The 257,714-nt window shown below is 50.5% G+C and overlaps 2 protein-coding genes across 3 annotated transcripts; one reads left to right on the top strand and one right to left on the bottom strand.

Moving 5' to 3' along the window:
• The first annotated feature begins 10,501 nt into the window (after positions 1-10,501).
• Positions 10,502-12,204, top strand: GADD45B (growth arrest and DNA damage inducible beta). Its single transcript, XM_038772734.1, has 4 exons — positions 10,502-10,792; positions 10,926-11,027; positions 11,203-11,419; positions 11,882-12,204. The coding sequence occupies exons 1-4, from the start codon at positions 10,749-10,751 to the stop codon at positions 11,993-11,995; spliced, it is 477 nt and encodes a 158-aa protein (XP_038628662.1). The 5' UTR covers positions 10,502-10,748; the 3' UTR covers positions 11,996-12,204.
• A 32,032-nt stretch (positions 12,205-44,236) lies between these two features.
• Positions 44,237-254,429, bottom strand: GNG7 (G protein subunit gamma 7). Of its 2 annotated transcripts, XM_038773058.1 has the most exons (5): positions 254,355-254,429; positions 209,538-209,609; positions 111,919-111,945; positions 50,758-50,876; positions 44,237-44,658 (listed from the first exon to the last, which is right to left on the bottom strand). In XM_038773058.1, exons 4-5 carry the CDS (start codon positions 50,836-50,838, stop codon positions 44,533-44,535), a joined length of 207 nt encoding a protein of 68 aa, XP_038628986.1. In that variant the 5' UTR covers positions 50,839-50,876; positions 111,919-111,945; positions 209,538-209,609; positions 254,355-254,429; the 3' UTR covers positions 44,237-44,532. The 2 variants fall into 2 exon arrangements, with proteins under 2 accessions (XP_038628986.1, XP_038628985.1); XM_038773057.1 differs by lacking the exon at positions 111,919-111,945.
• Between the last annotated feature and the right edge of the window lie 3,285 nt (positions 254,430-257,714).

The following is a 257,714-nucleotide window of genomic DNA, read 5'->3' as shown; positions in this document are numbered from 1 at the left end:
TGTGGGAGCATAGTCAACAACGTTGAAAACCCAAGCAGCACCGTGGTAACAATCTTAAAGTGAGGGAGAAGGGGGCGGGGAGGGACATTGTAACTATGAGATGCTGATTATAGGAAGAACCAAGAGTGCCCCACAAGAGGTGTAGATTTGATGAGAACAGCACTAGAGTTCCCCAACCACTTTAAAGGCTTTGCAGCAAAAGGCAGGAATGAGAAGCAGTGTGGCCTAACAGATAGAGCCTGGGCCTGGGAATCAGAAGGACCTGGGTTCTAATCTGGCTCCACCACTTGTCTGCTGTGGGATCTTGGGCAAGTCACTTCTCTGAACCTCAGTTAACTTATCTCAGCCTCAATCTCACCTCCATATCAAACAAAAACTCCTCACCATTGGCTTTAAAGCTCTTCCTCACCTTGTCCCCTACTACCTCAGCTTGCTTCTCTCCTTCTACAACCCAACACAAATACTTCCCTCCTCTAGTGCTAACCTTCTCACTGTGCCCCGTTCATTCCCCTTCTCCTCCATGGGCCCCTCCTCTGCCTCCCACCCCCTAACTGTGGGGGTTCCTCAAGGTTCAGTTCTGGTCCCCTTCTATTCTCCATCTACACTCACTCCCTTGGAGAACTCATTCGCTCCCATGGCTTCAACTACCACATCTATGCAGATGCTTCCCAAATCTACATCTCCTCCCCTGACCTCTCTCCCTCTCTCCAGGCTCGCATCTCCTCCTGCCTTCAAGACAGCTCTACTTGGATGTCCTCCCGTCACCTCAAACTTAACATGTCCAAAACAGAATCCCTTATCTTCCCACCTAAACCCTGTCCTCTCCCAGACTTTTCTGTCATTATAGAGTGCACCACCATCCTTCTCGTTTCACGAGCCTGTAACCTTGGCATTATCCTTGATTCCTCTCTATCATTCAACCCCCACATTCGATCCGTCACCAAATCCTGTCGGTCCCACCTTCACATCACTAAAATCTGCCCTTTCCTTTCCATCCACACTATCATCATAATACAATCATTCATCCTATCCCGCCTCCTTGCTGACCTCCAAACCTCCTGCCTCACCCCTCTCCAGTCCATACTTCATTCTGCTGCCCAGATCACCTTTCTACAGAAAAGTTCAGGACATGTCACCACCCCTCCTCAAGAATCTCCAGTGGTTGCCTATATCAAGAAAAAAAAAAACCCAAAAAACTCTTCACCATTTGCTTTAAAGCAGTCCATCACTTTGCCCCCCTCCTACCTCACCTGGCTTCTCTCCTACAGCCCAGCCCACACACTTTGCTCCTCTGGTGTTAGCCTTCTCACTGTGCCTTGATCTCGCCTGTCTCTCCGCCAATCCCTGGCCCACGTCCTACCTCTGGCCTGGAATGCCCTCCCTCCTCAAATACGACAGACAACTACTCTCCCCCCCTTCAAAGCCTTATTGAAGGCACATCTCCAAGAGTCCTTCCCAGACTAAGCCCCACTTTTCCTCACCTCCCACTCCCTTCTGCATCACCCTGACTTGCTCCCTTTGCTCTTCTCCCTCTTCCCCAGCCCCACGGCACTTATGTATGTATCTGTAATTTTATTAATTTATATGACTGTCTGTCTCCCCCCTCTCTAGACTGTGAGCTCACTGTGGGCAGGGATTGTCACTGTTTATTGTTGTACTGTACTTTCCCAAGCTCTTAGTACCATGCTCTGCACATAGTAAGCATTTAATAAATACGATTGAATAAATGAATAATAATAATAAAAATAATAGTAATGATGGTACATAAGCATTTACTATGTGCCAAGCACTGTTCTAAGTGCTGGGGGAGATACAAGGTTATCAGGTTGTCCCATGGGGGGCTCACAGTCTTCATCCCCATTTTGCAGATGAGGTAACTGAGGCACCGAGAAGTGAAGTGACTTGCCCAAAGTCTCACAGCTGACAAGTGGCGGAGCCGGAATTAGAACCCATGACATCTGACTCCCAAGCCCGTGCTCTTTCCACTAAACCACGCTGCTTCTCAGCACAGAGAACGAGGCACAGAAAAGTAAAGTGACATGTCCAAAGTCACACAGCAGACAAGTGGCGGAGCCGGGACTAGAACCCCGGTCCTTCTGAACCCAAGCCACATGGAAGACCTTCCCCAGCCCCGCCATCTGGGAGGACCCAGGGAGAAGAAAGGGACCGGATCGATTGTGGGACATTACAGTTACCATAGTTGGAAAGCAGCGTGACTCAGAGGAAAGAGCACGGGCTTTGGAGTCACAGGTCGTGGGTTCAAATCCCGACTCCGCCACTTGTCAGCTGAGGAGGAGCAGCGTGGCACAGTGGAAAGAGCCCGGGCTTTGGAGTCAGAGGTCATGGGTTCGAATCCCAACTCCACCACATGTCTGCTGTGACACCTTGGGCAAGTCACTTAACTTCTCTGAGCCTCAGTTACCTCATCTGTAAAATGGGGATTAAGATTGTGAGCCCCACGTGGGACAACTTGATCACCTTGTAACCTCCCCCAGCGCTTAGAACAGTGCTCTGCACATAGTAAGCGCTTAACTAATGCCATTATTATTATTATTTGGGCAGGTCATTTCACTTCTCTGGGCCTCAGTTCCCTCATCTGTAAAATGGGGATTAAGACTGTGAGCCCCCTGTGGGACAACCTGATCACCTTGTAACATCCCCGGCGTTTAGAACAGTGCTTTGCACATAGTAAGCGCTTAATAAATGCCATTATTATTATTATTAAAGCCTGGATCCTTCTTCTCCCGTAAATACGGTACGGGAGGGTGTGGGGGAGGAGGCCGAAAGGGTGCCTAGAGCTAAAGGGTCGGGGCAGGCACTGCATTTCCCAGAAGGCCTTGGGGAGGGTGACATATTGGAAGCTGGAGACGTCAGCGGGTGAGGGTGCGTGGAAACAAATACGCACGTGCGAGCGTACGTGCTTACGTACGTTCACGCCAACGGAATACTGGGTTGGAAAGGGGGTGCCGGAACGGAATCCTGCCATGGATCCTCCGGGGTCCCGCCGCCTCGCCTGACGGCGGAACTCCAAGAAAAGCCCTCTCCGGCGGGGCGAATCGCGCCCAGACCTTTCGGAAGCGGTTCTCGGTCTAGAGGCTTTGAAATCTTCATCTAAGGCTAGCCGGAGGGACCGGAAGTGACGACACGGCTCCTGGCGCGGGGGCGCGCCTCCCCTGCGCGGCCTGATCGGACGTTCCCTTCAGCCGCCACTCGGTGGCGCTGCAATCGTAGCCGAGAAGAAAGGGGAAGGTGTGGGCCGGGGCTGAAGGGGCCGCCGAGGGGAGAGAGCGGAGGCTGAGTTATGCCCAGTGAACGACTTCTACTGAATAAATAATATACATACCCACCATTGAGTATTGAGAGGTTCTTCGCTTCAAAGGAGGCACTGATGATGCTGAGATTGTATCCTCCTGGGTGTGCCATGCTAAGAATCTCGGGTACATCGGGTGCGTGAAAATATAGGCAGGCACTTTTTCTGGCCCCTTGCCACTGGGATGAGCATTGCCCAGACACTAGGAGTTCAGAGGGGGAAAGGATGGCCCTCTGCCAGTAGGGCTTTTATTTGAGTTGTTTTTGCATAGACTGTGGGCAGGAATGTGTCCGTTTGTAGTTATTTTGTGCTCCCCAAGCCGCGTTTTGCACCCAGTAAGCACTCAGTAAATACGATTGAATTAGTGTAGAGGTGATAGTTTGCCCCGAGCCAGATACTCTCTCTTGCCTGGTCGCCTGTGGCCGGCAGAACATTCTGCAACAGCCAATGCAATCTGCGTGTCACGGAGCTGAATATCTGAGACCACCCTCTCCCTGAACTTAGTACGGGGCTCCGCCCAGTAAGCACTTAAATCCTATTTCTACTCCCACCCAGGTACACCCGGAGACACTGACACAGACACTTCTGGTGTCCTCTGGCTCAACAGAGGTACATGTATAGGTGTGAGCGTCTGTACAGGTGTCTTTGCAAGTGCATGTGTGTGAAGTCGAGTGTGTATGAGTGGGTGTAGGTGCCCAAGAGCACAGGGTGGGCAATTTGTACATTGTAAATGTGTGAACTAGTGGGTGTGTGCACGTACGTATATGAATCCCTGTGGATGTGTGGGAGCATGGTGTGTGGGCAGTTGAGCACTGTTTGCGTGTGGACGAGTGGGTGTGTACACGTACGTGTGCATGAGTCTATGGGTGTCTAGGGGTGTGTGGGCGGTTGTATTTAGAGTGTGTGTGTATGTGTGTGTGCGTGCGTGCGTACACATGCACATACAGGCCCTCAGAAGCATCACAGAGTCAGGTCTCCTGGTTTTTACTTCAGAGGCATCAAACGTCAGGGGCTGGGAGGTAACACTCCTGAGTTCTCTCCTGGCTCTAGCAAGCCCAGTCCTTTAGCATTGCTTCTGCCTCTTTTGATCTGGTCCGGATGCCCTGGGGTGGAAGGTGATGCCACCGTGCTGGGCTCTGCACCGCCACCCCCCTCCCCCACCCAGGAGAAAGCTAAACGGGATTGATGGCTTAGAGTCTTAAATCCCAATTTCACTGAATTTGGGGGGTCCTCATCCTCCGTTCCTCTGCTGACCCTTTGCCCCCTCCTGAGGCCTTACAAGCTTGGGTCGTCTGAGGGTCATGTGAGGGTGGCCACATTACACAAGGTTGGAATTGCAGTTCCTGGATTTTTCTTGGCAAAAGGACAGGAGAGCCCTCTTCACTCCCCCTTTAAGGACCCCAGAGCTAGGAGGGGTGTGGCCAATGCAAGGTTAATTACCGCTGCTCCTACTCTTCCCAGTATGGGGGACTCATAGGGTTCCAGGGTGAGGTTACTGTCCACCCATCTGTCCAACGGACCATAGCAGGGAACTTAGATCCTGCCACTGTGGATGTGCACAGAGATTCACATGTACTCCAATGTCCAGCATGTGGGCACATATGCACACAGCCACACAAGCTAATGCATGCATGTACATGAAAGCTGGCTGACCCAGAGTCGGTTTCCTTCTGCTTGCCCACGCACACACATATACCTAATGCAAATACATGTGCACCCTCAGGACCATGCGTGGGAGCATGGATTTGCCCTCAGGAAGGCACCCAGCTCCATGTCCCAGCCAGCCTGTGTGCGTGTGAGAGAGAGACTCCGCCATGGGGCCAAGAGGCTGCTGCTACCTGTCTGGTGGAGTCTGACAAGGCATCTATTGTCTCATTGTCTCTCGTCACCCCCTATCTGGACCCTAGGACTCCCCCTCCCTTTCAGGGAATGGAATAGGGGTACTAGTTCCTACCATTGTCTCAACCCCCATCCCTGATGCCCCAACCCCCGTAGTCATCCACCCTCTCCCAAGATGTCTCCCCTAGTTTGGCTCTGTGGCCCAGTGAGTCACCGGAGTCAGGGGTTGTGAGGCCATGTGCTCCTGCCAGGTGACCAAGGACTCAGGATCGGCGAGCTGCCATGATCAGAGGGACACTGATGGGAGAGGGCAAGCTAAGAGCCGGGAGCTGAGATTCCTTACCTGCGCTCTGTGCCCCAGTCCCTGTTGTGATCCCACAGGCCTTGGACGCTTGTGATTTTTTGAGGGCAAGAAGCCCCAAATGAAGGGAAACAACGTCCTGGTCCTCAGCTGTGCTAGAAAGGCCATTGGCTCTGGTTTCTGGGGGGAGGGGATACTGGGATAGGGAGAAGTTTGCAGCCAACAGAGCAGGAGGATGTGGGCAGGGAAGGGGCATAAGAACTCTGAAGGGGGTCAGGGTGGAACAATAATAATAATAATTGTATTAAGTGCTTACTATGTGCCAAGCACCGTACTAAGCACTGGGCTGGATACAAGCAAATCGGACCGGACACAGTCCCTGTCCCACGTGGGGAGTCACAGTCTCGATCCCTATTTTACAGATGAGGGAACTGAAGCACAGAGAAGTTAACTGACTTGCCCAAGGTCACACAGCAGACTGCAGCGCGCCTCAATGGAAAGAGCACGGGCTTGGGAGTCAGAGGTCATGGGTTCTAATCCCGACTCCACCACTTGTCTGCTGTGTGACTTTGGGCAAGTCACTTAACTTCTCTGGGCATCAGTTACCTCATCTGTAAAATGGGGATTAAGACTGTCAGCCCCATGTGGTACAACCTCATTACCTTGTATCACCCCAGCGCTTAGAACAGTGCTTGGCACATAGTAAGCGCTTAACAAATGCCATCATTATTATATGTGGCAGAGGCAAGATTAGAACCCATGACCTTCTGAGCCGTGCTCTATCCATTATGCCACGCTGCTTCTGGGGAAGGGACCAAGCCGGCCCCTCCACAAATTCTTGTGTCCCCTTCACACAAGAAACCTTCCCAGACTGACTCCTCCCGCCAACCAGAGTCTGTTTACAGGGACATCAGAGAACTGGAGTCAGTATCTCAGAAAAAAACAACAACCTGTTCTTTTCCATTCTCTGTGGCCCTCTCTCAATAGCTGGAATGGAGTGAGATAGAGAAAGAGCGTGTACACACACTCTAGGGTTTATGTGACTGTGTTGTGTGATTGTGGGGGGTTTGTGCAGGTGCATACTGTAAGAATATGTGGGTGGGTGCACATGCTGTGTGTATGTTGGGTATGTATGTGTTGGGGGTAAAAGGTGTCTCTAGGCCCATCCATGGATGTTGCTGGAGTTGGGGGGTGTGAGAGAAACAGAGAGAGAGAGAGAGAGAGAGAGAGAGAGAGAGAGAGAGAGAGAGAGAGAGTGTGTGTGTGTGTGTGTGTGTGTGTGTGTGTTCAGAGCCCAGCAGAGAGCAACCCCAAATACACACCCCCACACTCACAGCGTAGGCCACTGGCCAGCGCTGGCTGCCAGAGCCAAACAACCCAGAGCGAGTCCTCCCTAGGACGCTCCAGCAGAGCAGGACCGGACAGGATGGACCACACACACCTCCCCGGGGGCCCAGGAGTGACGCAAGGGCCCTACAGATGCCCTCGGGCCGCAAGGTCATCCCAGGACCACTCTCCCTGCCCGATCCGCAGACAGGACACCGTGTCCGGCTCCTCTGAATGCGTCACCCTTGTCCCCATCAATCAATCAATCAATCAATCATATTTATTGAGCGATTACTGTGTGCAGAGCACTGTACTAAACGCTTGGGAAGTACAAGTTGGCAACATATAGAGATGGTCCCTACCCAACAGTGGGCTCACAGTCAATGGCAGCGTCACACGCTTGTTTTGCCTGAAGACTTTCAGGGTCCACTCCCCGCTATTAATCACCAACTGAAATTGGTGAAAGGAGGTGGCCAGCACCTGGGAGGCTAGAGCATCTTCTTAGAGGTGAATGGAGTATCAGGGAGAGAAGGTACTCAAGCCCAGTGCCACTAAAGGAACACCACCACCTCCAGGAAACCTGCCCTGATTGACTCCACTTGATTCTGGTCACTCTGATCCCTCCAATAACACTCATGATTGTTTCCGTAACTGTGCGTGCGTGCGTGTGTGTGTTTTTCTGTTGTTTGTGCTTGCTCATGTTCTCTGCCTCTGTCACCTGAGCTTTGTCTACTTCAATCAATAGTATTGGCTGAGTGCCTAGTGGGAACAGAACACTGTACCAAGGGCTTGGGAGAATACGACTAAGACAATGAGGGACCTGATCTCCTTCTCCCTCTATCTCTCCCCATGCCCCGACCCGGACCCCGGCGCCCCGCAGGAGGCCCTGTCCTAAATGTGGATGCAACGGGGAATGTGCTGCTGGGATGGGGTGGGGGTGGGGGTGGGAAGGGATTCTGAGTGGGAGTCTATGACCCTGAGATACCTGCTCTGCTACATCTCTCATTTCAACCTGTCGCAAGCCTTTCTCAAAACAGCTTACCTCCCCCTAGCTGCCCCATTTTCCCCAGCCAACACAGTCGCTGAGACCACCCAAAGTCATCCCAACCCTGAATGCAGTAAGGAATCATCTGGGAGACCCCCTGTTGCTCCCCCATGAATCAGCCCCTCACCTTGTCAGTTCAGTTAGCGAGGGCACCTGAACATAGGACCGGGAGCCCCCCGCCCCCGAAAAAACACACAATATCTGGAAGGGGGAAGGTACGAACTGTCTTGACTCCCCTGCCCTCCCATCCCCGTTCGCACGGACGAACGTAGGGGGCCTGGAGTCCAGGAGTCAGGAGCCCTGGTTTCTCGTCCCAGTTCTGCGGTGTGACCTGGGACAAGTCACTTGACCTCCCTGTATATATGTATATATGTTTGTACATATTTATTACTCTATTTATTTTACTTGTACATATCTATTCTATTTATTTTATTTTGTTAGTATGTTTGGTTTTGTTCTCTGTCTCCCCCTTTGAGACTGTGAGCCCAATGTTGGGTAGGGACTGTCTCTATATGTTGCCAATTTGTACTTCCCAAGCGCTTAGTACAGTACTCTGCACATAGTAAGCGCTCAATAAATACGATTGATGATGATGATGGGCTTCAGTTTCTTCGTCTGAGCATCGGAGATCACATTGCCCGCCTCTATCTCACGGGGATGTGCGAGCATAAAATCGATGTAACTCCCCCCCCAAAAAAGTTGTGCAAATTCAAGACCGAGGGTTTAGCAAATGCCTGCTCCTGTCTTTTGCACGGGTCCACCAGATCATCATCAATCGTATTTATTGCGCGCTTACTGTGTGCAGAGCACTGTACTAAGCGCTTGGGAAGTACAAATTGGCAACATACAGAGACACAGTCCCTACCCAACAGTGGGTCCACCAGATGGTGCCAGCTGACCACATTCCTCTCCCTGTATCCGTGCAAACTGAGGTCCCCCCCGATCCTCTGCGCCTCCCTTGCACCTCCACCTTAGCTCAGGGTCCAAAGCGGAGCAGGCCCCAGTAGTCCCCGGCTCCCCTGGGTGCTGGGGGGTGGGGGGTGGGCGATCATTCCGGCCTGGCAGAAGGCAGCCTTCCCCACCACGAGCTTTTCACCTGCAGCGCCGGCTGCGGGGCCTCGGGGCGGGCTCCCCCCGGGCCAGCTATGTACTGAATCTGCAATTACACACGACCGCAGTATGCAGGAGCGATTCCAGCAATGCCAGCGAAGGGAACAAAACACAACAGCTCAGGAGGCCAGCCCTCCCTACCCCCCGTTCCCTGAAGATTCTGGGAAGGGAAGGGCGGCGCACAAGTCCGGTCCCCCCCCCCCATCCAGCCCCCTCTTCTCCCCCTGCACCCCGACGAAAGCAATTGCTTTGCAATTTTTCTCTCGATTGCCTGAAGCGGGGAGGGGTTGTCCCACGATTGCTTCACCCCCCCCCAGAGGGTTTTGCTCTGCAATGAAGCAGCTGAAGTTCTCTCTTGCAAGCTCCTTCATCCGGGGAGGATAAGGTGCGGAGAGATTGGTGCAAAATGGGGGGGAGAGGGACCTGCTCCCCCCAGCTTTCTGGTGCCAGGAAAGCACCTGCGGCCGGTCATCTCCCTCCAGGGCCTGGGGATTCTCGTGCATTTTTCCATTGCTCCGTGCACGGGGCTTCGCGGGAGATTTTTTTCGCTCCCGGAGTTTCCAAGACCCCAAAAATCCCCCCACCCCACCCCCACCCCGGCCCCTCACACACACACACACAGACACCCCGCCACGGGTTTCAGCTCGAGAGACTGGATGCAACTTCTTCTTCCCTGCAAACACAATCGCCTCGTGGAAAGAGCTGGGGGACTGCGAGTTTGGAGTCCCAGGCTCTAAACCCAGCCCTGCCCGTGGCTGCATGACTTTCGGCAAATAATAATAATGATGATGGCATTTGTTAAGCGCTTACTATGTGCAAAGCACTGTTCTAAGCGCTGGGGAGGTTACAATGGGATCAGGTTGCCCCACGTGGGGCTCGCAGTCTTCATCCCCATTTTACAGATGAGGTAACTGAGGCCCAGAGAAGTTGTGATAATTGGCAGAGCCGGGATTTGAACCCATGACTTATGACTCCCAAGCCCGTGCTCTTTCCATTGAGCCACGCTGCAAATCACTTGACTTCTCTGCTCCTGCTCCCCCCGTTGTAGAATGAACCTAAGATCCCTGCTCTCCCTACCTCACAGATTGGGAGCCTCGCGTGATTATCTATTATCCATGGCCCAGTGCTTGGCCCATAGTAAGCGCTTCATAAACGCCCTGGTGATTATAAAAGCTGGGGCGTGGGGGGGGGGGGGGGTCGCCTCAATTTTCACGATCGGGCTCAGCGTGAAGGAAAACCCGCACACGCAGCGAGAAGGCGGGGCGCGGTCGCCACCGCTGCTAGGAAATTTCAGTCGAAACTTCTTTTTTTTCTACAAATTCTCTTTCTGCGGCCCCTCCTCCCCTGGGAGCCCCACGTGGGGCTCCCCGGCGCCCGGCCTCCCCCTCCCTCTACCGCCATCGTCCTCCAGCCCTCAAATTAGCCAATCACAGCTCGGGCGCCGGAGCCTTTGTGGGGGGGCCCGGAGCCAATGGGAGAGAGGGAGAGCCCGGCCGGGGCCCCGCCCCCTCCGCGCTCGAAAGCTATATAAGGAGCCGGCGCCCCGATCCCCGGCAGGTTTGGCGCCTGGCAGTTGAGGGGTGGTGTGGGGTCGCCGGAGGACTCGGCACTTCGCCCTTCCCTGCGACCGTTGCTGCGTGGATTATTGCACCGCGGGTATTTTCTGCCACGGATTTTGGACCTCTATTCCCTTTTTTCTAAAGTTGTTGCTCACTTTGGCCTCTCTTCTCGGCGTTTGGTTTTTGTTTCGCTCGCGGGAACGGATCGCCTGCTTTTGGGCCGCCCGTACCGTTTTCACTGTGGATTACAATTGCAATATGACTCTGGAAGAAATCGTGGCTTGCGACCGCGCAGCACAGAAGTAAGTGGCCCGGTCTCTGGTGTCCCGTGGAGGGTTGCGGGGGTGGGTGCGTGGAGGGGAAGGGGATCGGACCGCCACCTCCTTCCTTCCACCTGGTCCAGTTCTAATCTCCTCCTTCCTCCTCTTCTTGCAGGATGCAGACGATGAGCGATGCGGTGGAGGAGCTCCTGGTGGCGGCGCAGCGCCAGGACTGTTTGACCGTTGGGGTGTACGAATCGGCCAAACTGATGAATGTGTGAGTATTCCCGGAGACTCGGGGGGCTGCGTACGCAGCAGGGATGCAAGGATGTGCTCCCGGCCAGGTTCCACCGAACCCACTGTGTGCCGGTAGGGGGCGTCGTCTGTCGCAGCGCACCTCTCGCCGCTGTCGTGACTCACCGCGCACCCCCCCCCCCCCAACCCATTTGCAGCGACCCGGATAGCGTGGTTCTGTGCCTCCTGGCCGTCGACGAGGAGGAGGAAGGCGACATCGCGCTGCAGATCCACTTCACGCTGATTCAAGCGTTCTGTTGTGACAATGACATAAATATCGCGCGGGTGTCGGGCATGCAACGGCTCGCCGAGCTGCTCGGGGAGCCGGCGGACGAAGGCAACGAGCCCCGGGATCTGCACTGCCTCCTGGTCACGGTAAGCGCTCTCCCCGTCCTTGCCTTCCCCACGCCGATTCGGACGCGTTTGGCGGTTTCTTGGCAACGGGGAAAATATTGGCCCTCGGGACCGTGGAGGGGGGGCCCCGGGGCGAAAGGTTTGTCAACAGGGGCCCGGCTCGGGCTGTGTCATTGTCCTGCCTCCAGTCCCGCTCTCAAGCCACCTCAGCGCCTAGGTATCCTGCCCGTCCAGTTCCCCAGCCCTGTGCCATGATGCTATTTTGGGAGCCAACTCGTGGTGCCTTGTTTATCCTCACATGAGCGGGTGGGGGTGTGAAAGGCACTACCGGCGACCGTGATGCATACACAGTTTGCGTGCGTGCACATTTTTGTGCAAGCACATATTGTGTGCATGCACGTTTTGTGTACACACAGGTACGTACCTGCCCATTCTTCAGGCCGTTCTAATGCCCCGTGTGTCCTTCTTTCTCCCCCACTTCAGAACCCACATACAGATTCCTGGAAGAGCCAGGGGCTGATGGCAGTGGCCAACTTCTGTGAGGAGAGCAGGGGCAATAACCAGTGGGTGCCGTACATCGCCCTTCAGGATCGCTGAGCCTACTCGGCCGCTGCCTGAGCCGCACGAAGTGGCGCCACCAAAAATCCCTGTTTTTTCTGACCCCCCCCCAATAATGTTCACTGTTGATCCCTGTTTTCCCCCTTACCCCTTTCTCTGTCCCCCCCAAACCACTGATGCATTCTGTTGTGGGGGGAGAGGGTGTTGGAGAAGAAAGAGAAATAGAGTAAGAGAGAGAGTGAAAGAGAGAGAGAGAGAGGCAGCTCGAAGAAGGGGGGAAGAGGAGATGGAGTTATTGACCCACTTCCCGGCCAGGAGCACTGGGGCTCGGGCGAGATGAGGGCATCCTAGAGGGGGTGCCCATCTAGAGGCACCAAGGCAGTCTAGGAGGAGGGGAGAAGAAGTCCCTCCCTTCCTCCCCTCCCCAATTCCTCCACTCTGGACCGTGAAGGGACCCCCCCCCCCAACACCCCCCCCCCCCCCAAGCTAGCCCCAATCAGAGGGGCCATGGCCCAGGTGACAGAAACCAGCACACTGGGCTGTCTACTGCTGGCATTGTGCCAACTAACCCTAGAGGGGGGCCAGGGGTGTAGAGATTCGGATCTTGTGGCCAAGAGTCAGACTGACCCAAGGAATAGGGGTGGTAACCGGGGATGGATTGCTGCTGCTGTCTGCTGGGGGGTGGCACCATCGAACCCCCAGCTTGCAGGGACTTCTAGAGAGTGAGAGGTTTTATTTTTATTTCATAAGTTTTGGACTTATTGCACTAAGGAAGCCACTTGGAGAGCGCAGAGTCTGTATATACACACTTAAACTAGATCTATATATTTTTTTCTCTTTTCTTTTTTTGTATTTCCAAACAATGCTCTTGTAATAAAATTGCTCAAGTCACCAGCTGCTCTTGCGTTTCCCCGTCTGTCTCCCCCGCGCGCCCCCCTCCTCCCCCCCACACACGCGCACGCACATGCACACACTTCAGCCTGCTGCCCTGGTAACTGGGGCCGGCAGGGCGTCAGCACTAGACCAGGAAATCGAGCTCCTGTGGAAAGCCAGGCCGGGCACGTTTTTGCAGATGGGGTCGCGCCTGTGGACAGACGGCTCCCAGCTCCTCAGACCAACAAAGCCTGAATTTTTGTGTTGTGGTGTGTGTGTGTGTGTGTGTGTGTGTGTGTGTGTGTGTGTGTGTGTGTGTGTGTATGAGTGTGTCTGAGCCTAGCAATTAGGCAATCAGTTTATTACAAAAGCTGGCTAGTGGTTGGGAGGTACCTTGAGCTGGGCTGCTGCTGTCTCCTAGGAATACTGGTCCTGTTTCTTGGGGCTGTGTCTGGGGTGGGGGGGGCAGAAAGGTAGTCTTCCCACTCCCCCTTTTTTTAACCAATTTTGCACCACCACCACCGCACACTCCCGGGGAATGTCTATTGCAGCGTCCCTGGTTGGGAAGGGCTGGGGCTGGAACTGTTGCTTCATGGGCCTCGAAACCGAAACTCTGCTGTAATCCCCAGAAGTGGTGGTGGACCTCCTTCCCCTCTTCCTCTCACTGGTCCAGGAGAAAAGATGGGGTGCTATGGGGGGAGCTGTGGGCCTGAGTGCATGCACACGTGCATGGTTCCCTATGCAGGGGCATGTGATTCATTCATCGGCCAGGACCACACTGATGATCAGCCCTTCACCTAACCATGTGCAGAGCACTGTACTAAATGCTTGGGAGAAGACACTATAACAGAGTTGGTAGGCATGGAGGGGGGATGGGACGGGGGGGTCTAGATATGTTTAAAGTTCCCCCAATCCAGCCTCTCTTACAGTCAGGGCTGGTCAGTAACCTCCCCTGCCCATGGGGAAAGTCTTCCTTTCAATGCCCCCCCCCCCCCCCAAAATGGAGAGATAAAAAGGATCTGGGTGGGGTACTGTCAGGCAATATTGTTCCAGCCTGGTGAATATAGGGTTAACTGTGCCTCGGGAAGGGGCTGGGGTAAACCTTTGGACTTGTCCTCCCCACCACCTCCACAAATGGACATCAGCCATTTGGTCGGCGCCTTCCTTTATTTGTACTTAAGGCTTGTGTGAGTGTGCATGTGCGTTTGGATCTTTATGTGAAGGTGCCTGCGTATGCCCGTGTTTGCAGAATCGTAAGCATGTTTGTGCTCAGGGAGTGTGTTTTGCAAATGAGCTTTGGGTGTACTTGAAAAGTGCTGATTTCCTACTTTGCTCCTCTTATGCCAACCTATTCACAGGACCTCAACCTCATCCCTCTCGCCGCAGATCCCTCGCCCACATCCTACCTCTGGCCCGGAACACCCGCCCTCTTCATATCCAACAGACAATTAATCTCTCCACCTTCAAAGCCTAAAGGTCACACCTCCTCTAAGAGGCCTTCCCCAACAAAGCCCTCATTTCCCCTACTCCCGCTCTCTTCTGCGTCACCCTTGCACTTGGGTCTGTGATCTTTCGCACTTGATATTCACCCCACCCTCAGCACCCCCAGCACTTATGTTCATATCTGTAGTTTATATTCATGTCCATCTCCCCCTCTAGACCATAAGCTCCTTGTGGGCAGGGAACCGGGGCTACCAAGTCTGTTGTACTCTCCCAAGTGCTTAGAATAGTGCTCCATGCACAGTAAGCGCTCAATAAATACCATTGATTTGGGATAGTGTGCTTGGGGTGTGACATTCATTCAGAGCTGCTTATTACATATGCAGAAATCACTGTTTGAAGCACTGTAAGATAAATTAGACCTGGTCCTTGATCTAAGAATGAAGGGAAAGAAGGTGGGGGGAAAGGCAACAGATCCCAAGGAAAGATGGAAATGATAAAAATGGCTAAATCAGGTAAGAAAACAAGGACGGTTTGACTTTTTCAGTAGGAGAAACAGAACGAACGTAAGGTCCTTGGGGCCAGGGAATGTGCATCAACTCTGTTGTATTATACTCTCCCAAGTGTTTAGTTCGGTGCTCCGCACACAGTAAGAACTTAATAAATTTGATTGATTGACTGACCGTCAATTCTGGAAGAAGGAGCCATTTTCAGGCTTCTCATCACTGTGGCAGGCTAGGCCGGTCCAGAGTCCAACAGTCACTATGGGCATAACCTTCCCAGTTCTCCAAATGTTTGTTTGGGATGTGCTAAACTCCTCCTCACTCACTCAGCATGTGTTTGTGTGTGTGTGTGTGTGTGTGTGTGTGTGTGTGTGTGATGCTTGTGCAGTTATGTGAGCTTGTGTGAAATTGTGCCAGAGTGGGGGCACGTGCCCAAGAAGCACGCAGGTCCAGCGCTTAGAACAGTGCTTTGCACATAGTAAGCACTTAACAAATGCCATCATCATCATCACCAACTCTCACACACTTGCTGCACCTCCGTTCACCTCTCTCTCTATGGCCCTGATGATCCCTGCATTTTTGAGGTTCAGGGATGAGAGTCAGGATGCCTGGGTCAGGTTGCAGAACCAGTCCCAACCCCCACCCTCCCCAAGGGCAAGGGGTGAAGTGGAAGGAGGGGGATGCCCCAGGAAGGGAAAGGCTGGAGTGGGGGGGAGGGGGTAAGAAGGAGAGGAGAATGTTTCAGGCCCTTCCTGCACTTTCTCTAGTCCCTCCACCCCCACTTCACCCTCGCGCGCGCGCACACACACATCAAGGGAAGGAATCTGAGTGTGCGGCCCGCGTGGGCTGGGGAGGAGCAGCCGTGACCTTCGTAACCCCCACGGGGGCGAGGAAAGCCCCGTAGTCTGCATCCGCAGGGAGAGGGATGGGGAGCCCCCGTGGCCTGAGTCATCTTTCCTTGCAGCTGGTACGTCTGGGGTGTGCATGCGTGTGTGTGTGTGTGTGTGTGTGTGTGTGTGTGTGTTTCCGGGTGAGGGATATGTGTGTGTGTGTGTGTGTGTGTGTGCTCATGCAAATGTGTGCATGTGTTGTGTTTGAGTGCCTGGGTCTAAAGCCTCTCTGTGTCTCTCTGCCTCTGAATCTCTTCATGTCTGTGAGTCTCTCGATGTCTTTGTTGTTTCACCGAGTCTCTGTGTCTCCCTGAATCAATCAATAATTATGGTATTTGTTAAGCCCTTATTATGTGCCAAGCACTTTTCTAAGCACTAGATAATAATGATGGTATTTGTTAATACTATGCATACTATGTGCCAAGCACTGTTCTAAGCACTGGGGTAGATACAGGGTAATCAGGTTGTCCCACGTGGGGCTCACATTTATAATCCCCATTTTACAGATGAGGTAACTGAGGCACAGAGAAGTTAAGTGACTTGTCCAAAGTCACACAGCAAAGTGGCAGAGGCGGGATTAGAGCCCACGTCCTGTGACTCCTAAGCCCGTGCTCTTTCCACTAAGCACACTGCTCAATCAGTGGTATTTATTGAGGGCTTACTGTTTGCAGCGCACCGTAATAAGCACTTGGGAGAGGACAACACAACAAAGTTGGGAGAAAATGGTTTCTGCCCACAATGAGCTGACAGTCTAGAGGATCTTTTTAAGTGGTGAGACATATGTTTAAGATTCAGAGACATAATGTCAGAATGAATCTTTTGATATTTCTGGATGTCTCTCAATGGCTCCGTGTTTCTCTGAGTCTCTATGTCTTTTGACCCTCTGCATCTCTGTCTGTGATCCTCTGAGCCCCGTCCCTCTGAGACTGTTTCTATACTTCTCTACTTCTGAGTTTCTGTCTCCCTGTGTGCCTCTCTGGGTCTCTCTATGTCTCTGTTTCTGTGAGTCTCTGGCTTTAAATGAGTCTCTCTATGTCTCTATCTGTGTCTCCATCTGCTCTCTGTCCATCCCCCTCTCCCCTCCCCCCCAAAAGAGTCTCTCCCTGGGGGAGGCAGAAGTAGGACAGCTGATGTACGGGATGTGTGTGTGTGTGTGTGTGTGTGTGTGGATTGGGGCAGGGTCTGGGGCCAGGCTGCGGGGGAGGGAGGGGGGCTAAGAAGGCAGCTGCTTCTTACCAAGAGGCTCAGGGGATCCCGGCCACATTACGGGCACCTCATTAACTTTCTCCTTTGGACAATTGGGCCGGCTGGGCCGGCCACGATCACACTGGGCTGGGGCACGATCACACTGGGCTGGGGTCACGCTGGGCCAGCTAGCTCGACCCAGGCCAAGACCGAACGTGTTTGCCTTGGCCGGGTGTCTGGAGTGGGTCAGGAGCAACCCTGGAGCAAACAGCTGGACAGACACACACAACACAGGAACACAAAAACATATACACACACTCATGAGCCCCATCCCAGTGATTAGCACAGTGCTTGGCACTTAGTAAGCACTTCATAAATAGCATAATTATTATATTATATACATGCACGCACAGACATGTATTCATATACTCTCAGGCACACTCCTTACGTAGCGACACAGACACTCACAATTATGCACACACATACTCAGAAGCAGACTCACGTGTGTTGATACCCATGCACATATGCAGACTGTGTGCAGGGTGGTATGAAGGGCAGGGTGCTCTCAGGGGGATGGACCTTAAAGGGGTAAAAGGCCTGACTGGGGCTCTCTTCCCCTACCCACCAATCAATCAATCGTATTTATTGAGCACTTACTGTGTGCAGAGCACTGTACTAAGCGCTTGGGAAGTACAAGTTGGCAGCATATAGAGACAGTCCCTACGCAACAGTGGGCTCACAGTCGGCTCCCACTGGCTAGAGAGCAGGAGGCCTTACTGATTAATGATTAAACTTTGAATCCTGCTTGCTTCTCTGCTGCTCCTGAAGGCAGATGCCCTCCACCCCACCCCCACTCTGAATATTGGTGGCAACACAAACAACAATGTCCGATGTGGGGACAGCTTGTTTCAGTTGTGTGTAGGGCTCCCCCAGCTCCTTCCCTGTCTAGCCATCTGCCCATTCTTCTTGGGATTGGGTGTCCCCATCCTTCCCCCAGCTGGCATCCCAGAAGCCCAAAGTTGGGAAGCAAGCAGCATGACCTAGTGGCTAGAGCCCTGGCCTGGGAGTCAGAAGGACCTGGGTTCTAGTCCCAGGCTCCACCACTTGTCTGCTTTGTGACCTTGGGCGATTCACTTCACTTCTCTGTGCCTCAGTTCTCTCATCTGTAAAATGGGGATTAAGACTGTGAGCCCCATGTGGGACATGGACTGTGTCCAACCTGATTACCCTGTATCTATCCCAGCTCTTAGAACAGTGTCTGGCACATAGTAAGTGCTTAACAGATGCCACTAAAAGAAAAAAAGTTGGGAAGGAGAAGTCATCCGATCTAGCCCCCTGCCTTCAGGAGCAGGCAACTTATAAGTGCTTAGTACAGTGCTCTGCACACAGTTAACATTCAATAAGTGCCACTGATAGATACAGGACATCATTAAGATTACCAGTTGAACTGGGGTCTACTTTGGGTAAAAGACTGTGCTGGGCACCTATAGGGTGCAGAGCACTGTGCCAGGTGCCTACTGTGTGCAGAGCACTGGGTTGGGTGCCTCCTGCGTGCAGAGCTACTTACTGGGTCCCTACTGTCTGCAAGTCATTGTGCTGGGTACTTTGTGCAGAACACTATGCTGGCCACCCGCTGGGTGCTGAGCTCTGTACCGAGCACTTGGGAGAAAGAAGTAGATGTAAACCCTGTCCTCAAAGAGCTCACAGTATAATGGATGGAGACAGGAGAAAAACTGGACAAATGTCCCATAGGAATGAGAGACTATATATCAATAACAGACACGAGTGCATAAATGAATAAATAACAAATTAGTAAATAGTTCAATCTGTGAGTGATTGATTGGTGGCTGATGGGTTGGCATGACCAGGAAGGTGTGTGGGGGGGGATTCATAAGGGAAGGTCTCTAATAATAATAATAATGGTATTAAGTGCTTACTATGTGCAAAGCACTGTTCTAAGCACGGGGGAGGTTACAAGGTAATCAGGTTGTCCCATGGGGGCTCACAGTTTTAATCCCCATTTTACAGATAAGGGAACTGAGGCCGAGGGAAGTTAAGTGACTTGTCCAAAGTCACACAGCTGACAGCAGTTGGTGGAGCTGGGATTTGAACCCATGACCTCTGACTCCAAAGCCCGGGCTCTTTCCACTGGGCCACGGAAACTCCCTGTGAGCAGGGAACATGTCTACCAATTCTGTTGCACTGCCCTCTCTCTAGCACTCCTGCACTTGGTAAGCGCTCAGTAAATACCATTGACTGATTGCCTCCTGGAGGAAGTAGCTTTATGGATGGCTTTGGAGGAGGGAAGGGATGCTGTCCAGAGAAGCTGAGGGAGGCGGGCATTCAGGGCTGCTCTTCCGTTGCCTCCTCAGGTGTCTAATCCTCTTGACCCCTCAAGAAGTTCTTCCTGCAGGCTCCCTCCTGCTGCTCTTGGACCTTGGGGAAAAGGGGACAGGGGAACCCCGCATGTGTACCCACACCTAACTTGCACAAGGTAGATTAACCCATACCCACAGGCATACACCAGCACCCAGACCTCCCCCCGCCCCATCCCATGTATGTGTGCACGTGTGCACACGCACACCCTCAAGGCCACTCCCTACCAAGCACAAATACCAACTGCATAGACCCCAATCTTCCCCCCTCCAAACATTCCCACCTGTGCCTCTGTCCCCATTTAGGGTCCACAAACAATAGTACCCATAGACATACACAGGGACATCTGCATGGCTGGCTCCACAGCAGGGGGATGGTCGAGCGAGCCACGTGGCTGGCATGCAGCCGGGTTGGAGGGGGGGTGGGAGGGGAGGAGGAGGAAAGGGGCAGAATAACCCCCTCCCTCAACTGGTTCTTCCAGCCAGACTAGACCTACATCCTCAGTCCAGTGAGGCAAGCTGCAGGGAAGTGATCTTCCAGCCCGGAGCCCCCAGGAGAGGGGAGGAGACCCCGGACCCTCTCTCTCTAGGCCCAGCTGACCACCCTGCCGTCACTGGGGGTGGGGGGGGTGGGAGGTGTTCTAGGAACTCCCCGGAGCGGGGGGACTCCCCTGCGAGGGAGCTGTGACTCACTCCACACCCAGCCACTGCCGCCAGCCTCCCCCATGCTCCTTAAAAGGCCAACGGTGTCTGGGGCTGGGGAGAGGCAGGGATAGGACTGGACAGGGCTGGGAGGGAGAGGAGGAGGAAGAGTGCGATGGGCAGCAGACCTAGGCATCTGGACCAGGCTGTGCCCAGCACAAATCATGAGACCTGCAGGGACCAGGTTGGGCCTCCTGAAGGGGATGGTGTCTACTTGCAGCCTGGGCCCCAGTGGAGCCCCCCAGTTTGACTCTGGTCAGATGCTGCAGCTGTGCCCTGGGGTTCCCTTCTTCTTCTAGGCTGTGAGCCCGCTGTTGGGTAGGGACCGTCTCTATATGTTGCCAACTTGTACTTCCCAAGTGCTTAGTACAGTGCTCTGCACACAGTAAGCGCTCAATAAATACGATTGAATGAATGAATGAATGAATACCCCCTTCCTCCACCCCTGAGCCAACTGGCCCCAGACAGGAGCCATACCTGGGTATTTCAGATTGGTATTTGGGCAGCGCCCACACCATCTGCCATCTACTCACACCTGTTGCTAGCTGGCACAACAGGTGGGGTTGATCCTGGCCCTCGAGAAGAGGGAGAAGGGGTTGGGGAAAGGTGCTGAGAGACACATAAAGAGATGGACATGCACACACATGCAGATTAACAGAAAGAGTGAAGTTCAGGAGTGAGAGTCATGGCTGGACCATATCTGGGAATTAGGGTTGGTGGGTGACAGGAAAATTCTGAGAGAGGAGAGGGATATTCTTTTCAGCAGCACACCCCTCAGCTTCCTGGAGCCTGGGCCAGAACTTACGCGCGTGTGTGTGTGTGTGTGTGTGCGCGCGCAGGGGATGCACATATGTATGCGAGTGCATTGTATGTAGGCATGATTGAGCATTTGAGTGTGTGTGTGCATAAGTGCTGGTGTGGGGGTACACAGGATTGTTGTGTGTATTGGTGTGTTTTGGTGCCAAGTAGGTATCTTAATTTGTGTGAGTTTGCTATCCTGGGTGCTTGTCTAATCGATCAGTCAATGATGTTTATTGCACGCCTGTACTGTGCAGACTATTGCACTGAACTCCTACTGTATGCAGTGCACTGTACTAAGCATTTGTGAGAGAAGGGACCTGCAGCCTCCTGGAGGAGGTTGGGGTGGGTGAAATGGAGACGAGCCTAGGGGGAGGGTAGTCAGGGTGGGGTGGTGGGACAACAGGAGCCATTCCTCGGGCGCAGGTGCCCAAGAGGGAGGGAGGAAGGAAGGAAGGGAAGGAAGGGTGTGTGTTGCACATATGAGACTCAGAATCTGTTTTTGTGCAATCAATCAATCAATCGTATTGAGCGCTTACTGTGTGTAGAGCAGTGAACTAAGCGCTTGGGAAGTACAAGTTTGCAACATATAGAGACAGTCCCTACCCAACAGTGGGCTCACTGTTCAGGGATAGGAGTACTTGTGAGCAGTATGCATGTCAGAGTGTGTGTATGTACATGTGTTTCCTGAGGAGAAACATTCTATGTCCCCTCCCACCCCCCCACCTCCAGTTCCTCCCTCTCCCTCAGCACCTCTTGCTTCTCAGGGACCCAGAAGTCCTTGGCCTCAATCCCATCTAGGGCTGTCATCAGGCAGGGGGATCCCGACTCCTCTCTTCGCAAACTGAGTAATTGCAAATAGGGGTGGGGTGTGTGTGTGTGTGTGTGTGTGTGTGTGAGAGAGACTTTCCAATGTCTGGAAGATTGTCTAACTGGGAAACACTGCTCACTCCCCCTTTTCCTTTGCTCTTCTCCCCTGCGTCCCCTCCCACCCACCCCCCGGCAACCCTCGTCCCCTGGGAGGACCCAGGCCCGGGAGGTAGCCCTTAAACCCCGGCATCGTGAGAGGGGCGAGCCTCCAACGACTGATCCCCGGGACATACCCCTCCTCCTTATTCTCGGCTTCCCCGTGCGTACCCCTCCACCCCCCTTCCTGGAGCTGGCTGGCGGGAGGGGAGGGGGAGAGAGGGGCTTTCTCGAGGCTCCTCCCCGGCTGCCCAGGCTGTGGGTGGCCCGCCGGGGAGCCCTGCGTTGGCCTGGGCAGGGTGCCAGCCCCCCACGGTGCCCCTGGACTTCCCCGGCGGGGTGGGTCCCGGCCCGGCAGACGGAGGAGTCAGCACGGGGCTGGCCGCCCCCCGGCCCTCCCCAGGCTGGCTCCCGGAGCCGTCTGCTCCTCCCGCCTGCACAGATCCACCTTTTATAAGCAGCAGCGCCCTGCCAGCCGGCTGGACAGACAGACGGCCCACCGGGGCCCGCCGGGAGCCGGGCCAGCTCCCGAATAGCCGGGCGGGGCAATGGACCAGGACGGGGGGCGGCCTTGGCTACGTGCAGGCGTGTTGTCCACGGGCCCCGCTGGCCGCCGGGCGACCTCCCCGGGGTGGGGCGGATCGCTCTCCTGGCGCGTTGCAGCCTCACGAGTCGCAACGCCCCCCTCCCCGCCCCACCCCGTCTTCTCACTGCCGTGCTCCAGTCTGCAGTGCGACCCCTCGCCCCACCATGCACCCCTCTCCGTGCCTCCTACAAAACCTCCCGTTTTCCCTCTCCCCATTTCCCTGCACCACCCAGCGTCCCCTCCTGACCGAAGGCTAGTGGGGACTACCGAATGAGCGACTGGAGGGCAATAGAACCCAGGCGCCGGGGACAGAGGTGACCGGCGGGGGCGGGGGGGGGGGGCACCCAGGCGCCAAGGGCCCGGCGCCAGCAAGCGGCTTCCCTGAAACTGGCTGACAGTCTGACTCAGTCTTCCGGCCCCTCCCCGCCTCGGGCACTCTCGGGGAAGTTGGGGGGCGGGGGGTGAGAGGGGGAGTCGTGCCAGGGTAGAAAGGGCGGTTCCAGTGAGTGGCAGGGCCTAGTTCCTTCTTTTCTTCCCCCTTAGCCTCCTCTTCCCCTCTTCTTCATCCTCTCTTCCTCCTCCTCTCCCTCTATTCTTCATCATCATCATCAACAGCATTGATTGTCTCCACTGTAATGGGCACCTTCTGTATGTCCAAAGTGCATGCAGGAATTTACGTGCAAAATCCCATGTGCTGCACACCTCTTCCACCAAGCAGCATGGCCTGGTGGTAACAGCCCAGGCCTGGAGTCAGAGGACTTGGGTTCTAATTCGGCCTCCTCCATTTGTCTGCTGTTTCACCTTAGACAAGTCACAACTTCATTCATTCATTCATTCATTCAATCGTATTTATTGAGAGCTTACTGTGTGCAGAGCACTGTACTAAACGCTTGGGAAGTACAAGTTGGCAACATATAGAGACGGTCCCTACCCAACAGCGGGTTCACAGTCTAGAAGGGGGAGACAGACAACAAAACAAAACATATTAAGAAAATAAAATAAATAGAATAAATATGTACAAATAAAATAGAGTAATAAATACGTACAAACATATATACATATATCCAGGTGCTGTAGAGAGGGGAAGGAGGTAAGGCAGCGGGGAGGGGGAGGAGGGGGAGAGGAAAAAGGGGGGGGGTCAGTCTGGGAAGGCCTCCTGGAGGAGGGGAGCTCTCAGTAGGGCTTTGAAGGGAGGAAGAGAGCTAGCTTGGCGGATGTGCGGAGGGAGGGCATTCCAGTCCAGGGGGATGACATGGGCCGGGGGTCGATAGCGGGACAGGCGAGAATGAGGCACAGTGAGGAGATTAGCGGCAGAGGAGCGGAGGGTGCGGGCTGGGCTGGAGAAGGAGAGAAGGGAGGTGAGGTAGGAGGGGGCGAGGTGATGGAGAGCCTTGAAGCCGAGGGTGAGGAGTTTTTGCCTGATGCATAGTTGTACCTCAACTTTCTCAGCTGTTAAATGGGGATAACATACCTGTTCTCCCTCCCCCTTAGATGGGAGCCCCCTGTGGGACAGGGACTGTGCCCCACCTGATTATCTTGTATCTACCCCCGTGTTTAGTACAGTACTTGGCATGCAGTAAGCGCTTAAGCGCAATTATCACTGCCCACTGTGCCCTGGCGGGAACACAAGTGGCAGAGATGAGGAAATGTGAGTGGAGCTGTGCAAATCTGCTGTGCGACCTTGGACAAGTCACTTCGCCTCTCTGTGCCTCAGTTACCTCATCTGGAAAATGGGGATTAAGACTGTGAGCCCCACGTGGGACCACTTGATTACCTCGTATCTACCCCAGCGCTTAGAACAGGGCTCTGCACATAGTAAGCACTTAACAAATACCGCTAATTAACACTACCATCGATTTCTCTGGGCAGGTGCTCGGTCCTGAAGTTTTGGTGACTGGACCAAGGCTTCACCTGACAAGAAACCCCATCCTTCTCCTCATCACTGTACAGGGCGCCGACCAACTCTGTGCAGTGCCGAGCTGACTGGTGTCATGACAGGACTGGTAGGGTGGGGATTCAACAGGGAAGGCTTCTTGGAGGAGATGGTTTTTTAAGAGGCTTTGAAGTGGGGGAGGGACAGAGTTTGGCAACTTTAATGTGGGGAGGGAGCTCCAGGAAGGGAGAAAGGTGGGAGCAGTGAGTGAAGGACAGTGAAGAGGTTTGCTCAGGAGGAGCAAGAAGCACCGGGGTTTTGGAGTGGGGGAAGAGAGCAGATGGAGAGCTATGAAGCCAGTTCCAGTGAATAGGGCAGGCCATAAATCAGCAATGAGCCGGGTCAACGGCACAGGCACACTTGTTACAATGCGCCTGCAATCTAGCCCTTCCCCACTCCTCCCTGCCTCTCTGAGTGCCTTTTTTAAAAATATGGTATTTGTTCAGCCTTTACTATGTGCTTGCCATTGTACTAAGTGCTGGGGTAGATACAAGCTAATCGGGATGGACACAGTCCATGTCCCACATGGGGTTCACAGCCTTAATCCCCATTTTACAGATGAGGGAACTGAACCACAGAGAAGCGGACTCACCCAAGGTCACGCAGCAAAGTGTGCCGAGCCACTATTAGAACCCAGGTCCTTCTGACTCCCAAGCCCATGCTCCATCCACTAGGCCATGGTGCTCCTCAGCTGCCCTTTCCCTCACCATTACCCTCCTGCCTCATTCTCCCCTCTGTCCCCACCCCCACCCCCGAGTCCTGTCCTTGCTTCCCCTGAACTCACCTGGAGGTCAGGTCTCAGCAAATCTTCAAGCATATTCCAGGAGTCAAGCCTTCAGCCTCCTTAGGAGCCCTTGGGGAGCTGGGGACAGAGCTGGGGGGCTCATACCCCAGTATCCTGGCTGCCCAGTTGGAGAGCCTAAAGGCACAGTGGATGGTGACTATCAGCTACTGTCACCAAAATCTGCAGCTCCACCTGGCTCTACCATGCCTATCTACTCAAACTGGACAACTGGTTCTCATTGACCCCTCCCCTCTTCTTGTGAGACTGTAGACCGTTAGGATTGTAAGCTCCTCCACTAGACAGTGAGTCCCTGGAGGGCAGAGATCAGGTCTACCAACTCTATCGTATTGTCCTCTCCCGACCGCTAAGACCAGGGCTGTGCACACAGTAGGCACTCGAGAAATACCACCGATAGATTCTCATCCTCCAGCGCTCCAACGTTCGGCAGGTTATCTGGTCCAGCATTTGGCCTCTGAGTTGGTGACCATTTGACTCTCTCCTGCTGCCGTCTAAACCAATTCCCTCATCTCTGGGTCTCCAGGGACCTGGAGAATTGCTGAAGGTGAGGGGATGGGGAGTAACTTAACTGCTGTCATCACCACCAGCCCCTTTCCCCACCTGGGGAGAAGTGTCAGCATTTCTGTCCCTGTCCAACCCCTGTTCCCACCCTGGCTACTGAGCTAAGCCAAGCAGGAGGGTTCTGAGGAAGTGGTGAGAGTGAATTGCAAAGCACTTCCTTAGTTTCCTAAAGGACTTTTTACATTGGTGATCTCATTGTATCTGAACAACATCCCTGCAAGGCAGGTATTTTATCCCCATTTTACAGATGAGGTCACTGAGGCCTAGAGAGGTTAAGCAACTTGAACAAGGTCACACAGCAGGCCAGGGCAAAGCTAGGGCTAGAAATCATGCCTCCTGACTCTCAGATTTTAATTCTGTCCCATAGTCCATGCTGCCTCCTAATCCCAAATCAGAGGGTGCAAAGGGAAGGGCGTGGGGGGACCAGCGGAAAATTTTTGATCACTACTTTGAGATCCTAGGGGACAAAATGAAGATCATAGCGGTCCCCTAAAGAATCTGCATAGAAGTTTGGGGAGTCTGGGAGATGCTGGCACCCTTTCCCCATGACCTGCCTCCCCCAATCCCAAATCTCTCATCCCAACTCCCATGCCACCTCTGCGGCACAGAGAGCCTTCCCCCTCCCTCCCCCAGCCCCAAATCTCTCATCCCAACTCCCGGGGCCACCTCTGGGGCCCAGAGAGTCCTCCCCATCCCCCCACCCCCACCCTCCCACGCAAACTCCAGTGTAACCTTGGTTGGGGAGAGCTGGGAGAGGCTGTTTCAGCCTAACTCAGCCCAGGCAGCTCCTTTCCTGATTCCCTTGGGAACAAGGGACCCCCAGAACAGAGCCCATAAGTGGGGGCGGGGGGGGTCAGAGAAGGGAGAGGGAGTGGGTGGAGATGGAGGTTGAGGGAGGGCAGAAACTGTACCTTAGACTGATGGACCCACACACATTCACCCATACCCAGGCAGACACCCACCCACTGAGGCAGACGGACACACACACACATACAGACAGGGAGTTACCCACCCACGTAGACAAGATGGTCTCAGGCAGACAGTCTCTCTCTCTCATTTTTCCAAACCCCTTCCTCCTCTCTCTCCCCCATTTCCTCCCTCTTCTTCCTTTTCTGTCAGTCCTGTTCTCAATGGCAATTTACCTCCTGTCTTGCGCCACTCCAGAGGTGGCTGCAGTTCTGTGTGGGTGGTGGGGAGGAGGAATGATGACAAGCACTGGGACGGACAGAGCAAACCCTTCGCCCTGCTTCCCCCTCCTTCAGACAGCATGCTCAACGACACCCCCTGCCCCCAGCAGCTCCATGGAGGAGCTGGGGGGCAAGGTGGTGATTGAAGTTGGAGGTAGGAAGATTTGAGGGAGTAGGAGTGTTTGTGGTGGGGGTTGGATGAAGCGATAGGAGGTAGGGTCTAATTTGCTTGGAAATGGGAGAAGAAAGAGAGAAGGAGGAGGGGGAGGGAGTAGAGAGTTAAAGGGAAGGGAGAGAAAAGGAGAGCTTGCAGAGGGGAATGGAGAAGGGAGGGGGCATTGGGGTTGGGGTGGGTTCTTTTGCATGACAACAAGTGCAGCTGTGTGCGCACGTGCATGGCAGCGCCTGAATGTACAAAGGGTAAGGGAAAGTAAGTGGAAGGGCCTTCGGCTGGCGCGTGTGTGTGTGTGTGTGTGTGTGTGTGTGTGTGTGTGTGTGTGTGTGTGTGTATGAGAGAAACGGGAGTGCAAGAACAGGAGGGTATGGGCATGGTGGTGGTGATGGACGGGGCACGGGGAGATGGTGTGTGTGTTTGTGTGTGTATCCACTATTGCAAAAAATTGGGTGGGGAGAAGCAAGGACGGGTGTATGTAGTTGCATGTGTTGTTTTATTTATATATAGATAGATAGATAGATATCAGTCAGTGGTATTTGTCACATAAGTATCTATGTGCATGTGTGTGTTGTACATAAGAGTGCATGTTCAGTCAGTCAGTCAATCACATTTATTGAGCACTTACTGTGCGCAGAGCACTGTACTAAGTGCTTGGGAGTGTACAGTATAACATGCGAACATGTTCTTTCATTCATTCATTCAATTGTATTTATTGAGCTCTTACTGTGTGCAGAGCACTGTACTAAGCACTTGGGAAGTACAAGTTGGCAACATATAGAGACGGTCCCTACCCAACAGTGGGCTCACAGTCTAGAAGGGGGAGACAGAGAACAAAACAAAACATATTAACAAAATAAAATAATTAGAATAAATATGTACAAATAAAATAGAGTAATAAATACGTACAAACACATAGACATATATATAGGTGCTGTGGGGAGGGAAAGGAGGTAAGGCGGGGGAATGGGGAGGAGGGGGAGAGGAAGGAGGGAGCTCAGTCTGGGAAGGCCTCCTGGAAGAGGTGAGCTCTCAGTAGGGCCTTGAAGGGAGGAAGAGAGCTAGCTTGGCGGATGTGCAGAGGGAGGGCATTCCAGGCCAGGGGGATGATGTGGGCCGGTGGCCGATGGCGGGACAGGCGAGAATGAGGCACGGTGAGGAGATTAGCGGCAGAGGAGCGGAGGGTGCAGGCTGGGCTGTAGAAGGAGAGAAGGGAGGTGAGGTAGGAGGGGCCAAGGTGATGGAGAGCCTTGAAGCCGAGGGTGAGGAGTTTTTTGCCTGATGCATAGGTTGATTGGTAGCCACTGGAGATTTTTGAGGAGGGGAGTAACATGCCCAGAGCATTTCTGGACAAAGACAATCCGGGCAGCAGCGTGAAGTATGGATTGAAGTGGGGAGAGACAGGATGATGGGAGATCAGAGAGGAGGCTGATACAGTAATCCAGATGGGGTAGGATGAGAGCTTGAACGAGCAGGGTAGCGGTTTGGATGGAGAGGAAAGGGCAGATCTTGGCGATGTTGCGGAGGTGAGACCGGCAGGTTTTGGTGATGGCTTGGATGTGAGGGGTGAACGAGAGAGCAGAGTCGAGGATGACACCAAGGTTGCGGGCTTGTGAGACGGGAAGGATGGTAGTGCCGTCAACAGAGATGGGAAAGTCAGGGAGAGGGCAAGGTTTGGGAGGGAAGACAAGGAGTTCAGTCTTGGACATGTTGAGTTTTAGGTGGCGGGCAGGCATCCAGATGGAGATGTCCTGAAGGCAGGAGGAGATGCGAGCCTGGAGGGAGGGGGAGAGAGCAGGGGCGGAGATGTAGATCTGGGTGTCATCAGCGTAGAGATGATAGTTGAAGCCGTGGGAGCGAATGAGGTCACCAAGGGAGTGAGTGTAGATCGAGAACAGAAGGGGACCAAGCACTGAACCTTGGGGAACCCCCACAGTAAGGGGATGGGAGGGGGAGGATGGGAGCCTGCAAAAGAGACTGAGAATGAACGACCGGAGAGATAAGAGGAGAACCAGGAGAGGACGGAGTCTGTGAAGCCAAGGTTGGATAGCGTGTTGAGGAGAAGGGGGTGGTCCACAGTTCTTGCTGTCTGAATGGGTGTACATGTATATATGAGTGTGCTGGGGAGTCTGTGGTCGTGTGTGTGTGTGTGTCCTTGGATCCCCTCTGGGGTGGGGGGAGAAGGGCTCGAGGTTGGTGCAGCCTGGGCCTGGCTTGACTCCCAGGAGCTTCCCCTGCTTGCAGCTGCCTCTTCTGTCTCTCAGGTACCACCCACCCTCCAGGGAGTTGCTAGGGGAAGGAGGGGAGCCGGGGGTGACTGTGAAGGCAGTAAGACAACATGTGTAAATCTTATGCAAATATCAGGCAAATCAGGAAACTCCCAATTTTGAGGCAAGGGGTTGGGCATTCTTCAGGCCCTCCTTCTCCCCCCGTCCTGCTGATTCCTGGGAGCTGGAACAAATAGATAGCAGGTGCAGGAGAGAGGCAAGGCTGTGGCCTCCAGCCACAGACAGGAAGGTGTGTGTTTGTGTGTGTAGGGGGGTGAGAGAAAAGGCGGGGTGAAGTCAGGGAGTGGGAGGGGCTGTGAAGGGCGGCTGGTGACCCAGGTTTCCTAGCTGTAGTGGAGCCCAGGGCTGGCGTCACAGGGCCGGAAGAGGGGACTCCGCTGACGCTGAGCTGGGTGGGAGTAGAAACCCTCCAAACGCGGGTAGGGGGGTGGTGGGAAACAGCTGGGGTTTCCCCAGCAGGGAATCGTCCAGCTCTGACTGTGGCAAGGGTCCCTTTCCCCCGCAGTATGCCCTGGCTTCATTCTCAGACATTGTCCTCTGTTCCACTGAGGACGTCAGAGACCTAACAGGAGACACAGAGAGCCAGCAGGAGACACAGAAACAGCAGAGAGATGTCAGAGACCTGGAAAGGTGGAGTTGTGGCCCAGTCAGCAGTGCTGGGGGTGGCCGTTAGGGGGATGTCATCTGGGGAGAAGGGAAAATAATCAGGGAAGGCCTCCCGGAAGTGGCGGGCTTTCAGAAGGACCTCGAAGATGGGGAGAGCAGTGGTCCGGCAGACGTGAAATGGGGAGGGAGTCCCCGGCAGGAGGAAGGGTGTGAGCCAGGGGTCAGAGGTGAGTTTATAGTTCCTGGCACCCTAAATTGTATAACCCTGTCAGCCACCTCTGGCACCTACAAGCTTAATTATACCCATCCTCAGCTCTCTCCTATAAATGTTTATTCGGTTGTCCTTTCAGATATTTGTCTTGGCTAGTCTATTTGTAAATATTTGTCTGTCCCTCTCCCCTGTTGGAGTATAAGCTTCTCGTGCAGGAAACATGTCACTTTGTTTTATACATCCCAAGTGCTTAGTGCAACATATCGCACCGGATGGATGCTCCATAGATACTACTACTTCTTCAGAGAGACAAAGGGGACACAGAGGGAAAGACTGAGAGAGACACAGGTGACCCAGTAGCAGTGCCTGGATGGGAGACAGTAGGAAAGAAGAAACAGGGGGACCCAGAGCCAGACACGGACACTGAGAATGAGGGTCAGAGACACAAGGGAGCCCCAGTGGGAGAGACAGAAGTACAGAGACCTGGGAGACACTGATTCAGCAGGATGGAGGCTCCGTTTGCCTCCCCCTCCTTCTGGCTCTGGGGCTCAGGCAGGGAGGCCGGAGGACCCGAGTGGGGGCGGGATGGGGCGAGCCGTTGAGGGACCGGGAGTTTCCTTCGTGTTGACGTCAAGAGAGGAGCGGGGGGGAACCGGGGGAGGGTCCCCCCTTTTCCTCCCTCCCTCCGCGGTGATGCTAAAAATAGGTCGGGCGGGACAGGGGAGGCTATTTTTAAGTCCCACTCCCGACTCCTTCCGCCCGTAGCTTTTCTAGGCCTCCCGGTTGGTGCTGCTGGTGGTGGTGGTTGGGGGCGGGGGGGGGGGGGGGGCGCGACTCCCCCCAATCTCCCACCCTTCCCTGCTCCCCTCAGCCTCCACCTCCCCCCCATCCAGAACCTCCCCTGCCCCTCTCCTCCCCGCACACTGGCTGGAACAAAGCTGGCACCAGCTGGACATGGGGACCTGGGGTACATCAGGGCTTTGAAGCAAGGTTCAGGCCTTTGGGGGGAGGGTCAGGAAGGCCAGCCACCGTCCACCGCCCCCTCCCCGCCAACAACCTGCCCCCGCCCGGCAAGGATGATGCCTCCCCATTCCCCACTTCCCCACGGCCACGGCCTCTGTTGTGGAGTCGGTATCTATTTTGGGAAGATGACAGGATTTTTCCTTCTATTTATAGATGCTCCTCCCTCTATCTCCTTATTCTGAGTCTAGATCCAGGGCAGAGAGGGGAACCACTCAGAGGCGCCAGCTGTTCGGGCGAAGCTGTTGTTCCCGCCCCCACAGCTGTCTGAGCCGGACTCTCTCCAGGCCTCACTTCCCTCATCCCCCCTTCCCCCGCCCTTCCCCAGGTCTCCCACTTCCAAAGGTCTTCTTCACCCTCACCCCCACCCACCATGGCTGGGGATTGAGGAGGAAGAAGAATGGTGCCTGGGTGAGATGAGGGCAGGGGAAGGTGAGCCAGAAACTTTGACTTTTAGCCATTTGACTGTCTTAATTGGACTGAAAGATCCTTCCTCACTCCTACCCCAGTGATCTCTCCCAATTTTTTACCCCAGTGCTGTTCTACAACACTGAGCGACACTGGATCAGCAATGCTGACCCAAGACACAGAGACACAAACTGTTAGGGCAGCTCTGAACCCTTCAGCGGCCAACTTGCCACCACCTAGAGAAGATCTCAAAGCTCACTCACTCTCAGCATGTTGGGGAATGGAGGCCAGAGATAGGAAGCCATAGCCCTCCAGAGAGAGGGTTGGAGATATTGGTGGTCTCAACAGTACTAGAGGTAGCCCACCCCCTCTCGCAACAGTGACTCAGGAGAAAAACACTCAGGGGAGTCTCCTATCCCAATTGGCCCTGGGAGGGGCCTTGCCTAACTTCCCAGTCAGAGCAACAATGCTATGCTGACCACCCACTGTCCACCACAGAATCTGAGCTGTCCAGTGCAGGACAGAGTCAGAGAAGTGAAAAGCACAGAAAGAGCCTGGGGCTGGGAGTCAGAGGACCTGGGTTCTACTCTTGGCTCTGCCATTTGCCTGCTGTGTGACCTCAGGCATCTCACTTTGTTTCTCTGTGCCTCAGTTTCCTCAGCCATAAAATGGGGATTCAATACTTGTTCTCCCTCCTATGTAGACTGGAAGCCCAGATATGTGGTGTTTGATCTTCCCCAGTGCTTAGTACAATGGTAGGCACAGAGTAAAGGCTTAGCACAATGCTATTACTATTAGGCACGCATGGTGTCGGGGGTGGGAGGGGTGTGTGGCATGTTCAAATCCCTGCTGGCCCAGAGCCTGCTGGTGGCCAGAGAGGGAAACAGACCTCTCTGTCCTGAATTAAGGGGAATGGGGAGGGACAGGGAAGGTGGGTGGGAGCAGAAGAGGCAGGGCAAACCTTGGAGTCTCCCCACAGGGCCTCTGGCTGAGGTCATCCTGTCCAGTCCCCGCCTACAGTTGGGTGACTACCTATTGTCCCCCCCTCCTCAGCCGTGCCCCCCCAAGTATGTCGGGTATGCACCCTGTGGCTGAAGCTCTCTGAGAGTAGAGACACCCCTTTCCCTCCCCCAGTCCAAAAGAATTGGTGGAGGGGTGTGTCCTCCCTCCTCATATCCGACAATTGCTCTCCCCCCCTTCAAAGCTTTATTGAAGGCACATCTCCTCCGAGAAGCCTTCCCTAAGCCCTCCTCTCCTCCCTTTTGCATTGCCCTGACTTGCTCCCTTCAGTCATCCCCCCCCCCAACCCCATGGCACGTATGTATATATCTGTGATTTATTTATGTGTTTATTTATTTGTTTATATTAATGTCTGTCTTCCCCCCTAGACTGTGGGCAGGGAATGTGTCTGTTTATTGTTATATCGTACTCTCCCAAGCACTTAGTACAGTGCTTTGCACACAGTAAGTGCTCAATAAATGAATGAAATGAATGTTCAGCCTGGAGAAGAGAAAGATCCAGCGCTTAATACAGTGCTTAGCACATAGTAAGCGCTTAACAAATACCACAATTATGAGTGTGTATATATATATATACATATATATATATATATCTTTAAAAAATTGTCTTCAAAAAATCCAAGGACCAGTGTTAGGAGAGCACCAGTCAGTCATGCCTTGTATTCTCTGAGGGTGGAATGGGAGGAAATACACCTTAATCAAACTGCAGTTTAATTAGCAACAGGAGGGAACTGGACTAGACATGGGGAAGAACTTCCTGACACTGCAAGGAGGGATTAGATGGCAGAACAGGTGGCTAGTGTGACTGGGCTTGGGGGTGGGGGTGGGGTCCCTGTCACTGACGAGCCTTACTCTTTCTCCCTTGGATGGGGCAGGTGGTCCTCAACCCCTGATTCAGGGGGCTGGACCACATGGGTCCCCGGTTCTGGAGTGCTCCACATCACTCTTATTTCCCCAGGCAGTGGCTAGCTAGTCTCCCCTCCTGGGGCTGGACGACTTGTGTGGGTGCAGAGGGTGATGAGAGAGAGCTGGAGGACAGCAGAACCTAAAATTTTCCATCCCAGGGGGCATCATCTTTGTTCTGGTTCCAGATTCTTAGCTGGCTGGGGGAGGGAAGGTATTAAGGGTAGGAGGAGGAAGTGACAGCTGAGAGAGAGAGAGAGAAAAAAAGCCTTCAGCTCAGCACAGTGCTCTGCACTTAGTACAGTGTTTGATACACAGTAAGAGCTTAACAAATACCACCATTATTATTTTTATTGCTGTTATTAGTAGTAACAGTGTCATTATTTTAAAAGCCCCATGTTTGGGGATTTCTAAACCGGGATTCCCCTGCAGCCACCTCCCCCACAATTCACCTTCAACCCTGCAGCATCTCTTCCTGATTTAGGGAGAGGAGGAGGAAAGGAGGGGAAGGGAATGGGATCAGGGATAAATGTGTCTTTGGGAAGTTGGGTCTGGTCTTAGACCAACCCCGGTCTCCGGTTCTTGTAGACTAGATAGGGAGTGGAGGATTTGGGGAGCGGGGGAAGGGAAGAGATGGTTTCTCCCCAGTTCTTCTTCACATCTAAGGGGCAGCTTGGACCCACATTCAGTCTTCCTGGATCTAGAAGCTCCTCTGTCTGTGACCCTTCCAGGCCCCAGGAACTAGAGCCAGACGCTGACCCCGTCTCCCCCTCAAAAGCCCAGCCGGAGACAAATTCCAGACAGGGTCGAGGTCGAGCCGGGGTCAGTGGGAAGTAGCAGGCTGGGAAAGGGAGGATGAGGAAGGGCCGTGGGGGTTCCCTTTTGCCCTCTGACACGTGTCCTTCTCCCTCCCCCTCCTCCCCCATCCCCGGCCACTTCAGCAAGGTGAATCTCTGGTTTTCTGTAGGGCTGGGGGAGCAAAGCAAAGCATCCTGGCCCAGGCTGGAGAGAGGGTAAGGATGGACTTTTTGTTTCTCTATTTCAAAGAAAGGCAGAAACCTCCCCCTGCCCCACCTGCCCCCACTCCCAACCTGATCTTTTCCTCCAGTCCCCTTCATTCCCCTCCCTTAAACACCCCAGCCTTCCGGCCTCCCTGCCATCTTCAAAGAGACAGGAAAAGGGGAGGTCAGCAGGGAGGAGCAGCTCAGGCCCGAGGGTGGTGGTGGGGGATGGGGGGAGGGAGGGTCCCACGTCTTGCCAACTTCCTGGCTGGGGGGCCACTCTATCCCACTAAGGGGCTTGGTGAAAGAGGGAGAGAATCTGCCCTCTCTGAGCCTCAGTATCGCCATCTGTGAGAACGGCAGCACGGTAATGTCAAAATAGGTGGTAGGTGGAGTCAGGGATTGAGAGGTAAGCAGACCGAGGAGAACGGTGCCCCTAGGTTGTACTCCAGAACCTTTCCCTTTTCCAAACCTGGTTGGAAAAAGAAATTTGGTCTGGGGGTGTGGGGTGTGTCCTGTTTTATCCCTGAGAGCCATTGCTAGAGGATAGGTACTCCCTCACCATCTGTTCTATGCCCCAGTCTCTTGTCTTGACTGTAGGCAGGGGGACCCACCTGGAAGCTCCCTTTTACATGAGTTCCCACACAAACACGTGTGTTTGTGTGTGTGTGTGTGTGATGCAAAAGCAGGAAAAGTCCTGAGCAGGATGGATGGGAGGTGGTCTGCAGTGGGGGAGACAGTGAGACAGGAAGGATGCCAGACAGACCGAGAGCATTTCCTCCACCATCCCTCCTCCCCAGCCCACTCCCACCACTTATTGGCAAGCAGGGGAGGAGTTAGGGGTCAGAGTTCAGTTCCTAGGTCTGGGTCTTGCATGGGGCAGGGCTCAGGGGGTGGTGGCGGGGTTCTCTGGCACTTTCCATGGCCACCCCTCCCTGGTCCCTTTCCCCCCCACATCTATCCCTTCTGACCCCCAAGGTCAGAAGAGATGGTGCTAGAACTTGGCCCAATATGGATTTTGACCCCAGTACAACATGAGCTGGTATTCTTCAAACCAGAGAAGAAAAGGCTTTACTCAGAGTGAGGAGAGGATGGGATGGCTTAGCTTGGAGAGGTTCCTGGCCTCCCAAGTCCTTGTGTGACACCCCTACCTCCCACCCCCCAATGACCAGGCCTATTCTCAAGGACTTTCAGGCTCCTGAACTTCTCCTGATGGGTCAGATGGGTGGCTCCCTCCTCTCCAGAGTGGGCAAAGTTGGAAAGGTTAGGGAGGAGATTTCTCAGTGTCGTCTGTGGTGACTTGCATCACCTACATGCATGTGCGCGGTTCATTCATTCATTCAATCATATTTATTGAGCGCTTACTGTGTGCAGAGCACTGTACTAAGCACTTGGGAAGTACAAGTTGGCAACATATAGAGATGGTCCCTACCCAACAACAGGCTCACAGTAGGTTGCTGAGATTTGTAATCTCAGTGGTCCCAGGGATTTCTGGGCTGTATGTGCTTAGTTTCACCACAGCTGCTGTGCTTGTTGCAGGGAGGGGAGAGATGGAGTCGGGGTGTGGGGGCACAGACAAGTGGGGACATCCTATTTCCAAATCCAAACTGCTCTTCTGAGGCCTGGCATGGGGTTCCTTTGAGGCAGGATAGATGATCTGAGGAAATATTTTTGGCCAAGGGAATTCTTCTTCCCTTTAGCCTGCAGTCCCTGGACTCCCTGGACTCCCCCTAGGTAACACTTTCCCCTGTAAACCACCCTCACCTCCCGCTTTAGGCTCTACAAGTCAGCAGCCCACAGACTTTCTCCAGACCGTAAGGTAGCATCTCACTGGCAGTCTTCCCTGGCCTTGGAGCTGGGCACCCAGAAGACCCCTGACCATAGTCACAGGAGGTTGAACAAGTGGAATTTTCATTCTCTCCCACACCTCACTTCATTTTTTTTTTCTATTTTATGGTTATTTTTACCCTCCTTGCATCCTGGGTTCAGATCTGGGGATGTGGGTGCCAGTTCTATGAGCACAAAGTGGGCTGGCATCCTCCCACTTTCCACCTGGGGTGAAGCCACTGGTCCTGCCCCCATTACCATCTGGGCTGGCTTCCTGGCCTCACTCCCCCTGGGGCTCTGATGAGACCCCAGAACTTCTGTGGGGGACCAGATCTCAGGGCCTCTCTGACATGTTCTATCTGCTCATCCTGCCCACTACTCCCTCCCCTATATCAGCCCTATGCCTTTTCCACTTTCTGCACTCATATGAAAAGTTGGCCCTTATTTCTGGGGGGAGGGGGTGTTTCCACTCACAGCCTAGGGTGTGTGTTGAGTGTGTGTGTGTATGTGGCGGGGGGCTGGTGAAAGAATCCACTTATCGCCCAGAAGCCGTGAGTAGTTTTGAAAATGGGCTGTTCCCCTTCTAGATCATACCTTTTATTTCCAGGAGTCAAAAGGTGACCTTTACCCATTTCTTGGAGGTCCTGAGGTTCTGTGCCACCCATCCAACATCACTTGCCCACTAGTGAAGCCCCGGTGTGAGGCCGGAGGGTGTAGAGCATGGTCTGAAAATAATCCCAACACTCAAAATATGTCTCATGCTTTAATTTTTTCCTAAATGTTTCCCATCGATTTCCTCCTCACCTCAGCCCTGGGGAGTAGGTCAAAATGGGTATAGCCACCTCCTTTTGGATCCGGTGGAAGGCGTAGCTCTGGGAATTGGGAGACCTGGATTCTAGTCCCAGCTCTGTCTGCTAGGGCTCTGCTGTCCATGCTGAAGGCTTCTGACTGAAGAACCGCTTAGGGTGTTCTGCGATTTGGACAGGCCCAGCAGGAATCCTGGAAAATAGCTGGCTGATGTGGGCAGTGAAGACAACAGAGGCTACCGAGGCAACCATCTGCTGAGGAATGGAGCTATGGGACAGCATTGGCATTGTGCTGTGGTCATTTTGGCTGTCAACGGGTCCTATCTGAAAAAAAAACCACCTTCACAGGCACTTGGCCGTGTGCCGCAGCCCTGCCCACCTATTTGGTGGTTGTGCTCGATGCCCCGGTGGGAGTGTGACTGGTGGAGTGCGAGTGGCACTATGCACGTGGGGAGCATCGGAATCAAATCCTTTAATCCAATCAAGTCTCGGGACTGAGGTCTGTCCAGTGTTCTTGACAACAGACTCTCTCATCATCTTTCCCCGCCTTCCCGCCCTAGCATAAGGAGGAGGAACCCGAGGCCCAGAGAGGTTAAGGGACATACCCAATGTTCCATAGCAAGGCAGAGGCAGATGGTACAGTTGGATTAGTTATCATTCTGCAACCCAGATGGTTTTAAAGAGCACTGGGCCCTAGGCATCATCTTGTGTGGTCTATGGAGTTGGTGCGCACGCATGCACACACACACACACACACACACACACACACACACACACACTTTCCTACAGGGAATCTCCATGTGTAACACGGTTGCGTTTTTTTCAATCATGGATTGTGGGCGGTCTTTAACCCCAATTTACAAACACTGTATAAATAGTGAGTCAGAGATAGAAAGACAGAAACAGAGAAAGGGAGACCCAAAGAGATCAAGATGAAAAGAGACAGAGATGGGCAGAGAGACACGGAGGCAGTGAGAGAGAAAGATACAAAGTCACAACTTCCCTCCCCATCCAAGGAAAACCAGTTACGGTGGTCCAGAGGAGGTCCCTCTCAAGGAAAGCCTGAAAGAGCTGGGATATTCGGGGTCTGGCCGGGTAGAGCCGTGCCAGTGGAGGGAGGCAAGCGTCCCGGGATGCCCAGGAGCTGAGTTAGTCCAATCAACCCACTGGTATTTATTGAGCACTTACTGTGTGCAGAGCACTGTACAGAGCGGTTGGGAGAGTACCACATAGCAGAGCTGATAGACGTGTTTCCTGCCCACAAGTAGCTCTGAGTCTAGAGATCCAGCATATGGAATGTCTCACACCCCCAGAGCGCCAGCTGCCTCCTGCCCCAGCAGGGACACTTCTGCCAGAGAAGTGGGGTGGAGGTGGGGACCCACCCATCTAAGCTCAGATTGGCCAGGTGTAGCCGCGTCAAGTTGTCTGGGAGGAAGCCCTCCGGTGACAGGAGAAGCTGTTCTCGCTCACAGACTCTCCTTCTCTTATATCCTGCTTGGACTGAATTCAAGCCCAAATCCCTCCCCTTTTCTCTGCTTCCCACCTGCTCCCAGAGCCCTTGTGCCCCACTTACTGCTGGGAAGGAATCATGGGGAAACCACCGGGCTCTTGGAAGTTGGCCTCATGCCATCCCGGGCTCATACTTTTTTCCCTACTGCATGTTGGGCAATTTGTGCCCACTTGAATCAATCAGTCAATGGCATTTGTTGAGCATTTGCTGGGTGCAGAGCACTGGACTGGGATGCTTATTTTCCCCATAATAATAATGACAATAATTGTGGGGGAATAGAGAGGGTGGGGGATGGTACGATGATGACGACTGTGGGGCTGCCCTACGGAGGGAGGGCAGAGAAAACACCTGGCATCCCAGGAGATCACGCTGGAAGGAAGCAGAAAACAGGACAGAGACCCCAGTAAAATGAAAAGTGAGCCTTTTTATTGTGTTATCAAGTCACTTTGTAACACCAATTCCACAAAATATTAAACACTGTGCAAGGAACTGGAAATTAAAAGAAAAATAACAACCAAATCACCCCTCCCCCCCCGCCACCCACCCAAAAATCAAAATCCAAATCGAGACATCCGAATGCAGACGGATGAGAACTTACATTACAGACACCGATCACTTCCTAAAATACAGTCTTTGAAAACCTTGATTTATGTTTGGCAAGGATATCAGAGTTGGCAATAAAAGAGAGTAAAATAAAGAGAAAACTAGAAAGCACAAAGGATACAACGTGTAGCCTCTTTTTGATTAAATAAATGATTTGCAATTTCATTTTTTTTCATTTGTCTGCTTAAATCAAATGGACTCTTCTCGAGCTTCCCATGGAAGGGGGAACAGTCTGGTCTCCCTTAAAGCTGTGAGGGGGAATGGGGCCTGAGCAGTGGCCTGGGGGAGGGGTGTGTTAAAGAACCCCCCCTCCCACCCCTCACAACCCAATTTTAAGATCTCGGGGGCCTCTGGCATCACTTCCACAGGACCAAAGAGGCGGGACTCCTTTCTTAGAGGAAAGGAAAGTCCTCCGCTCTTGTTCCTGTATGGCCTGAGTCAGGTTGGAGGTGGGCAATAATAATGATACTCATTGTAAATCCCTTGACTTGATGGAACACTTTCACATCATCTATCTCACTTTGTGGGTTTGGTGACTTGCTTAAGGCCATCAGCAGGCCTCTTGACTCACAGACCCAAGCTCTTTCCACAGGACCCTGTGTGCCCTGGCATGATAGGCAGCCCTGGGGTGGGAGAGGGGTGGGAGGGGGAGGAAGGAAGTGAGGGAGAGGGGGAGAGAGAGAGAGGGAGACAGAGAAGGGAGAGGAATCTAGAAATGGATCATCATGGACCACTCCACTAAGATTTCATCTTCCCCACTCCCCCCTCCCACCAGCCTCACTGGTTTTCAACAATAACATCATCACCCAGCTGGAAATCCCTCCGCCCCCCCAGGGGAAACCTTGATCAGGGTTTAGAGATGAAATAGAAACTCCACTTCCTCTCTTCGACCCCCCTTTTTGGAGGGAGGCCTTTGATTTTTTTTTCTTAAGTTTGTGGTAACAGTGTAGCTCCACAAATTCAGGGCAGGCACGTCTCTCTCACTCTGTCTCTCTTTCTCTTTCTCCCCCCAAGGCCTGGGCTTTGCCATCACTAAGAGCCCAAAGCTCTTGCCACCTGGAGCATGTCAGAACAAAACAAAACCAAAGTCCTGAAAGACCTTTTGATTTTGGCAAATGCACAAACAGAAAAGCTACAAGCAGTTACTATAATTTGCACTTACACTTATGCTCTACAAAACCATCTCAAAGACACTATGAACACTGGGATTTGCTCTGGGGACTGGAGGAAGGCGGGAAACCGGATGATAGTTTGATAGCTAGAGCATCTCCAGTTGTAAGCACCTCAGATGCCCCAAATCTGGGGCCTTCTCTTTCCTTCCCCTTCACTCTCAAGCTCTCTCCCAGTCCTCTTGTGCCACCACCTGCTCATGTTCCGGTTTTATGGAGGAAATTCTAGTTTTCAGCTGGACCGTCCCTGGCCCAGAATGGATATGGCACAGGATGGCTTTTGATGTCTGGTATTTTTATTTTAAACTGCCAGCCTTCCTCCAGCTCGTCTCCTGCTGCCTAATTCTGCATCTTGGACACGATGCCCGCACTTTAAGAGACGGGTGAGGGGACCACGGTGGTCCTGGAGCAAGAATGGGGTCTCAGAAACAGCTCTACCTAGGTTCCGTTCGACATCATCACGTTCCGCTGCGGGCCCAGCCTAACGAACGGAACGCCATTCAGTCGTATTTATTTAGCACGTACCGTGGCAGAGCACCATACTGAGAACTTCGGAGAGTACGACAGAACAATAAGCGGACACATTCCCCACCCACAACGAGGTTGCATGAGCATCTGGGAGCCCGTTATGCACAGGGGCCATCACCGGCTGCTAGACATGGCTCTCTTCCCCAGCCTGAATCTGTTGGCTAGACCCGGCATCAGCTAGCTGGACAGCAAGGGGTAAGGGGAAGGGGGAGGCTGTGGCAGGGGGGGATTCCCATCCCATCCACCCACCTGGGACTGTTAACTGCTAAACTTCTGCTCTCTGGATCCCTGTCCCTTCATCGGCCCGAACTGGACCATCTTCCCTCTCCCATCTTTCCCCCTGTGTCCCCTCAGAAGAGAGCAGAGGGAGAGAAGAAAGAGGCCAATGAGAGCCAGGCGTGTTGGAATCCAGGAATCCCGCCACAGGGAAAGGTTGGGAGATGGTATGTTTGAAGTGGAAAACACACTCTGCCACTTGCTTGGTTTGGCCTGCCCCCGTCTGAGCCTTCAAACCACTACTGGAACCCAGGGGAGGAATGAGAAATTTGAAACTTGGATGGTGGTGGGGGGTGGAGATAGGGAAAGGTGGGGTTAGAAAAGAAGCAAATATCAGAAGAAGATGAGCCCTGGACACACTGATCGTGAACAAGGAACGGTTTCGACTTGGAATTCACTTGATGGAAAGTTCCTTGAGGGCAGGGCTCACGTCTAACAACTAGATTGTTCTCTTCCAAGCACTCAGTATAGTGCTCTGCGCACAGTTGGCTCTCAATAAATACCACTGATTCATTCATTCAATCGTATTTATTGAGTGCTTACTGTGTGCAGAGCACTGTACTAAATTCTTGGGAGAGTACACTATAACAATAAACAGACACATTCCCTGCCCACAACAAGCTTGATTGATTGGATCTAGGTAGAAGTCTTTGCCCCCAATTAGAAGGGAAGCTTAAATTTTTTTGGAATCTCCTCGTGGCCCTGGTCCCATGCTATGTGGTTGGGGTTGGGCTTGGTGTGTTTGGGGATGGGAGGTGGGGATGGGTGCAGGCACAGGCTTGGTTTGTACACCCCCTAACCTAGCTTCTTAACTTCCTCACTCCCTGCTGGAACAGGAGTGACAAAAGGTCAGGAGGGGCGCTGGGCTGAGATTCCAGTTGTGGCACTGACTGGCATGACCCCCCCCGCCACTTTCTCTTGGGCAAACAGAAGAGGCTGTGGTGCAGAGATATGGGGCCGATCTGTGGCCTGAGGAATACCCACTCACAACCCACTCTGGTGTGTGCAAAGCAGGCAGACTCAAGCTTTGGGAGCTGCATTTGGACCAAGAGAAGCTGTTGGGCCTCAAGGGCCTCACGGAAGCTTCCCTGTTTCCTAACCTTCCCGACGGCCGGGAACACCCCATTTCCCACAGGGAATCATCTACTCTGGGGGTTGAGACGGCTCTTGACAGTTCGGGGTGTGGGGGTTGGGGGCGATGAGCTTGAAACTCAGTCAGTTCCTTGCTGCCCCACTCAGTCTCTGCTGCTCTAGCGTTGCTCCAGCATAGCCCCAAGCCTCAAGCTGACTCCTGTGGCCTGTAGGTATTCCCCTCTGGAAAGGGGACAAGGTGGGGAGGGGAAGTGAGGAGGCTGGGGGCTATCCTCCTCTTCCTCCTCCAAATTCTCCCTCTCATCCCCTCTGACAATTGACACTTGCCCCCCAGGGTCAGAGCGGGACGTGCATTGCATTCACAAAGCCTTGACTGGGATGATGGTGCCTGGAAGAACTCAGAATGTGTGCAGGCCTGCATGTGTGCATGGGTGGGTGTGAGACTGGCGATGGGGGTTGGTGGGGTCGGGGCCAGGGAGAGGAGAGTATCTGTCCCGGCCCTAGGCAGAAAGATTTAGCGAGGGAGTAGGAAATGGGCTGGGAGGAACCTGGGTCCCTGGGTCTCTCCCTGCCTCCTCCCCGCCTGCCCACTAAAGTACCTGCCAGATTGCCAGCAGTAATACGGAGGGGCAGTGCCCGGGGACCTGGCGAGAGTTGGGGCAGCTGCGTGGAGGTTCAAATGTCCTCTTAGGTTCTAGTACCCCACTCCCTGCCCGGGCCTGGAATGCCAGAAGATCAAGGAGTTGGGGGTCTTCCGAAGGAGTTTTCCAGCTGTGGCCCTGATCAGCCTACCCCCATGCCCTCTGACAAACAGTAGGGATAGCTGGATAGTAAAGCTGGGCTAATAGGTAGCCGGAGTCATGCCCCCATCTCCACCCTGCCACTCTAGCAAATTCATCCCCAGACTGCATCGTCTGGTGAAATGGGGAACCCTAAAAAGAAGGAAACACTTCCCCACAGAGCGAAAACCAACCGAGAGAGATTCTGGGGGCATCGCACATTCCTGAGGGGGTCAGGATGAGGGGAAGGAGCGCTGAACTCTAAGCATAAAAAACAGACTCCTGGGCTTCAAGCGGCCGATCATCACCCTGTTACATGGGGTGGGACACTTGGTTTTAGTGTTTTGGGGCACGTAATTTCTGGATGGTCTGAAGGGGAGAGCTTAAATAAAAGACTCTGCAATCCATTTATAAACAGTTAAAGAGAAGAAAGAGGAAAGACAGCTTCACTAGCCACTGGAAACAGAAGAGAAATCCCGCAACCAGTAGTTTCGCTGGGGAAACAACGTGCCAAGAAAAGGACAGACCGAAATAGGATCAAAGGGCTTAAAAAACCCACATCAGCTCCTCGTGCTCAAAAAACAAAGCCACACACACACACACACACATACACACACACAAACACACACAAGCACCCAAGCACCCACGCGCACGCGCGCACACACTGGGTAATCCAAACGGCCGAGTCCCGGGACACAAATCGGCCACCGGGGATGGCTGGGCTACTGTTAGGAATACCGACAGCCCCACCCCTGCCCACTTCACACCCATCTGGTTACCAATGCTGTTTGGCTGGGTGATGGTTTATACGCAGTTGCGTCTTTTGCCCCCCCACCCCCCGCCCCCATCCCCTCCTCCCCCCACCCCCTGCAAAAAGCTTCATAGGATCGTTACATGTTACAATACAGCTGTCAAAATTGCTTTTCCCTAAATCCCCACCCAATTCTGAATTTAGTGGATGTGTCATATCCATTTCTTGTTTTTAAAAAATGAAAGATCAAGTTTCTTTTTCTAAAAAAAAAAAATCAATGCCCTCCCACCCTCACCCCAATCATAGATCTGCCCGAGAAATCCCAATCCACCAGTTTGACAGTCTTGGATCAATCAGCCAATTGAAATGGAATCCAAATCCTCCCTCCCATGCCTCTCCGGGCTCATGTGACAATGTTCCCTCTCTCCACTGGACCCACTTTGGCCCAGGAACAGGATGTTCAATCAGTACCGATCGCTCCCTCCTCCTCCTCCCTCCCCCTGCCCACCCTTGAGACTGAAGCCCCTCCAATCTGCCCCAGCCCCCAGTCACCCCTGTCCTGGCTTTCCTGTGAAGGGGTGTGGGGGTGTGGCTAGGTTCGGATATATTCCACTTTAATTTAACATCTGGGGTCAAGCCCTCTATGTGGGTAGGCTTACTCCCCCCCTCCCCCCCACCCACCATGAAACTTTTGGAGAATTTGAGAAGTGGTTTGGAATTACTACCGAATGGTATCCCTGCAGCCCAGAAGGATGGAGGGACAGAGGGAGAGTAAGAGGACCCCGGGTGAGCACAGGCGAGCAGAACTATAGGATGATACACGGCTTTTTGTCTTTAAAGGGGTTCTCCGAGGCAGGAACTCCAACCAGCAAGGGATCACTCCTGGCGTGCTGCTCACAGTAATTCATGAGCTCGGAGGAAGCTTTGGAGACCTGGATAGGGGGAGAGGAGGGGACGGGACACATGGAAGGAGAAATGGAGAGAGAGGTACACAAAGTTATGGCTGTCCAGGCTGCAGGGGCTGCCAATGACATAGATAAGGAAGGGGGGACCCAGAACTTCCTTCCCCCCTGTTCAGCTATGGACATGATCCCCTCTGTCAGACCCCAAAGGGCCAAAGTGCTCCAAGTGCCCTTTGGGGACTGGGGGACGGCCATGAACACTGATTTATTCCTCATAGAAGGAGTCGATTTGAGGGGTGGGCAGGAGGTGAGGCGATGGTTGGAGCTGATATTTAGAACTCCACAAGTCAAATGTACAAAGCAGAGCCCAAGTGTGCAAAAGTGTTCTCCCGAGAGAAGTTGCCCTTGGGTAGGGCTTCACCTCTCCTGCACACTATTTTTCACTCAGAGACTGCAACAGGAAAGAGGGAGAGAGGTGGAACTCAAGCCAAAAGCACGTCCCTTTGATCAGGTTTAAAAAATCATCTTCAAGGTGAGGCTGGAGGCGGGGGCTCCTGTTCGTCCCAGGGTGGAGTCCAAGAGCTCTTCCTCCAGTGCGCTAAACAGACCTCTTCCCGTGCCCCCATTCCCAGGGCTGGGGTTGCCCCTGAGAAGGGTGGAAAAATCTGGGCCAGGCCCAGCTCCGAGTGGATATCTCTAGGCCGGAGCAGCCAAGGACTTTCTTTTAAGGGGGAAGGTAGAGAAGGAGCGGGGCACTTGAGAATCAACCCTGGCGCCTCCATGGCTGGGGGTGGTGAGAACATCCCAGAGAAGCGGGTGGCGTCCTCTGTCTAGCTCCCTGGGGGTGAGCTGGCCCAGGGGCCGGGCCGCACGGACACCACACGGTCTGCCGGACTCCGCTGTGTGGGTCGGCCTGCTCGCTTGGTTTCAATAACTGAGAAGCCGAGGCTTTCCCATTTGGTGCTTCTCCCTGGTGGGGCCACCCCCTCCCCGCCACTGACCACAGCCTTCTCCTCCTTTTCCAGCCCATTCATCTGTGATCTCCCGGTGGAGGGTCGGGAGGGACTGTGTCTCTTTTCTAATTTCTACCTCAAGCAGCTAGTACAGAGCTGTGTCCTGAGGGGGAGCAGTATAAAAAAAAGATAATAAAAAACCCCTGGCTGTCTGACTTCTCCCCAGCTTGTCAAGAGAACAGAGACACCTGCCTGTAGTGCATACCATCTGAGAAGCCCCCTACCAACCCACTCCCTTCTCAATTCCACATCCCCCAGAAAACCAGGCAGAAAGAAAACGGAAGAGGAAACTGAGACTGCTGAATTTCTTTGAGAGGGCCCAGACCTGGGGAATTTGGATCCCAAATCTTTTCCTGCCTCAGAATCTGGCTGCCAGCTCTGGCTGGGACTGTCCTGGACTCCCATCTCATCAGCAGAAAGCTTTCCCCTCCAAAGTCTGGCCAGATGACCCTTTCCCGAGCTCCATCTCCTGATTTGGGGTTGGAAGACAGGGAGTCTGGGTGTGGATGGGGCAGAAGTGGAGACCAGACTTGCTGCTTTGGCGGAGGAGGAGGAATCCTCTAGGAAAGGCAGATTTAATCAGCATTTGGAAAGGCTGACGTCTGAACTGGCGGGCCTTTGAAAAACCCATTGCCACAGGTGGCCAGCAGGAAGAGCACACAGCTAGGCCCCCCCCCCCCCCCGAGGTGGGGGGGGCGCTGGAGGGGAGAGGATAGCACACAGGCTGGCCTGTACTCCCTCCTCCTCATCCCTTAAAGGCAGGAGGGGGAACCGCTGGATTTACATTCACTCTCATTCACTCATTCAATTCAATTGTATTTATTGGGCGCTTACTGTGTGCAGAGCACTGTACTAAGCACCTGGGAAAGTAAGATATAACAATAAACAGTGACATTCCTTGCCCACAACGAACTAGTGCCGGGGACTCTGGCTCTTCTTTGCCCTTGGGAAACCAGGATTGGGAAGGAGAAAATTCACGTGAAAAAACCCACCTGGGTGATACGGGAGCTAAAGAATCAAGGCTTCTCTCTTTCTACCTCCCTCCCTCCCCGTGCCAAAGTGGACCCAAGGGCCTGTTTCTAACCTAGCATCTCCTGAGGCTATCTAATTGATTGCTGGGACAAAGTTTGGTTTCTGTGGGGCTGATTTTAAAATAAACCGGCCCAGATTGTAAAAATAGTCTCCAGACCCTGGAAATAGGGTTGGAATAGTGTTGTGGCGACTGTGTTTTTGTTCTTTCTCCACCGGCTCCACCCTCTCCTCCCCCCTCTTTTACAGTAAGCTCATTCTATAAACGCCAGGGACACACCTCTGCTCCCCCTCGGTGCCTGCTGAGTTTGGGAGCCGAAAGTTAATATATGCTTAGCACTCTACTTACAGACTCAGCCATGTCTGATCTGGGGAGACCTGTAATTTGTTTGGCCTCCACCAAGCCAGCCACTTGGATGGCGCAATGCTGGTGTGTCTGGAGTCTGGTGGTTGTTTTCAGGAGCCCCCAAACCTCAAGACTGGATTTGCAAGCGGGGTGAGGGGGAAAGACAACCCCCCCACACACACACAAACACAGAACCACAAAGACAGCCACCCCTCAGCACATCAAAAGGCCGGGATGAATAAACTCTCTGGCTGCCAGCAGTTCACAGAAGGAAACCCACTGCAGCCAGGAAGCCCTTCCATCCTCCGCTGACCAGAAGGAACGCCCCCAGACCTGGGCCGAGGATTTGGCCTTCGGTTGGCTTTGGCTGGGGCTTCCAGTGGGGATCCAGAGATCCTGCCTGCTCTGAGGACTGATCGGAAGTGATTTTTTTCACAATCGTGTATCCCTCTCCTCCCTTCTGGGCGCAAGTCTGCAGACTCCGGCTTCCCCCTCTGCCAGGAACTTCCTTCTTCCCTCCCGCTGCTGGCATGGGGCCATCCTGGCCCATAAAACCAGGGTAGACAGATCTAGGAGTCTGCCAGGTCACACTGTCCACTTTCCCCAGAGCGAACGCTGGTTCAATGCCCGGTGTGAGGGCAAGCCAGCAGGAAGAGGGGGAAAAAGATGACAGTGACATCTTCAAGGGAGAAAAAGTTCTGTGCCTCCAAGCTCAGCGCTTTGCATCAATATGTGCCCAAGGGAGGGGAAGAGGGGGGTGATCTTTATCTTTCGGGCAGAACAGGCCCCAAAACAGAAAATACCAGTGGTTCAAGAGGACAGATTGCCCCTTCCCTCCTCCCCTCCTTAACTTTCATCTTCAATGGCTCACTCTCCACTGGTTCCTTCCCCTCTGCCTTCAAACATGCCCACTTTTCCCCTATCCTAAAAAAACCCTCTCCTGACCCCTCCTCCCCTTCTAGTTATCGCCCTATCTCCCTCCTACCCTTCCTTTCCAAACTCCTAGAACGAGTTGTCTACACCCGCTGCCTCGAATTCCTCAACACCAACTCTCTCCTTGACCCCCTCCAACCTGGCTTCCATCCCCTACACTCCACTGAAACTGCCCTCTCAAAGGTCACCAATGACCTCCTTCTTGCCATATCCAACGGCTCCTACTCCATCCTAATCCTCTTCGACCTCTCAGCTGCCTTCAACACTGTGGACCATCCCCTTCTCCTCAACACGCTATCCAACCTTGGCTTTACAGACTCCATCCTCTCCTGGTTCTCCTCTTATCACTCTGGCCGTTCATTCTCAGTCTCCTTTGTGGGCTCCTCTTCCCCCTCCCATCCCCTTACTGTAGGGGTTCCTCAAAGGTCAGTTCTTGGTCCCCTTCTGTTCTCTATCTACACTCACTCCCTTGGTGAACTCATTCGCTCCAACGGTTTCAACTATCATCCCTATGCTGATGACACCCAAATCTACATCTCTGCCCCTGCTCTCTCTCCCTCCCTCCAGGTTCATATCTCCTCCTGCCTTCAGGACATCTCCATCTGGATGTCTGCCCGCCATCTAAAACTCAATATGTCCAAGACTGAACTCCTTATCTTCCCTCCCAAACCCTGCCCTCTCCCTGATTTTCCCATCATTGTTGACGGCACTACCATCCTTCCTGTCTCACAAGCCCGCAACCTTGGTGTCATCCTCGACTCCGCTCTCTCATTCACCCCACACATCCAATCTGTCACCAAAACCTGCCAGTCTCACCTCCACAACATCGCCAAGATCCGCCCTTTCATCTCCATTCAAACTGCTACCTTGCTGGTTCAGTCTCTCATCCTATCTCGACTGGATTACTGCATCAGCCTCCTCTCTGATCTCCCATCCTCCTGTCTCTCCCCACTTCAGTCTATACTTCACTCTACTGCCCAGATCATCTTTGTGCAGAAACGCTCTGGGCATGTCACTCGCCTCCTCAAAAATCTCCAGTGGCTGGCTGCCTGTCAACCTACGAATCAAGCAAAAACTCCTTACTCTTGGCTTCAAGGCTCTCCATCACCTCACCCCCTCCTACCTCACCTCCCTTCTCTCCTTCTACAGCCCAGCCTGCACCCTCCGCTCCTCTGCCGCTAACCTCCTCACTGTACCTCATTCTCGCCTGTCCCGCCGTCGACCCCCGGCCCATGTCCTTCCCCTGGAATGGAATGCCCTCCCTCTGGAATGGAATGCCCTCCCTCCACACACCCGCCAAGCTAGCTCTTTTTCTCCCTTCAAAGTCCTACTGAGAACTCACCTCCTCCAGGAGGCCTTTCCAGACTGAGCCCCCTTTTTCCTCTCCTCCTCCCCATCCCCCTGCCCTACCTCCTTCCCCTCCCCACAGTACTTGTATATATATTTGTACAGATTTATTACTGTATTTATTTTACTTGTACATATTTACTATTCTATTTATTTTGTTAATGATGTGCATATAGCTTTAATAGCTTTTATTCAGAAAAGCAGTGTGGCTCGGTGGAAAGAGCCCGGGCTTTGGAGTCAGAGGTCATGGGTTTAAATCCCGGCTCTGCCAATTGTCAGCTGTGTGACTTTGGGCAAGTCACTTAACTTCTCTGTGCCTCAGTTACCTCATTTGTAATAATAATAATAATAATGATGATGGCATTTATTAAGTGCTTACTATGTACAAAGCACTGTTCTAAGCACTGGTGAGGCTACAAGGTGATCAGGTTGTCCCATGGGGGGCTCACAGTCTTAATCCCCATTTTACAGATGAGGTCACTGAGGCACAGAGAAGTTAAGTGACTTGCCCAAAGTCACACAGCTGACAATTGGCGGAGCCAGGATTTGAATCCATGACCTCTGACTCCAAAGCTCGTGCTCTTTCCACTGAGCCACTGTGAGCCCCACGAAGGACAACCTGATCACCCTGTAACCTCCCCAGCGCTTAGAACAGTGCTTTGCACATAGCAAGCGCTCAATAAATGCCATTATTATTATTATTATCATTTGTTCTGATGATTTTGATACCTGTCTACTTGTTTTGTTTTGTTGTCTGTCTCCCCCTTCTAGACTGTGAGCCTGTTGTTGGGTAGGGACCGTCTCTATATGTTGCCGACTTGTACTTCCCAAGTGCTTAATACAGTGCTCTGCACACAGTAAGTGCTCAATAAATACGATTGAATGAATGAATGAATGAATTTGTGGATGAATGGCCCATAGTGGGTCTCCAGAAGGAAAGTTAGGCCTTATTTTGCAGCGGGGGTGGGTGGAGGGGAGGTGCTCATTTATTCATTCATTTAATCATTTACTGAGTGCTTACTGTGCACAGAACACTGTGCTAAGCACTTGGAAAAGTACAATACAGCAATAAAGAGAGACAATCCCTGCCCATAACGAACTCACAGTCTAGAGGTGTTGAATGGTTTAATGTTCACCACAAGGACAGGTGCCCAGGAGGTCCACTATCACCCTGTTCCTCCAAGCGTCTTGGTGTCACTGCTTATGTATGCCCAAGTCACTGGCACAGCCCGGGGACCTTCCAAGGGCAACTGAATTACACAAGATGGTATCCCCAGAAGCCCTCGGCTGCCTCCCTGTGGGGCTGGGAAAAGGCCATTTTTTGGGGCTGGGGAAGTGAGCATGTTAGTGCCTGACCTGGGATCACCCCCCTCGCCCCTCCCTCGCTCCTCACTCACTCCCTGGAGGTGGCTCTCCACACTCCCCTTCCCCCCACCAACCCCTCCGGCCCCATTCCCTCACCTTGATCCGTTCGATCCCGGCCTCAACGCGGAGCTGCTCCACCAGCTTCCGGGCCTGCGCTATGTTGTTAGTTGTAGACATTGCTGGCCATCAGCTCTGGGCCTATGCTGCTGAGAAAGCTGAAATGAAAGCGACACAATAAGGTCTGGATCCAGAAGGAGAGGGGAGAAGGTGCTGTGATGGCTGTTCTTTTTTTTATGGTATTTGTTAAGCACTTACTATGTGTCAGGCACTGTGCTAAGCGCTGGGGTAGATACAAGTTTATCAGGCTCATTCATTCATTCATTCAATCGTATTTATTGAGCGCTTACTTTGTGCAGGGCACTGTACTAAGTGCTTGGGAAGTACAAATCGGCAACATATAGAGACGGTCCCTACCCAACAACGGGCTCACAGTCTAGAAGATTGGACACAGTCCTTGTCCCACATGGGGCTCACAGTCTTATTCCCCATTTCACAGATGAGGTAACTGAGGCACAGAGAAATGAAGTGATTTGCCCAAGGTCACACAGCAGGCAAGTGGTGGAGTCAGGATTAGAACCCAGGTCCTCCTGACTCCCAGGCCCAAGCTCTAACCACTAGACCACACTGCTATGTCCATCCAGCTCTGCAGCCACTTCAGTTGGGACGTGCTTGGAGTTGACAGGGATGGCCAAGAGCTGGGTGGATACTGTCACTTTTGGCCAGGCCAGGGCTTCAGGGACGACCCGTAGCACACTCTCCCAGGTAAGCACTCTCCCAGGTGCTTACTACCATGTTCTGCCCACAGTAGATGCTCAATAAATACCATCAATTGGTAGCGTCACCCCACGGCCGAACTGTCAGCCCCATGGGTTAACGGCTTGTGGGCCGATGCTGAATCCTTCCCGGCAGAGCCATGGAGCTGAGCCTCTAAATTGGCTTGTGCTACTTAAATCAATCAATCGATCAATCAATGGTATATATTGAGTGCAGAGCATTGTACTAAGCACTTGGGAAAGTACAATATAACACAATTGGTAGACATGTTCCCTGTCCACAAGTTCACACTCTAGAGGTTTGGGGTTTTGTGTTGCATTGCTCACCACCCCCCCCCCCACCCACCACCACCTCACTGGTCAAATCTGGCAAACCACATTCCTCCCTTCCTAAAAAATCTGCTAAAAACCCTCTTTCTCAAGGAGGCCTTTCCCCAGTCGAGCCCTCTGTCCCAGGCTGTCATCTCCCTCAGCCATTTCAACAGTCAGGTGTGTATCTGTTTGCTCATTATTTACTTCATTGCTTCCTTTTGTTTTTATCCTTTAGGTCAACTCTTTTATCTACTGGAGTTTTGTTTGGCTGTTTGTGTCCATTTTTTTTTATGGTATTTGTTAAGCCCTTACTATGTGCCAGGCCCAGTCCTAAGCACTTGTTTCTCCTATTAGATTACAAACTCCTAGAAAGCAGGGACTGTGTCATTTACTTGTTTTATGTCCCAAGGCAGTGCTCTGCCCACAGTAGTAGTCCAGGACAGTGCTCTGTAGCATGGAGCTCCGTATTCCACAGATGCCCTGTAATGGATTTTGCATTCAATGGATGCTTAGGCAAATGTTGCTGCTGCTGCTGCTGCTGAGTTTTATTCTGTGAGACAGAGACCCCTCTCACTCGGAGTAAGGTCCAGGTTCAGTTTGGTTGGAAGATGAGAAGCAGCAAGGCTTAGTGGAAAGAACCCGGGCCTGGCAGTCTGAGGACCTGAGTTTTAATCCTATCTTTGCCACTTGCCTGCCGTGTGTGTGACCTTGGGCAGTCCCTTAACTTCTCTGGAGCTCAGTTTCCTCATCTGTAAAAGAGGGATTCAAAATCTGTCCTCTCTTCCACTTAGACTGTGAGCCCCATCAATCCATCAATCAATCAACTAGTGGTATCTACTGAGCACTTACTGCAGGCAGAGCACTGTACTAAGCGCTCGGGAGAGTCCAATACAACAGAGTTGGCCAACACGTTCCGTGATCATAACAAGCCCCATGTGGGACAGGGACCGTGTCCAAACTGAAGAACTTGTATCTACTCCAGCACTTAGTACAATGCTAGGCACGTAGTAAGCATTGAACGAATACCACAAGGATCACTGCTATTATTACACTTGGATATAAAAGGGGAAAAGCACACTCCTCTCCTTCACAAAATGCAAGTGACACCTGGTTGCCATTAAAAGTCGGACACTGAACATTCAAGGATCAGAGTTTGCATTGGACACCTGCTCTAAGTCATTACTGAGGCGTACAATCCAACGGGGGTGGGGGGCCAGGAGGAAGCGCAATCATCATTGGTTAGAAATCCTAACCCATCTTGCACCGTGGCTGCCCAGCAAGATACTCTGGTCCACCTGGAAACCTCTTTCCAGTAGGTCCTGCAGGAGAAATTGGGCACCAGACTGGTGATCGTCATTGGTTCTCGGCCTGCTTTTTTTCCTCTCAGTCCTGGGGTCAGTGGGTCCCATGTTGTCAGTACTGGCCAACGTCAGCCCCCATCTCTTGCCCAGCTGCAGCACGAGGGGGCCCTGTTTACGAATCTGCACCTGCCCTTTCCTGCACACCCCTAGCCCAGCAACGCCGACGATGGAGTAGCTTCCCCTAATTCCTCACCTGGGATAGGCTGCCACGCTTTCAAAACGAAAAGGACGCGTGAGGGCAAGTGAAGCTGAAGCAAAGCAGCAGCAGCTCTTCACGAAACATTGCCCATAGGCATGGCAGGGGCCTGAAAACCCAGTTGCAACTACCAGAGCCCAAACAAGATGCCCTGACTTTCATTTCCTACGGCCTGACCGTCTTTGGATTCCCCAAGAGTGGGCTCTCCTTAAGGAAGGGAGGAGGTGAGGATTCCTGTGGGGAAGGGGGAGATTTCTGATCATAAAATTGGGGTTGCTAAGGAAGGGTACGTCCCAATAAGTGACCAAAATGGAACATAACTTCCCAAGGCCTTGCCGTGTTTTCAGACCTTATGTGCACATTCTTTCCTAGTGCTTAGTGAGCTGTAGACTGTAAGTTCATTGTGGGTAGGGAATGTATCTACCAACTCTGTTTTTTTGTACTCTCCCAACTGCACACAGTGCTTAACAAATACTATTTATATTACTACAACTCTCCAATACTTTACCAATCTCCTTCAGCTACACCAATCAATCAACGGTATTCATTTAGCATCTACTGTGTGTAAGATATTCTACTAAATACCACCACCTCTTTCAGACCTTTCACTAGAACTAGGTTGTTACATTGATTCTTGTTCTAATTGCCACTCCTACCAGTCTGGCAGGGAAGCAAGGGTTGTGGGGGTCCACTTCAGGGATGAGGAGATGGAGGTGCATAGGCATGATTTCCCAGTCACCTAGTCAGTGAGGGTGGGGCCTGTTTTGGTGCCCCCCCCCCCCCACCGCTTCCACCCACGACGCCCTGCTCTTCTATGGCCCCACTTTCCCCACCTGATTTAAATCTGGGTCGAAAATGGGCTCCTTCATTCAATCGTATTTATTTATTGAGCGTTTACTGTGTGCAGAGAGTTGTACTAAGAATTTGGAAAGTACAATTCACTAATAAAGAGAGACAATCCCTGTCCACACCAGGTTTACAATCTAGAAGATAATAATAATGACGGTACTTCTTAAGCGTTTACTATGTGTCAAGCACTGTTCTAAGCGTTGGGGGAGATACAAGGTTATCAGGTTGTCCCAGGTGGGGCTAACAGTCTTAATCCCCATTTTGCAGATGAGGTAACTGAGGCACAGAGAAGTTAAGTGACTTGCCCGAAGTCACACAGCTGACAAGTGATGGCGCCAGGATTAGAACCCATGACCTCTGACTCCCAAGCCCGTGCTCTTTCCACTAAGCCAACTGTGGTATTTGTTAAGTGCTTACTGTGAGCCAGCTACTGTACTAAGCACTGGGGACACAGTCCCTGTCGCAACCCCCCACCCCCCTGGGTCCCCCAAATCCTGACTGCAGAGCTGGCGTTCCATAAGGCAGGTAAACAGTGTTCACCTCTGCCCCAGTTTCTGCTCACATCACCCAGGGGAATATGTGGCTCATCAATACCCATCCCTGCCCATTCCCTTCAGGGACCTGCTTGGAGATATTCAACATGCCAGTGGCAAGAGGTGGCCTGGGGCCCAGTGGGGCTGCCTTACATCACCTGACAGTGACTCACCCGGGGCTCAGAGCAAACCAGGATGAGGTCACAGGGCAGGGAATCCTGGGCATTTTGAAGGGAGGATGAGAACCAACTGCTGAGGGATGAGCGAGGGTGTGGGGCCATTTCCCTGGGGACAATTCTCTGGCATCTCCGATGGCCAGGAGCAAATTCGGAAGGGTGTCGGACAGAGGGGCCACCCCGCCCGGCGAGAACACTGTAAGGGCATAGGGAGTTCCTTTCTACTCAGATTTTGGCTTTAGCCTAGAAAACACCTCGCTCTTTGCATGAGATGGGCCTATGTGTGGACAACTCGCAAGCCTGCTGCACTACTCTAAAGTGTGGGAACACTACTGATTTGCCAGGCAGTTAGCTTCAAAGGAGGTACAAAAACCCTTAGCTTAAGGAAAACAGGCATTGGTCCTGCTTAAAAATGACTCAGATGGTCTAAATATAGACATTAAAAAGGGCGTCAACAGAATGGCACCCGTAACTTGTTTAACTTGGCACAGCCATTCAATTCCTACTGAACTTCAAGATTCATGAGAAATTCCACTCCTGAAATTCAGGGTGTGTTGTGGGGGGGAGAGAGGGAGGGGGAGGGAGGGGGAGGGAGGGAGAGAGAGAGAGAGAGAGAGAGAGAGAGAGAGAGAGAGAGAGAGAGAGAGAGAGAGAGAGGAGAGAGAGAGAGAGAAAGAGTGTGTGTGTATGTATTTTGGCTTGAACTTTTTTTTTAATGCCTCAAGTTTTGAAGGGAAACTCCTGTTTTCTGTTTTGGGTGGTGTTATTCATTTGCAGGCTCTCAGGTGATGTCCACACCCAGCGTGGAGACACACTGAACCCAAGCACCGCACGGGGTACAAGCAACAAACCTCTTTACCCTGTGTCCACCCCCCCTTGCCCTCTCCCCCTGCCCCCCCCACCCCGCCTCCCCACCCACATGTGGCAATGAACCCTGATCCGGTTGTTTGCAAGGGGCAATCAGAAACAATCATGAGAGACGGCCATCTATGGATCCACTTTTCTGCCTGGGCTTTCTCCTCCTGTGGGGGTCAGGAGGCCCAGATGTTATGTCTCTAATTAGGGAAAGCAGAGCAAAGCCTACTTAGACTGTTAGCCCCATGCAGAACAGAAACTGTGTCCAACCTAATTCACTTGCATCCAATGCTTTGAACAGTGTTTGACAGATAGTAAGCCCTTAACAAATACCATAAAAAAACAAACTAATCTGTCTTTGGCTCTATTTAATGCTAACATTCTGGCCTTCTTCAGGAGTGCATCCAGAGGGGCTGCCTTGGAAGGGAGGGCCAGACTGTGGGGAAAAGACAGGGGCCGCGGGGGACGTGGAGAGGAGGGGGTGGTCATCTAGTCCTACTGGATACACCCCCGAGGCAGTGTGTCACCTAGTAGAAAGAGCATGGTTCTGGGAGTAATGAGACCTGTGTTTTCGACCCAGCTCTGCCCACTGCAGGACTTCAGGGACATCTCGTAACCTTTCTGAGCTGCAGCCTCTTCACCTGTAAAACGGGGATCACGATCACCGCCTCTGGTTCCCTCTTCGGGACGTCGTGAGAAGATAAAATGAGATGGGTGATGTGAAAATGCTTTGAGAAAATAAAACCATGGCCCTACCAATTCAAGGAGGTATTCGTCTTCTACTTAATTTCACTCTTCGGCCAGGATTGCCTCCCTCCCTTCCTCCCTCCCTCCCCCTCACAGAGACTCCAGTTCACGCCAGGTCAAAAGCTGCTCCAGGGAGCCAGCTGGATCTCCCTCTTTCAAAGCTAGCGCCTGAAGAGTTTTCTCCAGGACACGCAGTGGTACAGATAGCACAGCCAACAGATGTCGAGTGCCCGGCGACACGGTCCATACAAGCACAGATCCGAGGAGAACATGTGAGCTCCTCTTACAGAGGCAGCCGCACCATGAAGCATTCATTGTTCATGCTGATGAGAGTGTGGGAGGGGGAGGGCGCCAGGTGCCAGAGAAAATGGATCGCTCAGAGTGGTGCCAATCCTGGGCACGCAACTTTACGACTTCCTGCTTATCCTGCCAGTCTGCAGGAGCCAGTTTTTTTGCCCGATTAGGAACCGAACACAATGCATGATCAGGTCAGCCCAGAAATAAAATGTGTCAATACAGGCATCCCAAAAGTCAAAAGACCCTGTCTTTGCTTGCTTAGATACCCTCGTTTCTTTTAGTGCCGCTTCCAACAGAGCCTTGGCTAAAAGGGTTTTTGCTCATCCTTCCAGGGGAGTCTTTCCCCACGATTTGCAAAGATAGGGTGAAGAGTCCAGTGTTCTCTATGCAATTAGGTACTCACCCCACCCCCACAGCACTTGTGTATTCATTACCTTTATATTCTGTAGTCGCTTCCCCTTCCTGTAATTTCTTTCAATGTCTGTCTGTAACTGTAAGCTCCTTGGGGGCAGGGGTCGGGCCTACAAACTGAACTGTACTCTCCTGAGCACTTAGTACAGTATTCTCAACACAGTAAAAGCTCAACAAAGCTCACCGATTGACTGGTTGATTGACTGGACACGTGTTAAGCCCCAAGCGGCCCTGCCTACTACTATTGATAATAATTATGATGTTTGTTAAGCACTTACTATGTGCCGGGCACTGTTCTAAGCGCTGGGACAGATACAAGGTCATCAGGTTGTCCCACGTGGGGTCCACAGTCTTAATCCCCATTTTCCAGATGAGGTAACTGAGGCACAGAGAAATTAAACAGCTTGCCCAAAGTCACATGGCAGACAAGTGAGGGAGCTGAATTAGAACCCACATCCTTTGACTTCCAAGCCCGTGCTCTTTCCACTAAGCCATGCTGCTATGAAGCCCAACATGCTGGCCTTACCGTGGTCAGGGTTTTCAAGCAGCTTCAGGCACTGAGGTGGGCCCCTCCCACTCCCCTGAAAGGGACAGTCCTTTCTGTCCAAGCAGGCCCACTGGACTGAACTAAGGCTGGAGGCATCACTGAGGAAAATAACAATAATGATGGTATTTGTTAAGTGCTTACTATGTGCAAAGCACTGTTCTAAGTGCCGGGGGGATACAAGGTGATCAGGTTGTCCCACGTGGGGCTCACAATCTTAATCCCCATTTTACAGATGAGGTAACTGAGGCACACCCCCTCTCCATTCCCCCATCTTACCTCCTTCCCTTCCCCACAGCACCTGTATATATGTATATATGTTTGTACATACTTATTACTCTATTTATTTATTTTACTTGTACACACCTATTCTATTTATTTTATTTTGTTAATATGATTGGTTTTGTTCTCTGTCTCCCCCTTTTAGACTGTGAGCCCACTGCTGGGTAGGGATTGTCTCTATATGTTGCCAACTTGTACTTCCCAAGCGCTTAGTACAGTGCTCTGCACACAGTAAGTGCTCAATAAATACGATTGATTGATTGATTGATTAAATGACTTGCCCAAAGTCACACAGCCACTAAGTGGCAGAGCCGAGATTAGAACCCATGACCTCTGACTCCCAAGCCTGTACTCTTTCCACTGAGCCACGGGGAGCTCAGCAGAGGGACCAACCCCAGGACTGAACTAAGGCTGGAAGCATCACTGAGGAAATGAGGCAGCAGTGTCCAGGGGAGCTCAGCAGCAGGACCGACCCCACTCTTCTGTGGACAGAGAGGCAGGCCACCACTTGAGCAGTCAGTCAAACGGGACTGGTCCTGTTGGAGGGCCAGGGGGCCTCATGATAGAGCTCTTTGGTAGCTGCACTTCAGGCCCCATTGGCATTACCAGGCCTGGAGGTGGGGGAAAATTGCTGGTGGCCTAGATTGCCCCCACCCTGAACCCGGCACTGGCTTCGCCCCTCCCCTCCCAGCAGCACAGAAAGCCCCTGCTGTCTGCTGGCTTGGGGAGGGGGCGGGGGGAGGGGCAGGATGGCTCCATCTGCCCGGTCCCCTTGAACCTTTCCAGAGACAGCTGGGCTGTCTTTGTAAACACACTAATGCGCAAACGGGCGGGCGGCAGGCGCTGACTATCAAAGGAGGCTGCGACATCTTTTCCCCCAGGGAACCTTAGGATCGACACTCATCTGGGGTGCGGGATGGCTCAGGGGTAACGTCGCCAGGAGGCAGGGGGAGGGAGCCAATGCGCACCCTCCTCCCTAATCTCCCTCTCCCTCCCATCCACATTCAACTCTATCTCAGTATTCTAGGGGAGTTTGAATTGGATTGCACTGGATTGAAGTGGATTGTACAAATAGGGGCACACAAGCCCATGATCCAGAGGAGCAATTTCAATTGCCCTAAATAATAATAATAATCATCATGATGGTATTTGTTACTTGTTAGAGAAGCAGAGTGGCTCAGTGGAAAGAGCACGGGCTCTGGAGTCTGAGGTCATGGGTTCAAATTCCACTGCCAATTGTCAGCTATGTGACTTTGGGCAAGTCACTTCACTTTTCTGTGCCTCAGTTACCTCATCTGTAAAGTGGGGATTAAGACTGTGAGCCCCCCGTGGGACAACCTGATTACCCTGTAACCACCCCAGCGCTTAGAACAGTGCTTTGCACATAGTAAGCACTTAATAAATGCAATCATCATCATCATTAAGCACTTACTATGTGCCAGGGACTGTACTAAACGCTGGGGCAGATACAAACAAATCAGGTTGGACACAATCCCTGTCCCACGTGGGGCTCACAGTCCCAATCCCCCTTTTACGGATGAGGGAACTGAGGCACAGAGAAGTGAAATGACTTGCCCAAGGTCACCCAGCAGACAGGTGGTGGTGTCGGAATTAGAACCCATGACCTTCTGACTCCCAGGCTCGTGCTCTATCCATTCTGTCATGCTGCTTCTCTAAACTCTTGGGGCTCTTCCTCTAGAGTGGAAGCCAGAAAACCTGCCTCCTCATGGCATCCCCAGATGCGGTACCAGTCCTGGCTAGACCCTGCAATTGGGGGAACTGTGGGCCACGGATCCGGCCTTTATTCATCAGCCCCCCCCCCGTTGCAGGGGCAACCCACAGAGGTGTAGGGCCCTTACCGTGCAAACTGGGTGGGTTCTGCCCCTCCGCCCCCCAGTCCAGGAAGGAGGGAAAGCCTCAGGTCTCCTGCCCCACCCGCACCTGCCAGCGGGCACGGACACCCCCCGCCCGTGGTGTTTTCTGGGCACAGGGTGACAATGCCGGGTGCACTGCAGGCCCTCACCCGGCCAACATCCAAACAGCTTCAGTTCCCAGAGGAGGAGAATTGTCTGGCCGCGTCATTAGCAACCGGGAGCCAGCTCCATAGCAGGCCACGGATGGCTACACGTCTCGTCCCGGGCTTCAGCGGCTGGTGGAGTAGCTACGAAAAGCCAAAATAAACGAGGAAAAAGCGTTCGATAGAATGTAAACACCACCCAAAGCGAAATCCTTTTAAGGACGCTCTTGCACAACAAGCAGGCCAGGCCAAAAGGAGGGCTTCAGTGCCAGGACCGGGGTAAACCTAGAAAGTATTGTATGCCCTAACTCCCCCTTTAGGGGCACATCTTCTGAGCTATGGGGAGGATGATTCCTGGCTACCGGCACGGGGGGTGCGGGGATTGGGGGCGGCGGGGTTGAGAGGGAGGTCCCAGCGTTTCGGTGGCCGGATTTTCGGTCTCATTCACCTGCCGCTTGTGACTCAGCAAAATAATCACCGTGCCAAAATCCATTAAATGTCGAGGCATCCATTTGCCCAGTCATCAAAAATCCGGCATTTTCCTTTGCACAGGGGGCGTTTCAGAATAAGGACCCAGAGAATATATCTTGCTTCTTAGCCAGCCTCTGAGCTCCCAAGAGCAGCCGACTCCCCAATTCAACGGAACGGGTGAACGGGGCCAGGGAGCCGGTTTGCCAAGAGCGGAGCCCCGCTCCACGAGGCAGAGGGGGAATAGTGTTTTCGGGGGGCTTGGGCCTTGAGCCCCTCATGCAGGGGCAACGTCCTCCGGACCCCAGCCCCCACCCTATCGGGCACGTCCTCGTGCTCGGATCCCCCTCTCGCCCACCGCCTCGGTCGCCGTCTAGCTCGCTGGAAGCTAAGCCTCCCCGCTGCTTGGACTCTGCAACCGGTGGAAACCCAAGGGGAGGGGAGGTGCTAGAGGTGGGAAGTGCTATTTGTTTATTTAATTACTTGCTTTGTTTTTTTATCATTTCCATCTCTGCTGTCACTCTTTCCCCCATTGTTTGGGTCCATTCTTCTCCCCATTAGAGTCCTTTAGGGCAGGGACCCTCTTTTTAAAATTTCTGTTGTATGTTCCCAAAAGCCTTGCATTGCACGCTGTAGGCACCTAACAGGCCTCTGCACATGGTACTGAGCACCATAGGTACTTAGGACAGTGTTCTGCACACAGTACGGGTTGAGGATAGTGCTCTGCGTGATGGAGGTGGCCAACATGGGTTCTTGCATGCAGAAGGCGCCCAGTTCAGTGCTCTGAATGTGGGAGGTGGCCAGCAGGGGATCTTGCATGCAGTAGGTGCCCAGTTAGATGCCCTGCGTGTTGGAGGTGGCCAACATGGGTTTCTGCATGCAGTAGGTGCCCAGTTCAGTGCTTTGCATGTTGCTGGCACCCAATGCAGTATTCTGGCACATTAAGCGCTCAGTCAATGCTGTTGATAATCCCAGCCCTAAGCAAAATGCAGCAGTGGCCACCGGGGGTGGGGTGGAGGGAAATAATTAATCAGTGGTATCTACTGAGCACTTCACTGTGTGCAGAGTACTAATACTAAGCGCTTGGGAAAGTGCAATGTAACAGAGTTGGTAGATACCTTCATTCATTCATTCAATCGTATTTATTGAGCGCTTACTGTGTGCAGAGCACTGTACTAAGCGTTTGGGAAGTACAGGTTTGCAACGTATAGAGACGGTCCCTACCTAACAGCAGGCTCACAGTCTAGAAGGAGGAGAGACAACAAAACATATAAACCAAATAAAATAAATAGAATAAATATGTACAAGTAAAATAGAGTAATAAATATGTACAAACATATATACATGTATACAGGTGCTGTGGGGAGGGGTTTACCTGCCCACAAAAGGTTTATAGACCCGAGGGGAAAAAGGCGACAGGGACCAGATCCTCTAGTCTGTAAACTCCGCATGGGCAGGGATCATGCCTACCTCCTCTGTAGTACCGCCTTCTTCCCAGCGTTTAGTCCAGTGCTCTGCACATGGTCAGTAAATACCAATGACTGACTGATTGGGACCCTAGCCCAATTCTCCCCAAATCATCTACTATGGGGTGAAGGCACTTGGCACCCACACGGGCAGTTTGACTACAGTACTGGGCAAAAGGAGAGCGTTGGCCTGGGGAGGCTAGGCTCAGAGAGGATCTAGATAGCCCATAAAACCAGACGGCAGTTTCGCGAAAGACTTGCATTTTAAAAACCCCGAGTTCCAAAAGATCCGAGTGTCCAGGTGCTCCTCGCTGCAAAATCGACATCTTTCTCCGCCCCCCTTTCCCACCACAGTTTGTTCTGCAATGCTGCTGTGGGCTTTTGCAGAGGGTAAACAATTCCACCTCCTTTTTTCTTAAACAAACCTCCCTGAGGACGCTCAACCCCGTCCCAATCTCCCGCGCCTCGCCCCGTCCTGGGACGGCCTCGGGTCGCGGCCCCCGGCGGGATGATTCCTGGCCCTTGCAGCCCGCGGGGGGCGGGCGGCGAAAGGGGAAATGCACAGTGGTTTGGCCACGATTCGGCGGGTCCAGCAGCAGGCTTAAAACGGCAGGGCTTCTCCGGATACCGCGTGCGTGTGTGTGTGTGTGTGTGTGTGTGTGTGTGTGTGTGTGTGTGTGTGTGTGTGTGTGTGTGTGTGTTTCTTGTTGCTTTTTGCATGGTGTCTGGGTTTCGGACTGCCCTCCCGGCGCCCGGTTCACCCAAGGGCAAGCCTTAAAAGGCGGCAGCCAAATCCGAGGACGAAACTGCCGTCTCCCAGGTATGCATGCACCCGGGAGCTCGAGAAAGCCAGCTTGCCCAGACACGTCCCGGGTTGCAAACCACGGGGCGGTTTGCCCGGCTGCCATTTCAGCCCGGCATTTATTTATCACCTCCAGAAACGCCAGTAATGGCAAACCCCTCTCACTTTTGGAGCAGACCGAAGCCACCTCCACCCCAAAAGGGGGATTTCCAAAGGGACAGGAAATCATTACAGTCGGAGACAAAAATGCAGGCAGTCCCGCTGATTTGGGAATTCTTGCCATAGCTCTCATAGTTGGGAGAGAGCCACTCCTAACCTGGTCGATAAACTGACATTCGAGGACGTATTTACGAAAAGAATTTGATTTCCATGGATGTTTCTGCAAGTTGGCCGATGTCTGCCACGTCACGGGAAAAGAATGTGAACTATTCGCTTGGCCATGCCGGCCGGCCGGCTGGTGGGGGGGCGCAGGGCGGGTTTCCTAGTTTGGGTCCCGGAGGCCGGGGGTGTGTGCGTGGAAGCTGCAGCAGAGACAAGGGAAGGGGGTGGTCCCTGGGCGAGACCACCCCCCCGACCTATTATCTCGGAGGCTTCAGAACGTGCACCGCCATCCTCATTTTAAATTTAAGTATGGTATTTGTTAAGTGCTTATTAATGTGCCAGGCGCCGTACTAAGAGCTGATAAGAATAAATATGGTATCTGTTAAGCACTTACTATGTGCCAGGCACTGTTCTAAGTGCAGGGGTAGATGCAAGATATTCGGGTAGGATACAGTCCCTGTCCCATATGGGGCTCACAGTCTTAATCCCTATTTCACAGATGAGGGAACTGAGGCCCAGGGAAGTGAAGTGACTCGCCCAGGGTGACACAGGAGACAAGCGGCGGATCCGGGATTAGAACCTATGACCCTCTGACTCCCAGACCCGTGCTCTATCCACTAGGCAACACTGCTCATTAAAGTCTGGTGAGACTGAGGAATCACCCTCACCCGTATCCACTGAGTCTCTCCTGTGCTTGAGAGAGTACGATCAAAGGTTCCTGCCCTTGAGGAGTTTATCCCATTTCAATTCTTCTTCTTATTATTATTATTATATTTGTTAAGCATTTACTATGTGCCAAGTCCTGGACCAAGCTCTGGAGGAGATACAAGATCATCAGGTTGGAGATGGCTCCTGTCCTACATGGAGCTCTCAGCCTAAGTAGGAAGGACGATTTAATCCCTATTTTACCCATGAGGAAACTGAAGCCCAGAGAAGTGAAGTGACTTGCCCAGGGGCACACGGCAAACAGTTGGCGGAGTTGGTTTTAGAACCCAGGTCCTCTGACTCCCAGGCCCAGGCTCTATCTATTAGGCCACACTGTGTTCCATAATGGGGCAGATGGGCACAAATGGGATAGCTAGAGTGAGAACAAGAGGGAAAACATGGTTAACAACAAAACTAAACAGATAATGAATACACCACTGAATACGTGAAATACACCGATAGATAGTATGAGTGCTAAGAGTTGGCTGATGAGATGACATCAAAGCACTACTGAAAGCTCCCCCTTCAAAGCCCTACTGAAAGCACACCTCCTCCAGGAGGCCTTCCCAGACTGAGCCCCCCTTTTCTTCTGCTCCTCTTCCCCTCTCGATTGCCCCGATTCCCTCCCTCTGCTCTATTTCCCTCTCCGCCCCACAGTACTGTGTACATATGTACATATTTATTATTCTATTAATTTTATTAATGATGTGGATATATCTATAATTATATTTATTTATATTGATGCTATTGATGCCTGTCTACTTGTTTTGTTTTGTTGTCTGTCTACCCCATTCTAGACTGTGAGCCCATTGTTGGGTAGGGATTGTCTCTATTTGTTGCCAAATTGTACTTTCCAAGCGCTTAGTACAGTGCTCTGCACACAGCGCTTAATAAATACGATTGAATGAATGAAGGAATGAATGACATGACATGACCAGAGAAGGTGGGGATTAGTTTTGAGAATATTTCCTAGAGGAGCAGTTTATAAGGAGATTGAATTTGACCCATTCTCAGGTTTGTCTCCAAAAGAGGGTGTGTGTGTGGATTAGACCCAGGGTCGGACTAGCGTACAGAGTCCTTTAGGACATTTGGCTGGTGGCCTGTATGGATGGGGGGGGCGGGCGGTGTTGCACACCCTCTGACCTGATTTTAACCTAATGATGCCGCTAGCATGACACCAATACCACGAAGCTCTACCTCTTGAAATTCCACCCAGTGGCCTGGCATCATGGGAATTTGCCCAAGCAGCTACAGTGTGTGTGTGGGGGGGTGTTTTTTACTCTGAACACACCTCTAGTGAGGTGGGGGGGGGGGGGCAGGGTAGTTGTAGTAGCAGCAGCAGCAGTAACATTTATTGAGCATCCATTTGGGGTTGTGCACTGTTCTAGGTGCTTGGGAAATACAGGGTAACAAAGTGACACCTTTCCTGCTCACAAAGGAGTTCCAATGGGGGAGACACACAGAAAAGAGTTTACCACTAGACAGGTAAAAAATAAATAAAGTGGACATCTATACAGGAGTGCTAAGGAGGTGTAAATACGTTCAGGAGTGCTAGGGGGTGAGGAAATAAACCGGGTATCCTTACAAATGATTGCCCTAAGGAACAGTGCCCATCAGAAAACCCTGGGAATAGATAAGACAGTCATTAGATTGAAGATGTCTCAAAAGCAGGAACTGTCTTTTACTACTAATAATAATATTTGTTAAGTGCTTACTATGTGCCAAGCACTATTCTAAGCGCTGGGGTAGATACAAGGTAATAAGGTTGTCCTACGTGGGGCTCACAGTCTTAATCCTCATTTTCCAGATGAGGTGACTGAGGCACAGAGAAGTTAAGCGACTTGCCTGAGGCCACACAGCTGATAAGTGGCAGAGCCAGGATTAGAACCCATGTCCTCTGACTCCCAAGCCTGGGCTCTTTCCACTAAACCATGCTGCTTCTCTTTGTGATGATAATGGTGATGACTGTGGTCTTTGTTAAGCACTTGCTATTTGTCAAACACTGAACTAAGCGCTGGGGTAGATGTTCCCTTTGCCCTCCTGAGCCTCACGCATAGTGCCTTTGCTGCCGTGGTGGTTTTTCCCCTGCTGCTTCTTCCCCTGCTTCTCATGCTGAGAAGCAGTATGGCGTAGTGGCTAGAGCCACTAGTGGCTGAAGTGACCTACCCAAGTACGTACAGCAGGTAAGTGGCAAAACCCAGGCCCTCTGACTCCCAAGCCCATGCTCTCTCCACTAGGCCATGTTGCTTTTTGTATGTGCCCAAGTGCCCAGTACAGTGCTCAACACCCAGTAGCCACCCAAGACAGTGCTCTGCACTCAGAAGGTAGGTAGTAGTAGTAGTAGTAATAATAGAGAAGCAGCGTGGCTAGAGAAGCAGCGTGGCTCAGTGGAAAGAGCATGGGCTTTGGAGTCAGAGGTCAGGGGTTCAAATCCCTGCTCCACCAATTGTCAGCTGTGTGACTTTGGGCAAGTCATTTAACTACTCTGTGCCTCAGTTACCTCATCTGTAAAATGGGAATTAAGACTGTGAGCCCCCCGTGGGACAACCTGATCACCTTGTAATCTCCCCAGTGCTTAGAACAGTGCTTTGCACATAGTAAGCGCTTAATAAATACCATTAAAAAAAAGTAGGGGAAGCAGCATGGTGTAGTGGATAGGGCACAGGCCTGGGAGTCAGAAGGTCATGGATTCTAATCCTGGCTCGGCCACTTGTCTGCTGTGTGACCTTGAGCAAGTCAATCCACTTCTCTGTGCTTCAGTTACCTCATATTTTGTAAAATGGGGATGGAGACTGTGAGCCCCGCATGGGGCAGGGACTGTGTCCAATCCAATTTGCTTGTATCCACCTCGCTGCTTAGTACAGTGCCTGCCACATAGTAAGTGCTTAACAAATACCACAAAAAAGTATGACACACTTATTAAACACTTACTATATACTAAGCGTTGGAAGAGAGACATAAGGTGATGAGATTGGAAAAAGCCTCTGTTCCACACGGAGCTCACAATCGACCTTATCCCCATTTTGCTGATGAGGAAACTGAGACTCAGAGCCATGGCTTTTATTGCGCGCCAGAGGGCAACGCGCTGTACTAAGCCCTTGAGAAAATACAATAGAAGCAAACACACTTTCCCTGCCCATGAGGAGCTTGCATGAGGAGGGGAGCCAGAAAGACAAAATATTTACAAAGGATGGGAGCAGTAGGAAGCTCAAGGATCAGATACAAAGTAGAATAAATAGACCTGGGGGAAACAGTACAATCAAATATGAAATATACACATTCACATACGTGCCGAGGACAAGTATGAATACCTAAGTGCTAGAGAGGGCTGTTGGGTTGATGTGGGATCCCAATTGAGAGAGGCAGGATTGAAGATGTGGAGGGCTAAAGTCTGGTGGTTAGGAACCGGGAGTGTGATCTGGGGCGTAGTAGGCGAAGAAAGCTGCCATGTAAAATGGAGAAAGCTGGTGGAGAGCCTTGGAAGCCAATGGGAAGGAGTTTTGGTCTGATGTGGAGAGAGAAGGGCAGCCATTTCTAGACTGTGAGCCCGTTGTTGGGTACGGATGTTCTCTATTTGTTGCTGAATTGTACTTTCCAAGCGCTTAGTACAGTGCTGTGCAGGCAGTAAGTGCTCAGTAAACACAATTGAGTGAATTAGGGGTTTTTGAAGAGTGGAGAGAGGCAGGCTGAATGATGTTTTGGGCAGTAGGGTGGGGCGGCTTAGTGGATAGAATTCAGGCCTGGAAATCGGAAGGACCTGGGTTCTAATCCTGGCTCCGCCACTTGTCTGCTGTGTGATCTTGGCCAAGTCATTTCACTTCCTTGGGTCTCAGTTACCTCATCTGTAAAATGAGGATTAAGACTGTGAGTCCCGTGTGGGACAGGTAATAATAATAGTAATAATAATTATGGTATTTAGACCTTACTATCTGCCAAGCACTGTTCTGAGCACTGGGGTAGATACAAGGTAATCAGGTTGTCCCATGTGGGGCTCACAGTCTTAATCTCCAATTTACAGATGAGGCAACTGAGGCACAGAGAAGTTAAGTGGTTTGCCCAAGGTCACACAGCAGACAAGAGACGGAGCTGGGATTAGAACCCAGGTCCTTCTGACTCCCGGGCCCGTGCTCTATCCACTACACCATGCTGCTTCTCACAGGTATTGACTGTGTTCAACCTGAGTAGACTGTATTAACCTCAGCACTTAGAGCAGTGCTTGGCACGTAGTAAGTGCTTAACAAGTACCATTATTATAATAATAATTATTAATAATAATAAGTGGGGAGAGCCTGGAGGCAGGGAGATCAGTGAGGAGGGTGATACCATTGTCAAACCGTGATCTGCTGAGTGCTTGGACCAGGTGGGTCTGTTTGGGTGGAGAGGAAGGGGTGGATCCAGGAAATGTTGGGGAGGAAGAAGCGGCAGGATTTAGCAACCGACTGGAGAGGAGTACTGAAAGCGGAGCTAAGAGCCGAGGCTAACACCAAGGGTGTGGGCTCCTAGAATAGGGAAGACCATGGCATTAACTGCAGGGATAGGAAAGTTAGGAGTGGAGGATTTAGGAGGCAAGATGAGGAGCTCAGTTGGGGCCAGTGGGACATGTCAGTGGGACCCCCAAGTGGAAGTGTCCCGGAGGCAAGAGAAATGTGGCACTGTAGATTAGAAGAGAAGTCAGGGCTGGAGAGGTAGGTTGCGGAGTCATCTGTATAGAGATGGAAGTCAAAGTCATAATAATAATAGTAATGATGGTATTTGTTAAGCGCTTACTATGTGCAAAGCCCTATTCTAAGCACTGGGGGGGTACAAGGTGATCAGGTTGTCCCATGTGGGGCTCACAGTCTCTATCCCCATTTTACAAATGAGGTAACTGAGGCACAGAGTAGTTAAGTGACTTGCCCAAAGTCACACAGCTGACAAGTGGTGGAGCCAGGATTAGAACCCTTGACCTCTGACACCCAAGCCCGGGCTCCTTCCACTGAGCCATGCTGCTTCTCCAAGCAGATGAACAGATGAATATGTGAACAGATGAGCTCCTTGAGAGAGTGAGTATAGAGTGAGAACAGTACAGAACCCAGAACAAAACCTTGCGGGACACCCACAGTCAAGGGATAAAGAGGTGGGAGAGGAACCAGAAAATAAAACTGAGGAGGAGCAGTCAGAAAGGTAGGTGGAGAACCAGAAGAGAACCAGCATGGTCTGATGGATAGAGCACGGGCCTGGGAGTCAGAAAGACCTTTGTTCTAATCCTAGCTCCGTCACTTGTCAGCTGTGTGACCTTGGGCAAGTCGCTTAACTTCTCTGTGCCATCTGTAAAATGAGGATAAGACCCGTGAGCCCCATGTGGGACATGAACTGTGTCCAACCTGATTACCTTCTATCTACCCGCTCCGCCACTCGTCTGCTGTGTGACCTTGGGAAAGCCACTTAACTTTTCTGGGCCTCAGTTACCTCATCTGTAAAACGGGAATTAAGACTATGAGCCCCACGTGGGGTGACCTGATTACTTTGTGTTTAGAACAGTGCTTGGCACATAGTATGCGCTTAACAAATACAATTATTATTATTACCCCAGTGCTTAGTACAGTGACTGGTACATAGTAAGCATTTCAACAAATACCATTTTAAAAAAAGTGAATGCCGTGGGAACAAAACCGAGGAGATCTGATAGCATTTCCAGAAAGAGGAAGTGGTCAGCAATGTTGAAGGTGACTGAGGCATCAGGGAGGATTAGGACAGGGTAGGGCCTGTTGGACTTGGCCACAAAGAGGTCACCGGTGGCTTTGGAGGGTCAAGAAGAGAGTTGGGGAAAGGAAGGGATGGAAACAAAGGTAAAGTTATTCAAGAGAAGCAGCATGACGTAGTGGATAGAGCACAGGCCTGGGAGTCAGGTCACGGGTTCTAATCCAGGCTCTACCACTTGTCTGCTGTGTGACGGTGGGCAAGTCACTTAGCTTCTCTGTGCCTCAGTTCCCTCATCTGTAAAATGGGGATTGAGACTGTGAACCCCTCGTGGGACAGGGACTGTGTCCAACCCGATCTGCTTGCATCCACCCCAGCGCTTAGTACAGTGCCTGGCACATAGTTAAGCGCTTAACAAATACCATTATTATTATTATTCCAAGAGTTTCAAAAGAATGGGAGCAGGGACCAGGAGGAGGAGATGGAGGAAGCTGTGGGATCCAGAGAGGGCCATTTTGGTATAGGGGAGACTTGTACAGGTTTGAAGGCAGAGGGCAAGGATTCAACCAACAGTGGGAGATTGAAGGTAGCAGGAAGGGAGAGGAGGGGTGTTGCAGCAACTGTTTCTAAGACCGGAGGGGGTGTGTGGGAGGTCAGAGAGTAGATCTGGAGATCTCCTGAGACACTGCTGGGAAGGAGGGGAAAGAGCTGTGACAAAGTGAAGAAGGGCCTTGGGGAAGGTACTACCAGATGGCACAGTGCTCTGCACATAGCAGGGGCCCAGTACAGTGCTCTGCATAGTAACAGCGAGCACTCAGTACAGCACACTACACATGGTAGGTGCCCAATTCAATATTCTACCACAATAGGTGCCTTTACAATGCTCTGCACAACACAGGTTCCCAATACAGTGCTCTGCACCCAGTAGGAACTCAAAAGAGCATCCTGCATACTTCAGGTGCTCAGTGCAGTACCCCATACATAATAGGTGCCCAGTACAGTGCTCTGCACATTAACAGCAGGGACTCAGTATAGCACACTACACATGGTAGTTCCCCAATTCAATATTCTACCACAAAAGGAACCTTTACAGTGTTCTGCACAACACAGGTGTGCCAAACAGTGCTCTGCACCCAGTAGGAGCCCGAAAGAGCGTCTTGCACACTGTAGGTGCTCAGTATAGAACTCCACACATAGTAAGTGCCCAGTACAGTACTCTGAATACAGTAGGTACTTAATATATGCTGCTGGAGGTGATGGCAATCACTTGAAGAGACTATAATGCTACTTTGAAAATTAGAAGGTTTTGGTTTGGAAGGATGTCTAGAAACACACTGCACAACTCCCCGAGGAAAAACACAACACACCTTAAAAGCTTTAAACAAGCTTTGGACCCATCCTTAATACTTTTATACAGCTCAGAGTCAGTGCTCCATCACTGAATCAATATTACACTGAAATGCTTGCGAGCTCTATATCAGCCACTGCCCAGAGGAAAAACTGTGGCTCTCTCACGGGGTCCAGTGTCAAGGCACCTGGGGCAAGTCTACATCTCTGCCCTTGCTCTCTCTCCCTCCCTTCAGGCTCGTGTCTCCTCCTGCCTTCAAGACATCTCCATCTGGATGTCTGCCCGCCATCTAAAACTCAATATGTCCAAGACTGAACTCCTTATCTTCCCTCCCAAACCCTGCCCTCTCCCTGACTTTCCCATCACTGTTGATGGCACTACCATCCTTCCCGTCTCACAAGCCCGCAACCTTGTGTCATCCTCGACTGTGCTCTCTCGTTCACCCCTCACATCCAATCCGTCACCAAAACCTGCCGGTCTCACCTCCGCAACATCGCCAAGATCCGCCCTTTCCTCTCCATTCAAACTGCTACCCTGCTGGTTCAGTCTCTCATCCTATCCCGACTGGATTACTGCATCAGCCTCCTCTCTGATCTCCCATCCTCTTGTCTCTCCCCACTTCAATCTATACTTCACGCTGCTGCCCAGATCATCTTTGTGCAGAAACGCTCTGGGCATGTTACTCCCCTCCTCAAAAATCTCTAGTGGCTACCAATCAACCTACGCATCAGGCAAAAACTCCTCACTCTTGGCTTCAAGGCTCTCCATCACCTCGCCCCCTCCTACCTCACCTCCCTCCTTTCCTTCTACAGCCCAGCCCGCACCCTCCGCTCCTCGGCCGCTAACCTCCTCACTGTACCTCATTCTCGCCTGTCCCGCTGTCGACCCCTGGCCCACGTCCTCCCCCTGGCCTGGAATGCCCTCCCTCCACACATCCGCCAAGCTAGCTCTCTTCCTCCCTTCAAAGCCCTATTGAGAGCTCACCTCCTCCAGGAGGCCTTCCCAGACTAAGCCCCCTTCTTCCTCTCCCCCTCCTCCCCATCCCCCCACCTTATCTCCTTCCCCTCCCCACAGCACCTATATATATGTATATACGTTTGTACATATTTATTACTCTATTTTACTTGTACATATTTATTCTATTTATTTTATTTTGTTACTATGTTTTGTTTTGTTGTCTGTCTCCCCCTTCTAGACTGTGAACCCACTGTTGGGTAGGGACTGTCTCTATATGTTGCCAACTTGTACTTCCCAAGCGCTTAATACAGTGCTCTGCACACAGTAAGTGCTCAATAAATACAGTTGAATGAATGAATGAATGAAAGTCATTTTGCTTCTCCATGCTCCAAGTCCCCACCACCCTCCCTGTCTCACAAGCCCATAACCTTGGTGTTATCTTCGGCTCATCTCTCTCATTCAACCCACCTATCCGATCTATCACCAAATCCCAACAGTTCTACCGTCACGCCATCACTAAAATCCGCCCTTTCCTCTCCATCCAAACTAATACCATGTTAATCCAAGCATTTATCCTATCCCGTCTTAACTACCGTATCAGCCTCCGTGCTGACCTCCCTGCCTCCACTATCTGGATCATCTTTCTACAACCCCGTTCAGTCCACATTTCCCCACTCCTCAAAAACTTCCAGGGGTTGCCCATCAATCTTTTTGCCCCCTCCTACCTTACCTCCCTGATATCCTACTACAATCCAGCCCACACCCTTTGCTCCTCTAACGCCAACCTAGTTCACTGCACTTCTATGTCATCTATCTCACCGCTGACCCCTCACCCACATCCTGCCTGGAACTCCCTCCCCTTTTTATATGGGATAGACGATCACTCTTCCTACTTCTGAAGCCTTATTAAAATCACATCTCCTCCAAGAGGCCTCCTCTGACTAAGCCCTCATTTCCTCTTCTCCCACTCTATTCTGCATCACCCTTGCACTTGGATTTGCACCTCAGCCCCACAGCATTTACATACATATCGGTAATTTAGTTATTTATATTAACATCTGTCTTCCCCTCTAGACTGTAAGCTCAGTGTGGGCAGGGAATGTGTCTACCAACTCTGTTACACTGCACTCTCCTAAGCACTTAGTAAAATGCTCTGCACACAGTAAGCGCTCAATAAATACCATTGATTGATTGGTTGATCGGTAAAATAGGGATTCATTATCTGTTCTCCCTCCTCCTGAGATTGGGGTAAGCACTCAATAAATATGCTTGTTTGAATGAATTGAATTGGGAGCCCTGTGTGGGAAAGGGGCTGTATCTTACCAGATGACCTTGGTGCATCTGTCCTAGTGCTTCTTAACGTTAATAAGGCAAGGGGTGTCCCGTTCAGTCCTGTGATTTCAGAGACGAGGGCCAGCACCCATCCTTTTCGCTTTTTAGGGTTAGAAGAAGGGAAGAGTAACTCATCCCATGGCTGTTTCTAGAGAATTAGCATAAAGTCCCAAGAAAAAGGGCCACATAATAGATGATGACTGATGACGATGACGGTGGAGTCTCCCATCGTAAAGGACAGAGGTGCCTTGGCCCAGTTGGGAAGATGCCGAGACTGAGAATGTATGGGAATGAACCGATGGCTGTGAGTGGTCAAATTTAAGGGTGATACCCAATTATGACCACAGCCTAGTGCTGATGTTGGCAGAGGCGCTCACAGATCATGGCTTTATCCACTCTGGTCTGCCTGCTGAATAGAAAGGCTCCAATATTCCTAACTTCTTGCATTTAATAATGAAAATAATAATAATGATTGTGGTATTTAAGTGCTTACTTTGTGGCAAGTGCTGGGGTAGATATGAGATAATTGGGTCAGACACAATCCCCGTCCCACGTGCGGTTTCCAGTCTAAGTAGGAGGGAGAATAGGTTTTGAATCTCCATTTTGCAGATGAGGGAACTGAGGCCCAGAGAAGTGAAGTGATTTGCCCAAGGTCACACAGCAGACGGGTGGAAGGGCTGGGATTAGAACCCAGGTCCTCCAGGACGGGGCTCCTGCCACTAGGCCACGCTGCTTCCCATTTATCAAGCTGTCATTTATCTCGGCTCTGCCGGTGATGGGTTTGCACTCAACCTCTCATTTCTAGGGACGCCTCGAGCACCAGCTCTGTTGGAAGGCCTCAGGGAAACACCAAGAAGACCACGAGGGATGGTCAGGAGCCCAAGACCCGAGCCAGAGCTGGGGAGTAGTAACGTCTTGACCTCAGCGCTCAAATGGCTTAGCACCCCGGCTGGATAAGGCTCGACTCCTGGAAGGGAAAAATTCTGCCTCCTTCAGCAAGCCCCCGGCTGCCGGGCGGCCCCCACCTCGTAAAGAGAGACTGCTCTCCCCAACTTTCCTAATTAAGGCAGACAATGTACTCCCTTGCAGCGGTGGCGGCGGTCTTGGGAGCAGGGAAGGAATTTCCATGAAGTAATGCACCTCTGATTGAAACTGTTACTGAGCATGAGTCAGCCCTCCTGGAAGGTGGCCTTGGGGTGGGGTGGAAGGGAGGGGGCTTGGCAATCAAATGTGCATCCCTTTTGGTGACTACAAAGATTATCTCATGCTTCTGGGGACCAGTGAGAGTGACTGCTAGTGAGATGGCATTGATTCCCCGTCTCTGTGAAGAACAAAAGGCAGACTCCATCTTTCTTTAAACTTCCGGCACCAGTAGCTTAACAGCTGAATGAGCTATTGAAATTTTCCCTTAAGTACAGCAATTTTTTTTAAAATGAAAACAAAACCCCAGATTTCTATGGCAGGACAAACAATAGATGGTGAGAAAATGCAAGACCTTCTCTAGGCTGAGCTATATTTGACTCTAAGTTCACCCAGACTTCAATAAGGGAAAGAGAGTCTGTTACCTTTAGGGGGAGAAAAAAACAAAACCTCAATGGCAGGAAGACGATGCTCTCGAAACAATTACGATGAGAACGAGACGGTCTGAGGACGGGGCCGGGGTGGAGGTGGAAGCTTACCCCTAGGGCCTATCGAGCGACGTTAAATGGATCGGCTGGCCATCCGGCCACCCCTTGGCCAGAAGGGATGCTAGTCCTTACCAGAAAATGGAAATCATTCTCCCAACGGTCCCTCTGTCCCTGAATGACCACCTGGGCGAGGGGTGACGAGCTTTGTCCCTTTCTGAACATGGCAAGTTCTGATCCCTGGGCCCATCTGGAGAAGTAGCATGGCTTAGTGGAAAGAACACGGGCTTGGGAGTCAAAGGTTGTGGGTTCTAATCCCGACTCCACCACTTGCCAGCTGTGTGACTTTGGGTAAGTCACTTAACTCTTCTGTGCCTCAGTTACCTCATTGGTAAAATGGGGATTAAGACTATGAGCCCCACGTGGGACAACCTGATTACCTTGTATTTACCCCAGCGCTTAGAACAGCGCTTGGTACATAGTAAGCGCTTAACAAATATCATTATCATCATCATCATCATCTGTAATTCATTTTAATGTCGGTCTCCCTGGCTAGATAGTAAAATCCCTGAGGACAGAGCCCATGTCTACTTGTCTTGTCTTATGCCGTCGTCTATCCTAATCCTCCTCGACCTCTCAGCTGCCTTCGATACTGTGGACGACCCCCTTCTCCTCAACACGCTATCCGACCTTGGCTTCACAGATTCCGTCCTCTCCTGGTTCTCCTCTTATCTCTCCGGTCGTTCATTCTCAGTCTCTTTTGCAGGCTCCTCCTCCCCCTCCCATCCCCTTACTGTGGGGGCTCCCCAAGGTTCAGTGCTTGGTCCCCTTCTGTTCTCGATCTACACTCACTCCCTTGGTGACCACGTTTGCTCCCACGGCTTCAACTATCATCTCTACGCTGATGACCCCCAGATCCACATCTCTGCCCCTGCTCTCTCCCCCTCTCTCCAGGCTCACATCTCCTCCTGCCTTCAGGACATCTCCATCTGGATGTCTGCCCGCCACCTAAAACTCAACATGTCCAAGACTGAACTCCTTGTCTTCCCTCCCAAACCCTGCCCTCTCCCTGACTTTCCCATCTCTGCTGACGGCACTACCATCCTTCCCGTCTCACAAGCCCGCAACCTTGGTGTCATCCTCGACTCCACTGTCTCATTCACCCCTCACATCCAAGCCGTCACCAAAACCTGCCGGTCTCAGCTCCGCAACATTGCCAAGATCCGCCCTTTCCTCTCCAACCAAACCGCTACCCTGCTCGTTCAAGCTCTCATCCTATCCCATCTGGACTACTGTATCAGCCTTCTCTCTGATCTCCCATCCTCATGTCTCTCCCCACTTCAATCCATACTTCATGCTGCTGCCCGGATTGTCTTTGTCCAGAAACGCTCTGGGCATGTTACTCCCCTCCTCAAAAATCTCCAGTGGCTACCAATCAATCTGCGCATCAGGCAGAAATTCCTCACCCTCGGCTTCAAGGCTGTCCATCACCTCGCCCCCTCCTACCTCACCTCCCTTCTCTCCTTCTACAGCCCACCCCGCACCCTCCGCTCCTCTGCCGCTAATCTCCTCACCGTGCCTCATTCTCACCTGTCCCGCCATCGACCCCCGGCCCACGTCATCCCCCGGGCCTGGAATGCCCTCCCTCTGCCCATCCGCCAAGCTAGCTCTCTTCCTCCCTTCAAGGCCCTACTGAGAGCTCACCTCCTCCAGGAGGCCTTCCCAGACTGAGCCCCTTCCTTCCTCTCCCCCTCGCCCCCCTCTCCATTCCCCCCATCTTACCTCCTTCCCTTCCCCACAGCACCTGTATATATGTATATATGTTTGTACATATTTATTACTCTATTTATTTTACTTGTACATATCTATTCTATTTTGTTAGTATGTTTGGTTTTGTTCTCTGTCTCCCCCTTTTAGACTGTGAGCCCACTGTTGGGTAGGGACTGTCTCTATATGTTGCCAACTTGTACTTCCCAAGCGCTTAGTACAGTGCTCTGCACACAGTAAGCGCTCAATAAATACGACTGATTGATTGATTGAGTCATCTCCGACCCATAGCGACACCATGGATGCATCTCTCCTAGAACGCCCCACCTCCATCTGCAATCATTCTGGTAGTGTATCCGTAGAGTTTTCTTGGTAAAAATACGGAAGCGGTTTACCGTTGCCTCCTTCCGCACAGTAAACTTGAGTCACCGCCCTCGACTCTCTCCCCTGCCGCCCAGTGCAGGTGAGTTTTGACTTGTAGCAGGTTGCCTTCCACTCGCTTGCCACTGTCCAAGCTAGGAATGGGTAGGCCTCTGCTTGACTCTCTTCTAGACTGTGAGCCCGCATTCTAGACTGTGAGCCCACTGTTGGGTAGGGACCGTCTCTATATGTTGCCAACTTGTACTTCCCAAGCGCTTAGTACAGTGTTCTGTACACAGTTAGCGCTCAATAAATACGATTGAATGAATGAATGACTCTCCCATAGTTAAGACTGGTAGAGTACTGACTGGAAACTCTCCAGGGGCGACCCTGAGAGGGACCATGTCTACTAACTCTACTATATTGTCCTCTCCCAAGCACTTAGTAGTCCAGTGCTCTGTACACAGTCAGCGCTCCATAAATACCAGTGGTGGACTGATCACTCTGTACAGAGTAAGCACTCAGATACATACCACTGACTGACTGATTGTTCCGCACACAGTAAGTGCTCAATAAATACCACCAATCAGTTAATCAGATCAATCTGCTGGGCTGGAGTTGGTGGTTCCAAGTCTGAGGCCCCTCGAAGAGGTAAATTAATTTGAGGTTAATACAGTCTGTCACACTTCTCCTCTCTCTCCCTATCCCCCACAGCACTTCTGTACATGTCCCTCTTACTCAGTTGCTTCCCTTAAGAGTGGAAGGGATCCCGTCTATCAATTGGATTGTTCTCTCCCAAATGCTTAGTACAGTGCTCTGCACATAGTAAGCACTCAATAACTATGATTGATTAACAAATACCATAAAAACAACAAACAAAAAATTGATTGCAGATGATGATGATGTTGGTATTCATTAAGTGCTTACTATGTGCCAAGCACTGTTCTGAGCACTGGGTAATCAGGTTGTCCCATGTGGGGCTCACAGTCGTAATCCCCATTTTCCAGATGAGGTAACTGAGGCACAGAGAAGTGAAGTAACTTGCCCCAAGTCACACTGCTGACAAGTGGCGGAGCCGGGATTAGAACCCACGACCTCTGAGTCTCAAGCCCGTGCTCTTTCCACTAAGCCACGCTGCTTCCCCCGATACAGGTGGAAGGGTCTGGATTTAGGATTGATTGATTGATAGGAAGGTGGAATTAGGGCTATAACAGGGAATGTGAGGGGTGCTAGTTAGAAGGTCCTTTTCCTAACCATGAAGACGGGGGGGTGTCCAGGGGAACACCTCCATGGCTCTTGTTTTGTGGCCCCTGTCAGAGACAGGATCTTGGCTGGGATAGAAAGCGGGTCTGACCCGCAGATGGAATTGCTGAGGAAGGCCTTATGTTACTTATCGGGCCAGATGGACAGCCTGTATGACTTGACACACCCCTTGGACGACACTGGCGCTCTTGAAACGAATTCTGAGATCAGCTGGCACGCTTTTAAAACTTTCCTCCTGCAATAAAAATGCCAAGCAGTCCCCTGACGTTCGGCCTGAACATCCAGCTGTTTGGCACCGGGTCAGAGGGAGACCAACACAAAGCTCTGCCATTTCAGAAAGGGTTGAAGAAGGAGTACGAGGGAGAAGAGAGGGAGGGACATTGCCGGGTACAGTTCGCGGAGTCTGGAAAGTTAGGCCGAAGGAGCGGGGAGAGAAGCAGTGTGGCCTAGTGGATAAAGCACGGGCCTGGGAGGCAGAGGACCTGGGTTCTAATCCTGGCTCTGCCAGTTGTCTGCTGTGACAGGCAAGACTGTGTCTCGGTTTCCTCATCTGTAAAACGGGGATTAAGACTGTGAGCCCTATATGGGACAGGGACTGTGTCCAACCCGATTATCTTGTATCTACCCCAGCGCTTAGTAGAGTGCCTGGCACATAGTAAGCACTAAGTAAATATCACAAAAAAGAGAGAAAGGAGCTTCCCTTTTCATTTATTGTTTATTGAAACAATGGATAGGACACAGGCCTGGAAGTCAGAAGGTCATGGGTTCTAATCCCGGCTCTGCCACTTGTCGGCTGTGTGACCTTGGGCAAGTCACTTCATTTCTCTGGGCCTCAGTTACCTCATCGGTAAAATGGGGAGTGAGACTGTGAGCCCCATGTGGGACAGGGACTGCGTCCAACCCAATTTTCTTGTAACCACCCCAGTGCTTAGTACAGTGCCTGGCACATCATGTATTCATTCAATTGTATTTATTGAGCACTTACTGTGTGCAGAGCACTGTACTAAGCACTTGGAAAGCACAAGTCAGCAACAGAGGCAGTCCCTACCCAACAACGGGCTCACAGTCTAGAAGGGGGAGACAGACAACAGAACAAAACAAGTAGACAGGTGTCAATACCATCAAAATAGATAAATACAAGTATAGATATATACACATCATTAAGAAAATAGAGTAATAAATATGTACAAATATACACAAGTACTGTGGGGAGGGGAAGGGGGTAGGGCAGAGGGAGGGAGTGGGGACGATGGGGAGGGGAGGAGGAGCAGAGGAAAAGGAGGGAGGAACTAAGAGCACACACTAAGCTCTTAACAAGTACCATAATTACTATTATTATAAACAAATCCCGGTGAGGTCCTGTGCCCCATTTTCCTCTGTTCTTGGAAGTAGGCTAGATGCTGAATACAAGTAACTCCATGTGAAGTACCGAGAAGACAGGATGAGTTGTAAACTGGAAATGTCTCAGTGAGCACAGTTCGGTCCTGACTGTCTGATGTCACGTGGGACTCTGACTCCATTTCCCTCCTACTAGTGAACTACAGACACTGCTACACTTTCCTCCTCCTTCCCAAAGCCAAGAGTAAAGACAGCAAGGGAGGATGGTCTAGTGGAAAGAGCCCACGACGGGGGCAAGGAGAGCTGGGTTTGAGTCTTGCCACAGGTCTGCTGGGTGAGCCCGTTGTTGGGTAGGGACCGTCTCTATATGTTGCCAACTTGTACTTCCGAAGCGCTTACTTAGTACAGTGCTCTGCACACAGTAAGCGCTCAATAAATACAATTGAATGAATGATTCCGGCAAACTGCTTACACTCTGCGGTCTTATGTGTTCTCTGTAAAATGGGGGAGAAAAACTGCTACCTCTCCTTCCCTCAAAAAGCTGTGGTGAAGGTCCAAAAAATATGAAAATGGATGTGGAAGCCCGATTCCAATTCAAGGTTGAAAAACAAAGAAAAGCCTGTGTCTCAGAAGCGAGAGTAGGGCAAAATAAAAAGGTACCATTGTTGTTTTAAGAACTGCACGGAATGACTGTTCCTGGACGGCTGCTTAACAAATAAGCAAGTGGGCTGTTGGCCTGGATTTCCCCTACTTGGAAACCAGTCGGCTCCTTCAGCAAAAAAACGGGCTGTGTGGCTGAGGAGAGAGGCCTTGGGGCTTCACGGATGCCCATCGCCAGTGAGATTCGTGACCCGCCTGAGCTGAGAGTTGGGCTGGCAGCAGGGAAACCAGGCTTCCCCTATCAAGGACCCCAGAAGAACGACTGAACTGCGGCGCTCCACAAGAGCTCTTGCCCTGGCCTCCTTTTGATCGAGGCAGATGTTCCAAGCGGCGGCGGCGGCAAGGCACGGAAGGATGGCCCCCATGCTCCTCAAGGGACAGGTTGTCCTGCTAGACAGAAGTCGGCGTTACGCACACAGTCTAATAAGACCATAAACTCTTATCGGCCCGGCCCCTCGAACCGCCGGCTTAATTTTGAGGATTCCCGGAGAACAGACGGTAACTGCGGAAATGCCGATTAATCATCTATCCTCCCATCCTGGCCCGCCTCCCCTCCCCCTCGCACCTCTGGAGAGGGCCTGGGGAGCTGTCACCCGGCCTGGGCTAACCCTCGCCTGTGGCAGGGGTCATCAGTTGCCGGAGCCCTGTCACACAAACTGCCCCCCTCGTCCCGGCTTGGGTCTCGGTCGTCCTCGGCTAATTCCAAGGATAAGGGGTGGGGGGGAGGCGGTCGGCCCCCTTATCAGTATTTTCCGCCTCACCGAGCGCCACCCTGGCCATGCTCTCCTGCTAAGCCTGCTCGAGCAGCGAGAACACCGTGGTCAATGTTTGTGCCAGCTGTTCGGTCATTCTCCGGTGCTGTGCTGTTTAGAATGGTGACCTTGGGAGGGAAGAAGAGAGCGAGATGGGGAATGATGGGTGAAGAGAGCAGATGGGTAAGGTGGGGTGAGTTGGTGGGGTGCCTCAAGGCCAATCGGGAAGAGTTTTTGTTCAATGGGGAGAGACCCGGGAAGCCCCTGGAAGGTTTCAAGGAGAGGAGAGAAGGAGAGATGTGGGCCGAGCACAGCCTCTTCACCAGTCTCCCTTATTTCCAGCCTTTCTCCTCTCCAGTCCATACTCCACTCCGTGGCTTGGGTCATTTTTCTAAAGCATCACTCTGCATATATCTCTCCATTCTTAAAGAATGTTCAATGGTTACCCATTTGCCCCTGCATCAGGCAGGAATACCTGACCCAGAATGATTTTAAGGCACGCCGCTGGCTCTCTTCCTCTTACCTATCAATCGGTGGTATTTCTTGAGCGCTTACTGTGTGCACAGCACTTTACCTAAGCACTTGGGACAGAGTGATACAGAGTTGGTACACACATTCCCTACCCACAAGGAGCTTACCTATGCACTCTCTTCTCCTATCACATCCCTACTTTGCACTCTGCATTCCTCCCAGGCTCACCTAGATGGGCTTTGTTCTCAACTCTCACCTCTGACTCCTCGCTCATAGAGAAGCAGTGTGGTCTAGTGGAAAGAACCTGGGCCTGGGAATCAGAGGCCCTGGATTTTAATCCCAGGTCTGTCACTTCACTTCGCTTCTCTGGGCCTCAATTCCCCCAACTGCAAAATAGGGATTTAATCCCTGTTATCCCTCCTACTTAGATCGTGAGTGAGCCCCATATGGAATTGGATTATTTTGTATCTACCCTAGCACTTAGTATAGTGCTTGGCACACGGTAAGCACTTAAATACCATAATTATTATGCCCTCCCCCTTCGATCCACCAGACCTCAGCTCTCCCCATCTTCAAAGCCCTCCGAAACCCCACTTCTTCTTCTTCCTTATGGTGTTTGTTAAGCACCTACTATGTGCCAAACGCTGTACTAAGCACTGGGGTAGTCACAAGCTAATCAGGTTGGACACAGTCTCTGTCCCACATGGGGCTCACAGTCTTAATCCCCATTGGACAAATGAGGTAACTGTGGCACAGAGAAGTTCAGTGACTTGCCCAAAGTCACACAGCAGACAAGTGATGGAGCCAGAATTAGAACCCAGGTCCTTCTAACTCCCAGGCCTGGGCTCTATCCACTAAGCCACGCTGGGACCTACTGACCTGGGACTTCACCCTTTGAATCCACAGAGAAAAACCTTGTATCCTTTCCTGCTTCGGGTTAATAATAATAATAATAATGATAATAATTGTGGTATTTGTTAAGTGCCAGGCACTGTACTAAGCACTGGGGTAGATACAAGCAGCATGGCTCAGTGGAAAGAGCCCGGGCTTGGGAGTCAGAGGTCATGGGTTCAAATCCCAGCTCTGCCACTTGTCAGCTGGGTGACTTTGGGCAAGTCACTTAACTTCTCTGTGCCTCATCTGTAAAATGGGGAGTAGGACTGTGAGCCCCAAGGGAGACAACCTGATCACCTTGTATGCTCCCCAGCGCCTAGAACAGTGCTTTGCATATAGTAAGCGCTTAACAAATGCCATCATTATTATTGTTATTAAACCCCCAGTCACACAATCAACTGTTTTTCAACTTGTACTTCCCAAGCGCTTGGTACAGTGCTCTGCACACAGTAAGCGCTCAATAAATATGATTGAATGAATGAATGAATGAATACAAGGTAATTGGGCTAGACACAGTCCCTGTCCCACATGGGGCTCACAGACTTAATCTTCATTTTAAAGATGAGGTAACTGAGGCCCAGAGAAGTGAAGTGACTTGCACAAGGTCACACAGCAAACAAGTGGCAGAGCCGGCATTACAACCCAGGTCTTTCTGACAGCCAGGCCCATGCTCTATTCACTAGGTCAAACTGCTTTCTGCTGGGCTCTGCCTCGGATTGTCCTCGACCCTCAGTGTTTTACAAAATTCAGCTAGATCCCGGTGGGTCAGGGGAGCCGGATTTACTATTATTATGGTATTTGTTAAGCATTTACTATGTGCCAGGCACTGTACTAAGTACTGGGGTGAATACAAGCAAATTGGGTTGAACACAGTCTCTGTCCCATGTTGGGCTCACAATTGCAATCCCCATTTTACAGATGAGGTAACTGAGGCCCAGAGAAGTGAAGTGACTTGCCCAAGGTCACACAGCAGACAAGTGGTGGAGCTGTGATTAGAACCCATGACCTTCTGACTCCCAGGCCTGGGCTCTAAAAACTACGCCATGCTGCTTCGTGGCTCAGTGGAAAGAGCACGGGCTTTGGAGTCAGAGGTCATGGGTTCAAAACCTGGCTCCGTCAATTGTCAGCTGTGTGATTTTGGGCAAGTCACTTAACTTCTCTGTGCCTCAGTTACCTCATCTGTAAAATGGGGATTAAGACTGAGAACCCCCCGTGGGACAACCTGATCATCTTGTAACCTCCCCAGCGCTTAGAACAGTACTTTGCACATAGTAAGCACTTAATAAATGCCATCATTATTATTATTATTACATCAGGTTGGACACAGTCCCTGTTCCACATGGGGCTCACAGTCTTAATCCCCATTTTACAGATAAGGTAGCTGAGGCACAGAGAAGTGAAGTGACTTGCCCAAGGTCACCCAGCAGACACGTGGCAGTCAGGATTAGAACCCAGGTCCTTCTGACTCCCAGGCCCGTGCTCTACTCACTAGGCCATGCTGTGCTCAGAGCAATCCGAGAGAAAGTCTCCATGTCCATTCCTGCAGGTCGATGCAAACAGAACATCATGGCCTTCGCCCTCGGGCACTGTGGCAAGGCTCGAAGGCCCTCCGGGCCCCCAGCAGAACAGCCAGAGGGTTGGAAAGGCTATGGTGTAGCCCAAGGAGCCAGGCAACCCCAGTGAATGGTATGGCCGTTGCGAGGCACTTAGCAGCTGGGCTCCGCTCGCTTCAATAGGCCCCTATCCCTCACCACGTGCCGCCCCCCCCCCCCCCCTTTGTCCCCTTCCCCCTCCTTCCTGGCCTCCCACACTTTCATCTCATCTGAGCTCCAGGGGGAATCGCAGCACAAAAGCCAACATTCTTCCCTCACCCTGCTCATCCTTCTCCAGTGCTACTGTGGGGTATTAAGCGGGTGCACCTCTAATGGGAGAGAAGACAAAGGCTGTAGTTCTAATCATAATGATGATGATGGTATTTGTTAAGCGCTTACTATGTGCCAAGCACCGTTCTAAGCTCTGCCCTGCCAAAGTGGAAAAACCTAGATTCTAATCCCAGCTCCGCCACTTGTCTGCTGTATGACCTTGGGCAAGTCACTTCCCTCCTCTGGGCCTCAGTTACCTCAACTGGAAAATGGGGATTAGGACTGTGGTGTGGGACAACCTGATAACCCTGTATCTATCCCAGTGCTTAGAACAGTGCTTGGCACATAATAAGCACTTAACAAATACCATCATTATTATTACTAAATACTTGGGAGAGTATGACAGAAGCAAGATAGAGGTTCCCTGCCCCTGGGAAGCTTTCAGTCTAATGGGGGATACAGAAAGAAGGACAAAAATGATGTACAAATAATGGGGACAGGAGGAAGAACAAAGATATAAAAGGTAATACAGACCTGTCAGGATGAAATAGCTGAATAATCTAATATACAAAACACACACGCATATATACTGTTCCCTTATTCTTCCCCTCCTCCCAGCCCCACAGCACTTACCCACATATCTGTAATTTATTTATTTATATTAATGTCCATCTCCCCTCTAGACTGTAAGCTCATTGTGGACAGGGAATGTGTCTGTTTATTGCTATAAAGTACTCTCCCAAGTGCTTAGTACAGTGCTCTGCACACAGTAAGCACTCAATAAATATGATTGAATGAATGAATATGTATATACATGTATTTATGCCCAGGCTAACGATAGTGCTGAGAATAGGAACACAATACATACTTGCTAAGGGTTTTGTTGGGGTGATACAATCATGGTGGTGTGAATTCTTTAGGGCAGGCTTCTTAGAGGAGGTGGGGTTTATAGGGGAATGATAGTAATAATAATGATAATTATGGTATTTGTTAAGTGCTTACTATATGCCTGGCACTGTTCTAAGCACTGGGGTAGATACAAGGTAATCAGGTTGGACATGTTCCCTGTCCCACATGGAGCTCACACTCTTAATCCCCATTTTTTTAATGAGGTAACTGAGGTCCAGAGAATTAAAGTGGCTTGCCCAAGGTCACACAGCAGACAGGTGGCAGAGCCGTAATTAGAACCCATGTCCTCTGACTCCCAAGCCCGTGCTCTTGCCACTAGGCCACGCTGCTTCTCAACCTTGGTCAGGCATATTTGGGTGGGAAAATGAGAAGAGGAGGAGACCCAGAATAGAATCTTGCGGGTCACCCACAGTTAGGGGACGGGAGGTGGAAGAAGAGTGACCAAGGAGGAAGGAGAACCATCAAACCATGTCCCTCCCCTCCTTCAAACTGCTTCTAAAAAGTTGCTGCCTTCGAAAGACCTTTACCTTCCTAGTCATGCCCTTCAACAACCCCCTTATGTATACACCTATTCCTTTGCTTTCTGTCTATTGCATGTTTTTTAAAATTTTTCATCTCAGTTTAGTAGTAGCGGCAGCACTTATTGAACACTCACTTGGCGCAATGCACTGTACTAGGCACTTGGGAAGTACAGAATAAAGAAGTGATATGCTTCCTGCCCACCAGGGGCTTGCATTCTACCGAGGAGCTTATTGGCATTCACTTCGCTCCCTCATTAGTATGCCAGTAGTAATATTGGTAGTCTTCAAGGGCAGAGACCAGGTAGTTGACTTATATCATCCACTTCCCTGGTGCCCATTCGGTCCCCAGAACAGTGTGCTGTCCTGAGTAGGTGCTCACTACATATGACGTGCATGTGCATGCAGGAACTGCCCCGGCCTCGCATCAATCTTTCCCTCCTCCCTCCCCCACACCTCGGGGATGGGCACAGTCTGGGCCCAACAAAGACAACCTCTCCACTACTGCTCCACATTGCAGAGGAAAGGCAGCTGCTGCCTTCCGAGTGGGTGGGTGGATTTCACAATGAGTCTATGATTTTCTTAAGCAAAGGAAATGTGATTGGAGGGGAAGCCCCACAGCAGATGTCGCGGCCTCAGAAGGCAGGTGCCCTGATACCTGCCAAAGCGCTAGAAGAAAACCAGCGGGAGACTTCCCCAATTGTCCAGAGCCCGGAAGCCCAAACACAGCTGCCTACTTTCTGCTGTCCGTTTTGACCCGGACATCCCACCCCTTCAAACCTCTTCCTGCTTTGCTTAACCAAACCTGGAGGGCGGGTCAGCACTAACTTCCGAGACACCTCGTAAAACTCTCAAGATCCTCGGGATAAAAAGTGCCAAGTGCTTTTCCCGAGGCAGTGGAAAGACAAGCCGTTTGGAAAACATCAGATGGCACCCAAGCTTTCACGAGGTCTCCCCCGCCAAAACCTCTTCCCCTCAGAGAAGCAGCGTGGCTTAGTAGCGAGAGCCCAGGGCCTGGAAGTCAGAAGCCCCGGGTTCGAGTGCTGACTCTGTCACTTGCCTGCGTGTGACCTCGGGCCAGTCATTTATTCAATCGTATTTATTGAGCACTTACTGTGTGCAGAGCACTGTACTAAGCACTTGGGAAGTACAATTCGGCAACATACAGTCGCTCACCTTCCCTGGGGCTTGGTTTCCTCATGTGGAAAATGGGGATTCGATACGTGTTCTCCCTCCTACTTCGATTGGGAGCCCAGTGTGGGACAGGGATTGTGTCCGAATGGCAAACGAGGTATGTTCCCTAGTGCTTAGCACGGTCCTGGGCCCCTAGTAAGCACTTAACAAATACTACACTGATTATTCATTGTTCTAGTGACAAGGACTTCTTTTCGATCAGCTGCCAGACCTTAAAGGGGAAAAGGATTTAAGGAGCCCTGATTCACTAGGTTGTCAGGGAAAAACGATTGGGAGAATCAGTTTTTCCTCTGAAAGAAGAAGCAGGCCAATCATTCTTCTTTGCAAGCTCCTTATGGGCAGGGAACTTGTCTGCTGATTCTGTTATATTGTACTCTCCCAACTGCTTAGTACATGCTCTGCACATAGTAAGCCCTCAATAAATACCATTGATTGACTGATTGATTGATTTGGCCCTCGATAAAAAGCTAAGTTCAGGAGAGGCAGCGGTTGGTTTTGGCTGCAGTGACAATTGTGAGTGGGCATGCTGGGGAGGGTGAGTGGCGAAAGGGTGCCCCAAATAACAATGATAATAATAATAATGGTATTTGCTAAGCGCTTACTATGTGCCAAGCACTGGACTAAGCGCTGGGGTAGATACAAGATATTCAGGTTGGACACAGTCCCTGTCCCACATAGGGCCCCCAGTCTAAGTAGTGGGAGTAGGATTTAATCCCCATTTTACAGATGAGGAAACTGAAGCCCAGAGAAGTGAAGTGACTTGCCCAAGCTGTATAGAGAAGAAGCTGGAGAAGCAGCATGGACTAGTGGAAAGAGCATGGGACTGGGAGTGAGCGCATCTGGGTTCTAATTCCAGCTCTGTCAAGTACTTGCTGTGTGACTTGAGCAGGTCATTTCACTTCTCTGGGGCTCAGTTCTCTCAACTGTAAAATGGGGATTAACACTGTGAGCCCCCATGTGTCCAACCTGATTTGCTTGTATCCACCCCAGCACTTAGTACAGTGCCTGGCACATACTAAGTGCTTAACAAGTACCATAATTATAATTATTATCTTTTACAGCTCAAGATGCTCCAATGCACATTTGTCCAGCACCTTTCACCAGGGACCATTCAAAGCCCCTTCCTGATTCTCTGGGCTCAGCTGTACCATCGGGGAAGTTGAGGCAGAGGGGCCACTAAGAACCCAAGGAACTGGAAGAATAGCCATGAGTAAGGAGTTCCAGGTTTTTTCTTTCCCACTAAAGTTCTCTCTCCCTTTGTCACTGTTATTCTGAGCTGCAGGAAATCCACCTTCCAGTGAAATGAAATCAGTTAACATGACGAATCTATTTCCACTGCAGCTACAAGATGATGCTATCAGACAGAGCTTTTCAACCCGTTAATCTGACCTCTGGGAGAGGAAAAATGAACTAATGAATTCCTAGAAGAAAGCTATCTCCATCTAGAAGGCACAGAGGCTTTTGAGGGCATTAAATACCAAGCATTTATATGTGTCCCACATTAAAATTACAAATTTATTTAGGATTTTCAAAGGCTTCGCTGCACATATTTCCTGCAAGACAGTCACGAGGTAAACGAATCCGAACTAATTTGTTGAGCGAGTGTGCCAAGGAGATAACTGAGAGATGAGACTCTAAAAGCCTTCACCTTGAGGGCCTCATGGCCCAAAGGTTTTCCCTTGGTGGAGAGTCAGCAGATGAGAGGGGCCTGGAACCATCCCTAGAACTCCACTGGGACATCACTGGGGCATTCAAGCATTTAGTACAGTGCTCAAGTGCTTAGTATAGTGCTCTGCAGGTAGTGAGCGCTCAATAAATACGATTGAAGGAATTGAATGACTAAATTAATCAGATCCCCCTCGCCCTCCAGGGAACGATCTGGATCCTGAGCTGGGAACTTTCACTCCACTGTACCCAGGGGGCAGTGAAAGGCCCTGGTGTTGGGTTTTATGGGATTAAAAAAAAAAAGTTTTTGTTGGTGGAAAGTCAGTTAGCCGAGAATGACATCAGAGACATAGGCTACAATGCCCTCATTGTAAAGTGATGCAGAGACCAAGCTATTGTAGTGAGGGCTGGCTGGCCTAGACTATCGCTGGAGACCACCAGTATGGCACAGAAGGCCTCCTTTTAGCCTGGGACTCCCGCCCCCTTCATAGTAATTAATCAATCAATCATATGTATTGAGTGCTTACTATGTGCAGAGCACTGTACTAAGCGCTTGGGAAGTACAAATTGGCAACATATAGAGACAGTCCCTACCCAACAGTGGGCTCACAGTCTAAAAGGGGGAGACAGAGAACAAAACCAAACATACTAACAAAATAAAATAAATAGAATAGATATGTACAAGTAAAATAAATAAATAAATAGAGTAATAAATATGTACAAACATATATACATATATACAGGTGCTGTGGGGAAGGGAAGGAGGTAAGATGGGGGGGATGGAGAGGGGGACGAGGGGGAGAGGAAGGAAGGGGCTCAGTCTGGGAAGCCCTCCTGGAGGAGGTGAGCTCTCAGCAGGGCCTTGAAGGGAGGAAGAGAGCTAGCTTGGCGGATGGGCAGAGGGAGGGCATTCCAGGCACTGGGGGATGACGTGGGCCGGGGGTCGATGGCGGGACAGGCGAGAACGAGGTACGGTGAGGAGATTAGCGGTGGAGGAGCGGAGGGTGCGGGCTGGGCTGTAGAAGGAGAGAAGGGAGGTGAGGTAGGAGGGGGCGAGGTGATGGAGAGCCTTGAAGCCCAGGGTGAGGAGTTTCTGCCTGATGCGCAGATTGATTGGTAGCCACTGGAGATTTTTGAGGAGGGGAGTAATATGCCCAGAGCGTTTCTGGACAAAGATAATCCGGGCAGCAGCATGAAGTATGGATTGAAGTGGAGAGAGACACGAGGATGGGAGATCAGAGAGAATTAATTAATTGTGGTATTTGTTAAGCACTTACTATAGGTCAGGCACCGTATTAAGCGCTGGGGTGGATACAAGAGAAGCAGCGTGACTCAGTGGAAAGAGCCCGGGCTTTGGAGTCAGAGGTCATGGGTTCAAATCCCGGCTCTGCCACTTGTCAGCTGTGTGACTTTGGGCAAGTCACTTCACTTCTCTGGGCCTCAGTTCCCTAATCTGTAAAATGGGGATGAAGACTGTGCGCCCCACGTGGGACAACCTGATCACCTTGTATCCCCCCCAGTGCTTAGAACAGTGCTTTGTGCATAGTAAGCGCTTAACAAATACCATCATCATTATTATTATTACAAGCCAATTGGGATGGACACAGTCCCGGTTCCACATGGGGCTCACAATCTTAACCCCCATTTTACAGAAGATAATAATAATAATAATGGTGATGACATTTGTTAAGCACTTACTATGTGCCAAACACTGGGATAGATACAAGGTAATCAGGTTGTTCCACATGGGGCTCACAGTCTTAATCCCCATTTTCCAGATAAGGTAACTGAGGCACAGATAAGTTAAGTGACTTGCCCAAAGTCACACAACTGACAAGTGGCGGAGCCAGGACTAGAACCCACGACCTCTGACTCCCAAGCCTGAGCCACGCTGCTTCTCAAATGAGGCACAGAGAAGTGAAGTGACTTGCCCAAGGCCACACAGCAGACAAGTGGTGGAGCCAGAAATAGAACCCATGACCTGACTCCCAGGCCCGTGTTCTATCCACTATACGTATCTGGCAGACCACCACTCTCCCTGCCTTCAAAGCCTCCAAGAAGCCTTCCCTGAATAAGCTTCCCTCACTTAACAATAATAATAATGGTATTTGCTAAGCACTTACTACGTGCCAAGCACTGTACTAAGCTCTGGGATAGATACAAGGTAATCAGGTTGGACAGAGTCCCTGTCCCACATGGGGCTCACAGTCTTCATCTCCATTTTATAGATGAGGGAACTGAAGCACAGAGAAGTGAAGTGACTTGCCCAAGGTCACACAGCAGATAAGTGGCAGAGTGGGGATTTGAACCCAGGTCCTTCTGACTCTCAGGCCCAGCTCTATCCACTAGACCAGGCTGCTTCCCAGTCTAAGTCCTCCCTTCTGCCCTGCCTATGCACTTGGGGCTGTACCCCTTAAGCACTTTGCTACTTGTTCACCCCTCCCTCAACACCCCCAGCACTCACGTACCTATCTGTCTGTAATTGATTTTAATATGCATCTCCCCCTCTAGTCTGCAAACTCCTTGTCTACCTACCAACCAAGCGCTTAGCCCAGGGCTCTGCCCCCTGAAAGAGCTCGATAAATACCACACCACTGACTGACTGATTGAAGACCCCAGACAGTGGAAGCAGGAGCTGTGCTCCAGAAGGCCCAGCCCCAGGCATTCTCTCAATCCATCAATCAATTGTATTTATTGCGCAGCCCCTGGAATTCGATCAATCCATCCATCAATCAAACAATCGTATTTACTGAGCACTTACTATGTGCAGGCAAAGCAGCGTGGCTTAGTGGAAAGAGCAAGGGCTTGGGAGTCAGAGGTTGTGGGTTCTAATCTCGGCTCTGCCACTTGTCAGCTGTGTGACTTTGGGCACATCACTTAACTTCTCTGTGCCTCAGTTACCTCATCTGTAAAATGGGGATTAAGACTGTGAGCCCCATGTGGGACAACCTGACTGCCTTGTATCTCCCCCAGCACTTAGAACAGTGCTTGGCACATAGTAAGCGCTTAACAAATACCATCATTATTATTATTATTACTAAGCGCTCAGGAGGGTGCAATACAACAGAGTTGCTCAACACATTCCCTGCCCACAACAAGCTTGCAGTCCAGAGGACTCCAGTGGCCAAAGTCACTGGGAGAAAATGTGGGTCCTTGTTTGTTTCCAATGGAGCCGTTTCCTTTGTTCTTTTCTGATTTGCCAAATGCTCTGAATTCCGGCAGGAAGTCCACCTTCATGGCCAACTCAGAAACGGAATAAAATCCTCCAAAGCCGTATTTTTGGGCAGCTCTATCCATCCATCGGTCATTCAATGGTATTTGCTGAGCGCTTACTGTGTATAGAGCACTGGATTAAGGGGTCAGGAGAGGACCACAGGAGCTTCCAGTCTCGAAAATCAATTCTGACTCAGTCCTTGGCCCACAGGAGGCTCCCAATCTAAGCAAAGGAGACAGGCGTCGACAACAATGAGAATGCTATACTAACCATAATGGAAACAAGTTCAGATTCGACAATCCAAAATATCAGCCTTCAAAATGGCCCATCTCAGGGCAGCACCCATCTGATCTTTGGCCTAGTACCACACTAACAGAAGCATTTCATTTCTCCCAGAGCATGGAGGAATCAACCCATGTCCGTTTCCTTTGCCATAAGCTACCTCGATCTCTCGGTTACTTAAGGGCTCTGTCTCTTGCCAGCTCTTGGGTTATGCTGGGCCATTTCTCGTCTTTCTGCTGCATTTTCACCTCTGAGACAATTCTGAAAGTGGTATCCCAAACTGATTAGGGCAGGCTGACCCTTATGAGAGAAGCAGCGTGGCTCAGTGGAAACAGCACGGGCTTTGGAGTCCGAGGTCAGGGGTTCAAATCCCGGCTCTGCCAATTGCCAGCTGTGTGGCTTTAGGCAAGTCACTTCACTTCTCTGGGCCTCAGTTCCCTCATCTGTAAAATGGGGATGAAGACTGTGAGCCCCCTGTGGGACAACCTGATCACCCTGTAACCTCCCCAGCGCTTAGAACGGTGTTTTGCACACAGTAAGCGCTTAATAAATGCAATCATTACCTCTGGTCCTGGGGACTTTGCGGGGAGGAGCCGGGGGTGGTGACAGTAGTGATATTGGTATTTATTGACCATCCACCCTGGGTGAGAAATAGACTCTGTCTGACCTAATTAACTTGTAGCTTCCCCAGGGCTCAGTACAGCACCTGGCCCACAGCAGGCGCTTCAGAAGCAGTGTGGTCTTGTGGATAGAGCACGGGCCTGGGAGTCAAAAGGGCCTGGGTTCTAATCCCAGCTCTGCCACTTGTCTGCTGTGTGACCTTGGGCAAGACACTTCACTTCTCTTGGCCTCAGATGGAAAATGGGGATTAAGACTGCGAGCCCCATGTGGGACAAGGACTGGGTCCAACCTGATTAGCGCCTGGCACACAGAAAGTACTTAACAAATACCATTAAAAAACAAATACCAGTTATTATTATTACTATTATTATTACCTACGCAGATTCTGCAGAATACCAAGAGCTTTGGAAAATAAGCCAAGCGCAAGACTTGTCCCCTGCTCACAAGGCATTTCACGGTGTATCTAAAGGCATGTCCTTAATGATCTGTTGGCCATACCTATGCATTTGCCCACTTTGTGGGAAGTGGCACTGGAATTATCATTGAGGTTCCCAAAGAAGACCTCCTCTTACTGCTGTCTCCATCCTGCTGAATGGGGCCCATCTCCCATCTATCTCCCTTGAATAAATAATAATAAACAAATAATAACAATAATTGTAGGATTTGTTAAGCACTTACTACGTGCCAGGCACCGTACTAAGGGCTGGGGATGATACAAGCAAATCAGGTTCATTTTTCTACAAAAACATTCAGGACATGTTTCCCCACTTCTCAAAAAAACGCCAGCGGTTGCCCATCCACCTCTGCATCAAACAAAAACTCCTCACTATTGGCTTTAAAGCAATCATCTTGTCCCTCCTACCTCACCTTGCAATTCTCCTACTACAATACACACTTCACTCCTCTAATGTTAACCTTTTAACTGTGCCTCGATCTCATTTACCCCGCTGCCGACCCCTGGCCCAACTCCTGCCTCTGGCCTGGAACGCCCTCCCTCCTCAAATCCGACAGACAATTATTCTCCTCCACTTCAAAGCCTTATTGAAGGCACATCTCCTCCAAAAGGCCTTTCCTAAGCCCCACTTTCCTCTTCTCCCACTCCCTTCTGCATTGCACTGATTTGCTCCCTTTCTTCATCCCCCCTCCCAGCCCCACAGCACTCAAGTACATGTCTGTAATTTATTTATATTGTCTGCCTCCCCACTGCAGACTGTAGTACAGTGCTCTGCACACAATTAGTGCTCAATAAATATGATTGAATGAATGATGGAGCTCACAGTTTTAATCCCCATTTTCCAGGTAACTGAGGCCCAGAGAAGTGATGTGACTCGCTCCCCCAAGGTCACATGGGAGACAAGTGGTGGAGTTGCTTCTGACTCCCAGGCTGGTGCCTTATCCATTATGCCACACTGCTTCTCCCCCATTTTGAGGCTGGAAGACCCCCAGGACCTGGACTAGAATCAGAACCTCGGATCATGCCACAACGCCCCCTCGGCTCAGCCCCACAGTCTGTTTGGGCCTGGACTCTGCCTTGTCTTCGACTGCAGCCTCCGGACGCTCGGAAGAACCGGGTGACGGTGGCTCTCCTGGACATATATCCTCAGGGGTTGGGGACAGACCGTTCAATATCCTGGACATTTGTCCTCAGGGTTAGGGATGGACTGTCCAAAGCCAACTAACTCCTCTTTAGGAAACCCATCTGTTCTGAGTCTGCCCTAAGCTTGTCAGAGCAGGTGAAACGTTTCTTTAAATGGAGTGGGTGCATGTTTTTCCCTTGCGACTCCCAGCACTGCAGAGCTTCCAGCTTCTCCTGGTGGATATCACCCCTGGGGCCCACATGGAGAGGGCGTCCTAGACTGCAAGCTCCTTGTGGGCAGGGAACGTACCTACCAACTCTGTATTTACTCTTCCTCCTACTTGGACTGTGAGCCCCAAGTGTGACCAAATTAGTGGGCATCAACTCCAGCACTTAGTACAGTGCTTGGCACCAACAAGAAGCAGTATGGCTTACTGGATAGAGCACGGGCCTAGGAGTCAGAAGGACCTGGGTTCTAATCCTGGCTCTGCCACTTTCCTGCTGTGTGACTTCGGGCAAGTCACTTCACCTCTCCAGGCCTCAGTTACCTCATCTGGGAAATGGGGATTCAAACCGTGAGCCCCATGTGGGACAGGGACTGTGTCCAACCTGATTATCTTGTATCTACCCCAGTGCTCAGAACAGTGCTTGACACATAGTAAGCACTTAACAAATACCATCATTATCATCCAATACCACAATTATTAACTCTGTTGCACTGTACTCTCCCAAGCACACAGTGAGCCCTCAATAAACACTACTGTCTGACTGACTGAGGAGAACGGCATGGGCCACTGGGTTTCTGAGCAGCTTGTCCAAGAAAGCCCCTGGTGTTCTGGGAAATTGGGGTATGGAGGGTATCTACGATACGACTGTGAGCAGGCCCCAGACTGGGTGGAAAGAGCCCGGGCTTGGGAGTCAGAGGACGTGGGTTCTTATCCTGGCTCCACTTGTCTGCTGTGTGACCTTGGGCAAGCCACTTAACTTTTCTGTGCCTCAGTTACCTGATCTGTAAAATGGGGATTAAAACTGTGAGCCCCACGTGGGACAACCTGATTACCGTGTATCTCCCCCAGTGCTTAGAACAGTGCTCAGCACATAGTAAGCGCTTAATACCATAATTATTATTATTATCTCGGTTTCTGGGAGGTCAGACTCTCTCAGCAACAATGAGTTTCTTGCTGCCATTGGTGGGCAAGGGGATTTTAGCTCTATTCTTGAGAGGTGCTTGACAGTCTCTCTGTTTTCCTCAGTGGAAGCTGATGGTTGTGGTGGTATTAACTTATTGAGCATCCCCAGAGTGCAAGGCACTGCACTGAACGCTTGGGATGGTCCAACAGAAGCATGAGCTACAAGTCCTGACCACAGGGAGCTTACATTCTAATAGGGGAAGACAGGAAAAGCAATGGGTCTGGACCAAGAGACCCAGACCGGAGGGGAGGGGTACCTTCGGTTCATCCTGTCTGGTGGCTGGAAGGTGTCGGAGGAATGGAACCTGTAGGCGTTATTCGTTTTTGTCCAAGGGGAATTTTTTCCACTGGTTAACTCAGGGGCAGTGACTCCCTCATTTGAAGGCCAGGTTGGACTCTTAAGCAGTGACAGATCCTGGTTTGGGGAGCAATGAATGCAATCCTGATTTTGCTAGGGAGAGACTTGAATGACTGTCTTTTCTCTTTCTTGTCTGGACTCTGAGGCTATGTAAAAGAAAAAACAATAGATCTAATATGCCACCTTTGTCCAGGGGCAATTTCCTCCCTCAGGAAGAATGGCAGGAACTTGACTGACACATCCTTCTACACTAAAGTCTTAGGCCTTTTCAACTACACACGGGGTCACAGGTGAATTTCACTGTCAGTGGTGTCTTTTTGGAGTAGGAAGGACAACTAGGAAGTCACTTGACTTCTCTGTGCCTCAGTTCCCTCATCTGAAAAATGAGGATTAAGACTGTGAGCCCCACGTGAGACAACTTGATAATCTTGTATCCTTCCCAGTGCTTAGAACAGTGCTTTGCACATAGTAAGTGCTTAACAAATGCCATCATCATTATTATCTAGGTAGGTGTAGGGAAGGGGGGTGGGTGGTGGTGTGTGTGTGTGTGTGTGTGTGTGTGTGTGTGTGTGTGTGTGAGAGAGAGAGAGAGAGAGAGAGAGAGAGAGAGAGAGAGAGAGAGAGAGAAAGTCTGAAGAATCTTTTCCCTGAGCAAGGAGAGACTCTATGTGGAAAAATTCACAGCTACGGCATTTGCTTTCGTCTGCAGGGAGATGCACATCCAAGTCAGAGGGATATTAAGTTTTCCACATATCTTGGAGAGTGAACACTTACGTGAATGTGCAGACAGCCACTATAAAACCCTTCCCTGGCTCTAAGTGTTACTAGGGCAGACGAGCAATGCTGAACTTAACAAACCCGGGCTTGGCTTGATTGAGTCAGACCAATTTTGCTGACAAAAATATTTGTGTCTGAGTTGCAAAGAAACCCACAGATACTCCAGGCTACTAGGGACATGAACAAAAGAAAGAAAATCAACAAGCTGGTCACACAACACAGCAGGAGCAGGCCCAGCTGGGGGAAGCCAGGCTGGACACGGAGAACCCTCCCAGCACCCAGCAGGCCCTCCACTGTCAGAGCCCGGCTGGAATTTGCACCCAAAAACCCCTTCCACAAAACCACCATCATCACAGACTTCCCGAAACAAATCACTTTGGTCCTGAATCACCAGATAGCTGAGGGAGCCAGACTCATGAGACACCAAAGCAATATTTTTGCAGAGTGACTCTTCTAATTCGAACTGCAGAATGATGCAGGCTTCCCGACGGCGGTTGGGGGGTGGTGGGGGGAGAAAGAAAGAGAAAGAGGGAGAGAAAGACAGACAGACAAGTGAGAGAAAACAACTTTCTCCAACCGGGCTGTGAACTGGAGCCCCCTCTAGGGTAACAGACGGGGCATTACAGGAAACCACACACAAGTGGCAACTTCGCAACTATTTTTTTCTTTGTTTTGAACCTGTGCCCGGCTTCACTTCTCACCAGCAAGACTGTAAACTCCCCTCTACACTGTAAGCTCGTTGTGGGGAGGGAACATGAAAGAGCCCGGACTTGGGAGTCAGAGGTCATGGGTTCGAATCCCGACTCCGCCACTTAATAATGATAATGATGGCATTTATTAAGCGCTTACTATGTGCAAAGCACTGTTCTAAGCGCTGGGGAGGTTACAAGGTGATCAGGTTGTCCCACGGGGGGGCTCACAATCTTTATCCCCATTTCACAGATGAGGTAACTGAGGCACAGAGAAGTTAAGTGAGTTGCCCAAAGTCACACAGCTGACAATTGGCGGAGCCGGGATTCGAATCCATGAATTTTGACTCCAAAGCCCGGGAGTTGTGTGACTTTGGGCAGGTCACTTCACTGGGCCTCAGTTCCCTCATCTGTAAAATGGGGATTAAGATTGTGAGCCCCATGTGGGACAACCTGATCACCTTATATCCCCCCAGTGCTTTGCACATTATAAGCACTTAACAAATACCATTATTACTACAGAGAAGCAGCGCGGCTCAGTGGAAAGAGCACAGACTTGGGAGTCAGAAGTCATGGGTTCTAATCTTGGCTCCGCCACTTACCAGCCATGTGACTTTGGGCAAGTCACTTCACTTCTCTGTGCCTCAGTTCCCTCCTCTGTAAAATGGGGATTAAGGCTGTGAGCCCCATGTGGGACAACCCTGCATCTCCCCCAGTGCTTGGCACATAGTAAGTGCTTAACAAATACCACAATTATTATTATTAACTCTGTTACATTGTACTTTTCCCATGCACTTGGTACAGTGCTCTGCACACAGTAAGCATCTGATAAATACCACCGATAGACTGACCAACTGTGATAGTACACTGCCTTTCTTCTCCAATGCACGACTAAAAGGCACCCTTCTCCCTACAATGGCTCCCCTGGAGGAGATCTGCAGTTTGGCTAAGCCTTTTGAAGCCCTGTGGCCTACAGGTATGTCCTTGGTCACAAGGGACTTCTATATTTGGATGTGCAGCTGCACCCACGGGTTTCGGGGGACAGAGACGAGGAGAAACATCGGAGAGAAAGCCCCAAGTCTCAACGTTTCACGGACACCTGAAACACTTAAGTACAAACTTCCACATGCTACCATTTTTAAGCTTCCAACGCATAGGATGCCTGGTGTGAAACTAGGTGCGAAGAGGCACCCCTGTGCCTTGGAGGTATTGAGCTTGGACTGTCTCCCCCAAATGTCCCCAGCTGTGTTTAGTTGATGGTTGAAAAAAAATATCGACTTTTTTCCACGATCGCCATTTCTAGATACTACCTTATAGAACTAGAAACCCAAACAGGTTTTAATCTCCAACCTCACCGCCCCCCCCCCCCGCGAAACACTTGTTTCTGGGGAGTCGGATTCACTATTTACTGGGTGCTTACAGCGGGCAGAGTACTGTACTACAGCACATGGGAGAGTATGATACAACAGAGTTAGCAGACAAGTTCCCTGCCCACAACAAGCTGATACACCTCCTCTTGGAGCCTAGGTGGCGGCCCAAAAGGACTGCACATCCTCATTTGGGCAAGGGAGGGAGCGCGAGAGGGATGAGGCGTGCTTGGAGATCTTTGGGAGGGTGGAGCTTGGGAATGGCCAAGTTCAAACACTTCACTCATGAAAAACCACAAGTTCTATCTGCCTCATTTTCAAAAGCCTAAGATCCCTGCCCGCGCCTCCCCCCCGACTCCCCCTTGCCCATTTTAAAGACCCGAAGCTGGACTCCGGCCAGTCTGGTTCCCACGCCAATCCACCAGGATGCCCCACTCTGACTAAACGGCTTCGGAGTGGCCTGTAGACTTGGGGTCTGATTGGCAAATTGCCCAAATGATGAGGATGGGACGGGGTTCCGAGCTGCCTTCGCTTCCCGCTCTGCCGTTTCGGCCCTGTCCTTCTCACTGCTCCCCCGACTGCGTGGAGCTTGGCGATGGTCTTTGGCTAAGACACCGTCTTCCGAGATCAAAAAGTCAAGCAGACACTCGCGAGCGTTCAACTCTGGCTGCCCTCTGAGGAACTGTCCGAACCTGGGGGGCGGGGGTGGTGGTGCACGCATCCCCAGAAATCCCCAGCCATCTGCCCAATTCCATGATTCTTGCTCAAGCCTAACCTCCAGAGAAAAGTCAAAAGGGGGCTTGTTCGGGAACACACGGGCCAGGCCCGTGGGCTTTAATCATGTTTGGCAATGCCACCCGGCTATAGCACTAACGTAACTTTCAGCAATGACCTCTCTCTAAGGATTAGAGCGGCTTGACCTTTACTCTGTATTCACAAGGGCTAGTGTGTTTTCCCAACTGCAGTACCTGGAGGACACAAAGTGCAGTTCCTGGAACCCGAAAACACGGCTCAAAGAAACCCGTGAACGGGGTGACTTAACCCTCACCGCCTATGCAGGCACAGACCCAACCTGACGGGCGGCAGGCTGAAGTTAACACCTGACTGCGAGCCCGGTCCTTCCTGGCTCTGCCTCGAGGCCCATCCACTCAATCAGTCGATCCATCGAGCGTATTCGCTAAGCGTCTACTGTGTGCAGAAACACCGGGGGGCTGACAGGACCTAGATGACGATGACCTTCCTGGACGTCTGTCCTCATGACTAGGGACGGACCTTCCCATACCCCTACCCCCAGCAGCGTGGCATAGTGGATAGTGCACTGGTCTGGGAGTCAGGTCATGGGTTCTAATCCCGGCTCTGCCAGCTGGCTGCTGTGTGGCCTTGGGCAAGTCACTTAAATTCCCTGTGCCTCGGTTACCTCATCTGTAAAATGGGGATTAAGACTGTGAGCCCCAAGTGGAACATGGACTCTGTCCAACCCGATCTGCTTGTATCCACCCTTAGTATGGTGCCTGGCACATAGCAAGCACTTAACAAACGCCATTATTATTATTATTATTATTACTCCGACCATGTCAACAGACCCAGGCCCACAGGAGGGTGAGCGGGGGCTGAAACAGAGGCCAGGGAGATGACCAGAGATGAGGCCACATGGCGGGATTCGAGGAGGAGCTCAATAAATACCAGTTTTTGATTGACTGATAGACACCCGAGGCAGGAGGGCCGAATAAAAAAATGGCAGAAATTTTAAAAGAAAAACAAAAAAACCTCTTTCAACTCGCCTTGCTGCATTTTTGTATGATTAGCCTCAGTCGGATTTACTGAGCACTAACTGTGTGCGGAGCACTGTGCTAAGCGCTCAGGAAAGTACAATATAACACTAAGCAGACACATTCTCTGTTTACAATGAGCCTGCAGTCTAGCGGGGGAGACAGGCACAAAAAAGGGACCATATGCCTAGAGATTCCCCTAAACCAAGTGCTTCGTCCTGGCTGATAAAAAGTGACGGCCGTGGATCTCGGGGCCAGTGGCTGCATGGGACAGAGAAAAACACCACTGTTTTTTCCCCAACTCACCTTTATTATAATCCCCTGGAAGCCCGATGCTAGATCAGTCGCTTTGCCAAAAAGCCTCTCTCCAGGCGTTGCGTGTGCACACAACGGCTTTGTTGCTGCATAGCTACTCTCTTGAAAACATCCCTCTTCTATCGCCCCCCTCCCACTCCCCCCCGCCAAAAAGAAATAAATAAAGAGTGGGAGAACATGTGTGCGTGAGGGATTGAGAACAAGTGTGCACTCACTGAAGGGTTTGCTTTTCAGCAACAATTTCTGGGCTTTTTACCCAGGGCCAGGAAATTCAGGGGGAGAGAAGACGGACAGGTAGGTCACGTATTTCCAGTCCTCCTGGCCAGGTAGCTCTGCTGCTTGGGTCCTTTCACGGGATCAGAAATTGCCCGAAAAGTAGACGCCGAGAGTGAAACGGGGCCCGAAGAGGGAAGTCTAGTAGGTGTTTGGGAAGGAAAGCTGTCTCTCAAGTCACTGACGCCAGACTTGAAAAGTAAATACTCTTAAAGTGGCCGAACATTTACTTCGGCGGCTTCCACACAGTAGGTGTCTACATAGACATTATATTCACATCCACAGACATACACATATACATTCCTATCTCTCTAGCTAGCGTGTCTCTGTATACACGTGCTAGACTTAGAGATCTGGACAGTAGTAGTAATAATATTTATGAAGCACTTAATGTGTGCAGAGCACTGTACTAAGCACTGGGAAAGAGTACAGGAGAGGGAATTAGACATGGACCCTGTCACTCAAGGGGCTCAATCTATGGAATTTAAATAGAGAGCTTTCACTTGTGTTTAAAGGCTATGCACTTAGTACAGTATCTGGCACCCAGTAAGCGCTTAACAAATGCCATTAAAAAAATGCTACTCTGAACATGGGACTGTGGCTCCAAAAGACAGTCCTTCTTGTTATTACTATTAATAATAATAATGATAATTGTGATGTTAAGGGCTTACTATGTGCCAAGCACTGTAGTAAGCGCTGGAGTGGATACAAGCAAATCAGGTTGGGTACAATCCCTGTCCCATATGGGGCTCACAGTCTCAATCCCCATTTTCCAGATGAGGTCACTGAGGCTCAGAGAAGTGAAGTGACTTGTCCAAGGTCACACAGCAGGCAAGTGGCAGAGCCAGGATTAGAACCCATGATGTTCTCGTGCTCTATCCACTCCGGTCTGTTACAGAAAGAGAGAGCGGGCACCTTTTCTAGCCCAAAGAGGGTGTGAGCAGTGAGCTTTGCAATCAGATGGCCAAAGGGTGCTTGAAGCTGGGGGGGGGGGGGGGGGGGGGGGGGGGGGGCGCGGGTATCTGTGTCTATGGTCTGGGAAACACACACTGTTTCTTTGGCCGCCCAAGATGCCAGCAGAGCTGGTATAGGACTAGAGGAGCCTGGGACGAACATCTCCGGCTGGGGAGGGAGAAAGGAGAAAGAGGGGAGGGGGCCATGCATTTGAGCAGATTCTCCAGGAGGAGTGGACGGGTTGTGTAGAATCACTCCCAGGCTTCTCCCAGGCCCTGCTCGGGGTCAACAGGCTGCACAGAGAGACGGCCTACAGGGGAGAGTGGTGCATCCGTGGAGGTGGGGAGCAACGCCAAAGAGACAGACTCAAAACATTTCCCAAGATGTCAGGGGGAAGTTGCTCATTTAGTTTAAACGGGAGATGCACAGTAGCATACCAATCCTCGCTTTTACTATTTGGATTTATTGATTTATTGATTTACAGTCCAGCATCATGCAGAGCATCCCAAAGTGCCTAGGCCTCTCTATTCCCTGTCCGGCCCGAACAGCCCATACGCTACCTTTCGCCACCTCCTGCCCCACACACTTCAACAAAAGAATCCTCACGGGCTAGAGAAACCGGCCCAAGTTTGTTATTCACTCGGTTCCGACCCTTCTTCATGGGAGTGCTTAATTACGGTTTTCTTGGAAAAAACAAAACCACAAGAGATAAATGTCCCATCCTAAATCCAGACGGGCAACTCGGCTTACATCATCCTGCAGGTCCCCACTGGAACCGTCCCATTTGAAGAAACGACCATAACCACGGCAAAAAGAGGTCGGGGAGGCCGCAGATGTTAGCAAGGCGTGACGGATGAGACAGCCGGGCCAGCCGCCCGCCAGAAGATGACAGTTTCCTTGATGGCTGGCCACTGGCCCGGCAGCACCAGCCCGCTCTGGGAGGCCCTCAAGCAAGAATTTGAGAGGATGGGGAGGGGGGAAGCACCACCCGCATCAAGCAGGGGAGCAGGGAAAGGGGGCATTGGGAGTTCTTAGGCAGAAACCCTGAACGTGACTCCAGGTAGGTGGGTGTGGAGCCCTTTGAAAACCACAAGGAGCATCAACGCAGGAGACGGAGAGGTCCCTTCAGCTGGATGATCCGTTTCAGTGGCTTCGATGAGGGAAAGGGAAAAGCCAAAGGGAGTTGCACTTGCCCAGAAGGGCCAGCCGGTTCCTGTTCCTCCACACTCCGAGCTGCTTGCTCCCACCTCCCCTCTGTGCCTTCGGGACTCAATGAAAGCCAAGCTTCGAGCTGAAGGGGTCACTGAGAAGGCCCATCCTATTCGCTGCGTAATAACCGGCCTTTTGGTAAATGTCTACCGATCCTCCACCCCCAGAGGTTGGGAGCCGGGCCGATCAAGTCTCAGCCTCGTCAAACAGGTGACTGGTTCCATGTCGGCCCGGATTTCAGGGATCAGGGGAGATTCGGAGAGGTTTCAGATCTTGCTGCATCTCTCCTCTGGTCAGTGCCTCGCTCAGAGAGGGGTGTGGGGGCGGGGGGGGGGGGGTCTGGCCAGGACACAGGGAAAAAATGTTTCCAGGCCACGGAACAATTTTTGCAGGTTTGGGCCAAACATTCCAACCGTTAGCTTTACTCCCTCCCTTTTTCCAACCTGATTTAGGTGGTGCAAGCGAAGTCTGAATGGACCTGTCCTGAGTAGGGAGAGTTTTCTCATGACGATTTGCTCCACCCAGCGAAGACTACTGACCCACCCATCCATGTCTTTCCCCTCCATCAAAGGCCTCCTAAAAAGTCACCTCCTCCAGGAGGCCTTCCTCAATTCATCTCCTCACCATCTCCGGTCATGCCACCCCCCCAGCCATTTCCACACTGACCAACATGCCTGCCTGAAGCCCTGCTGTCAGATTGGCGGAAAGAGAATGGTTCTGGGAATCAGGAGCCCAGGATTCGAGCCCCAGTCCTGCGGGTAGGAGAATGCCTACTGGGGCTACGCCATCAGGGCTGGAGGCTTCTGACCAAAGACCCACCCTGGGCATTCCACGAGGTGGACGGACGGGCCCGAAGGGAATCCTGAAAAAATGGCCGGCTGGCACGGCTGGGGAGGACCACAGAGCACAGATTCTCAGTCCTGAAGTCTTAGGATTTGAGGGTCACTTGTCGTTCTCGATGGGAGACTCCATCATCCTCATCACCATCCTCCTCCTCATCGTCATCATCATCCTCATCTGCCCATTTACTGGTTTACCGATCCCTGTCATTCTTTGGTATCTAGTCTTCATGTCGACTCTCCCGATCCTAGTCAACAGTGGTATATTCGTCAAACTGTGTCTCCTCTCTCTCCCATTAGACTGTAAGCATCTCGAGATGCAGGGGTCGTGACTCGTACTTCTCTTGGCCATTCCTCAAGTGTCTAGGATGGTGCTGCCACCCAGGGCAGTCATTCGGTCGATACTGTTGATGCTGAAAGATACCCAAACTTTCCAGGATGACCCATGATCTTGGAAAGAGCCGAAGACAAAATGAACCAACGTACGCTTTCCCAGAAAGAGCAGGTGGTAGATGATTACTTGGCCAAGCATCACCTCCCAAAGGTCCTGCTTTGACTCTCTATGGCAGAACAGGAGAGCTAGTTTATAATGGATGTCCAGAGGCCATTTCCGTCTCCCGACATGCCCCCAAGGCTAAGCTCCTAAATGAACCTTACCTAGCGGAGATAAGGACCACAGGAAAGATTTCAGTTGCTCGCTCTGAAGGGGCCAAATGATGAGACCCCCTCCCCCTGCCACCCAGTGCGATGACATCCACGCCGTCCGTCGCAAGCATATCGGAGCACGCTGCCCCATGACCTTTGGCAGTGACCGAATTGCACGAGAACCGAAATAACGCCTTTTCTTTGGCAGTGCAGAAATCCCCAAATCAAAACCAGCAATAAAACAAGGTCTTGTGACTCTTACGACCCGTCCCCCAACCCCCACCCTATCTTCCCCCTGCTGGCCCCTTTATTCTACCACTAGAAAGTGTGACTTTTTATGGATTATCTGGAAAGGGGCTTGGGGGGGGTGGCGGGGTGACTGAATGACATGTCCACGAGAAACTCAAAAATAGATGGGCCATCAAAGCTGGGCCTCAGGCTGGCAATCAGGGCCCGGCACTGTAAGAATGAAGAGGCTTGTTTCAGAAGCCAGCTCACCCTACCGCCCAACCGGCTGCTCATGACTCCTGCGCACTTGTTCGGCTCATTAAAAGTAATTACGCGACAGCCAGAAAAGGCCAGCCTCTGACTCCGGAGCCTGTGGGGCTGTTTGGCTGCTGGAGCCTGGGCTCTCGTGGGGAGGGAGATGACTGAAGAATCATGTGAGGATTTGCCACCCCAGGAAGCAAACTCCTACACTGGGTGGCGGCACCTCTGGACTGCGGACAGTCGTGGGGAGGCTGAAGGTCCCGTGCATCTCTCCCCTTCTCTCCCCCACCGCTACCCTTCCCCCCACCTCCGTCCCGCCCTCCTCTGGTTTTACAGGAAGTCACAATGGCTTGGCACAGGTTCAAGAGGTTAGCTAAGGATTTATGGGGGTGACTTCAAATACAACCCAAATGAGGCTCCAGTCGGGAGCTGAACAAGAAAGACAGGGCAAAGTCTTCACTGTGCATGTCACCGAGCTTATGCTGAGGTCTTCGATTAGCAGCCAGCGCACCATGCAAGACTAGGAACAGGGTTTTTTCTTGGAAAGTACCAAGAAGTCGGTGCACTGGAGAAGGCTGTTCTTTTTTGGGAGATGGCAGGCAGGGCTGGCCCAGCCTGGAATTTCTCCCAGATGGACTCCACGGTTCCCCAGTGGAAAAGAAAACCCGTTCTACCTTTTTTGTAAAAAAAAAAATGGTATTTGTTAAGAGCTTACTATGTGCCAGGCACTGTTCTAAGTTCTGGGGTAGATACAAGGTAATCAGGTTGGACACAGTCCATGTTCCACATGGGATTTACAGTCTTAATCCCCGTTTTTTTTTTTTACAGAGGAGGGAAATGCGGCAAAGAGACGGGAAGTGACTTGCCCAAGGTCACACAGCAGACAAGTAGTGGAGCTGGGCTAGAACCCAGGTCCTTCTGACTCCCAGACCTGTGCTCTATCCACTAGGCCAAGCTGATTCTCACGGCCAGACTCTACCATGTCGCCCCCCCAGCCCCTACTCCACCTCCGACTCCACAGTGGGCTTGGGCGCCTCTGAGATCACAATGTCTCACGGACCGGAAAACACTGGTTGCCGGAGGATCCATATTTGTGGGGTAAACATGGGGTCTGGGGAGTCGATGAGGCAACCAGGCTCCTGCCATTCATTTGGCTCCTTTGTTGTAAAAACAGAAGCCAGAGAGCTTGGGACACGCCTACCTAACCTTTGCTGAGGAGGAATTGCACTTTCAGGCCTTCAGAATAGTTCTGTTGGGGCCTCACCCAGCCAGCCTCAGATTCCTCAATCTTGAAGAGCAAAATTCTATTTCTGCTTACATTACGTTGGGAAGTCTAAGGTTCCTATTCACTATCAACAGCATTTCTTGAGTGCCGACTGGGTGCAGAACACTGCACTTTACTGGATGCAGAGCACCACGCTGAACTGAGTGCCGACTGGGTGCAGAATACAGTACTGTACTTTGGACCTACTGGGTGCACAGCACTGCACAGTACTGAGTGCCAACTGGGTGCAGAGCACCACACTGTAGTGGATGCAGAGCATCGCACTTAACTGAGTGCCAACTGGGGGCAGAACACTGCACTGAACTGAGTGCTGACTGGGTGCAGAGCACCGCATTGAACTGAGTGCCAAATGGGTGCAGAGCCCCGCAGTGTGCTGGACGCAGAGCACAGGACTGTACTGAGTGCCAACTGGGTACAGAGCACCACACTGTACTGAGTGCCGACGGGGTGCAGAGCACTGCACTGTACTGAATGCCGACTGGGTGCAGAATACCGCACTGTACTGAATGCCGACTGGGTGCAGAATACAGCACAGTATGGAGTGCTGACTGGGTGCAGGGCACCGCACTGTACTGAGTGCCAGACTGGGTGCAGAGCACTGCACTGTACTGAATGCAGAGCACTAAACTGAGTGGCGAATGGGTGCAGAAGATTGTACTCAGCCCTCTGTCACCTCTGGAATTTGCAGCTCATACAGCTCTGGCACTTCTGGACTTGGCATTTCACTTACGAAAGGAAATTCAATCTGTGTTTTAGATTTGCAAACACTTTAGATGTTATAAACATGTAACACTAGTAGGCTGCTCTTTCAAATGAGATTACGCTAGAAATACTCAGCAGCACTACTGTCACTGGTAATAAGAACAACGATCACCCTTTGCCTTCAAAGTCGCTACAAATTGAAAGTGCTAAATTATATAATCATTTGAGCCCTGGCTCTCCTTTCATTACAAAAATAAGGGTTGCTAACTATCTAATGGGGAAGGCAAGTGGCTACAAATGGCCTAACGTACACTAGCTATAAGAGTACAAGAAGAGATAAAAACAATAGCCACAGCATGCAAGTGAGCAAACGGCTGAGTGAGAAATAACTAAACAGACCCCGGACACAAGCGCTGAGATGGATGAGGGGACGGCGTGGCCGGGAAGGTGGGGGAGCAATAGGGGAAGGCCTCCTGGAGGAGGGGGCTTTGGAGGAGAGCTTTGATGGTGAAGGAGGACATGGTGGGGGAAACCAAAAAGGGAGGGCACTCCAGGTTGGGGGAAGAACGGTGGGGAACCACAGGTCAGAGGTGAGAGAATTGAGAGCCAGGGGTGGTGAGGGTGGTTGCTTGGAAGGAGCGAAGAGTTTGACTGAGCTGAGGCAGAAGGAGAAGAGAGCTGAGAATATCAGGAAGTCAGCAGCAGGAGAACTTTGAGACCGATGGCCAGGAGCTTTCTGTTTTTTTTGTGTGAGAAACAACGGGGAGCCAGTTTCACAGTCGGAGTCCCAAAGAGCAGAAATCTGAGATGCCACCGAGAAAAAAAAATCAGAGTGAGCTGGACCCTTGCCACCCCAAAGGACAGTTCTGGATTATGGCAGGCCTAGCTGAGATCTGATGTCACCTAAGAACAGACACCGGGGTGGGGGGTGAGGGGCTTGCTTTCCCTGAAAACAGGTATGTAGGACACATAAAATGAATACTTCAATGGCCCTAATGACTGAAGGTGCTTCAAGACTACCACAGTCCTGCTGGCAACTCCAGCATAAACAAGCTGAGCTCCCACTCTGCCTGGCGAGCTGGAGTTCAAAGGGACTATCTAATCTTGGTCAAGGCGCTCAAATACAATTTCTATTGTTTTTTTGAGCAATCGCTTCACGTTAAAAAAGACAGAACACGTTGGTCCTTCTCCAAAACAGCAAGCTGACATTTATAACCCAGTTCCATTGATCTGGTTTGTGACGCAAATATTTTGAATTGAGATCAATGTCAACAGCGTTTCCAAACACAGTGTTTTGGAGCAGTACAATAGAGACCAGAAGGTGCTATGCCCTAGTAAACACTAAGGGTGTTTCAGTTTAAATTTCAAACCATCTCCTGACTCCAAAGGAACTGGAGGAGGAGGAGGACAAGGTATTTCAGCATTTGAATTTAGCTGCCCCTCTGGAGGTAGGGTCAGAGCGAAAAAGCTCAAGGTAGCCAGTGGCCAAGAACGTTTTCCTTTTGACCTTTGTGCAAAATGCACACTCTCTGCAAGCAACTGGCAAGCAGGCAAAAGGTTCCCTCTGCTTGCAGCCAATTTTTGGCTGGTGAAGAAAATGGGCCCCGTCGCCCTGCCAACAGGGGACTCTGACGTTGGTGTGGGTGTGAGAGAGAGAAAGAGAGAGAGAGGGTGAGAGAGAAAAAACAATAACAAACGTCTCAGGGTGGAAAAACAGGCCAGGTTCAAATCAAGGCAGGTGTACTGACCCTAGGGGAGGCACATACACAAGAGGAGAAGCACCACGACGTCTTGCTGGGCGGGGGAAAGGGGCTGGGGGGCAGAGGGGAAGCTCTTAGGGAGGGTGGGCTTTAACCTCAGCTGATCTGGGAACCAAGATGTGGTCTAGATGGCCGGCATGGAATTTCTACCAATGAGATCAAATATGTGCGGTTTTGCTCCAGCTAACATCCCCTTTTCCTCTGTGATTCCATTACGCTGCTTCTTCCTAATGCAGAAGAGAAACAAAGTCCTGGGTGGAGCGGGAGTTTCACTGCCGATGCCTAATGCCCTGGGCCCAAGAGCTCTAGGCCACGATGGAAAGAGGAAACGTGGCAGCCCGTGGGCCTGGGCACCCTGGCCGCCGGCGGGGGGAAACCCGTCTCCGCCTCGCCCTACCGTTATCAGGGACAGTGATGGGGTGTGGGGTTCTCAGGTGACCCTGGCCATGTCGGAGTGGCTTGGGGCTGTTGCCTTACGAGCCTTTAGGCTGCCTAGTCCTTACCGTCGGTGTCTGTGAGCTCAAGCGAGCCACATCTCGCTTCCCAACGGTCACGGGGTTGAGTCTGCAGATATCTCCGACCCCTCTTCGTCCATGTTTGAGAGGAATTTGGAATGATCCCCAGGAGAGAGGTCTGTGGCGGGGCACTCAAGGAAATGTTAGAGAGGGGTGGGGAAAAGTTCCAGGGATTAACCCATGAGGACAGATGTCCTGGAGGGCAGTCGGCAGCCAGTTCCTCCGGGCATCTTGGTGCCACTGTCCGAGACTGACTACAGGGAGGGAGGGATGGACTGTGGGCCTGTCTCGGAGTGTGAGGTTCTTATGATTGACCAACAGGTAAGCTACAGTTATTGGAAGGTTCAAGCGGGGCTTGGAGAGCTCCCTCGATGAGTCCCTGGAGGGAAAGGGGAAAGTCAGGGGGTTTGGTGAGGATGGGGAGCTGGGCGGGCCACCCCAACAATGTTGAGAACAGAATCCTGGGCTGCTCAGGTAGCAGGATGGCCTGGTTTATGGTCCTGTGTTATGTTCTTCGGTAGGGCCCAGAGCTAGCCCCAGGGCTTTTTTCTGAAAGGCTTTCTCATGGAGAAATCGATGCCAGAAGAAACAGGAGCCGAAAACCGGAATACCTTGCTCTGTGTCGCATCCCCAGGCAGACAGCAAGGCCAACAGTGCCGACTTTCAACCCAAAAGCCGGGGCCTGCACCAAAATCTCGATAGCCAGGAGGCCCTTGGCTAGGGCAGATCTCTCGGTCGGGATGAGAACTAACGCGGGGAGCGGGAGGAGGAGGAGGAAAGAGAAGCTGTGTAAACTCAGGCTGCCGGGTCCTTCACAAATGGGTTCATTGAATGGATCAAAGACTCTCTTGGGTTCTTAGGACCACTGGTGGGGAAGAAACGACGGGGACAAAAGGGTACCGGGGCAAATCCCAGAGTGTGCTGGTGAGAAAAAAAGGGGCCTCCAAATAATAATAATAATGATGGTATTTGTTAAGTGCTTACTATGTTCGAATCACTGTTCTAAGAGCTAGGGGGGTGGGGGGGATACAAGGTGATCAGGTTGTCCCACGTGGGGCTCACAGTCTTAACCCCCATTTTACAGATGAGGTAACTGAGGCACAGAGAAGTTAAGTGACTTGCCCAAAGTCACACAGCTGACAAGTGGTGGAGCTGGGATTAGAACTCATGACCTCTGACTCCCAAGCCCGTGCTCTTTCCACTGAGCCACACTGCTTCTCTGACCAGGGTGGTGAGGGTATTTCCTCAGACTGACTTTCCCTGGGCTAGATGCATGACCGACGAGGCGGCCTAGGGCCTTGCATGAGTAACCGAGCGAGCAACCCGAGCCCTGTACAAAAACTGCTGGCTTCGTGAGGGGCTGGTCTGGGAAACTGTTGAAGCACGGGGGATTTTTGGGGCACAGGACGAAATTCTCTGGGTGGATCAGATCCATCATCCTTAAGCGCCTTTTGGAGCTGCAGACAATGAGACACTTATCTTCAACGAAATCAGATCCCAGCCCTCGAGAAGCAAATTTGTAGCAACACGCTCAAGCCGAAGAGTGTCATCGTTTGGAGGAATTAATGGTGCTGAGAGACTGTGACAACAGGAAGAACCACGGGAGGACTGCAGACAACCACCTGAAAAAAGTGGCTGCTGAGGACTACCTTATGACATGAGTGAGATTCAAGAAGTGGCTGCACAAAGCAAACTCAGCCAACTCTTTGAGGTCTGGATCCCGGTATGGATGGGTAGGCCCCCCCGGGGCAAGGGGAGAGGCTTCCCAAAGGGGCCGAAAGAGGACTTGTAAAAAGCAGATTATGCTTAGTTCAAAACAGGACAGGCCCGACTTCCACAGAGCAGAAATTTGCAGAGGAGAAGGATTCCTCAGCTGTGAACTGCTCTTGGGGTTGGGAGTCCCTTCTAAAATCCACGCTGGGCTGACTCATGGTGCTCCTAACATGCACCCTAGGGTGCCAGGAGAATGGAAAAAGCTGCTTCAGTCTGAAATGGCCACCCAGGCGCAGTCTCTGGCTCACCTAACGACGGTCTGGTTGACGAGGCTGGATCAAGCAGGGATCCGAACCTACCTAACCCGAACTGTATTACTGCATCAGGCTGGGAGGTGGGCAGTGGGATCGGGCCGAAAGGCTGCACGTTAGGTCCTCCTAATCGTGCGTTTACACTCAAGTCCTCTGGAATGACAAGGTTCGGATCTCCCATTCACTCTCAATTCACCCTTCTTAACCAGAGGGCTCAATTTTTCACTTGGGTTGGGGGCCGGCAAGAGGATCAACTGGACAAGGTTTGTAATGGAGGAGCAAGTGGACAAGGTTTGGGAAGGGCAGGTGGCTGAACGGATCAGTAAGACACCATCTGGGGTCTCTCAGGCCCCGCTTGAAAGCTCTGGAGGTCTCGTTGGAGCCCTGCGGGGGAGAGAAGCCGGGAGCCCGGCCCAGACAGGTCTGGGGGCGGGAACAGCGGCTTCACCCCCAGCTGGGAACCGGGAGATTTGGCAGCTCCAACCTCCATCGTCACCCTCCCCACGGAGCTGGCTCCTCTGCTGTTAACACCTAAAACTCTCCCAGGAGGCCGATCGGCTCAGGTAACGTTTAGTGGGTTCCATTTCCCAAGAAAAGGCTCAAATGAGCATAAGGTAGGATACAGAGTTACATACCTTTTCTCTCTAGGCCCAGGAATCCCCCTACAAAGAAAAAGGGAAGAGAAAGAAGGTAAGCACACTTGACTTTCAAAGGATTCTCCAGCTTGGGAGTGACTAATGCATCTCCTTTTCTTCACGACAGGTGAATCAGTGTCACCCCAAGGCTCACTCTTCTATGACGAGGCGAGGTGGGGGGGCAAGGGGGGCTCAGTCTTTGCTGCCCCTATGGGCCGGCCTCGCTTGGCTGGCCTTCCCCTTGTGCAGACCGGCATATGCCGAGCGGGGTGTGAGGGGCTGCTGCATATCAGCTCTTGCCCCTACCTGCCCCCTCCAGGAGGGCCTCTTCCCCATCACCTGGTATGGTTTTAGGATGCATTCGCGCCCTGCTAGATGTCGGCATTCCAGCACAGGGAGAGGTGGAGACAAGGGAGGAGGAGGACAAGTTCCCAGCGACAAATGGGATGTGTCGCCAGCTGCTTCAAGAGCACCTCTCTCTCTCCTTCAATCCTCTCCCTCTCTAAGGAGCCGGGGAAAGGGCGGGGGGGGGGGGGGGGGGGGGGGGGGGCGGCAGAAGGGGAGGGCGCTCTTCTGTCCCGAAGGGTGTGGCAGCTCCCAAATGTTTGGGAAAACTTGCCTATTTACCCTGGGGGCAGCTCTGCCCACAAACGCAATGGGCAAAGTCACTGCCACACAAGCGGGTGCCAAAACACAGGCAAAGTGTGTGCCCCAAGAATCTGTGGGGCAAGGTAGCAAATTCCTTTAGCCTCACAGCAGAAGGGTAATCGCCAGAAGATTTCAGATGACTATCCACTGCGGGGTGAAGAGGGGTAGAGGAGGAGATATGTTTGTGAGGAGGAGATATGTTTGTTCCTCCTCTGTTGAAGTAAAAATTCCCTCACTCAACTTGTATTCTTCCACTGACCATCGCTTGGGTCCTGAGCTTCATGATGGTCAGAGTCCAACCCCCCTAAATGTAGCAACTTAAAAAAAGTAAATAAATAAAAAATCGAGAGTAGATCAGAAAGCATATGGCTCTGGGTTTTTCCACCTCTGGTTTCTAGTGATTTTGTAAGCCACGTGCGGGGGCAAGCCGAGGTGGAGAGAGAGACGCAACCTCTGGCTAAAACCAATTAACCTAAAGTGGAATAACTGACAGGTACCGCACGGCAGGAAGCGAACTGATCTGCCGTTGGCCTGCCCTGGGTGGGGGAGATGAAAGGGACAGGAAATTTAAATCTCATGATTAGCCCCCTTGGGATGGGGCTGGGGGAAGAGAAGGGAAGCCGGGAAAAGTCACCCCCGGGGCCAGGTTAATGACATGTTTCCAATGCACTGAAAATTCTTTGGCACAAAATCCTGTTCTGAAACCCACCGGGCCTCACGTGGTCCTGCCCGGACTCTGTCTAGTAGCTTGTCAGGTCTCGGGGCTGCCCTCCTGCTACAAGCATCGGGGCTGCTGGCAGAGTCAGTCAGTTGATTGTATTTACTGAACGCTTACTGGGTGCAGAGCACTGTACTAAGTGCTTGGGAGATTACGATACAACACTGAACAGACACATTCCCTGCCCACAACGAGCTTACAAGTCTAGAGACGAACTCCTGGCATCTCCACTACCCCATGCTTCTCAGGAGTTCCTCCTGTCGGGGTCTGGACAGAGCTGACTGGGAAGCACGGGCCTGGGAGTGAGAAGGACCTGGGTTCTAATCCCAGCTCCACCTCTTGTCTGCTGTGTGACCGTCACTTCACTTCTCTGGGTCTCAGTTACCTCATCTGTAAAATGGGGATTAAGACTGTGAGCCCGATGTGGGACAGGGGCTGTGTCCAACCCGATTTGCTTGTATCCCCCCAGTGCTTAGTACAGTGCCTGGCACATAATAAGTGCTTAAAAAGTACCATATTTATTATTTAATATTATTACCCAGAGGCCAGGTCATCTGGGCCTTGGGTGTGGGCTTCCTCCCTGATTCTTTATTGCCTCAGGATAAATCACTTCATCTCCCAGGTCCCTGAAAATGTGGGAGGGTAACTTTGTTTTTTCGCCCCCTCAGCCCCTCCACACCACAGAGTTGCCTTGAGGGTACAGAAGAACTCAGGATTCCTTTGCAGTTACTCTACAGCACTGGAAGCTGCAGTCTTAGAAAACACCCAGATGCATTAAACTGCTTCCTTTGCATCTCTGAGCCAATGGGAAATAATAAGGAGGGAGTAGTAGCGGTAACAGGAGGAGGGGTAGGATTAGTAGTGGTGGTGATGGTGGTATCAGGCAGAAACTGCGCATCAGGCAGAAACTCCTCACCCTTGGCTTCAAGGCTCTCCATCACCTCGCCCCCTCCTACCTCACCTCCCTTCTCTCCTTCTACAGCCCACCCCGCACCCTCCGCTCCTCTGCCGCTAATCTCCTCACCGTGCCTCGTTCTCGCCTGTCCCGCCATCGACCCCCGGCCCACGTCATCCCCCGGGCCTGGAATGCCCTCCCTCTGCACATCCGCCAAGCTAGCTCTCTTCCTCCCTTCAAGGCCCTACTGAGAACTCACCTCCTCCAGGAAGCCTTCCCAGACTGATCCCCTTCCTTCTTCTCCCCTCGTCCCCCTCTCCATCCCCCCCATCTTACCTCCTTCCCTTCCCCACAGCACCTGTATATATGTATATATGTTTGTACATATTTATTACTCTATTTATTTATTTATTTTACTTGTACATATCTATTCTATTTATTTTATTTTGTTAGTATGTTTGGTTTTGTTCTCTGTCTCCCCCTTTTAGACTGTGAGCCCACTGTTGGGTAGGGACTGTCTCTATATGTTGCCAACTTGTACTTCCCAAGCGCTTAGTACAGTGCTCTGCACACAGTAAGCGCTCAATAAATACGATTGATTGATTGGTAACCTACTGAGTACCTACTGAATGCAATGCACTATACTGAGCACTTGGGAAGAGCAACAGAAACACAAGACATACTTCTTCCCCACAAGGAGCCTACACTTCACTTAGGGCCTCGAGGCCTCAGATTTTGCACAAATCAAAAAAGAAAAATTGCGAGGCCTAATACATATGTACGGAAAGAAGTGAAAAGGTGCCCTGTACTCCCCCCACGCCTCAATTTTCCTCTCTCGACATCCTCACTCAATCGATCATATTTACTGAGCACTTACTGTGCACAGAGTACTGTACTAAGCACTTGGGAGAGTACATTATAATGGAGTCGGGAGACACGTTCCCTGCCCACAGTGAGTTTACAGAGGTAAGTTTTTGTCCTGTCCCCTGTCAGACCCTCCTGGGGATGACCATGAGGTAAGGTGAAATCAATCAACTAATCAGTTAATGGTATTTATTGAGTGCTTACTGTGTGCAGAGCACTGGACTAAGCACTTGGGAGAGTACAATGCAACAGAGTTGGCAGATCCAATCTCTGCCCATAAGAAGCTTACAGTCTAGGGAGGAGTCAGGTATTAAAATGAATTACAGATAGGGGAAGCAACGGAATATAAGGATCTGTACATTACGTGTGGTGGGGGTGGGATGAAAATCAAAGTGTTTAAGGGGTACAGATCCAAGTGCATGGGTGACACAGAAGGGAGTGTGAATAGGATAGGAAAGTGAGGGATTAGTCAGGGAGGGCTTCTTGGAGGGGGTGTGATTTTAGTAGAGTTTTGAAGATAGGGGAGGCGGGGGAGTAGCCTGTGAGTTATGAAGGGGGAGGGAGTTCCAGCCAGAGGGAGGATGTGGATAAGGGGTTGGTGGTGAGATAGATGAGACTGAGCAGTGGAGTGTGTGGGTTGGGTTGTAGTAAGCCATCAGTGAGGTAAGATAGGAGGGGGAGAGCTAAGTGAGTGTCTTGAAGCCGATGGCCAGGAGTTTGATGTGGAGGTGGACAGAGGTTTTTGAGGAGTGGGGAGATGACTGAAGAATGCTTTTTTTAAATGGGAATGCACATATCCCAGTCCCTTGCACCCAGGGCAGGAGTAGGAGAGAAACAGCACGAGGGAGGAGCATGGTCTAGTAGAGGACGGGCCTGGGAGCCAAAGGACCTGGGTTCTAATCTCGGTGCTGCCACGTGCCTGCTGTGACCTTGGGCAATTCGCTTCACTTCTCTAGGCCTCAGTTTCCTCAACTGCAAAATGGGGGTTCAATATAATAATAATACTGATGGCATTGATTAAATGCTTACTATGTGCAAAGCACTGTTCTAAGCACTGGGGAGGTTACAAGGTGATTAGGTTGTCCCACGGGGGGCTCAATCCCCATTTTCCAGATGAGGTAACTGAGGCACAGAGAAGTTAAGTGACTCGCCCAAAGTCACACAGCTGACAATTGACGGAGCCGGGATTTGAACCCATGACCTCTGACTCCAAAGCCCATGCTCTTTCCATTGAGCCACGCTGCTTCTTCTGCTTATCTGATCTCCCTCCTACTTGACTGTGAGTCCCATGTGCGACAGGGACTGAATCCCTCCTGATCTACTTGTATCTACCCCAGAACTCACAACAGTGTTTGACACTTAACAAATGCCATTAAAAAAAATAAACTTCCAACTCCACTCTCTCTGTATCCCGGTGCATCATCAGTGGAGTCAGGAGTCAGGAGACTCCTGTGTATATAGCTACAATTCTATTTATTCTGATGGTGTTGACACCTGTCTACTTGTTTTGTTTTGTTGTCCCCCTTCTAGACTGTGAGCCCGTTGTTGGGTAGGGACCATCTCTATATGTTGCCAATTTGTATTCCCAAGCGCTTAGTACAGTGCTCTGCACACAATACATGCTCAATAAATACAACTGAATGAAAGGAGAGGTGGGGGAATCTAGGCTAACTCCTGGGATCCAGGACAAAGCAGAGTGCTGAGCCTCCTTAAATACAAATCATCCGCCTCCACTTTTCCTCTTCCCGCCCCAGAATTCACTGCTCCCTTTCCACTTAAGGTTTTACTTTCAGAGCTAGCTTGCCTATTACAGAAACTATCAATAAATCTTTAAAGCTCTTGCTGACAAGGAGCCTGGTTCTTTATTTTCCTCTCTTCCGAGCCTTTTCCACAAATTAACCTCTGGCTGAATTTGAGCTAAATTTAGCTCGTCAAATGCCGCCCCCTCTCCCACCTCCAGCCCGCCGGCCCTTTACAGAGGCAAACCACTGTGACTCCTGCAGATCTGGGCAAACTGTGTCCTGGGAATTGGTGTTTTCTGAAGTGTGCTATGTTAGACTTTACTGTGCATAAAGGTAAATTCACTCTATTACTTAACAATCCTATGGTGGGGGAGGGGGTAGTCTGTGTAACTCCAATTAGTGGTTTTACAAGTGTTTTCAGGGCAGGGTGGGAGGGACACAGTGATTCCTCTACTCTGTGGTGGCAGAGGCTCTGCAGTTTGTGTTTTAGGAAAAAGCCCACATGGATACTCCGGGCAAATCCATCTCTCCTCTGTTTCCATGTGTTTTTCCAATCCGCATCGCTCACGGACAGCTGCCAGCCCAGAACAGACCAACAGCCCTTTGGGAGGCAGCTGTCCTGGATCCTCAGGGGGGTGATGGAAAAACCCCCACAATGAGTCAAGCCCCTGAATTCTACAGGGCGTCCCACCCCGTCGCAGGAAGACGACTCAGGTCTTCTTCTTTGGCAGTAAATCTTATGTGCTATGAGAAAACAAGCCAGTTTTCGGGTTTCCCAGGGATCGGGAGTCCCCAAAAGTTGATGTTTTACATGGTTGACCAAGGCCTGGAAGAGGCTGCCTTATTACCTGTGATGGGAGAGAATATCCTCCTCCTCCTCATCATCATCAATGGTATTTACTGAGCACTTACTGTGTGCAGAGCACTGTACTAAGTGCTTGGGAGAGTACAATACAACAGAAGTGGTAGATACATTCCCTGCCAATAATAATAATAATAATAATAATAATAATAATAATAATAATAATAATGGTATTCGTTATGCGCTTACTATGTGCAAAGCACTGTTCTAAGCACTGGAGGGATACAGGGTGATCAGGTAGTTCCATGTGGGGCTCACAGTCTTCATGCCCCCTAAATTCTGGGGGTGGGTGGGAATGGAGTGCAGCCTTTTCTCTGGAACTTCAAAGTTGGTCAGGGAAGCTCATTCCTCCATTCAGTCAATCACTCAATCAATGGTATTTATTGAGTGCTTACTGTGTGCTCAACATGTCGAAGACTGAACTCCTTGTCTTCCCTCCCAAACCTTGTCCTCTCCCTGACTTTCCCATCTCTGTTGACGGCACTACCATCCTTCCCGTCTCACAAGCCCGCAACCTTGGTGTCATCCTCGACTCCGCTCTCTCATTCACCCCTCACATCCAAGCCGTCACCAAAACCTGCCGGTCTCAGCTCCGCAACATTGCCAAGATCCGCCCTTTCCTCTCCATCCAAACTGCTACCCTGCTCATTCAAGCTCTCATCCTATCCCGTCTGGACTACTGCACCAGCCTTCTCTCTGATCTCCCATCCTCGTGTCTCTCTCTCCACTTCAATCCATACTTCATGCTGCTGCCCGGATTATCTTTGTCCAGAAACGCTCTGGGCATATTACTTCCCTCCTCAAAAATCTCCAGTGGCTACCAATCAATCTGCGCATCAGGCAGAAACTCCTCACCCTGGGCTTCAAGGCTCTCCATCACCTCGCCCCCTCCTACCTCACCTCCCTTCTCTCCTTCTACAGCCCACCCCGCACCCTCCGCTCCTCCGCCGCTAATCTCCTCACCGTACCTCGTTCTCGCTTGTCCCGCCATCGACCCCCGGCCCACGTCATCCCCCGGGCCTGGAATGCCCTCCCTCTGCCCATCCGCCAAGCTAGCTCTCTTCCTCCCTTCAAGGCCCTATTGAGAGCTCACCTCCTCCAGGAGGCCTTCCCAGACTGAGCCCCTTCCTTCCTCTCCCCCTCGTCCCCCTCTCCATCCCCCCCATCTTACCTCCTTCCCTTCCCCACAGCACCTGTATATATGTATATATGTTTGTACATATTTATTACTCTATTTTACTTGTACATATCTATCCTATTTATTTTATTTTGTTAGTATGTTTGGTTTTGTTCTCTGTCTCCCCCTTTTAGACTGTGAGCCCACTGTTGGGTAGGGACTGTCTCTATATGTTGCCAATTTGTACTTCCCAAGCGCTTAGTACAGTGCTCTGCACATAGTAAGCGCTCAATAAATACGATTGATGATGATGATGTGCACAGCACTGTACTAAGCACTTGGGAGAGTACGATACAGAGTTGGTAGACACGTTCCCTGCTCACAACGTACTCACAGTCTAGATTTCTCCATTCTGCCATTTCCCCTTCAATCTTTAACAGGCCCCCTTCCCACAGAAAGGGAGAACCCATATGAATGGCATGAAAACCCGATGATGATGATGACGATGATGATACTTGTTAAGCGCTTTCTATGTGCCAAGCACTGTTCTAAGCACTGGGGTACATACAAGGTAATGAGGGTGTCCCACGTGGGGCTCACATCTTAATCCCCATTTTACGGATGAGGTAACTGAGGAACAGAGAAGTTGAGTGACTTGCCCAAAGTCACACAGCTGATCAGTGGCGTATCGGGGATTAGAACCCATGATCTCTGACTCCCAAGCCCGTGCTCTTTCCACTAAGCCACGTTGCTTCTCATGAAGCCCCTATGAAGGGGGAGCTGCTCTTTTGTGATACCTGGGATGAGAACTCTAAGGGAAGCAGTGTAACCTAGTGGATAGAGCACAGGCCCAGGAGTCAGAAGGACCTGGGTTCTAATTCCGGCTCTGCTGTTCATCTGCTATGTGACTTTGGGCATGTCACCTCACTTCTCTGGGCCTCAATTACCTCATCTGCAAAATGGGGATTAAGACTGTGAGCCCCATACGGGCCAGGGACTGTATCCAATCTGACAGCCTTATATCTACCCCAGAGCTTAGTTTGGTGCCTGACACAATCTCCTCTAACTCGCTGCCAACCTCTTGCTCACGTCCTGCCTCTGGCCTGGAACACCCTCCATCTTTATATCCTCCAGAGGATCACTCCCCCCACCTTAAAAGCCTTATTGAAGGCACATCTCCCCCAAGAGGCCTTCCCTTACTAAACCCTCATTTCCTCTTTTCCCATTCCCTTCTACGTCACCCTGATTTGCTCCCTTTATTCACCCTTCCCTCAGGCCCACAGCGCTTACGTACATATTTATATGAACGCCTGTCTCCCCCTCTAGACTGTGAGCTCATTGAGGGCAGGGAACATGTTTGTGGTACTGTACTCTCCCAAGCGCTCAGTACGTAGTAAGCGCTTAATAAATGCCATCATTATTATTACAGTGCTCTGCACACAATAAGTGCTTGATAAATACGACTGATTGCTTGGCACATAGTAAGCTCTTAACCAATACCAGAAAAAAAAATCTTTTGGCCTGCTGTGGGGCAAGGGGGAGGGGGAAGCGAGGGGGTTCTTCCACAAATGGGAACATCTCCCTCCAGCGTGGTGGGTTTGGCCAACGTGACATCAGGGGAACAAAACAAATGTGGGCTTTTCACGGCTCCGTGCATCAGTGGTAAGGGAAAGCGGCAGACTCAGCCAGGTAGCTAAGCAACCACCAACGAGGCAGGGGAAACGTCAACGAGTTGCATCACTGCAGAGGCTTCAGGGTCGGGGAACCCTCCTACGGCTTTTCTCAGCCCACACGGCGGGCCCTGTTTTCTGTTCCGGGGGAGGGGAGGAGCCATTCGAAGAGTGGGGTGCCACTTTCTCTTGAGTGAAAGGACAGAGCTGAATCACACGCTTACAGTCACATCAGCTGCAAGTCAGAGTGGTGCCTTTGGAGGGAACAGCCTATTGAAGAGATGGATAGGGCCAAATGAAAAGGGGATGTGGAAGGGAGGGGAGGATTCCTGGGGTTCAGCTAAAGTGTACTCGGCTTCAAGGTGAGTGTAGGCCGGACAGAGCTGGCCACCTCATCTCCCCGCCCCCCCCCCCCCCCCCCCCGTCATCTGAATCTCTTCTTGAGCTTTTTGCCTGCTATGACACTGGGCTGAGTGGATGAGGAATGAGACATGGCACAATCCGTCACCAATGAGAGTTTCTGGAATTAGTCATTTACTGTCTGTCAGGAAAGGACAGGAAAGGAAACCTTGGTCCGTTTCAGCTCTTGAGGGTGCAGTGGTGTGTCCCTGGGAGTTGGGGAGGGAAAAAATGACTGGGGGAGGAGTCGGGGGGAGGGAGCAAAATGCTGCTGCCAATATTGCCACCATCAACAGCATTTACTGAGAGCCTACTGAGTGCACAGCACCATACTGGGCACCTACTACATGCACAGCACCGTACTGGGTGTCTACTGCATGCAGGGTACTGTGCTAGGCTCCTACTGTGTGCCCGGGACTGTACTGGGCACCTGTGTGCTGGGAACTGTATTGAGTGCTCGGGAACAAACAGCAAAAGTAAAAGACCTAGTTTCTGCTCTCAAGAAGCTTACAATCGATCGGGGGAGTTCAAATCGAATGGGCTGGGTCCCCCGATGGACTGTTGCCATTCAACCCGCTACTGTTCATGCCAGGCTCACTGTACCACACTTAGCAACTTCACCACCCCCCATAGGGGGGTGATAGACCAGTGAAGGAGGAGGAGAACAGTCTGTCCAGCCCCCTCCTTGGTCCAGAGCAGGGAGAACCTAGTCATTCATTCATTCATTCATTCATTCATTCATTCATTCGTATTTATTGAGCACTTACTGTATGCAGAGCACTGTACTAAGCACTTGGAAAGAACAATTCGGCAACAGATAGAGACAATCCCTACCCAACAGCGGGCTCACAGTCTAGAAGGAGGGAGACAGACAACAAAACAAGTAGACAGGCACCAATAGAATCAAAATAGATAAATAGAATTATAGATATATACACATCATTAATAAAATAAATAGAATAATAAATATATACAAATATACACAAGTGCTGTGGGGCAGGGGGAGGGGTAGAGCAGAGGGAGGGAGTAGGGGCGATGGGGAGGGGAGGAGGAGCAGAGGAAAAGGGGGGGCTCCGTTTGGGAAGGCCTCCTGGAGGAGGTGAGCTTTCAGTAGGGCTTTGAAGGGGGAAAGTGAGCTAGTTTGGTGGATGTGAGGAGGGAGGGCATTCCCGACTAGAGGTAGGACGTGGGTCAGGGGTTGACGGTGGGACAGGCGAGAACGAAGCACAGTGAGGAGGATAGCGGCAGAGGAGGGAAGTGTGCGGACTAGGCTGTAGAAGGAGAGAAGGGAGGTGAGGTAGGAGGGGGCAAGGTGATGGAGAGCTTTGAAGCCAATAGTGAGGAGTTTTAGCTTCATGTGAAGGTTGATAGGCAACCACTGGAGATTTTTGAGGAGGGGGGTGCCATGCTCAGAGCGTTTCTGTAGAAAGATAATCTGGGCAGCAGAGTGAAGTAATTAAGGTGGGATAGAATGAATGACTGCACTAACGTGGTAGCAGTTTGGATGGAGAGGAAAGGGCGGATCTTGGCCGTGCTGTGAAGGTGAGACTGACAGGATTCAATTATATCTATTGAGCACTTTCTGTGTGCAGAGCACTGTACTAAGTGCTTGGAAGAGTACAATATAATAATAAACAGACACATTCCCAGCCCACAATGAGCTTCAAGTCTAGAGGGAAAGACAGACATTAATATAAATAAATAAATTATAGCCCTGACAGTTCACCTGCTGAAGTGGCAGGCATTGGCTGCACGTAAGCCATCCCCAAAACACTGTGAACCCTATGTGGGACAGGGACTGTGTCCAGCCCAATTATCTCATATCTACCCCACTGCTTAGGACACTGCTTGACACATAGTAAGCGCCTATCAAATGCCATTAAAAAGAGAAAAAAAACCCAAAAAGATGGCAGAGGAGGTCTACGCTACTCAAAAAGTTCAGGGAAGAGATTCCGTAGCCTCCCTTGGTGAACTCTCAAAGCGCCTGAGAGCCGGGACCGGATGTTATTTTGAAATGCGACTGGGCGCTTTGTTGTTGCAGTTTACGCTGTTGCGGGAAACACCAGCCGAGAGGTCTGGGTTCAGAGCAGAGCCGTGGGTCCAAGCACACGCCCAAACCACGGCTTCTGGATCTAAAAATTGGGGCTGCGATATCATCTCACTCACTCCAGAGCGGGGGGGGGGGGGGGGGGGGGGGGGGCGGTGGGTGAGGAGGACGCTGTCCATGCTAGCTGTTCCAGTGTGAATTTCCATGCGAGGTACGAGACCTACGTGGACTATTGTGTGGACTCGAAACTAAATGGAGCAAACCCTCCACGGTAGCTCCCCAATTAAGGGCATAAATACTGGTAATAAAATATCAAGCTTTTTCCACAACTCTGTTTTAATGGGGGAACATTTTAACTGCATGAGGGACTTGTTTTGAAACTGGCTCCTGTCAGTCTGCAGAAATCAAAATATACAAAAAAGGCAGACTTAATTGAACTAGAAAGTCATTTCTAGAAATTGAGTTTTTTCCAAAGCGAGTTCTTTCCCAGTGTCTCGTGTTGCAGGCATATACGTGCATATGTATACATGGGCATATACAGTCCTCTAGGAGTCTAAGCTCCTTGTGGGCAGGGAACGTGTCTACCGAATCTTTTGTATTGTACTCTCCCAAGCGCTTAGTCCAGTGCTCTGCACACAGTAAGTGCTCAGTTAATATGACTGATGGATAAAGCTTCCGCTTTCTGCTCTCCCTTCCCCGCCCCCAGAGCAAGTCCAAAACGCGGGTCCCCTGTCAAAAACTCTACAGTGGACTAGTAGGAGCGTGGCATAGTGGAAAGAGCAGGAGTCGGAGGTCATGGGTTCAAATCCTGACTCCGCCAATTGTCAGCTGTGTGACTTTGGGCAAGTCAACTTCTCTGGGCCTCAGTTACCTCATCTGTAAAATGGGGATTAAGACTGTGAGCCCCCGTGGGACAACCTGATCACCTTGTAACCTCCCCAGCGCTTAGAACAATGCTTTGCACATAGTAAGCACTTAATAAATGCCATTATTATTATTATTATACTCTGTGCCTCAGCTTCCTCATCTGTAAAAAGGGGATTAAGACTGTGAGCCCCACGTGGGGCAAGGACTGTGTCCAACTTGATTAGCGTGTATCTGCCCCAGTGTTTAGTAAGCGCTTAACGAATGCCATTAAAAAAGAAAAAAAAGCAGGATCCCCCAAACCCAAGGCACAATCCTGGGAGAGTCATCTCCTACTACCTCCGCCTTCTTTTTCTATCCCTCAAGAAGAAGTCTCTTGTCTGCTCTCCAAATCTACCTCCATGAACACCAATGCCTCGAACCCCATCCCTTCTCATCTCTTGAAAACACTGGCTCCTCCCTGCCTCTCCTCCACTCCCTTACTGCTTTGACACTAGTTCAGTGTCTGACTGGTCCTTTCCTTCTGCCTTCAAGCACCCTCTGTCAGCTTGCTGGGCTTCGTTCTTAACTTTCCTGCCTCCAATCCCTGGCTCATATAATCAATCAATCGTATTTATTGAGCGCTTACTGTGTGCAGAGTACTGTACTAAGCGCTTGGGAAGTACAAGTTGGCAACATATAGAGACAGTTCATATACCCCTCCTCCTGCCTGGAACTCCCTCCCATATCAAATCCACAGACCCCAGCTCTCCCCATCCTCAAAACCCTTCTGAAATCCCACCTCCCCCAGCCACTACTTCTCACTGCACTTTGGTCCCTTTTGTTTTACAAACTCTACTCTCTGAGAACCTCTTCCAATTTGCAAAAAAAAATTATGCCAATCTCTATCATTAGATTGTAAGCTCTCTGTGGGCAGGGATCATGACATCTTCTATTGCACTCTTCCAAGCACTCAGATACAGTGTTCTGCAACCACTAGGCACTCAGTAAGTACTACCAAGCGATTGGCTGATTTCCTTCTCTTTGATGTGGGGAGAATACTACTTGCTTCTCTCAACTCAAAGAGATGTTGGGAAGATACATGAAAGGACCTGATGTGAAAGGGCTTGGGAAAAGTAAAAGTCCTACGCGAATTCCTGGGTTGATAAAAATCAATGATGAACCCCAAAGCCCAGGCAAGGAGTGTTAAAAATATCTGTGGTATTTCTTCAGCTCCTACAATGGGCCAAGCACAGTACTAAGCTCTGTGGTAGATCCAAGATCACCAGGTTGGACAGAGTCCCTATCCCACCTGGATCTCACAGTCTAAGGGAGAGGGAGAACAGAGATAGAACCCCCAATTTGGCAGATGCGGGAACTAAGGCCCAGAGAAGTGAAGCAACTTTATTCCAGGTCACCCAGCGGACAAGTGGCAGAGCTGGAATTCGAACCCAGGTCCTCTGACTCCCAGGCTTGGGTTCTCAGAGAAGCAGTGTGGCTCAGTGGAAAGAGCACGGGCTTTGGAATCAGAGGTCATGGGTTCGAATCCTGGCTCCGCCACATGTCTGCTGTGTGACCTTGGGCAAGTCACTTAACTTCTCGAAGCCTCAGTTACCTCATCTGTAAAATGGGGATGATGACTGTGAGCCCCACGCGGGACAACCTGATCACCTTGTATCCCCCCCAGCGCTTAGAACAGTGCTTTGCACATAGTAAGTGCTTACAAATGCCATCATCATCATCATCATCATTATCATCATCGTCACTCTACTTCTCTAAGGCTCCATGACCTCTGCTTCCCCAACTCTTCATGTGGGACTCGCCCTCCAGGAGCAAACCCTTTCAATAAAATCAACCCCCAACCCGGCCCAGAAAGATTGCTTCTCACTAATCCCTTCCAACCAACCAGTGTTCAGGCTCGGAGGAGTTTTGTTTCTTTTTTTTATGGCATTAGCTAAGCATCTACTATGGGCCAGGTACTATACTAAGCGCTGGGGTAGATACAAGATAATCAGGTTGGACATGGTCCCTGCCCCACTTGGGGCTCACAGCCTTCATCCCCATTTTACAGATGAGGAAACTGATGCCCAGAGAAGTGAAGTAACTTGCTCAAGGTCATACAGCAGACAAATGGCAGAGCCGGCATGAGAACCCAGGTCCTTCTGACTCCTAGGCCCGTGCTCTATCCACTAGACCATGCTACTTTTGTTTCTGCTCCACCTTGGGAGGGTTACGCAAATACGGGCTGTCTGGGGTGGAGCAGGCCTCAAGCCGAAATGCAAGCACTTTATGAGCCACTGTTGTTCCATATTTGGAAATGAAGGTTCCGAGCCTCAGCTGGTGACCGTGGGCTCCGTCTCGCCTGTGTCGGAGTGTTCTCTGCAGGACCGAGGGGTGGGTACAGCTGGTCCACCAGCCTCAAACCGTGGGGGGAATCTGAGCTGGGTTTCCTTCTCCCAGTGCATCCCCTCAGCTGCCACTCCAGCTGCCAAATCCCGCTGACACTTCTCTACACTCCTCCGGGGGCTGCAGGATTTAACTCTCGCTCTACCAATGCCTGAAGGCCCAAGTCCCCACCCAGCCAGGGGCAACCCTACTGCACGTCCTGGAAGGAACGTAGTTGGGGCTGGTGGGGGGAGGGAGTTTGGGTCTCGGTACACCGCACGCCCCTCCTCGATGCCCATCTGAGTGGGGCAAGATGACTCCTCCAACCACCCACCTCTCTCAACCACTCAGGGGGTCAGCCAAGTCTGAGGAGAGAACAGGTGACTGGCAAAGCCCTTCCCACCATCACCCAACTGAGCCATAGCAGTTGGGAGCCACACAGCCACCTCTCTACCCCTGGAGGGCTGCAGGCTCTCTCCCCTAGCCCCTTTTCCTCCGAGTCCACACAGAGCTAAAGGTCTTGCTCTGCCTGCCAGAAGACAAACACGTTGGGACCTCTGGGAATTGGAAACGATTTTTTTTCTCCCTTTCCCTTTTTAGGGGTGGTTCGTCACGCGGTGAAATCCGTCAAAATAATAAATAGGAAGAAAGAGGTGTCACGTGGGCGGGAAGCTGCATGTGTTCACCGCCTCGAGGCAACTCTCGGTCAGACCATTTGCGTGTCCTGAAATCCTCGCCAATTTCTATAAAAAGCTGCTGCTGCTGCTGCTGCTTTAGCTGGGAATGGGAGATGCCACTGAGGAGCAGACAGGGTTGGGGAGGCGGCTGGATGCGACCACGGAGAATGGGTGGGCGGTCAGGACCGGTTTAACCAGAGGGTTGGGGGGGGGGGTGAAAGGGAGAGAGAGAGAGAGAGAGAGACAGCAAGAGCAGAAGAATGAAGGGTCTCGAAACTGCTATCCCTGCGTAGTTCCTCGTTCAAGCTCATTCAAGATGCTCTTTCAAGCTCTCATTCTATCCCGTCTGGACTACTGTATCAGCCTCCTCTCCGATCTCCCATCCTCTTGTCTCTCCCCACTTCAAACCATACTTATCGCCGCTGCCTGGATTGTCTTTGTCCAGAAACACTCTGGGCATGTTACTCCCCTCCTCAAAAATCTCCAGTGGCTACCAATCAACCTACATATCAGGCAGAAACTCCTCACCCTCGGCTTCAAGGCTGTCCATCACCTCGCCCCCTCCTACCTCACCTCCCTTCTCTCCTTCTACAGCCCAGCCCGCACCCTCCACTCCTCTGCTGCTAATCTCCTCACTGTGCCTCGTTCTTGCCTGTCCCGCCGTCGACCCCTGGCCCACGTCGTCCCCCTGGCCTGGAATGCCCTCCCTCTGCACATCCGCCAAGCTAGCTCTCTTCCTCCCTTCAAGGCCCTACTGAGAGGTCACCTCCTCCAGGAGGCCTTCCCAGACTGAGCTCCCTCCTTCCTCTCCCCCTCGTCCCCCTCTCCATCCCCCATCTTACCTCCTTCCCTTCCCCACAGCACCTGTAAATATATATATATATATATATATTTGTACATATTTATTACTCTATTTATTTATTTATCTTCCTTGTACATATCTATTCTATTTATTTTATCTTGTTAATATGTTTGGTTTTGTTCTCTGTCTCCCCCTTCTAGACTGTGAGCCCACTGTTGGGTAGGGACCGTCTCTATATGTTGCCAACTTGTACTTCCCAAGCGCTTAGTACAGTGCTCTGCACACAGTAAGCGCTCAATAAATACGATTGATTGATTGATTGATTCCGCACTTGAAGCTGGAAAACGGAAAGCTGTGCACCTGGGCACTGGAGACGGGGGGGATGTGGGCTCCAATTGTAGCCAGAAGATGCTTAAGTAGAACGGCAGGAAGCACTTCAAGCAGTGTGGCCTTGTGGGAAGAGCCCAGGCCTGGAGTCAAAGGCCCTGGGTTCAAATCCCAGCTCCACCACTTGTCAGCTGTGTGACTTTGGGCAAGTCACTTCACTTCTCTGGGCCTAGGTCCTTTCAGCTGCAAAATGGGGATTCGGTACCTGCGCTCCCTCCTGTTTAGACCATGAGTCCCGTGTGGCACCTGATGAACTTGTATCTACCCCAGCGCGCAGTACAATTCATTATATAATAATAATAATGATGGTATTATTTAAGCGCTTACTATATGCAAAGCACTGTTCTAAGCGCTGAATTATATATCTATCTAGGTCTATATATATCTATCTATATCTATATATAGATCAATATATTATATATTGATATTTATTCATATTAATGTCTGTCTCCCCCTCTAGACTGTAAATTTGTTATGGGCAGGGAATGTGTCTGCTAATTCTCTTGTACTCTCCCAAGTGCTTAGTATAGTGATCTGCAAGCGCTCGACAAATACCATCGACTGATCGATTGATTACAACGTTTGGCACGTAGTTAGGGCTAACAAATACCACAGTTATTATTAGTCATTCAATCGTATTTATTGATCGCTTACTATGTGCAGAGCACTGTACTAAGCGCTTGGGAAGTACAAGTTGGCAAAATATAGAGACGGTCCCTACCCAACAGTGGGCTCACAGTCTAGAAGGGGGAGACAGACAACAAAACAAAACATATTAACAAAATAAAATAAATAGAATAAATATGTACAAATAAAATAGAGTAATAAATACGTACAAACATATATACATATATACGGATGCTGTGGGGAGGGGAAGGAGGTAAGGAGGAGGGGAGGGGGAGGAGGGGGAGAGGAAGGAGGGGGCGTTATTATTATTACTTCATGAACGCAAGGGGAAGGAGTTAACCGTAGCCAAGGGATATGGACAGTATCGTTCTTGGAGATCTTCTCAAGAGAGATAGAACCTAGGGGAGAGGCACTGGTTCTGGGGTCTTTCCCAGTTGGATCATGAAGATGGACGTTAAGGAGAGCAATGATTACATGGTTCCTCCAAGCATCTTGATGCCCTTGTGGAGATCGTGGGTCTGAAAAAGGGTAGTGTGGCTCCCACTTGAGAAAGGGGAAGGAGAAAGATGTGAGTGGAGGGTGGAGAAACAGATATAGAAGTTGGGGATTTACTGAGGATGGGTGCCCAAGTGGGTTGCCATCACCCGGTTCCTCCAAGTGTCCTGAGTCTCAGGATGGGGCCAGAATCGTGGGCTAGACGGACTGTGGGCCTGGATCCACGTAAGGCATTGTTTTTCATCGGATGCACTTAGAGGAGGGTCTCTGTTACCAAGCCTTTCCTAGTATAAGAATAATGGTGGCATCTGGGCCAAGCGCTGGATGAAGATCCAAGGTCATCAGGTCAGACACAGTCCCTGCCCCATATGAGGCTTGCAGTCTAAGTAGAAGAGAGAATGGGAATTGAATCCCCATTTTATAGAAGATGAAACTGAGGTTCAGAGACGTGAAATGACTTGCTTGAGGTTTTGGGGGTCAGGGAGATGGGGAACAAGGGTGAGGGGCAAGTAGTTTTCCCCTGGAATCAGGCTTCACCTGCTCTTTTGGCAAAAAAGCAGAGGGAAGTCCTCTCTCTCAAGCTGGCCAAGACTCTTGTTACTTGAGCAATGGGAGAAAGGATACCTGAGAGGAAGCCAACAATCCAAATATCTGATAGCCAAACCAAGGTCACCTCTGATAGGCCCAAATCCCCACATTGGTCGAGGGGCCAAAAAAACTCCATTTTGTCTGACTAGGAACTAACTATTAGAACTAACTATTGTGCTATTTAGAACAACCATGAGGCCTTCTTTGGTAAGCAACAGATCCATCAATGCCCTGGCTTTATCCATACTGTTGGATTCCAGGCAGTTTATGACACATAGCCCCTTTAAAATCCTCAGAGAGAAGTTGCTGAAACCAATGCCCACCAGCCCTGCCAACTCTTCCAAAACTTCAACTCCCTCCTGAGGCCTCCAATCCCACAACTCCACCAACTATTCAGTTGGTAAAATCAAAGGCATTAGGCATGAACCTGCCAAAGCCGTCCCACTATCCACTCTGCAATCTACTCCTGCTTCCTCATCTTTCTCTTGCTTCCCAGCTGTCTCTCCAGAGATCTCCAACCCACTGGTCAAATCCAGCCCTCTACCTGCCCTCTGACTCTGTCCTCTCTCACCACCTAAAATCACTTGCTCCTTCTCTTTTCCCTCTCCTCATTGGGATCTTCAACCTCACGCTCTCCAGTGGCTCCATTTCTTCCACCTGAAAACACTCAGAAGTCCCCCAGCCTCCTTTTTTTTAAAAAAAATAAGTCTTCTCTTGGCTCCACAGTCCCTTCCAGCTATCACCCCATCTTCCTTCTTCCCTTCCTCTACCAACTCCCTATCCAACTACCTGCTGCTGCAGTTTCCTCTCCAACTCTCTTCTTGACCCTGTGAAACCAGGCTTTTGACCCCTTCACTCCACCAAAACTGCCCTCTGCCAGGTTGCCAATGCTCTCCTCAGAGCCAAGTCCAAAGGGCTCTCTCTATTTCATCCTGAGCCTCCTCAATCTCTGTGCTGCTTCTGACACTGTGGGCCACACCTGCTTCTCTTCAAAACACTCTCGGGCCTTGGTTTTGCTGACGCGGTACCATCTCGCCTCTCTTCCCACCTCTCTCTGACGGCTTCTCGGTTTTGTTCGCTGGGCTCCTCTGCCGCCCATCCTCTCACCGTGGGCGCCTCCCCAAGGATCTGTTCTGAATCCTCTATTCTTCTCACTTTAACCCTCCCAGGGAGCTCATCCATTCCCAGGGCTTCAGATACCTCCTCGATGCAGCTGACTCCCAAATCTATCTCTCTAGTACTGACTTGCAATTCCACATCTCCTCACGCCTCTGGTACATCCCTATTTGGTTGTCCTGCCGGCACCTCAAACTCCACATGTCTGAATTGAAGCACCTCGGCTTTCCCCTCTACCTTTCCCATCTCAGTCAACATCACCATCCCAGAAGCCTGCAACTTCGGCATCCTCCTCGACTCTTAACTATTGTCCAACTCTCACATTCAGTCTGCGGCCTAATCCTGCTGGGCTTTTTTACTGCCCATCTTCCGGATCCGCCCCCCCTCTCCGCCTAAACTACTGTCGCTGCAGTACGAGCTCTGACTTCACCTCGGCTAGACCACTGCATTAGTCTCTTTGCTGCTTCCCAGATGCCAGCTTCTACCCTCCCTCCAATCTGCACCTCAGGTTGTCGGTGCCTCACAGATCATCTTCCTGAAGCATCGCCCGGCCCACATCGCTCCTCAAAACTCTGCTTGGTTCCCTGTGTGTCTTCATATCAAATCATAAACGTCTCATAATCAGCTTCAAGGCTCCCTGCTATCTGGCCCCACTTATCTACCTTCTCTCTACAGCCACCATTCCCAACCTGCTGTCTCCACTCCTCTTAAGCCAGCCTTCTAGCTGTATCTCCAGTGGTTGCCCAACCACCTCACGTCAAACAGAAACTCCTTACCACAGGCTTTACCATAGCGTAGGCTTACTTTGCCTCCTCCTACCTTGCCTCTCTGATTTCCTACAATAACCCGGCCTGCACACTTTGCTCCTCTAGTGCCAACCTACTCACTGTAACTCCATTTCACCTATCTCGCCGCTGACCTCTCACCCAAAGTCCTGCCTCCGGCCTGGAACACCCTCATTCTTTATATCTGACAGACGATCTATCTCCCCACCTTCGAAGCCTTGTTAAAAGCACATCTTCTCCAAGAGGCCTACCCCAACTAAGCCCTCACCTCCTCTTCTCTCACCTCCTTCTGCATCACCCTGGCACTTGGATTTGCACCCTTTATAATAATAATAATGGCATTTATTAAGCACTTACTATGTGCAAAGCACTGTTCTAAGCACTGGAGAGGTAACAAGGTGATCAGGTTGTCCCACAGGGGGCTCACAGTCTTAATCCCCATTTTATAGATGAGGTAACTGAGGCACAGAGAAGCCAAGTGACTTGCCCAAAGTCACACAGCTGACAAGTGGCGGAGTCGGAATTTGAACCCATGACCTCTGACTCCAAAGCCCGTGCTCTATCCTCTGAGCCATGCTGCTTCTCAGCCTCACAGCACTTATGTATTTATCCATAAATTAATAACTTATACTAATACCAACGTCTGCATCCCCCTCTAGACTGTAAGTTTGTTGAGGGCAGGGAATGTGTCTACGAACTCTGTTATAATTGACTCTCCCAAGCACTTAGTATAGTGCTCTGCACATGGTAAGCACTCAACAAATATGATGGATTGATTTACTGATTGATACTTTGCTCTTGACTCTCCTGCTTCCGCTTTCTCGCTCCATGCTGGGTTTTTTTGTTTTTGTTTTGGTGGTTGCTATTTTTTTATGGTATTTGCTAAGTGCTTACTATGTGCCAGGTACTGTGCTAAGTTCCAGGGTAGATATGAGATAATCAGGTTGGACACAGTCCCCATCCCACATAGGGCTCACACTGTTCCCTCAACTAGGAGTTGCCTTCTTCCTTATGTCACACAGACCCCAACTCTTCCCACATTCAAATCCTTCCTAAAACCCTATCTCCTCCAACAAGCTCTCCCCCAATGAATTTCCCAGCATCTCATCCCTTCATCCAGCTCTAGTATTTAGGAAGTTATTTGCATCCGCCCTAAGCGTTCATGTATATATGCGTACTCAACTATTCTGACCATTCCACTTGTAACTGTTTTAACATATATCTATCCCATTAGTAGAGTGTAAGCTCTTCGTGGACAGGAAATGTGTCGGTTCCTTATTCCGTACCTTCCCAAGTAGCGTGGCTTAGTGGAAAGATCACGGGCTTGGGAGTCAGAGGTCGTGGGTTCTAATCCTGGCTCCGTCACTTGTCTGCTGTGTGACCTTGGGCAAGCCACTTAACTTCTCTGGGCCTCAGTTACCTCATCTGTAAAGTGGGGATTAAGATTGTGAGCCCCATGTGGGACAACCTGCTTACCTTGTATCTACCCCAGGGCTTAGAACAGTGCTTGGCACATAGTAAGCGCTTCATAAATACCATTATTATTATTATTATTATAATTGAGTACAGTGCATTGAACCAAGTGGGCACTCAATAAATGCTGCTATTGCTGCTGATACTACTAATAATTTTATCCTTATTTTTACTTGAAGCCAGCATACCACCAAGGCTCCTTCCATCATCACTCCAATTGTGAAGGGTGTAGAAAGGGCAAACGTGGAATTTCCGTTCACTCAATCTCATACTACTAGGATGAGGGGGCACCCACTGGAGTTGGAGGATGCTGGGATCAAAACCAACAAAAGGAAACACGTTTTCACCCAGTGAGGGAGAAGGAACAGAACAAAACTATTATCATGTTCAAGAAGGGTTTTGTCTAGATTCTGGCCAACTGGTCCCTAGTGGGTCACTAGAAGGAAAGTGCGGGTGACGTACAGGAGAAAGTTAGAGCTGGTTGAGGAGGATGGATGTCCAAGAAGGCAACCCCCACAGGCATCCTGGTGCCCCTTTTGGAGACAGAATCCTGGACCATCTCTATATGTTGCTGATTTGTACTTCCTAAGCGCTTAGTACAGTTCTCTGCACACAGTAAGTGCTCAATAAATATGATTGAATGAATGAATGAATTCAGAGGAGGGTCCTTGGGTCTGAACCAAGATGGTGGGCACATGGTCGGATGACACTACGTTCTGTGGTGCTGCAGAAAACTAACAACAGATGAAATGTTTTAACAAGCCTAAAAATCTCCCTCTGAAACCCATCCCACCATCTCTCAGCTGTCTATATTCTCGTCTTGAATAAACGGCCAAACCGAGCAAAATACTGAACATACCCTACCCCCTACCCCCCCGCCCCCCGCCCCGTCATTCAACACGCCGGATGGAGCCTCCGACTCGGAGAGACAAAAAAGGCAGCGGGAAACTGATTCCCCTTAAACACACCCACATTCACTGTGCACGTCAAAGTTTCTGGCTGGCATGAGGATTCACACTTGATAAAGATGGAGTGTGTGTGATGAAAAGAGACGCCTTTTCCTGCCCTAGTCCAACATGGCCAGCTTCTGAACACTAGAAACAATGATCTACCAGGGCGAGATGAGGAGGGATGGGAAGGAAAGGGAGGAGAAAGGAAGTGGTCCCACCAGTCCTCATGTATGCCTCTGTTCCTCGCCCTCCTCTTCCTTTGACTCTTTCTCATCAACAGCATTTACTGAGTAGGTGCCTACGTGAACCAAGCACCGTATTGGATGCTGGGGGAACAAGCAGTACACGGGGCCTCTCCCTCCCATTCCGGCGCATCTGCATGCAGTGGAGCTGCAGAAACCACAAAGGAGCAGTTTAATGGGGTGGTTCCCTTGGGATCATTGTATGGGCAGGATAAGCTTTCCCTGGTTTCTTGAAGGGCATCTCCTCCAAGAGGCCTCCTCTCCTCCTCCCTGACTAAGCTCTCATTTCCTCTTCTGCTACCTTCCATGTCACCTTTGCACTTGGATTTGCTCCCTTTCTTTTACCCCCTCTCGGCCCCACAGCATTTATGTACATATCCATAATTTAATAACTTATACTAATGTCTGTCTCCCCCTCTAGAGTGTAATTTCATGGTGGGCAGGGAACGTGTCTACCAACTCTGTTATAGTGTACTCTCCCAAGCGCTCGGTATGAGTGCTTTACACTGAGTGACTGGTTTAACCCTGGAGAGGAAAAGCTTGCAGGGCTTGGGGGGCTTTGGAGCACATAGGAAAGACAATAGTGAAACCATCGCTCCCTAAAGGCAGGGCAGCAGAAACTGATAAAGGGAAGGAACAGAAGAGACCCACAGGTTCCGAGAGTGGGAGACTGCCTCAGCACTGGGCCCAAATCAAGACAACGATCGTCAGGATTCAATGGGTCCCTGGGCCCTGAAACTTGCTCGCTGGCCCAGTTCGGCTACTACCATTCAAGTGAGAAAGCTGTGTCCCAGGAGAGAAGACAGGTCTGGCCCCGCAGTTGTAGGAAACCAGGAGTGGAAGAGCCGCTGGGTTAATGTGTCCCTTGGCACGGGGCCAGGTATGGAGAAGGGACTTGACCTTCCATTCACCGTTTTTCCTCCGCAGCTCTGGGATGGGTCAGCCGTGACTGACGAGAGCATCAACGGAAGTGAGCGAAGCTCTCACCTCCTCTGCTGAGACAGTGTAGCTTTTTGATGGTGCTATGATGTGCTTTAATAATGGTGATTCATTAGGTGGGCCCCAGAAAAATCTCCCCCTTGAAGGTCCAAGAGGGCAACCATTACAGAGTTTCTTCAAATGTCCCAGTGCCCCTGTGGAAGAGAGACTTCTGGGCTGGACGGAGCATGGGACTGACCCAGAATGGCATAGCCGATTGTGAGAGACAGAAGGGGTGGGGGCAGGGGAGAGAGGAGAGAGGAGAGAGGAGAGAGGAGAGAGAGAGAGAGAGAGAGAGAGAGAGAGAGAGAGAGAGAGAGAGAGAGAGAGAGAGAGAAAACCAGAGAAAGGAAGAGAAGAGAGGGATGTTAGAAGGCTCAAGAGGGGTCTGGATCAATTTTTATCACCATCATAATAACAATAATAATAATAGTGGTACTTGGTTCTTACTACGTGCTGGGGGAGATCAATTGTATTTATTGAGCACTGTACTAAGTGCTTGAGAGAGTACAATATAATGGAGCTGGTAGTCACTTTCCCTGCCCACAACAAGTTTACTATAAAAGATTAGTCAGGGGGGACAAAGTCCTGTTCCCACATGGGGCTCGCAGTCTAAGTAGGAGGGAGAACAGGTACTGAATCCCCATTTTCCGGATGAGGAAACTGAGGCTCTTCCGAGACTCCAAAGGAAAGAAATTCTGACTCAATAGCTCTCAACCTCACTTTGGGCTGAGGGACAGTTCTCCGGCTCACTCTCGCAAGGAAGCGTACACCCCGGGGAGGGAAACCCACATTTACACTGGGATGAATCAGCGGGGAAGTCAGCTAAATCCCCGACTAGCCGTGTGAAGCACCAGGGTTATTCTCTGAAATGGCAGCGTGGGAGGCAGACACTTATTAAGGCTGAATAATACGGAGGGTCTGGAGGTCCGGCAAGTGGTCTACCTGTAGATCGACAGAGAAAATCCCACAAGAGGTTCTGATAAAAAAAAAAAAAAAACGAGGCTCCTGTGGCACCCAAGGAGCAGGAGGGTACACGCTGGAGCCGTGGCCAAGATCCGAGAAATCCCTTCCTTCCCTGGAACCCGGTTCTCCTCATGGAGTGCCGAGACAGATGCAGAATTTCGGAAGCAAGCCAACAAAAATCCCCAGAGCAGCCAATTTTCCGTTGGGAGAAGGGGAGGTCTCTGCTAGGTACCCCACCACAGCACTCTTCAGGTTAAGCACTGCATCTTTCTTTGCATGTTTGAAGTCTTCCACAGTAGTCTACCCTGTGCTGGTTCCCTTGACCACGAATCACAGCACCATATTAGGCACAGAACCCTGAACGAAGCAACTACTGTATGCATAGCACTGTGCTGCAGCCGTCGTCGTCTTCACGGTATTTATTGAGCACCTACTGAAAGCGATGCATGGGGTGAAATGCTTGGGAAGTACAGCAAGAAGGCAACAGAGGTAGAAATGATATGTGGGCCTAGTGGAAGGGGCCTGGGCATCATAGGACCTGGGTTCTGATCCCCGATCTGCTACCTGCCTGCTGGGTGACCTTGGGCGGGTCACTTTGCTTCTCTGGGATTCAATACCTGTCTTCTCTCCTACTTAGACTGTGAGCCCCATGTGGGACAGGAACTGTGTCTGACCTGATTACCTGCTCTCTTCCCCAGTGCTTAGTTTTCAGTCATTCAGTCAGTCAACCGTATTTACTGAGTGCCTAGTATGGTGCTCTGCACACAGTATAACACTTTAACAGACAAATTCCCTTCCCACAATGAGTTTACAGTCTAATGCCACGCTTGGCCCAAATTAAGTGCTTAACAAATACCACAATTCTGATTATTACTAGATGACATGTTCACAGCCCACAGGAACTTACACTTTAATTGGGGACAAAACCATAGAAATATCAAATATACTTAAATACACAAGTGCCAATGAGGCTTTAGATAAATACAGAAGTGCAAGAGGCAGCAGAAGGGTTTGGGGTTTTTTTTATGTATTTGTCAACATATTTGCCAGGCACTGTACTAAGTTCTGGGGAAGACACAAGCTAATCAGGTTGGACACAGTCCCCGTCCCACATGGGGTTTACAGTCTTAATCCCCACTTTACAGATAAGGTAACTGAGGCCCAAAGAAGTGAAGTGACTTGCCTAAGGTCACGCAACAGACAGAAGGTGGAGCTGGGATTAGAACCCAGGTCCTTTGACTCCCAGGCTCATGCTCTTTCTACTAGGCCATGCTGCTTCTCAGGTATCACTGGTTGACTGATTGACTGACCGTCTGACTGACTGATTGAATGAATCAGGGTAGTAAGACCAGGCAGGGAAGCAGGTCCTGAGGTTCAAAATTGGCCCAGTGGGGAGGCGTGAAGAGGAGGGTCCAACTCAAAAGCTCCCAAGCCCAAAACAGCTAGGGGGCTGGAGGCCCAGAGAGACCAGGGAAATGTTACAGTGGTCAGCACAGGCTCTTCATTTACAGAGCATCTGTAAGAATGTCTAAATATGTCAAAGGAGTCTCTCATCCAGGGGAGTGGGAGGGAGGAAGAAACCTGGTCCAGTAATTGGTTCCCAATGACAGTGTCTCTGAAGGCGGACGAACCCATGGCCAGACTGACTAAATGCTCAACTCCTGGAAGATCCAGTCAGTCTGTCAATCCACTAAAGATTCAAGAGCCTCTCCGTCACCTAGCTCTGCCCCTTTCCGAGGGGGCCGGAATCTTGGCTTCACCTTTGAACCCCAGGCCTATGGCTCATCGTTCAAATGCAAGCAGGCCCCAGAACAGAAAGGCTCATTGCAGGCAGCGTGGTCCATAAAAATACCATCGATTGATTGACTGATTGATGTCACTCCAAATTTATATATGAGGAAACCGAGGAACAGAGAGGCTCGCATCCCTCCTCCCCAAAGAGGCATTTCCCACCAAGCCCTCATTTCCCCTTATCTCTCTTCCTTCTGCATCGAACTTGCACTTGGATCTGAACACTTTAAGCACTTGACATTCACTCTGCCCTCAGCCCCAGAGCACTTACGTCCACATCCTAGTCTAATGGTCTCTGCACACAGTGAGTGCTTGATATATGCTACTGATTGATCAACTGATTCGTTAAGTAATTTACCCTCAATCATCCAGTAGGCCAGTGGCACCGCTAGGACTAGAATCCAGAACTCCTGCACTTTCCGCTAGGCCAGGCTGTCTCCCCACCAACCCAACAGCTGAGTTGTGGTTGAAGACACCATAGGAGGCTGACATGGTAATCAGGCTTTTGCTAAAGGCCTGAGTGGGCTGTTGAGGCGTGAGGAGCTACAAGCTACCGTTGGCCCAAAGGACCGTCGGGCAGGCAGGGGACTCTCGGGGAGCACTGTGGGGACCCGGGGGGCGGGGGGGGGGGGGCAGCTCAATCTGCTGCTAGAAAACGTCAGGAGGCCAAGCTAACCAAATGACGAAACCTGCTCTTCCCTCCTTTGAAGTTGAAACGTTCCACTTAACGTGGACAGGCGGCGGTGAGGCAAAGCCATATTTCTTGCCTCTTTCGAGCAGCTCAAATATGAGTCATAACACCCCTCTTTCCTATAGCTCATATTCGGAATGAGATTACCTTCACGGGGAGAGCTGGGTACGACCTGGAGCCTCAAAGAAGGGGTTTTCGGGGGTTTTGTAATTAAAACAGAAACCCTATGTTTTAAAAATAAAGGGGCTCCAGAGGGTATCCGGGAGAAATCTGCTAGCTCGAGAGGAAGGTGTCATCACCAAAAAGAAAGCGAAACTAAAGTGGAGGATTTTTACCATCTCCTTAGAGTTCTTGTAATTTCTTTTCACTGAATTTCAGAGCAACTTCTCAGAAGCATCCCAGAGACCTTAAATAAGTTCTTGTGCCCTTCCTGGCCCTTGCCCCTCAAACTGAGTTGTAATGGTCTTCTCTGCCGAAGTAGGGCATCCCCCGCTTCCCAGCAGAATCGCTGTGAAAACCCCCAGCAGATTTACCACTCAGTTCCTGTTTATTGCACCTTCAGCCTTTCCGTTCACAGCTTGGCATCGGGTATGGGGCTCTGTACCCAGTTCGGTGTCCTGCAACCAGGAGACATCCAGCAGATGTGGCTTAAGTGGAAAGAACACAGGACTGGGATTCTTGAGGCCTGGGTTCTAAGCCCCGGCTCTGCCGCTGGCCTGCTGTGTGACCTTGAGCCAGTCACCTAATATCTCTGTGCCCGAGTTTCCTCATTGATCAAATGGGGATAAGACACCTGCTCTTCTTCCATCAATCAACCCACTGTAGTTGTTGAGCACTTCTTATCATGTGCAGAGCACTGGACTAACACGCTTGGCAGAGTAGAATAGAATGGAGTTTGTAGACCAAGCGCTCAGTACAGTGCTCTGCACACAGTAAGCACTCAATAAATACGATTGCATGAAATGAATGAATGAACACCTTCCCAGCCTAGAGGGGAAATGGACATTAAAATGCATTAAAATAAATTCTTCCCTCTTAGATTGTGAGGGCTGGGTGGGACTGTTGTGAGCAAGGAATGTGTCTGTTTATTGTTCTGTTGTACTCTCCCAAGCGCTTAGTACAGTGCTCTGCACACAGTAAATGCTCAACAAATACTGACCGATAGGGAGGATGGTGTCTGCTCTGATGATCTTGTATCTACCCTGGTGCTTAGCACTTAGCACATATTTCTTGGCACATTACAGGTATTTAGCAAATGCCATCATTATCATAATCACCATCATCTCAGAAAGAGGCGGCCAGCACCTTCTCAGCCTCCAGTGCGGTGCTTGTGTGCAGGAGGTGCCCGGTACAGTGCCCGGCACATAGTAGACTCTCAATTGATGCTGGTGCTCACTGTGGGTAGGAATGTGTCTGTTACATTATTATATTGTATTATCCCGAGTGCTTAGTACAGTGCTCTGCACACAGGAAGCGTTCAATAAGTATGACTGACTGACTGCTGCCAACGGTGATGGACGAGAGGCTGGCTCTGGGGAGGCCCGGCCCTGCCCTTGCCTCCTAACTCCAAAAGGGCATTAAATCATCACTCTCCGAATCAGAAGAAAAGGGGAGGGGAGCAACTGGAAATGGCAAACGTTTTCTTCCTGGTACGAACGATCGTGCCAGTAATTAGTAATAGCATATGTGTTTTATCGAGGGAAATCAGTCTGGAGATTGATGGTAGGAGGTTCACAAATAGCTTTGGTTCTTCTGACGAGCTTATCAACGGCTGCCATTGCCTGACCTCGGGCGGGACCAGCTGGGATTGCTCTTCCCCGAGTTCCAGCCACGCATCTGGCTTTCCCGCCCACCTGCAACGGCCTCTGTACTGGTCTCCCTGCCTTTGGCCTCTCCTTTCAGATAGCTGCATGGCCTAGTGGCAAAGAGCCAGGCCCAGGAGTCAGAGGAGCTGGGTTCTAATCCCGGTTCCACCAGCTACCTGCCAGGTGACCTTGTGCAGGTCACTTCACCTCTAGACTGTCAGCTCGTTGTGAGCAGAGAATGTGTTTATTGTTATATTGAACTCTCCCAAGTGTTTAGTAGAGTGCTCTGTACACAGTAAGTGCTCACTAAATAGGATGGAATGAACTTCTCAGGGGCTCAGTTTTCTCCTCTGGAAAACAGAGATTCCTTGCCTGATCAATCAATCATATTTATTGAGCGCTTCCTGTGTGCAGAACGCTGCATAAGTGGTTGGGAGAGTACAATATAACAGAGTCAGTGGACAAATTTCCTGCCCACAATGAGCTGTTTTTCCCATTACTTAGACTGAGAGCCCCTTGTGGGACGGGGACAGTGCCCCACCTGATGAACTCGAATCTCCCCCAGTGCTTAGGTCAGTGTCAGTAAGCGCTGAACAAATGCCATAATTACTAATGACAACTCAGAATACATCACTAGCTCCCTCACAAATCTCCAAGGGTCCCCTACTCTTCTCTGCATTCAATGAAAACTCCCAACTATCAGCTTCAAGGCCCTCCACCCGCCTATCTCCCTCTTCCTTATCCGCTCCCTTCTCCGGCTCCGACCCAGCTTGCACTCTTTGCACCTCCCAAGCAAACCTTTTAACCGGCTACCTCACTCTCGACTCTCCTGCCTCACTTCCGCCTCACCAGCATGCTCTTCCAACTCAGCTTTGCCAAATCCTTCGTTCAGTGCCTCTTCACATCACCCCCTACCTTCCTATTCAGGTCACTCCAACGGCCACCTTGAGAACTAATCTGCTGTATATCCGCTTATCATTTAATGGCCGACTTTGGTTCAATTTATTATTTACGCTCTTACTCTTTCACCCATTGTAAGTTTGGCAGTTTGTGCCCCACCTCACCCCTCCATCTCCCACATTAGACTGCAAGCTCCTCGAGGGCTGGGACCTGTATCTTTTACTCCTTTACTATTTACCCGATCCGTGGTCGGTTTTAACGTTGGTCTCCCCTGTAGACTGTAAGCTTGTCGTGGGCTGGGTCGCATCTATCAATTCTGTGTATTGTACTTCCCCAAGCGCTTAGTCTGATGCTCTGCATACAGTGAGGACCTAGTGAAAGAAGCCCGGGCCTGGGAGTCAGAGGGGCTGGGTTCGAATCTCAGCTCCGCCTCTCGTCTGCTGTGGGACCTTTGGCAAGTCACTGAACTTCTCTGTGCTTCAGATACCTCACCTGTACAATTGGGATTAAATCTTCTTCCCTCTGATTTATACTGTGAGCCCTATGTGTGTCCAACCTGATCATTCTGTATCTACCCCTCCTTTAGAACAGGGCTTGGCACATAGTAAGCGATTAACAAACTCCATAAAAAATACCATTGACTGATCGATTTTACTTCTGTTGCTTGTTTTCAGCCACTCATACACGCATAAGTAAACTTGATCATCAGCAGCATCTCCTCTGAGTATAAAGGACAATTACATTGAGTCCAAGGCCCCCGCCCACAGTAAGTGCCCAGAATGGTGCCCTGCAAACAGTAGCCACTCAATCAATAGTACTGTTGATGATGCCTGGGTCTGCTAGAAACCATGCTCCGGGCTGGAAAAAAATCAAACAAGCCAAACAGATTCCTCCTCTCCCCCGCATTGTTGAAACCGGGTTCTGGGTTTTATGGCCGATGCATTTCCGGTCAGCAGTGTGTTCACTCACACATCTCCAAGAGGCAGTGAGCCAGGCACTTGCCGGCTGGAAGCTGCCCAGAGGCTTTCAGGAACGATTTTTTTTTTTGGGGGGGGGGGGGTCGTTATTTATCATTAAGATGCTAAAACTGGGAACCCAGGGGGCCTGTTGGGAGGCAGGTCTGAGGGAGACTCCCCCACCCCACCCCAACGCCCACCGGCTGCACCAAGGAGGAGCCTAGTTTTAAAGAAGTGGTTGCCTGGGATACTTAATGCTCTGGGAGTCTGAAAGAGTCAAAGAGGTTTCTTTGGGGGTTCGCCATATTCCCGGGAAGTAGCTTGGGACCCGGAAGAAACAGCCTTTGTGGAAACTGGAGCTCTCTCTCCTAAGCCATCCAAGGCAGATCTACAGACATCTGGGCTCTATGTCAGTTTGGTTCCCAAGAAACCCTGGCATGTTCAATAATAAAGATCTTACTGCCAGCTGCCTGCCATCTCCAGAAATGTGCCGGAAATGTGCCAAGTACAAACAGGATAATCGTGAAACCTGTCGAGGTACAAGGGGGCGGGGCAGAAGGGGAGGTGGAGAGACGGGGAGAGGTCAATGCAGCAGAAACCTCTACTCCTTCAGGCCGCTCCTGGGTCTGGGTTCTGAGTGCCCACAAGCCTCCTCTGCCTGGTGGCGAGCTTCTGAGGTGCTTGAGAGGATAGGGATGGCCAAGTCCCACCTGCCGCAGATACGGTCCTCCCAGCTCCGCTTTCAGAATTGGGAGCAAGAATCAATCATTCGATCAGTCAATCTAATGGTAATAATAATAATAACGATAATAATAGTAATAACTGTGGTATTTATTAAGCTCTATGTGCACTGTACTAAGCGCTGGGGTACATACATGCTAATTGGGTTGGACGCAGTCCCTGTTCCGCATAGGGTTTACAGTCCCCATTTTGCAGATGAGGTAACTGAGGCACAGAGAAGTGAAGTGACTTGCCCAAGGTCACAAAGAGGATGAGTGGAGGAGCCAGGATTAGAACCTGTACTCTATCCACTAGGCCAAGATGCTTCAGGCTGCTTCTTGAGTGCTGTGTGCCGGGCACTGGACTAAGCACTTGGGAGATGCCAAACCAAGGCCAAGAGAGAGGCATTTGAACATAATGCCCAAAGGGCATTATTTAAGGCCACCCCACGGAAATGATGCTTAGGGGGCTTGTGATCAGCAGCATGGTGTAGTGGATAGAGCATGGGCCTGGGAGTCAGAAAGTCACGGGTTCTAATCCCAGCTCAGCCACTTGTCTGTTGTGTGACCTTGGCCAAGTCACTTCACTTCTCTGGGCCTCAGTCACCTCATCTGTAAAATGGGGATTGACCTGCATATCTGCCCCACGTGGGGCAGGGACTGTATCCAACCTGATTTGCTTGTATCCATCCAAGAGCTTAGTAAAGTGCCCGGCACGTACGTAAGCGCTTAACAAATTCCATTAGTATTAATTCCAGAAGCAGTCTGCATGACAAACTCGGGGTCAGACCATACATAAGCCCACCCACTTCGGAATTTGCAGCTCTGCCAAGATTTAATCTACTGCTCAATCACTCAGTGGGATATATTGAGCGCTTACTGTTTGCAGAGCACTGGACTAAGCGGTTGGGCTAAGACAATACAACAGAGTTTGGTAGACACGATCCCTGCCCACTGGGAGCTTCCAGTCTGGAGAGGAAGACAGACATCAATATAATGACAGATGTGGACATTATGTGCTGTGGGGCTGAAGGTGGGGTGAATACCAAGTGCTAAAAGGGTATAGAGCCCAGTGTGTAGGATGCGATGCATGTGCAAGAGCATTTAACTCAACAGACCCTGCAGGTGGAGCTGAAATGTGGCCCTAGGACAAAGGTCAGAGACACAAGTGACTCATCCAAAGGTCAAGTTCTGCTTTCCTTCCTTTCTGCTCCCGAAATGGCACATAACACACATGGTTGGGGCTCTGGGTACTGGACATGTCACTTTTCACCTCCCCCTCCTCCTTCCCGCCTAGTGGGCGTCACCCACACCCAATGTGAAAATGGACAAATTCTTCGGCCTCCAACTCCATCATGAGACTAAGAAGCTCAGCTGGGCCTTTCGCAGCTCTTCCAACCAGTCGGTTGGGGAAGGAAAGAGTTGGGAATCAAGCTCCTTTTTGAAGGGGGTGAGAGGCCAAGGGGGCAATGTGAATTCCAGACTTGAATGGGGCAGAACAGGATCTCTCTCACTAGCCTCCCTTCTCCCACACCCAAGATGGTCCAACTTGCTGTTCCAAGAGCAGCAGTGTGGCCCAGTGGACGGAGCCCGGATCTGGGAGTTAGAAGGACCTGGGTTTTAATTCCAACTCCGCCACTTGTCTGCTGGGTGAGCTTGGGCAAGTCACTTCACTTCTCCAGGCCTCGGTTCCCTCATCCATAAAATGGGGTTTAAGACTGTGAGCCCTATGTGGGACATGAGCTGTGTCCAACCTGAGGAGCTTGCATCTTCCCCAGCGCTTAGTATGGTGCCTGGTACATACTAAGCGTTTAACAGATGCCATAAAAAAAGGCAGTAACTCCTTCTCCCCACCTGACCTCGAGCCTGCTCATCCTCAGTAACAGACGGTGACGCCAGCCGCTGGGTTGCTTCACTCCACTGAGGCTGCACCGCAGGGGGTTCGGTGAGCAAGATGGGGAGGAAGCGGGAGAGCCGGTCTCCCCTGATGGAAAATGAACAGTGGCCACAGCAAGGGCTTTCACGAGCTGCCGGCGTCTCGATCCTTTCTGTCTATGGCTTGACGGGGTGCCAGGGCAGTAAACACTCACCTTCTCCTGCACGCGCTGGAGGGTGGTTGCAGGATTACGAGGGAGGTTCAATTAGAGCAAGACCTCTGCTCGGTGGCTCACCTTAATGAGGCGAACTGAATCGGCCCCAGGGCAGGGCATTTCCAGGGTGGCACCCACATGCCCTTCCTCCACCCAGCCAGAGAACTAGCTGGCAGAGGTAAGGACAAAACTTGGGTGGGTAGGTCCGCCTGGGGCAGAATCTCCACTGAATTGCCCAACTGGTGGCTTTCGTGTCCTTGATCCATTTTTCTTCCTCTTTTCCCCATCCAGTACGTGCATGTGCACACGTGCACACACGCATGCACAAATACACACTCACACACACACACCCCCCACAGTAGAAACTATAAGAGGAGCAACATGGCTTAGTGGATAGAGCACAGGCCTGGGAGTCAGAAGGATCTGGGTTCTTATCCGGCTCTGCCACTTTTCCGCCATGTGACCTTAGGCAAGTCACTTTACTTCTCTGGGCCTCAGTTCTCTCATCTGTACCACAGGGATTAAGACTGTGAGCCCCATGTGGGACATGGACTGTGTCCAACCCCTGATTATCTTGTATCTACCTCAGTGTTTAGTACAGTTCCTGGCATATAGTAAGCACTTAGAGAAGCAGCGTGGCTCAGGGGAAATAACACGGGCTTTGGAGTCAGAGGTCATGAGTTCGACTCCCGACTGCCAATTGTCAGCTGTGTGACTTTGGGCAAGTCACTTAACTTCTCTGTGCCTGTTACCTCATCTGTAAAATAAGGATCAAAACTGTGAGCCCCCTGTAGGACAACCTGATCACCTTGTAACCTCCCCAGCGCTTAGAACAGTGCTTTGCACATAGTAAGCGCTTAATAAATGCCATTATTACTTAAATACCATCCCCCAAAAAAAAGAACTCATTTGCTCACAAGTGAGGCAGAAATCACCTCCTTGGCAGGCGGCAATCCTCTCCTGTCATTACTGAAAGAGGTCCTCTTCCACTTGGGTCACCTTCCTCATCCCTCTGCTAAGTGCTCACTGAACCACAGGAGTTGTTTGTCTGCCTTCTCGGGTTTGTCATCCTCTCTCAAAGAGCATATGAGTCAGAGGCCCTGGGCCACAGATGCAGCTGATAAAAGCAACTCCTTTGGGAGTATTAGCAACTCTGCTTCACAAAGACCCAGCTCAACAACAGCCAGCACCCCTCCCGCCCCCCCACCCCCACCCCATTCTCTCCACTCCCAATCAACTTCTCCATAAGCCCCTGGTAAATGTCACTGGTTTTCAACTTCGCATCAATATCTGTCTCCCACATCTCTAGGTTAACCCTGTGATGCTCCGAGTCAGTGGACTGGGGAGGTAGGGAGGTGAGTGATGGTCACGCTTAAAGGTCACTGGAAAAGACACTTTCCCTTTCTGCCACGAGTAGAAAGCCCCCCGCCCCCAGCCACCCACCCCCCGGTACTAGATCCCACCCGGCACTTCCAGGGACGAGCCATCGATTCCAGGCCCCAAATGAAAGTAGTGTCCTTCCCCCAAGGGATAGGGAATTCTGGCCAATTCCTGGTCAAACTTCTGGGAACTGCCGAAGTAGCAAGAAATATAGGACTCGGCATTCACGCACTACATATTTAGTCCAACGGAGAAAGAGGGGGTCATGAGGTTGGGGTCTTGACCCAGTAACTCTGGGGAGGTTTCATAATCCATCTTTAAAGGTTTATTTGGATGACGTGCAGGCACACACACTGGAAAAACTTTAGAAAGCAGCATCAACAAAAAGCAAACTAGCTAGTGTTATTTTAAGAAGTGGGTTTCAGCCCCCGCCAGAAGGATGCGTGCAGAAATGATCACGGGCCGTGGGGGAGCGATCGTGGCCATAGCTGATCCCGCCAAAGGTGGACCGGGAAAGAGCTAGGAAAACCCATTACACGCTGAGGTCTTGACCGAGCTGGCGCTTGACCAACCGCTCTCTTGGGAATACAGGCAACCTGAGGTTCCCAGGACTCAGGGGGCTAACTTCCACCTGGAGTTCTAAAGGAAAGGTGCTGGACAGCATGATTAAGGAATCTTCCTCATTGGGCCTGGGCAGTTGAAGGAGCCTGAATTCTCTCTTGGGAAGACTGAGATTCAAGGCCACAGCAAACTATCAACCAATCAGTGGTACCTACTGAGTGCTTATTATTTGCAGAGTACTGTACTAAGCACTTAGTACTGTACTATGGCCATTCACCAGAGGTCAAGCCCAGAGGCTAGCGAGTCTTTTCCAGTGCTCGCTCTCTCTCCCCTGTGAGGGTGAGGGATGGAAGACAGTACCAGCCAGCAACCTTAGAGCCGAGCAATGCCCCAGAGGAACATTGTTGGAAGATGGAAGCAGGATGGGAGTAGTTCCCCATTTCCATTTACTTCCTGCCAACTCCAGACCTATCCCAGTCCTTGTTAGAGGCTCTGAATGGCTGGCTTTCCTGTGAAGCAATCCATGGCATTTTTTGAGCGCTTCACCTTGTGCAGAGCACTGGACTAAGCGTTTGGGAGAGTCCAATACAATAGAGTTGGTAGACACGTTCCCTACCCACAAGGAGCTTACGGTCTAGAGGAGGAGCTCATCATCATGGTCTGAGTAATTCTGCGAGTTCCAGGTCGAGATTGCTCCGGAGGTGGGATGGGGTGGGGTGGAGGTGGGGTCACACTCTGCCTCTCTTTTAGCAGGAATTTCCAGCTGGATCCAAGTTATGTTGGGTCTTTCAGGAGGAGCATCCGTCTTCGGAGCCACATGACTTTGGGTGGTCTCAAGAGGGCCCGCCAGGCTTTGGGGACCCCACCTTGGAATTTACCAAGAGCGCTTGGGTGCATTGCCGGCCTGAGGAGCATCCGAGATGGCAGCACTCAGGCCAGTGAGCCCCCTCCTGATAAACGGTAGAGGAAGCGGTGGACGGACTCCCGCCCCTGACGTGGGCTTCTGGGGGCTGGGGTGACAGGACCCCTTGGCAAAGGTAGCAGCACTGCCTTGCCAATGTGCCCCGCATGAGTGGCACATGTATGGAAAACACCTGGGCTATTGCTGGGCACCGAGATCCTCTTTTCTGTGGAGCTGTACCCTTTCCCATCCCCTGGGAGAGAGATCAGGCCTAGCAGGGGTCCCAGAAATTCTGGGGCTCAACTTGAGCCCGGCTGGTCCTGGCTCTTCAGCCCATGATATATCTGCTGGAGAATGTGGTGAGAGGTGCAGAAGAGACGGAGGGGCCGGAAGATGGTGGACAAAATCAGGAAGAGAGAAGCTGGCCTGAATCTCTGCTGGCTTTCCGTCTTCCCCCAGGCCAAGCCAGTGGAGAGCAGGAGCTCAGCCTCTCCCCTGTCTTCACTCAATCAGAGCGCCCAGCAGCCATCAGCTGCGGGAAACCACGCGACCTTTCTGCCCCTCAAGCAGATAGCCTCTGTTTCACGACCCGGACAGGCCAGAGCACATGGGACACTCACTTGCTCCAGCCTAATCCTGGAAGTACCGACCACAATGGTCTTGCACAGCTCTATTCCTGTGCCAAACCGCTCCTCCTGGCCAGCGGGCCCTCAGTGATGGAAAATGGTCCTGGTTCCATGCACACATCCCATCCGTCCCCTCGGGCCATAGCGCCCCACTAGTCTTACTCAAGTCCGGCTGCCAGGTTAGAGACGAGAAAAGAGCTGCATTTCTTGTAAGAGCAGAGTGTTCTGGCCAGGTAACTGGTTTACCTGGAAAACACTTCTGGGCTCCTTCCCAGCATTTGGTTCGGGAAGTGAAGAGGAGACCTGGGGCTTGCCTGCCTGTCTGCATACATGCCTGCATCTCTGCAGGGGAGCTGAGATTTCTGCAGCTCTTGGGGAGGATTCAAAACCTGCACAGCTTGCTGCTGGTGTCCTAAGACTGTAAAGCAACTCTTTGCCTTGGGAACTCCTGCACACATCAGATGGAAGGGAAGAAAGAGGGTTGATTTGGAGCAACCAGTGGTAGCAGGGTGACCAGAACAACAGCCCCTTCTTCTTCTTATTATTATTTTATATGTTAAGTGTTTACTATGTGTCAAGTACCATTCTAAGCGGTGGGGTACATCCTCAGTCCCTGTCCTACATGGGGCTCACAGTCTAAGTAGGAGGGAGAACAGGCATTGACTCCCCATTTTCCGGATGAGGAAATTGAGGCCCTGAGAAGTGAAGTGACTTGCCCAGGGTCACAGAGCAGGTAGCTGGCAGAGCCAGGATTAGAACCCAGGTCCTCTGACTCCCAGGTCCAGGCTCTTTTACACTAGGCTCCACTGCTTCTGCACCAGGCTATTCCTCTTCCTTCTCTTCTTCCTCTTCCTCCTCCTCCCTCCCACCCCTTCCTCCATGGGTATCTACTGAGTATGAAGTACTGGGCTAAGCCCTGGAGAGAATAAAAAAATGGAAAAATAACAACTGCAGCAGTTGTTAAGCGTTTACCATGTGCTAAGCACTGCATCAAGCACTGGGGTGGATACAAGATAATTAGGTCCCATACACACCCCACCACTCCTCTACACCAACTCCCATCAGGATGCTTTCTCCTCCCCAGCGCCCCAGCTCCCAATCTTCAGTCTTCTCAAGCCTCTTCCCAGTCTCTTGCTCTTCACTTTCTCTCTGACCCATGATGGATCACACTTTCCCGTTTGCCGGGAACAACACCCTCCCACTCAAATCCACCAAGCCTTGCCCGGTCCCCACCCCATCCTGCCACCAGAGTCCCTCCCTAATCAGCCCCACCCCTCCCCCCCCGATCCTGACCTGTTTGGTCACATCATCGCACTGTGGAACCTTAGCACTCCTGTGTCTCTGTTTAATTGCCTACTTGTACTTGTATCACTGGCCTCTCTGCTCTTAACTCTTTTCCCCGTTAGATCTTTGGCCATGTATGTCCACTTGCCTGTCCCTTGAGATTGTAAACTCAGGGGAGGGGTTGTGTCTTTTACTAGAGAAGCAGTGTGGCCTAGTGGATAGAGCATGGGCCTGGGAGTCAGAAGGACCTGGGTTCTACTTGTCTGCTGCATGACCTTGGGCAAGTCATTTCACTTCCAAGGTGCTTCAGTTACCTCATCTGTAAAATGGGGATTAAGACTGAGAGCCCCATGTGGGACAGGGACTGTGTCCAACTTTGTATCTACCCCAGTGTTTACAACAGTGCTTGGCATATAGTAAGTGCTTAACAAATACCATAATAATCATTATTATTTTACTGCTATTGTTATGTTCCTAAGCACCTACTGTAGTGCTCTGCAATCCATCCTGATGATGATGATAAAGACGATGGTAGTACCCTGAGCCCACTGTTACTGATAGGCAAATCTCTTCCCCCCACCTGCACCCCAGTAACCACTCAGTTTTCAGGTAGACCTGAAAAGCCTACATGGAGTCCCAAAGACGCCATGATTTGGGGATGGTTCCTGAGTCTGACCAACCCGCCCTCCACAGGGGATTTTGGTAAGGTAAGAAGGTAGGTGAGAGAAGAGCTGAGTTTCAGAAGAGGAACTGAAATGGGGTGGGCAAAGTCAATGCCCACGCTGTGCTGATCAAAACATGGGGGCTGTGCAGAGGGGGAAGCTGGCCAGACGTTCTTGGGCCACAAACCTGGCAGGGGGTTGGGGGGGTGATTGAATCCTCTTTCCCTGCCATCCTCACTGGCCTGCTACATCCCCTCCCCACTTGGTTTCTTCTTACAGATCAGAGTGAAGGGCTCTGTTTTGGGGACCCAGTGATGAAAGCAGGAAAAGAGAGAGAGAGAGGGAGAGAGAGAGGCAAAGAGGTCACTTAAGTTCCACTGAAATGGGAGGAGACACCCCTCCCTCCCACCCCCTCACCCCCACACACACCCACCGCCCACCCCGGGCCCCCCCTCAATGACATGCACATGGATCCTGGGCAGAAAAACCAAATACCCAGTTTCTTGGAAAGGCAGCCTAGGCAGTCTGAGAAATAGAGTAGCCTAGTGTAAAGAGCCTGGGCTTGGGAGTCAGAGGACCTGGGTTCTCATCCTGGCTTTGTCAGTTTCCTGCTGTGTGACTTTGAGCAAGTCATTTCACTTCTCTGGGCCTCAGCTTCCTCAACTGGAAAATGCGGATTCAATACCTGTTCATCCTCCTACTTAGACTGTGAGCCCCACGTAGGACAGGGCCTTTTCTGACCCGATCGACCTGTATCTATCCCAGTGCTCGGAACAATGCTTGATACATAGCCGGCACTCAACAAGTACCATAATAATAACAGTGTGGTAGAAAGCTCACAGGCCTAGGATTCAGGAGTCCCGGCGTCTAGTCCCAGCTCCACTGCCGGCCCGCTGGCCTTGAGTAAGTCACTTATCCTGCTGCAATTTCCTCCTCTTGAAAAGGGGATAATAATACCTGCCTCTCTCTCCCGCACAGGAATGTCTTTAAGACAAAATGAGATCTGAAAAATTCACCAAATGCTAGGTGGCATTTTTATTTCTCTTAGGGTTCTAAGTCCCCGCAGAGACTGTTGTCCCCTTTGCACCGTGATAGCCCGTTTGGGAGCCGGGCCTCATTCTGGGAGTAATCTCCGGCCACCTGGCTTCCTAGGGCAGGAACAGGTTAAAGGCAAGCCATCTGAACCCAGAAAGGAGATTGTATAGCAACAGGCAGGAATCACTCATTTCTGCATTTGCTATCCTACCCTGGACTGTGCCTCTGGGAGGAAGGGAGCTTTTATTGTGGGGGCTGAGGTCCGCCCCCTCATTCATTCATTCATTCATTCAATCGAATTTATTAAGGGCTTATGGTGTGCAGAGCACTGTACTAAGTGCTTGGGAAAGTGCAATACAATAATAAACAGTGACACTCCCTACCCGCAACGAGCTCACAGTCTAGAGGTGGGGTAGACAGACGGTTATCCTGCCCTGATGCAGTGGAGGGAGAGGAATCCGATGCGGTGAGCTGGACAAGCCAGGGGTCCAGAGAGGAGGCACCTGACTCCCAGTTTGCCCTCTTTGCCCCTTGATCCGGCCCAACTCCACCAGGGTAGAAGTTCTGAGTGTCAGGCTGGGGTGGGGGATGGGGTGAGGAGGAGGGTAAAGGGGGAGGAGGGTTCAGGAAGCTCCAGCAGGCCGAGGGGGCCGTGCAGGCAATTAGGCAGTCTGGATGCACAGTGACTCAAACCAGGCCTGAGTCAGTGAGGCAGACCAATACTGACTGCCCCCAGAATTTGGTCTTTCTTCTCTTGGTACAGAGACAAGAGAAAGGGAGGAAATGAAAGACAGGAAGGAAGGGAGGAAATTCAGCAAGGAGGAGAGAATTGTCTGGGGGGGGAAAAAAACTCAGAAAGCACAGGCACTGGGGAAGAAGTTTCAAGTTACGGCTGTTCACTCTGGGAAGTCTCCGGAGTAGCTTCTGGGAACCAGAGACCGGAACCAAGATTTGCAAACAGGAAGTGCGATGCTTTGGGTGAGGGGGCTCCTCTTCCCAGGGCTTGCATTTTCCCCAGCACTCTGAAGCCCGGACTTAAAGACCCCCTTCTTTTACCTGAGGGTCTCAAATCCTCACAAGACCTCTGCATCCCTGGTTCACCGTGGCTGAGGTGGGGAGGGGGAGGGGAGCTTCGGCTGTAAATTCTGACACTTGCAAATACCTCGTTGGTGGGTCAAATGAGCCAAATGTTTGCCCTTGGAGCCCCTCCTCCCCCACCTACTGGAGGACCTGAAGCCCATCATTCAATCTGGATCACACCAACCATACCCTGTGCAGAGCACTGTACTAAACGCTTGCAAGAGTATAAGAGGGTCGGTAGACATGATCCCTACCCTCGAGGAGACTACAGTCAAGAGGGAAGACAGACACTAAAATCCATTACAGGGAGGGGAGATGGGCACATACGTGCAGGGAACACACGTCTGCTAATTCTGTTGTAATGTGCTCTTCCAAGCTCAATAAATATCAATTGATTGATTGATTAAAGTACAGGAGTGGGGGGTAGTGGAAATACTTAAGTGCTTAAGGAGTGAGTACTCCAGCGCAGGGGGGGTGATGAAGAAGAGGGGAAAATTTGAAATAGGATATTACGGAAGTTCTTTCAAATGCCCTCACCACCGCTGCCTCCCGGCCCCCGATCATCCAGCAATGCTAGTTATTATAATTGTAATATTATAATTATGATATTTCTTAAGCATTGACTGTGTCATCCAAGTTAACACAGTCCCTGTCCCACATGGTGCTCCCCGTCTAGGTAGGAGGGAGAACAGGTACTGAATGCCCATTTTCCAGATGAGGAAACTGAGGCCCAGAGAAGTGAAATGACTGGCCCAAAGTCACACAGCAGGCAACTGGCAGAGCCGGGATGGGAACCCAAATCCTCTGCCTCCCAGGCCTGGGCTCTTACCACTACGCCACGCTGCTCGTCTGGCTGGTCCAAGGTAAACCGGTGTTCTCTGGATATTTGTTACCTTTTGGTGGGTAGACATACAGACCAGGTGGTGATTTCAGATGCCCTGAGGTGAATTTTTGGCCTGGGATGATCCTGAACTCACAGGGCTTTTGGAAGTCCAAATCTCTATTTTAAAAAATAAGTTGCTTCAGGCAACAGAACAGGGCATCGGAGACAGGAGTGACACACGGCATTTCTCAGGGAAGTGATACCGAGAATCTCCCTCCCCTCCAACTACTGAAAGGACAACTAGCTTCACTGAAAGGGATTGGGCACACTTTTTGTGCCTCCGCTCACTAAATAATAATGATGGTATTTGTTAAGTGCTTACTATGTGCCAAGCACTGTTCTAAGCGCTGAGGTAGATACAAGGTTATCAGGTTGTCCACGTGGGGCTCACAGTCTTAATCCCCATCTTACAGATAAGGTAACTGAGGCCCAGAGAAGTTAATAATAATAATAATAATAATGATGGCATTTATTAAGCGCTATGTGCAAAGCACTGTTCTAAGCGCTGGGGAGGCTACAAGGTGATCAGGTTGTCCCATGGGGTGCTCACAGTCTTGATCCCCATTTTACAGATGAGGTAACTGAGGCACAGAGAAGTTAAGTGACTTGCCCAAAGTCACACAGCTGACAATTGGTGGAGCCGGGGTTTGAACCCATGACCTCTGACTCCAAAGCCCGGGCTCCTTCCACTGAGCCATGCTGCTTCTCATAAGTGACTTGCCCAAAGTCACACAGCTGACAAGCAGCGGAGCCAGGATTAGAACCCATGATCTCTGACTCCCAAGCCCGGGCTCTTTCCACTGAGCCACACTAACTGTGGTATTTGTTAAGCACTTGCTATGTGCTGAGCACTGTTCTAAGTGCTGGGGTAGATACAAGGTAATCAGGTTTTCCCACGTAGAGCAAGGGCCTGGGAGTCAGAGGATCTAGGTTCTAATCCCGGATCCACCACCTGTTTGCTGTGTAACCTTGGGCAAATTGCTTCACTTCTCTGGGCCACAGATACCTCATCCGTAGAATATGGATTACGACTGTGAGCCCCATGTGGGACAGAGACTGTGCCCAACCTGATTTGCTTGTATCCATTCCAGCACTTAGTACAGTGCTTAGAGAATACGATAAAAAATCTCTCTCCAGTGTTCTCCAAGTCCCAATTATCTTCTCTCTGTATGGATATATGTTGTCAATTTGTACTTCCCAAGAGCTTAATGCAGTGCTCTGCACACAGTAAGCACTCAATACGACTGAATGAATACTCCAGGCCAGGATGGGAAATCTAGGATGCAAACTGGCCCACCATGGTCCCAGCCCCGGCTTGTGGCACCTGAGAGCCGGAGCAGACCAGAAGTAAGAAGCAGCATGGCCTAGTGGATAAGAGGATGGGCCTGGGAGCCAGAAGGACCAGGGTTCTAATCCTGACTCCACCACTTGTCTGCTGTATGACCTTGGGCAAGTCAGAATGGTGTAGTGGATAGAGTTCAGGCCTGGGAGGCAGAAGGTCATGGATTCTAATCCTGACTCCGTCACTTGTCAACTGTGTGGCCTTGGGCAAATCACTTTACTTTGTGTCTCAGTCACCTCATCTGCAATATGGAGATTAAGACTGCGAACCCCATATGAGACAGAGATATCGGTCCAACTTGACTTGCTTACATACATCCCAGCACTTAGTACAGTGCCTGGCACACAGTAAATGCTTAACAAATACCATTATTATTATTATTATTATTATTATTATTATCAATAAATGGATCTGGACTCTCTTCTGGGTGGTCCTATCATACAGGATGTGAGTTTTCACCCATGAATGACTGTCTTACGGGCAGCTGGGACAGGACCCCACTAGAACAACTATAACAGCGTGGCCTAGTGGATAGAACACAGGTCTGGGAGTCAGAAGGATCTGGGTTCAAATCTGCTACTTGTCCACTGTGTGGCCTTGGGCAAGTCACTTCACTTCTCTGGACTTCAGTTACCTCATCTGTAAAACAGGGGTTAAGTCTGTGAGCCCCATGTGGGACAGGGACTGTGTCTAACGTGATTTGCTTGTATCCACCCCGGTGCTTAGTACAGTGCCTGGCACGTAGTAAGCATTTAACAAATCCCATAATTATTATTATTATTACAACCATACAAGTCACGTAGATGCAAAAGCTACGTGACAAATCATTGTACTTTCCAAGTGCTTAGTACAGTGCTCTGCACACAGTAAGCACTCAATAAATACGATTGAATGAATGAATGAAATCAGGGGATGAAGTGAGGGACTGTGGCAGGGGCTACCCAGAGCCAGTTTGGCCTGATCGAGTTGGCCTTGGGTATCCTGGCCTCTCAGGCTCAGCATTTAGTACAGTGCTCTACCCACAGTAAGTGCTCAAAAAATATGACTGAATGACCCACAAGGCCCAGGAGCTGAGTGGGGCCTCAGGACTGGATAAGACCTGCGCAACAGTAGCAGTGACAGTGACAGGGACAGTGCCAGCTGGGGTGTAACTGCCACGGTAGATAATAATAATAATAATGATGGTATTTGTTAAGCACATACTATGTACCAAGCACTGGGGAAAATACAAGGTAATCAGGTTGTCCCATGTGGGGCTCACAGTCTTAATCCCCATTTTACAGATGAGATAACTGAGGCACAGAGAAGTAAAGTGACCAGCCCAAAGTCACACAGCTGATAAGGGGCGGAGACAGGATTAGAACTCATGACTTCTGACTCCCAAGCCCGTGTTCTTTCCACTAAGTCACGCTGCTTATCATCTCCATGAGAGTCCCCGACCTTGGCCACTAAACTCCCTATAATCAACTGGGCCACATCTCAGGAACAGCTGAGGAATCTTTATTGTCCCATATGGAAGAAGGCCACCACCTAAGCTAAAATGCATTCAGGCTTCCCAGTCAGAACACGGGGATTTTTGAAGCAGAGCAAGGGTTCAAGAGCTGGGACAGCTTCCCTGAGGGCAGTAGGGGGCCAGTGTTCCCCTGGCATCCCAGCTGTGGGTGGAAGCCCCATCTTCCATGGCTGCCGCCTGGGCCGGACTCCCAGCCTCACTTCCTTCCCGGTCTTGGACGAGACGCGAGCGCTTCTAGGCTGTAAGCTGGTTGTGGGAAGGGAATGTGTCTATTTACGGTTGTACTCTCCCAAGCGCTTAGTACAGTGCTCTGCACACGGTAAGCGCTCAGTAAATACGACTGACTGACTGGCTTCCAGGTGGGGATGGAAAAGTCCCGTATTAGGTCTCTGATCCTTTCACTCTTCCCAATCTACCAGGTCTGCCTCTCCCTAGCCCTCCCCACCCTGCACCCTTAAAGTCCTGGTGCCATTGTCCCATTCTGTCTCCTACCCTCTTAATGAAAAGGGGTCCCTTATGGTTCAAAGCCAGCATCCTGTTAATCCAGAACCCTGTGAATCATTACAGGGGAATGATACATCACCCTCATAAAGCTAGCTAAACTGGGAATCTAATATCCTAGCAATCCCAAGAGCTCAGGTGAGGAGGCATCAGTTTATGGACTCAGCTTTATCTCCGCAAACCCCATCACAGGGGGCCAGGGGTTCCCCAAAATGAAATCCCCCTAATTGGGCAGCAGGACGGTACCCGGGGTCACTTGTTGGTACAGGTGGTAACCGCTAATGGGCCACCATCCCCTTGTTTGTTTGTTTCTCTGCATGGGGTTATCACGTGACCAGGAAGGCCCACAAATTAAAGGGGTTCTAGGTGAAGGCATGGCAGGGGGGAGGGGAATGGGTGTGAAAGAGGGGACTGCCAACAGGCCACCTGGCCTCCGTGGAAAGGGCAGCAAGTATCAGAGGGGACCAAAAATGAGGTTCAATGCCCCCAAAACCAGTAGAAATCTGCTATTTGGCTGGGTTGGAGAAGCAGTGCAGCCTAGTGGGAGGAGCCTGGGCCTGGGAATCAGAGGACCTGCGTTCTAATCCTGGCTCCACCACTTGCCTGCTGCGTGACCTCGGGCAAGTCGCTTCACTTCTCTGGGCCTCTGTTTCCTCATTGGTAAATTGGGGTCTAAAGAACTGTTCTCCCTATGAGCCCCGGGGGGGACAGGGACTCTGTTTGACCTGATTATCCGGTATCTGTCCCAGTCATTAGCACTGTGCTTGGCACATAGTAAGTGCTTAACAAATACACAATTACTATCATTCCTGTTTGCACTGAACCTCTCCTCTTCCTGAGAGCTCAGAGCATGCTCACTTCACTTCTCTGGACTTCAGTTTCCTCATCGGTAAAATGGGGATCTAAATAACTGTTCTCCCTGTGAGTCACATTCATTCATTCAATCGTATTTATTGAGCGCTTACTGTGTGCAGAGCACTGTACTAAGCGCTTGGTAAGTGCAACTCGGCAACATATAGAGACGATCCATACTCAACAACGGGCTCACAGTCTAGAAGGGGGAGACAGACAACAAAACAAAACATCTGGATGTCTGCCTGCCACCTAAAGCTCAACATGTCGAAGACTGAACTCCTTGTCTTCCCTCCCAAACCTTGCCCTCTCCCTGACTTTCCCATCTCTGTTGACGGCACTACCATCCTTCCCGTCTCACAAGCCCGCAACCTTGGTGTCATCCTCGACTCCGCTCTCTCATTCACCCCTCACATCCAAGCCGTCACCAAAACCTGCCGGTCTCAGCTCCGCAACATTGCCAAGATCCGCCCTTTCCTCTCCATCCATACCGCTACCCTGCTCATTCAAGCTCTCATCCTATCCCGTCTGGACAACTGCATCAGCCTTCTCTCTGATCTCCCATCCTCGTGTCTCTCTCCACTTCAATCCATACTTCATGCTGCTGCCCGGATTATCTTTGTCCAGAAACGCTCTGGACATATTACTTCCCTCCTCAAAAATCTCCAGTGGCTACCAATCAATCTTCACATCAGGCAGAAACTCCTCACCCTGGGCTTCAAGGCTCTCCATCACCTCGCCCCCTCCTACCTCACCTCCCTTCTCTCCTTCTACAGCCCACCCCGCACCCTCCGCTCCTCCGCCGCTAATCTCCTCACCGTACCTCGTTCTCGCCTGTCCCGCCATCGACCCCCGGCCCACGTCATCCCCCGGGCCTGGAATGCCCTCTCTCTGCCCATCCGCCAAGCTAGCTCTCTTCCTCCCTTCAAGGCCCTATTGAGAGCTCACCTCCTCCAGGAGGCCTTCCCAGACTGAGCCCCTTCCTTCCTCTCCCCCTCGTCCCCTTCTCCATCCCCCCCTTCTTACCTCCTTCCCTTTCCCACAGCACCTGTATATATGTATATATGTTTGTACATATTTATTACTCTATTTATTTGTTTTGCTTGTACATATCTATTCTATTTATTTTATTTTGTTAGTATGTTTGGTTTTGCTCTCTGTCTCCCCCTTTTAGACTGTGAGCCCACTGTTGGGTAGGGACTGTCTCTATATGTTGCCAATTTGTACTTCCCAAGCTCTTAGTACAGTGCTCTGCACATAGTAAGTGCTCAATAAATACGATTGATGATGATGATGTGGGACCAGGACTGTCTCTGAGAGAAGCAGCGTGGCTCAGTGGAAACAGCATGGGCTTTGGAGTCAGAGGTCATGGGTTCAAATCCCGGCTCTGCCAATTGTCAGCTATGTGACTTTGGGCAAGTCACTTTACTTCTCTGTGCCTCAGTTACCTCATCTGTAAAATGGGGATTAAGATTGTGAGCCCCCCATGGGACAACCTTATCACCTTGTAACCTCCCCAGTGCTTAGAACAGTGCTTTGCACATAGTAAGCACTTAATAAATGCCATCATTATTATTATTATACCTGAATATCCAGTATCTGTCCCAGTGTTTAGCACTGTGCTTGGCACATAGCAAGTGCTTAACAAACACCACAATTATTATCAATCCTGTTTTCACTGAACCTCTCCTTTCATTAAAAATAATAATAATAATAATGGTATTTGTTAAGCACTTACTATGTGCCAAGCACTGTTCTAAGAGCTGGAGTAGACACAAGGCAATCAGGTTGTCCCACGTGGGGCTCACAGTCTTAATTCCCATTTACAGATGAGGTACCTGAGGCACAGAGATGTTAAGTGGCTTGCCCAAGGTCACACAGCAGACAAGTGGCAAAGCCGGGATTAGAAACCACGTCCTCTAACTCCCAAGCCCATGCTCTTTCCACTAAGCCATGCTGCTTTCCAAGAGCTCAGAGAAGGGTCCAGCTAACAGACCTGCCAGGAGGGGTGGGTGGGGACAGTTGGGGAAGGGAAGAGATTATCTGGCTCACTTTGCAATTCTAAGCAAATACCCCCTGCCACCCCACCCTGTGCCCAGGGTCTAGAAGGCTGGCCAGCACTATGTGCCAAGCACTGTTCCAGGCACTGGGTAGATACAAGCTAATCAAGTTGAACACAGTCCCTGCCCCACATGGGGCTCACACTCTTAATCCCCATTTTACAGATGAGGTAACTGAGGCCCAGAGAAATGAAATAATAATAATAATAATGGCATTTGTTAAGCGCTTACTATGTGCAAAGCACTGTTCTAAGTGCTGGGGAGGATACAAGGTGATCAGTTGTCCAACATGGGGCTCACAGTCTTAATCCCCATTTTCCAGATGAGGTAACTGAGGCCCAGAGAAGTTAAGTGACTTGCCCAAAGTCACACAGCTGACAAGTAGCAGAGCCGGAATTTGAACCCATGACCTCTGACTCCCAAGCCCGTGCTCTTTCCATTGAGCCATGCTGCTTCTGACTTGCCCAAGGTCACACAGCAGACATGTGGCTGAGCTGGGTTTAGAACCTAGGTCCTTCCGACTCCCAGGCCCCTGCTCTATCCACTAGGCTGCACTGCACCAGCCCCTCTGGGCTGCGCTCTGTACACTTAGGTAAGGCCCGGTCTGGCCGCCTGTCCCAGGGAGTCTGGGAAGGTGAATGAGAACGCGGTCCCGAGCTGGGCCTCAGCCCCAGGGAGCCAACGGGGAGAAAAGGCAACCTAGGGTGGCGATGCATCAAAGAGCCTTCTCAGGAAGCTAAGCCCGACAAGAAGATAGACAAAGTTCGGGGGAACCTGGCCTCTGCCCTTGGTGAAATCAGTCAACCAATCAATCAGTGGTATTTATTGAGTGCTTACTGTGTGCAGAGAACAATAATAATAATAAATAATGGTATTTGTTATGCGCTCACTATTATGTCAAGCACTGTTCTAAGCGCTGAGGTAGATACAAGGTAATCAGGTTGTCCCATATAGGATGCACAGTTTTTAATCCCCATTTTACAGATGAGGTAACTGAGGCACAGAGAAGTTAAGTGACTTGCCCGAATTCACACAGTTGATAAGGGGTGAAGCCGGACTTAGAACTCACGACCTCTGACTCCCAAGACCGTGCTCTTTCCACTAAGCAATGCTGCAGAGAACTGGACTAACATATTCCTGCCCACAACGAGCTTACAGTCTAGAGGGGAAGGAACAAATCGCTTCGTCAGTGGCCTCATGGGAGTGGAAAGGGTCAGCTGGGCCCAGGCTTCACCAGCCTGCTCCAGCCCTCAGATCACACTCTTAGGACTGCCATCTACCACCCTCTGACCCCTTGGGGCCACAGACATTCTTGAAATTTGTCAAGGGATTTTCTTTTTCAAAGCACTTTCATGTCAGTTACCTAAGCCACTTCCAGGCAAGCTTTCCACTGGTTGGCCCAGGGGCTAAACAGGACAGTTGGTCCATGATCCTGAGGCTCTACCCTTCCCTTCTGGGACTTTTGGGGGACAAGGAAGGGAGGAGGAGAGGGGGATAGTACCGAACCTATTCTGCCCTTGCAAGGGAACGGCTATGACCCTTTCTTTCTGTTCGCCGTTCATTCCCGTCCTCTCAGCTAGGCAGTTCCCTCCAGTGGGTTTGCTGGAGGGAAACTCCTACCGAGGGTTAAAAAACAAAAACAAAACCTTTTAAGTTTGCAAAGAGACCTGGAGACACCACAGAGGCTCTCAGATGGGAAGGACCGGCAAGGCGGGGAGCAACGGGAGACACAGAGGAGGAGACGGCAGGCTTCGTTCGGCTGGGCTGGTGTCTGGACCGGGATAATGTTCCAACAAATAAAGCTTTGTGGGTTTGCCTTATTTACAGACAAGGCCCAGGCTCAAAAAGGAATCCAGTCCAAATGCCAGCTGACCAAGCCTCTCGCCAACCACAGAGATGTTCAGTGTGGCAGGCCTGGAGCCTTCAAGAGTTCAGGGAGGCACGCACAAAGGGTGTCTGTAAATAGGAACTCAAACACCTTGGAAGCCCTAGATTGAGTCCAGAAATAACTGGGCATGTGGGGGGGGGGGGGAATTGGGGGGGGGGAGAATAGGAAAATATGAAGTCGTGTGTTCCCAATAAATCCCCTGAGGGTCCTTGATCCATTTCTCAACTTGGCTACTGTAGTTGGGCCGAGCTGCATAGGCCCCTCCTGAAAAATGATTCCACTGGGGATTGACTTTCTAGTCAACTAGTGTCAACTGGTAGTGGTCCAACCTAACTCACAGTTGTTTAACAAAATCTGGTGATGTCATCCAGGAGTTTGCACACTTTGCACACAGAAAGCGCTCAATAAATATGATTGAATGAATGAGTTTTGCACACTCCCTTTCCTAGTTTAAAGTTTAGGTCAGGGGGTCAGCAGTCCAGAGGAAATCACTACTCTAAAGGGGTATTTCTGCACCCAGGGGTCACGGGCGATCCCAATAGGGTCATAGGTCTGAATCCCTGGATTCAGCTCCAAGGTCACAGACAGTGAAGCTGATGATAAACATACCCTTAATTCATTCATTCATTCATTCATTCATTCAATCGTATTTATTGAGCGCTTACTGTGTGCAGAGCACTGTACTAAGCACTTGGGAAGTACAAGTTAGCAACATATACAGACGGTCCCTACCCAACAGCGGGTTCACAGTTTAGAAGGGGGAATTTGTAGCAGGGTTTTGCCACGGTATTTTTTTTTTACAGGAGAAGCAGCCTGGCTTAGTGGCAAGAGCTCGGGCCTGGGAGTCACAGGACTTGGGTTCTCATCCCAGCTCCGCCACTTGCCTGCTGTGTGACCTTGGGCAAGTCACTTCACTTCTCTGGTCCTCAGTTTCCTCATCTGAAAAAGGGGGATGTGCTACCTGTTCTCCCTCCCGCTTACACGGTGAGCCCTACGTGAGACTGTCTCCAACCTGATGATCTTGTATGTATTTCAGCACTTAGTACAGTGCTCGGCACACAGTAAGTGCATAACATCCTTACACCATCCTCATCCTCACACCAGCCTTGGGAGCTACGGCTCTTTCCACTAGACGGTGCTGCCCAGTCTAGTGTGACAGGGAACCCCCTCCGAAACCAGGCCAGGGGTTGGGAGGCCTATCCCAGAAGTCATGGGGGAAGTACCTGAATTTCCTGATCGGCCCTGCCTTCCTCTCTTCTGAGACCCCTGCACCCCAACTCAGTAGGCACCCGGCAAATCCAGTCAGTCAGTCAATCAGATTTGTTGAATGCTTACTGGGTGCACAGCACTGTACTGAGTGTTTGGGAGGGTATGCTATACCAATAAACAGACACATTCCCTGCCCACAGTGAGGTTACAGTCTAGAGGGAGAGACAGATGATAATATAAATGAATTACAGATATGTACATTCATTCGTTCAATCATATTTATTGAGCACTTACTGTGTGCAAAGCACTGTACTAAGCGCTTGGAAACTACAATACAGCAATAAGAGACAATCCCTGCCCACAACCAGCTTACAGCCCTACTGAAAGCTCACTTCCTCCAGGAGGCCTTCCCAGACAGAGCCCCCCTTTTCTCTGCTCCTCCTCCCCTCCCCATCGCCCCGACCCTCCCTCTGCTCTATCCCCCTCCCCGCCCCACAGCACTTATATATTTTTGTACATATTTATTATTCTATCTATTTTATTAAAGATGTGTATATATCTATAATTCTGTTTAACTATTTTGATGCTATTAATGCCTGTCTACTTGTTTTGTCTTGTTGTCTGTCTCCCCCTTCTAGACTGTGCACCCGTTGTTGGGTAGGGATTTTCTCTATCGGTTGCCAAACTGTACTTTCCAAGTGCTTAGTACAGTGCTCTGCACACAGTAAGCACTCAATAAATATGATTGAATGAATGAATACAGTCTAAGTGCCGTGACTGAATAACTTTATCCCTCACTATCACCTCATCCCTTTGGGCACCATCTCTGTCAGCAACTCATCCCCCCTGCAAACTCCCCTGCCTCCCTACGCCCAACTTCAATCCCACTCCCCAACCTATCAGAAACAAAAACACCAGTGTCCTTCAAGAGCGAAAAAGTCCAAGTCCTAGGGATCAGTCTCCAGCCCTCAGAAGCAAATGGCAGGCAACTTCATCCTCGAGTCCGGCTACTGTTCTTGGTCGATTGTGGGGAGTTACTTGCAAGCTCGAGAGGTTGAGGGGGAAAGCGCTGCTTTACCACTTTGAAAAGTAATCAGATCCTTTAAAAGGCCCTTGGATTTATAAACACCACTTATCCTAAGGATTTATCAACCACACCAATTTGCCAGCTCTCTGACTGTCCCAGGGAGAGGCAGAGGAGTCCTCCCAGACCACCAGGATTTAGCTCATTACTCTGTCAGACATTTTGAGAGGGCTAAACAGGAGCTTTCCCAGGCCTGCCAAGCCAAGGGGTAGCCACTGTGGTAATCTCTTTCCAATGTGTATCCCAGCTGGAGAGCCTAAGAGGGTAGGGTGAGACAGCTGTGAGATCTAGCACCTCGCTGTGGGAAAGAGGTGCCCCCTGGATTCCAAACTGAGTTATCTCAAGGAAAGGTGCAAGCTCATTTAGAAAATGGAATAACCAGAACCACAATTCAAAGCAGCAGTGGAGAAGAAGGGGAAAATAATCTATCTAGTCACTTTGGGCTTGTAAAATGGGCTGATTCACACCACATGCCTTTCCTCGGGAAGATCAGCAGCTGGACCAGAGAACCTAGAGGCCAAAGATGTGCTACCTCATACAAAGGATACTGTTGGGTGGCATTTTCTTGGTTAGAGTGGGGAGAGCCCCTCTAGACTGTGAGCCTGTCTTCTAGATTGTGAGCCCGTTGTTGGGTAGGGACCGTCTCTATATGTTGCCGATCTGTACTTCCCAAGTGCTTAGCACAGTGCTCTGCACACAGTAGGCGCTCAATAAATACGATTGAATGAATGAATGAGAGCCAGTGGGAGGGCCCAGCATGGCTCCAAACTCTTCCTTGTAAGTTCATGGAAGGTGAGGAGGGGGAGACTGAGATCCTTCTTTTGTTCCAGAAACATATACTGAGAAATATATATATATATATATATATTACATTTATTTACATATATATACATATATATCATGGCATTTGTTAAGCCCTTACTATGTGCCAAGCACTGTACTGAGCACTGGGGCAGATACGAGCTAATTAGGTTGGACACGGTCCATGTCCCCCAAGCGGCTCCCAGTCTTAATCCCCATTTTACAGATGAAGGAACTGAGGCCCAGAGAAGTAAAGTGACTGGCCCAAGTTCACACAGCATACAAGTGGAGGAGTCCTTCTGACTCCCAGGCCCGTGCTCTATCCACTAGGTGAGGCCACATGGGCAAGCTATACTAGATATCCAATCAAGCCCTGACAGTTCATTTTGGGAATGCCTCCTTGTTCAATACTTTCCAGTGGACAGAGGTTAGGCCCAGGACTTCACATCCTACTTGGACTCTGGCTTTACTAATTGAAATCCTCTTGCCCTTTCGGCCCCTCTCTCAAGTGACCACGAAGTGAGTCGCTCTTCACTCCTGTTCAACCATACAAGGTCAAACTGAAAACTGGTTCAAACAGACAAGGTCAAATAGACTCTCCGGTGACTCCATTGCCAGACTAAAAATCCAATCCCATTTCGGTGCCAGCAGACCTCCACAAACCAAGTAACCCATCCATTTCCCAGACTGAGCCCCCTTTTTCCTCTCCTCTCCATCCCCCCCGCCCTACCTCCTTCCGCTCCCCACAGCACCTGTATATATGTTTGTACAGATCTATTACTCTATTTATTTTACTTGTACATATTTACTATTCTATTTATTTTGTTAATGATGTGCATTTAGCTTTAATTCTATTTGTTCTGACAACTTGACACCTGTCCACATGTTTTGTTTTGTTGTCTGTCTCCCCCTTCTAGACTGTGAGCCCGCTGTTGGGTAGGGACCGTCTCTATATGTTGCCAACTTGTACTTCCCAAGTGCTTAGTACAGTGCTCTGCACACAGTAAGCACTCAATAAATATGACTGAATGAGCGAATGAATCCATTCTAATGGTACTCTGCAGTTGTCCATGCTGAACTTTCCCACTGCTGATCACTTTAGGACTTTAGACTGTGGGCAGAGGATGCATTAGTTACATTGTTATGTTGTAGTTGTACTCTCCCAAGGGCTTAGTACAGTGCTCTGCACACAGAAAGTACTCAATAAATATGACTGACTGACCAACTGAAGCATGGGGAGACTTTCTGAGTCAGATGTGGGCCCCGGGCTGTATTAGTTAGTGCTTTGTGGGTTCCTCAGACTCAGGCCCACAAAGCACATTTTTCTGCTGTGTGACCTTGGACAAGTCACTTAACTTCTCTATGCCTCAGTTTCCTTATCTGTAAGATGGGGATTCATTCCTACTCCCTCCTATTTAGACTGTGAGCCCCGTGTGGGATAGGATCTGTGTCCAACCTGTCCAATCTTGCACCTACCCCAGCGTGTAGTACAGTGCTTAGCACATAGTAAGCTGTTGGAAAAGACCTTGGGACATCTCTTCTGTCTGATACATCCAGCCCCAGGCCACCATGGCCGGCACAGGAAAAATAATTTCCGCCCACTGACAATCGCAGGGTCTCATTCCATTACCAAGAAAAAGGGAAATAAGCCCAAGCTGCTCCAACGAAGTTCAAGAGGTACATAACACTGCAGCCTGGACAGGCAAGCAGAGAGGCAACTTAGTCCACAAAGAACGATCGATGGACGCTCACACTGAAACCAATTCAATCTGTGTTTCTATGTCTTTCCCCATTTGAAAGCTGTACCCTTCCTCCTCTTTCCACGTTACAGCTTCTGCAGAGCAGAGACCTTGTCTTTACGATCCAAGTCTCTAGAGTGTGAAGGGCAGTGATACTCCTAATGATGACATTGATTTAGTGCTTACTATATGATAATGCTATCTATTCGCCACATACTATGGGCCAGACACTGGGCTACATACTGGGGAACGTGTAAGATGGTTGGATTGGACCCAGTCCCTAACCCACACAGGGCTCACCGTCTAAGCGGGAGGGAGGGAGACCGGGTGTTTGATCCCCATTTTGTAGTGGATAGAACCCGGGCCTGGGAGTCAGAAGGTCACATGTTCTAATCCCATCTCTGCCACTTGTCTGCTGTGTGACCTTGGGCAAGTCGATTCACTTCTCTGGGCCTCGGTTACCTCATCTGGAAAATGGGGATTGAGACTGTGAGCCCCATGTGGGACAGGGACTGTGTCCAACCTGATCTATTTGTATCCACTCCAGCGCTTAGTACAGTGCTTGGCACACAGTAAGTACTTAACAAATACCATTATTATTATTATTATTAGATAAGGAAACAGAGGCACAGAGCAGATAAATGACCTACCCAAGGTCTCACACAGCAGGCAAGCAGCAGAGCCAGGGCTAATAATAATAATGGCATTTGTTAAGTGCTTACTATGTGCCAGGCACTGTAATAATAATAATAATAATAATAATGGTATTTGTTAAGCGCTTACTATGTGCTACGTGCTGTTCTAAGCACTGGGGTAAATACAGGTTAATCAGGTTGTCCAATGTGGGGCACACACTTTTTCCCCATTTTACAAATGAGGTAACTGAGGCACAGAGAAGTTAAGTGACTTGCCCAAGGTCACACAGCAAACAAGTAGCAGAGTTAGGATTAGAATCCACATCCTCTGACTCCCAAGCCCATGCTCTTTCCACTAAGCCACACTGCTTCTCTATATGATAATGGTATTTGTTAAACACTTACTAGGTGCCAAGCACTGTTCTAAGCGCTGGGGAAGATACAAAGTAATCAGGTTGTCCCACGTGGGGCTCACATCTTAATCCCCATTTTCCAGATGAGGTAACTGAGGCACAGAGAAGTTAAGTGACTTGCCCAAAGTCACACAGCTGACAAGTGGAAGAGCCGGAATTAGAACCCATGACCTCTGATTCCCAAGCCCGTGCTCTTTCCACTGAGCCACGCTGCTTCAGCAATATCACTGTACTAAGCACTTGGAGTGGGTACAAGCAAATTGAGTTGGACACAGTCCCTGTCCTGTGTGGGACTCACAGTCTCAATCCCCAGGCCCAGAGAAGTGAAGTGACTTGGCCAAAGTCACACAGCAAACAAGTGGCGGAGCTGGGATTAGAACCCATAACCTTCTGACTCCCAGGCCTGTGCTCTATCCACCAGGTCTCCTGGTTCCCAGTGAATCCATCAATCAATGGTATGTATCAAGCACTTACTGGAGTAAGTGCTCGGGAGAGTACAGTACAACAGAGTTGGTAGATAAATTCCCTCACACAGCGAGCTCACAGACCCGCGCCTCTACCACTAGGACAATCCCTCTGGTGTCCAAATCAGCCGCTTTCAACCGGAACAGAAAGCCGACCCTTCCCTCTCTGGCCCAACCTGGGCAGATCTTGGGGCAGTTTTGAAACCCACAAGGAAGACTGCCTGGAACCAGGGCCACTAGGACAATCCTTCTTGGGTCCAAGTAAGTCGCTTTCAACTAGCGTTACAAAAGGTACATGAAGACGGAATGCTAAATGAAGAGGCCTTTCCCGATTGAGCCCTCTTTTCCCCAACTCCCTCCCCGTTCAGCATTGTCCTATGTGCTTTGGATAATTCCCCCCACCCTTAGCCCCCTAGCACCTTTGTATGTAACTGGAATTTATTTAATCACAGTAACATCCGTCTCCCCCGCTAGACTGTGAGCCCATCAGGGACGGGTCTCCCAATGCTGTTCAGCGCTTTGCACACAGTAAGCACTCGATAAATACCATCGGCTGACTGGCTGAAGACGGAGCCCCGGTGAGGGATGGATGCTAGTACTAAGTGGCTGTTAAACGCAGCTCCTTAGACATAAAAGGAGACCTTCTGAAATGGTTTTTCACTGGTCCACGGAGCTAAATATCTGCTCTGCTTGTTTTGCTTTGGTTCCAAACTGAAGTACGTGAGTTGCTGTGACTTAACCCCCCCCGCCTCTCACCCCTTGGCTACCCGCTAGTGAACTTTCATATTTCCATTGGTACAGATTGTGCTGCATCTGGGAAGCCCCTGAAGTGGCACCTTGGAAACCAGTTCATGTCCTAGACAAAAATCAGTTCATAAACTCAGGCAATGGGGGAAAGGACTGTTTATGTTCCTTGGAGATATGGGCTCCAACTCCTAATTGCAACCCGTCTCTGGCCCCAAGCCAGACACCTCAGGACAACTGGACAGGCCCCGCAGGAAAAAGAACCCTCCGTAAACTAGCGACACGGTCTCTTTCACGAGAAAGGGCTGAAAGTGGACACCTTGGATCACGTCAAGACTAAAAACTCTGTAAAAGCTACAGAATCGCCCTTTTCTGGAGCCAGCGGGCTTCCCGTGGAAAGGATTAAAGTGGAGGTCTAACAGGCAGAAGCCTGTTGACACGGGGGAGTATTTTGCACTGGAGGAGCTGTTCTTTCAGGCCAAACAGCCGTCCACCCTGATTAAATTCTTTTCTCCTGTATGCAAAGCTGCTCCTCCAGCCTGGCTTTATTCTTGGAGGCCGCCGGAGACTCACGCCCCCTAAAGGGAATTAGTTCTTAGGGCAGGGGCTGCCCCACGAGCTCCATCCCGAGGGGCCTGGGTTTCTCCAAATGATGCTCTGGGTGCAAGGATTCCCTGACCGCTGCCGAAAAGAAGCCCCCTCTCACCCACTAACACACCCAAACTGGCCCCCTGGAGCAGGGCTCTCAGATCAGCCGGGCAAGGCTCGGTCAGATTATGATGGCGATAATGGAAAATTCCACGGAGGCAATATAATCGCTTGCGTTTTGTGACAAACACAGCAGAGGGCAGCTGCTCCCAAAGAGGGTCCAGAGGTTTCGTTGCACCGGACAGGCTCGCATTCCACCTACTACCAGAGCAGGAGAGAAGATTAGGCTTAAACACATAAGAAATGCCATTACCGGGTCAGCCTCGCGGGCCGCCCAGCCCGAGATCCATTCGCTGACGACGATGCCGGGACGCTTGGATGAACGCTGATTGAAATTATCTGGGCATTTCCTAGGCCCTCACTTCGGGGTAAGTGCTGGGGCAGATAGGAGATTATGAGATGGGACCCGATCCCCATCCCCCCCTGTACAGGTGAGGAAACCGAATGAATGAACCAAATCTACATCTCTGCCCCTACTCTCTCTCCTTCCCTTCAGGCTCGGGTCTCCCCCTGCCTTCAGGACATCTGCATCTGGATGTCTGCCCGCCATATAAAACTCAATATGTCCAAGACTGAACTCCTTATCTTCCCTTCCAAACCCTGCCCTCTCCCTGATTTTCCCATCACTGTAGACGGCACTACCATCCTTCCCGTCTCACAAGCCCGCAACCTCGGTGTCATACTTGACACCGCTCTCTCGTTCACCCCTCACATACAATCCGTCACCAATACCTGCCAGTCTCACCTCCACAACATCGCCGAGATCTGCCCTTTCCTCTCCATCCAAACTGCTACCTTGCTGGTTCAATCTCTCATCCTATACCGACTGGATTACTGCATCAGCTTCCTCTCTGATCTCCCATCCTCCTGTCTCTCCCCACTTCAAACTATACTTCATGCTGCTGCCCGGATCATCTTTGTGCAGAAATGCTCTGGGCATGTTACTCCCCTCCTCAAAAATCTCCAGTGGCTGCCAGTCAACCTATGCATCAAGCAAAAACTCCTCACTCTCGGCTTCAAGGATCTCCATCACTCGCCCCCTCCTACCTCACCTCCCTTCTCTCCTTCTCCAGCCCAGCCCGCACCCCCTGCTCCTCTGCCGCTAACCTCCTCACTGTACCTCATTCTCGCCTGTCCTGCCATCGACCCCTGGCCCACGTCCTCCCCCTGGCCTGGAATGTCCTCCCTCCACATATCCACCAAGCTAGCTCTCTTCCTCCCTTCAAAGCCCTACTGAGAGCTCACCTCCTCCAGGAGGCCTTCCCAGACTGAACCCCCTTTTTCCTCTCCTCCTCCCCATTCCCCCTGCCCTACCTCCTTCCCCTCCCTACAGCACCTGTGTATATGTTTGTACAGATTTATTACTCTATTTATTTTACTTGTACATATTTACTATTCTATTTATTTTGTTAATGATGTGCATCTAGCTTTATTTCTATTTATTCTGATGACTTGACACCTGTCCACATGTTTTGTTTTGTTGTCTGTCTCCCCCTTCTAGACTGTGAGCCCATTGTTGGGTAGGGACCGTCTCTATATGTTGCCAACTTGTAGTTCCCAAGCGCTTAGTACAGTGCTCTGCACACAGTAAGTGCTCAATAAATACGATTGAATGAATGAATGAAGTTCGGAGAGGTTCGAGGTCACACAGCGGTTCTGGGGCAGAGCTGGGACTCAAACCTGAGACTTCTGGCTCTGAGTCCCATGCTCATAATAATAATGGCATTTGTTAAGTGCTTACTATGTGCTAGGCACTTTTCTAAGCGCTGAGGTAGATGCAAGGTAATCAGGTTGTCCCATGTGGGACTCACAGTCTTAATCCTCATTTTACAGATGAGGGAACTGAGGCACAGAGAAATGAAGTGGCTTGCCCAAGGTCACAAAGCAGATAAGTGGAGGAGCCAGGATTAGAACCCGTCTCCTCTGACTTCCAAGCCCGGGCTCTTTTCACTAAGCCATGCCACTTCTCTGCCTCCCCCTCTGCCTCTGCCTGTCGTCCTCCTCGAGACCCATCCTTGTGGTTGTCCATTCATTCAATCGTATTTATTGAGCTCTTACTGTGTGCAGAGCATTGTACTAAGTGCTTGGAAAGTACAATTTGGCAACAAATAGAGACAATCCCGACCCAACAACGGGTTCACAGTCTACAAGGCTGGTTAGAGACAGGACAGCTAACACTTCCAACTAGCTTTCCCTCTACTGAGCCAGCATGGACAGCTCCCCCATGATCCGATCCACAAGCCTCTCTCAAACCGACTGTTATATTTATTCGCCTCCTCCTCCCACCTTCTTCTACTTGGACTGGCACCCTTTATTCACCCCTCCCTCAGCTCCACAGCACTTCCATACATAGCCACAATTTATTTATTTATATTCACGTCCGTCTCTCCCGCCGGACTGTGAGCTCTTGTGGTTGGGGAGCGTGTCTACCTGCTGTTACATTGGACTTACCCAAGTGCTTGGCACAGTGCTCGGCACACGGTAAGTGCTCAATAAATACCACTGACTGATCCACCTGCACAACTTCCTGGAGGAATACACGTTAACCCCTTGGCCATGTGAAGAAGCATTTCCTTTTCTTCTTTCTAAACCTGCCACACTTGGAGTGGGAGAACCACAATTCCACATTTGCCCCATCCCCTCTCTTCATGGACTTGTATAGTCTTTAGCCCTCCCTTCTCAGCCTGCATCTTTCCAGATTCGGGAACCCTCTTTCTGTCCGGTCTCACAAGAGAGAAGACTGCATCGGCCCTCCTGGATAGAGAGGTGACAGATGGACTGCTTGAGGTAGCCGAGAAGGACACACGCGGGGATCTAAGCACCCCCTCCTTTCCCTCGACTGGCCATGAGTCTCTAACGTTCCGCCACAAACTTGCTCGCCTGAATTTCAAACACAAAGAACCGCAGGGAGCATGAGAAGCAGCGTGGCCTAATGGATAGAGCACCTAGTGGACAGAGCACAGGCCTGGGAGTCAGAAGGACTTGGATTCTGATCCTGGCTCTGCCGCTGGTCTGCTGTGTGATCTTGGGCAAGTCACTTCACTTCTCTGGGTCTCAGCTCCCACATCTGTAAAATGGGGATTAAGACTGTGAGCCCCATGTAGGACATGGACCATGCCCAACTTGATTAGCTTGTATCTACCCCGGTGCTTAGTAGAGTGTCTGGCACATAGTAAGTGCTTAAAAAACCGTAAAAAAATAAAACAAAAACAACAGTGTCTGCTTTGGGGTTCCAGACACACACACCCTTCCCCCGCCCACCACCGGGAGTGAGTTGCAGCAGCCAACAGGCACTAGGAGGCTAGTGGACTAAGCCCCCCTTTTCCTCTGCTCCTCCTCCCCTCCCCATCTCCCAGAATCGCTCCCTCTGATCTGCCCCCTCCCCGCCCCACAGCACTAGTGTACAGATTTACTATTCTATCCATTTTATTAATGATGTGTATATATCCATAATTCTATTTATTCATAACGATGCTATTGATGCCTGTTTACTTGTTTTGATGTCTGTCTCCCCCCTCCTAGACTGTGAGTTCATTGTTGGGTGAGGATTGTCTCTACTTGTTGCTGAATTGTACTTTCCAAGTGCTTAGTTCAGTGCTCTGCATGCAGTAAGCGCTCAATAAATATGATTGAATGAATGAATGAACAAACTTGGGGCTACGCTCAGGACAGGCCAAGATGAAGACTTCCAGTCCACGCCTGGACTCTTCCAAGATCCTTCCCAGCTCCGGATTCCGTGGCAAACATTTCGTCATCTACTTTAAGCACCTAACGCTGCTCTTTTTTCCCATACCGGTACCCTCTCCTCCTCCTCTAATGCTCTCTCCCCAAACCCAGGAGACAGCAGAGGGATGGGCCACGTCTCTGAATCTCTGGGAACTAGCACTCGCACCCAGACTGAAGCCAGAACCGAACCCCCTAAGAAAATCAATTGTTCCAATGTGTCGGTTCTGCACACCAACTCATTAAAATACGAGTTAGGCATAAAGGCACCAAAATCCTAAAGAGGGGAGAGCCTTCCCTGAAGGAAACAGTCCTTCTATTGATTCCATTTCTCAACTGGGCCAGCTTCTGAAGGGCAGGGACTGTGTCTTCTGTATGTTCCGGGCAGCGTCTGATACAGTAATGAATGTGATTGAAGACACTGTACTTTCAAGGTGCACAGATCGGCCAAAATGTGCCTTTTGGGGGAAAATTATTCTCCCCCCAGCTAGGGCGTGCATGGACAAAGTGGCCTCAGCAGCCTCTTTTCCTTCCAGTAAAATCTCTGATCCCTGGAAGTTCAGACTAGAGCTGGCGTGGTGCTGTCAAGTGAGGGCCTCCGATTTTTAAACGGCAGTTATCTCCCAGAACCGCAGCCAGGCCTGTCTCAAGGCAACCTTTGCTGACTAACAAGTTGGACTAGGAAGGAATACGGTTAAAAAAAAAAACGGAAAAGAAAGGAAGAAAGAAAGCTGAATGCTTAGCCTCACCCAAAACTGTCTGTAGGAAAGTACAAAAGGAATTTTAAGTTTCTTCCAAGTGTCTGAGAGAGAGAGAGAGACACTAAGGAAAAGATCTTATCTCAATTCCACCCATCCAACCAAAAGATAAAACACTAAGTTAGTGGTGTTACATCAAAGGAGGCAAGAGGGAAACAGGATGTGTGGGGCTGTCTGGGAAAATTAAGCACCACAAAATTTAACCATTTCCCTACCAAACACCAACCCGCTAAGCAACTGTGCTGAGCTGGTCACGGCAGCTTTCTTTTCCTTCCATCTCTCCAGGAAACTTTGGAGATTTGGGGGCTGTTCTGGTGAACACGTCTCACATGATGTTTTGTTAGCTCCAGGTGGGGGAGAGGAGGGATCTAGGGAGGCCAAAAAGCTGTTGTGAACTTACTGTCCTGAAATGACCTGCTCATTTGCTCCAAAACATCATATGAGTTTTTCTTTGAATTTGGGATTTGTTCCTTTGAAACCTCCAGACAAAGATCTAAGATTTCAACTCCATCAAAATAAATATTTCCAAGGACTCGCCCTTTTCCCCAAGACACTGCTTGATTTATCAAAATAAACAAACTAGCATGTCTCATTATTTTGAGCACTTCCAATGGCCGCACCACGGTTTTTCCAGAGGGCTGGATTTGAATGTGCAAAGCTCAAGCTGAGCAATAAGTTGTTCTTAGGAGAAGGCTGTCCTGAAGTGCCATACATGAACCCTCTGGCCAGGGGAGGGGGAGGGGGAGGCTGACTCAGAGCTGGTCCAGTATTCACACTTAGAAAGGAGGGAGGGGGCATCAGCAGCAGGGGTGGCGGCACTGATCGAGGGCCTCCATACAAAGCTCTGCTTTTGCTTGGTTCAGTGGAAAGCACCTCCCTCTGGGGAAGAGGAGACTCGGGGTCTAGGCCTGGATCTGCAAGTAGGGGAAATGCCTGCTGAGGCCAGGCCAGTGGTGTGAAGGCGAAGGACCACCTAGGGCGTTCTGGGAGGCGGACGGGCCCAGTAGGAATCCAGAAAACTAGCCGGCTAATGAGGGCGGAGAAGACCGTGGTGGCTACCGAGGCAACTGGCTGCTGGGCTACAACCGCCTGCTGGGCTGTAGTGGTCACTCTGGGTGTAAGTGGGACCGGCACATACAAAAATATCTGGGTGCACCTGGCCATGAGCTGCACCCCCACCCGCTGCCCGCCTACGCTCTCATGCAGTCCATGGCCGCAACGGGGCATGACGGGCCGGGATGATGGTATACTGACAATAATAATAACTACGCTACTTGTTAAGCACTTACTATGTGCCAAGCACTGTACTAAGCTCTGGGGTAGTAGATACGAGGTGATCAGGTTGTCCCTAGTGGGGCTCGCAGTCTTAATCCCCATTTTATAGCTGAGGTAACTGAGGCACAGAGAAGTGACGTGGCTTGCCCAAGTGGTGTTGCCGGGATTAGAACCCACGTCCTCTGACTCCCAAGCCTGTGTGCTTTCCACTAAACCATGCTGTGTGAAAATCAATTCCTTGGAGCGGATTCTCGGGCCTGAGATCTCTGGCCCGAGGCTCGCTCGTCCATCCTTCTCAATGGGCGGGTCCACTGTGAGCACAGCACTGTACCGGGCCCCGGGGAACATAGAGCTGAAGTCAAAGCCCGGTCTCCGGTGCATGCCTGGGTGAGCAGAAGGAGCGTGGAAGTGAGGGCGACTCTCCCCCTCACTCTGGCCCTGGCTTAGCCCTCGACGACATCTGGCTGCTGAGATTTATGTCCTCAGAAATGAATCCTTTTGGCTTCAAGGCAGCAAAATCAAAGTGGTGACTTCAGGGTTCTTCCTGGGATTCTGCTGATGATGGGGCTTCAGGCCAGAGGGCACACCTGTTGCTACTGCCATGGAGATCGTCCTCTGGGACAGTCTAGCCTGTGGGTCCCCTGAAAATGGGGGGGGGGGGGGAGGGGCGAAGGGGTACGGTGTGCTGCTGGCAATTTAGGGCAAAGGGCCACCATCCCAGGGCCTGGAGTGCTGGCCCCTTGATGGGCCTCCTCCTCCAGGAGGCCTTCTCTGATTAATGCCGATCCCGGGTGAATACCTGTTTATTTCCTACCTATCTCTTAGCTTCTGCCTCTGCCTGGAATGCCTCTGCCTTCTCGTCCTGCCTCTGGCCTGGAACGCCCTCCCTTTTCCTAGCCGCCAGACAATTACTCTCCCCACTTCAAAGACTTAGTGAAGGCCCATCTCCTCCAAGAGGCCTTTCCTGACTAAGCTCCCCCTTTCCTTTTCTCCCACTCCCTTCAGCATCACCCCTGACTTGCTCCCTTCATTCATCCCCACTCCCAGCCCCCCAGCATTCACGTACATATCTGTCATTTATTTATATTTATGTCTGTAAGCTCACTGTGGGCAGGGAATATGTTCATTAAACTGCTGTACTGTACTCTCCCAAGTGCTTAATACAGTGCTCTGCACACAGTAAGCGCTGAATAAATACGACTGATTTGCTTCTGGGTGTAGCATTTATATCTATTGTCTTTTACTTTTTTTTTTCTTAACCTGTAGTATGTTTCCCTGCTTCTCTTGCAGGGAAATCTTGCAAGCCTCCCCCAGAACCTAGTTTCAGTTCCTGGCTGAAAGAGGTGGGGCTCCGGGGAACTGTCTGAACCTAATCCAAGGCCATTTGGGTTGTTTTCTGTTGGTTTTTTTTGATGGGGTGGCAATTTGTTCAGTGCTTTGTGCCAAGGACTGCACTAAAAATTGAGATAGATACAAGATCATCAGGTCCAACACTCACCTAGAGCCAACTCAACCCAAACCCAGGAGGCTTAGGACACATGGGAGAAGCAGCGTGGCTTAGTGGAAAGAGCCTGGACTTTGGGAATCAGAGGTCATGGGTTCTAATCCCGGCTCTGCCACCTATCTGCTGCGTGACCTTGGGCAAGTCCCTTCACTTCTCTGTGCCTCAGTTCCCTCCTCTGTAAAATGGGGATTAAGACTGTGAGCCCCATGTGGGACAACCTGATTACCTTGTATCTACCCCAGCGCTTAGAACAGTGCTTGGCACATAGTAAGCACTTAAATACCATCATTATTATTATTATGTGGGCTTTACCCAGCCCATACGGTAAGCAATTAGCTGCAACTAGCAAGGCCCTCGTCTTGTTCCTGTGCACCCCTGACAGTGCAGAGGGCAAGAAAGTTTCAGAAAAGAGGAGTTTCTTAGAACTGCAATGTTAATAAGACACATTACAAGGGAAATGTGTCTCTCTAGACTGTAAGCTCCCTATGGGCAAGGGACGTGTCCACTGATTTTGTTGCACTGTAATAATAATTATAATAATAATGGTACTTGTTAAGCACTTACTATGTGCCAAGAACTGTTCTAAGTGTTGGAGGAAATACAAGTTAATGAGGTTGGACACAGTCCCTGTCCCACATGGTCTTAATCCCCATTATACAGTTGAAGTAACTGAGGCACAGAGAAGTGAACTGACTTGCCCAAAGTCAAACAACAGACATGTGGCGGAGTCGGGATTAGAACCTCCCAGGTCCATGCTCTATCCACTAGGCCATGCTGCCTCTCACGCTGTACTCTACCAAGCATTTAATATAGTGCTCTGCACATAGTAAAGCTTGATAAATCCCACTGATTGATCAACTGATTGATTGAAAGCCAAGGTGTTGACTGGTCATGGAGAGGCTGGGAATCACACAGGTACAAGCTTATTCTGTCTGGGTACAGGGAGGTGGGGGAGGGCAGGGAAGGGGGTGGTGTTAGGCGATTCAAACCTTCAAAGGGAATGAGTAGAGTGGTCCGCACACAGTAATAATAATAATGATGCTATTTGTTAAGCACTTACTATGTGCCAAGCACTGTTCTAAGCGCTGGGGTAGATACAAAGTAATCAGGTTGTCCCTCATGGGGCTCACAGTCTTAATCCCCGTTTTCCAGATGAGGGAACTGAGGCACAGAGAAGTTAACTGACTTGCCCTAAATCACACAGCTGATATGTGGCGGAGTTGGGATCAGAACCCACGACCTCTGATTCCCAAGTCTGGGCTCTTTACACTAAGCCACGCTGCTTCTCTAAACACTCACTAGATACTACTGATGGAGTATTTATGCATTGGGGGCAAGGAAACCTATCAGAGGCAGGGTGGAGAGGAAGGGGGAGAGGAGAGAAGAATTTTGGGTGTATGAGGCCAGGCAGAAGGCATCACCGTTATTGGGAGGGGGTGGCAGGAGCAAGAGAGAGGAGATGAGGAAACCAGGGCGGGGTGGGATCAGGACAGTTGGGTGAAAAAGAACCTGGAGAGATAGGGGAGGATTACAGGGAGGCCTAAATTCCTCGCTAAGGGGAAAAGTGCTAAGAGTTTAATTGTGTGGGGAGAGAATCCTCCCCTTAGGAGACAGCCAGCCGTAACTCAATAAAACGTGCCTACTTGGTGCCGGGCCTCGCTTGAGTCCATTCACGCCCGTCCCTGGCCACACGTAAAAATAACTTGGAACCAGGGCCACCCCATCCTTGGGAAGCTGGGGAATGTCCGGAGCCCAGCTGGGGAGAAGAAAAATGATCCCAGAACATCCTGCCCAGCAATCTGGGCAGGAGGAAGTGGTTTGGATGGGGCATCACTGCATGAGCGGCATTTGGTCTCCAGGGTGGGCCCAGCAGTCCATTTCCATAAATCCCAAAGCCAAAAGGACTCCCCAGTTGGCCACCATCTTCCCAGCCCTGGTAATCTGCAACTGGAGCTCAGGGCCAGAGGAGGCTACGTCCCTCTGCCCAGAACTGGACGGGAAGCAAAGTTCTCGGGGAAAAGGAACACCGAGTGTCCGAACAAGCGAGGACATGATCTTCCTTTCTCCAACAACAGGGAGAAAAGACAATACATATGAAAAGGATGTTTCTGCCACCAAATGCCATCAACAAATTACTAAATGAAAACAGCACCTTGCTTGTCGACCTTTTGCTCAAACACAGGCATGTGGGGTGTGCAATCGGGACAAGCTGTGCTGAATCAGAGGGTATTTTGGGAATCCATGCTGCACGATACCCGCCGTGAGATGCTTAGCGGGGTGGGGGAACGTGGCCCAGGGCGTGCAGGGAAAAGAGGCTCTAGGGTCACTTTTGCCCAACCCCCTCTCCCATCTGCATCGCCCATACACTCCAATCTGGACCCTTTAAGCACCTGATCTTCACCCCACCCTCAGCCCCACAACGCTTACTTCAGTATCCGAAATTTATCTAATGATTTATTTTCATGTCCGTCTCCCCTTCTAGACTGGGACCTCCTTGTGGGGAGGGAACGTGTGAAGCAGTGTGGTTTAGTGGAAAGAGCACAGGCTTGGGAGTCAGAGGACGTGGGTTCTAATCCCAGCCCCGCCACTGTCTGTTGTGTGACCTCGGGCAAGTCACTTAACTTCTTTGTGCCTCAGTTACCTCATCTGAAAAATGGGGATTAAAACTGTGAGCCCCATGTGGGACAACCTGATTACCCTGTAGCTACCCCAGGGCTTAGAATCGTGCTTGGCACACAGTAAGCGCTTAACAAATACCATCATTATTATTACCAACTCTGTTGTATTGTCCTCTCCCAAGTGCTTGTCACAGCGCTCTACCCATAGTAAGCACTCGCTAGCTAGTGCCAACGGATGGATTGATCGAAATGAAAAAATAGGCGCACCTGGTGGGTGCAGAGTGACTTGGGGCCCGGATCTGGGGATTGAAAACACCGCCTGGTGATCTGGAGCTGAGGGATGAGGGCTCACTCCGCCAGGAGCACAAGGCAGCTGGAACTCTCACCCTGGGCAGCGGCCGGAGATGAACCGAAAATATGCAAAGCTGACACCACCGGGGCACATTTTGCCTGCAGCTAAATTTAGACACCCCAACTAGCCAGAGAATGTGAGTGAGTTGCAAGCCACAGTGCTTGGAGGGTTTTTGGATGATTCAATGAAGGAGGGAGAAGGGGCTTTCGTTTTGAGACCGCTAAGGAAATCATTTCTTTCAAAATCAAATATCTGTTTTTGCTGCCCGATCTCCACCTGTCTTACCCTGCACCACCTCCACCCTGGGCTCCAGAATTTGCCTTGGACTCATTAATCTGAATTACTTAATCAAGCTTCCTCCTCTGGCCAGACCCGTTTGCCTGCAGGAAATCTATCCTACCTACTAGGTGAGACGCAGGTATTCGTTCAGTTCAGGGCATTTCCCTCTCTGCCCCCCACCCCCTCCACCCTCATCACAAGAAGAGCAACGGCAGCGGTGGGGGCCCCCTGGGAGAAAAGCAGTGCTCCCACCTTTTCTGAATCCACAGAGCTCTGAAGGTGGAGAGGAGCAGAAGCAGTTTGTGAATTACGTTCAGCAGTAGCTTTCTGAACTCTCCTAAAGCGGGCCAGAAGGCCTTGCCCACAACAGGACCTAGTGGATGGAGCCCAGGCCTGGGAGTCGGAAGGACATGGGTTCTAATCCTGGCTCTGCCACTTGTCTGCTGTGTGACTTTGGGCAAGTCACTTCACTTCTCTGTGCCTTAGTTCCCTCATCTGTAAAATGGGGATTAAGACTGTGTGCCCCACGTAGGACATGGATTGTGTCCAACCTGATTAGCTTGTATCTAACTCAGAGCTTAGATCAGTGCCTGGCACGTAGTAAGTGCTTAACAAATACCATAAAAAAAAACCAGTCCCATCTCTCAGGGGCCACCAAAGTCATCCAGGGGGCCTTGATGACAGAGTTGAAATAGGCTACCAGCCTAAGACTCCTTGGTCTTAATCCTCCCCTCACTCTCACCCTCCTTTTCCTCCAGCAAATTTCCACAGCTTCCAGCTAACCAATAAAAATGATGCCGGGGGCTTCTCTCAGAGTTTGACCAAGTCTCCCTTCTCTGCAAAGCTTGGCTTTGCTGCCCTTAACAGTTAGTGAAGTTGGGAGCTATATGAGACCATGAGATCATGACCCAGGACTTTCTGTCTGACAGAGACGGCAGCACCAGGACACAAAGGGACAGTGGGATCCCTCCCCATCGTGAGGGGAAGCTCGTCATGGGCAGGGAACTGGTCTACTAGTTCTGTTGTACTGTACGCTCCCAAGCGCTTAGTACAGCACTCTGCACATAGCTCAATGAATAACACTGATTGATTAAGAATGCCCGAACACCCCTCCCTGATAACAATTTTAATAGGATAGAACACCATAACAGCAACATTGAAATTGACTTGATATCAGCAAAATACCTCTCATCCTAGTTCGCCCTCGGTCTCCTCCCCCCGCCTCTGACCCTTCCAGGTAGGTTGGTATACCATTTTTTTAATAGTATTCAGTAAGGGCTTACTATGTGCCAGGAGCTGTATTAAGTGCTGGCATTGACACAAGCTAATCAAGTTGGACACAGTCCATGTCCCACCATGTCCCACAGAGAAGAAGCAGGGCTCAGTGGAAAGAGCACGGGCTTGGGAGGTCGTGGGTTCTAATCCCGGCTCCACCACTTGTCTGCTGTTTGACTTTGGGCAAGTCCCTTAACTTCTCTGGGCCTCAGTTCCCTCATCTGTAAAATGGGGATTAAGACTGTGAGCCCCATGTGGGATAACATGATTACCTTGCACCTACCCCAAGACTCAGAACATTGCTAGGCACATAGTAAGTGCTTAACAAATACCATTATTATCATTATTATTAGGGCTCACAGTTTTAATCCCCATTTTACAGATGAGGGAATTGAGGCCCAGAGATGTGAAGTGACTTTCCCAAAGTCACACAGCAGACACGTGCCAGGGCCAGGCTTAGCACCCAGATTCTTCTAACTCCTAGGTCTGTGCTCTATACACTAGGCCATGCTGTTTCCATTTTATAATTGAGGAGACAGGCTCAGAGGGGTCGAATGTCTTAATCCAGGCATCAGAGAAAAATCAATGACAGACTTAAAATCAGCTTTATAAGGCTGCTAGTGATCAGTATCTTCCTGCCTCAAAAGCAATATTCTTTCTCCCTTCACCACCCTGTCACACATCTAACTCAGTCAGACCCCAGTGATGAATAATAAACTAATACTAATGTGAGGGGGGGGGGGGGCAATTTCAGACCAAATTTCAATCAAGCAATCAATCAGTCAATGGGATATTGAGCCCTGACTGTGCGCAGAGCACTGGACTAAGCACTTGGGAAAACAATTCCCACTTGGAACTTTACAAAATGACTCTTAAAGTTAGCTCAGAATCCTCCCTCATCAACCCCAACCTGCGGAAAGCTCCCTAAAGGCACTTTCATTCTTAGACGGACACAGACACACACCACACATGGCAACTCAAATCTAAGTTTCATCTCTTTCGGGGGAGGGTGGCGGGGGGGGGGGGGGCGGGGTAAGAGGGTTGAAAAAATCAGATGGCATTTGAGAGAAAAGGTTAAACAAATTGGGGGAAAAGAGTTTGTTTATTGCTACCAATTACATATAGAAAAAGAAAAACCACAGCAGGACCTCAGCTACTAAAGGTTAGGCTGATGTGCAGGTGGAGCGTGGGCGGAAGAAGGGAGGAAGGGAGGGGAGGGATGGAATGGAGAGGAGAGAGAGAGATGGTAAGATCTGACTCAGCAGAGTTCACCCACACATTATCTCTGTCATTTGACAAAAATGTGATACTACTTGAAGTGGTATAAGTCCTTCAGCACCAGCGGGGAGGCTTTTCCCGACCCATCTGAAAGGGACCTGGCTTCCTCCTCTCCGCTGGGGGAATCTGCGGCAACAAGCTCCTGGGCCCAAGTGTTCCCCACTGGAAATGCTTCTTCAAAGCCCGGGGCTTGGGCCCAGCCCTACCCATTTCTCTGTCGCTGCACCGGACTGTTTGGGGGGGGGGTGGTAGGAGTGGGGGGAGGGGTCCCAGGGAGGGCAGGGGAGAATGTTCATTCCGACTCGCTACTGTAATGGGCTATTTAAACTCCTGGGAGGCTTGGCTGAGCACATCAAGGTAACCGGGAATCTAGTTCGATAACGGCAGTCAGGTGGCACTCTCCGGCGTTTTCTTGGAAAATCATTTGTTTTTCAAGTGGTACTGACAGGAACTGTAGTCACACCTTTTTGGAGAGCTGCCTGGCTCTACCAGCTGAGCTCAGATTAATCTCTTTCCCCTTTCTGGAACTCCCAGCCGGGGTTCCAGCAAGGGGAGGGTCAGAAAATTCCGACTGTGCAGACCGCTGTCCGCTCAGAGGGTGTCCGGGCCTGCAGGGGAGTGTTAGGTCCCCATCCTCCTGGGCTGAAGATTTCTGAGACCAGTCTCATTTGGCAAGGGAGCTCTGCAGAACCCAGGTTGCCGGTGGTATAGCAGGAGGGGATGACAGGCTAGGCTGGCATAAAGCCAAATCCGTTCAATCCATTTGGGCGGCTCCACCTTATTTCCTGCAGTCCCTCACCATGTCAGGGGATTTTGGCCAAGGGAGCTACCCGGCCCACGCCACGTGTCTAGCACGTGCACGGCTGTCCCCTGAGCAGCCGGGGACTACAAATCCCAGCAGCCGACGGGGCAGCTTTGTATGCTTGGCAATGCCACCGCCACCACCTCCACCCCAAACTGAACCCGGGCCGTTTCCTGTTTGGCTCCCGTCAGGTCCTGTTCGGAGCTCAGATGCTGCTGTCCAGGTCCTGTTGGTTTCCAGCTCGAGTTGGGCCCCGTGTCTAGTTCTTGCACGGCAGTGACAACAACCGTCACGGTTTGGCTTACCCAGCTTTTTCAAAAGATTAAGCTGGGGAGGGAAGGGAGGCGGCACGCGCCTCTCTCCAAGTCCTACTCCACTCTTCAATATTCTCCCTTATTTAATCTTGTCAGAGGCCTTGCTTTAAAACTCACTGGACCGCCGATTGAAACAAATGCCTGTCATAACTGCCGCAAAGCCCAGAGCAAACCACCCTGCAGTACATTTTCCCTTGGTAGCGATTCAGACCTCCTGCCACTGCCAGAGAAAGACACCTGCCTCTCGGAGAGGTAAACCCATGACTGATGCTTCACTTCCTACAAGTTTCTGAGCGGTAATCAAGTGTCAAAATGAAAAAGAAAAATCCGGGGCCAGAGTCAAACCGGTGAGCTAGAGATGGCACCTCCATAACCGAGCTACTGACAGTGTGAAAGACTTGGGGGAAACTGAATAAATGCTTTTAGAAAGCCTTCAACTCTCCTACAAACTGAATCGCTGGGTAAAACGCTTCCCCTTCCCCAAACCTAGAGGGGAATTCCCATGAGCTAAGGGTGACAGTGATTCACTCCTTTCCTCCCGCAGAAGTTCAGAAGATGTTCATCTCATCCAAGCCAGCTCGGCAAGCGATCCTTTTGCCAACTTGGCCACGGTGGCTGACAAGGTACCCTGGAAAGCCCTCTCCCTCCTAGAATCCTACCCCCTGACACCCCACGCTTGGCTAGAAGGTTCTGCAGAGGCAAAGTGGGAAACAAAGGCTTAGAATCAGTACAGGATCGTGAATGTCTCCACTTGAGGTTACCTAACTGGAGAAAAATTCTGCCTGTCAGCTAGTCTAGACTGTGGTGTTCCAGGGATCTCGGGAGCGGTGGGGCCAGGAGACAAAGACGCTGAGTTGTGCTGCCACCTCGTGGCCACTGCCTGTCGAGCCAAACTTGACGTGTCCCATCACAACAATACTGGACTGGGCTGCTGGTACGCTGAGTTTCCTCTCTATCAGCTGGAGGCGGTCCTATGCTAAAACCCGCCTCTTTATTTTTCATTAAGAGGCCTTGGGCCACGTGAAGTTGATGTACGATGGTCCTTTTATTATTTATTTTGTGGGACTTATTTAGCGCCTACTACATGTCAAACACTGGTCTAAGCGCTGGGATCTGTACAAGTTAATTAGGTCAGACACGGTCCCTGTCCCGCATGGGCTCACAGTCCTTTCCTTGCGAGAGCTGAGAGTGTTGGAACAAACCTTGATGCTTCTGGTATATTTTGCAATGATACAGGTGCTCATAAACAAAAAAAAATAAGGAGCCCAAAATATCATGCATACTGATAGAAGCTGTGTGACCTTGGGCAAGTCATTTAACTTCTATGGGACTGCTTCCTCATCTGTACAAATACCACAATTATCATTATCATCGTTGAGCTTTATTCACCCCACCCTCAGCCCCACAAGCAACTTATGTCCATCTCCGTAATTCATTTGTATTTCTGTCTCCCCCCTCTAGACTGTAAGCTCCTCGTGGGCAGGGAACCTGTCTACCAACTCTATACTGTGCTCTCCCCAGTGCTGAGTACAGTGCTCTGCACAGAGTAAGCGCTCGATACATGTGATTAATTACCTGACGGATGGAGGCTTGTAAATCCTAGTGTCACTGTTTCCTGAAACCTTAAACAAAACCTGAAACCTGATAAAAGGGTGACATCTAAAGGCCGAATAGGTACATTACATGAAATGCACTTCACTTGGCTCCGTGCGTGAATATCGATCAAGCCCCAACCACCCCGGGGGCAGCGTGAGTCCTCCTATGGCCTGCCCACCACCACGGTGCGGCTTTCGCCCAAAATGACCTCAAATGGGAGGACAGGTCGGGGAAAATTTCTAACGGTGTACATTTTGTCCCAATGAATTTCACACCATTCCACCGGCACATTCGAATCCTCCCACCTCTTTGGGTTTATTGGCATGACGTGGCTCTATTCTACCACCACCCAAGCCTGCTCCAGGGCCTTCACTGAGCTGCCTACGGATGCCCACTTAACACTGTTAGCTTTTCTTGCTTCCCTGACCTCCGCCCAGCTGGATCTGCCCCCCCCCCCCCCCCCCCCCCCACACACACACACACAAAAATACACACCACCACACCCAGGTGCTCTTCCCTTTGTGGCAGCAGAGCCAAAGAACTCAGAGCCACGATCCTATCGCCATGAGACCTCCTGAAACAAAAGCCACAGGTACCATCATCCCACTGGCACAACCCTGCCCTCCCAGACCCCTGCTTGACTGGGACTGGTCTGTTGTATTTGGAAGCTCCAAAAGGGAGCTCCTTCTCCATTCCTGGGGGCTCTCCGGCCCCTAGCCTTCATTTAGGTTCCTGCGTTGGCCAAGCTGACTGTCGGGCCCTGGGCATAACCCAGTTGAAGTGACTAAAGAAGCCAGGGCTCCTCCTGGGGGCCACGATTATTTGGGCCAAAGGGTCCATGCCGCAGAGATCAAAGTCCCTCGTGGGACGTGGCCCCTGCCACCCTCATGCAGCTGCAAGGAAGAAACAAGCTCACAGGACTCTGGTCACCCTAGGGGATTTCTGGGGAGCAGCAAAACCTCCCCCCACCCCCCAGGTGGGTGTGCAAAGGCCCAAAACCAAGGCCTTTGAAACCTAACTCCCAAGTATTACTGGTGTCCAATTCACTGGACTTGGGAGTCTACTATCTGCAGGGCACTGTACTGGGCACTTGGGGAACATAGGGGAAAAAGCAAGAGATAGGATCCTTGTCCTAGAGAAGCAGCATGGCTCAGTGGAAAGAGCGTGGGCTTGGGAGTCAGGGGTCATGGGCTCTAATTCTGCTCCGCCACTTGTCGGCTATGTGACTTTGGGCAAGTCACTTAACTTCTTTGTGCCTCAGTTACCTCATCTGTAAAATGAGGATTACGATTGTGAGCCCGACGTGGGACAACCTGATCACCATGTATCCCCCCAGTGCTTAGAACAGTGCTTTGCATATAGTAAGCGTTTAACAAATACCAACATTACTTAATTGTCTTTAAAGTCTAATGAGGGAGACACAAAAATGGACAAATACACTATGGTTAAGAGTGAGCAGTTGGGACAAATAAGAGACACAAGTGCAATAAAAGAAAAATGAACCAAGTGCACAAGAGTGCTGGAGGTGGCTGAGGGGGTGGCAGGAGCAGGGAGGTGGGTGCCTTAATCAGGGAAGGCCCCTTGGAGGAGGGGCTTTTCAGGAGGCTCTGAAGGACAGGAGGGAGGCAGTGGGTGGAGCTGTGGGGAAATGACGATGATAATAATAATAATTTGTTAAGTGCTTACTATGTGCCAAGCACTGTTTAAACACCACGGTAGATAAAAGGTAATCAGATTGGACACGGTCCCCGTTCCACATGGGACTCGGTCTTAATCCCCCTTTTACAGATGAGGTAACTGAGGCCCAGAGAAGTGAAGTGACTTGCCCAAGGTCACAGAGCAGACGAGTGGCAGAGTCAGGATTAGAACCCACATTCTCTGACTCCCAAGCCCATGCTCTTGCTACTAGGCCATGCTGGAAAGGGCATCCCGGGCTGGGAGAAAAACTCGAGCACTGGGTTCAAGACGGCAGAGTTGAGACTGAGGGCCAGGTAGGTGCCTCCTTGAAAGAAGTGAGAGAATAAAGCAAATAGGCAAGAGCAAAGCCACCTGATGGAGGGCCTGGCAGTCAGAGGTTCCCGGAGAAGTCGACTGCTTTGAAAAGCCTTTTCACTTTTCAGAAGGACAAGAGAGCTGTCGGGCCATCCGGTTCACCACCTTTTGAACTTAGATTATCAGATCAATTAGAAGCTGCTTGAAGACAAAGCGGCTGACAATGAAACTCCTCCTGCCCTAAATTACATAAACCAGGATCATGCAGGCAAATTACTACGGTCCTTCACTGCCTTAATTGGAATTTGTTAACTCTGTGGAGGGTGGGTCTGAATCAGGGCAGTTCCCCAGATAACTGTTCCATCCTGTGGATCATAGCCAGTAGATGGCAAGGAATATGCTGCAGCCTCGAACCTTGGTCTCTCTACCAGTTCCCGTTTGAAAGGATTTCCCTTGGCTACGTCTATGTCCATCGGCTGTCGTCACTGGGGCTGAGGAGAAGCAGCGTGGCCTAGTGGAAAGAGCCCCGGTCTGGGAGTCAGAAGGACCTGGGTTCTAATCCCCGCTCTGCCACTTGTCTGCTGTGTGACCCTGGGCAAGTCGTTTAACTTCTCCGTACCTCAGTTACCTCATCTGTCAAATGGGGATTAAGACTGTGAGCTCCATGCGGGCAGGGACTCTATCCAGCCTGACAACCATGTATTTACCTCAGTGCTTAGCACAGTGCCTGGCACATAGTAAGCGCTTAACAAATACCATAAAAAATACCCTTAGACGGGCTATGTGCAAGCTGGAATAGAGGCCCATGAACAATTATTCATTCATTCATTCAATCGTATTTATTGAGCACTTACTGTGTGCAGAGCACTGTACTAAGCACTTGGGAAGTACAAGTTGGCAACATATGGAGACGGTCCCTACCCAACAACAGGCTCACAGTCTAGAAGGGGGAGACAGACAACAAAACATGTGGACAGGCATCAAGTTGACAGAACAAATAGAATTAAAGCTAGATGCACATCATTAACAAAATAAATAGAATAGTAAATATGTATAAGTAAAATAGAGTAATAAATCTGTACAAACATATATACAGGTGCTGTGGGGAGGGGAAGGATGAGAGGAAAAAGGAGTCTCAGTCTGGGAAGGCCTCTTGGAGGAGGCGAGCTCTCAGTAGGGCTTTGAAGGGAGGAAGAGAGCTAGCTTGGCGGATGTGAGGAGGGAGGACATTCCAGGCCAGGGGGAGGACGTGGGCCGGGAGTCGATGGCGGGACAGGTGAGAACGAGGTACAGTGAGGAGGTTAGCGGCAGAGGAGCGGAGGGTGCGGGCTGGGCTGGAGAAGGAGAGAAGGGAGATGAGGTAGGAGGGGGAGAGGTGATGCAGAGCTTTGAAGCTGAGAGTGAGGAGTTTTTGCTTGATGCATAGGTTGACTGGCAGCCACTGGAGATTTTTGAGGAGGGGAGTAACATGCCCAGAGCGTTTCTGCACAAAGATGATCCGGGCAGCAGCATGAAATATAGACTGAAGTGGGGAGAGACAGGAGGATGGGAGATCAGAGAGGAGGTTGATGCAGTAATCCAGTCAGGATAGGATGAGAGATTGAACCAGCAAGGTAGCGGTTTGGATGGAGAGGAAAGGGCGGACCTTGGTGATGTTATGGAGGTGAGACCAGCAGGTTTTGGTGACGGATTGGATGTGAGGGGTGAACGAGAGAGCGGAGTCGAGGGTGACACCTCCCTAATCACTTTTCAGAAAACGGGCTCCCCCCACCCCCAGGTTGCCTACGCACATTCACGGGAGCTGGTTGGAAGCCGGCCCCTCGGCCTAGCTCCTGCCATCTGCCTGATTTTAAGTACTCAGATATCACTTTTTGATTTGATTGATTGGGGAAAAGGGGTGCTCTGAAGTAGAGGCTAATTCTTCACTGTTCATCAATCAATACTGTTTATTGAGCACTTCTTCACTGTTCATCAATCTGTTCCAACTTCTTCACTGTTCACTGAGCACTTTAGGCATGCTGCATTTGGGACTGTTCAACATAAGTAAAAGAAGACTTCCCTGCCCTCGAGGAGTCTATAATCTAATAGAGGAGATGGGGAGACGTAAACGAGAAGCAGCATGCTTCAGTGGAAAGCGCACGGGCTTTGGAGTCAGAGGTCATGGGTTCAAATACCGGCTCTGCCGATTGTCAGCTGTGTGACTTTGGGCAAGTCACTTCACTTCTCTGTGCCTCAGTTCCCTCATCTGTAACATGGGGATTAAGACTGTGAGCCCCCCGTGGGACAACCTGGTCACCTTGTAACCTCCCCAGCGCTTAGAACAGTGCTTTGCACATAGTAAGTGCTTAATGCCATTATTATTATTATTTATAAACAGTGAGAGCGAGAGAGAGAACCACAGGAAAACTGCTAGTAGCAGGAGTATGGAAGATGAATAGGCGAAAAATAAGGGAACAAATAAGTGGAGCACGAAAATCGTACAAGTTATTAAGGAGTGCCCAAGTACAGTAGTGATCGTCATGCATATGGTTCAGCTGGAATCACAAAAACGCCTTCCCTCCTTCCAAGGGCTTTAACTACCTTTAGCCAGGCAATGTCCCTGGTTGGGCAGATCCAGCCCCAGGTATTGGGGAGGCCAGCCTGGCTCCTGGTAGCTTAGCTTGGGCCTTTTGACCCCAGAAAGAGGAAGTGGCCGGTGGGGGGGGGGGCGCGTGTGGAGAGAGGCGGGAAGCCCTGGATTTTTCCAATGGATGTTTAAATAATCTGCTTGGAGGGTCACCACCCAGGCTGGGCTGGAACCCTCGGCCCCCATCCGCACCTCTATTTACTACTCGATTCCAACCCACTCCACCCTCTTGAGAGCAGGAGGCCATGACCAGGGTCCAGGCACCAGCTGCTTCCTGAATCCTAGCCCAAAGTTTGGGTCACTGATTAAAAGCAGAGGGTGTTGGGACTGGACCCGCATCCTGGTCTCATTTGACTAGCTCAGTACTGCTCGTTATAACAGGAAAAATACCAGCTTTCTTTGAAATATGAAAAAAAAAATCAAAATAAAAAGATAGCCCCCACCACCACATCAGGCACCCTTGGTGTCTTAATTCATATTTACCTTTAGGCCTGGTGGTGCACTCTGAAGTGAACATTTGTTCTGAGAGTCAAAGGAAAACACAAGGTGGGACCTTGGCTGCCGAACCTGACGCTGCAGGATTTGCCACATCGGCCCAACCCGCTCCCGTTCTGCCGGAGGCATCTTCTGGGTGAATTCAGGTAGGAGGCGGGCAGTACTCCCTAAGTGGCGCTGTCAAACTGTCTGGCGCCCTGGCCCTGCTACCCCAGGGAACCACAAGTGGTTAAGGTTCCTGCGGATCCAAAGGGGCAGGGTCGGGGGGGAGTGTAAATGGGTCTTATTATAGCCGCGGTCTCCCACTCACCTTTCCCGGAGGGTCACCGTAGAGCCAAGTTTTACTGCCCTGACCAAGCCCACAAGCCGTTGTCAGGGCCGGTCGCCCAAGGCCAGGCCGTTCGAGGACGTGAAAACAGCAAGACCGCAGAGGAGGTCTCGGCCCCGGCCCGGGAGGGCAGGGGGGTCCCCAGGTGGGCCCGGCTGTGCCACCGGCTCGCTTCCACCTGAGCCAAAATGAGCTCGGGAGTTTTACTCCCATGGTGGGGGAAGGAGGTGTTGGACGGAGAAGACCCGTACCATTCTGCCCTTCTTCAACAGGCAGCAGACAGTGACGGGGGTTGGGGTGAAAAGACCTTATTCCGGTCCTGTGGAGCTGAATGTTTTATTACCTGCTGACCTAAGTCGTTGTACCTCATTAAGCATAACAACAAAATGGGACAACCTTTTGGTGGGCAGGACTGTGGATCCCTCATTGGCCTTTACAGCACCAAAAGCACCTGTAAGGTGAACTTCATCATCAACGGAGTCTTCAAATCCAGAAGGATGGTGATATACACATACGCATGCACTCACTCGCCTCTGACTGCATTTACCAGGGGACAGTACCTGGCACTATGGTGTGTACGTACACACACACACCACTTCCACACACACACAATCAACCAAATCCTGACCAACCCTCCTGCCTTTGAGAGGCCTGGGTTCACTTTCCCTCTTTCCCTCTTGGTCCCCTTTCGGCTGCTCCTGGAGTCCAAGAAATAAGATGGAAATGAACCTTCCAGCTGCTTCAGGCTCCAGTCACGGTCCAAGCACCCAGTTCTGGGTTGCTGCTTTTAGAACAGATACACTTCTGCCCCCGCTGCCAGGCCCTGCCCCAAGCAAGGGGAGGTCAAACTCCCTGAAACGAACCCAGTTACATAAGGGAGAGGCACCCCAAAGGGGACACACTTAGGAAGAACCAGTTTCCATGGCAGGCATCCAGAGCAGCCCTTTAAAAGAGCCTGTAGAGGCATATCTAGGGCCTGGCAAAGGCCAGAGTTCTGGGTCATGGCCCAAGCCTAAGGGGTGTTGGGCTGGGATGTGGCCAGATCCGACCTGCCTTTGGGGAGAGGGGGGGCAGGCTGGGGCAGGCACGAGTCCTACAGCCCTGTATGGTGGCTCCTGGACTCTGGCTGTCCCAGCAGCGACTACTGCCAGGGGCCACGGTCCCCACTGGCTGGTGCGGGGACCTCCTGAGAGGGTGGCCACTGATGACAGTCAAAAAAAAAAGACAGAGACACCCCTCTACCGACTGAAGGAACAGACCTTTGTACATAGTGTAATGGTGTCATGATGATCCATCATAATGTTCTTGGTGGAAACCCACAGAACCTAGAGTGTGTCTACAGGGGGTGGGGGATCAGGGTCCCCCCCCCCAACCCTTGCTCCAGAGTCATTGCATTCCCCTCCCAGGTTCCCACGAACATGGGCGCTGCTTCTGAGCCGCACAACTTGACGGCAGGAGCCAAGGCAGAGGGTGGCTGGGTGTTTCAAAATAAAAATACCGGACCCGAGGCCTTCGGGTGCCACATCCATACCAGACAGGGGACAGACCGGTTAAAAAACCGGGTGCCTGGCCCCCTTACCTCATGGCCAAGACTCCACCTCTAGCAAGGCCACTCCAACCCGAATACTGGCCGAGCCAGACCTGGGCCCGTCCGGGGCTCTAACCATCCCCCTCGTCGGGTAAGGCTGGGCGCTGTTTGTGGCTGAGAAAGCAAAAGTACACTCAGTTCCGTTCTGCTACAACACATGTTTTCATTACACGATCTGGACAGGGCACAATGGAATAATTAGGGGATGTTCTTTCCCACAGTACGATTCTGTTCTGGTATCCCCACAAGTTCGTGCAAGTAGATTCAGTGTAGGAAGGAACGGTGCCTGTCGAGGTGTGACGCTGCCCCATTTCCCAGCCCAACTCTACTATGCCATTCACCCAATTGTATTTCATTTCATGGTATTTATTGAGCGCTTACTCTGTGTGGAGCACTGTACTAAACATTTGGGGCTCTGTGTTTAGGAACTGGACAGTCTTCAACATAGCAAAATCAAAATGAGTGAGGAGGGTGTAAAGCATTTGGTCAGTGATAAACATGGCACGATAATGCAGAAATTTCTATCGGAAAATGTCAGTCAAGGTGGTATCGAACAAACTACCCCAGCTCCCCACCCAACCCATTCATTCCTAGTGAACCAGTGGTTCCCAGAATGCAATTTTCCCCAAAATACGAGGTTCTTCAAGAAGTACAACTACCGTGTTACAGCAGAAATGACTGTACTAAAAATTCCTCCGTGCTCTCTAACTAGAGACGAGGGAGAGGTGATTTCCCCTCTGCAAACCCCACCTCTGCTTCCAGACTGTTGGCCTGCCTGCCCATCCCTCCCCGGTGGGGTGGGTGTGACATCCTCCCTGCCAGCCAATTTCACAGCCCAGTCCAGAATTTCCCCCTGCCTCCGGAAGGCCCCTCTTCCCAGCCAAGGTACTCATTGAGGTATGGTTCTGGGGGTTCCACGGGCCTGGAGCAAGGGGGGACACCCTAAAAAACCTTGGGCTGGCCTCTCCCAACCAATCGGAGCAGTGCTTTTACTCCGAGGCCCGTTTGCCCACCAGCTCTGGAACAGCCAGGATTCCATTGAGCGCACAGCTCTTGCAGAGCTAACAGCAAATCACTTTTCTCGCCAATTATTTCCTCCCATTTGCCGGAAAATCTCCGCTGCAGGTCAGCTGGGGAAGTCAAGGAAAAGGAGATCGGGTCTCTGCTAGCTCAATGTTCCAAGCAACACAAACCCTCAGGAGGCTCTCTCTCCCCAGGTCCCTGAGCCATTCGAGGGGCAGCAGGAGCTGGAAGGTAAGAACCACTTGGTGCTAAAATGACCTGTTCCTGCTCTGCTTTGCACAAGTCCCCATGCACAGACTTCCTGACTACCGGGAAAGCATTTCTCAACCTTCTTCTGGTCAGCCTCGCTTAGCACACTAAGGCCACGCTGAGGTAAATATGGAGGGGAGCCAAGGACCTTGCAGGCCGCTTGCTGCAAGCGGGCAGAAGCCGCAGCAGAATAACAAGGTTTGGCAAAGGCTGAGCCCAGACCCCAACCCCATATTCCACTGGACCCAAGGCGAGCCAAGTGGCCTCTCTGCTCCTGGGTGATTCATCCGTGGGGTGGGGGGGAGGCGGGGCTCCTCGTGCAGGGAGGACAGGAGGCAGTAGCCTGTTCAATCAGAGACTACAATTACCCTGATGGGAAGGGATGAAGTGGCCGAGCAAGTCACGTGGGCCTGGGCCAAGAACAAAGACTCGTCACAGAGGAGCTGAGCTGACTTCAGCCGGCTCTCAACAGACTCTGTCCACCGACTGGGAGAGTCACCTCCACTAGGTCTTGTTGGAGTGGGAGGGATGTCCCTAACAACCCCCCCCCCCACACACACACACACACACCACGAGGACAGCTCCATGCAAAGTCGTGAAGGGATGGTTTCACTGTCAACCATAGCTCTATCAGATTCCTCTCAGGGACCTCAGGAGATGCCATTTTCCATTTGAAGACTTCTCCTGAGGATGAGAGAGAGAGAGAGAGAGAGAGAGAGAGAGAGAGAGAGAGAGAGAGAGAGAGAGAGAGAGAGAGAGAGAGAGAGAGAGAGAGAGAGAGAGAGCGTGCAAGGTGGGGGGGCTGTACTGAGGGAGGAGGTTCCTGTCCAGAGCAAATGTCTGCAGGTGGTCATTGCTATGGAAACAGGCAGCCTTGGAGTCACCCTTATTTCAAATTTGTGGGACTGTACATCATCCTCAAACCTTGAACTGGACTGACATCACTTGGAGACCCATTCCAGAAGCCAAACCAAAAGCACAGTAAGTTTTTTCACCTTCAAGAAAGGGAAGAGGCCCAAGGTCCACAACGGTGAAGGCTCCAGAAGGGAAACTCCTGGGATTAGCCTCGGGCTGGGAGCAGAGAAATGCCAACTCGCTGGATTCCTGCAAAATCCTCACTGATCTCCAGTGCTCTCCACTCTCCCCCATCCTAAGTCACATTCCACCGCTAGATTTAGCAGCCAGCAACACAGAGTTATTTTTTTAAAAAATATACAAAGGTTCCTTCCAGTGCATGAGAGACAGAACACATGAGAAAGAGCAAAAGAGCAAGAGAAAGAGAGTGTGTGCCTGTACTTTAACACCTCTCGAAACATGTAAATACACCAAGAGGTTTTAAGCTGCAACCCAAAAGAAGGCACAATCGCTCACATGCTTCTAGAGTTAGGCACAGGGAAGAGATGCCAAGTTGTCAACTGTCACCAGTTACTCCGGGCCAGAGGAGTCAGATCATTGCTGCTTTTAGACCGTGATCAAAGCCAACTTCATCCCAGTGACTCCACTGCTTGGCCAAGTTAGGCTGAACCCAAGCATTCTGCTGGGGGTGCATATTATTAGGAGATCCAATCACCTGCCGCAAGAGCCAGGGGGGCGGGGGGGGGGGGGGGGGTTTGCCTTTGATGACAAATGGACGCTTTTCAGACTGTCGAGTTCCCATAAACAAGCCCCTGCTCCAATTATTTAGTGGTGCACACCCCAGGTCCCCAAAACACCTCCTAACGCCGGTGGTCAAACCCTAAACCCCAAACAGTGGCACGATTCAATGGGCCTCTTTTATCAAGGGCATGGGGCCCCGAGAAGAGGCTACAAAGTCGGTCAGAGGTGGGTCAGCCGGGTTTCCAGGCTATGGGGAGGGATGGTACAGCAGGGTGAGTGCTTTGGATATGAAGCTGGCACAGCCAGAGGGTGGGCCCCTCCAGAAATCCAATCTCCTCTTCAAAAACCCAGCTCTGGGGTTGGGAGGTTCAAGGGCGAGATCCTAGATTTGTCGATCAGTCCATCTGGCTCTTCCCCAAACTGTGTGTGTGGTGGGGGGGGAGCGGTCTTTTTTTTTTTCTTTTACAGCATTTAAGTGCTTACTCTGTGCCAGGCACTGTACTGAGCGCTGGGGTAGATATAAGATCACCAGGTTGGACACAGTCTAAGTCCCACAGGGGGCTCACAGTCTTATTCCCCATTTTACAGATGAGGGAACTGCAGCCCAGAGAAGCAAAGTGACTTGCCCAAGGTCCTACAGTGGACAAGTGGGGGAGCTGGGATTAGAACCCAGGTCCTTCTGACTCTCAGGCCTGTGCTCTATCCACTAGGCCACACTGCTTCTCATCCGCCAGCTTGCCGGGCATGGGATGCTTTACCAAAAGGGGATCCTCACCACTTCCGTCTGGGGGGGGGGGGGGGCAAGGATCGGGGGCAGGGGAAGGGAGAGAATGGAAATGGAATTCAGCTGACACTGACGGAGAGGGTCAGCTCACAGAAGGCAGGTGCAACTGTGATCCTGTACAGCAGCTGATGCCAGGGTGAATACTTAAACTGTGACTCTTGCTGGGCAAGAGGCTCGGTGGCCGTAACAGTTGAAACCCTCTCGATCCCCCCTTTCTCTTCCTAGAAGAAGGGCCTGGCTCAGCAAGAAGAGGCATTTTTCCATCTACAATCTCTCCGATAATAACAATAATCGTGGCAATCTGTTAAGTGCTTACTGTGTGCCCGATACTGTACTAAGTGCCAAGGTGGATACAAACAAATCAGGTTGGACATAGTCCCAGCCCCACATGGGGCTCACAGTCTCATTCCCCATTTTACAGATCAGGTAACTGAGGCCCAGAGAAGTGAAGTGATTTGCCCAAGGTCATATAGCAAACGAGTGGAGGAGCCGAGATTAGAACCCCCGACCTTCTGATTCCCAGGCCCGCACTCTATCCACTGCGCCGTGCTGCTTCTCCAGAAACTTCGTCTGGCCACCCATGCCAGGATCTCCCTCGAGAGTTTCAAGGCCCCTGTTCACGGAGGCACGAGACTCTTGTATAGAGTTGACAGAACAGCTCTGCTCCATTCGTTCCCCCTCCTAGGCCGCCAAGGACTTAGGACTTCTGCCCGAGGATTTAGAGGTTCCAAAGGGGCCTGGCTGCACAGCGCACCTCGCTCCTCCACTGCTTCTGAAGCAGCAGTCTGTCTTCCACCCATCAAACCAGTTTCAGGCCAGTGCCCCCCCCCGATGGTGACCCCTCCCCTCCAACCCCGGGGAAGCTGGTTTCCTGGCTGCCGGCAGGCGGGCCACATTTGCCCGTCACCCCAGGGTGCTAGGGCTGACCTCTGGAGTGCCGAGGCCAGCAGCTGACTGTCAAGGCGACCCCCAGTCCGCCCACATCTGCGGCCGTGCTGCTCTGCCAGCAGGTCAAATGTTTGGACTCCCGGCCCTGACCCTTTAACTGTCGGTCCTTTGGGGCCGGATTCGGGGGCTGCATGTCCAGAGCCTCCAAAGCAAAACAAGACAACCGCATTAGCGGTGCCATTGTCCCGGTCTTGTTTTCCGTGCTGGACTGTGGAGTGGAGCTTGTTTTTCCCGGCGGCTTGTAAACAGTGCTGACATGGCGTATCCCGAAACCAGGGCTGATTAGCAACATGTGCCACTACCACTCCTGCTCAGCATCGTCGGGTCCCTTCCTTTCGGAAGCCCGTGCAAAACAATCTTTAGGGGGCAAGGAGGGCTAGCCACATGAGCAGCATTTCACAGAATCTGCCACCCTCCTGGAGTGCAATCCTAGGAAAGGGCGGGTGGGGGGGGTGGGGGCTGTACGATCACCTCTTTGTTTACAGGGCCTGGAGAATTCCACTATATCGGCTGCTGGTCTGTTCCTGCTAGGGGAACAGGAAAACAAGTTTGACCTCAGCCTGCCAGAGCAGAAGGCCCCAGCTGTCACCCTTCCTGGAGTAAAGGTAAGGCCCAACTAGCAGCAGCGGCGGCAGCAGCAGCCCTACCTCGTTGAGGGTCAGGCCTGTTAGTCCGACAGTCTGACCCGCTAGCCAAAGGGAGAGCAGGGCCTCCTGTTGAAGGTCATCTCCCCGAGGGTGGGGGAAACGGAAGGCCCTGAAGCTAGGGGAAAGGGCAGCGGGACTGTGGATTAGCATCCCGTGAGCCAACCCCTCAGGATTTCTTGATTTCTTTACTGGGGAAAGCAGCCAGGGAGCAGGGCGGCGGACTCTTAGCTGAGCTCATTGTGGCCAGGGAATGTGTCTACCGACTCTCTTCTACTGTGCATATAGCTATAATTCTACTTATTCTGAGGGTTTTGACACCTGTCCACATGTTTTGTTTTGTTGTCTGTCTCCCCCTTCTAGACTATGAGCCCACTGTTGGGTAGGGACCGTCTCTATATGTTGCCGACTTGTACTTCCCAAGTGCTTAGTACAGTGTTCTGCACACAGTAAGCACTCAATAAATATGATTGAATGAATGCTCCCCCAAGCGCTTAGTACAGTGCTCTGCACACAGTAAGCACTCAATAAATATGATTGAATAAATGAATACTCTCCCAAGCACTTAATATGATGCTCTGCACACAGTAAGCACTCAATAAATACCAACGATCGAGTGATTGATTGACACAAGTCCAGTCTACGATTGGAGGGATTGGACAAAGACACAATCAGCCTCAAGCACTTCAGCGGCTAATCCAGATGCACCTCATCTCCCTCTGGGTGACTGGGAAAAACGCTCCCCTTCAGTAACCTCTGGAAGTATCCATCAGAGGCCAGGGTATTTTAGTCTGTCCTGTGCTAACCTCCTCACTGTACCTCATTCTCGCCTGTCCCGCCGTCGACCCCCGGCCCAAGTCCTTCCCCTCGCCTGGAATGCACACATCCGCCAAGCTAGCTCTCTTCCTCCCTTCAAAGCCCTACTGAGAGCTCACTTCCTTCAAGAGGCCTTCCCAGAACGAGCTCCCTTTTTCCTCTCCTCCTCCCCATCCCCCCACCCTACCTCCTTCTCCTCCCCACTGCACCTGTATATATGTTTGTACAGATTTACTATTCTATTTATTTTACTTGTACATATTTACTATTCTATTTATTTTGTTAATGATATGCATTTAACTTTAATTCTATTTGTTCTGACGACTTGACACCTGTCCACATGTTTTGTTTTGTTGTCTGTCTGCCCCTTCTAGACTGTGAGCCTGTTGATAGGGACCGTCTCTATATGTTGCCAACTTGTACTTCCCAAGCGCTTAGTACAGTGCTCTGCACACAGTAAGCACTCAATAAATACAATTGAATGAATGAATGAATGTCAGACACACACCCCCACCCACCCACCGGCCCCAGCTCGGTGCAGCAAGTCCAAACCAACCATCACTCCCCGCTTCCATGGCAATGGTCTCCATCTCTCCCCCACATCCCAATGCCCCCGATCCCGAGAAGCTGAAGAGGGCACACCTGGCCCGGCAGTCCTGAGAAAGGCTAGGAAAGGCCAAGCCCAGTCCAGCTCTCATAATAACAATAATAATAATAATTGTGGTATTTGTTAAGCACTTACTATGTGCAAAGCACTTTACTATGCATTGGGACAGATACAAGCAATTCGGGGTGGGGGGGGACGACACAGTCCCTGTTCCACATGGGGCGCTCAGTCTTAATCCCCATTTTCAGATGAGGTAACTGAGGCACAGAGATGTGAAGTGACTTGCCCAAAGTCAAAAAGCGGACAACTGGGGGAGTCAAGATTAGAACCCAGGTCCTTGCAACTCCTAGGACCATGCTCTATCCACTAGGCCACGCTACTTCCCAGTCCCTGCCATGAGGACAGATCTGTGTATGTCACCCATGCACGCACTTGACAATTCTAGCCCCTCTGCTCCGCCCCGACAACCGGTGACCGGAACAGATGCCCCCCCACTGGCCAGATGCGGCCCAGGGGCCTGGGGAATCAAATGGCCCACCCCCTGGGGTGGGGATGAAGGTGGTGGTGGGGTGGGGGGAACCTGCACCATCAGCCGGGGATTTGCATCCCATTACAAACAAGACTCTGATTCAGCCTGCTGGAACATTCGTCAGGGAAGAAGAGGACGGCATGTCACATACCACGCAGCTAATTAGCCCAGCGCTCCGAGGTATCATTGACTCAGGCTCAGGGACCCAGCACACGTGATTTTTGTTCTTGTTCTCAGAGCGATCGTGCCCGGAGGGCTATGTTCGCCATCCCTCGGCTTGTCACTGCAGCTTGTGGGGGACGCTCGTTCCCAAGTAGAGAGGCCAGTTTGATCTCAGAAGGGACAATTAACCATCAAACGTTCTGGGAGGTAAGGCCTGTGACAGAATCACAGGCAGGAGTAGACTCTGACATGAGTGCAGGTGGCACACCGGGGCGTTGGTTAATCGGAGCGGGGCTAGCGTTGCTCGGCTCTGAAAGAGTCAACTTCCCCCAGCACCTTGTCCACATCCTGATACTTTGTTGCTTCCCCTACTTGTAATTTACTTGCCTGTCTGTCTCCCCCACTGGACCATAAGCTCCTTGAGGGCAGGGATCGGGTCTACCGACTCTAGATACAGTACCAGCGCTTAGTCCAGTGGCTGGTGCCCAGCGAGCCCTCGTTATCTTCGTTGATGGCTTGATTTAAAGGGGGCTGGCCTTCCCCCATAAACCGAACATGTCCACGGGACCTCAAGCATCTAAACGCCTGCTCACCCACTTCGGAGTTGGGTGCCGCTACCAGAGCTCCCAGTCTGTGGAGGGGAAAGGCGTGCCAAGGAAGTGAGAGCAGGAAAGAAGTCGCCGGTTGGCACAGGATCTTGGGATTTCCTTGCCGGCCCCGGAGGGGAAACTCTGCTCCTTCTTGAGCCGGGCAGAAGCGACAGGGGCTCTACGACAGGCTAGATCTCTCTACAGATAGACACTCCATTCTAGAAGCTCTCACACACATCCCCAACCCTTCAGGCAAATCAGGGAAATTGAGTTACTTGAAATTTCCCTCCAGGCCACAGGCTATACTTTCCTCCCACCCTAAAAGTTAGCCTGTGGGGTCAGCAGTTTTGAGGTCTCCTTCCCAGTAGGAGGGACAGAAAATGGAGACGTGCATACCAAAACACTAAAAAGAGAGAATTATGGCTGATAAATGGGCCATTTTAAGAGCTGGGGAGAGGGATACCTTGCTTATCCATGGTGATCGGCAACTGGCCCAGATCACTGAAATCAACAGATGATCCCCAAACCTCACGGGGCCTTTCAATCTCCTCTCCCTTCAACCCTTGGAGGGAAGCTGCTCAGAAGCAGCAAACCAGATGGGTTTGAGCTTCATCTTCTACTCCTCTGCCCTCCTTCGGCGACCCCCCACCAGTGCTTCATTAGGAAAGTCAGGGAGCAGCTTTGGCAAGTCCAGACAGCCGTCTCTAGAATCAAGAGGAGAAGGCAAAGGGGTGGGGGTAGGGGGCTTGGAAGGAGTTGCGGTAGGAGGAAGAAGAGGAAGCAGCAGCAGGAAAGGGAATGGATAATCCTCAACCTGGATAATTGGATACGGAACGATCACGACTGAGGGGACAGCAATTAATCAGCGGTCCTGGGAGAGTACAATAGAGTTGGCAGACATGATCCGTGCCCTCGAGTATAAACTCTCCAGTGGGGGAGACAGACGCGGACAAAAATTCCAGGGAGGGGAAGTGGCAGAGAATATGGATAATGTACTTGACTGCAACCTTGATGTCACTGCTCAAAAACAACTGGTGCTGTTATTCAGGGGTGCTCAAGAAACCAGAATGGCTGCAAGACTTTTGTAGACTTAATGACCTGCCAAAACGTGACTGTTCAACCGTTGCTTAACAAAACTCCAAGGCCAGGCTCGAGAGACCACATGCATCATATTCTGCATCCCTCGCCTTGACAAAAAAGGCGATTGAAAAAGCAAAGCATTGCCGGTGATGAGCTCGACAGATAAACATTCTTTTGGAAGAGTTCAGAGACAGGGGAACAAGGTATATTCCTCTGATAAATACTTGGTGCTTAGCATGCTCAACTTTTTAAGGCTTCAACTGGATAACTTGGCAGTCCGTTTCAGAGAACAAAGTGTCCAAGGAAAGAACAGATTAAAAAAATGTGAGTTTCAACACACCAACAACTGATTTAATGTGGTTGGCAAAGCCTCCACGAGGGGCGGGGGGAGGGGACAAGTGAACGCATATGGAGAGAAATGGGGGGAGGGGGAGAGAGCATTCTGATCTACGTGTTCAGTTTGAAGTTTGCCCCAGAATGAAAATACCAACCATCAAGATAAAAAGACTCCATAGAAGTGTTTTGGGAACAAATGTTCTAAACTTTCCAAGACGACGAGGAGCTATCAGAAAACATACCCTACTGATAGGAAGTCCCTGGGCACTTTGGAAATATAGGCGATCAGTCAGAAAGTTGGAGCGATGTTTGCCGGCACCAAGCGGGACACCCCTGCTATGGCTGGCTCTGGGTCAGTCGGTCGGGGAGACACCTTGTCAATCAATCAATCGATAAATCAATCATATTTATTGGGTGCTTACCATGTGGAGAGCACTATATTAAGCGCTCAGGAGAGTCCTTCTAGACCGTAAGCCTGTTGAGGGCAGGGACTGTCTCTGCTGCTGAATTGTACTTTCCAAGCACTTAGTACAGTGTTCTGCATACAGTAAGTGCTCGATAAATACGATTGAATGAATGAATAATACTAATAATAATAATAATGGCATTTGTTAAGCACTTACTGTGTGCCAAGCACTGTTCTGAGCACTGGGGGGGGGATACAGGTAATCAGGTTGTCCCACATGGGGTTCACAGTCTTAATCCCCATTTTGCAGATGAGGTAACTGAGGCACAGAGAAGTGAAGTGATTTGCCCAAAGTCATACAGCGGACAAGTGGCAGATCCGGAATTAGAACCCATGAACTCTGACTCCCAAGCCCGTGCTCTTTCCAGAGTCGGTAGACACGTTCCCTGCCCACAACAAGCTTACAGTCTAGAGGAGGAGACGGACATTAATATGAATACATAAATTACAGATATGTACATAAGCATTGTGGGGCTGAGGGAAGGGTGATTAAAGGGCACAAATCTAAGTGCAAGTCATGGGTTCAAATCCCGGCTCTGCCAATTGTCAGCTGTGTGACTTTGGGCAAGTCACTTAACTTCTCTGTGCCTCAGTGACCTCATCTGTAAAACGAGGATTAAGACTGTGAGCCCCCCGTGGGACAACCTGATCACCTTGTAACCTTCCCAGTGCTTAGAACAGTGCTTTGCACATAGTAAGAGCTTAATAAATGCCATTATAAGTTGTCACCCTTACAGCCCCCAGGTTCTGCCCCCTGCTGGACCCAGCCGGGAAGATCACTCATTTGGTAAAACAGGTCTGCACAATGGTAATGCCAGCCTGAACTTCCAGGGATGGGTGTGTGGAGGGAGGGGAAAGACTTGGAAATCTGGAAGCACGGTCTAACGGAAAGAGTGTGGCAGTCAGGGGATTTGGTCTAGTCCCAGCTCTGCCGCTGGCCTGCTGGGTGATCTCAGGCAAGTCGCTTAACTGCTGGGCCTCGTTTCCTCCTCTGTAAAATGGTAACAGTAATGCCTGCCTCTCCCTACCTTGCAGGGATACTGGGAGGATAAAATCAGACAACCGATTCATTCATTCACTCAGTCGTATTTATTGAGTGCTTACCGTGTGCAGAGCACTGTACTAAGCGCTTGGGAAGTACAAGTCGGCAACATATAGAGACGGTCCCTACCCAACAACGGGCAATGTGAAAACACTCAGGGAAAATTAAATATGCTTTCCAAATTCAAGGTACTGTGAGCATCATCATCAAGGCAGAACGTCTCTGGCCCAAGAGGGAAAGTCAGATGAACTACCACTCCCCGCCACCCTCTGAAAACACACACACACACACACACACACACACACACACACACACACACACACGCACAATGGACAGATAATTCAGAATCTTGGGCTCCACATCCACAAGCTATGATGCTCTGAGGCAGAACTACCCCAACCTACCAGATCTCACCTTCTTGCTGGAAAAGTCAAAAACAATGGTTACCAGCCATTCAACTGAGTAACACACCTGGGCAGAAGGACAGAAGGGCAGCAGAGGGAGGAAAGCAGAGATCCATCCTGGGCATCTGCCTGGAGGCACAAGACCCTCATTCATTCATTCATTCAATCATATTTATTGAGCGCTTACACCTTCCATGGGACATGCCTTAGTAGCAAGAGCCCGGGCTTGGGAGTCAGAGGACATGGGTTCTAATCCCGGCTCTGCCACCTGCCAGCTGTGTGACCTTGGGCAAGCTGCTTCACTTCTCTGGGCCTCAGTTACCTCATCTGTAAAATGGAGATTGAGACTGTGCACCCCATGTGGGACAGGGACTGTGTCTAACCCGATTTGATTGTATCCACCCCAGTGCTTAGTACAGTGCCTGGCACACAGTAAGCGCTTAACAAATAGCATAATTATAGAGAAGCAGCATGGCCTAGTGGCAAGAGCTTGGGTTTGGGAGTCAGAGGTCGTGGGTTCTAATCCTGGCTCCACCACTTATCAGCTTTGTGACTTTGTGCAAATCACTTAACTTCTCTGTGCCTCAGTTACCTCATCTGTAAAATGGGGATTAAGTATGAGAGCCCCACGTGGGACAACCTGATTACCTTGCATCTACCCCAGCACTTAGAACACTGCTTGGCATAAAGTAAGCGCTTAATAAATACCATCATTATTATTACTCCCTTGTCACTCCCCAGAGTGCCCAGGCCAGGGCAATGCACCCAGGAGGAGCTCAAGGTCTTACTGCAAAACCCTTAGAGGAAGAAGGAGAAGGAGGAGGGGAGAGATGGTGGGAGCCCCCTGTGGGGGTTCAGCCTTGCTCTAGTACCAGAAGCAGGCTACGCTTGGGAGTTATGGGAGTCAGGAGCCTGGGGTTATATTCATTCATTCAATTGCATTTATTGAGCACTTACTGTGTGCAGAGCACCGTACTAAGAGCTTTGGAAGTACAAGTTGGCAACATGTAGAGACGGTCCCTACCCAACAACGGGTTCACAGTCTAGAAGGGGGAGGCAGACAACAAAACAGAACATGTAGACAGGTGTCAAAATCATCAGAACGAATAGAATTAAAGTTCTAGTCCCAGCATTGCCCCTGGCCTGCAGTCTGAACCCCAATCCCCCTTTCCTGCCATATTGGGTCTCCTAGAACTGGGAGGAGGGCCAACTTCCCCAACCAACGTGGTCACTTGTGGCACACCGCCGGGCCTCTTGCCCGAACCTGGAGATCTGGGCACATCCACAAAGACTGCACAATCCCAACGGCACAAGGGACAATCGCTCCTGCACAGGGAATATTTTTTTAATGGTATTTGTTAAGCACTAATTACATGCCAGGCACTGTACTAAGCACTGGGGCAGATACTGGATAATTGGGTTGGACACAGTGCCTGTCCTACATAGGGCTCTCAGTATTAATCCCAATTTTACAGATGAGGTAGCTGAGACCCAGAGAAGTGAAGTGACTTGCTCAAGGTCACACGGCAGACAAGTGGCAGAGCTGGGGATAGAACCTTGGTACTCTGACTCCCAGGCTCAGGCTCTTTCCACTAGGCAACACTGCTTCTATTATTATTATCATTATTATTATTATTATTATTACACCTGTTAAGCACTTACTATATGTCAAGCACTGTACTAAGTGCTGGGGTAGATACAAGATAATCAGGTTATCCCACATGGGGCACGGTCCATGTCCCACATGGGGCTCCCAGCCTAAGTAGGAGAGTGAACAGGGATTTAGTCCTCCTTTTCCAGGTGAGGAAACTGAGGCCCAGAAGTGAAGTGACTTGTCCTCGGACACACAGCAGACAGGTGGCAGAGCCAAGATTAAAACCCAGATCCCCTGGCTTCCAGACCCAGGCTCGTACCTGAAGCAGAATGGCAAGGTGGATAGAGCATGGTGCCTGGGGGTTACAAGGTCATGGGTTCTAGCCCTGGCTCCTCCACTAGTCTGCCGTGTGACTTGGGCAAGTCACTTCACTTCTCTGGGCCTGTTACCTCATCTGTAAAATGGAGATTGAGACTGTGAGCCCCACGTGGGCCAGGGACTGTGTCCAACCCAAATTGCTTGCATCCACCCCAGCGCTTAGAACAGTGCTTGACAAATACCACAATTATCATTATTATTACCACTAAGTCATGTGGCTTCTTGTTCATGGCTCCCTTCCCAGCAAGGCCCAGCCCAAGTAGAACAAGTAACAGGCCCCGGGGCCTGAGCCTGAGTCCGGGGCAGATTCCTGGACCCGCCCTCCAACGGCCCGGGGCTCCTCTGCTTGGGCCCTAGAAAAGCCCTGGTATTCCAGGGGATCTTTCAACCAGGTCATGACCTAGCATGAGCCGGACTCTCCTAGGGCACTGCACTTTGGACCACTTTTGTTCTCTGTCTCTCCCTTTTAGACTGTAAGCCCACTGTTGGGTAGGGACTGTCTCTATATGTTGCCAACTTGTACTTCCCAAGCGCTTAGTACAGTGCTCTGCACACAGTAAGTGCTCAATAAATACGATTGATGATGATGATGATGATGATGGACCAGAAACAGCTCAGGGCAGGACCGATGCTCCCCGACGGCCCTACGCCTTAGAGGAGGAGACAGTGCCTGTATATATGTATATATGTTTGTACATATTTATTACTCTATTTATTTATTTATTTTACTTGTACATATCTATTCCATTTATTTTATTTTGTTAGTATGTTTGGTTTTGTTCTCTGTCTCCCCCTTTTAGACTGTGAGCCCACTGTTGGGTAGGGACTGTCTCTATATGTTGCCAATTTGTACTTCCCAAGCGCTTAGTACAGGGCTCTGCACACAGTAAGCGCTCAATAAATACGATTGATGATGATGAGGAGGAGGAGAAGCAGGGCGGGCCAGGGATTGGCAGCTCGGCCACATTCTCGCAACTGGATCACACGAACCTAGCCTGCCCCCTGGCGGGGAGTGGAAACAACACACTTCGGCTAATTGAATCAACCTCCGAGAGTTAGCCGCCCAAGGTGATGTTGATGATGATGGCATTTGTTAAGCGCTTACTATGTGCAAAGCCCTGTTCTAAGCGCTGGGGAGAATACAAGGAGATCAGATTGTCCCACGTGGGGCTCACAGTCTTCATCCCCATTTTACAGATGAGGTAACCCGAGGGACAGAGAAGTTAAGTGACTTGACCAAAGTCACACAGAGAGGGGCCCATACCTCAATAGCCTTTTCCCTTTCTAATAAGGGAGGTGCAGCAGATCGGTGCCCCCCCCGCCCCGGCTTTAACATCATGCCAGAGAACCAGGGCCTTCTAAATCCGATGTTCCGCCTGAGGAGCCGCTGACTCGAAAGGAGGGGGACCAGATTTCCAAGGTCACCTCTAAGGTAAGCCAGAACTTTTCCTTAACCACGTAAGCATCCTTTCACAGCTCCATGACAGGGCATTTCCATCTCATCTAGCCACAATCCCTCTCTCTCCCTTTTCTCTTTTTAATTTTCCTTTTAAATAATGACACAGATAGGACAGGGGATGTTTGGCCTTGGATGGTTTTACTTTGCCTGGTTGGCAAACTTGGGGCCGTGGCTCTCTGTTGGTGGTGGGGGGGGGGGGGGGGGGGGGGGGGGGGCGCAGGTGGGGGTTACTGAATTTAGTCCCTCAAATCGCTGAGGCCTCCTGGCCCCCGCGTCTCTGCCCAACATGTCATCCAACGGGGCGGCCAGGGTCCCCAGATGAAGAGATGCTCCCCTGGCCCCCAAACCACAGGTAAAATTTCAGCTTTGAAGAGAGCTTTGCTAACACCACCCCCACATCCCATAACCCTCACCCCAGTGCGGTAGTACTTTTCAAGTCTGGGCATTCTGGTAGCAGAAGGAAGATATAAAGGTTAACCCAGGCTGGGAGTCCGCCTCCACCGAGAACACAGCCAGCCCCCAGAGGGTAGGTTTTATCGTTATCACTCTTACAATAATTCAAAAATAAACATCTCGGAGCTTCTAGTAGGTTCGACAACCCCAAGCCACGTCCCAGATTCCCCTCAATGGAAGTGATCGTGCCTCACTCCAAAACCACATCACACCAGATGTTACAGATATCGGCCAGATGAAATGGAATACATTGATGGTGAACTAAGGGGAAGGATTGCAAGAGACAGAATCTGTGGTTACTGTCCCACAGAAGGCTCTGCGGGTCGGAAATCAGCCACCCCAAACAGGATACCCACTCACCATCTGCAACTGCAATTGGTAGTTGGTTTCTTGCGGGGGCCACAGGCAAGAACCTGACAGAGACCAGCTTCTGGGACTCTGCAGAAGGTCAGGTGAAGTCTGGGGAGCCTCCATCTTGTCACTGCTGAAAGGCTGGGGAGATTTTGGGGGAAAGCTCCACCCTGCCACCGGGGTTTCTGGGGAGGCTAGCAACTGCAACTCAGGAGGCATCTGAGCCCGCCTGCTGATCCAATGGGTGGGGAAGGAGGAGGCAAAGGGGTGGCATGTTCAAGAAGAGTAGGAAGGAAGGGGAGAGAGCATCAGCCTCCCCTCCGATCTCCCATCCTCCTGTCTCTCCCCACTTCAATCCATATTTCACGCCGCTGCCCGGATCATCTTTGTGCAGAAACGCTCTGGGCATGTTACTCCCCTCCTCAAAAATCTCCAGTGGCTACCAATCAACCTATGCATCAGGCAAAAACTCCTCACCCTCGGCTTCAAGGCTCTCCATCCCCTCGCCCCCTCCTACCTCACCTCCCTTCTGTCCTTCTCCAGCCCAGCCCGCACCCTCCGCTCCTCTGCCACCGCTAACCTCCTCGCCGGGCCTCGTTCTCACCCGTCCCGCCGTCGACCCCCGGCCCACGTCCTCCCCCTGGCCTGGAATGCCCTCCCTCCGCACATCCGCCACGCTAGCTCTCTTCCTCCCTTCAAAGCCCTACTGAGAGCTCACCTCCTCCAGGAGGCCTTCCCAGACTGAGCCCCCTCCTTTCTCTCCCCCTCCTCCCCCTCCCCCCGGCCTTACCTCCTTCCCCTCCCCACAGCACCTGTATATATGTATATATGTTTGTACGTATTTATTACTCTATTTATTTTACTTGTACATATTTATTCTATTTATTTTATTTTGTTAATACGTTTTGTTTTGTTGTCTGTCTCCCCCTCCTAGACTGTGAGCCCGCTGTTGGGTAGGGACCGTCTCTATATGTTGCCAACTTGTACTTCTCAAGCGCTTAGTACAGTGTTCTGCACACAGTAAGTGCTCAATAAATACGATTGAATGAATGAATGTAGGGAATACTGTGGGGCCAGCAAACCGCTAACTCCAGGGCAAGGAGAAGCCAGGCCAGCAGATGACATCTCCTCCCCTCCCCTTCAAAGTCTGCTTCAGCACCCCTGGGGGGAAGGGGAAGCCTTGGGGAGATGGGGGAAGAAAGGAGGCAACGGACTAAAAGAATAGAGCGGCATGGACCCCATTAGGTATCTGGCCAGGGATGGGCACTGCACCCAAGGTCGCCATAAAATTTCAGCGCATACCAACCTCTATGGGAGAATGCTGTAGCCACCCTGTCGCTCCCCCCATCCCCCGGGGTTGTACCCCACCATTCCATGCCAACTGGAAAACAGATCTTCAAAGACCTGACTGAGTTGGCAATGACAGAACCCCAGGCATCTGCTTCTTGGCTGGCAGGAGGGGAATCCCAAGGCGCCAACCCTTTCTGACCCTCGCAACTCTGGAGACTACGGTAACCACTTGGGGTGGCTAGCAGGCTGATCCCAGACCCGCAAGCAACCCCTTTGATGGCAAACGGCAATGGATTGCCCCCGCTTGCCCTTGACGGCTATGGGGAGAGTCCTAAATCCCGCTGAATTTCTTCAGTGTAATTTTCCCAGCTGGCCCATGCAAGGATCCAGGACTTGGAGGGAGAAGAGAAGTCATAACCCACCTGGTCACAGGTCCCAGCTGATCTCAGCAACAATGTGGGAAGATCCCCAGGGTTGAATGGAAGCTCCCCTTCCTGGAAGACAAAAGAGAGTTGGCTGGTCAGTCCCTCGCCTTGCTCTGTCAAGAAAACAGATGATGGTGCCACCCTGTTACCCCCATCCCACCCCCCAGTCCCCATGGGCTCCTGGGCCCTAAGTGGGGTCCTGTAAAGCAGGGCCCACCATTCTCAAAGGCATGTTTGGACCTGTACAACCTCTGGAACCCTGTGGAGGCTGTAGTGGCTTGAAAAGAAGGGCTGTTTGCCAGGTGCAGTGGGGAGTCTGAGGAGTCCACCCTCACGCCCCTTCCCCCCAACCCGTCCCAGAGCTGGTCATTTACTTGCCTCGATGTCGTCTTGGTTTGTTGACTCTGTTACTCTGCCTACTCCCAACTAGACCGTAAGCCTATGTAGATGTGGCTTATGACTGATCTGTATTTCTGGTTAATCAATTCATTAGGGCCTTTATCAAGCACTTCTCTTGAGCTATAGCACTGCACTAAGCGCTGGAGTAGATGCAAACAGTCCCTGTTCCACACAAGGCTCACAGTCTAAGAGGTGGGGAGAGCAGGTACCTCCAACCCCATTTCACAGATGAGGAAACTGCAGCTCAGAGAGGTTCAGCAACTTGCCTGAGGCCACACAGTAGGGCAGCAGCAGAGCTGGGACTAGAACCCGGGTCTCCATTCATTCATTCAATCGTATTTATTGAGCGCTTACTGTGTGCAGAATACTGTACTAAGCATTTGGAAAGCACAATTTGGCAACAGATAGAGAAAATCCCTACCCAACAACAGGCTCACAATCTAGAAGAGGAAGACAGACAACAAAACAAAATAAGATAGGCTCCAAGCTCCCAGTCCGTCGTTGCAGTACTTGGCGCATAGTAAGCACCTAATAAATCCCACAACTAATTACGAAAAGAAAACAAATCTGCGAAGCTCACACTCCTCATAAGAATTCCCAGATCACGTGCAATAATGTCATGGCTGGTTCTGCCAAGTGGTCTGTCCACCCCAAGATTCTGTCTCCAACCGAGGCACCGGGCTGCTGGGGATGAGGGGAGATCTGTGAACTGGTTGTGCTCTTGGACGGCCACGCCCCATCAGGCTGGGACTTGGTGGGTTGTGGCTGGGAAGCCAGATCAAACTTTCAAGCAGTCGCATACTGAACACTGCCTCTCTGCACAGTGGTGGTTGGAGTTATTCAGTGCACACCACCCAAGCCAGCCCGCCCCACAGCATGACTGCAGCTCTTGGTGAGCAAGAAAGGATATACTCAGGAGAGTATATCTCCTGATATACTCTCAGACTTCAGCTTCAGTGGAGACTTCAGCTGCCTTGCTTGCCATATGGTCTGGAAATTTTCTACCCCATTCCACTCTACTTTGGGCACACGGGGGCTTTTAATTCCTCCACATTGGGACCCTTGGCTAATAGATCTTTACATCCCTAACAGGCACCTAAAAGTTTCTCTGAGGCACAGAAATGAGGGCCAGTTCTAGGGCCTCCTGTTTCCCCAGAACGTCAAAATTTCTTTTCGAAAGGAACTGCCTCGCTTCCCGCAATGAGGTTTTGGGCAAGAAAGAGGGCGGCCTGGTTCCATTAGAGAATTTATTGACCCTGCTCTGCTCAGCACCTGGACTAAGGTCTGGACCCTCACCTCAGCCAGATCTGAGGCAATTCTTGGCTCCTTTTCTTCCTCCCCAGGCAAGGACCTCCTGCCACCGCCCCCCCCCCCCCACCACCAACAGGCACATGGGTGCCCCCATGGACGCAGATTAGGCCAGCTCCCTAGTCAGCTCTGCAGAGCTTTTACGCTCTGACCCCTCATTTGGCGATGGGCAGGCTGAGCGTGAGGTACATCCAAGTCTCTTGAGCCCCCTACCCGAAAATCGACACAAAGCAGGGTAGATGCAGCATTCATTGGCACCGAGCCACTCCCTTCCCAGCCCAAAATCTCCTCGCTGGAAGTGAGGAGCTTTCTTTTCAAAAGAAACTTCGGCATGCTGGAGAGGCGGGAGGGTCCATTCGGTATGGTTCGCAGGCTGCTCCCCACAGGCCTCAGTGAAATTTTCACGGGCCTTTTCGGGATGCAAAGATCCAGCCGCCAAGATCCCACTTGATGGATGCATTAGAGGCCCCGATATTTAGCCAACTACAACATCCACTTGTTATTTGTTCCAGAGATAGATTTCCGCATAGACTGTTAGCTAGTCTTCTCAGCTGTGTATTCAGCCCAACACCCAGTCTTTCTGGTCCGTCTGTAAACTCCCAGATTAGCACCATTAGCCTGTCTCTGTGCTTCTTGCCAGTACATGTTCAGTTACAGGGAAACGTGTAACAAGATTTACAAGGGGCCATCGAAGGACAAAACAAAGTCAAAATCCAATAATCGTGGGTCCTGGGGAAGAAGATTTGTGGCTATCTGTGTGTGCGGGGGGTGGAGAGGGATGGGAGGGGGGAGGAAAGGAAGGTAGGGGGAGAGGGAGAGAGTGGGAGAGGAAAGGTGGGAAGAGTAAAGCTCGTCATTTTCATTATTTTTCAAGTGCTTGGGTACTATGCCACCTTAAGCCTGCAGATGGCACCCTTGCTGCAGGAACCTACTCAAAAGCCATTTATAAATTCTATCTAGATTTTAGCAGCTAGCCATGTAAGGAATGAAACACATTCTGAGTGATGATTATTCAGACGTCATTTGTGACATCAAAGATACCTGCTCCCATTTGGGAAGATGTGGCGGGCCATGGGGGGGATAGAGACACTGTGGGATAACTGGCCATTTTCCAGAGAGGGTGGAACCCACAGCCCCCACCCAAGTTGCAGGCAACGTAACTGCCCCCAGGCTAGAGAGCAAAGAGACCCCCTCATGGAGGAAGAGCAAGGGCGGGGGAGAAGACGGCCTCTCCCGTCCTCCAGCCTGCCCGCAGTGACTCGGGCTGGGTTCAATCCTGCCACTGTAGCCCAGGACAGCACATTTTTTCCAACACAGGATAGCAGTCAAAGAGGTGGAGGCACGTCACATGCCCACCTCTGAAATTATGATTCCCCCACCCTCATCCATCACCCTCCGGCACCCGAAAGTCTCTGGATGTTAGCCCTCTCTCCAGGACAGCGGCCTGTCGGCAGATTTTCAGCAACAAGAGCAGAGTGAGGAGGCGGGCACCACCTGTCATGGACCCAGTCTGGGGCCCAAACCCCCGACGGGATGACGAGCCGTTGTGTTTGCAACATCTGCATTGGGACATGGCCCCGATGTGGTTCTGTGCTGCTGACCAATGCAACTTCAGAATGAAAACCACAGCAATGTCAGCATTCCACTCTATCGCGGCTCTAGATTTCCCTCCCAATACCCTTCAGGAGTGGCTCTCTTCTTTCCTTAGTATTCCTCAGGGACAGCAGGGGCTTTTACCGCCCAGCCTCTCCCCTCTCTACTCTTCGGCCGAGAGGGGTCTGGAAAAACCTTCTCAATGAGGGGGAGGAGACTCTTCTGTTTTGAGGCTCCCGCCCCACCTGCTTTATCCCACGTGAAGCAACCAGCACCATCCCAAGCCCTGGGGTCCAGATGCGGGCAGATGTGAAAGAGTAGCCACGGCTCAAGAACCACAGTAATGACCCACTCTCCAATCCAAGTCCCAATTTGAATCTTCACCCATGGTCCCTCCCAGCTTGGGTGACGGCCCTTCAGTCCAATATTTCTTGAGAGAGACACCCCTTTGTGGCTGGGAAAGTCTCCCGGAGAGGCCACAACCACATGGCTACAGGCTACCGATGAGACCACACGGTCGCACCAATGGCCACACATGGTCACACCACGGACCCTATGGGGTGGCCTCGGATGCTATTTTTGGGACGGTGGCATACCTGGGGAAGCGGCTGGGATCTGGCTGAACAATTCCTCTCCTTCCCTTCCTCCCCAGGGTGGTCTGGGAGGCTCCCTCTTACACACACACTGCCCTCCACCCAAACTGACCTCTGACATTTGACAGCCCCAATTTCCAGAAGGCACCACTTGACCTAACCCTTGTGCACCCACCCCCTAGATAAGAGGGACTAGTGTGGTTTAGCCAACTCCCGGACAAAGACCCCATTTCCTCAGCTCCCCCTCCCCCGCCAGTGCCCCCACTCACCCCCTTTGCTCTACCCCCCAACCCCTTGGCACTTGTGTATATATGTACATATCTATAATTCTATTTATTTATATTAATGCCTGTTTACTTGTTTTGATGTACATATATATATAATTCTATTTATATTGATGCAATTGATGCCTGTTTACTTGTTTTCATGTCTGTCTCCCCCACTTCTAGACTGTGAGCCCGTTGTGGGCAACGATTGTCTCTCTTTGTTGCTGAATTGTACTTTCCAAGCACTTAGTACAGTGCTCTGCACACAGTAAGCGCTCAATAAATACAAATGAATGAACTAATGAACTTCACAATTTGCATGGGAAATTAAAAACCCAACAAATCAAAAAAATAATTCCTTGCTCTTCTCCTTTACAAGCATCTAACTTCGATGGGCGGTCCGGGACCCTGCTAAGCCCATGGGGCTTTCCAGTCACCCACAAGGCCAGTGAAACTGCTTGCCAAGAGCCGGAGGATCTGAGAAGCGTGTCTTCTGGCATTTGAGTGAAAAATGAAAAATGGTCGGGGCCTTCTTCTCCCAAGCAGACCCCGTGTTACTCTTTGGGCACTGTGACCGATCTATTTCGTAGCCTCCGGTGGGCAACAGTCAGACGCCACGGCTCCGGTGCGGATCACACTCCTCCCTGGCTGGAAATGCATGTTCCCGGCTCCCAGATTGGGGGAGGGAGGGGTCTCATGGCAGATGGGGGAGTGAGTTCACCTGAAGCAGGAGAGCCCAGCAGCTGGTGGTCTCCTGGGTAAAAGCCAGCCAACCCTAGAAGGCCGATTACAGAGGTGGTTACCCTCACGCTGCAGATGGGCAGAAAGGCTGTAAACCCAACGGAGGACAAGCCCAGCAAAACAGTGAACCCCATTTTAATCTGTTGAATTCCTACCCTTCCTTGTGTCGGGTCAGGGGAGTGGTTGCCTATTTCCAATTCCACCCATGAACAAGGGAAATTAGTTAACAGGAAGCCTCTACGGGAGAGATGCCTCCTCATTAAAGGAACATTAAGTGTAGGCAAAGACTATTAAAAGGTAGCTGTGACAGTTTTAAGACCTGTCATTTCAAAGACCTGTCATTTCAGTTCTGAAACTCTCTCCCCACCACCCCCTCCCCCCTTTTCCAGTTCTGGTCTCTCTCCCCACAGCATGTTCCCAGGGCAGCCTGCCCAGCTCGGCCTTAACAGTACCTTTATTTATGATTCTGCAGTTTGCCTCGTGGCAACAGTTCAGAAAATACAGATGCTGTGAGCTAATAAAATGGCAAGTGAGTGCTACTCCTGTCTCCTAGAGAAACTCCCTGTTTACATAGAAGCCTGTAATCATTAACATGGATGGGGTGGGGTGGGAGTGGGGGAAGCAAGGGAGAAAGAAGAGGGAGAGGAAATTTGCATCCGAAGATTCGGCCGAGTTAAGAGGCTGCACTGTTTTACCCCAGTCAGTTGAGAGTTGAAGTCACACATTCAGGTTCGGTCTCGATAGGGCCAAACAGGTATTCAAAGGTCAACATCCAAAGTTGTGGTGGGACTGCAACTGAGAAGCAGCGTGGCTTAGTGGCAAGAACACGGGCTTGGGAGTCAGAGGACCTGGGTTCTAATCCCAGCTCTGCCACTTGTCTGCTGTGTGACCTTGGGCAAGTCACTTCACTTCCCTGTGCCTCAGTTACCTCATCTGTACACTGGGGATTGAGACTGTGAGCCCCACGTGGGTCAACCTGATTACCCTGTATGTACCCCAGAGCTTAGAACAGTGCTTGGCACACAGTCAGTGCTTAAATACCATTATTATTATTATTATTACTGTTATTATGGTTGATTGACCATCACCATCAATGGTATTTATTTATTGAGTACTTACTACGTGCAGAGCACTGTACTAAGTGCTTGGGAGAGTACGATGCAACCGAGTCGGTAGACACCTTCCCTGCCCACAATGAGCTTACAGCCTTGAGGAGAGAGGGGGAGGGAGAAGAGGAGGGGGGGAGAAGGGTGGAGGGGGGGGAGGGGGAGGGAGGGTGGGAGAGAGAGGGAGAGAGAGGGAGAGAGGGGAAGGGGAAGAGGGAGAGGGAGAGAGGGAGAGAGGGAGAGAGGGAGAGAGGGAGAGAGGGAGAGAGAGAGAGAGAGAGAGAGAGAGAGAGAGAGAGAGAGATTGGATGGCTCCTAATGACAAGATCTGGGCTCTCTTTGGGATTGGGCCAATAGAAAATAAGAGCCAGGTGAAAGGGAAGAAGATAAGAATAATCTCACCTTGAATTTATGGCACTCTTTTATTTTTCCCCAAGCCCTTTCACTTCACTCATCTCATTTTATCCTCACAACATCTGTGTGGGGTAGGGAAAGGCAGGAATCATCATCCCCATTTTACAAAAGAGGAAACTGAGGCCCAGAGAGGTTAAACAACTTGTCTGAGGTCACCCAGGAGGCTGAGGGCAAAGCTGGGACTAGAACCGGATCTCCCAACTCGTAGATCCACGCCCTTTCCATTAGGCCATGATGCCTTTCCTAATGAACCTCAAGGTAAAGTGTCCCCTACTTGTTTTGAAGTTGGTCTTTCCCTTCTCCCTACTCTGACCACCCTTGGTGCTTCATTAGATAATAATAATAATAATAATATTTGTTAAGCGCTTACTATGTGCCAAGCACTGTTCTAAGCTCTGGGGTAGATACAAGGTGATCAGGTTGTCCCACGTGGGGCTCGCAGTCTCAATCCCCATTTTACAGATGAGGTAACTGAGGCACAGAGAGGCTAAGTGACTTGCCCAAGGTCACACAGCAGACAAGTGGCAGAGGTGGGTTTAGAACCCATGACCTCTGACTCCCAAGTCCGTGCTGTTACCACTAGGCCATGCTGCTTCTCTGGCAGGGGCAGCTTCCCTTTGGGAGTCTGAGGAAAGAGTGCTAGAGTATGTCTCAGAACTCAGTACCTCGATCTCGTCTATCTCTTTACCTCCACCTTGTCTATCCCGCCACCGACTCTCGCCCACATCCCACCTCTGGCCTGGAACGCCCTCCCTCCTCATATCAGACAGATAACTGCTCTCCCCCACTTCAATGCCTATTGAAGGTACATCTCCTCCAGGAAGGCTTCCCTGACTAAGCCCTCCTCTCCTCTTCTCCCACTCCCTTCTGCGCTGCTCATACTTCTCCTTCATTCATCCTCTCTCCCTTCCCAATGGCACACATGCATATATCTGTAATTTATTTATCTATTTATTTATATTAATGTCTGTCTCCCCCTCTAGACTGTGAGCTCGTTGTGGGCAGGGAATGTGTTTGATGTTATACTGTAATAATAATAATAATAATAATAATGATGGCATTTGTTAAGCGCTTACTATGCGCAAAGCACTGTTCTAAGCACTGGGGGGATACAAGGTAATCAGGTTGTCCCTCCTGGGGCTCACAGTCTTCAGCCCCATTTTACAGATAACTGAGGCCCAGAGAAGTGAAGTGACTTGCCCAAGGTTACACAGCTGACAAGTGGTGGAGCCGGGATTTTAACACATGACCTCTGACTCCCAAGCCCGGGCTCTTTCCACTGAGCCATGCTGCTTTTCTCCCAAGCACTACTGTACTCTTCCAAGTGCTTAGTACAGTGCTTTGCACACAGTAGGCACTCAATAAATGATTATTATTATTATTAATGATGACAATAATAACTCCCAACCCTTAGGTACCTAAGCAGACTCACTGAAACCTACACTCCCTCCCTCCAACCTGGTGCTGTGACCCTGGGCAAGGCCTTACAACCTCTCCAAGTTTGGGTGAACTCATTGGTAGGTGAAGGAGGGAAAACATCACCTTGTCACTCTGGGGACAGATCAGGGATCAACACCTTGACAAGGTAACATACTTCCTTCTCTCTGCCCAATTCAGAAATTCAGCCAACAGAATCTGAGGTTCTGGCTCAGCTCAGGTAACCTAAAGGGCAGTGTTAAAGCCCCAGCATTACCTGCCGCCTCCTGGCAACTCTGGCCAGACAACACAATGGGGAGAGTGCTCAATAAATACGATTGAATGAATGAATGAATGAATGAAGGACAAGGCAAGGCACTTGGAGGAGAGATCGGTTACCGGACGCAGCAGGACCCAGACAGATAATCTTGCTTTGCTGATGCTGACTCGGAGGATGACAGGGAAAATGTGCATAGCTTAGGTAGTTCATCTGAACTGGAAACTACTCCGGGAACCCAATCTGTAACCGCCGACATCACGTCTTTCATTCATTCATTCAGTGTTTACTGAGCGCTTACTGTGCGCAGAGCATTCATTCATTCAATCGTGTTTACTGAGTGCTTACTGTGTGCAGAGCACTATACTAAGTGCTTGGGAAGTACAAATCAGCAACATATAGAGATGGTCCCTACCCAACAACGGGCTCACAGTCTAGAAGGGGGAGACAGACAGTAAAATAAAACAAGTAGACAGGTGTCAATACCATCAGAATAAATAGAATTATAGCTATATACACATCATTAATAAAATAGAGTAATAAATATGTACAAATATACACAAGTGCTGTGGGGAGGGAAAGGGGGTAGGGCAGAGTGGGGGGGCGATGGGGAGGGGAGGAGGAAGACGAGAGGAAAAAGGGGGGGGTCAGTCTGGGAAGGCCTCTTGGAGAAGGTGAGCTCTCAGTAGGGCTTTGAAGGGAGGAAGAAAGCTAGTTTGGTGGATGTGTGGAGGGAGTGCATTCCAGGCCAGAGGTACAACGTGGGCCAGGGGTCGACGGCGGGACAGGCGAGAACCAGGCACAGTGAGGAGGTTAGCGGCAGAGGAGCGGGGTGTGTGGGCTGGGCTGTAGAAGGAGAGAAGGGAGGTGAGGTAGGAGGGGGCGAGGTGATGCAGAGCTTTGAAGCCGAGAGTGAGGAGTTTTTGCTTGGTTCAAAGGTTGATAGGCAACCGCTGGAGATTTTTGAGGAGGGGAGTGACATGCCCAGAGCGTTTCTGTACAAAGATAATCCGGACAGCAGAGTGAAGTATAGACCAAAGTGGGGAGAGACAGGAGGATGGGAGATCAGAAAGGAGGCTGATGCAGTAATCCAGTCGGGATAGGATGAGAGATTGAACCAGCAAGGTAGCGGTTTGGATGGAGAGGAAAGGGCGGATCTTGGCGATGTTGTGGAGTTAAGACCGGCAGGTATTGGTGATGGATTGGATGTGTGGAGTGAATGAGAGTGTGGAGTTGAGGATGACACCAAGGTTGCGGGCTTGGGAGATGGGAAGGATGGTAGTGCCATCTACAGTGAAGGGAAAGTCAGGGAGAGGGCAGGGTTTGGGAGGGAAGATAAGGAGCTCAGTCTTGGATATGTTGAGTTTTAGATAGCGGGCAGACATCCAGATGGAGATGTCCTGAAGGCAGGAGGAGATATGAGCCTGGAGGGAGGGAGGGAGAGAGAACAGAGGTGGAGATGTAGATTTGATCCTTAATCTTGATCCTTTCCGTTCAACAGGACAGTCATGTTGGGTTTCGGGGCACAAAAGACAGGGGCTAAAAGAAGAATCACTGGGATCAATCTATCAATGGTATTTCTTGATGATGATGATGGTATTTGTTAAGTGCTTATTATGTGCCAAGCACTGTTCTAATCACTAGGGTAGATACAAGGTAATCAGGTTGTCCCACATGGGGCTCACAGACTTAATCCCCATATTACAGATGAGGTAACAGGCACAGAGAAGTTAAGTGACTTGCCCAAGGTCACACAGCTGATAAGTGGTAGAGCGGGGATTAGAACCCATGACCTCCGACTCCCAAGCCCTTGCTCTTTCCACTAAGCCATGTTGCTTCTTGAGCAATTACTGTGTGCTGAGCACTGTACTCAGTGCTTGGGAGAGGACAGTACAACAGAGTTTGTTTTTTATGGTATTTGTTAAGTGCTTACTATGTGCCAGGCACTATACTACAGACTTCGGTAGATAATAATAATTGTATTTGTTAAGCGCTTACTATATGCCAGGCACTGTACTAAGCGCTGGGGTGGATATAAGCAAATCGGGTTGGACACAGTCCCTTGCCCCACATGGGGCTCACAGTCTCAATCCCCATTTTACAGATGAGGTAACTGAGGCACGGAGAAAAGAAGTGACTTGCCCCAGGTCACAGGGCAGACAAGTGGAGGAGCCAGGATTAGAGCTCAGGTCCTTCTGACTCCCAGGCTTGTGCTCTATCCACTAGGCCAAGCTGCTACCAGAGTTGGTAGACAAATTCCCTACCCACAGTGAGCTTACAGTCTAGAGGGGGAGAGAGAAATGAAAATAAATTACAGAGATGTATATAAGTGTCGTGGGGCTGAGGGTGGGGTGGATATCAAGTGCCTAAAGGGTACAGATGCAAGCGCGAGGGTGATGCACGAAGGGAGAGGGAGTAGGGGAGATGAGGCCTTACTGGGGAATGCCTTTTGAAGGAGATGCAATTTTTAATAAGGCTTTGAAGGTGGGAAAAGTGACAGTGCTGTATATCAAGGGGGGAGGGGGCTGCAGGCCAGAGGGAGGACGTCAGCAGTGAGATAGATGAGATGGAGGAACAGGGAGTAGGTGGGCGTTAGAGGAATGACGTGCGTGCGCAGGCTGGGTCCTCACCTGGCTCGGGCAAGGAGAGAGGCAGAGTAATAAAGCAAGGGAAGGCAGCAGGAGAGCCATAAATCTAACCAGCCTGCTTCACCTCCAGAACATCAAACCCAGAACCACCCAACTGACCTCATTCTGGCCACTAAGCAAATCAAGCCTGAGGCTCTGCAGTCTTACTGTTCCTGTATTTACTAGATGTCCCTAACACTCCGAACTCTGCCTCTTGGGCATTCAGAATTTGCTTTCTTTTCCTGGACGCCATCCTAATAGCTTCAAAAATACCACCCAGCACACTGAGGCCTTATTCTTTTCTACCTCAGCGTCCAGTGCTGCATAATAAAAACCGATTACAGCTCATTCATTTACAGGTCACCAAGATATTCCAGTTATTGCTTGGGGACGTTCGGAATAAACCCCAGAAGACTCGAAGCAGCCAAGCCCTGGAATCATCGGGATGGGAAAGATAAGAAAAAGCACAGTTTGGCCATTATACAAACCCGATGTTGCCCTTACCTGGAATAAAGCGTGCACTTCACTTCCCCACCTCCCCTGAAGGCCACCCCAGAGCTACTGAAACCACTCAATCAATGGTCTTATTATTATTAGTAGTAATAGTAATAATAGTAGTAATAGTAATAATAATAAAAAATAATGATAGCATTTATTAAGTGCTTACTGTGTGCAAAGCACTGTTCTAAGCACTGGGGAGGTTACAAGGTGATCAGGTTGTCCCACGGGGGGCTCACAGTCTTCATCCCCATTTTACAGATGAGGGAACTGAGGCCCAGAGAAGTGAAGTGACTTGCCCAAAGTCACACAGCTGGCAACTGGCAGAGCCGGGATTTGAACCCCTGACCTCGGACTCCTAAGCCCATGCTCTTTCCACTGAGCCACACTAATAATAATAATAATAATAATAATAATAATAACAATGGTATTTGTTAAGCACTAACTACGGGGCAGGCACTGTTCTAAGCACTGGGGTAGATACAAGATAATTGGATTGGACACAGTCCCTGTCCCACACAGAGCTCACAGTCTTAATCCCCATTTCACAGATGAGGTAACTGAGGACCAGAGAAGCGAAGTGACTCGCCCAAGGTCAAACAGCAGACATGTGGCGGAGCTGGGATTAGAACCCATGACCTTCTGACTCTCAGGCCTGTGCTCTCTCCACTAGGCCACACTGCTTCTTTATTGAGAATTTACTGTGTGCAGAGCACTGTACTAAGTGCTTGGGAAAGGACAGTATAACTGAGCTGGTGGACACGATCCCTGCCCCCATGGAGCTTACGGTCTATTGGGAGGCCACAGAAGGGCAACCAGAACGGTCAGGAGGGAATGAAAGGGTTCGAACTCCTCAGTCCAGAGAGACCCGGGCTGAGAGGGAGGGGGACTGAGGCTTACAGTCATGAAAGGGGTGGACAGGGCGAAAATGGAATTTGTTCCCACAGGAAGTTGTGCAAAATATCCACTGGCTCAAGAAGAGATTGGTTAGATTCATGGACAAGAGGCGCATGCTGGGTCACTGGGAGAAACAGTTAGGATGGAGATGGGAAAGTCAGGAGTGTTGGGTGAAGATGGAGGGCCAGGAAGGCCACTGTCACAGTCCCTCCAAGTGTCCCAGGGTTGCTGTTGGGAGGCAGAATCCTGAGCTGGATCGACTTCGGATCTGTCCCAGCTATGGCACTTCTGTTCATTCACACTGTCTCAATCTAGGGGGACTGTATATCTTCTACTTTTTCTCCATATATGTATATATGTTTGTACATATTTATTACTCTATTTATTTATTTATTTATTTTACTTGTACATATCTATTCTATTTTATTTTGTAGTATGTTTGGTTTTGTCTCCCCCTTTTAGACTGTGAGCCCACTGTTGGGTAGGGACTGTCTCTATATGTTGCCAATTTGTACTTCCCAAGCGCTTAGTACAGTGCTCTGCACACAGTAAGCGCTCAATAAATACGATTGATGATGACGATTTATGTTGAAAAATAATCCAGGAACAGGCTGATGGATTCTGCCCTCACCACCACCCCCACCCCGCCCAACACACATACACCTTTTAATAATAATAATATTAATAATAATAATCATGGTATTTGTTAAGCGCTTACTATGTGCCAAGCCAAACTGGAGAAGCAGTGTGGCCTAGTGGATAGAGCACAGGCCTGGGAGTCAGAAGGTCCTGGGTTCTAGTCCCAGCTCTGCCACTTGTCAGCTGTGTGACCTTGGGCAAGTCATTTAACTTTGCTGTGCCTCGGTTACCTCATCTGTAAAATGGAGATTGAGACTGTGAGCCCCATATGAGACAGGAACTGTGTCCAGCTCGATTTGCTTGTACCCACCCCAGAGCTTAGTATAGTGTCTGGAACTTAGTAAGGGTTTAACAAATACCACAGTTGAATACCACAATCACTGTTATTATAGCTTGACCTGTCCTCAGTGAACTCTTCCAAAATGTGGGGAAGGGCCCCACATCTTGTCCACCCTCCAGAATTCCCAGAGTCTCAACTGCTAAAACTAGTGGCCCATTCCGGTGGAGAGGGCAAGCAAGGAAAATGCTCTGCTACAGGAGGATTTGAGCCCAGGGGAGTCCATGACTGAAGCTCCCCATTCCCCGCCGGTAAGAAAACAGCTGAGGTTGGTTCAGACCAAACAGATATGACTGACTACAGCGCTTAGTACAGTGCTCTGCACATAGTAAGCGCTCAATAAATACGATTGATGATGACTGTGTCCAACCTGATTACCTTGTATCTACCCCAATGCTTAGAACAGTGCTTGGCACATAGTAAGCACTTAACAAATACCATAATTATTATTATTAGTAGTAGTAGTATTCACTGAGCACCGACTTTGCACAAGAGCACTCTGCTAGGCACTTAGGAGCACACAAGTATATAAAGATATATTTCCTGCCCTTGGGGAGCTTACAACCTAATAGAGGAGACCGGTAGACACAAATTGTATACAGAATACACAATAGAAGCAGGTGGATAAACACGGATACAACTGGCAACAGCAAAAGCAGCCAAAAATCAATCATATTTATTGAGCACTTACTGGCTGCACAGCACTGTACTAAGCATTCATTCAATCGTATTTATTAAGTGCTTCCTGTGTGCAAAGCACTGTACTAAGCACTTGGGAGAGTACACTATAACAACATAATGGACACATTCCCTGCCCACAACGAGCTCACAGTCTAGAGGGGGAGACAGACATTAATATACATAAATAAATAAGTTACAGATATAAATAAGCACTTGGGAGAGTACAACACAGTTGCTAGACATGTTTTATACCCATAAGGAGCTTAGAATTTAAGTGAGGATATGAAAAATTACAGGAAGGTAAAGTGCGAGAGTGTAAAGATATGTACATAAGGGCTGTGGGGCTTGGGGTGGGGTGAATATCATGTGTTTAAAGGGTACAGATCCGAGTGCAAGGGTGATGCAGAAGGGACGGAGAATAAGGGAAGTGAGAGCTTAGAGGAGATGTGATTTTAGGAGGGCTTTGAATGTGGGGAGAATGGTGGGCTGTCAGATATGAATGCTAGGCCAGAGGGAAGGTATGGGCAAGGGGTCAGTGGCGAGACAGACGAGATTAAGGTACAGTGAGTAGGTTGGCATTAGAGGGGGGAAGTGTGTGGACTGGGTTGTAATAGGAAATCAGGGAAGTAAGGTAGGAGAGGGGCGACTGGATGACTGCCTTAAAGCTGATGGCCAGAGTTTGGGTTTGATGTGGATGGGCAACCACTGGAGGTTCTTGAGGAGTGGGGAGACCTTTTCTAAAATATTGTTTTAGCAAAATGATCTGGGCAGCAGAGTGAAGTATTGACTGGAGTGAGGAGAGACAGGAGGCAAGGAGGTCGGCGAGAAAGCAGATGCGGTATCCAAGGTGCAGTAGTCAAGGCAGAGCAAGATAAGTGCTTGGATCAGTGCGGTAGCAATTTGGATGGAGAGGAAAAGAAGAATTTTAGCGATGTTGGGAAGGTAGAACAGATAGGATTTGGTGACAGACTGAATACGCAGGTTGAAGGACAGAGATGAGTCGAGGATGATGCCAAGGTTACGGACTTGCCAGACAGGGAGGATGGTGGTGCCGTCTACAGTGATGGGAAAGTCATGGAGAGGACAGGGCTTGGGTGGGAAGATAAGGAGTTCTAGGTGTCGGCAAGGGCAAGCAAGGAAAATGATCTGCTACAGGAGGATTTAAGCACAGTAGAGATGTCCTGAAATTAGGAAGAAATGTGAAACTGCAGAGGAGAGAGCACGTTGTGGACAGGGAACGTTTTTGCCAACTCTGTATTACTGTACTATCCTAAGCGCTTAGTATAGTGCTCAGTACAAAGTGCTCAATAAATATGACTGATTGAATGATTGAGAGGTCAGGCTGGAGAAGCAGATTGGGGAATCCTCCACATACAAATGGTAGTTGAAGCCGAAGAAGCGGATGAGTTCCCCAAGTAAGTGGGTGCGTAAGGAGAATAGAAGAGGAACTGGAACTGAGGCTTGACAGACGCCCACAGTTAGGGGTGGGAGGCAGAGGAGGAGCCGACGAAAGAGACTGAGAATGAGCGGTCAGAGAGACAGGAGGAGAACTGTCCACCCCTCCCGAGCCCAGCCCCACTTGCTTTCCCTCACCCCCCATGCTCACAGTGAAAAAGGTTGGTACCCGTGTCACTGAACAGGAAGGGGCAAGACAAGGACAGAGACCCATCTTTGGACAAAACTCGGGGAGCCCCACCTCTTGGAAACCGTCACCAATCAAGCATTACTTCAAACCGAGGCTCCGGCTGCACCTCCCGGGCCAGTGGCTCTCGAGGGTGTTCACTGGTCAAGCAGTGTGACGTAGTAGATAGAGCATGGGCCTTGGAGTTAGAAAGTCGTGGGTTCTAATCCCGGCTCTGCCACTTGTCTGCTGTGTGACCTTGGGCAAGTCATTTCACATCTGTGAATTGAATGAATGAATGAATCTTCAGGCCTCTGTTACCTCATCTGCAAAATGGGGATTAAGAGTGTGAACACCATATGGAATAGGGACTGTGTCCAACCTGATTATCTTGTATTAGCTTCTTAGTGCTTATAACAGTGCTTGGCACATAGTAAGCACTTAGCAAGTACCACAATTATTATTACTTCACTTCTCTGTGCCTCAGTTACCTCATCTGTAAAATGGGGATTGAGACTGTGAGCCCCACATGGGACAGGGACTATGTTCAACTCGATGTGCTTGTATCCACCCCAGCACTTAGTACAGTGTCTGGTAAATAGTAATAACTATCATAGAAACAAACATTATCCAGAAAGATATCATGGGTTATGACCGCTACACTTCATCTGCTCACATACCTTCCACTTGAAACCATTTGCCAAATATTAAAAAGAGGGGGTCACAGAAGTGTCAGGTTGGCCCCGGCAATAGGGTCATAGAGAACCTCCATCCCTGGGCAATCCTGGATAAAAGCCTCACCCACTCAGGGTGAGGTGGGGTGTCAAAGACTTCAGGGAAAAACCGTTACAAAAGTTTGGGAAAATAAATGAGGCGAACCAAATGCCCAACATTTTTTTAAAATGGTATTTGTTAAGAGCTTACTATGTGCCAGGCACTGTACTAAGCACTGGGGTAGATACAAGCTAATCAGGTTAGACAAAGTCCCACGTCCCCTGTGGGACTCACAGGCTTAATCCTCCTTTTTACAGATGAGGTACCTGAGGCACAGAGAAGTGAAGCAACTTGCCCAAGGTCACACAGCAGACAAGTGGCAGAGCCACCATTAGAACCTGTGTCCTTCTGACTTCCAGGCTCGTGCTCTATCCACTGGGCCATGCTGCTTCTCAACTGAAATTCTCAAAGGAAACATCAAGTGATGGGGGGATACGGGATTCAAATTGAAACACCTAAATTTGGCTTTGCTGGCTAACCTAAGCCATGGCAAATTCACCAAATGGGTGTCTTTCAGGTCACCCTGGTAGCTTAGAAACCAGTTTAATTAGATTTTGTCTCCCTCCTGAGCCAAAGCTCCTGCAATTTAATTTTCAGATATTGCTTCGTCACGGTCAGGAGGTCCGAAGGGTGGTGTTTGCTTTTAAACCAGACTCTGGGGCCCCACTGTTTCCTCAGAGAAAGAAAAAAAAAAGAAATCAGGTGGCTCTCCATCCTCTGGATTCTAAAAGAATAACCAGCCTGGGGCCCATATGCAGACACTTGGGGGATGGAGATCCCAGGGAGAGGAGGGCAGGGCAGGGGCTGAGCTCCAGACATGGAGAGCCACATAGGCTTCACGGTAGGCCATAACAATAGGAGACAAGGCTTCACAGTAGGAGCAGCAGCATGGCTTTGTGGATAGACCACAGGCGTGGGAGTCAGAAGGATCTGGGTTCTAATGCTGGCTCCACCACTTGTCTGCTGCGTGCCCTACACTTCTCTGGGCCTCAGTTCCCTCATCTGTAAAATGAAGATTAAAACTGTAAGCCCCACTGGGGGCATTGACTGGGTCCAATCTGATTATTTTGTATCTACCCCAGCCCTCAGAACAATGCCTAGCACATAGTTTGCACTTAAATATCATACCAAAAAAACCCAAACAGGCTTCGCAGTCACTGAAGGACAGGCCAGCATAGGTCCTGGCTTTTCAATGGGGGTCCGGGGTGTGGGGGAAGGAAGGGGACACAACAGGGTGGGGTTCAGGAGAGCAGTCAGGCAGGCTTTCAAAAAAGCCCCGATTCTGGCTGTCTTCCCCATTTGGAGACTCTCAGATCTTGTTAGAGCCCAAGGATATGCAAGACCTCACCTCTGTGACCTCTGTCTGCCCCCAAGACTTGGCCCTTCGGATCACTGAATGTTCAAGGGGCAGAACAGAGTGGGGGTTCAGTGTTCTCCGACTGGCGCTAGCTCAATTTTCTGTAGTTGCTAGAAGCTTGGCTCGGATGGCCCGCCTCTCCAAACTAGATATTCGGGTGGTCAATCAATTCACTGAGCACTTACTGCGTGCAGAGCACTGTACTTAGCACTTGGGAAGGTACAGAGTCGATAGACACATTCCCTGCTCACAGCGAGCTTACAGTTTAAAGGGTTTACAGATACAAGAAGCAGCGTGGCTCAGTGGAAAGAGCACGGGTTTTGGAGTCAGAGGTCATGGGTTCTAATCCCGGCTCCGCCACGTCTGCTGTGTGACCTTGGGCAAGTCACTTAACTTCTCTGAGCCTCAGTTACCTCATCTGTAAAATGGGGATTAAGACTGTGAGCCCCAAGTAGGACAACCTGATGACCTTGTATCTCCCCCAGGGCTTAGAACAGTGCTTTGCACATAGTAAGTGCTTAACAAATGCCATCATTATTATTACAAGAGGTTTTCACCTGAGATAAGGCCCCAGGCCTGTAGGCTTGGAGCGGATGCACTTTCCGGTGAGCCCGTGGAAATTTTTTTTTTTAAAAAAAAGGAAAAATGTTGATTTTGTCTAGTTCCCTCTCTGGGTAGCACAGGCTGGTTAGCGTCAGCAGAAGGCTGGATGGTAAACAACTTTTGTGGGCTGGTGTATTTTTGGCACTTAATCTTCAGATTGGGGAGGCGAGGGCAGCGGGCTTCAAAGACTCTCAAATCACTCCCCCAGCCCTCCCCCCCCACCCTTCCTCCACCCAAGGCACACACGCCCTCTTTGGTCTTTCTGGTTGACAGACCCGATGGGGCTGTCCCTGCTTTCCAAAGTCTGGGGCAGAATAAAATCAGAGCCACCTCGGCAGCACCGCCCTGCCGTTGCCTTAACACGCTCACATGCTCAAGTCTGGTCGATCGGTATTTATTGAGCGCTATGTGCAGAGCACTGTACTAAGCACTTGGGAGAGTCCAATCCAACGGAATTAGCAGACACATTCCCTGCCCGTAATGAGTTTACAGTCTGGGGGGAAGGGGTCCTACCTGAGACCCCAACAGGCCGCCCGGCCCATGAGGGTCACCTGGTGGCTTCGCATCACAGATCTGGTCAAGTCCAGCCCAGTCCAACTCAATGCAACAAAAAGGGACCTACGTTTGGGGGAGGGGTCAGTGGGGCCAGGCTGAGCATCTCAGCCCACACAAGTTGCTGCCACGAGAGGAGGCAGCCAGAAGCCCAATAACCACAGGCACTGGGATTAGTGGCCGAAAGGAGGCAGCCCCCTCCACACCCCCCTGCCAAAAATCAAACCCCTATCGGACCGGTGGATTTCTGGTCTCCTTGCAGACCTTTTATGAGCATTTTTGCAAGGTGCTACAAGAGCCAACAATGTCTCCTAACCTCCAGAGCTGGAATTAACACCTCCCTCCTAGTCCCCCAAAAAAATCACCATCTAGGAGCAGCTGCCATCAGTGGGGATAATGGACAGAATCCATTCTGTACTAGTGGGATATTAGGGGAGGGGAAAAAAAGTCAGGTTATCCCTGAAGTAAATTAATGTTTATAAAAGAGGATTAGCAATGGATACATGGGCAAATCTCATTTTGCAAATGACAAACATCGTTTGGAAAAAAAAAACACAAAATGAAATCAGCTAATTTGGGTAAAATGGGCCCACATGCAGAGGGATCAAGCATGCCCTGACAACTACATCTGCCTGTATGACAGATGAGGTAGCCACAAAAGGAATTCTACACAGATAAGGTTCTGCTACAGGAGCCGATTGATTAACCAGTGTCTCTGCTCTACCCTCTTCTCCGGCTCCAGCCGCTGCCTCCCCTCCATGGGTGAGGAGGAGGGCGAGGGAGCAGGAGAAAAGGAGCCGAGCACGGCGTGATATAAATCTATATGTTTGGCTCCCATCTTCTGGGAAAGGCCCGATAAAGGAAGTTGAATATAACGGTCAAAACAAGACTTCTGGGAGAATTTGCTGGGGTCTGTCGCTTATACTTCTCCCTGCCCCATTATGTTTCTGGTTTTGCTCCCTTCATTTGAGAGGGGTTTCACAAGAGGTAGAGGGCCTGGGCTCCAACAGTAACCACTCTCTCTCTCTCAGCCTCTTCACCCAAATTGGCTGCCATTGCCACAGCAACCATCTAATAGGGTCACGGACTAAGGACTGGCTTCAAGGGGAGGATGGTAAGCAGAGAAGAGCTCACAAAACACAGGCATCATCGGGGGTTTATATTAATTTTTTTTCACTCTCTCAAACTGCAAATGGATAAAGAGGAAATTTTAAAATACAAAACCAAAAATGCACATCAGCACATTCTCCTCCTCTTATGCGCCAACATATTGGAAAAAAAACAAACCTCTCTAAGTCCAATATGGATTAGAAGGCAGAGAGGGATTTTATGGTTTCAGGTCACTTTTGTACGGCAGCATCACCTTTCATCTTTATAGTTGGAGCAACCCTGTGCCCAGAAAGCCAATGCCTTGCTCCTTTGAAATTTTTCTGAGAATTTGCTCTGACTGAGGACACAAGAAAAGGAAGGTAGAGATTCTAGACTATAAGCTTCTTGTGGGCAGGGAATGTTTCTGTTGCATTGTACTCTCCCAAGCACTTAGTACAGTGCTCTGTACACAATAAGTGCTCAATAAAAACGATCGATTGATAGATAGAGGAGATCATCCAAGTACATTATAACTGTGGGGATCTGGAGATTTTCATCACTGGCACTAAAAGTGTAATGGTCTTCTTGACTGTAGCTTATAAATGCAAACAGTAGTAATAATAATAGCAGTATTTGTTAAACGCTTACTATGTGCGAACCACTGTTGCTAAAGCACTCGGATAAATAAAAGATAAGCTCGTTTCTAGACTGTAAGCTTGTTATGGATGGGGAGCATGTCCTCTAATTTTGTAGTACTGTACTCTCCCAAGCAGTTAGTATAGTGTTCTGCACATGGGAAGCGCTCAATAAATACCATTGATTGAAAAACAGATCGGACACAGTCCCTGTCCCACTTGGGGCTCCCAATCTAATAAGCAAATATTATAATTTGTTTTGCCTCAATTGTGCTGCCTCGTTGTGGGCAGAGAATGTGTCTGTTACATTGTTGTATTGTACTCTCCCAAGCACTTAGTCCAGTGCCCTGCACACAGTAAGCACTCAATAGATATTATTGATTGATTGAATTCTCAAGTTTTAGGCCAAGGGCTAGGACAATATGAAGCTCAAAGCCTAACCAAACTGGACCGGCCATTTTGAAAAGCCACTAAAAAAAAAAAAAAAAAAAAAAAAAAAAAGGAAAAAGTAAAAGAAAAATCAAACAGAATCTGTTTGAGAATGTTGCTCCACCGCGTGATCACCAGCCGTTGGGAAAACATTTTACCTTGAGGACTGGCCTGCGATGCAATCGACTAGGCCTTTGAAAGGAGGGAGAAGAAAGAGGAAACGCTAAGGCAACAGGGCTATTGCACAAACGGATGACCTTCGTTCCCTCCCACGAAGAACATCGTTCAGATTATTCTGTGTATATAAGAAAACCCTGAGCCTTTGCCGATGTGAAGGAAAATAAAGTCACACGCGCCCAGAATAGTTTTTAGCTGGTACGAGAAATTCATCTGCTATATTGTGACCTTTGGAGTGATCCAGAGAGACATTTTAAACATTAAAAAAAGTTCTGCTCACATAAGAGCACGAAAATGAAAATGAATACTTGGGGTGTACTTTCCTTCTTTATACACATAGCTTGCACTGTTCTGGCTACAAATCTAGGGGGACTTTTAATACCCTTTCTTCACAAAGTTTATACAGTTAATGGAACAGCTTCTCCCCACCCCAGAAAATAAGAACCCAGAGAGGCAAAGTCAGTTCATATGTAATAACTATCACATTCCCTGAATATTCAACTCAGTGTTGCAACCCTCTACTCTAGACTGAAGAAAATGGACAGGGAGGTTTTGAGCCTTGTCCAACTTCACATAAATAGGAAGAGGTGGTGACAAGCCAAGCAGAGCCAGGAAATTCAAAGTTAAACTTGACACTCCTGCATGAGGCCATGACCCCCAAGCCTCAACAGAGTTAGAGGAAACTAGAGGGTTTCAAACAGAATCCTCCATCCCACCCTTGGGGCATTTGGTGCAGATAGACACAGTTGGAGGATAATGTGTCTTGGAGTTTATAAACTCAGTGATAATGGCACTTGCCATCTGTCCTTTAACACTAATAATAATAGTAATTGTGGTATTTGTTAAGTGCTTATTACGTGCCAGACAGTGTACTAAGTCCTGGGGGGATACAAGGAAATCGGGCTGGACACAGTCCCAGTCCCACATGGGGCTCACAGTCTTAATTCCCATTTTACAGATGAGGGAACTGAGGTCCAGAGAAGTGAAGTGACTTGCCTAAGATCACACAGCAGACAAGTGACAGATCTGGGCATAGAACCCAGGTCCTTCTGACTCCCAGGCCTGTGCTCCATCCACTAGGCCACGCTGCTTCTCCTCTCCCTGGGATGCCTCTGCTGTCAATGACGTGGAGAAACAGACAAATCTAAACCCATTCCATTCCGTTCAGCAGCCCCTTACCTGGGAGGAGGCTGCTTACCAAGAATCAACATGGACGGTATTCCTCTCTTCCAAAGCCACATCCATGCCAACAGCCAGAATCCAGCCCAGATCAAGAAATCTATCGATCGATTCAGAACACTTACTAAGCGCCCCAAGTGCAGAGCACTGAACAAAACACTTGAAAGAGGACAACGGAGTTAGCATACATAAATCCTTCCCTCAAGAAGCTTGCAATCTAGCAGGTGCTTTTCACCCCAGCAGAGTAGGTATGCTTAGCCCTCTGTGGGCATTTATTAAGCGCCCCAAGTGCAGAACACTGAACAAAGCACTTGAGATAGGACAACACAGTTGGTATATACAAGAGAAGCAGTGTGGCTTAGCGGAAAGAGCCCAGGCTTGGGAGTCAGAGGTCATGTGTTCTAATCCCGGCTCTTCCACTTATCAGCCGTGTGACTTTGGGCAAGTCAACTTCTCCATGCCTCAGTCACCTCATCTGTAAAATGGGAATTAAGACTGTGAGCCCCACATGGGACAACCTGATTACCTTGTTTCTACCCCAGCGCTTAGAACAGTGCTTGTCACATAGTAAGCGCTTAACAAATACCATTATTATTATTATTATTATTTTTAGTCTTTCCCTCAAGAAGTTTACAATCTAGCAGGTGCTTTACATCCCAGCAGAGTAGGTATGTTTGACCCTCTGTGACATTCCTCACGAAGCCTGCATTAAGGAAAACTCGCCCAGTAATGCACACACCCTCACTGGCGCTGCATGCCCGTGTGCAGAATCATGTTTTCCAACCCTGCAGTCACGCTCCAGCCAGACAGATGCCTGCTGTCAGAAGAACGTTTCCCAATTGCCTAACAGCGCTCTAACCAAAATGAGTAGTAATAAACTAATAAAGGAGAAGCAGCGTGGCATATTGGATAGAGCACGGGCCTGAGAGTCGGAAGAAACTGGGTGCTAATCCCGGCCCTGCCACTTGTCTGCCGTGGGGCCTTGGGCAAGTCGCTTCACTCCTCTGTGTCTCAGTTCCCTCGTCTGTAAAATGGGGGGTTAAGACTGTGAGCCCCATGTGGGACACATACTAATCCAACCGGATTAGCTTGTATCTATCCCAGCGCTTAGTACAGTGCCTGACACATAGTAAGCGTATAACAAATGCCATTAAACAAATAACCCCCCCCTTCAGAAGAACTGAGCATATTGGCTACTCTTTGGCTCACGGTTCATCCATAGATTGAGGGAGTTTTTTTCAGGGGAGGGGAAGATAGGAGAAAATTCAAGGGGCAAAGAAGGGGAGAGAAAATAAAGGAAAGACTCCAGGTGACTCGTTACCCAACCTAGAACATGCTTTAAAATGTGATTGAGAGAACAGAGAGCTTGTATGACGGTATCTAATTATTAGATGGTTATATATAACCTAGAAAAGCAAGATGCTAAGTACAGGATATGTAAATTGGTAGCGGGGGGGGGGGGGGGATTTTGCTCTTGCGAGAGAGATGGAAAAAAAGGCAGTCGTGCTGCTAGGCAGTTTCATGTGTTCCCTCCTGCTCTGCCACCTCCGTATGGCAACCAGAAAGTGGTGGGAAATTACCTTCCCCGGCTTGAAATGGGATTTCTGGACCGATTTTTTTAAAGTTCTGAGCTCTTAGGGGCTTTCACTCACAAAAGACAGTCGGCGACATCATTATCGGGTCAGACCAAGAGTCTATCCAGCTCAGTAGTGGAACCAAAACGCTTGCAGGAACTATGTGATGGGTGCCCTCCTGGCTACCCAGTTTCCTGCTTAGAGACAGACCACCCAACACCCCAACTTTCTCTTTGGTGGCCCAGCATGGCCCACAGCTGGATCCATGGATCTATCCAAATCCCTCTGGAACCTGCCAAGATTTTCTGAGATTCTGTTCCCTGTGGGTGCAAATTCCTTATGCTCCTTCCTCTTGTTGGGGGAAGAAGTGTTTTCTTTGGTTTGTTTTGAACCTGTTTAGAGCCCCTGAAGAACCCAAGCAATCTAACCCCTAGCATACAAAACTGCCTGGGGGCTACACATTGGCTTTGGGTGAGCCCAAAACTTGTGTCGTGCCAACCTGAAGTTGGCAGAGCGTCTCTGCTCTGTGGAAAGGTCCAGAAAGCCACGGAAGCTTGCTGTCCTTTCCACAACTTCAGGCTCAATGGGTTCCCCCTCAATTTGGTGCAGAGGGATCTGGGGAAACTACCAATTCCGATGTCACTCCATGTCCACCCTGTCTGCCGCCCCTTTCATTGTGAATGGCAGTCCTGTCCCCTCTCTGCCTCCATCTTTCCAGACTAAGGATACCCAGCCTTTTCAGTCCATCATCCTCTTGTTATGGGCAGGGAATCTGTTTATTGTTATATTGTACTCTCCCAAGCACTCAGTATAGTGTTCAGCACACAGTCAGTGCTCAATAAATATGACTGAATTAATTAATTAAACCTCGCTCAGAAGCTGCTCCAGTCCCTCTGACTGGTTGCCCTTCTTTAGCTCTGCTAGGACCTTCCTAAAACATGGCAACCAGAACTGCAGATATTCCAGGTACTGACAGACCAGGGTCTCATACGGTGGGAAGTGGCGTGACCTAGTGGAAAGAGCACGGACCTGGGTTCTAATCCCAGATTCACCACAAACCTACCCTGCCGGGTGATCTTGGGCAAGTCACTTCACTTTTCTGTGCCTTAGTTCCCTCATCTGCAAAATGGGGATTCAATACCTGTTCTCCATCCTACTTAGATTGTGAGCCACCTGTGGGAACTGATGATCCTGTCTCTACCCCAGCGCTCAGTGCAGTGTCTGGCCAATAGTAAGCACTTAACAAATACCACCATTATTATTATTATTATTATTATTATATGCCTTTTTATTCGGTTTCCTTCCCCCCTCCCAATGATGTCCTTTCCCTAGGCTGGGGCAATTTCAGTTCTCGCCGTAACCTGCTGCATTTTCTGTGTCCATCACTTGAGAGAGCTTTCTGGGGTGTGAACATCTGGATCTTCCTAAAGTCACTCTCAATTGCTGAAGACCTACAAGATTTGGGTACAATGAGACTCTCAATCAGTGCCTCTGCTCCCTGTCCTAAGGAGGTGGGCCCCAACACTGTCAGGAAAGAGTGGTGTTCGGTGTAGCACACCAGTTCATCTGCTTTTCAATGCCTCGAGGCGTGTGGGCAGAGGCTGTCATTTCAAACAGCCTGTTCTCATCCAGGACAGAGAAAAAGCCTTCTGCACTAAGCTGTGGTGTTCATGGTAACGCACCTCTTTCAATGCTGTGAGGTCAGACTGCCATCTTTGAACAAAAGTTCAATTTACCCAATGAAGCTGCTGCTGCCCTCAAGGCCCCGCTCCCTGGTTCCAGGCCCCACCCCTGACAGACTCAGGCACCCTAATCCCTGGCGTTCAAGATGGCCCTGTGGGCTGCATACCAGCTTTAGGCAATTCCTTAAGTTCTGCCGCGCCAAACTGGAGTTGGCAGAGCATCTCTGTTCCGTGGACAGATTTGGGATGCCATGGAAGTTTGTTGTCTTTTCCACAACCTTGTGGGCAGGGATTGAGTCTACCGACTCTATTGTATTGGCCTTTCCCAAGTGCACACTCCAGTGCTCGGGCCAGAGTAAGCACTCAATAAATACCACTGATTGAACAGGGTAATAATAATAATAATAACGATGGCATTTGTTAAGCGCTTACTATGTGCAAAGCACTGTTCCAAGCGCTGGGGAGGATATAAGGTGATCAGGTTGTCCCAGGTGGGGTTCACAGTCTTCATCCCCATTTTACAGATGAGGTAACTGAGGCCCAGAGAAGTGAAGTGACTTGCCCAAAGTCACACAGCTGACAAGTGGCAGAGCCGGGATTAGAACCCATGACTTCTGACTCCCAAGCCCGGGCTCTTTCCACTGAGCCACGCTGCTTCTCAGCATGTAGCTGGGCTGGGGTAGCTTGTATCTACCCCAGACCCTTTAGTACAATGCCTGAAGGCGCTTAACAAATACCACAAAAGAGGGTACCCTTCACAGAACCTTGAGTTCAGCTCCAACCCATCCTTGATTGCTGGTTTGCCCAGGTAGAGTGGACCGGGTTGCATTAAAGCAAGGGAGAGGAGGAAAGGAAGGGAGAGAATTAAGCATCTTCTCCCACTGCATTTTCAGCTGCCGACATTTTGATCTGATTTGCTCTTGACAGAATCAATGCTGTGACTGCAGACTAGACAGGAAGACCATCCTCCACGTTCCCTCAGACCTGCCAGGGCAGAGGACCAGATTTTCAGATCTCTTCCAGACACGGCTCCCTCCCTCGTGTTGATCAGGTGCCGGCCCCCAAAATGCGACATTGGCCTTGACCACTTTCAGAATTCATCCTGAGTGACCGCTACTAACCCTGGAGGGAAACCCCAAAAGCAAGGGCCACAGATCTGCCCTCTGGAATGAAGACACGAAGCCAGGGAAGCAGGAGAGGGGCCCTGTGAGCTCGTTGTGGGCAGGCATCGTGTCTCCCAGACTGAGCCTCCTCCTTCCTCTCCCCCTCCCCATCCCCCCTGCCCTACCTCCTTCCCCTCCCCACAGCACCTGTATACGTTTGTACAGATTTATTACTCTATTTTACTTGTACATATTTACTATTCTATTTATTTTATTATTATATTTTGTTTTGTTGTCTGTCTCCCCCTTCTAGACTGTGAGCCCGTTGTTGGGTAGGGACTGTCTCTATATGTTGCCAACTTGTACTTCCCAAGCGCTTAGTACAGTGCTCTGCACACAGTAAGCACTCAATAAATATGATTGAATGAATGAATGAATGTTGTATTAGACTCCCTTAAGCGCTTAATACAGTGCTCTGCACACAGTAACCATTCAATAAATACCAATGGTTGGTAGCAGGGCAGACAGCAGTCAGCAACGGGGGGTAAGAAAAAGTACAAGGGAATGCTGGCATAGCTCTAGGGATGTGAGGGGAAGATATGGGGGCCCTGCTCCACTTGTCGCCAATTGGCAAACCACTCTTGGGCATTCACTCTCGAAGCTTTCTGGGAAAACCAGGGGGACAGCCTCTTAAGGAAATCTCACATAACCATTCATTCATTCATTCAATCGTATTTATTGAGTGCTTATTGTGTGCAGAGCACTGTACTAAACGCTTGGGAAGTACAAGTCGGCAACATATAGAGACGGTCCCTACCCAACAATGGGCTCACAGTCTAGAAGGGAAGACAGACAACAAAACAAAACATGTAGACAGGTGTCAAAATCGTCAGAACAAATAGAATTAAAGCTATATGCACACATCATTAACAAAATAAATAGAATAGTAAATATGTACAAGTAAAACAAACAGTAATAAATCTGTACAAATATATACAAGTGCTGTGGGGAGGAGAAGGATGAAGATCAGATGTCTATGGTGCTCAAGGGGCATGCCACCCCTTCGTCTCAAAAAAATTCAGGTACGACAAATGCAAACATGTGAAAGCACAGCAATGGGAGGGCAGAGCCAGAAACCTGGTTGGTGAAATTGGGAATCTTATGGCAAAATAATAATTGAGGGTTAAGTGCTTATTCTGTGCCACATACTGTACTAAGTGCTGGGGTGGAGAGGGGATAATCAGGTCACCCAGTCCCCATCCCACATGGGGCTCACTGTCTGATAGTGGGGAGAACAGGTATTTCATCCCCATTTTACAGATGAGGAAACTGAGGCACAGAAAAATCAAGTGATTGGCCCAAGGTCACAGAGCCGGCAGGAGGCAGAGATGGGATTAGAACCCAGGTCGTCCTACTCCCAGGCCTGTGGTCTTTCCATTCTTCTTAATAATAATAATAATAATGGCATTTGTTAAGCGCTTACTATGTGCAAAGCACTGTTCTAAGCGCTGGGGGGATTCAAGGTGATCAGGCTGTCCCGCGTGGGGCTCCAAGTCATCATCCCCATTTTACAGATGAGGGAACTGAGGCTCCGAGAAGTTAAGTAACTTGCCCAAGGTCACACAGGAGACACGTGGCGGAGCCAGGATTCGAACCCATGACCTCTGACTCCAAAGCCCGGGCTCTTTCCACTGAGCCACGCTGCTTCTTCTTGAGGGACAACCCTCAAGAAGGGCAAATTTACAGTCTTCCATATTACCTCTAGACTGTAAGCTCCTTGAGGGCAGGGGGCAGGGAACATGTCTGCTCTGTTGTACTGTACTCTCCCAGGTGCTGAGTACAGTGCTCTGCACACAGTAAGTGCTCAATAAATACCATTGATTGATAGATTGATTCCATTTCAACAGACCACTGGAAGCGGGGATGGAGGGGGAGGGGGGGAAAGGGGTTGGGGGGAGAGACAGAGAGAGAGAGAGACTGAAATGCCAGAAACCTGGAAACTAGAATCATTCCTCTATTTCATTAGGTACACACATACACCACATGTACACACACACGCACACACACAAATAAAGAATAGGAGCAAGTCAACTTACAGTGTCCGTGCCCACCTATGAAGAATCCCTCCGAATAATGTGGGGGATTTACTGAAGTCTCCTTTTAGAGCCGCTTTGGAAACAGTACCTTGAAGTACCTTTTACGTTGAGGTAAAAGGTGGAAGAGGCCTTCAGAGGGAAAATGCACAGACCCTAGGTTAGTGAAAAAGTTCAGGGGGAATCGTTCTTTGGAGGGAAGAGTAGCCAAAAGGATGGCTGGGGAATCCAGGCTCAAAGTCCAGTACAAAGTAATGCAGAAGAGAGAAACGACAGAAGGAAAAGATCTATTCCCCCAGTGGAGAAACTGAGGGAAAAGATGATTCCACCAGTCAATAATCAAAACCAATAAAGTCTAGCCATCACAGCAAAGAGAGAGAGGGAGAGAGAGCCAACTCACTGAAAATTCACCAAGATGTAGAATTAAGCCAAACTGCAGCAGTAGACTCACCTGCAAGAAACCCAGGAGGAAATGTCTATTTAAATGAAGGTAGATGGTGAGATGCTAACCCACCGCCCTTCCCACTACCCCATGGACACAAAAGCTCTGTGTGCTTCTTTCCCATAATCCTCCTATCCAACCGACAGGGAGTGGGGAGGGGAGAATAGGGGGAGGGGAGGGGGGGCAGACTCAATCAGTGAACACGTAAATCCATTAGTTGGCATTAATAGAAACAGCCCGCGTACGTCAAGAATAGAGCCGCAGGTCTCTTAAAGCTCATTATGTATTTGCAACAGACTTTCTGCAGTGACAAAAGTAAGCTCTCTACAAGAACAACCTTTAGAGGTCTTGTTTTCTAGCTGAGCCTCCCCCCTCGGATGCTGGGGGGCCGGGGGGCAAGGGAGGGGAGAGAGTTCTTCAGCTCTCCTAGTGAACCAAGGCTGTCCAGGCTTCACACAATAGCAAGCACAAAGCAATTTCCAAGATGCTTGGTAATGGAGCATGCAAAACACACACATAAAAATATATATATGAAACAGGTTCGGTTTTCAAAAATCTACTATCCCTTAGAGATCTCAAGGGTGTCCAAGCAAATGCCCTCCAGATCAGGTGAACGGCTCTATAGCTCTGCCTTTTGCACCTGGATGGAGAAAAGTCTGGCGATGCTAATTGTAAATTAAAGGGAGAGACTTAGATTTCCAGAACAATTAAGACTCGCTGGACTCGTTTTGCAACCCTGCCAACTGTCTGGTCTCCCAAAGTCAATGGCTTTGTATTTCTTCCAAGGAATGTAACAAAGTACATTGGAAGACATATGTAAAAAAAATCTCTCCTCTCTTTCCAGACTCCTCTCCCCTAGACAACTAAGGAATAAGTTTGCACACCTAGCTAAACTCTTGCTAGAAGCCCTACAGGAAAACTTTGTCAAAAGAAGCCACAGAGAGCCAGGCTTTGATTTTATAAATATCACGAGGGGGTGGAGGGGGAAGAGGAGAGGGGGGATCCCACCTGTAAGAGCCCAGTTCTAGCGATGAAAATGGGGGAGGCAGCAAGACTAATCACAAACTGTTCAAGAGTGTGGAGACTTGACTCTCTAGAGGGAGGTTATTCAAACACAAAAATTCCCGGTGTTTACCGAGCTACTCCAGTTCACAGCTAGAAAACACTGAATCCCACTGTTCCCTCTCCAAAGGCTGAACTGGATTCTTTTTAGGTTGACCTTCTCAGTCAGGGAGACCTGGGTTTCAAGGATGGCCCTTGGGATCCAAGACATAATGAAAGGTGGTAGAAAGCAAAAGAAATGGCACCTGGCATCCAAATGAGTTAAAAGCCAAACTGGGACCAGCATCCCAGGCTGGGAATGAGGTACCGGGATAGCAACATAGGGAAAAAAAACACCCAAAAACCATCTACCAGCTGCTTCTCCCCACTAGTCCAACAGACCATAAGAGTCAGAAGACCTCTGACAAAGAAAACCAGTCCAAAGGCAGAGGTCTCTGTAGAGGCCAACGACCTGGATGTCGCCCCTTGCCACCCAGAGGACGCTACTAAAACTCAATCAATCGATGGTATGTATTGAGCGCTTACTGTGTGCAGAGCACCGTATTAAGTGCTTTGGGAGAGTACAATACGAAAGAGTTGACATGTGTCTCACCTTCCACTCAGCCATAAAGGGAGTCTCCCCTCCTAGTAGAACAGGAATACAGTTTCAGGGAGGGGTAAGGCCCAGATGCCCTCCACCTTTCACCCCTGCCCTAGCTGTGGTCTCTGTTGGGTTATCCCTACAGTGCTCTGCACACAGTAAGCACTCAATAAATACAAATGACTTGACGACTTACTGACTGACTGCTCGCTAGGGTGGGGCAAATTGGGGCAATCACCTCAGAGCCTGTCCCTTTCCACTCGAGCCGCAGACCTGCTCAATCAAGGAATGCCAGCCGCTGCCGGAACCCATCAGCCCCTGGAACCAACTGCTCATGGCTCCATGCGGAGGGAAACTTGCTTAAAATAATAATAATGGTATTTGTTAAGTGCTTACTATGTTCCAGGCACCGTTCTATGCGCTGGGTTAGATATAAGATACAAGATACAAGTCTTTTATTCATTCATTCATTCAATCGTATTTATTGAGCGCTTACTGTGTGCAGAGCACTGTACTAATTGCTAGGGAAGTACAAGTTGGCAACATATAGAGAGGTCCCTACCCAACAATGGGCTCACAGTCTAGATTGTGAGCCCGTTGTTGGGTAGGGACCATCTATATGTTGCCGATTTGTACTTCCCAAGCGCTTAGTACAGTGCTCTGCACACAGTAAGCGCTCAATAAATACAATTGACTGAATGAACGAATACAAGATAATCGGGTTGGACACAGTCCCTGTTCCACTTAGGGTTTACAGTCTTAATCCCCATTTTACAGATGAGAGAACCGAGGCATAGAGAAGTCAAGTGACTCACTCAAGGTCACACAGCAGGTAAGTGGCAGAGCCAGGATTAGAATCCATAACCTTCTGACTCCCAAGCCCGTGCTCTATCCACTAGGCCGTGCTGCTTCTCATGCAAAAAGAGGCACTATAGCACCAGCAGTTAGTTCTGCCCCTTAAATCCTGCCCCCCTCTTCTCCTGACCCAGTTGTTCTGTGCCCTTTGGACAGTTGACATTCGTCCCGCCCCCAACCCCACAGCACTTATGTACATAACTTTAAATTCTATATTCTAAATTATTTATTCATATTAACACCTGTCTCTCCCTCTAGTCTGTAAACTCATTATGGGACGGGATAATATCTGCTAATTCTGTTGTATTGTCCTCTCCCATGCACTTAGTAGTGCTCTGCCCATAGTAAGCGCTCAATAAATATGATTGATTGTTCCCTGTCCTGCACCCCCGACTAGGGTCAGCCTTCTCTATTAGAACTCACCCCAGCTCGCCACAGCACCAGGTGTGTGTTAAGAATGACAAAAGGATTACGCCTCCACAAAGACCTATACGTACTCACTGATTTTCCAGGCTCCAGATATTTTTCTGGGAACATGGTCCGGGGGCCCCAGTGTAGTCAGAAACCCCTAGAACAATCATCACTGAGCAGGCAGTCAGCCACTGTAGAGCTACAAAGTGCTTCCAATTTGTCTTTCTCTTCTGCAGATGGCATAAGACCAGAAAGGCCACTGGACTCTTCTCGGTAGATCCCGACATATTACCGGCTTACCCGGCATGCGTGAGATGCTTCTAGACTATGAGCCCGTTGTTGGGTAGGGACCGTCTCTATATGTTGCCAACTTGTACTTCCCAAGCGCTTAGTACAGTGCTCTGCACACAGTGAGCGCTCAATAAATACGACTGAATGAATGGGTTTGAGCAGATAAGAGCTAAAGCAACAGAGCCCCGATGGGAGCTGCAGCTTCTCAAGACCTTCCCGATTTAACCCCTTTATGGACCCACCTTTCATTTCCAGTCTCAAATTTTCCCTATGTGGCCACCTTAGTCCAACATCCACCTCCCCCACCTTAAATTTCATCCCACTGACCTCTTTCCAACCCTACCATTTTCCCTCCTGCTCTTTCCTGTTCAATCAATAAATCGCATTTATTGAGTGCTTACTGTGTGCCAAGCACTGTACTGAGCACTTGGGAGAATAAGATTGTTCATAGACATGTTCCCTTCCCACAACGAGCTAACAGTCTACCTCTTTCTCCAGCCTGCATTTTTCTGATCCTTTTTAAGTGTGTGTGTGTGGGGGGGGGGGGGGGGGGGGGAGCACTTAATCCTTTCCTCAACTGCTGCTCTGGTTTCTCCAGGCAGGAATACTACCCCAACCCCCAAATTGCCCTATCCATCGTATCCCCCTCCACCCCCGTCACCCACCCTCTTCCAGACAACGGTTTAATGTCGTTGGAACCAGCAGAAAAGAAGCCACTGCTTAATCTGGATTAACAGACAAGGAAATCTGGTTGATTCTATTAGTGAGCCACAGTTCCAGTTGGGAACTGCCAGCCCTGGGTGGTGGGGAAGATGAGGGAGGGGAGGGGGGGGAGAGAGAGAGAAAGGGAGGGAGGGAGAGAGGGAGAAACATACTGTGGGCTTTGTCCAGGTAGAGTGGAGGTCAAGTCCAACTGAAAAGCTCCCTGTTCTAGAGCTGCTCTTTCCAGGGTTCCCCTGACCCTAGGCAGGGAAGACGATATGGAGGACAGTGATCCGATTCCAGTGGCTAAGGATGGAGATTCGGCCAGGCCCCTCACTTCCCAGAACCTTGTTTCTCCACTCAGAGAAAGAACCGTCCGTGAAGGCATCGCCCTGACTCACGAACCAGGATCCCCTCCGTGGAATTCTGACTGAGTCTCTTCCCCTCTATTCAATCATTCAATCGTATTTATTAAGCACTTACTGTGTGCAGAGCACTGTACTAAGTGCTTGGGAAGTACAAGTCGGCAACACATAGAGACGGTCCCTACCCAACAACGGGCTCACAGTCTGGAAGGGGGAGCTAGACAACAAAACATGTAAACTCACTGTGGGCAGGGAATTTGTCCATTTATTGTTGTATTGTATGCTCCCAAGCACTTAATACAGTGCTCTAGACACAGTAAACGCTCAAGAAATACAAATGAATGAATGACTTCCAATGCCAACACCCTCAAAGTACCGCCAACTCTTGAAACAGAATGGGCCAAAAGGAACTCAGTCCCTTTTCGGGGAAAATAACCGCTCTCCGTGGGAGTCCATCAACGAGCACGCGACACCAGGAAGGAGAAAGGAAGGTTTTTACCAAGCGCAAGCCACTAAAAACCACTCACCCGAAAGAACTGAGCTCTGATACGGATGATAAATGCCCCAAAGCCTGCTGGGCTCAAAAAGGGACAAAGCACACACACACCCTACAGGTCTCAAACAAAAGGCTGTGCCCTCTCTCTGGGTGGGATCAATCCAAAAGGCTTTTGAAGAATGTTAGTACAAACACCATTTCCACCTTCAAATTGTTCCCTATGGGCTGAGGGGTGGAAGGGGACTGCCATGGTTCTCCTCAGTTCTCCCCAGCCCTCACCTAAAGGTCGCTGACAAAGATAGCACTGAGGAAATCCTGTTATTTTTCCTCCCCAAGGATCTGATGACTCAGTTACTGATTTGCTGTCACTACCCGAGTTTGACTTTAAAAGGACGAGCAAGCAACCCTCTCCCCCCACCGCCCCACCACCACCTTCGCCTCCACCCCCACTGAAAATCCTGCTTCCCAGCATCTCTCTCCCTTCGAGAGAAAAAGCAACCCATCAGAGACCCACACAACAGAACCCGCCAAGGTGGCGGTGGCGGCTTCCGAGACCCAGGCCACCCAAAGCAGAGGCTGCTCGGCCTTCGGCGCGGGGGACGGAAGGGAAAGGGACATATCACCGAGCTGAGTTTCCTGGCCTGGGCTCGGCGGGTGGCTCAACTCTTAACAGTTCATCTGAATTTCCTCTTTTTTTTTGTTTTGAATCGGCCTTCCAGCTGCTTGTGCACAGCTTCTAAGGCACATGAACGTGCGTGTCGGGAAAAACAAAAGTCCAAAAGGCAACTGGCGCCATTTCAGGCCTCCATAAGCATACATTCAGGATCGGCAGAATACATATGGCCCAATTCAGAGGGGAAACATTTCCTCATACTCAGGGGGCATCCAGGCCATGGAAAAAAATAAAAAAAAATTTAAAACCCAACGAAGCCCTCTCTTTCCAGCCTCTTAAAGTGATCTCTAGGGAAAGAAAGCTATGTTGGGTTGGTTGAGCAAAATGCATTTTTCTCTCACGAGGCTAGGATCAGATCCTTCCAGATCCACACATTTCCTAACCTTTTTTTAGCCCAGCTGGCCTTCTTTGGTCCACTGGCCTTTCCTTTTGCCTTATCCCACCCAGAAAGCAAGCCGTGGCACTTGAAGGGGGCCAGCCTGCTCACGACACCCCAGCCATTTCGGTGTGACTCCCCAAGCTTTATGCTGTAGGAAGCGAGTTAAACCTCCCCTTGCAGATTTCATCAGCCTGTTGAGTGGCAATAGAAGCAATCAAGAAATTCCATCTCTCCATCCCTGCCGCAAATATTTAAAGATCAGCCTGTATTGAGAACAAATGGCCTGTCCATTTCATTGAAAAGGGAATGATGTTTTTGAGTCCAGCTAACAACGGTCTCCAGCCAGTGAGTTAAGGAGAGGAAGCATTTGTTTCAACTTAAAAGTCACAATATTCAACTCTTGCCCTGGGACACACTTTCCTGCCAAGCACAGGCTGAACAAAACACCCTCCCAGCCCCCAACCCATCCCATATAGCAAGAGACAGAGATATAGAGGGCTAGATAGAGGAACAAATTATTAACCCCTGCACAGCCAGGAACAGCAGGGAAAACTAATGCTTTTGCCTCAAACCTGCCAAATTCAATCAATCAATCTATTGTATTTATTGAGCGCTTACTGTGTGCAGAGCACTGTACTAAGCGCTTGGGAAGTACAAGTTGGCAACATATAGAGACGGTCCCTACCCAACAGTGGGCTCACAGTCTAGAAGGGGGAGACAGAGAACAAAACAGAAAATATTAACAAAATTAAATAGAATAGATATGTACAAGTAAAATAGAGTAATAAATACGTACAAACATATATACATATATACAGGTGCTGTGGGGAAGGGAAGGAGGTAAGGCGGGGGGGATAGAGAGGGGGAGGAGGGGGAGAGGAAGGCGGGGGGCTCAGTCTGGGAAGGCCTCCTGGAGGAGGTGAGCTCTCAGTAGGGCCTTGAAGGGAGGAAGACAGCTAGCTTGGCGGATGTGGGGAGGGAGGGCATTCCAGGCCAGGGGGATGACGTGGGCTGGGGGTCGACGGCGGGACAGGCGAGAATGAGGCATGGTGAGGAGATTAGCAGCAGAGGAGTGGAGGGTGCGGGCTGGGCTGTAGAAGGAGAGAAGGGAGGTGAGGTAGGAGGGGGCGAGGTGATGGAGAGCCTTGAAGCCGAGGGCAACTGCGAAGGGTCTGGTTCGCCCAGGGTTTTGGTTTAAGGGGCTCCTTCTCGCTGACCCACTGTATTCCCCCTCTTCACCCCCAGTGAAATTCTCCAATCAAAGTGAACTCATTCCCTCCCCAAGCTGGACCCAGCTCCGGGGGAATACTGCCACGGTCCAATTCATCTTGCATCAACCCCAACATTCTTCCAAGTCAGCCTGGCCTTGGGGAAGGATTTCAGAAAGAAAAACTGGGGTGGGTCCTGCCCGCCCCCCACCCCTCAATAAATCTTCCAGGCCAGCTGTGTGAAGGAGCAAGTCCAAGTCACTCTGCTAGATGTGGTCTTTGTTGGATGGGTTTCTTGTCTTTTGTTTCCTCCGGCCAACCCCCCTGAAACAATAATCGTATTTATTGAGTGCTTACTGTGTGCAAAATAATAATAATGGCATTTATTAAGCGCTTACTATGTGCAAAGCACTGTTCTAAGCGCTGGGGAGCTTACAAGGTGATCAGGTTGTCCCACGGGGGGCTCACAGTTTTAATCCCCATTTTACAGATGAGGTCACTGAGGCACAGAGAAGGTAAGTGACTTGCCCAAAGTCACACAGCTGACAAGTGGCGGAGTTGGGATTTGAATCCATGACCTCTGACTCCAAAGCCCGTGCTCTTTCCACTGAGCCACACTGCTTCTCTGTAATAATAATGGTATTAAGCACATGGGAGAGTACAATATAACATGAGAAGCAGCGTGGTTCAGTGGAAAGAGCACAGGCTTTGGAGTCAGTGGTCATGGGTTCAAATCCCGGCTCCGCCAATTGTCAGCTGTGTGACTTTGGGCAAGTCACTTAACTTCTCTGTGCCTCAGTTACCTCATCTGTAAAATGGGGATGGACTGTGAGCCCCCCGTAGGACAACCTGATCACCTTGTAGCATCCCCAGCACTTAGAACAGTATTTTGCACATAGTAAGTGCTTAATAAATGCCATTATTATTATTAACATTAGACACATTCCCTGCCCACAATGAGCTCACAATCTAGAGGGTCTCCATTTGGGAATCATTTTCTTCTTCAGTCAGTCAATCATATTCATTGAGGGCTTACTGTGTGCAGAGCACTGTACTAAGCTCTTGGGAGAGGACAATATAACAACAAAACAGACACATTACCCCGCCTGTTCTGGTTCCAAACAAACTGGGACCGAAACAGGTCCCAATTCCCAAGGGACCTAGGATGCCAGGGGATGAACCACACCACATAAAGACACTGGTCTCTCTTTCAGCCTCTCCCCTCCTGAATACAAACCCCAAACTTTCCCTTTGCCTGGAAGACGGGCAAAAGAACCCAAAAAACCCATCATCATTACCATCATCATCATCAATGGGGAGACAGCATGCCTGGTGGAAAGAGCACAGGCCTGGGAGTCAGAGGACCTGGGTTCTAATTCTGGCTCTGCCAAATGCTTGCTGTGTCACCTTGGGCAAGTCACTTAATTTTTCTGTGCCTCTGTTCTCCCTCTTACTTAGACTGTGAGCCCCATGTGTCCAATCTAATCAGCTTGAATCTACCCCAACCCTTAGAACAGTGTTTGACACAAAGTAAGCACTTAATACCATAAAAAATGGTATTTACTGAGTGCTTACTACATGCAGAGCACTGTACTAAACACCTGAGAGAGCACAACAGAGTTAGCAGACACATTCCCTGCCCACAATGATCTTACAGTCTAGAGGGGGAGATGATTGACGTTACTAGAAGCAGCATGGCTCAGTGGAAAGAGCACGGGCTTGGGAACCAGAGGTCATGGGTTCTAATCCCAACTCTGCCACTTGTCAGCTGTGTGACTTTGGGCAAGTCACTTAACTTCTCTGGGCCTCAGTTACCTCAGCTGTAAAATGGGGATTAAGACTGTGAGCCCCACGTGGGACAACCTGATCACCTTGTATTCCCCCCCAGAGCTTAGAACAGTGCTTTGCACATAGTAAGCGCTTAACAAATGCCATCATTATTATTACTAGAAATAGACAAGGCACTACCAATTTATGCTGGATCAATCAGTTGTCTCAGCTGTGTGCAGAACTCTGGACTAACTACTTGGGAGAGTATGACACAAGGGAGGTGGTTGACACAATCCCTGTCCTCAACAAGTTTACAGTTCTAGTGATAAAGACTTGTGGGCAGGGATTGTCTCTTTGTTGTTGAATTATACTTTCCAAGCGCTTAGTATAGTGCTCTGCACACAGTAGGCACTCAATAAATACAACTGAATGAATGAATGATTTTGTGGGAGGGAGGACATCAGTAGTCAGGTCCCCAGCCCTCCCTGGATCCAGGCTGAGCACACATTCCCCCCCCCCCCCCCGACCACCACCACTCCCCACCCCAGTTTAGGCCCCATGTAGCCTGGCTCTAAGAACTACACTTTGGATAGTAATAATAATAATGATGGTATTTGTTAAGCACTTACTATTTCCCAAGCACTGTTCTAAGAGCTGGGGTAGATACACGGAAATCAGGTTGTCCAAAGTGGGGTTCACAGTCTTAATCCCCATTTGACAAATGAGGTAACTGAGGCCCAGAGAAGTTAAGTGACTTGCCCGAAGTCAAACAGCTGATAAGTGCCAGAGCCAGAATTAGAACCCAAGACCTCTGACTCCCAAGCCCGTGCTCCTTTCACTAAGCCACGCTGCTTCTCTTGGATAGACACTAGTAGGACTCACCAGTCTTGGGAGGGGTAGAAACGGAGAAGGGGAGAGATCAACTAAGAAGAAAGCAGGTAAAAGCAGGACTCCAACCTCCCCACTCAACCCCTCCCCTGACGACCTTAACTAACCTCCCCACCTCACCCCCAACCTCTTTCAACAAGAGCACTGGCTTGCCTTTCAGTTTGCCTTCACATCCCTCCTTCCCCCGCCACAAATTTGGGGCGTTTCAGAAGAAGAAGGGAGGGAGCCCAGCATTATCACCCTGGCAACAAAAGTCAAAAGAACTAACGAGTGGTACAACTGTGGTGGAAGGAAGGTAAGCAGGTTAGCAGTCAATCTGCAACAGATAACCCCCCTAGCCCAGTATGGGAATGGTCTAGACATAAAGAAGATAGCAAAGAAACACATGCCAGGGGTAGGAGCATCAAGTGGGGCCACTGCTCAGCTAAAATATATTAGAGTAATTAATGTAATTTTTTATGTATGTATTTCATTCATTCAATTGTATTTATTAAGCACTTACTGTGTGCAGAGCACTGTACTAAGCACTTGGGAAGGTACAATACAACAATAAAGGGTGACAATCCCTGCCCACAACGAGCTCACAGTCTATTTTGTACGTATTTATTTATTTATGTATATTAATGTGTGTCTCCCCCTCTAGACTGGGAGCTCATTGTGGGCAGGGAAGGTGTCTGTTGCTGGATGGTACTCTCCCAAGCGTTTAGTAGAATGTTTTACACACAGTAAGCGCTCAATAAATACAACTGAATGAATGAGTGAATGAATTAGAGTGGAAAAATGTCTGTCCTTTCAAAGATATGTGCAAGGAGCGATTTTTTGAAAGCCTACTTCTTCCAACCATGAAGATCTGTGTCTGGGAATGCTGAGGTGAATGGGCGATGGGGGATGAAGAAGGGGGAGGAGGAGAGCGGGGAGCGGGTTGACTTGATTTTTCACTTTTACAAGAGCTTTCTTTTTTGAAAAAAAGATGAAAACTTGAAGTGGATGTTTTTCTATCTCCTCATCGTCATCTTCCCGCTCCACTCCACCCCAGCAAACCTCCTCACTCTCCCTTTCACTTGGTTCTCCTGCCTCCAGCCAGATGCTCATGCCTTTCCCCTGCCTGATAGACCCACAGCTTCACCAACCATGTACCTCCCCTCTTTCAGAGCCTCCTAAATAAAATGCTACCTCCTTCAGGAAGCCTTCTCTAATTATTAACAATGACAAGACTATAATTGCTATACAAATTCAGGGTATTATTACAAAGCACTTTCACAAAAAAAAAACCCCTCATTTTTACCCTCACAAAATCCCTGTGAGGTAGCAAGCAGCAAGTACTATTGACCCATTTTTCAGATGAGGACACTGGGTCCCAGAAAATTTAAATGGTGTCACACAGCAGGCTGGTGGCAGAGCTAGAACTAGCCTTGCCTTACTTTCCAACACCTTAGACCAAGCGCTTTACAGTAGACCGGGCTACTCGAATGCCCCCATCTTCCTGGTCATGCCATCTCCTCAATCACCTCAGCATTCCTATGTATTTGCTTAATTGTTACTGATTTATCTGATTATGTTTCATATTTATAATCTATTAATTATTGTATCTCTGGCCATTTACTTCTGCTGACCTTCCCCATTAGACTGTTAGCCCCCCGAGGGCAAGGACCACACCTCATATTTCTGTATCAATCAGTGGTATTTACTGAGCACTTACTGCATGCAGAGCACTGATCTAAGCATTTGGAAGAGTGCAATATAACACTGACGGCACATCTCCTCCAAAAGGTCTTCCCTGATTAAGCACCCCCTTTGCTCTTCTCCCACTTCTTTCTGCATCACCCTGACTTGCTCCCTTTGTTCTTCCCCCCACCCAGCCTCACAGCACTTATGTACATATCTGTAATCTATTTATTTGTATTGATGTCTGTCTCCTCTTCTCTAAACTGTAAGCTCATTATGGGTAGGGAATGTGTCTGTTTATTGTTGTACTGTACTTTCCCAAGCGCTTAGTACAGTGCTGTATATCAATCGTATTTTATGTGTATCAATCGTATACACAGTAAGTACTCAATAAACACGGCTGAGTGAATGAATGAATGAATGAATGAATGAATGAATAGTTCCCTGCCCACAACCAGCTTTCAGCCTAGAGGACTGTATGTTCCCCAATCACCCAGAATAGCCTTCTGAACCCAAGTAGCACTCAGTCGACCTCAGGAATATTGGTATTCATTCATATTCATTGAGTGCTTATTGTGTGCAAAGCACTGTACTACGCGATTGTTAATCAATCTAAGGGATACTGATGCAGCTGATCCTGGAGCACCTTCAGACAAAGCAATGAACTCCAACAATCCACCAGTTACCATGGGCATCTCAAGAACGGCAAATGGAAGCCCCCAACAATGGTGAACTAGGAAGTCTTACACATGACCAAATGCAAAACATTCTTTAGATGATTGGAAATCAGAACCGGAACCTTGGCCTCCCCTGAATCAACAGCTTCCCTTCACTGCTGGTGGATGGTCTTCCCCAAGATGGAACTGCTTCAATGGCCTCTAGAATGGCCATAGGCACATTGAGGTGACTAGCCATGGCTTTACATCCAAGAGGGTTAGATTTCCAAAGAACAAAGCCAATTTGGGACTTTGGCTGAAGAATCGGAAATCGGTCCATGCCTCATGCCATCCTAGGTTAGACCTAGGGTCTTTTCAGCCTAGGATTCGGGCTCCAATGGGAGCCTCAGGATGCTCGGAGGAACGCTGTGATGGCGACCCTACCTGGATACCTGTTCTTATGGTTAGAAATGGACCATCTAACACCTCGCTCTCCTCTACATCCCTAGCAACCCACTCATCCATGGGTCAACCCACTCAGCCTCTCTTGAGCTTTCTAATATCCCATATGTATTTTTCTCGGTCACCTTCTCTCCTAAAACCATTAGCAATGCCATCCTGATGGAGACCCAGTAAACACACCAGACCGGGCTTCTATTTCCAACAGCAGCATCGGGGCACTTGGTGGAACCATTATGTGGTTGCCTTGCTGGAGAGCACAGCCTAGTGGATAGAGCACAGGCCTCGGAGTCAGAAGGACCTGGGCTCTAATCCCAGATCTGCCAACTGTCTGCTGTGTGGCTTTGGGCAAGTCACTTCACTTCTCTGTCACCAGATTTGTAAAATGGGGATTAAGATCGTGAGCTCCATGTGAAACAGGGACTGTGTCCTGTCTGAATACCTTGTATCTACCCCAGCATTTAGAACAGTGCTTGACACACAGTAAGCACTTAACAAATACCATCATCATCATCATCATCACCCATCGTCTTGATAAGGGACAGTTCATCTAACATTTTTTCCCTCTAGTAATCCACCTTGGATCACGGACTGCTCACCCATAAACCTTGCTGAACCTGTTGATTCTGTTCTACCTAAATAGCTTCCTTTAGAAACAAATTACATTTGCTTATCCCCCACTGGGTGAAGACATGTTTCCTTTTGTCTGTTCAAGCTTCAGTGGATGTTCCTTTCAAAGGAAGGGAGGTATGCTCACGGTAAACCTTGCTCTGGACGCTTCTGAATAACATTAGGGTCGACCAAGGAGAGTGGAGGGTGTGAAGTATCATGTGTATGGTGGCCACTTTTTCACTAGGGAAATTTTCTGGTTTTCTTGAAGATGACCATTTTCCTTCTCAATGAGATAGTTGCGACAGATTTTTCCCAAAATCAACCATTCACCTGGAGAATTCAGAAGACACGCAGATGCAAACCGAAACGTCCCAAAACCCCTCTTGGGCAATCATCCACCGCACTGTGGCCATCAGTGACAACTTGCAGATGAGCAGGGGGGCGACAGGGGGAAAGAGCTGCAGTTTGGTAGCACACACAGCAATCCTGCACCTTCCCTGGCAGCTCTGCAGTGGTACCAGAGCACCCACAAATCCACAGGAAAATTCCCAGCTGTGACCCTGCGGCCTGTGAGTACCTCCCACACGCTCAGGTTTGTCTCTTCCACCCTACTTCCAACCCAAGTATCAGGATGCAACTCCACCTTCTGAAAAGGAGCTAACAAACACTTGCTTGCTGTGGGAATTTTTAAAAGGCTTTGTGTACAACTGGCCTTCTAAGCACTAGGTAAATGGAAAATAAAAGCAACCTCGTCCAAGACAGCATCACATGTTTCCAGTGTAAATGATAAAAGCCTGCAAAGGCACCCTGACCTGGAAACCAGTTTATTATCCAATTTGCTACACTACTATAGATTACACAAGAAAATACCTGCTCCCCAGAAAGCCCCACAGGAAAGCAACTACCTATGAGAAAACAATTCATGCATCAAAGCTTTTCATATGTGGTCTAGATTCCCTACTTTCTACCAATACAGAATGTGGTGGGCTTGCTTGACCACGATGAAAAAAAAGTTGCAGATGATCAAAAGCTTTCATCGACAGAAGTGTCATCCCAAGGGTGTTTTGAAAATAAACCCTTTCAACAAAACCCAGGAACTACAGTTATCTATGTACCTCAAACTTCTGCTCAACTTCCACTTCAGTTAAAGACCTAGTTAGTCAATCCTGAGGACTGTAATACCACATTTCCTGGATCAATAAGTCACCGTGGCTGTCATACGAACATAAAAGTAGGTACATACGCACACACACGTACACGCACACAGATTTATTTACAAAATTTCCAAACTGGCAAATTCCCCAAGCAGAGAATGGTTCTGCCCCTCAAAAAGTGAAAGCTTCCTCAAGAAAAGGATCTGAATTTAAGATGAAAAGAGCCATAATCTTTTTTACCCGATACAGGGCACAAATAAATGAAGCGATTTTTCTGAGTACTGCAAAACTAAAGAGCACAACATTTGGCCCTGGTTGTTGTCTTCCACGTTGCTGAAACACCCTCCCCAATTCCCCCCCACCACCACCACCACCTGATGGAACACCTCTAATTCCACCCACCAACGAGCAGGAGATGGAAAGCAACTTCAAGAAGGAAACCCTCTGAACAGTAGCTGGATAAGCCTTATCTGCCCCATGTCCCACAATCTTCAGGGTACCCTCTGAGTTGAATATTCCTACTCCTCTCCTCTCAGCAACAGCTGTCACCCCTGACAATTCTCCCTGCCCTCCCACCCACATACCCCCACCCAATGGGGGAAGCATGCCACCCACAGCCCTCAAAAACCAGCATTCCCGGTACACCCTCCTCACTATCCATCGCCTGCTTAAATCTAAGGATTTTCGGCTAAATATAACTCCCTCCTGGGAGTCTTTCACCCCAAATCTCCAGGGGATCCCAGATGACCCGCCCCCACCCCCAGTTTCCCCCAGCTATTATCCGCCGGTACACTCGAGGCCACCTGGCTGCCCCCACCCCAAAACAATTCCCAACGCCCCCAGCCCTGTCCTCACCCCAATCCCCACACCGCTAAACGACTGCTCCAAGGAATCTGACTCCCAGGTACCGCTCCTCAGCCCTTCTGGATCTCCCCCTTCCCCACGGACCCTTTGCCCCGCACCCCACTCGACTACCCCACGTTCAGATCTGTCCCTCCTCCCTCTCGATCTCAGACTCTCCCACTGACCCCGACCTAGCCCTCACTCCTTCCAGCTGCCTTTTCCTCTCATCCCAGATCCTAACTCCTCTCAATCCCCGTTCCCTCCCCCACGCCCCTTCTTCACCAGTTTCTGGCCTTCTCTACACCCACCCCCTGTTCCCCCCACCACCAAAAAAAAAACCCGTTAGGCATTTCCTACTCTCTTCCCCAGCTCCCCCTCAAACCTTGGCTTTCCCTCTCCACCCCGGCTCCCCCATTCCTCCTCCCACCCTAACCCTCCGGGCCCACATGACTCCTGCCCCCCTCGAATCCTGGCCCTCACACACACACACACACACCCATACACACACACACTTCAGGCTCACCCTCTCTCCCACCCCGCAACCGCCCCAATCCCCACCGGCCCGGACCCCGCCCCCCTCCACTCCCCCTCCCCATGGCGCCAGGCCCGGGAGTGTGCACGGTAGTGGGGCCGCTGCCCTTACCCGTCTTCTCCTCCTCCGGGGGTCCCGCCCGAGAGGGACCGGGCCGGAGTCAGAGTAGGGAAAGGGGAACCGCCGCCGCCGGAGACACCCACCTCAGCCGCCGCCGCCGCCGCACAGCCAACCCCGTCGCCGCCTGAGACGCCACACCGCCCGCTCGACCGCCAACGGCGGGGGGCGAGGTCCGAGCGGAGAGGGGAAGGGAGGAGTGACAGCTCCTCGAGCCCAATCGAGAAGGGAGAGTCCGGGGGCCCCTCTTTAGGCAGGGGGGGAAAAGGGGAAAGGCGGGATGGGGAGGGGGCGGGACGGGGAACGGTTAACAAGTTAGGTTGCTCGTTGGGCGCTGGGGGAGTGAGGGACAGAGGAACGGGGCAATCGGGCGAGGAGGGGCGGGGAAAATGCAAAGGCACTTATTATTCATAACTGTTATTGCCCCGGAGGGCGGCTTCGGGGAGCGCGGCTAGCTGGTGACAGCGGGGAGGCGGGAGAGGAGTTCCTGAAGACGGCCGGTTCCAATCCCCAAAAGGTCAATTCGTCATTTCGTTTGTGTGTGGAAGAGGGGACGCGGCGGCGGCGGCGGCTGTGGGGAGCTGAGGCGGCAGAGTAGAAGTTCTCCTCTCCAGGAATGAGGAGGTGGGGAAGGAAGCAATGGGGAGGAGAGGTTTCCTTTCTGGCCGTTGTACACATGGTGAAACAGGATCAGAGAGGTTCAGGGACTGGGCCGAAGTCGCACAGCGAGTGCGAGGCGCTAAATCCCACATCATTTGTCTCCAGCACTTATTGCAGCTACTATTAGTCACCTTTGCCTCTGCATTTTTGGGCTTCGAGGTCTTTTTCGCTTTCACTCCCTTCTCCTACTCTGATACTTGGGGATCTCAGCCTCCATGTTGATAATAATAATGATATCATTTATTAAGCGCTTACTATGTGCAAGGCACTGTTCTAAGCGCTGGGGAGGTTACAAGGTGATCAGATTGCCCCACGGGGGGCTAACAGTCTTAATCCCCATTTTCCAGATGAGGGAACTGAGGCACAGAGAAGTGAAATGACTTGCCCAAAGTCACACAGCTGACAAGTGGCAGAGCCGGGATTTGAACCCATGACCTCTGACTCCAAAGCCCGGGCTCTTGCCACTGAGCCACGCTGCTTCTGAGCCTTCTGATCCCTCCCTCCCCCCTTCAACCACCACACACACCGGCCACCCCACTTCCTTGAAACTAGTGTGGCCCAGTGGAAAGAGCCTGGACCTGGGAGTCAGAGGACCTGGGTTCTAATCCCGACTCTGCCGCTTGTAAGCTGTGTGACCCTAGGAAAGTCACTTCTCTGTACCTTCATTTCTTCAACTGTAAAATGGGGATCAAATACCTGTTCTCCGTCCCTCCTAGACTCCGAGCACTATGTGGGACAGGGACTTTGTCCGACCTGATTATTTTGTACCTACCCCAGTCCTTGACAGATAGTAAGTGCTTAATAAATACCACAATTATTCTAATACTTCTCAACTCTGCTGGCTTTTTGCTTCATCCCACCTCTACTCCTCATCAGCATGGGCATATGGTAGCTTTCATCATCTTCAAATAATGCTCTACCTCTACCTCTAATGTCATCTACTAGAGAAGCAGCATGGCTCAGTGGACAAAGCACGGGCTATGGAGTCAGAGGTCATGGGTTCAAATTCCGGCTCCGCCAATTGTCAGCTTTGGGCAAGTCACTTAACTTCTCTGTGCCTCAGTTACCTCATCTGTAAAATGGGGATTAATAATAATAATGATGGTATTTGTTAAATGCTTACTATGTGCAGAGCACTGTTCTAAGTGCTGTGAGCACTGTCTAAGACTGTGAGCCCCCCCCCCCGGGACAACCTGATCACCCTTGTAACCTCCCCAGCACTTAGAACAGTGCTTTACACATAGTAAGCACTTAATAAATGCCATCATCATTATTATTATTATTATTACTTCAACCTATTACATTCCAACTACATCCCTTCTCCCCCAAATTCGGTTCTCACTGCCCCTCCCACCCCCTGTGACCTCCAGACTCTGCACCCTCTTCATCTATCCCTGTCTAGCATGACCCTCCTGGACTCCCCACCAATCCTCTAGACTGTGAGCCCGTTGTTGGGTAGGGATCGTCTCTATATGTTGATGATGTGTACTTCCCAAGCGCTTAGTACAGTGCTGTGCACACAGTAAGCGCTCAATAAATACGATCGAATGAATGAATGAATCATCCCTTCCCTCGATGCTAAAATCAACAGGTTCAGCTCTGCTCTCTCCACCAGACTTAAACCCCTTTGTCTCCCATCCCTCTCATGAGTCTTGCACCACCAACCCCCAGCCCTGAATCATCCTCACAGCCCTCTTCGTCTACTCCTGCACTTGTGCAACTGAATGCTGCTGGTAGCATCAAGCAAAAACTCCTCATGTTTGGCTTCAAAGTTCTCCACCAGGTCTCCACCATCTCTCTGATCCTTCCAAGTGACCTCCTAGCTGTATCTCACTCGCCACTCTCCCACTTCCAACCCTTCACTCATGCTGTTCTCCTTGCAGGTAAAGCCCTCCTCCCCCACCAATCTGCAGGAACAGTGCCCTCACCATCTACAAAGCCCTCCCAAAATCCTACCTCCAAGAAGCGTTCTATGATTAATTCCCAACACAACAAATTCTGTCAGCCCAGCAGCTCGCTTAACACTTAGATACTTCCATCTACCCTGAACATGTACATAATCTACTGTACATAATAATAATAATAATAACGTATTTGTTAAGCACTTAAAATCTTCCAAGCACTGTTTTAAGTGCTGGGGTAGATATAAGGTAATCAGGTTGTCCAATGTGGGGCTCACAGTCTTAATCCCCCTTTTACAGATGAGGGAACTGAGGCACAGAGAAGTTAAGTGACTTGCCCAAAGTCACACAGCTGATAAGTGGCGGAGCCAGGATTAGAACCCATGACCTCTTACTCCCAAGCCCGTGCTCTTTCCACTAAGCTGCGCTGCTTCTCATAAGCTTCTTGTAATACATGCTACATTCGATTATTGATTCAGCTACTTCATCCTGACTTATTTCTACAACTTCCTGCTATATCCTGATAAGAAGCAGCATGGCCTAGTGGAAAGAGTGCAAGCCTGGGAGTCAGAGGATCTGGGTTCTAATCCCAGCTCTGCCACTTGTCTGCTGAGTGACCATGGGCAAGTCACTTCACTACTCTGTGCCTCATTTCCCTCATCTGCTAAGTAGGATTCAATCCCCATTCTCCCTCTTATTTAGACTGTGAGCACCATGTGGGACCCGATGATCTTGCATCTCCCTCCAGCACTTAGTACAGCGCTTGGCACGTAGTAAGCGCCAAACAAATCCA

Source organism: Tachyglossus aculeatus, chromosome X1 (genome assembly GCF_015852505.1).
Source record: "Tachyglossus aculeatus isolate mTacAcu1 chromosome X1, mTacAcu1.pri, whole genome shotgun sequence".
In the NCBI taxonomy this organism is placed as follows: domain Eukaryota; kingdom Metazoa; phylum Chordata; class Mammalia; order Monotremata; family Tachyglossidae; genus Tachyglossus; species Tachyglossus aculeatus.
This window is presented reverse-complemented; position numbering and strand designations above follow the sequence as displayed.

What these genes read in the sequence shown, in the direction of transcription:
- GADD45B (XM_038772734.1), top strand. Translation starts at nt 10,749, where the DNA reads ATGACTCTGGAAGAAATCGTGGCTTGCGACCGCGCAGCACAGAA. An exon ending in TGCGACCGCGCAGCACAGAA is followed by an intron (nt 10,793 to 10,925) that starts GTAAGTGGCCCG and finishes CTCTTCTTGCAG; the next exon opens with GATGCAGACGATGAGCGATG. An exon ending in TCGGCCAAACTGATGAATGT is followed by an intron (nt 11,028 to 11,202) that starts GTGAGTATTCCC and finishes ACCCATTTGCAG; the next exon opens with CGACCCGGATAGCGTGGTTC.
- GNG7 (XM_038773058.1), bottom strand. Translation starts at nt 50,838, where the DNA reads ATGTCTACAACTAACAACATAGCGCAGGCCCGGAAGCTGGTGGAGCAG. An exon ending in CCGGGATCGAACGGATCAAG is followed by an intron (nt 44,659 to 50,757) that starts GTGAGGGAATGG and finishes CCCCCTATCCAG; the next exon opens with GTCTCCAAAGCTTCCTCCGA.